This window comes from Podarcis gaigeae (assembly GCF_964106915.1).
Source record: "Podarcis gaigeae genome assembly, chromosome: 10".
NCBI classification, from domain to species: domain Eukaryota; kingdom Metazoa; phylum Chordata; class Lepidosauria; order Squamata; family Lacertidae; genus Podarcis; species Podarcis gaigeae.
This window is the reverse complement of record NC_139686.1, coordinates 21,153,015-21,393,257: the sequence shown is the minus strand read 5'-3', so window position 1 is coordinate 21,393,257 and position 240,243 is coordinate 21,153,015. Positions and strand designations below refer to the sequence as shown.

General features: G+C 43.9%; 1 protein-coding gene across 2 annotated transcripts; it reads right to left on the bottom strand.

Moving 5' to 3' along the window:
* Positions 1 to 46,923: 46,923 nt before the first annotated feature.
* CHRM2 (cholinergic receptor muscarinic 2) lies at positions 46,924 to 223,731 on the bottom strand. 2 transcript variants are annotated; one of them, XM_083700672.1, is made up of 4 exons: positions 198,583 to 198,767; positions 197,515 to 197,673; positions 165,939 to 166,077; positions 46,924 to 56,657 (listed from the first exon to the last, which is right to left on the bottom strand). In XM_083700672.1, the coding sequence occupies exon 4, from the start codon at positions 56,615 to 56,617 to the stop codon at positions 55,211 to 55,213; it is 1,407 nt and encodes a 468-aa protein (XP_083556798.1). In that variant the 5' UTR covers positions 56,618 to 56,657; positions 165,939 to 166,077; positions 197,515 to 197,673; positions 198,583 to 198,767; the 3' UTR covers positions 46,924 to 55,210. The 2 variants fall into 2 exon arrangements, with proteins under 2 accessions (XP_083556798.1, XP_083556799.1); XM_083700673.1 differs by lacking the exon at positions 198,583 to 198,767 and adding an exon at positions 222,977 to 223,731 and having other exon boundaries at positions 52,976 to 56,657.
* Positions 223,732 to 240,243: the final 16,512 nt, after the last annotated feature.

The window sequence follows — 240,243 nt, the reverse complement described above, 5'->3', positions numbered from 1 at the left end:
ACCCAAATCCCTATGCCAGTCTTCCTCGACTTGCATCCCTCCAGATGTTTTGGACTACAAGTCCCATCATCTCCAGGCAGCATGGTGAATGGTCAAGGCTGATGGGAGATGTAGTTAGCAGCATCTGGAAAACACCTGGTTGGGGAAGGCTTCTCTATGCAAAGCAAGCTCCAGGACTTAAAAGGCATAGACACATTGCCTTGTTGCTTTTGGCCCAAAGTCCATCGAACCCAGTTCACTGTCTCCATTAGTGGTCAGCTAGCTACTCCCTGGCAGCTCACAAGAATGGCATGATGGGGGGCAATTGTCCCTTGAGTGACACAACATGGCTTCCCTCTTATTGGAAGTAAATCTTGCCACAGCTTCTCTGTGCTATATTTACTTACGTAAACCTGTCAGTTTCCTTCTATTGAAATATTGATGATGGCTGGCATTTCAGAACAAAACAACAGAGTTTCACATAAGCAGACCTACCTTGCATGAAATAAAGTTCAGTGGATCTTTCCCCCCTGCTCTTTGAGAGTGTTTCTGGACGACACTTTCAAAGGAGGTGTCTCTCCTGTCAGATATTGAGTGTTCTGAAGGTGGAGGGAGTCCCTTTGTCCTTGAAAGTTACCCCAAAGATACCCTCAAAGGTTCTTAAAAATGCACAAATGTTCCCAATCCTTCTAGCTCGGTATATATCTCTTTGAAGCCTTTTTAACCTTACCTTTCAGCCACAAAGGGCTCTCATAGCAGCTAAGGAAGATCAGTAATAAGACAGGCCTTTACCTCGGGTTTACAAACTAAGAGGCACATGGCACAAAAGAAAAAGGGATTGAGAGGGAAGAAGAAAAAAAGAAGAAAATTCAGGCACCAGTTCTTACTTATGCTAGTTATTGGAACAGCCAGCTGCTATAGAAAACTGTTCAAGGAGAGGAAGAGACAAAATTTGCTGTTCTCTCAGCAGAGATGATTCTGTGGCCCAGTTTCCCTTCTCTCCCTCATCTTGCTCCATGGTCAAGCAATTGCCATCTTGAACCATATGATAGCAGTACTCAGTCCATGTTGCTAGTCGCCAGGAGCTGGTAAGTAATGGCACATTGTCTCTGGTAAAGATAAAGGGACCCCTGACCATTAGGTCCAGTCATGGCTGACTCTGGGGTTGCAACGTTCATCTTGCTTTATTGGCCAAGGGAGCCGGCATACAGCTTCCAGGTCATGTGGCCAGCATGACTAAGCTGCTTCTTGCAATCCAGAGCAGTGCACGGAAACGCCGTTTACCTTCCCGCTGGAGTAGTACCTATTTATCTACTTGCACTTTGACGTGCTTTCAAACTGCTAGGTTGGTAGGAGCAGGGACTGAGCAATAGGAGCTCATCCCGTCACAGGGATTCGAACCGCCCACCTTCTGATTGGCAAGTCCTAGGCTCTGTGGTTTAACCCACAGCACCACCTACGTCCCTATAGGGATGGATACCCCAGCCATCATGGCCATTGATCACGGAGGATGGGAGCTGTAGTCCAACAAGATCTGGAGAGCCACCTGTTCTCAGCTGTCTCCCTGCTCTGGGTCTGTGGCTCGTCTTCTAGCATGCTTGAAGTCATGTCCTTAACCCACAGCGCCACCCGCGTCCCCACAGTGCCACCTATATTGTCTCTGAATATAGAGCTATTGTGGAGAGTTTTTCTGACGGATATAGCATCTGTATCATTATTATTTTTCTCACAGTGTTAGTAGCCACCGCAAAATGTTGTAAACACCACAAGCATGAGTTTTCCCCCTGCACCCACAGTCTGGTTACAAAAGGCTGTCTTCACTTTCCATAAACATAAGCAGGGCGGGCCCAGAAGATTTTGCTGCCTGAGGCAAAATGGAAAGTGCCATCTCCTGGTGCCAGTGCTGCCTCCTCTGTAGCTTCCAGCCGCATCCTCATCTCTCGCAGCAATAGCTTGCTTAGTAGTGGCCCTGAGTTTTAAAATGTGCATTTAAGAATGGGTGTTTGTTATTATTTTTCAGCCTGCCTCACATTCCGTACTTGCAAGTATCATTCCAAGAGAAATTTCCTTGACCTGCTACCTTGGTCGATGTTGCTGGATTGCAACTCCCATCACCGTTGAACTATGTCTCTTCTGGCTGGGGCTGATGGGAGTTGTAGTCAATTGGGTGGGGAGAGCATCAGGTGGAGGAGACTTGTTCCCGATACTCATGCCATCAAATAGCTTGCCGTTTCCTCCTGCGACGACCCAAAACAAATCGATGCCAATGCATAATTTCAACAGCTTTTAGTGTTTGTTGATGCTCTGTGAGTGCCCCTATGCTGCTGGGCTTGCGCTCATGCTTAGACTGCGGAGAAATCTTTTAAGTGGCTGTCAAGGTGTGTTTCTGTTTACAAAAGCAACTCCCAGGGACATTTTGACATTACACAGGGCAAGCAAGCTGAGACTTTCACCACATCAATAAGTCATTGTCCCAAAGGATATTTGTGCCTCACATTGTTCTGTCTATATAAAACAAATCCTCTAACTTTAGCTTCATTGACACAAGCCTGTTATAAGCACTGAGAACCACCCAACACACACACACACACCAGAGAGCATATAGTGCTGTACACAACTTCCGAGGAAAGATGATTTAACACAATCTAGAGAAAGCTTTGCAAGGTAATTGGTTTGAGAACAACACATGTCTCTGGTGAGTCCCCCATAATATGGAAGATCTCATTGCATTGCAATGCAATCTCTCTGTGGCAACCTTTTTTTTCCCAGGGAAAGGGCAGTGGTAGAGAAAAGCAGCTTCTATTTATATAAAACATTTGGTTTCCTGGCTGACCCAAGTCATTTTGATCGCCCAAAGAGCTGTAATGTGTGATCTAAGGGTCAAATGAAATGTGATACTTGGTGACACCTTTTTTTAAAAAAATGCAAATAGCATCTGCCTGGGGTGGGAACAATCACTGAGATTGCAGCAGGTGTTGCAGGGGTGGGGAGACCTCCCATCCTGCCGTCCTAATGAAAACCAATTCTCCAAAACTGTTCTTCGTATTAGGAGGAAAACTTCCATTAGTGCTAGTGGCAGCTTCCCTCCCAATGCAAATAGCAGATTTGGGTGAGTGATTTCATATCCTGGTTGCAACCGGACAGAAAAGGGTTAACCCCCCACCTCTCTGCTGTAATCCCAGCAATTACTGTCTCTTCTCCAGGAAGAACTATTTGCATTTAAAACCAAAATGAAATGGTTATATTAAATCAAAATATTGATTTACTTAGCATGGCTACTCTGGCCCTAAAGGGTGTGACCCAAAATCCCTTTGCAGTGTTTCCAGGTGACACCTTTTGGGACCAAACTAGTTATGCTAGTAAATTCATTTCTTGATTTAATATAACCAGGATTTTTTTTTAATCAGCCAGAACTCTTCAGAACTCAGTTCTGGCACCTGTCAGGTGGGCACTATTGCCATTATAAGAGAACAAGAGAGGTGTTTATGGTGAGTTCCAGCACATCTTTTTCTAGAAAAATAGCACTGAATGTAACCATTTTGCTTCCCCAGAATCCCTTGCAGTGTTTCCAGAAAGGCGTCACCCTAGATCTCAAGGTAGAACACACAGTTGTCTTTCTCCACATTTTATCTTCACAACAGCCCTGTGAGCTCGGTTGGGCTGAGAGTGAGCAACTGGCCCAGGGTCACCCAGTGAACTTTGTAGTTGAGCAGGGATTTGAACACTCTAAGCATCATACCATTCATTGGCTCTCAAACTCCAACAGCCTTTGCTTAACTCACTTGTCATAATATATATTTCTGAACTGCAGGAGAGCAAATTTCTTGATTGTCTCTGCAGAGACCACAGAGTCTTAAACATCTTCCATCTGTGCATATATCAATAGACATACATAATCCTACTAATAAAGGAACACACAGAATGATCTGTTTGCAGAGATGGAGAGAGCGAGAAGAAAGAGCCTGGTCCCAAAGGCAGCTACTGGCAGATGTGCAACTAGTAGATCCTATGCATGCATTCATTCAGAAGCAATTCTATCATAGGTCCAAACTAGATTTGACATCAAATGTGTCTTTGCATTTGCATTTAGCATGCACATTTTAAATACATAAGCAAGCAAGCACTGTGTGTGTGCTGGTAATTACTGGCATCTCAGTGCTTAGCAGTGGGTGGGCAGAGTGGAGGTTTAACCATTTCCTCCCTGCTGAAATCCTGACACACAAAAAAATCTCTCCTCTGAAGATGCTATTTGCATTGGGACAGAATCTCCCACTGGCACCTATGGGAGCTTTCCTTTCAAGACAAACAGCAGATTTGGAGCAGCAGTTTTCTGTGAGGCTCTCAGCAGGGCTGGAAACAGTTGAGCTTCACCTCCTCACCTGCTGATTTCCTTCTAATGATCAGTTGCACCCACCGGTGACTGTCATGTGCATTTTTTTAAAAAAGGCTTGGACTTGAATTCATTGGGACTTACTTTCCTGTAAATGTAATACTGAGATACTGAGGAAGTCAAAACTTGGAGGAGCAGGAGGAGAATAGCAGCCAAGTTTCCCCCAGAGGGGAAGTGATGGTGAAGGAACAGCCGTGCTGTCAACAGGACTTCTTTTTCTTCACTTATCTCCTCCCTTCTGGGAGCAAGTGGCAAGCAGAGCAAACCTGTCTGCCCTGAAAATCCCTGCCTTTTGCAGCAGCTGCTAGTAGAAGGCAGTCTTTGCTACCTTCTCCAGCATTTCAGAAGAGATGGAAGCAGATTCAGTTCTGCATGTTTCACCATTCAAAAGCTAATAAGTGAACCTTACCTTCTGCACAGTCGAAGGTGTTTTAATCTTTACAAAGACCCTTGCAGACATTTGCTCCTATAATTTAAGCAATTATAATATCAACCAGAGTATATTGATCAAAAAAGCTGCTCATGTTGTCTGGCTGGAATTTCTTATTTTATTTTTAAGGCATGGTGCCTTAGCTTTGACTCCTTCTGTGCCCCATGGGCAAGCTAATCTGCTTCTTAGACTGAATGCTTGCAGGGTCCCAGCAAGAGACCTGGTTTTCCAGTTTGCCTCTCTCCACTTGCTATTAGTGCTATGTGTCTTGCTGCTAGTCCTGACTCCTGGCAGCCTTTAAGGGCAGAGTGAGGCAGGGGACACACACAAGCTTCTTATGATAAGGGATGCTTTGTCCACGGGCAGTTTAGTGGGTGGCCTGGTTGGGTGCCATTGCTGCTCTCTGCTTGCTTATCAGCTCTGCTTCTAATATAAGCAAGCCTTCTGGTCTCTCAACAGGAGAATAAAAGGCTCTGGAATAGTGGCTGAGACAGAAAACAGTCCGCAAGTACAGATCGAGATTGCTGAAGGGCAAAGAAAGCAAGGGGAGACGACTGGAAGAAAATTCTGCAGCACCAAGCGTCAAACAAGGAGGTTGCCAGTTATGCATCACCCCAAAGAGGTCCTAGGTTTGCCAGTGTGGTGTAGTGGTTAAGAGCGGTGGACTCATAATCTGGTGAACGGGTTCGCTTCCCCACTCCTCCACATGCAGCTGCTGGGTGACCTTGGGCTAGACACACTTCTCTGAAGTCTCTCAGCCTTACTCACCTTACAGAGTGTTTGTTGTGGGAGAGGAAGGGAAAAGGAAATTCTTAGCCACTTTGGGACTCCTTAGGGTAGTGATAAAGCGGGATATCAAATCCAAACTACTACTCCTCCTCTTCTTCTTCTTCTTCTTCTTCTTCTTCTTCTTCTTCGTTTGCATCAAATTTGCAGCTCCTTTTTTATATGATGCAAATTTTGAAATATTTACTGTATGTTACATTGGTGCTTCCTAAAGTTGGTGGTACCACAACATTGAGGGTGGGATTTCCTGGGATGACTAAGAAGCAAGGAACACTGGATGTGTAAATGATTACCAGACTTTGAAAAGCTGGTAGCACTGGATCAAGTTCATTAATTTTGTTGAATTTTAACTAGATTTTGAATAAATGTGCAATTGTTACTGATTTTGAATTTTACCGGGTTATTATTGTCGGAAATCAAGCCTTTATCGGGAGAAACTGGCAACTCTCCCAGGCACTCGGCTTAGTCTCCTGTTGACCTCCCTGGCTGCATTCCCCAGCAAGATCCAGGCTAGGTCACGATAGGCGATTCTTCCCAAATGTGGGAAGAACACCCCCCCTCCCTCCTGCTTCCCCAGCAGGAGAGGAGATAGACAGAAATGTATTTACACGCCTTTATTTCTGTCTTTGCAGCATTACAGAAAACATGTCTGTACTCTTCAAACTCCAGCAGCCAAGTGACAAAGACTTCCTGTACTTCCTGTAGATATGCAATAGGAAGAGCTCATATTACATTCTGAGCTAATTCCGGTGCATTGCCCTGTGAACTGACTGTCCCACTGTTTCCCACAGACAGTCCCAACATTCCCATTATGTTTTGATTTCAAGCTACCAGTTTGTAGCTGCATTGCTTCTATATCGTAACAATTATCTCTTTACTGGGTCATGCAAACCACTACTATGAAGAATGCTTTTTATAGCATAGGGAGCACTGGAGACAGGTTTATGGAACCATACATTATCTCATCAACGGTACACCAGTCCTAAAATGTAAGTCAATATTGTTATTTTCATTTTTCAGGCGGCCAAATGTGTGTGCAAATAAAGCTAAGAGAGCACTGGGGTTTTCCTTTCCAAATTGTGCTTTGCATTCACCTGTGCCTCCTGCTTCCTTAATATTGGTGAGGCAGCAAAAGGATATCACTAAAGAAAATAAGCCTTAGCACACATTTGTTCAGGAAATACAATTTATTTCCAATGTGTGAATGTCACCTTCCTGCTGCAGCGCACACTGTTTTGACAATTTTGGCCTTTACAAATTGCTAGTTGTGGTGAGAAGGAAAACTGTAGATCGTTCTTAAGTCAGACAATTCTTAAAAAATCTTATACAAAACAGCAATGCAGCCAACATCATCATTAAAATAAAACTAAAGTGGGAAAAATGTCCTCCCAGTTTGCCAAGCCCATTTGCAGCCTGCAAACTGGGGTAACATTTTGGCTTTTTTTGGGGGGGGGGTGAAATTAGCATTAAAGTGGTTAAATGTTCCTTCCCACTTCCTGATGGCAACAGCCACTCTTGCCTTTGCTGCCGGAGACACTTCCGTACCTCTTCAATCAATCAGTCAATCAATCAATCAAATCTTTATTACAGTCATAGACCAGCATAAGTAGGGTTGAGTACAATCATTTAAAATCTATAAAACGTTTTGGAAAGCTAAAAAGTATTGAAACAGAAGGTATATCTAAAGAACTATAAAAATCTAAAGGAAACTAAAAGAATCTAACAGAAGGGTTAAGAGCATTAACGGATGTGGAAGAGCATAAAAAATAGTGTATAAAAGACTATAACTATCAGTTTAGAGAGCACTCTGATGTGAGTGTTCATTGAATCTAGTTTGTGGCACACACCACTGTGCAGAATCTGGCAACACTGTATGTTGTAACAGGGTTGATATCTGAAAGCAGCAGGGAGGTATAGAACTGACCTGTGCGCCCTGGGTACTTATGGAGTAGTGGGGAGATGAGACTAATACAAATGTCTCTATAGACACTGGAGAAGGACATGCTCTATCACTTCTATTTGCCCAGAGTCACAGGGACATTGTGTCTCCAAGTTGCGTGTTCAGACCCAGAGACCTCCCCCCTAAATAAATTCACACTTGACTCAAATTTTAGTTTTTGTTTTTGGCAGAATTTAGGCCACAATTTTATTGATTACAGTAGGTGACTGGTTGCATAGGCTCTGGTTCGACTAGCTCCTTGCACCCTTGACCAGCATAGGTCAGGCAAGGGTGAACACCTGGGTAGGCGAACAGACTATGTTCACCACCCAGATGCATCCCCTGGACTCAGGCATGGGCAAACCCCCTCTCACGGGTTGACCAAACCAGTTGAGTCCCTGGATTCCTTTAACGGAATACCCTTCACATAGGGATTGCAAGACCGCTCTCCCATCCCTATCACCTGAACCAGTGCCTATCCGCAACCTTGTGTCGTGACGATTTGCTACACAGCAGACAAAACCCAAATGGCAACAGCCAATCAGCCAAGTGGGAAAATTCCTGCCATGCCCCTGTCCCAATGACAGACGGCGATGGCATAGCAAGGTCAATCGCACAATGCCCTAAAATTAGGGAGAGGTGGGCAGGTGTTCCAAATGCACAAGGTGAAAGATGAAGCTCTGGGTCATGTGCATGGGTATATATAGGTCCCTCGATCCGTTTAGACTGTGCCCCATTGGCCAGATTGAACCCAACATTGAGGGACCTACCAATCGGGTGTTGCGGCTAACCAATCCAACTCACCCACAACACAGGAGGTCAGTCTCCAGGTCTCACCGCAACACGTGCCCTCTTTTAGGGAGGACACAATTAAACAATCTTGCTGTACCTCTTCCACTCCAGACAAAAAACATGGCTCCCTTTTTTTGTCCTAACTCTGCTCCTCCTTATGCCTTCAGTGCTGCAGTGGCATCATCCCATACTTGGGGAGGTGGGGAGCCTGGGAAATTGAATATTCCCATGGCACCTCAATTCTTAGTATGGAGTCAGTGCTATGTTTCTCAGGGTTCCTGCCACTTCCAGGACAGCATTCTAGGCATTAGGAAGGAAGGAAGCCTTGCACAGAGGCCTCTTAGCAAGTTGTCTCTATACCCCACCCCCCAGCAAAGCTCCTGCCTTGCTACCAGGAAATATTTTTGGGGAATGAGATGGTGAGGCTGGGTTGAGGAGCTCACAGGAGGTCCACCCAGGGAATGGCATGGTGTGGAAAGTGGTGTTCACATCCTGCATTGTTCCCACTAGCATCTTCATTAGGAGTCTGGCAGTGTCTGAATTCAAAATTCAATCAAACTATTTTCCACTGTGGGGCGGGGGTGGGTAATAGAGTTTGCAGAGACCAGCCAACTTCATTAGTGCAAAGTAAAGCTGCTGCAGAGAACTAGTGGAGAATCTAGGCTCCGCCTTGGAAAATGAACTCAGCAGGGCTTCAGGAAAAGGAACTCTGTGTTCTTTAGACCCCTTCATGCAGTTCTTTGGCCTGAATTTCTACAGCATGGGAATTACTTTTCACCAGCGTAAGATGGGGGGGTGGGGTGGCTATTCTTTCTCCTTTGTGCTGGTTAGCTTCATGAACCACAGTCCATAAAATCCTGGACGGTCTTTGCTGCCAAGTAAAGATGAGCTTATAAATGAACAGGGAGGGGGGGGAGATTGATGGGGGAAAGGCTGGAAACATTCAACCTGCACCATGAAATAAACTCTGCATTTTCAATTATTCTCTTGCATAAACATGCCACGACAGGCAAAGCAAGTCTGGCAGCTTTATCAAAGGGAATTTGGAATTTGAGTTTGCAGTCCTCCCTGTGATACCATCGCAAGAGGCCCCCAGACTGTCTTCGGCTATCAGGGAAATAAACATATACTTTAAATAAATGCTTCGGCTCTGCTCTGAGAAAGTTGCCTTCAGGAGATATGTGTATTTTCGGCAGTCACTCAGTGCTACCAATCACTTCTCCTCTCGCTACCCGAGGAATGACGGGGAAACTTTCAGAAACATTATTTTCACCCATTCCTTCACAGTAGTGAAATCAATACTCTAGGACTTGCATCTCTTTCTTGCGTTTCTTAACAATTAATGTCTTCGCCATAAGGTCCCAGAGCAGATGACAATCTTATAAAAGCACAACATTTAGCTCAGTATAATAACAATAACAATAACAATAACAATAACAATAACGATAACGATGACGATAACTATAACAATAATAATATATTTGTATCCTGCCCATCTGTATTGCCTCCATTTACTAGCAGCAGCTCTCCAGATTTTTTTTAAGACAGGGAATGTTTCTAATCCCTAATAGAGTTACCAGGGATTGAATCTGGGACCTTCTGCATGCAAAGCAGCTGCTCTGCCACTGAGATATGGCCCTTCCCCTTGGATGGAACAATACTCATCTATACCACCCTGAGCCCCTTGGAAGAAGGGGGGAAATAATCACAGTGTTGTTTACTTTGTCTGCCAGTAGCTCTCCAGTGCTTTTGGAATGTGAGTTGTCAGAGAATGAAGGAGAGACCTTTTTGCAGTGGTGACTGGTGCTCTTTGGGACGGGGGGGGGGGGTGGAAGGCAGAGAAACATATAGTAGATGGAGCCAGAGCCAATGACTAAGGACCCATCAACACTATCCTACCACTTTAAACAGTCATGGTTTCCCCCAAAGAATCACAGGGACTGTAGTTGCTTAAGGGTGCCGAGACCCCCATTCTCCTCACAGAGCTGCAAGTCTCACAGTGGTGTAACACTCAATGGCTCTTCCCGGTGCTTTTTTTTTTGGGGGGGGATGCAGGGCTACCTCTAAACATTTTGTGAATCTAATGGGAAAAGAAACTAGTTTTTTAAAAAACAAACAAACAAACAAACACCTTTCTTCTCTAGCATGGTGAATCGTCAGTCCCGTTGCTGCCCCTGATGGCAGCCTCATTTTCTGTCACAGTGTTTCCTGAGTCTCAGACAGAAGTGAGCGTTTAATGTGTGAAGCAGGATTTAGAATCTAGCACTTCCAGTGTGGAAGTTACTGTGAGCTGTCAGCTGTGTAATATGAGGTAATGCATGTTCTTCATACTTTTGTCCATTACTATATTTATTTTCCCTGATTTGAACTATAAAATGGTATTTTACTGAGTCAAAATGAGAGTACCCCTAAACATTTTTTTAAAAGAAAAAAGCACTGTCTCTTCCCATGGAACTCTGCAAAATGTAAGCCCAGGGATACAAAGGCAACAACACACCCAGTCCAGCATCCTGCTCTCACAGTGGCCAATCAGATGAGTTTGGGAAGCACAAAAGTAGGGGCTGAGCTCAATAGCATCTCTCCCCACTTGTTGTTCCCAGCAGCTAGCATTCAGAGACATATTGCCTCTGATAGTGGAGGCAGAACATAGCCATTGTGGTTGGTTGCTCTTGATAGTCTTCTTCTTCATAAATGAATTTGCCCAGTCCTCTTTTGAAGCCATCCAAGTGGATGAGCATTTTCCCTTATTGCAATAGCATATTCCATGGTTCATCAATGTGCTGTGTTCCAGCACTGATCTTCATTGGATGGCCCCAAATTCTACTATTATGAGAGATGGAGAAGAAGCATCTCCATTTGTTTGTGCAATGGCTGCATTGATAAGGGCAAGAGCTGCAGAAGACCTTTGGGATAGGAAGGTCCCTAGCAGTGACTTCAAGAAGCAACTATACTCCTGCAAGCATGTTTTCCGAGCACTTGTGAATTGCCAGAGAGTATGCTCATACTCGATTGTTAGGTTGCTTATAAATGTGGTCTATGCCAGTCTTCAGTTAAATCTCTCGAGGCACTGTAGAATAAAATTATAGCAACAACAAATACATATATAACACACTGGAAAATTAAAATTAAAATAAAACAGCAGGAGCACCAATTGAAAACAAAGCCATAAAATTGAAAAATGGCAGCTGAAAACAGCCAAAAATATCAACAGAAGAGATAAAATCGTAATCAAGGCAACTTAGAACACAATCCTATGGTCCCTGGGAGAGTGTTCCATGGGACATGGGATTTTTCAGATCTTCCTTTCCAAGGGCCAGAAGAGAGAGAGTTCTGCTCTTCGAGATGGAGATCTGACACTGTAAGCCTCCTTATCTGTGAGTGCAGAAATGTCAGCAGCCAGTACTTCTGTGATGTCAGAATTCTGACGTTGGAGGGGACAAATGGAAGGAGTCCCAGGGAAGCTTCCAGATCCACCTCTGATTCTGTAATGTATAGATGGGGGAAAATTCAGTTCACTTCACATTTTAACTCAAAGCTTCCTAATGTGCACTTTCTGAGACAATATGCACATCCTTTGGAGCATTAGTCCCATTGTCCTTGGTGAGAAAATGATGCTCATTTATACTGTTATTTGCACATTCCAAAATAAGATGTCAATGGAGACACAGCTTCCTTTTCAAAGGAGTGGGGAAAATGACACTCCTTCCTTTCCACTCTGCTGGAACAAGCCCTATCACACTTGGAATTGGGTGCTTTTACCACCTTCAATTCTGCCTTCCCAGACCTGGTAGGATTGCTCTGTTACATCAGGGATGGAGAACCTCTGGCCTGTGGATGAAACATGGCTTTGCAGGTCTTCTCATTGGACTCATGAAGCTGTTTTCAGCAAGCCATGTCCACCTGCCACACACCTGATGTCACACATGCAAGGGGGACATGTGTGCTTTACAGAGGACTGCCCTCTGTTTGAAGGGTCTAGGATTCCTGATCACATGGAGATTCTAAACCCATACAGCTGAACACTCACACTTTAGAGCTTCCTGTGGAGGACCATATCTCAGAGAGTTGAGCATCTGCTTTGCCTGCAGAAGGTCTCAGGTTCAATCCCTTGGATTTCCCAAGCAGGGCTGAGTGACCACTTTTTGAAACCCAGGAGAGTTTCAGGCAGCTTCCTAATCTCATAACATGTGAAACTCAGGAATGGAGCTGGAAGCCACAGGGACATGAGGGTGCAGGGTGCAAAAATAGTAAGTCTTGAGTCTGTTTGAGCTTTCGGGACAAATCTGTATAAATATGGGGTACTTTGGGATCCAGTTTTAAGGTTTTGCCTGGTCCTCATTCTACAGAAGTGCACAAGTAGTCTGAAAAACAAACTGTTCTTTACAACTGTGTGAGCCCAACAATAAAATTTTACTATGGTGCTCCTGTTTTATTGCCAAGGAGTGATCATGAACTCTAGAGAAAGAGAAATAAAAAGAGAGAGAAAGATCAGCTGGCTCCTGGGCATTGGTGATGAGATGCAGTCAGTCTCTCTGCTTATTTTTGAAACAAATTTCAGTTCAGCTTGGCTGCAGGAGCAAAAGTTTCCAAGCTCGGCAGCAATTTCCAATAGTTAAGCTGGCTGAGCTATCGAGGATTTTAAAAATTCAAGAAACACGGGGCATCTAGTGAACATAGCACACCTGTGTTTGTCCAAATGTGACCAACAGCCACCTGTCTCTGAATCACCACAACAGCTACTCACCTTGGGGTTTAGTAAAGCAAACAGTCTAATTTGTCAGCGCCTAAATGATATTGGGCGTCAGAACAACTTGGCCACAATAAGAAAATTTTGCCCATGGTATGACTATTTTCCACCTTCCCATTTCAACTCTCTGGCACTCTATCTGCATAATCTAGCAATTCTAAAATATAGACACGCTTTTACTCTTGCAAAGATTGAATGTGTTGCCCTCGGCTGTACTTGAGGGACAATTCCAACAGATTCACACGGAAAATGCTTATGCCCCTGAGGAGATGGCAGTACTGAATCAGTGGCACATGCCCTTCTGGCTTGCACTCTTTATAAAGACTTGAGGAATGAGATCATCACCCCTCTTTTATTGTCCATTCCGGGTCACCCAACCACTGCCACAGTGTCCTTTCTCTTGGCAGATCAAGATGAGCAGATGACAGCAAAGGTTACAAGGTTTTTAGCTGGGGCAATCAGAATAAGATCCACTATTTGACTATTGATTCAAAACCCTCAAATGTATTTTATATTATTGACTTTTTATTTCTATTCTTTGTATATCATATTGTTGTTTTATTGCTATGGCCAATGGCTGATGCAAATAAAGATTCATTCATTCATTGTAAGAAGAAGAATAAATTTCTAGTTGCCTTTAAATGCCACCAAGGTGCATGTCCCATCCTGACTTTACCTACCTGAACTGGGTCAATGAAGAACCTCCCAAAACATCTAAAACCAAGTTTGCAATATAGTGGAGAGCGTATGGCATAATAGGCTGTGGATATAACATGTTCCTGTTATGAGCTAATGTTTCTGAATAGCCATCAAAGGCATACATTATGCCAGTTTGCAGTCGCTTACAATGAGTTTCATCTATACACTTTTCTGTGATGTGCCACCAATTGTTTTTTTTTAAAGTAAAAAACAACTCTTTTTATATATTTAAAAAACCAGCCACAGACTGTTACGTAAGGAGATTCTGTTACAGTGCTTTGTCAGATGGCAAATAAATTATTTGTGCATACCCACTTTCATTATTCAGAAACGAGAGCAGTCTGCATCAATAGAGCAATTGGAACGAATGGCTCCACCCCTGTGGTTTTGACTGGGCAGAGAATCTGAGCAGGTGGAACCTAAGACTGGATTGGGCAGCATAATGGAACTTTTTCCTTACAGCTAATCCACCTGGAAAAGAAATTGGAGGCACTGTCAGCAGGATGATGGAGGGGTGGCTTTGCATTGTTGCTCCCAGCTGCGAACATAATTAACAGCTTAACTTCCCAGGCATCCTGGCATGTGTTGCTAGCACTAAACTCATTTTAAAGGGCCTTATTCCATGGTGGGCACAGGAGCTGTAACAATAATAAAAATTTAAACATGATTATTGCCTCTCCCATCTCTACTCAACTTATCTCCTCTTGTCTCCTTTCTCAAGCTCTATTATTCTTGCACATGCAGAAAGGGATAATGATAATGATAACGATAATGTTCTTATTTATACCCCACCCATTTGGCGGGGTTTCCCCAGCCAGTCTGGGTGGCTCCCAGCAGAATAATAAAAACATGATAAAACATCAAACAGAAAATAACTTCCCTAAACAGAGCTGGCAAGTGTGGCGGCGATTCAAGGAGAATCAATACTATATTTTGGAAAGAATACATGTTCTTATATAGCTGCATTGTACAATACTTTCTGGGACGCAGGTGGCGCTGTGGGTTAAAGCCTCAGCACCTAGGACTTGCCGATTGAAAGGTTGGCGGTTCGAATCCCTGCGGCGGGGTGCGCTCCCGCTGCTCGGTCCCAGCGCCTGCCAACCTAGCAGTTCGAAAGCACCCCCGGGTGCAAGTAGATAAATAGGGACCGCTTACCAGCGGGAAGGTAAACGGCGTTTCCGTGTGCGGCTCTGGCTCGCCAGAGCAGCGATGTCACGCTGGCCACGTGACCCGGAAGTGTCTCTGGACAGCGCTGGCCCCTGGCCTCTTGAGTGAGATGGGCGCACAACCCCAGAATCTGTCAAGACTGGCCCGTACGGGCAGGGGTACCTTTACCTTTTACCTTATAATACTTTCTGCATGTCCCATGATCATATTATAAAGCAGTTGTGTAAATGTTATAAAACTTAAAAACTTCCAAGGAAGGAGAGTCTACAACTTCCCAAGGAAGTCTGTTCCATCTGTTACGGTAATCTTGAATCCTGATTCTGTCTTCAGCAGCACTGGCTACCCCTCCAAGTTTGGTGGCACCTGTAAATTTGATGAGCACCTCCTCAATACCTTCATCAAAGTTGTTTATAAAGTTGTTGAATGGTGAGGTAAAGGTAAAGGTAAAGGTAAAGGTACCCCTGCCCGTACGGGCCAGTCTTGCCAGACTCTAGGGTTGTGCGCTCATCTCACTCTAGAGGCCGGGAGCCAGCGCTGTCCGCAGACACTTCCGAGTCACGTGGCCAGCGTGACAAGCTGCATCTGGCGAGCCAGCGCAGCACACGGAACACCGTTTACCTTCCCGCTGGTAAGCGGTCCCTATTTATCTACTTGCACCCGGGGGTGCTTTCGAACTGCTAGGTTGGCAGGCGCTGGGGCCGAATGACGGGAGCGCACCCCGCCGCGGGGATTTGAACCACCGACCATGCAATCGGCAAGTCCTAGGCGCTGAGGTTTTACCCACAGCACCACCCACGTCCGCTGAATGGTGAGACATCAATATAATTATTAGGTCATAATCTACAAAGTAACCACAAAATAATGAGTGGTGTAGTTTTCTCCTTTACCAGCTTAGAATATGCAATGTGTTAAATCAAGACACTGATTAAAAATAAATAAATCTCACCAATCTCATCAATACTTCAATTGCTAATTCAATTTTTTATATATTATTTATATATTCAGTGTCAAGAACTACTTAGGATAATGCAGAGTATGACTTTCTGATTGTTCACCAGTGTATGGGCAATGGGTGCATATAACATTTCTGGGAAACGATATATGAGTTTAAGAAAATGTTTAAAAACACTTTTGTTAAAAAACCAGAAGCCTTTTTACTGGGTATAGTAGGTGAAGCGATACCAAAAAAGATAAAAGACTGTTTATGTATGCAAAAACAGCAGCAAGAACCCTTTTAGCCCCTAAATAGAAACAACAAGAAGTACCAATGAAAGAAGAGTGGCAGATGAAAATGATGGACTTTGTGGAACTGGCGAAGCTGACGGGGGAAAAATCCGAAACCAGCACGATCAAGTATTCGAAAAAGACTGGAGTAAATTTACACAATATTTGAAAGATCATTGTAAGCAATTAACAACACTAGTAGGGTTATCTGAAGACTTGTAGTGAGGATTCTTTTGCCTTTCTACATTTATTTAAATTTTGAGATATTTTGTAATGAGTTATATTAGAATTGGAAAATATATAACATGCGGTGATATAAAGGTTACTTTTGAAAGGTAAGAAGTGGGAGAGAAGGAAGTCAATAGGCACTAAAGAGCCAAAGAAGTAAAGTGGATAATAATGATGTGATTATAGATGTTTAAATGGAAAATTAATAAAAAATATTTTTAAAAAAATCAAAGTGCTGCTTGTGCTTGTGATATTTTAGTAGGGGTGCAGGAGAAACAGGATTTGCTTCACATTTTAATCAGAAGCTTTCTAATTCATACTTTTTGAACCAATATGCAAACTGAAACAAAGCTACAGTACCCTTAAAAATACACATTTCTCTGAATGTGCTCTACAGTTCTCCAGCCAAACAATATGTACCCAGAAAAAAATCATATATGGGGGAAATATGAATACAATATATATATTGGTGAAGAAATATATATTGTAATGGGGGAAATCATTTGCAAAAATGTGTGTATTAGACAAAGCTACATAAAAAAATGTATTCGTTAGGAGAAATTCACACTAAAACATTGGTGAATTTTCAAGAGAACCCCCGCCCTCCACAAAAGAAAAACAAAATCTGCAGAAATGTGGAGAGGTGTCTTAAAGTTTGGAAAAATGAGAAATGCGAAGAACTGAAATTGACAGATTTCCCCATCCTTTTCCAACTGGCTCTAAACAGCTTGAATCCCAAATTTCTTTCTGGAGTGCCTCCTTCAAAAGTGGGCAATTTTATCCTCAAGATTGACAGCTGTGTGTATGTGTCCCACAGCTCTGGCACACTGGTTAACTCTTACCTTTTGATTCCTGACTCACCTCTGACAGCTGCATTCAGCTCAACCTTGACATTTAAGCACAGGCATGTAAGCAGGGCAACTCCCGGAATACTAATGAATTTAAGGAGTTTACCAAAACGATATCCCATCTAAAGCACATTTCCATTACAGTGGCCCCCTCACCCTTTTTTGCACTCTGCCTCTTACAGCTCGTTCCTATTTAATCTGGAAATGGATTAGTTAATGAGGTGGTAGAATCAATTACAAAACACAGAGTGAGGCACTTGAAGGTTCCTAGCAAATATTTGTTGAGCTCAGACTGTTTCCCAAGCGGTGAACAGAAAAGTCAGCATTGCCACAGCCGTCTCCTAGACTGGGGGTTTTCAAATCTGCCATGGCGGTCTTCACCTTAGCCCAGAAAAGAACTGACTAAGGCTTCTTATATGAGAATAAAATAGCGTAAATCGTGACTGCCACTGTTGGACTCTGCATCGGGATAAACCAATCAAATGGGAGAGGATATAATCAGTGGGAGAAAAATTAGATTCAGCTCACATTTAAAGGCAAATCTATGTCTATGTAAGCAGGCATAGTTTTCCATTCTGCCCTGTATTGATCCCATGCAGCACTACTTCCATTACATTGCTGTTCATCTTCTTCCATAAAACTACATTATCCATCTGGCTGTCCTGTGGAAATATTAAGTTACTTACATAAATTACATTGTTGTTATATTTTCCCGTCACATTCATTTCGATGCAAAGGAAATGCAAGGCAAACAGGGGCAGGAGGTGTAATCAGTTACATAACATTTGTGGACTGAAAGCAACAACAGCAAGTGCTGATCACAGACCCACTGCATTGATTTTCATTCCAGACGTGGGACGAAGAAGCAAACATCAGTGATTTCGCACTCCTGTTTTCTGCTTTCACTAGCATTCTCCAACATCCCTCATAGTCCTCTTCCCAGCAATATGGATCAAAACATGCCAACTGCAGTCTTCTGGCAAGTGCTTTGCTGAACAAGGGCCTGTGAGATGCAGACACAGTTTGAAAAGCTGACGATAGACAGAGCCTAATGACCCTTTGGGGATAGGCTGTCAGGCCTCCAGAGAATTGCAGGCTGCTTCCATATCTTTGTTTCAGTCTCCTGCGCTGGAGAACAATTGGTTATGTATCATACACTTTCATTTCAACCATTTTCTTAGAATTTTTGGGAATTCTGGGGCTTCTTCAGAAAATCTTGAGACTGAAACCAATTTCAGAAGTCTCCGAGAAATGTGATTAGCCTTATAGAAACTCTTTACTTCAACATTATCGGATGTTTTGCCTACAAAACAATCCAGTAACTACAAAACAATCCAGTAACTATTTTTGAACATTTTTGAACATCATGTTGGGAAAACCTTTTGTGGCAACTGCACATGATTAGCATTTGGAGGTGGAGAGACCCGACTTAGTCTTCCCTTCTAGGAGCTTCATTTAAGTGGTACCTATATTAATAAATAGGGACGTAGGTGGCTGGCGCTGTGGGTTAAACCACAGCGCCTAGGACTTGCCGATCAGAAGGTCAGCAGTTCAAATCCCCGCGACGGGGTGAGCTCCCGTTGTTCAGTCCCTGCTCCTGCAGTTCGAAAGCACGTCAAAGTGCAAGTGGATAAATAGGTACCACTCCAGCGGGAAGGTAAACAGCGTTTCCGTGCGCTGCTCTGGTTCGCCAGAAGCGGCTTAGTCATGCTGGCCACATGACCCGGAAGCTGTACGCCGGCTCCCTCGGCCAATAAATCGAGATGAACGCCGCAACCCCAGAGTCGGCCATGACTGGACCTAATGGTCTGGGGTCCCTTTACCTTTACTTATATTAATAAATACTAATGATTAGAAACCACCTCACCTCAAAGGCTAAATTTGGAGGAGAGCAGACACCAAAAACATCTGGAATATTGGAAGCTGCCTCACTCCAAGTCAGACCATTGGTCCATCTAGCTAAATGTTACCCACACTGATTTGCAGTGGCTGTACAGCGTTTCAGACATGGGGCATTCCCAGCCTTTCCTGGAGATGCTAGATTGAACCTGGGACCTCCTGCAGGAAAAGCAGATGCTCTACTACTGGGTTACAGCCTTTCCCATAGAGCTGGAGTACTTGGTGGCAGAGGGTTTGCTGGGAAGTAAGTGAGCTGCCTGCCTGCTGCTTCATAAGAACCCATCCCAGTACCTTGTCAAGATTGAAAACTCTTAGCATTTATTTCATCTGAGATTAAACCTCAGAACCAAAGGGGTGCAAGCTTACATATGGCATCTTGCTCTAACCATCTCATACAACCTTAAAAGGGTAATGTGACTACAATGCAATACAATGCAATGCAATGCAATGCAATGCAATGCAATGCAATGCAATACAATACAATACAATAATCTTGTCATTATTTTCATCTTGTCATCTTGTCATTGTCCCATACAGAACAACAAAATTGAAAAATCTACATCAGACATTCAAAAACCAACAAGCCTACCATCCTAGCTATCCCAGCCTGGTTAATCCCCTAAAAATTCTGATACCCCATAATTAAATACAATATACTCCCACAGAGACTACCTTACACTGCATTTAAAACCAAAATCGCATTTGGATAGAAACTGTTTCTCAGGCGGCTAGTCCTAGTCTTTATAACCCTGTACCTTCTTCCAGAAGGCAGAAGCTGAAAGAGATCATATCCTGCACTATCTCTGCAGCTTTCTTATGACATCTGGAAGAGTAGATTTGATCCAAGGTGGGAAGAGTGCACCCAATTATTCTCTCCGCAGTCTTTACAACCCTGGACAGCATTGTTTTTCCCCTGATCGTGCAGCTCCCAAACCACACATACAGACCATAAGTTAATACACTCTCAACAGTACAATGGTAAAATGCCACCAACTACCGTATTTCATGATGAGCAGTTCTACTGAAATAGGACCAACCACCACACTTTCCAAGCATGTTTTTCGACGCTGGTCTGTGGCTGCTTATTTGTCCGATCTCTGTTTATTTTACAGCTATAGGTCATTTGACTGAAAGCCGTCTATCTGCCCATCAGCTCTTGGCAGGCAGCTGTTCAGCTCTGCCCCCAAGGGGGAAAACTGTTAAGAAATATATGAAAGCCATAAATTGCCTAAGACTCCTTTGTACACCTCTGGCACAAAGCAAGCATCAAATAAGCTCTCCACACAAAAGGTAAGGGTGAAAGAACTTCTCATCCACTCCTTCAGTTACTCCTCAGATCAGTCCTTCATTGTCTGATAGAAAAGGGAGCAGAAGGAACTGTGAAAGAGGGAGCATCCGGCATCTTAGATTACAAGGAACCTTGACATGGCTGCTTCCCTTATCACTGTACTGAACTGCCCTCAAGGCCCCAATTTGAATTAGCCTTTTCAAAAGCTGGGAGCAGGAAGCTAGCTAAACGTGGCAGCTTGACAGCATTGGCCCATTTTGTATTGTACAGCTATCTCTCTCCATTAAGGCTAGTGTCATTCTGTCTATATTTCTGCTTTGACTGCCATTGTCTAGGGGTGGGGAACAACACTCTCTTGCTTGTTGTCCATTTAAGTCTCCCGCTGGTAAATTTGGAACACTCAATGGAGAAAGATGATAGGCACTCGATGCCTGTATGTGTACGCTGGGTTGCTGGAAACGGAATGAAATTGTCTGTCCAAACTTGGTGCCCTTTCAGCTATTTTGGACTATGACACTCAACATCACAGCCCATTGGCCATGCTGGCTTGAACCGATAGAAGCTGCAGTCTGAAACATCTGGAGAATACCAGGTTGGGGAAGGGTGGTCTAGAGACTCACCTGAATTGGGATGCTGATAATTTTGCTTGCCAAGTTAGAACTGAGTTGGCAACCAAGATGGAGAATTTTGAGGGGCCATTTGTAGCTTGAGTTATTTCCAAAACGGGTCAACATCATGGCAGTCCTAAGACTAAGATCTATATATGGGTTCAAGAAAGAGGAGGAACAGTTTATGGTCAGGAGTTGGATACACTAATGACATTTCTCCAGTTTGGGCGACATGATTCCCTGCCATCAGACCTTCAGCTCATGTATCATGTATATTTCTCCAGGTTCTTATTTCCCCCACCCCAGTATAGAACTCTCACTCTGACAATGGAGATGAACCTTTCAAAAGAATCCCCTTTGGTTTAGCAATGCCTGGTTTATTTCAAACAAAGCTGTGTAAGACGTCGTTGGAATCTGACAGGTCGTAACAACTGAGGCTAGACAGATACTTCAAGGAGGGTTGAGAAGATATAAATATCTGGCTGTGTCAGCATTCTGCTTAGCACCCCTTGGAAGTCGACAAAGTGAAGGGTTAAGGCCGTTCCTACTGAATTTTGCCTAAACTGAAAACGTGGGTGGAAATTTACTTGGAAATTTAGATTAAGGCAAGACCAAGAATTCTAAGGGAAGCTAAATGAGTTCTTATGAAACTAGTGAAAGTTCTTGGGAATGGGCCTTTTCCTAAAAACTAGTGATACAGGAAGATATGGAGGAACCACATTTGGAATACTGTGTTCTGGTCACCTCAAATCAAAAAGGTTATTTTAGAGTTGGGAAAGGTTCAGAAAAGGGCAACAAAAATAGTCCAGTGGATGGAGCTACTCCTCTGCAATGAAAGACTGTAGCATAGGCACCTGTTCCCTTGATATGGCTCTTCAGGTCTTTACGCTGAGGTCTTTCCCATCACTTGCCACATGATCCTTCCAAGTGAAGATGTCAGGGACTGAAGCCGGGACCTTCTGCATGCAAAGTCTTTGCTCTAGCATTTAAGTACAATTAAGAACACAAGGCAAGGCTGCTGGATCAAACCAAGAACTGACTGAGTGGCCAACCAGATGCCTGTGGGAAGGCTGCAAGTAGGACTTGAGTGCAGCATTGCTCTCCCTACTCCCAGTGTACTGTTGGTATGCTGGTCTGATTTGCCCCCACTGGGGCTGTATGGCTGTTGACCGTTGACTGCATGATGGAGAGCAGGATGAACTTGTCTTGCTCCAGAGCTTCTGAAATACCTTCTTCTTCTTTGGCAATCACTTGTAGCCGAGTAAGATTGTCTTCCATAAACACGGTTTTAACAATGAGTCCGTAAGTGACTGTGGAGGCCAATTCTGGATCCACATGTCCTTCCACAGTGGGGACATTGGTTTCTGGGCGGGAGTTGATCATGGTGTGGATTTGCCAAGTGTGCCTTCCTCTTAGCACGTTTCTCCCTTGCATTCTGAGTTTGAGTGTCTTCAAAGCCCATGATACCTTTGGTAAAGGCTGTTCTCCAATTGGAGCGCTCACAGGCGTTTCCCAATTGTTGGTGTTTATACTACATTTTCAATTGTCTTTTGCGACCGCTAGGTGGTGACCCCACTGAGCGCGGTAATCCAGTCAGGGAAAAAGGGAGGCAGACTATGTTTAGGGTGCCTTTTCTAGCCCCCCCTTCAGGGTGAGCAGAGTGGATCCTAAAAAGGGCTGCTGAGTCATGGATACAGCTGCCGAGCTGCTCAAATGCTTCATTCCCTGAGTCAGAATGACTGATTTGTATCCAACACTAATGTGCTGGTTCACGACTAGGGGCTTCCAGATTTCACGATCCTGCCACCATTACCATTTGCCGATCGCAATGAGACTTTTGGGGTTTGGGATGGGTTTTTGGAAGACGCCTGCACGTGAATTTGTTTTATGTGTGTAGATCAGTGCACGCTGACCAACACACAGTCTTTGCAGTAAGGTTCTGTTCCGATGGCATGAGTAGTCACAACAACCGGTAGATTCTTATCTGATGCAGCCTTCATCCGCCTTCACAGCCATTGTAACATACCGCTTGTTATCATCCGCTTGTTCTGCCGCTGAGGACTTCTTGGATCATTCTTTGTCTAGCTCCTACCCTTTGACCTTACCGCTTTGGGTGACCCTGTTGGGAGTATGAGATTCCTGATGGCTTCACTCAAAAGGATCATAGGAACATACAAACCCACTCACCATGACAAGGTGATCATCCAGCACAGAAGGTTGAAGGAGCATTCTGCTTATGTTCTAGAACAGCTACACAAATTCACTTAAAAAGTTCAGTCAGTTCCTGATAGTAGAAGTATTCTGATGTGCTTCTGCATATAACTCAATTGAGAGAAGGCAGAATCTGATTACTGTTGTGATCTCATTTTCCCCAACTCCCCCCTACTTGGAAGAACATACCCTGGACACAATGGTAGAAGCTTGTTGATGAACAAGCTGCAAAACACTGATTCATCACCAAAGAACTGGAGAGCATGGCCTCCGTCATTAACATTTCGTTTTGTTCCCTTTGCTGACACCATCTGATCGCAATCTTGGTGAAAAAGTGACCTCTTGCTAATGGTGCACCTGCAAGGAAATAAAACCCTTTTATGGGACCTCATAATTCTCACTAGAACATTATGGACTTTTCTTTCTATTTTTTTTTTTAAGCAAGCAAGCAAGGTTGTACAAATTGCTCCCACAAAAAATAAATCAGGCGATAAGAACCAAAAGCAGATGTTTTAATAGTTGAGCCAGTGAATTTCCATCCCAGTTTATGAGTCGGTTGGGCAGACCAGGCACCCCAAAGTGTCCACCTATGGTGTTAATGAAATCCAAAAGTTTCAAACTCTTACAATAAATTATGCATAATATACATAGGCTTATTTTCAAGTCTACAAGACTGGGAGTTGATACCCTCCACCACTGCACAGGATTACCCATTGGGCTCTCATCTTCACAAGTACACACTGGTGAACTTTGCTTTGGGGGATGGTGGAGACCTGGCTTGGGCCAATGCTCACATGATACATGGTGTGTAATTACGGGTGCCATGTGTCAGGGACCATGCTGAGGAAGAATGGTGGGAGCCACCCCCTCCTCCTGATCCTGATCCTGAATCTTCCCAGAAGCAGGAGGACAGTATAGATTTGGAACAGTGGTTTGCAGAGGGCCATAGTTCAGAAGGCAGAAGCTGGGAAATACTGGATGGGGAACAGCTAGCAGAAGAAACACTAGAAGAGAGAAAATTAACAGATTCACAGTCTCTGGATAGCATCCACCACCCTTCCCCAAAGGGCTCAGAAAGTGTCAGAACAGAAAGCGCAGAGTCTATAAATTCAGATTACAAGATGCAGAAGTGTGATGTAGATTAATAGGGATGGAGGGGGGAGATGATGAAGAAGAAGAGTTTGGATTTGATATCCCGCTTTATCACTACCCGAAGAAGTCTCAAAGCGGCTAACACTCTCCTTTCCCTTCCTCCCCCACAACAAACACTCTGTGAGTCGAGTGGGGCTGAGAGACTTCAAAGAAGTGTGACTAGCCCAAGGTCACCCAGCAGCTGCATGTGGAGGAGCGGAGACACGAACCCGGTTCACCAGATTACGAATCTACCGCTCTTAACCACTACACCACACTGGCTCCCAATGAGATACCTTCATTGGGAACACCGCCATTCTGGGTAGACGCTTTTTGTTGTCTTTTGCTGTGTTTATTAATGAAACTAACTGGTAAGAATTCCCTTTTGTTTGATCTGTTCATTGATGGCCATGGAGGAGGAAGCCAATTCTCCGAAACCTGACACCATGCTGGAAGTTCTCAAGGATAGGAGGTGGAGGAGAAGACCCCACTTTTTCTATCCCAGCGTTAGTGCATGAGATGAATGGAGGCAGAGAGGGAAGCCCATTGATCAACACCACAATCTCTCTTTGCAACTTATTTATTTGCTCAGAAGTATAAACAAATCTGAGAAGCATCGTTAAGATAACAAATACAAATTAATCGGCCCTAGGACTTTATCCTCCTGCAGTCATTCCTTGCAACAGCATAGATAACACCAAGTGCATAGATAACTCCAGTAGAGAAGGTGACATGGGCCACATTTTTCTCCTGACAAACCATGGCTAGATCACCCTGGGAGTTCCATATATTTATTCACAGAAGATGTTCGGTCACTTCATTAATATCTTGTTAATATCGTGGTAGTTTACTGCTGAGGCGGGGCTTTTTTTACTTGTAGAATTTTTACGAGCTCATTTCAGTTTTCTTGCAGGGTTTTCAGGCACTCATCAGAGTAATGGCCTAATCAATATTCATTCTTTTTACAATTATGAATATTAATTACCCAATTTGTGGGTTAATGGGGGGGGGGGGAAATGTAGAAAGCAATTTCAAAAGATTCTCGCTGTATTTTTGCTTTGGTTTAGGAGATATTGAGAACAAGGTTCCTTTTCGGCTGAACTCTGCATTTTTTCTTCTTTGCTGTGCTTTGCTTGACTTAAATTTTAAAATAGGGGTTCCCAAGCTATGGTCCTTGGATCACCGATGGCCTAAAAGCTCCACTCAGGTGGTCCACAGCATGTCTGTGTGGAGAGTGGTGGAAGCAGTGGCTGTGAATGACAGGTGCTGATGGTGCTCTGTCGCTTTAATCTGCCTCCAAGGTGAGAGGGATGGACTGTAGGTGGGGGGGGGGGAGAGGCAGGTCAAAGGAGTGGAAAGGATTAGAAGCCAGAAAGGCAGAGTGAAAGGAAATAAATAAAAGTAAACAAAAGAAGCAATGGAAATGCAAATCCTACTCAACATGTACAGTACCTAGCACAACACATTACAATTGCTACAGCAGGCAGAAAAATCTCAGCAGTTTTCGAATGCTCCATGCGGGGAAGAGTTGGCATTAAAACATTGTTTTGGTCTTTGGTCTTTGGTTTTGTTTTGTTTTTTTAATTCATGTCAGTTGTGTTGCTTTATTTTTATTTATTTCAAGGACTTCCAGGCAGCCTTTCAGCTGACACTTCCATGGTAGCTAAGAAAGGAATAACAAAATGTTTTAAAGCAAATTAACAACAATTGTATCACAGATGGACGCTGCACACCCATCTCCACACAGTCACAGACAGCTTTTAACCTCACAACAACTCTGTGGTGTAGGTTATGCTGAGATCTAGTGGCTGCCTGAGTGAAGCTTTTATTTTTATTTAACAAAATTTATATACCACTTGATTATAAAGAGAACTTCTGAGTGGTTTACAAAAAAAAAAAAAGTTAATGAGGATTTGAAGTCAGATCTTCCAGTTTTAAATCCAATACTATAACCATGTTTTCATGATATTAATATATAAGAAATTGTATGATATGTGTGCGTGCGCACACATATACACACTTCCATTTGATGGATGTCTATTTTCAAAAATTGCTTTTTAACCTTATCATGGTTGGGGTTTTTTTACATGCTATTCATTGAAGAGTTTCTTTATGCGACATTCAGTTTTGCAATTATAAATATTTTTAAATGGTAGATTTTCCTGATGGTCCAACTGTGCTGCGTTAGAAATTACTCCTTTCCATACCCCAGGCGCTTTGCTCCTTTCCCAGTCATTTTCGGGGGGTTCCTCCCTTTTTTGTTTCCATGCTCACTCTCTGTTCTTGGGAACCATTTGTCTGAAATAAACATTCTAAATAAATAAAACGTGCCTTGGATTTAGCAACATGCTTCCTTTAACATCCTGGTATGCCCTCTCATATAGGAACAGCAGGAGAAACCTGACTTCCTTTGCTTCGTGATATCAAGCATTCCCCCTTGAGATGTTTGCCTTTGACATCATACAGCAGTTTTATTTGCTTCTTGTACTTGAGTTTGCTTTGCTCCAACCTCAATGCCTTTTTCCCAGGAAGAAGAAGGAGAGTTCGGGAACTTTAACTTCTTTGTTGGTTTGATCTTCACCCAAGCTTTAATCTCTGGATCAATTATGAATTGCAGCAAGCCAGAAGCAGAATTAGTGCGATGGATGTGGGTTGCGGTGATGGCTGTGTGTGCGCACACAGAGATAGACAAAAAGAGAAAAATAATTTGCTTAAACATGCAGGATTTCCTAGCACTCATTCACCCAGGCATTATATTAAATACATTTGTCCAAGGATTCCTCTTTTTATTCAGTTTAACTTAGATATAATTTAGTAGGTAAAGCTAAAAAGGTAAAGGACCCCTGGATGGTTAAGTCCATTCAAAGGCAACTATGGGGTGTGGTGCTCATCTCACCTCAGGCTGAGGGAGCCGGCGTTTGTCCACAGACAGCTTTCCGGGTCATGTGGCCAGCATGACTAAACCACATCTGCCACAACAGTGATGACAACCAGAGAGCATGGAAACAACGTTTACCTTCCCACTGCAGTGGTACCTATTTAGCTACTTGCACCAGTGTGCTTTCCAACTGCTAGGTTGGCAGGAGCTGGGACAGAGCAACGGGAGCTCACCCCGTCGCGGGGATTCGAACCTCCAACCTTTCTATCAGCAAGCCCAAGAGGCTCAGTGGTTCAGACCACAGCGCCACTTGCGTCCCTCTATATAATTTAGTAAACAAAAGAAGGGAAAGTGAGGCATGTTGCAATGCTGTGAAAACAGAGATGCATCTGGCAATTTTATTATATAGCTTCTAAAAAGGTAATGGTAAAGGTAAAGGTACCCCTGCCCATACGGGTCAGTCGTGTCCGACTCTAGGGATGCATGCTCATCTCGCTCTATAGGCCATGAGCCAGCGCTGTCCGAAGACACTTCCAGGTCACATGGCCAGCGCGACGAAGCTGCACTGGCGAGCCAGCACCAGCGCCGCACACGGAAACCCTGTTTACCTTCCCACTATAAAGCGGTACCTATTGATCTACTTGCACTTTGATGTGCTTTCAAACTGCTAGGTGGGCAGGAGCTGGGACCAAAAGACGGGAGCTCACCCCGCCGTGGGGATTTGAACTGCTGACCATACAATCGGTAAGTCCTAGGCACTGAGGTTTTACCCACAGCGCCACCCGCGTCCCTATATAGCTTCTAGTGAATGGTAAAAACACACTTCTTTACCCTGGCTTTTGACATTTGAACTGTATATTTTTAGGAGACACCATATTTCTGTGATTGTGGATTGTTTTATATGGTTTTTAATATTTTGTTTTAGTGTTGTAACCCACCCAAGGACCTTAGGATAGATAATAACAATAATTGCCTATACCTCCAGCAAAATATACCCAACTTCAAGTTTTATTCACAGGACTTGGTCTTCAGGTCACTATATTTTACCTATCTTTTTTCTAATATGTAGCTATCATTGAATGTAACTCTTTTTCTCCCAATAAAGGGTAGCTGGCAACTTTAGTTGTGCATCCAGGCATTCAACTCTGGCAGTTTCCATGGCAACCCATCAAACTGTCATGCCAGTTTTCTAACATGCCATCATATCACAAATTCTGGATAGGCTGCTATGCATAAAATTCATCTTGCCATGCTCTTTATATATATATTTTAGTTCTCTCCAAAGTCCCCCAAGACGCACTGTTTGCAGAATGAAGACATAATTCACTTATTCCATTGAACTCAAATTTCTATATACAGAAAAATAAAAGCTGGTGCATTGTTATACAACATTATTCAGAGACACAGTGTCAGCAATTCAGCAAAGGCAAGTGACAGCAAACATGGAAATCCACATCAGCCGCATGATGGGTAATTGCACCCAGATCCCATAAATTGCCAGGAATGAGAATATGGCTCCTCCTTGTGGAGACATTTTCGTTTCTGAGGAACATTGATGGTTGTAGACTGGTAGCAGCCATTAATTTTTAACTGCGGGTGACACTTAAACATCTCAGGCTGTGGGCTGTTCAAAACTGCAATTCTCAAGATCATATCCTCAGGAAAGATAAGAGTTTTCTGGTTAGGAAAAGCAGGGATTTTGTTTTTTTTTCAGCCAGAGCTCACCAGAGCTCACCTCTGGCACCCCTTAGGTGGGTGCCCTTTGTGGGAATGTCCAGGAATGCAGGAGAGGATATATTGTCTGATTATATCCTTATCCAACAAGTTCCACAATTTCAGCAGAGTAACATTCCCCTTAATTTTAAACTTTGCAATGGATGCGTTTGCTCAGGCTCAATAAAGCCTCTATAATAGCTGTTCTGGTATTTTCCCCTTATTCCCTCATAAAGGACAAGACATCATACACTTGGAAACTATTCCATAAGAAGACATTCCCTTTGTCCTCTCTTGGCTGGAAGCCAAGAGGGCATCTTTGGCTAAGCAGATGTTGTTTCTTCGATGCATGTGGAGAAAAAGAAAGAGATGGCTGCCCTGCCCTGTGCTTTTGTCATTACCTGCACAGGTGAGGCCACACCCACCTCTAGTCTCATGCAGAGGAAGTTTGTCCCAGCCCAGAAGGAAACAAGAAGTTTTCCTGCTGGCTGGACAAACATTCCTCCCCATGTGCAAACATGTTCACTCTAGGAATGTTGTACTTGACTGCTCTTGTGTTTCACATCCTACACCACTGCCATTCTAAGAGAACAAGGAAGAAGTTTGTGGTGAGCCCCGGCACTTATTTTTTCTAGAAAAATACCACCGGGTATAAAGAGGCCTACTCAGACTTGCTGCTGAATACCACCCTAAAGCAAAAACATTTCCTCACACTGCAACATCTGACAGTATTTTGAGGAAAGTTTTAAAATAAAATAGTAGATGATGGTGGTGGTGATGATGATGATAAGTTGTATTCCATGACTAGCTTAGGCCAATCAATTGCAGTGCATCTACCCAGAATAGAACTTAGGCCCCATCTGCAGAACAGGTATGGTCCCCCCCCCCCGAAACTGGGAACTGTAGTTTCTAAAGGGTGTTGAGAGTTGTTAGGAGCGATTCTCTGAGCTCCAAGCACCGACTGAATCAGACAGACAGCGGCGGGTCTTACCACCAGTTCTGCACTTTATTGATCATGGCCTGCCCGGCTTAAGGTGGGCAATAGCTGACCAGTGAGACACGATGATCTCTCCCACCAACAAAAGCAAACTGTACCACTCATGCCTCGTAACAATCAGGTTGAACCTATAACTCATAACTGTTGCCTCCCGTTGTTGTTTTTGCTGCATTGAAATGCCAAAGTGACATCTCTGGAGCACAAGCCTGGGCAATGTGTATGAAGGTTCTGGGCTGCAGCTAAGATTTGGTATGGCAGAATCCAATAATCATAGAATTGTAGAGTTTGAAGGGATCCTGAGAGTCACCCACTCCAGCTCCCTGCAATGCAGGAAACCTTTGCCCAACATGGAGCTTGAACCGACAACCCTGAGTTTGAGAGTCTCATGCTCTGCCAACTAAGCCATCTCAGTTCCTTATGCACACAGAAAAGTATAAGTCAAGCATGGTGTAGTGGTTAAGAGTGGTGGACTCGTAATTTGGTGAACCAAGTTCACTTCCCCGCTCCTCCACATGCAGCTGCTGGGTGACCTTGGGCTAGTCACACTTCTCTGAAGTCTCTCAGCCCCACTCACCTCACAGAGTGCTTGTTGTGGGAGAGGAAGGGAAAGGAGTTTGTTAGCTGCTTTGAGAAGAAGAAGAGAAGAAATGTTTGGATCTGATATCCCGCTTTATCACTACCCGAAGGAGTCTCAAAGTGGCTAAAATTCTCCCTTTCCTTCCTCCCCCACAACAAACACTCCGTGAGGTGAGTGAGGCTGAGAGACTTCAGAGAAGTGTGACTAGCCACCCAAGGTCACCCAGCAGCTGCAAGTGGAGGAGTGGGGAAGCAAACCCCGTTCACCAGATTATGAGTCTATCGCTCTTGACCACTACACCACACTGGCTCTCCTTAAGGGGAGTGAAAGGCGGGATATCAAGTCCAAACCCCTCCTCCTCCTCCTCCTCCTCCTCCTTCTTCCTTAGTCTTCTGCCTGACATTTTAGATCTCTGTGTGTCTTTTCATGGATGAGCTTTCCCTTCAGTCTAAAGCAGTATAAGCCAGACACAGATTTATCCCTTTATATGAAGCCTTGTTCAGGTGTTTGCCAAGAACATGTGGAGGAATGGGCAGTGTCACGATCCCAGAATTGAGCATCAATCCAGACACACAGTCGGAGGCTGCAGAGGCACAAGTTAAGGAGCTGTACAGAGTTCAGGGTTCTGAGGCTGCACCTGGAGATCACTGCACTTCAGGTCATCCAGCAGGAGCCAGGCAGGTCTGGAATTAATTTGGATTCAAGTGGCACATTATCCTGCAGTGATTGGGACACTTTCATAATAGCTTCCAGGAGAATCCCTTTTAGGCAGGGCAGGGCAGCTTTTCCTCAATGGGAAAGTGTGTGCAAGGACATCACTCACGTCCCTTTAGATTGTGCTGAAGGGTGGATTTCAGCTGGTGGCAAAACCCACACCTGCTTGAATCGCTGTGCACCTGCTGAAATCCCCTTCCCTCCAGCACACCTGTGGGATCCCTGTTCTCCTTTGCATTCGACCTGCTCCTTGCCACACCATGCCGTTTAGTGCTAATTTTGTGCTAATGGCGCCATTAAATTGCAATTGATATGAAAATGTTATCCACTTAATCTTAATTGAAAATCCACCGGAAATGTTGCTGGTTCTAAATAGCACTTGATGATCACAAATTGCATGCGGAGGGCAGCAGCAGCAGCAAATACTGCTGGTCACCCTCAAAGTGTGCATGGATTAGAACTTTTCTCAACTTATTTTACTGAATAGCAAGGGCTGCAATCCTGACTCCACTTACCTGGCTGTAACTGCCAATGGATTCAGTACAATCATATCATAAGAGTATAAGGAGAGCCTGCTGGAGCCGGCTAATGTCCCATCTAGTCTAGCATCCACAGGTTACCTATCTCTGGAGTCATAATGGTCTCATGTCATATGTTTTCCATCATTACTCCTGTCAACGGGATTGCCTGGATTCAACTTCAGTTATCTTGGCTACAGAAATCCCCCAGTTACAATGGATAGTTGTTATTGAGAGCACAATCTGAGCTAAATAAAGTAGAGCAGGGTGTGATCAGCTTATAGATGGAAAATGATGATGATGATTTTTATTATTTATATATAGATCTCATACCCTCCAGCATTTATCCAATCAAAATAGGGACGTCCCATTCCATAATGATAATTTTACTATTTATTCACTGCAAATCTTACTGGGTTGCTCCAGCCATTCTTGGTGGCTTCCAGCACATATAAAAACATAATAATACATCAGACATTAAAAACTGTTTATTGTTTCCTGAATGATGTCATTTAGCCTTCAGCCAGAGTAGGGACGTTATGAAACCTTGTAGAATGGACCCAAGACTGGATTCAACACTTGGCATCATTGGGCATCTATCAGCATGTTGGCAGGGTCCACCATTGAAGCTTGCTCTTTCATTATTTTTGTCTGGTCCAAGCAACACTGGCTAGCTGGCTTTTTCGGGTCCCACAACGCCTCCAATATAGCATTGCTCCATGATATTTGGGGGGAATCAAAATAGGAGCTAGACATGGCTGTTCAGACCAGTCAGGCAACTCAGCCAGGGCTCCCAATGGAGGGCAGTGCCCCCTAGAGGGCATGGAGTCAACCTTCAAACTGACCCTGGTAGGAATCTGCTGAGATATGACAACTCGGTTATAACCATGCACTTGTGTGTTCCTTGCTTAGTTGATTTCCGAATGTGCAGTGCGCCAAGCCCGCTGCTGTTTGCCTTTAAATGCAGCCAAACAGCCTTAATTGCTTTCTGCCAGTCGACTTGAGCATGAGTGTTTTTAAAAACCCATTTCCCTCTGCCAGTGGAACGCCATTCTGTTGGGAATATTTCTGCCTTGGTTTATGAAGCGTCTTGTATTTTTTGCTCAGTAATAATTAACGGAGTTGATGTTCGCTTCCCTGTGTTGTCCCAACCTCTTAGAGAAATGAAAAGCAAACTTGGAAGAGTAGGAAACTAAATTATGGCAGAATCTGTACTCTGTATTGGGGAGCAAAGAAAGGGGGGTTGGAACAATCTGTCATTCTTCCCCATAGCAAGAAAGACCTGCAGGAGACTCTGGAGATGGTGAGATCTCAATGACAGATGAGTGGAAAGCATTTAAGAGTGAGTTCCTGCACTTCTGGGAAGCTTGTGAGAAGCTAAATTCTGTAATATGCTCAGTATCTTTTTTTAGTCTCCAGGGGGTACTCAGGGGTACGCAGTACCAGCACCTCTTTTTGTTGTTGTTGTTGTGGCACTTACTGTAACAACCTCATGGTGAATAGCAGCACCTATTTTTTCTAGCAAAAAAGCACTACATATACTAATACAGTGGTACCTTGGGTTACAGATGCTTCAGGTTACATACGCTTCAGTTTACAGACTCCGCTAACCCAGACGTAGTACCTTGGATTAAGAACTTTGCTTCAGGATGAGAACAGAAACCGTGCAGTGGCAGTACAGCGGCAGCGGGAGGCCGCATTAGCTAAAGTGGTGCTTCAGGTTAAGAACAGTTTCAGGTTAAGAACGGACCTCCGGAATGAATTAAGTTGTTAACCTGAGGTACCACTGTAGAGATTTTCCATTTTGAAGAGCCAAAGCTCACTGGAAGAGCATCTGCCTTGCATAAAGAACGTGCCAAGTTCAATCCCTAGCCTCTCCAGGGCCACAGGCGTGTCATACATTGAAAGCACAATGGCACTACTTAAAACAGTCATGGTTTCCCCCAAAGAATCCTGGGACTTGTAGTTGGTTAAAGGTGCCAAGAGTTGTTAGCAGATCCCACTTCTCCTCAAAGTTCCCTAGGAAGGGGGGGTTGATTGTTAAACCACTCTGGAACATATGCATTGTAGGTATCTGTTTACGTCCTGGTGATATATTTGGGAAACCTGTATATCTTTATAACAGGTGTATTATATTATAGCTATAACAATACATGTAATAATGTGTGCTATAGGCATATACTAAAGCATACAATAGGCAAGAATTGCTTTTATTTTCACCAGAGCTGGTTTTTAATAAAAACCACTTCTCACTGAGATCAAGGAACAATATGGAAATATGGGGGTGTCAAGGCTCTGGCAAGGCTTCGGAGAATTACGATCCTTCACCCGGTGGCAGTAAAAAGATAACCGAAAGGAGTTCTTATCATGTCATTTATTTAGTATTCACAGAGAGCAACAAAGGAACGCTGTCTCTATGATGGCGGTGTTGTTCCAAGTAAAGTCCCACCCCTTCAGTCTCTCCTAATGTACGTCACCCCTGCACAGGCTGGTCAGTGCTTTCTGCCTCTGAGATTTCTGTTCTGCTACTTGCACAGTCAGTCTGGTTTTGGGGAGGGGGGTCAGGTATGATTTCAAGAGACACTGAGTCTGTTAACTGCCACGATGCTTCGTCTTCCTCCTGCTCCCCCAATATATCCCAGCTATTTCCTTCGACAGCCTCTGAACTATGCCCTTCAGTAAACCACTGTTCCAAATCTATACTGTCCTGCTCTTCCCGGGAAGGTGCAGAAAAAGGTGGGGGCTGCCACCATTCCTCCTCAGTCCAGCCCCTGATGGCGCACGGGGGGGGGGGGGGGTGGATCTATGCAGATAAGCATGATAAGCATGAACATTCTCTTCATGCATTGGGTTTTGCATTTGTGGGACCTATTTGAGCAATTCTGTTCTTCGTGGACATCTGGGAATATTAGAAGGGCATACAAAAGATGCTCTCTTACCCCTCACCATGATTAGAGAACAGATCTGCAAACAGCTATGACCTGTTGTTGCCCTAGGTTGATATATTTCTCAGTCACAAACAGGCATCTCACCTTCAAAGTAAAAGCAGCCTCTTGATATTCCAGCATTTCCCATTGATAATGGTAACACATCCCCGTGTCTCTGAGCAACTGACAACCATGACATTTTGAAAAGGCAAGAGATTGAACCTCGCAATGTTTTATCTGACCTCTGCTTTGAAAGTCAATCTTGGAGAAATCTGTCTAGGTATGTTTTGCAAATGGTTCCAGGGGAAGTTGCTGCTGTTCTTATTATTTAAATTCATTATATGTATTAAAAAAACTTCTTCTTTTTTGAAAAGCACTAAAATGGTTCTTGTGTAGCAAGCAAGGGTGTTGGATTTGGATGTGGCAAACCAGAGAGGCTTTCCATCTTTCACTTCAGGCAGCAAAATTCCTGAACAATGTGTCTGACATGAAGCTATGTCAGGACATCACTTAGCACCCTTATAATTGTTCACAAGACACGGCACACACACACCACTTGAATGGCAATGCCCATTAACCTGGGGAGGTGAGGTGGTCCCTCAAATAGGAGCCCAAAGGAGTTGGCCCCTATGAGTTGGCTCCTATGCTTAACCCTCCTTCAAGTGAATAATTGTGGAGAAACATGCAGACCTACTAGACAGCCAGTAACTGGTTCAATACTGTTTTGGTGGTGCACAGGAATATAAGAAACATTGGTCCATCAAGCTAAGTACTGTCTACCTGGGCAGTCGTTCCCAATGGTTTGCTTCCAGTCCTACCTGGAGACGACAGAGATTGCTGGGGACTGCTGGAATTTAGTTTAGCTGCCCCCAAATTAACTTCTATTGAGCTTTTTTTGGGGAGGGGGGTAGCCAAAGTTGTTGACCTTTTTTAGGGGGGTGAGCTCAAAGGAAAGGAAAAATCAGAGGGGAAAAAGCTGCTTTTCCTGACTCTTCCAGAATATTTAATGCTACAGAGTAAGAGATCAATGGGGGAGGGGGGATTTTCGCTCCATTGCTTTTCACTGCCGCCAATCGAGAGGGTCCGGTTTGCAGTTGGTATACATTTGGCGCCCCCCACAATTTGGCACTCGGGTGCCCCACACCCCTTGGAACCAAGGTAAAGGTGGCCCTGATGACAACACATCAAAGGTATTAACCAGGCTGCCATCTTCCAGTTTTTGCTGTGCTTTCGTGAGAAAAAAAAGGGGATACCCCAGTTTTTCCAGGGTGGTTGACAGGTATGGGATTGAACCTCAGACCTTCTGCACCACAGATGTGTGTGCTGACCTCCCTGCCACCTCTCCCCCATGGTAAGCTCCTGCCAGAAAGCTTGTGCAGCAGCTATGCCCCACCTGCTGAGACTCTTCTGCTCCTGACCCTATTCTGTGCCAAGAAAAAAGCACACCAAGAACTCAGACCAATATAAGTTTCAGTAGTGGGAGTGGTCCCTACTTGCAAAACAAGTCAGCTAAGTGTGGGTAGATCAATGTGTATCTTGAGCTTTTCTGTGCGTTTTCACCTAGCTGATGAAGGTGAATACATCAAAACAGGGCCCTGTCCTGGTTTCTGATCCATAATTGACTTCTGACTTCTGCTCAGTGACTGAAACTAAGACCTTCACATCAAATCTGACTATGGACTAACATGAACTTACCTCTGTGTGACTAGAATGCAGCCCACCATGCACTATTAAAAGTCATTTTTGCTGCTGGGGCCCCTTTTGCCTCTGGCACTACCTACCTCTGAGATATGGCCACTGGAAGATTGCTTATGAAGGAATGTGGCCCTCAAGCTGAAAAACAGATCCCCTATCTCTGCCCCAAATATGTTTCCAATAGTTTGCTTGACTGTCCCCATTCATAAGTTCCTGGGCTTTGGAGGAGAAAATAGAATAAAGCACTGCTATTGCTGTTTCAGCTTTCCCCAGAAGCGGTTCTTGTTGACGGTGTCTTCTCCACAAGGGCACTGACATATCGCTCTCTTCTGCAAGGACAGGCAGGGAAACCTGGGAACCCCCTTTGGGATTGCTTCCTGGTTGTAAACTGCCAATTGCGGGGAAAGGAAGCGTGCCGGCAAAGCAGAAAGCAGGCTAGCCAAAAGCTTTCCTAACTTATCCATTGTGTTGGGAGACAGATGCGTTCTGACAGCCGGTTTGCTGGAGGGAGGGAAAGACAGGCAGGAAACTATCACAGCACCTAGCCAAGAGATTTTCTAAGAGTGGCAGAATTGCCTTTGATGTTGTTTTGGGTTCTGGCATGTCCAGCTCCAGAAGAAAAGGTATAAGAATGTGAGGAGAGGCCTGCTGGATCAGGTGAAAGGCCCATTCTAGCATAGGAGCCTGGGTGGCATAGTGGTTAGAGTGTTAGGCTAGGACCTGGGAGACCAGGGTTCAAATCCCCACTCATACATGAAACTTGTTAAGCGACCTTGAACCAGCTACAATTTCTCAGCCCATCCTGCTTCACAGGGTTGCTGTGAGGATAAAATGGGAAGGAAGAGAGCCATAGTTTTTCCACTCCTCATTTTTGCAACATGTGATCAAACCATGTGACTCTAACATACGACCGTTTCCCATTTTGTCTAAATCAGGAAAGCATGGTCATTGACTTCAGAGCAATCCACAGTATCAGACTATGGCTTGTAGTTGGCTTCAGAATTGGTGGAGGCAGAGAAAATGGCTTGGTGAGCCAGATCAGACCTCTCTGGTCAGGAGGTTAACCACTCTCTGTTTTAGAAGAATATTTGATTTACTATTCTTAATTTAGGGCATGAATTGGTTTCATAACAAATAAAAATGACGCCCCTCTACAATGGATTTAAATGGAAACAAATGTGTCCAGTATGGACAATTAAGACCTAATAGGGTGTGTGTGTTTTCCTGTTTTATCTGTTCATTTGTGCTTTTATCTCTTGTTTTTATCTTGCGAACTGCCCTGGGATCTTTATCTAAATCTAATAAGTAAAAAAATTAATTCATTTGGGTTCTTTTTTCACCCTTCCAGTATTAGCTGTCGAACAAAATTTGTCCTTCTATAAATGCCTGCCTTTCCATAACTTCAGCAGCAGTCTTCGTTGAACATCAGTTTCCCATTCCTGAGACGGGTGCCACTTCTTCATTTGGCAGAATTGCTGTAATTACTGGTGTATGTCACACGATATCATAAGATGCCACAACAGCTCCAGTATCTAATACAGTTATTAAGGGATGTGTCACAACATCATTCGTCTTTGTCTTTGAAACTTTCCCTCCTCCACCGGATCTACTGTAGCTTGAAATTGCATAAGTCCAAGCAACATATATGATATATGATATGCATTGCATAAATAGGGCGAGGGAATTCATAAAGCAGAACTTGGATGTGATAAGATGAGCGCACAGCCACTGCAATGTGTTTGCTCATGTTGGCTTAGCCAATCTTAACTCCCTGCTCGGGGCTTAACACACTACTCAGCACTTGTGTGTGTTAATTGCATTCCCACAACTAACATCACATTGGGCCTGATGCTTAGCTACACTTTTCCAGATGCTCAGGTTTTTGTTGGGTGGTGCTGTGGTCTAAACCTTGGGCTTGCTGATCGAAAGGTTGGTGGTTCAAATCCGTGTGATGGAGTGAACTCCCGTTGCTCTGTCCCAGCTCCAGCCAACCTAGCAGTTCAAAAGCACGCCAGTGCAAGTAGATAAATAGGTTTACCTTCCCGCCGACCTTCTGATCGGCAAGCCCTAGGCTCTGGTGTTTAGACTACAGTGCCACCCGCGTCCCTGCTCTTCGCCTTAGACAGCTGCATTATGGGCATAATATCACTTGCATACCTTACAAAGCTGTTGTGAGAATTACTGAGACATGTTTTAAAAAATTTGAACACTCAAAAAGAAAATTACGTAACTTATAAGCATTATGATGATATAGTTGAAACTATTGGAAAAATCTAACCCCCTCCCCCCAATGTAAGCCATAAGTATTATTATGGCACAGTTGACAGTGTAAGAAAAATCTAACCAAATGCAAAGTCATAATTAATAAAGTGCTCATTAAATAAAGCTGAGCTTTTGAAGGTTTTATGATTGCTTAATGGAGGAGACTAAAGCAAAGCCAGTCAAAGGCATCAAACAATTGAAATGTGAATATGCATGAATCTTCATCCATATTAATTCAGCAGCGTGCTCACCTCACCCATTCTGCACCAACAGATTTTCAAGATAATCTGATGGCAACTTGTTTTATTATCGGATTGTCTGCTTAAGACAACAAAATTCCTGAGAGATTCCTAAGGGGACATATCTTTGGTTCTTTGTGGTATCTGAATAATTCAAAGTCAGATGTACAGAAGAGAGAAAGGGAAAGAATGTGTAACGTTTCTCAGGGCGTTGCTTGTCTGTAAGTATTAATTAAAGGAAATGATTTAAAGCAATGTGAAAAGAAATCAGGGCCCTTTGCTTCCCTCCCCTTTCTGTTTATGGGGGGGGGGGGAGAACAAAACTCAGAAGAGAATGAAGTAGAAGTAGATGCATAGCCGTTGTGCCTAGTAACCGTTAGAGATCAGCACCTGTTGGTAAAGGGGCAGGACTCAGCCATACAGGGACAGAAGAGAGATGCTCAGGAGCACAGCTGTTAGAGGAATGAGGTGCTGTGACTGATGGGTAGAATTTGGAGGGACCATCCTGTTCATGTAAATTGGCCTCCCTCATCCTGACATCCTGAATCAACTCTGCTGAGTTTTCAGTGCCCCCAGGAAATGTATATTGGCTGGTGATTGATGCACCTGCCATTGAGAAACATCTGGCTGCTGTGGCTGTTGCTGCTTTAATGGGATTGATCAGATTTCAGCAGACTGTATTGTTGTATTATGTGTTGCAAGCCATCTTGGATTTTTTTTTAATGAAGATTGTTGAAATAGTGAGGGATTTGGATGAGTGGTGTGGGCTTTTCTCGTGCAATTCCAGAAACTCTTTGATGCAGCCTCAAAATTTCTATGTTTTCCTTTGAAAATGACTTCATTCATTTCCCCTCTGCCTATACTGAAGAATCCATCAGATTGAGGACCTTCCTATGATTATTTTTGATATTACATTCAAATGTGAATACAGTGGTGCCTCGCAAGACGAAATTAATTCGTTCCGCAAGTCTTTTCGTCTTGCGAGTTTTTCGTCTTGCGAAGCACGGTTTCCCATAGGAATGCATTAAAAATCAATTAATGTGTTCCTATGGAAACCGCCTTCAGACCAGGTCCAGGGACAGTCTGTCCCCCGACCTCTTCTGAAGGCCGGTGGGGGGCGAAAGTCTTTGCTCCCCCCGCCTGCCTTCCCGGGACAGCGGAGACTTCTCCGCTGTCCCGGGGAGGTCTTAAAATGCTGGCGGGCGGCAGCGAAGCCTTCGCTGCCGTCCCCCAGCATTTTAAAAGCCCCTGGGACAGCGGAGACTTCCCGGGGCAATTTTAAAATGCTGGCGGGCAGCAGCGCTGCCGCCCGCCAGCATTTTAAGATCACCCCAGACAGCGGAGAAGTCCTCCGCTGTCCCGGGGTTTTTAAAATGCTGGCGGGCGGCAGCGAAGGCTTCGCGGGCAGCAGCGCTGCCGCCCGCCAGCATTTTAAGATCACCCCAGACAGCGGAGACTTCTCCGCTCCCGGGGCGATTTTAAAATGCTGGTGGGCGGCAGCGAAGGCTTCGCGGGCAGCAGCGCTGCCGCCCGCCAGCATTTTAAGATCACCTCAGACAGCGGAGACTTCTCCGCTCCGGGGCGATTTTAAAATGCTGGCGGGCGGCAGCGCTGCTGCCCGTGAAGCCTTCGCTGCCGCCCACCAGCATTTTAAAAACCCCGGGACAGCGGAGGACTTCTCCGCTGTCTGGGGTGATCTTAAAATGCTGGCGGGCGGCAGCGCTGCTGCCCGCCAGCATTTTAAAATCGCCCCGGGACAGTGGAGGAATTATCCGCTGTCCCGGGGCGATTTAAAAGCCCCCGGGAAGGCAGGCAGGGGGGACAAAGACTTTCGCCCCCCAGCGGCCTTCAGAAGAGGTCCTGGACCTCTTCTGAAGGTGGGCGGGGGGCAAAAGTCTTTGTCCCCCCTGCCTGCCTTCCCGGGAGAGCGGAGAAACGCAGCGCTGCGTTTCTCCGCTCTCCCGGAAGGCAGGCAGGGGGGAGCAAAGACTTTTGCCCCCCGCCCGCCTTCAGAAGAGGTCCAGGACCTCTTCTGTAGGCCGGTGGGGGGCGAAAGTCTTTGCTCCCCCCCCCGCCGCCTGCCTTCAAAAGCCATCCGGGATAGCGGGAAGCGCTTCCCTGCTATCCCGGACTGCTTTTAAAATGCTGGCGGTGGGGAGCAAAGCCTTTCGGCCCCCGCCGGCCTTCCTGGACCTCTTCTGAAGGCCGGAGGGGGGGGAAAGGCTTTGCTCCCCACCGCTAGCATTACTAGCAGCGCTGCGTTTCTCCGCTCTCCCGGAAGGCAGGCAGGGGGGAGCAAAGACTTTTGCCCCCCGCCCGCCTTCAGAAGAGGTCCAGGACCTCTTCTGTAGGCCGGTGGGGGGCGAAAGTCTTTGCTCCCCCCCCCCGCCGCCTGCCTTCAAAAGCCATCCGGGATAGCGGGAAGCGCTTCCCTGCTATCCCGGACTGCTTTTAAAATGCTGGCGGTGGGGAGCAAAGCCTTTCGGCCCCCGCCGGCCTTCCTGGACCTCTTCTGAAGGCCGGAGGGGGGGAAAAGGCTTTGCTCCCCACCGCTAGCATTTAAAAGAGGTCCCCGGAGATTTCCCTATGGGCTTTCTTCTTGCGAAGCAAGCCCATAGGGAAATTCGTTTTGCGAAGCGCCTCCAAAACGGAAAACCCTTTCGTCTAGCGGGTTTTTCGTCTTGCGAGGCCTTCGTCTTGCGGGGCACCACTGTATTTCAGCTCTGCATCTCTGGGAAAAGCTCCTGAGTCTGTTGGCGTCCTCACCATCCTTTGAAGAGGTGCTCTGTTTGGGGAATAGTCTTTTAGTCCTTACCTTGGAAGCGTATTAGAATAAAGACGGGCTCATCCTCGAAAAACTGCTCCTGGTTAAAATGAATCGTCCTCCCACATCTTTGAGAATGGCTTCTGGCAACAATGAGCAAGTTGAGGGTGGGCAGTCGAGGGGGGGGGAGGGAGAGATGCACTCTGGAAATGTCAGAAATATGCTCCGTCTTGTGATATTTTAATGAAGCTGAGGCTTATGGTAATCAAGAAATTCCCTGCTGTGGAAAGGAAAGGGGGTTTATGTTAATCTGTTGTGACACCAATTGTTTTTTCCCCCAGTGTGAAGTGATGGACCTTTTGCAGAATTGTGTGACGGCAGCTGTGGAGAGTGGCACTTTACTCACAAGACCTAGAGGCTTGCTAGATTTATTGGGGTGGAGGGAGAGAGAGAAGGGGATATAATAACAGAGCATATATATCTATTTCTATTAACTGCAGAATGATTTCACAGGCTCTTCCTTTTTCCTAATTAATTTCCTTTCCAACCGTGGCACTTCATTGGCTCAAGCTTGCTTTCTAAGAACTTCAACTCCCCTCAGCCCCGGTCAGCATGGCCAATGGTCAAGGTAGTTTAACAATATCTGGAAGGCACCAAGCTGGAGAAGCTGGTTTTAGGGTGTGTCAGGGACTCAAGCTTTCTATGGGGTCATTTTTTGGCAAAGCCTCTTATTTGCTCCTGAAATAGCTCAGTTGGGTAGAACATGGTGCTGATAAGGCTAAGGTTATAGGTTCAATCCCTGTATGGGACAGCTACATAGTCCTGCATTGCAGAGGGTTGGACTAGATGATTCTCTGGGGTCACCCAACCCTATGATTCTATGAAATTTCAGAATGGTTACATCCTCCACTTACATGTGTGTACTTTCTGATTGGTTAACATGATGAGTGACAGTCTACATAAACCAGTAATTTTTTAGGCACGTCCTCGTTGGTGTCCTCCAGGCAAAGGAGCAGTTGCAACTGCGATTGTTGGGGAAACATACAAAGATATAGTCAACCATCTGGCTAGAATGCTTTTTGTTTCCTGTAGCAGAGCAGGTGGCAGGCAGCATGGATGGGCTGGTCTGTCCATTTCAGTTGCTGATTTCCCTCCCAGTCTTCAAGTTCAGTTCTCCACATGTTCACAACATTTAGTAGTTCATTATTTATTTTTTAAAGTCCTCTTGCATTTTAGTGCAAATGCCTCTCTATAGACACATTTTTGTGGGCAATTTTGTAAACCTCTTAGAAGTTTTATCACAATTTTTCTTAAATAAATAAAATAAACACATTTTGCCTAACACATTCATCTTTGCAAAACAATTTCCCCAAATACAATGCATTAGTTGTTTTCACTAATGGATGCATCTTATTAGATTTTATTTTTTGCACACATTTAGACCAGTGTCTGCCTTTTTGGCTGGAAAACTGCATTTCAAAATTTGAAGAAGTGCAAATTTCAAAGATGGCTATGTTTCTGTTCACATATTGTTTTGGAGAGTGTGAATTAGGGAGCATTGCCTTTAAAGGGTCAGATTTCATCTCCTTCCCTAATGGGTGGCAAACAAGTCTTGAAAGTTCCTGATTCATAGGGGAAGGCAGGGACTGAGTTGGACTTGCCTCCTTGAATACAAATGTTGGTCAGAGGCACTTCTCTGTGCAACAGGCAGAGGGAGCTCTTCCCCATCGCTGAGTCTTCTCACCAAGGTTTAATCTGAGTCCAGCTGAGCTGGCAAAACTACCCAGAAAAAAGGTCTATTGATCATTTTAGCATTTCACTATCCATTTTGCCACACATCAGGTGCCAACGTGCAGTAAAATGTATGGTAAAATGTAAACAAGGGTAAGGGTACACATGGTGCGGAATGTCGTGTTTAGTAGGGACCTAGATTCAAATCCCTACTCTGCCAAAAAGTTCACCAGGTGACATTAATTCACATCCTAACCTACCTCACAAGCTTGTTGTGAAGATTAAAAGGAACTGAGATGAGTCATGTGGGCCACCCTAAGCCTCCTGATGTTTGCTGGACTACAACTCCCATCATCCCTGGCCATTGAACATGTTGGCTGGGGCTGATGGGAGTTGGAGTCCAACAGCATTGAGAGGGACACAGGCTCCCCCTCTCTGCCTTAGAACAATGAAAAGCTGATTGGTTTGCCCCCAAGCCTTGCTGCCCTGAAAACTCTGGGGTGCAATACATCTTTGCATCTCCATTATACTTTGTCACTTGTGTGAATGATGCAAAGCAGGGTCAGGAGGCGCCATGCATTGGAACCAGAGGCTGCCACTTATTCCCCCTTCAGGGCTGTGTCATATTAGCTAACCCAATCAGATTAGCAGCCCCCCTCCTTTGTATGGCTCATATCATTTCAGGTTAGTATTCATGAGCAGTAATATTATTGGAAAGTGACTTTCATAGCATATTAGCTAACGCGAATGCTAATGCAGACTGATGGAGGGGAGCTAATGTGAATGGGCTGTCAGGCTGCATTAGCACTGCTAATGCCATGCCTAACTCAGGTTAGATGGGCCATGAGTGATGAGCAACTGGCCACATTTCAGTGTAAGCTTCACCTGTACAAAAAGGATGGTCAGGGAGGGTCAATGGTGAGTTTCCCTTCTCAAAGAAAAATCCATTGAGAATTCTCTGCGTGTTTCTCTCTTTTTTCAAATCAGTGCTTCAGGAGGAGGTGCTCTCTTCTCTTCACTGACTTCTGTGGTTTTCAGACTTTTTGCTTTCAGGGAATGCTTTCTGCTAGGGCTGTTTCAAGCCTCCAGCCCCAGTGCTGCAAATCCCTTTCTCTCCTCCACTTATGCACCAGACAGGCACTGTCTCTGTTGTCTTTTTGGCTCCTATCATAAAACTTCTTTTTCCAACAAGCCTTTTAAATGGTGATCTTTAGTCTCGTCCACGTATGTATTAGGGATATATACGGAATTGTTTTAAATTGTTAAAGAGAAGGGTGCATACATCGAAAATAGAATTGCTACCAAATTTCACTTGACTGAAAATTCAAGATGACTTTGGTGGGTGTTACTAAGCACACACACACACACACAACCATGACAATTTTTAATGAAGCTAAAATAATCCCATTCAGATCAGAGCAATTTCTCAGGGGGCCGAGTTTGTATATCTCCAACTGAGCTAAATTTCACCTAAAGTGAACAAGCTTGTTGGATTTGCTTTGCCCGAAACATCAGTAGGGATTTCAAAGGAAGGGATTTTGTAGAGTGGATTGCTTAATCCAATCAAAATAAATGTAGCTTTTAAACCTTTTGAATCAAGCTTCCATGCTCAGTTGCTAATGTTACCCTTGGACAAAGGTTCTGCTTCCCTCCAATTTGTTCTGTGACCTTTTGCATCCTTTTTTAAAAGAGTGAACAGCAAAGAATCTGTTGAAAGGACTGAGCAACAAAATAAATAAAACAGATCAAATCTTTTTTTTACCAGAGAGAAATGGCTTTTCTCCCTCCCTCTCCCCATTAGCTGCTGATCATATGCACAGATCACGCATATACAACTTATGTGTGCACTGGTCCTGCACAAAAGTGAGAATGCATGTTTGACCATTCTCCTTCTGCCTCTCCACTAATTCACAATTGTCTTAGGCTGCATAAACCTTTAGAATAAGTGTGTGTTAACCTGTAGAATCCTTTGAGAGGTGAAAGCAGGCAAGGTTGACAGGGAGAAAAGAAGCAAAGAACATCCCTGTAGTAGACTAGTGGGATTCCTTCGCTTTATATTGTAGAGTAAAGTAGGCTCAGAATGGATGGTTCTGTACACAATCAGTGTTTCCTTCCATTTTGCCAGAATAGTTCTTGCATGTCATGAACAGAAGATAGTTACACTCAACTTTCCAACAATGGAAAGTTGGGCTTACCCTGAAGTTTTAGTCTAGTATACAGGCAGGAGACCATCCTCTAGTTGGAGAAGGTCCAGTAAGCTGTGCATCCTTTCTGAGGAGGTGTTTCCCATATTAAGGACATGACTTCAAGCATGCTAGAAGACGAGCCACAGACCCAGAGCAGGGAGACAGCTGAGAACAGGTGGCTCTCCAGATCTTGTTGGACTACAGCTCCCATCCTCTGTGATCAATGGCCATGATGGCTGGGGCATATGGGAATTGTACACAAGTATCCATCCCTATAGGGACGTGGGTGGTGCTGTGGGTTAAACCACAGAGCCTAGGACTTGCCAATCAGAAGGTGGGCGGTTTGAATCCCCGTGACGGGATGAGCTCCTATTGCTTAGTCCCTGCTCCTGCCAACCTAGCAGTTTGAAAGCACGTCAAAGTGCAAGTAGATAAATAGGTACTGCTCCAGCAGGAAGGTAAACAGCGTTTCTGTGCGCTGCTCTGGTTCTCCAGAAGCGGCTTAGTTATGCAGGCCACATGACCCGGAAGCTGTATGCTGGCTCCTTCAGTCAATAAAGCGAGATGAGTGCTGCAACCCCAGAGTCGGTCATGATTGGACTTGATGGTCAGGGGTCCCTTTACCTCTACCTTTATCCATCCCTATCCTTGAGTATGACATACAACAGTTAAGTCATTGCTTGAAAAGGGTTAATGTAAAAATACCAGGGGGAGGGGGAATACAGTCAGAGATGTAGTTATAGCCACCAATGTGGATGAAGTGGAAAGATGTTTAGACAAATCCATAGAGGGTATAAATGTCTATTGGTTGTGGTGATTCTGTTATACTTCCATTGTCCAGGGCAGTATGCCTCTAATTACCAGGTGCTGGTGGGAATCACTAATGTGGAGAGTGAGGTTGTGTTCAGTTCCTTATGTAGTGTGGCTCACTGTGGTCTGGTTTTTGTGGGTTACTGTGGGAGGCTGGGGAACTGATTTATAACCAAGTCTCTTAACGAATAAGTTAGACTACATAGCTTTTTGCTGCACCACTTTCCAGCTCTGTGATTCTGTGGCCTCCCAGTAGTGCTCACTGAAGGAAACCTGGCCTCTTCTGCAGTGACTTATCTCTAAAATTGTTTGCACACATGGAGAACTGAGTCCAGTGCTGAATTATAGTAATGGCTTTTGAGCTCTCTTCTACAGATAAAATTTGTTATCATTTGAGTTGAGACTATGGATCTCTTGCAGCAGAAATACTTTCTCCAGGGACCATTGAGTTGGTGCAAAGACAACCTGTGCTCGCTCTTGCTCTCTTTTAATTTGCAGAGTATACTAATTTCACATCTCACAATACAGTGGACAAATAAGCAGAGGTACCACATACAAAAACATTTTTATTAGTTAGTATATTTTGCTTCTTAATGCAATGCTCAAACTAGGAATACAACTTGGCAGAAGTACATACACATATATTGCATGTAGATTTTTCTGTGTGTGTCTCCAAAATATTTCAGATTCTCTTCAATTCAGCCCTACATGAGGTTTCTTCTGTTGAAGTCCTGGCCTCTGAATGGGTTACAGCTCCACATATCCTGCATAATGCATTGTAATGTCACTAATGCTGAATCCTGTAATCTTTCCTCCCACACCCTCCACCTTGGATGGATGGCAACATTATGTACAGATTCTCAGAGGTATCTCTCTCCATCATGCTTCACTTTCTCCGCATGAATACTGTGTAAATTATATGTATATCTATACAGATTATATAAATATATATCTATAATATATATATGTATATATGTATATTACGATGGTTGGGCTTTGCAAAGTCAACCATAACATTTGTGCTTATCTTATTTCTATGAGATCAAAGATACGGCATCATCAAGAATGCAGCCCGGACTCAGCAGCCTTGGCAATAATGATCTTAATTCAGCTCATTATCTTCCTTGCCGTCAGTGTCCACACATCCTTTATGAGTAATGCACTCTCTCATTCTTACAGTAGTTTTTAAGACAAGAATTCTAGCCTTTGTAAAGGAACAACAGGATTCTTAAAAAAGAAAAGGAAAGGAAAAGTGAAAACCCAAAACACAACCCAAAAGATCTCAGGAAGGATTGCACCCTTCCTCGTACATATAGTTTGAAGAGTAATCAGACATTCATTGTAGCTTTATTTACATTGTAACTCAAAAGTTCAACAATATTACAGGTGCTGTATTATATCTGTACATAGCCAAGTGATGGTTGGGTCATGTCAAAACACGTCACTGGTAGGTATTTACAGATGGTATTTAGCCTCTAGCTCAACACTGTCCTCCTCAATATGGCACCAGTAGTTACAGATAAATTGTTGAAAGTCCATTTATTAATGACCCTTGGCAGCCCCTTACTAACATTATTATGCAGTTTGGTACAGGATGGCCAATCTTTGGGGTGCAACTGTAAAGATGACATGGAATCACCTGTGGCATCCAGACATCCTGTATCCTCCCAGAAGATACTGTAGGAGGACATAAAGGAGTTTGTCTGCAGTCACTCTCGAGTTTGTCCCTTTGGCGGGGCTGGAGAAACACAGTTGGATCCCCCATTTCTCAACTTTCTATTTCCAGTAATTAAACATCATTTGGTCAAAGTGTGAGTACATCAAACACATGATAAGATACATTTCTCCACAATGGATACTGGGACCAACATGTAAGGTTTTTCATACCACATTCTTGCCTGTGATCATATGACACAACATCCCTTTTTTTGTCTTAAAGATGGTGAGCACCTGCAGTTACTTATTGCTGGCCATGGAGAAGGGTGGGGAGGGAAGAACCCAATCTGGAGCATGGTTCTTTCCGTAATCAGCAATAGGAAACCATGTGTTAACTCTGTTCATGCTTGCTTCATTATTCCACCAGGATATTGACTGCCAGGAGAGGTCCCCCCCATGTGATTTGGAAGGCTGTCTCCGTGATTAGGAGAGCATCTCACATTGTCCAGCTGAGCCATAATCATGCCAGAGAAGCCTTTTACTATAGGGAGTACCATGCGAGTATCCCTTCATGTGAATCGTGCAGCTTCTAGCTGCCCAGATGTTCTGTCTTCCCAATGCCCATCCCACTAACAGGATGACACAGAAACTGGGCCTTTGTCGCATTGAATCCAGTAGAATTAAACTGCTTTAGGCAGAAGTGAATAATTTTGTACAAAATGTCGATTCTTTTAGCAACTTGAGGGCCATGCAGGATGTTGGGAACACCCAGTGGGGTTTGGCGTTGTGTATCTAGAGTAGATCCACTGAAATAACTGGGCCTAAGTTAGACATGTTCATTAATTTCAACGGGGCTATTCTGAATAGGCCCAGTACTGGAGACAATTTCTTTTCTTGAAGAAGTAGAGCCTTCAAGAGCCTCCTTCTCCCAATTCATACCCACCCAAGCACCACTCTAGTGGCTGGTCACCCACCCACCACCACAGAAAGTTTGTAGGGGTGGGACATGGTGCTGAGAGAAGGACTGGGCTGTGTGGCTGCAATGTTGCCCTCTTAATGCCCCCACAGTGCCTCTGGGCCCTGTTGCAAGTGCGTTCACACATTACATTCAACAAGCATACAGTCTGTACACAGATGTGTACACAGACAGTTTGACTGTCACAACTTCTGATGGTTCATGAGTGTGCAGCCCGTGTACACAACCGCTGAGCTGTACAAATCAAAAAGAGTACACTCTCACACAAACATTTGTGCATGGGTAGAGACAGCTTATACTTGTGTTCATTGTATTGTCTGAACAAGCCTAGAGGAATGATGTGTCAGGGACTAGATCCAAAGCCAATGAAAGGAAGAAAATGGCTGCTACTATAGCCCTCAGCTGCAGTGGCCCCAGGCCTTGCCCAAACATGTTATGTGCCAATGCCAGCCCTGTCCTCGAGACAAGTGTTTCTCCACATTTCTGCAATATGCTTTCTATTTTAGAAATGGCAGCTATGTGAACACTCAACCTGAAATGGATTTTACTATCTTGCTACATATATAAATATGAGACTGACTTCAGGTACAGTTGAAAGCTCGTGGCTTCTTGAATGGGGCCAACCTTGCCACATAGTAATGTCCCAGCTAAGTTCAGAGGTGTACACTCCAGCTCCCACTAGGCTCAGACCTTCAAACATTGCAGGAACAAAATGCCTAAAGGATGCCTCACATGAGAGAGGCCTAAATTTGGTAAGCTGCCATAAGATTGCTTCCATCCACACCAAAGTCCAGATTTGTTTCAATGCAGGTAGATGTTTTGTCATTCCATGCTGCAAAGCCTTTTAGGAATCAATCTACAATGTTTTGGTAAAATGTCCACTTGCCAGAAATAGTGTTTTCACTCGATACAATTCAGACACATTGAAACAAAATATGGAAACTGGAAAGAAGGCTATTGCTAGGGGAAGCAGGCTGGGGAATCTATTTCAATTGCTTCCTCTTCCCTCAAAACGTCTGATGATAATGTTTCAAAGAGGGAAGCAATTGTAGGGGTTGTGTTGATGGCTTTGGATGTGACACTGAAGTAGGCAAAGGGGCTGAGGACAGGAAGCACAATTGTGTCACATTTCTACTTTTGTCTCTCTCCCTTTATAGCATCTGAATCAGAAACTTGCACATATATCCCTCAGGGGAAAGATGCATTGTTTTAGCAGCTCCTCACAGATTTATATAGCTATTGCCTGGGAGTTAAAAAGAAGAAAAATGGGACTAGGAGCTGCCGACTTTTGAATTTGCCTGTTGCCATTAATTAAACATCAGTTTGATCTGTAGAAGTTTACAGGTGACCCCATTTATCTCCATCCAATGAAAAGCTTCAGCTTGATTTCTGCTATATGTCTTATGTGGCCACCTTGTCTCATTAATGCAGTTACTTTATCCCATAAAACACTTTTGATTTACAAATAGAATCATCAGAGAAACAGATGGGTGGAAGGCATAAGCTATAGATTGGTGTTCTTCAACCTTGAGGCCCCAGGTGTTGTTGGACTACAACTCCCATCACTCCCAGCCAGCTCAGCCAATAGTCAAGCATGATGGGACCTATAGTCCAACAACATCTGAGGACCCAAGGTTGCAGACAATGGGAAGTACTAAATGGGAAGCATTCTTGCAAGTGTCCCTTTAGAGTGATTTAGATGCTCACAAATTATTCCTGATATGATACTGTCTTGTTGGTGACAGCAGCAATAGGTGCAGTGGGAGCACTTATTTGACCTCCCATCACCAGTGTCACTGCAGTGTCCTGGGAGGGAGAGGCAAGAGATAGTGGTGAGGTTAGTGCGATGCAAACACATCAGCAGGAATGTCAAGTTGGATCTGCAGCACACTGACCTCACCCCTACCCCTCTTGATGATGGGAGGTCAGGTAAATTCCACCTTCCCACTGACCGCAGCTGGTTGGTGATCAGTCACCATTCAAGGATGATTGGTAGAGAACGTCAATAGTGCATCCTCTCTTGGCAACATAGCCTAGGAATAACCAACTTATTTTCTCCATACAAATCTCATTTGGGAGAATTATAGGTCTGGTCATCCTTCCTTCAATGAGTAAGGATAATTGATAGCTTAATCTTCCAATTTTGCCTTGTTTGCATGCAAGGAAAAGGATCCCAAGTAAAGGGGTGCAGGATCTTTTCTCAGTGTGTGTAGATTCTGCAAACAGAGGTAGGGTTTATTATTGCTGTCAATGATTCTATTGTCTCTTTCACTGCAGTGCCCAGTGAAAAGCTGCAGCAAGTTGGGAACACGTAATTGGCTTTGTCAACCTGCTAAGTAGTCAGGAGTCAAGTGACAATTGGGAAGCTCAAAGGCACCATATTTTTTTTTAAAAAAAGAGAATAAATTGCATTTACATCCAACAGAAGCAGACTTCAAAAGGGGAGATGTCATGATATGAATGCCAAGGGACCATGTAGGCCTGAGACAACAAGGAAAGCCATGAGAAATTGAGCAATCCCCTTAGAGATTCCCAATGACTTAATCTTTACTTGAAAGGTGAAATCATTAAGTAGCCAGGAGGGATTTGTTTCAATGGTTCTGCTCTTATTGATTCCCAGCCCCAGCCCCACCCACTAGAATGAATTAAAAATCTATCAGTTTTTTAAGACGGAGGGAGAGAAGCATGAATCCTTAAAGGGTGAATAGTTTTGATTGTCAGACAAGGGAAGAGAGTTGGATTAGTATTGTACAAATATATGATACATCTATTCGTTGTGTATATCTGCAGTTATTCTGTCTCATGTGAGCAGTGTGTAATGGAGGGGGAATACAGAAGAGCATAGCTTGAGATTGTTTTCAGAACAGGAGTGATGGTGTCATTTATCAGAGTGAAATTGACAGACCCTCCTTGCTCTGTTAAGTGAATGAAGTGATAACACTTTCAGATCCTTCTGCAGTTTCTACATGCTCAAAACTTAAAAGGTAATATGTCTAACTCAGATCCATTGATTTTCAATGGGTCTACTCTGAGTATGATTTAGTTAGAAACAACTCAATAGTCTTAAGTAAATCCATTGATTTTAGTGAGTCTACTCTCACTATGACTAAAGTTGGAGACAAACCTATGACTGACACGGATATCATGGGATACATATGAAAATATAATTTATTTTCTGAATCACAGAAAATAACCTCCCTCCGGGATATATATATATATGGCATAGGGATGATAAGAACAAAGCAAGGGAAGAGAAAAATAAGGCAAAGTAAGATGCTGTTATAACTTTAATTCAACAATTTTCCTTGTAAAGACGGACCTCACAGCCCTTAGTTTCTTATCTTTTAGGCATCAGCTTCCAAGCATTTTGGTTCTCCCAGGCATCTCCCATTGTTTGTACTTCAAAGCAGGATTGGGGAGAATTGAAGTACTGAGGCATTTGCTCTGTTGTTTTGATTGCTATTTCAGCAATTGCCAGGAGGAGGAGGGATAAGGTAGTAGGGAGGTTGGTGCGGTGCGAACACACTGGCAGAGCCAATCTGGTGCTCCTGCCAATACATTTGCACCACACCTACCTCACTGCTGCCTTGCTCCTCTCCCTGATGGTAAGCAATAGCAACCCACCTTCTGGGGATGCATCTTCAAAAAAGAATACAAATTAGGACTCTAATCTACATAAAATTTGCATGTGTTAATTTATATGCATAGGTACAAATGTAGAAAGAATCACTATAATTTAAATAGAAATATACTACATCTCACCATAGCAGGGAAGACTATAAACATGTGACTTGCGTGCCTGCTCAGTCTGCTGCCCCAGTGGCTACCTTGTGGCCTTTGCTGCTCTCCCTTTTTGTGATCCAACAGCAATTGATGCAAATGGAACTTCTGTGAATTTCACAGCACATTTTATAAGATGTGTGTAATAAATCAAAATTCTCTCTCTCTTCTCTGGTTTGGGGGGAAAAAAATCTGAACCACTGCTGAATGCTTGCAGAACAAACCTATCATAGCTTTGAACTGATCTGGTCCCCAAATAACACCCAGGGAATATGGATTTTTTGTGTTCCGTTTTCTCTTGCCTACTGAGCATTCTACAAGTCTTATTGCAATGCAACAAAGGCCTAGTTTGGGCTGAGGTGGTAAATGTTAATTCAGGCTGTACTGTTTTAGATGTTGGGGGTTTATGTGATTGAATACTCCTCTGTATAAAACTGAATTCCTTCTACTTATAACATTAGATGGAAGACAATGCTAGAATCCTTTTTGACATGTCAGTTTTCTACAACTGCATTCAGAAGTCACATCCAAATAATTGTTTGCAGGAAGAGGAGCAAGCCTTGCCTTCAAATGTTCCCTCCTGCCTCCCTGTATGCCCATCTTTGTCAAGTCACAGGATATCTGAAGTGATAAGATGTGGTTTGAATTATTCTTCCAAATCAGGGTTTGCATACAATATTTTGAATATTGTTTGCAGTCCTGGTACGGAGGAATCTTTCATACTGCAGTTTGCTGTTTCAGATGTCACAGGCAATGTTTGTTTCACAAAATCTATTAAGTGGTGAATGCAAGGGGAACAGGAGGGAGTTAATTTCTAAGCATCCTAATTAGATGTAGTCAGTGTGGTACCTCCAGATGTTGCTGGACTCCATCATCCCCAGCCAGTATGATCAATGGTCAAGAATGATGGGAGTTGCAGTCCAACAATATCTGGAGGACACCATGATGGCTGGGTACATGGCTCCAAACCATGGTTTGGAGAATCAGTGAATGTTTCATCTGAATACAACCTATGTGTAGGGATTCCCCCCCCCCGAATGGATGACCTACCCACCCCACAACTTGGGATCTAAAGTGATACAGCACAGTCTCAGGTATACCACATCTGTTACTGAGAACCTGGGCTTGTAAACAAAGCCTACAAGGTGTGGTGCCTTAATGAAAAAGCTACTATTTTGAAATCTTACTTTGGAAGACTACATACTGAGATAACTAATCAATTTATTTGTTTAGTGAACTTCAAACAGTTGGTGTTTCGTATCTCCCAAGTTTGGGGGTGGGCAGGGAGAAGAACCTGCACAAAGGTAGTTTTTGAGCAGGAAACATAAAATTAAGAGGTGAGATGGATGGGCAAAATTCAATGGGGACCATTTTTCTTTCTGAAATGCACAGCCTAAAGAGACTCATTGGGATGTTTTGCCATTTCACAGACCAAACTGACTGGGCTGCAAATGCCCCCAATGCCTCATTTTCAAAAGCCTTTGGCTAGTCACTATGGCTTGCCAAATGATAAAGGGGCCATTTGGTTCCATTTTCCCACTCCATTGAACTGCCCATCAGTGCTATGCGACGTCTGACCCAGTTAAAAAGGAAGAATCAATTACCATGTGGCACCCGTTAACCAATCACGGCTTCCAGTGGTTGCAACCTAGCCAAATCCCAGCACTTTTAAGTCTTCTTGACTTAAGATGGAGCAAGTGTAGCATGTACTTAAAAGCCTGGCTGAAACCATGCCCATTATGAGGTAATATACTATTTTTTTTCTGATGCAGATTCAAGCAGCAGGAGAGAGGTAAATAATTAATAGTAACATCCATCAAATCCCACCACTTTTTAAAATTATGGAATCTGTTGAGCTGATTGGATTGTTCCGTGTCTCTCTCTTCCAGTCATTGAAGCATTCCATATAGGAAGGATATTGTTGAACGATTCCCCCACCACCACTGTTTTCAAATGAACACAGACAAACAAAACTGGCAACTGCCAGGCCAGAAGAACTGACAAAGACACAACCCTCAGTGGAGTTGTCTTTCTCACTGAAATGCCAGTGCTTTTGTGCAGATCCCTTTCAGATGAAGCAAACCTAAACGGGCTTCACACAAGAGAACACTTCCCCAAAAGAAGAATGGATTCAAAAGCCCTTCTGCATGAGACTACCAGAGATCTGGGCATGTTGCCTCAAGTTCATATCCCCAGCTGGCCTGCCCACCCTTTCCTGCCTCCTAGTGATTCACTGACAGAAAAGTGGTGATCTCTGAAGTGTAGTTGTCGGAGATGGAGCACATGTCGTCCCCCCCTCCACCCCATCAGTATGTGTCCTATAGTCTTCTTGGTTTCATTCTAGAGCATAAAGTGCTGTGGCATAGTTTTAAAAAACTTTGAACTTCCTTCTCCCTTCCCCACACCCCACTTATTACTGTTTTACCTTGTAGCTCCTATGTTCTTGTAATGACACATAAGGAGGTGCTTAAAGGTTTTCTTGAAGGTAGCATTGCAGAGCGCATAGCAGGCAGGATTGATGGTGCTATTGATATAGCACAGCCAGTAACCAATGGTCCATACTGTGTTAGGGATGCAAGACGCACAGAAGCTGTTGATGAGGACCATGACATTGTATGGTGTCCAGGTAATGATGAAGGCCAGGAGAATAGCCAATATAGTCCTGGTTACCTTTTTCTCCCTGGAAGGAGGTGTCTTCTTTTTGGCAGGCTGCTTAGTCATCTTGACAATCTTACGTGCTACAATGTTCTGCTTCTCATCTCCATTTTGCCCATCGGGACCTACAATCTCCACGGTCGTGTTGGTAGAACCAGAACAGTCACCTTTGGGGGACTTTGTGAGTATCCTAATACATGTCAATTTGGAGTTCTCCACTTTGGCATTGACTTGGGAGGCAGAAGCCCTGGTGTCCTCTTTGATGGGTTCATCATCTTTCACATTGGAAGCCACAGCGCTGACAGAGGTGGAGTCATTAGAACTTTCCTTCTCCTCTGCAGTAACACAATTTTCCATCACTGATTCCCCTGTGGCTTTACCATTCTGAATTTTACCGTGTTCTACCCCATCTTCATTAGTTGGAACATTGTTATTGTTTGGTTTTACTATTTTACCTTGGACCAAGCTTGGAGAAACTGGATCCTGGTTTTGCCCACTCCCCTTTTTGTCTTTTTTAATCCTGCTCTTACTGGCACGAGATATTTGCCAGTAAAGAATAGTCATGATGATAACAGGCAGGTAGAAAGCGGCAATCGCTGTGCCAAAGGTGACGGCTGCATTGGACAGGAACTGAATGTAGCATTCCCCATCGGGGACAGTCCTCTCCCCTACAATGAACTGCCAAAAAAGAATTGCGGGTGCCCACAAGATGAACGACAGCACCCAGGCTGCAGCGATCATCATACCTGCCATCTTAGTGGTCCGCTTGACAGGGTAGGTCAGAGGCTTGGTGACACAAAAATATCGGTCAAAACTGATAATGAGAAGGTTCATGACGGAGGCATTGCTGACCACATAGTCGAGCGCCAACCACAAGTCACAAACCACAGGTCCAAGCGGCCAATAGCCAATCACAGTGTAAAGTGTGTACAGGTTCATGGAAAAGACACCTATTATCAAGTCCGCACATGCCAAGCTGAAAAGAAAGTAATTGTTGACAGTCTGCAGGTGCCTGTTGACTTTAATGGACACCATCACCAGGATGTTCCCAATGATGGTCACGAGACTGAGGGAGCCAGCCACCAGGACGATGAATACTACCTCAACCGTTTTATAAGGACTCCCCAGAGGCATCACATCCTCCAAATAGCTTATGTTCGTCGAGTTATTCATGTCTGCGTCTAGCAAACTGGTAGATAAATATCACTTAAGCCTGCAGAGGAAAGAAAAAGAAAACAAAGATGGTGAGGCATTTCAGTTTATGCAATTTCTGGCAAATGGAGCTCAAGGAAAGGTGAGATGCAAAGGAATGAAAATCCCAAGGAAAATTCAGGAGTTTCATCAATCAACACTCAAGTTAAAATGTTTCATCTTACATTGATTATAATGGGACTTTGGCCTGTTTAGTTTCCCCTGGATTATGCCTCAAGATGCTAAATATGAATTAAGTTATTTAGGGGAAAGAACAAAAGGAATAATGTTAAAATGAAACACACACATGGAATTGTATTATTTATTATTAAAAGGATGTACATTCAAAACTCTGAAGTGTGGCCTCTTCCTTGTAATGGTGTAGTTGTAGGGGAAGTTTGATAATGGCATGTGGAGGAAGGTCGCTCAGTTAAAGACCAAATTTAAGACACCTGCTGCCCTCTTACTGTATCAGGTAAGACTCCTTCTGGAGACATGCAAAACTCTTGAGAGACATGTTGGAGGAAAAACCTTTTATTCCTCTGCAAATTTTCATTGAAATACCCTGAACTGTCCCTTAACCCTGCCTTGTTTTGCCGTTGCTGGCAGGCTCTCCTTCCATTGGGATGGTGTTTCCTACATGCTTTGGAAGATATCACTTCTGCCTTGTACATGCAGACAGACAGTAGCCTGTCTGACCAAAATGTAGAAGCACTACTCTGCCAGTGCATCTGTGCAGCCAGTCTCCCCAATGTCTTAGGGTGTTTTTTTTATTTTTTACAAAAACACCGAATAAATGCATTTTTTCAATTGACTTGCCTAAGATCTGGGACAAAGTGCCACCTTTCAGAAATCCCTGGCAATGTCCAAGGAAATCAGCACATCTGGCAGCCCTACACTATCTCAAACCTTCTAGTGACACTGCTGCCAAAAGGCTGTATCTGTGACTTCACCCTGCAGGTGAGCTGGACCTGATGAGAACTCTTCTTCTGTTCTATACTTGTTGACTTCTGCTTGCCTTGCAGAGGGTAGAGATCCTCTTCTACATAAATAATAATAATAAAAACCCAATATAGCACCGTAGGGGACAGGCTAGCTCAAGACATGTTGCTAATGATCACTCACCCCCACCCCATCAAACATAGTACCCAAGAGTAGCTAAATTATTTTAACACCTGAAGTAGAAAATCTGGCAAGTACCTCTCCCATTCCCTGGCAGAAAACATACAGTGATAATAAATCACATAGCCAGCTGCTGTTGGGTTTCTATTCCTCTCACTGTGCAGATATGTAGGATTGGTTCATCACATGTCTGTGTTATGCATTCCAGCACTGACTGTTGGAACCACGGGAACGTTTACTGTACTCTGTTTCCGTTCATTTTTGCTTTCACTTCCGACTTCTCTCCGAGGAAGACCAGAGAGAGGAGATATCTTTTCTTTTGTTCTGCTTTATGCTTAATAAAGTAGCTTTAGTGCTTACAACCCCAGCCTAGCTCTGTGTGCGTTTATCTCTGCTGGACTCTGAATATGTGCTCAGGGTCTCCAAGACATGAGTCATCATAAATCGTCGGGGAAGGTGATTCGGAACTCCCTAGAGCTGAACGCTGATGGGAGAGACAGACTGGAATCATTCCTGTCCTATGCCTGAGGGTCATCCTAGCCCCCGGCTGACCCAACAGTTGCTGCCCTTTCTACAACACTCAAAATCAACTGCCTGAGGTGGCCACCTCACTTTGCCTAATGATAGGGATGGCGCTGGAGAATGCAAGCAATAAAAATGTGTCACTGGAATATTTCTATGAAGTAGCCATCCTTTGTTTCTGACCTGATTTCTCGCCAACCACACACCCATTCCTGACTAGTACATGACAAAAGGAAAGGAAAAACTCATCCGTCTGGGCGTAAGCACAGCAAAGTGACTTCATTTTGCATACCACGGGAGTGAGAAAATTGTCTTGTGCTCCTAACCTGATGACAAGCACATTCCATCTCGCACCACATGAATCATACATTTTCACCGCCTATTTTGCCTTTTTGAGATAGTGGTAACAAAAGAGAAAGACAAAATGACACACACACACACACAGAGAGAGGGGCAAGGGGGAAATAATGTGAGATTCTCAAGGAAGTAGATGGATCAGGCCAATGGTCTATCTAGTCCAGCATCCTGCTTTTACAGTGACCAACCAGATGCCTCTGGGAAACCCAAAAGCAGGACCTGAGCACAACAGCACTCTCCTGCCTTGCTGTTTCCAGAAGCTAGTATTCAAAGGCATACCTGCCTGTGAAAGTGGAGGTAGAACATAGCCATCATGACTAGTAGCCACGGAAAGCCTTCTCCTCCCTGAATTTGTCTCATCCTCTTTTAAGCCCATCCAAGTTGGTGGCCATCACTACTTCTCATGACAGCAAATTCCATAGCTTAATTTTGCACTATGTGAAGATGTCCTTTCCTTTGACTGTCCAGAACCCTCCAGCATCCAGCTTCATTGGATCCCTCAAATTTCCAGTGTTATGAACCTGTGCAGATTATTCAACATACAGGGTGTGGGGAAATGTACTCTATGGCCCTGTAAATTGCATGGAAAGTTTGATATTTGAAATGTATATTTAGTGATGCTACCAGGGCAAGACTTGGGGGCTGATGTCCACTAAGCAGAAGGGGCATTAGGGCTTACAACTGCAGCAGGGCTGGCTAATTCATTACCATCTAAAGATAAGGGAGTGTAAGTTCATTAAGTCCATAGTAGGGATTGGGGAGAAATTTGGCTCTGTTTGCCTTTTAATGAGTAACAAGCTTAATTTGTACTTCTCAAATCAATAAGCTAAACTGAAACACAGGTACCTTTCAAAATCCACACGTCTCTGTTTTTTGCAATGCAGTTCTCCAACCAAATTGTACCAAAATACATGTATTAAGAAAAAGTTGGTATATAAATGTATTAATGAAAATACAAAAAATGCATTGTATTAAAGAATATTGCTAGGAAAATATCTATATTAGATGCAAAATCTTGACATTGAGGCAGCAACCCATATCTACTTACCAAGGAGAAAGCCCACTGAGAAAGCCCACAGGACATCATTCTGAGTATACATGACAAGGATTGGGTTACAACACAATCCCAGTAATGTGTATTCATAATTCTTTTCGAGCTTTGCTAAGAATGCATTCTACATATCTCAATGGGTTTCCCAGAATAAGTTCACTGAAATCTCAACTGTCACAAAATTTAACAAGGACTTGAAGGTTCTCCACAGGAGAAACATTTGAGGAATTTCAAAGAAAAGACAGATAACAATTCTGATGCTTATTTTTAAGTCAATGGGGTTAAGACTGGGCTCCTGAAAGAGTCAGCTGCTAAGAACATGGTAGGGAGGGAAAGACCTACCCCTAATCTGGGATCGAAATGGAGTGATCACTCTGATCTCCTCTAAGGCCTGCAAGCAGGATGAAAGCACTACAGCACTTTCAGAAACATGACTGTCTCCATCATTCTGTATATCTATGGGCGGGTGTATAGCTGTAGCTGCCCTTTGTGCTCCTTCAGATTCCTACCCTGTTTTCCTACCTTCCTGTCACCTAGAATTTCCTGCAGGATCCATAACACCGATGGCATTTACAACCCTGGCATTTTCTGACTACCCTAATGATAGGATTTTTTAAGAGCACAGCAAAGAAACTTTTGTGCATGCTTTGAAGCAGCAAATGATGATTCACAGTTGTGTAACATTAGCTGAACAAATGTACATTATGCCTCTGGTGAGAACGGAAATAATGCCAAATAAAAATATTCCCCTGAGAGCAACAGAAGCTAGTTTATTAATGGAAGGCTGTGGTCTGCCTCCCTATTACCTGCCTTTACTCCAGCCTGAGGAATTGCACGGCACTTAATTACTGCTGGCTCACCGCTGTTCTAATTGTCTGGAACTGGTTAAAAGAATGACTTAAGCACAAATTACTCTAGATCAAAGCTGCCCTTCTGAGCAATTTCAACATCACTAGCCTGACAATCAGCTATTTATCCATATAGTGGTGGGAAATGTGCTTTGAAACAGGGATTGAGGCTGCTCTGGTGTTTGTTAAGGGTTGTGGGACTGGATGCTCACAACACCTCACAGTGTATGCTAGGGCAATGTTTTCCAAACTTGGGTATATGGCTGTTGTTGGACTACAACTCCCATCATCCTTAGCTAGCAGGACCAGTGGTCAAGGATGATGGGAACTGTAGTCCAAAGACAGCTGGAGACACAAGCTTGGGGAACACTGTGTAGAGAAAGGGTGCATCAAGCCCAGGAGTTAAATGTAGCCATCAGAGCCTCTCCATCTGGACTTTGGGCCATGCCGCCTCTCCCAGTACACCATAGTAACTCACCTGCCAGCAGGATATCCCAGTGACTCTGCTTTACCTGGTGAGCCATTTCTGATTGTCACATATTGTAAACCAGCACATTGGGGGAGAGAGAGAATTCTGTCTCTCTGGTAGTACCAATTTCCTACCTGGAGGGCACCAGCTGTTTGTTTTAATGGAGCAATTCAATACTGTTGCCTCTCTTGCAGTCTGACGTGATACAGGCCACATTCACACAATACAGTTAAAGCACTAAGATATGACTTTAAACAGTCATGGTTTGCCCAAAAGGATCCTGGGAGCTATAGTTCGTTAAGGGGGATGAGAGTTGATAGAAGCAGTGCTCCCCCCCCCCAAAAAAAAATATGTTTAGGGGTACTCTCATTTTCCTACTCATATTGAAATACTGCCCCTTAATGAGACCAGACTTAGATTCACAAAATATTTAGGGGTATGTGTACCCCTGCATCCCTCCTAGAAAAAAAAACACTGGTTAGGAGACTCCCATTTGCTTCACAGAGGTGCAATTCCTTGAGTTTCCTGGGAAGAGGGATTGAATGTTAAACCAGTGTGAGAGCTGGAGCTGTGTGGGAAGTAAAGGAATCTCCTAACAACTCTCAGCATCCTGAACAAACTTCAGCTCCCAGAATTCTTTGGGAGGAAACCATGCCTGTTTAATGTGGTCTCATAGCACTTTCAATGCATGGTGTGAATGTGGCTATAGTCTATGTCAGTCTGCATGTGTAAAACAGTTCAGCGGTTGGCAAGTGGGAAAGAGGCAAGCAACATATGCTGCTGGAAGTGACTAAATGCCAGAAGATTCAGGAGAGCTCCTTCCCACGGCCACCGACTTGGGTGGCCTTGACAATATATAGGGGAGATAAGTTTATCAATGGGTGCTAGCCACGGGAGCTATGTTCTGTCTCTACTGTTGGAGGCAGTATGCCTCTGAATGCAAGTAGCTGGAAAACACAAGTGGGGAAAAGCTATTGCACTCAGGTCCTGCTTGTAGTCTTCCCATGGGCATCTGTTTGGCCACTGTGAAATCAGGATGCTGGACTGGATTGACTCTTGGCCTGATCCAACAGGGCTGTTCTTATGTTAAATGAATGAGAATTCAGAAAAAAAAAATATTCCAGGAGGATCAGAATTCTGAAACAGGAAGAGGCTGTGCATATTGTAGATATGTGATTATAGATCTGGAAGCAACTGGAGATGTCACTTAAAACAGAAGGGAGAAGCCTTTGTTCTCCTCCTCATGTCCTCTGCTCATTTTCTGTGTAGCATTTCACCTGACACTTCCTTCAGCTGCTAATGCAAGAGCCAGCAAAAGGAAGGGGAAAGTTAACTGGCTTAGAAGCTCTGTCCATTTTCCCGTTTGCATCTCAAAGAGAAGAGTGACAGGGAAATGCTCGAGAACGAATGATAAGAACAACCAAGAAGCAGAAAATGCTATTTTACCTACTGGGATCATTTGAGGATAAATCCTGGATCAGAAAGCCCACAGTTATTGTTAATCCAAGGTAGCTTGAACTTGGAAACATGGTTTACATATATGTTAAGAATAACAACAATCAAGGCATTCTGTCACTAGACTTGTTGGGAAGGCAGAAGGGATGGTGAGTCTAGAGAACTTGGGGTTTGGTTTAGTTTGTTATTTCCAACTTTAAAGCTGGGACACAACTGAACTTACTTCTGATACAGCATCCACTGGATTGGGCTGCTCTTCTGAATCAAACTGTTAACAGCTTTTTAAAACACCAGAGTGAAAGAACATAAAGTTCTGGACAGCAGTTTGGGGGAAAGTGAACCAGAAAAAAAATCATAGAGTAGAGGAAGCATCCAGGGGTCACATGAGGTCCTCCAGGCCTCTTTATCTGCCCCTTGGAACTCTCTCTAGGCCACACCCTCTATCATCATCCTGCTGCATAAACTCATGGAATGCTTTTGCCTGGCTGGAAAGCGCCTTTGAGCCTCTTGCCTGCCTAGATGGAAAGATGGGTGGGGATGGGTGGGTGAGTAGAAACCTCTGGCTTGTGTGTAGCAGGAGCACAGGGTATTGAGCAAAGATCATCACATCAATTGCACATTTTTGCCTGCAACCCCACTCCCCATGAGGCCCCCATAGAAGGAAATACAACCCTCAGGCTGAAAAATGCACACACACCCATTCCTTGCCATAGAGTCTTACAAATCAAAGAGGCAAATTCATAGTTGATTGCCAGATAGGTGTGGATTGGCTCTCTGTGGGGGGCAAATGGTGAGGCAAATCAGATGATTCAGGGAACTCCCTCCCTGCCGAAGTGCAATGTCAACTGTCCACACCCCAAGCAGCAGCGGATGGCCTGGTTGAGGCTGCAGTGCTCACTTGACCTCTGTCCACCTGACCTCTGAGTCACTGCAGTCAATGTCAGGACTTCAAACAGGAGGGGCACAACAGTGTTGAGGACAGGACACTGCAAATGTGCTGACAGGGGCACCAGATTGCAATGACTAGTGTCAGCCCCCATGTGCTGCTGGTGGGCACACATGATGGGCTATTTCTTGCTATGCTTCAAGGCACTATCTGCTTGTGTGTGTGCATGTTTGTGTGTGTTGATGGGTGTTTCAGAATTCCAGACTTAGGCTCTGAAATCCACCAATGGCAAACTTTCCTTAAGCAGCCTTACCATGCATATGTGTGGTTAAAAGAAGGTTCTCTGTAGGCATTCAGATGGAACAATTCCAGATTCCAAGGATAGCATGCCTGAATAATCCGTCTCTTCATAGTCAACGTTCTTTTGCTGCCAAATAGGAAATTGATCCCAAATACCCCATTACCTCTGAGCTATTTATTCCTATGATTTAAGGAATAGGGGAATTATTTCAGCTACCCACAAACTCCCAGGGACAGGCTGAAAAAGCAGGGGGGGGGGGGAGCAAAAGCAAATTTGGATTGCTGACTCAAGCTGATAGCTATTTCAGTTTTCAATGCATGCCTCATTCACACAATGGAAGGTATATTTAACAGCTGAAGGAGCTATAGATCACTGGTTATTTTCCTTGATTTTCTTTTAAAGCACAACCTTTCAATGGCTTCAAGGCTGTTTTGCAAGAAATAGCTGTTCCAAGGAATGACAAACGAAGGCAAGTAGGAGCTACAACTAAATGCTGCATTGCAGAGTGCCCCTGTTTGGCTGTACCCTCTTCCAGAAATTTGAGAGAAATTTGATTCAGTTCATTTAAAGCTGACTTTATCAAATTCACACTTTCTGAAACAATGTAAGAAGCAAAACACGGACAGTCTTCAAACTTCACACTAATCTGAATTTTGTGATGCAGTTCTCCAGCTAAGCTGTGCTTACAAGAATGCATAAATTAAGGGGAAAGGTGCATAAAAAGAAATATATTAGCGAAAGTAGCGTACAAAAATGCATCATATGCTTGCAAGACATGCCCACAAAATGAGTACTTTAGTAAAAAGTGCATGCAAAATATGTGTTTATTAGGAGAAATTTGCACTAAAATGGTGAAAATTTTTCATGAGGGTTTTTTGTTTAATCACAAATTGCTGCAGGAATGAGGAGAACTGAACTGAAGGTAGGATACATGAGAAACTGAGATAAATGAAATTAACAGATCCTTCCATCCCTCTTCCAGAATTTTCCCTTCCATACACTCCTCCTTTATGATTTTTCGTCCTGTAAATGTGTCTCACGTTTCCCCAACCCCTCTGACGATGAATGAAACTGCCTTTATCAAATGAGAGATAAAATTCCAGTGAAATTCTCATGGTTGGCCTATAGACTGAGTTCAGCCTACCTTCAAGATGGCTGGGAGATTTTGTGAGTGCCCTTTCTTTCACCCTGCAAGTCCTATTTCTGGTGATCTGCACTTTATAGCCTTCCTGGATGTCCACACTTCCTGAATCACACACTTTTCTGTAAGTTTAGGAAGCAGGGAAGGCTATCTCTCATGCTCTTGACAGCTGTTAGGTTTTTTAAAAAGTGAAGTCTTATTTTACTTTTACATAAATCAAAGTGGGAATATTTGAAGAATCTCCTTTAACAACAAAATCAAGAACTGCACCAATCTCAGGGGCTTAGCATTCAGCTTCCTCCATTTCAGTTAAAGCTTAGGAGAAGACCTAAAGACCATCTGAGTGTCCCTATTTTCCAGGGACAGTTCTGGATTTACAGAAGCTGTCCCAGTTTCTCATTTGATACCAGAATGTTCCCCTTTTCCTTAGGACATCCCTATTTTCATCAGAGAAATATTGGAGGGTATGAAGTAATTCCTCCTAGGGGTCTTTTTGAGATCAGGAAAAGAAGACAGCTGCAGACGTTGCAGAATGTTGAATAGGAGGGAAAATACACCCATCACCCTCAATCATAAGGTCAACTCAACCCCATGCCCACAGAAATTCTATAGTCTCTCCTGTAAACAAGACAGAAAAGCAGAAGTCTCTTTTGCAGAGGAAGAAAACTTTCAAGAAACTGGAGATCGCATGTCAGCCTAGTACTAGTTGGAACCTCATGGCCATTACAACTGAAACTTCCTCTAGCCAGTGCTTTCCCCCCTAAAAATATGTTTAGGGGTACTCTCATTTTCCTACTCATATTGAAATACCTCCCCCTCAATGAGGCCAAACTTAGATTCACAAAATGTTTAGGGGTATGAGTCCCCCTTCGTCCCCCCAGAAAAAAGCACTGCCTCTAGCAAACCTTTTATCAGTTAAATTTGCCTCACTCCCATCTCCATTGACACCCTAGCGCTGCCCTACGCAATCTTCATTAGGTATCCCTGACACTCCACTCCACCCCGCCCCTATCTCCCCTGTCTTGATTATGAAATGCAGGACTAATTCACACCTACACGATGTCTTATTACTTGATGGCTTAGAGGGAAATAATATATGCAAGCTTCCTCTATTGCATAAATATTGTACCTGCGTTGTCACTGGATGAAATGAAAGCTCTAGCTGTGAAGGCTGATTCGCACATGCAAATCATTCCCCAGCACAACACTCAGTAAGTGAATATACGAGACACCCTACCCATTACAAATAATCTAGGCTAGGACTGTGTGATTTTTGAGTGCTCTACAAAGCAGCAGTCACTGGAATAAATGTGCCTGAGAGTAGAAATAGCTAACAACTGTTTTAATTTTACCATGAATTTTCATTACTGACATCTCATCACTGGAAGACATATCACTCAGCTTTGCTCAGCTGGTTGTGTGAAATGACTCCATCCATCCATCAGCATTAGTCTATCTTTGCTTCATGTCAGTTTTACATGTGTGAATTTGTAACTCCGTTATGTTCCATTTCTACATTAATATATAGTTAACTCACAACTTATGCTTATTTAACATATGTAGTCACAGCTTTATGCATGTTGCAAAAAATAATAAAAATTGTGAAATTTAAAATGATGCAGAAATGGTGTACACAGGGGCAGGGGGCAGAAATGGCATTTTAAAAGGTGGAGGTGGGAGAATAGGGGAGATCAGGGAGGGGGTAACAGCCTTTATGAGAGTGCTTTGGTACAGAAGAGGCAGTTGGAGAGGTTGACTGGAGAATGGGCATATCTAAAAAAAAGTAGCATAAACACCAACAACTGGGAAACACTGGGCTGTGAGCACTCCAATTGGAGAATAGCAAAGGTGTTGTGGACTTTGAAGAAGCACTAACTCCAGACAAAAGGGAGAAACAAGCTAAGAGGAAGGCATGTTTGGCAAATCCTCACCGTGATCAACTCCCGCCCAGAAACCTATGTCCCAACTGTGGAAGGATGTATGGAGCCAGAAGTGGCCTCCACAGTCACTTACGGACTCACTGTTAAGACAGTATTCATGGAAGACAATATTACTCAGCTATGAGTGATAGAAGAAGAAGAGGAAGAGGAAGAGGAAGAGGAAGAGGAAGAGGAAGAGGAAGAAGAAGAAGAAGAAGAAGAAGAAGGGATGTGCAGAATAGTTTGGAGAGACATAAAAGGAGGTTAGAGTATAGGAGAGGTGGTTATACTAGTAAGTGCCATTTTTTATGGTTTTCAGGGGATTTCTGGCTTTACCTGATTTTGCTTATATGTACAATGACCAGGATCATAACCCTCATGTAAATTGTGAGTTACTTATATTATTTTTTAAAAATCCCAAACCAGAAATATTCATATTTGAAGACTATTAACATATGTATTATATCTCAATGCACACATTTCTAGATGTATTTCCTTCCAAAACCACACATTTTTATGCATTTGGTAGATGGGTTTGATCCAAGAAATACTTTGCAAAATTCAGATAAATACAAAAAACCAAAAGGATAATTACATTTCAATCCACGTTATTATTTGAAGAGGTGCTTTGAAATGCAGACCCAAGAAAATACTTCTCCGTCCCTATCAATAACTATTGGTTTGATATGAAGTGCTTGGGGTGGTTGATCTGTAATAGCCATGAATTTCACACAAAAATCTTTGGTTGATGTTGCCTGTATTCATTGAGTAAGAGAGCATATATGAGTGAATTCAGTCTTAATTTTTCTGATGATAGCTTAGACTAGAAGGCTATTGGAGGCATGGCTTTGCCAAGTTTTAAGAAAGACACTCCGTGGGGTTTCTGAGTTTCATTAAAGGGCCTCTATCTTTCCTCCAAAATCTGAGAAATGTCCATAACTACAGATCCCATTGGACCAGGAATAGGGAACCTGTGTCCTCCCAGATTTTGTTGGACTCCCAGTTCTCATGAGTCCCAAACAGCCTGGCCAGTGACCGGCAATGGACCTTACTGAGGCCCTATGCTCATCTTCTGCCATAAATCTACATTTTCCTGGGATCACTATAGACTGAAACACCACAGGCCCACAGAGACACATGAATATTCATATCACAATGTATCTGTGCATATAGCTTTTAAAATTCACAACAGTGACTCCATTATTAATAAATCCCTAAAACACCATGGGTATGTCACATTTCATAAGCAATCTGTACCTGTTTTAATTACAGAGGCTGCTGCTGCAATCAAATTGAATTTTAACTTCACCACATATTTAAAACATCCCAGCAGGACTAATGCTGAGCACGACACAAGCATGGGATCATTAGCCTTTGGATTTGGGCTAGCAAGCCTAACGATACTAGTGGTCTGCTGGGGACTCATTCAATATGTTTTCTCTATGAACCAGACAGTCACAGCCTTCTGAATGAAGTAGCTATAGAGGATGTAGATGGCGGCGTGCACAGGTATAAAAAATCGAGACATTTCTCCCCATGAGCAGCTAGCCTCAGGCACTTCCTGCTACAGTTGTGTATATTTAAGAGAGGCATTCCAGGGGTTACTAAAATCAATAATTGGCTGGCCCACCTTGTATCTTGTTTGTCTGCAGTAATAACTTGTATGTACTTATTAGCACCGAGGAACGGGCTAGCAATGGCTCACTTGAGAATTGCTGCCAAAACGAAATCTGATTTTTCTAATGGGTTTTTTCTCCAATCTGTTCCATCAAAATAGGCCAGCCATTCATTTCCCTTTTGACAGATCCCTCCCCCCTCCAATATTTAGGACATGCCTGCATTATTATTTTTTAAGTTCTTTGTTTTGTTTAATAGCATATTTCAGATGTCCTGGCTTAACATATGCAGTGTTTGTGGCTCTGAAACGCAAAGCACAAGACAGGACAGAGTTGGAAAATAGGCACACTACGAAAAGCATCACCAGTGACCAGGGCTGCATTCACATGGCAGTTTGTTCCACTTCCCCAACATATCCATAACTGTTAACTTTCTTACCATTTTCACAGGTGTATCAAGGGAGAACAGAAGTACACCTGTGCAGGTGTGTATGTGTGAGGGGAGTAGGGACCTTTCCAATGACATTCACTGTTGTGCCGCACCACACAACCACTGGTGTGAATGAAATCTAGTGTGACCTGATGGTATATTGAACAAAAAGCCAAAGATCCATAATGTAAGCTGCTACCGCAGTGTGAAGGGAATGTCAGAAAATGAGACAGAAATGCTAGCACTATAATCCAGAATGCTCCCACAATACCTCCCACCCACACCTGAATGCACACCCACTGTGCATTATGGTCTTAGAGGTAATGGACAACCTTACACATCATCATTTTTGCAGGATGTTAACAGGACCTGGTCAGTGGCAGACTTTGGGCTTTCAAATTTCAGAGGTGCCCTGTGTGATGCTTAATTTTTCTGCCCCCCCCCCCACTTCTTGCCTTCCATCCTAAATCATTGTTGCAGTGCCCCGCTGGGCTTGGTACCAAATGCAAGTGAACTGCAGCAGTTCAAGATGCTCAATGTGGAAAGACTTGTCCAATGTGGTACTTATTTATTTTCCCTCAGGTGTCACTCTGCACATCCAGTTCTGTGCTAGGGCATCTAGCTACTTGGGCTACAGCAAGCAATGTCATCTTTTTTTTTTGGGGGGGGGGAGATAAAATTATGTGTTTCCCCATCCCCCAGAGAAAAAATGGATTGGGAGCACAACATGCAGGAATGGGGGGGGGGGTCAATATTTCCACTCCAGTGTGATTCAAAAGAATGAGAATAATAATATTAAAAATCTCCCCCAAGGCAAGTGGATCCAGTGAGGATCCGCTACATCACTAATTGCATGGGGAGAGGGGAGTGATGATGATGATAATTTATTATTTATACCCTGCCCATCTGGCTGGGTTTCCCCAGCCACTCTGGGCGGCTTCCAACAAAATATTAAAATACAATAGTGTGTCAAACATTAAAAGCTTCCCTAAATAAGGCTGCCTTCAGATGTCTTCTAAAAGTATGGTAGTTGTTTTTCTCTTTGACATCTGGTAGGAGGGCATTCCACAGGGCGGGTGCCACTACCAAGAAGGCCCTCTGCCTGGTTCCCTGTAACTTGGTTTCTCGCAGCGAGGGAACCGCCAGAAGGCCCTCAGAGCTGGACCTCAGTGTCCAGGCTGAATGATGGGGGTAGAGATGCTCCTTTAGGTATACTGGACCGAGGCCGTTTAGGGCTTTAAAGGTCAGCACCAACATTTTGAATTGTGCCCGGAAACGTACTGGGAGCCAATGTAGGCCTTTCAAGATTGGTGTTATGTGGTCTCGGCGGCCACTCCCAGTTACCATTCTAGCTGACGCATTCTGGATTAGTTGTAGTTTCCGGGTCACCTTCAAAGGTAACCCCGCATAGAGCGCATTGCAGTAGTCCAAGCGAGAGATAACCAGAGCACGCACCACTCTGGCACCCCTCCCTGCATGCTACGTTCCCAATCCAAGTTACCCCTGAACTTGGACTTTATTTACACAAATAACCTGGATGTTGCTGTGTACGTGACACTGAATTTGGGCTTGCTCGAAGCCTAGGTCTGAGCATGTCCTTAAACGGTCCCTTTGAACTACTTTTACTTTTATAATGTAAAAAGACCCATTCATTATATGTAACTGTAGGCCTGCTGAGATAACATCCTCCACAGCTACATCTTGTTAAAAAGAGAGAGAGAAAAGCTCTAGCTCGAAAGAACAACGGTTGCTCCTCATTCATATTTAACCACTGCAATTCTCTTTTCAAAATGTGTTGGAAAGCTGTGCGATTCCTTAAACTGGAAGCATGCCAAGTAGTTAAGCAAAGCTTTGCTTAGTTTGGGAAAGATGTGAATTGCTTAAAATAAGAAGAAATGGCTTTGGAGATTCACGTGGGTTGGAAAGCCAGTCTCTCTCTGTCTGTGGCTCAGTACCCTCTTTACAGTTAAAGCATGTGATCCCTTCCAAAGAACCCTGGGAACTGTAGCTTGTTGAGGGTGCTGGGAATTATAGCTCTGTGTGAGGTAAAATAAAGATCCCAGGATTCTCGGGGGGGGGGGGAGAAATGCACTTGAGATGTGCTTTTTTATGTACGGTGTGTATGCAACGTACTCTCCCATTTTCTCCCATTTTCTCTGACCTTTCGGTGACCTCCAAATGAGACTGCAGAACTAATTCCTGATTTCTAGAAGGAGTCATTTGCTGAACTGCTAATTTATTTCCACCAGGAGAGGTTATCTATTATTATTATTATTGTTATTATTATTATTAAATTTATTTTAAATAATGCAAATAATACAATAAAACAAAAGAATACCAAAAAAGACAAAGGACAAAAGAGAAACAAAAAAAAAGAGAATATAAATAAGATTACATATATAATCCCACCACCTGCCTTTGACTGCCCCCTACTATATCCCGATTTCTGTTACCTATTATATTAAATCTTAACATTGCATTCCTTATCTTAATTATCTTCGTATCACATTTTAGACATCATTCTTCTTATAAACTCTACAGTCTTAATCTATACATATCAACATATCATTTTGTGAACAGTGTTTATCTATATAATCTTCAAAGCATTTCCATTGTAGTCTTAACTTTTGGTTTGTCTGTTAGTTTTGCCAATTGTATATAATCACTTATTTTACATATCTGCTCCTCTTTGGAGGGAATTATTTCATTTTTCCATTTACTGGCTAATACTGTTCTGGCAGCTGCTGTAGAGTATAGAAAAATGACTTTCTTTTCTTGTGGAATATCTTTCCCCAATAGAATCAGTAGGTAAGCCTTGGGTTTCTTTTCTATGGGGCTCCTAAGCATATATTTTTAAAATTACTTCTTTTAAAAAATTTCTTCATATTCCAGAACCGTTTTACCTTTTTGCAGCCCCACCAGACATGGAACATTGTCCCTTCCAATTCTTGACATTTCCAACATAGGTTGGATTTTAATTTGTAAATTTTAGCTCTTTAATCGTATAACAGGCGGTAAACTTTATGTCTACCCGCCAGAGTTTTTCCCACTGTTCCAGATATATCGTATGCCCGATGTCCTGAGCCCATCTGACCATAGTTTCCTCAGGAGAGATTATCTTAAGCGTGTAAGTTCTATGAGACTCTTTTGCCTTTGCAAAAACATAAAGCACCAATCAACAGCAAACAGTCATGATGGAACGATGGCTGAAGCTACTGAGCTGATGACAAATGCTACCAGTATTCATTTTGTTTCATGTATTTATAATTACCTCGGAAAACCAATTAGTTGTGTAGTGCTCCATCTGCTATGGTTCGGTCCAGAATTTTGACACCTCTTTCTACATCTCATTCTGTACATGTAGAACATCTGTATGCTCCAGGTAGTTAGCCCTTGGGGTGGAGGGACCTTAGCTCAGTGGTAGACACCTACTTTGCATGCAAAAGGTCCCAACTTCAGTCCCTGGTAAGTTACCTAAAACCTTGGGCAGGTGCTGTCCATCAGCAGCACTGAGCTATGTGGGTCAATGGCTCAACTTGGTTTATGGCAGCTTCCTTTGCTCCGAGAAGAGGCAGTGCCCCTTTTTCATGTCCAAAGTTGCACCACCACCCAAGAGAAGAACATGGGCATGCTTACTGTGATCTCACAACCCTCTGCATCTGAAACTGAACAAAGCCTTGGCGATGCGGCATCCATTTGCAAGCTGTCATGGATCTCGGCAAGGGGTGCAATGCCATTGATGAAGCTTGTGACTGATTTTGCTGCTCCCTGCTTTCAAGCACTCTTGCCCTGTGCCAAGGACTTCAAAGAAGCGCTTGAAAAGAAAATATTTGCAAAAAGATAGCACGTGTGCTCCATTTTTTCCCTTCCTCTGAAGATGATAAAATCAGCTTCCAAAACATTGACATGAGAGACTTGCCATTGGAAGAAAGCAAAAAAGAATTGGGGGGGGGGGAATGAGAGAAACCACTTTCAGACATCTTAAAATGATGTATTTTAGAAAGAGCTCCCAATCCGAATGTGCAGACATCTCTTTGCTACTCTATTGACTCACTGATCAGTAGTCTTCAACATTTTCAGGCCGCGGTCCACCTTTAACCTAAACATTTGAGGAGGACCTATTCCTTTTTTTCATGATACCTTAGACTGGGCTGTGATTTGGTGCATCTGCAGCGGCAAAACCTAACTCTTTTCTCTGCCCAACCTGCAATAAAACATGTCTCTCCATGGCCATAGCAGGCACTCTAACCCTCCAATGGTTTGATTTTACCCCCGAAGGCACACTCTTCCATTGTCTCCCAAGATAGATGGATGCCACAAATAGCAACAAAGATTTGGTTGTTGGTCCTATCTCACCAATTGAAAATCAATGCACTGCTATATAGATACAGTGGTGCCTCGGGTTAAGAACTTAATTCATTCCGGAGGTACGTTCTTAACCTGAAACTGTTCTTAACCTGAGGTACCACTTTAGCTAATGGGGCCTCGCACCGCCGTGTGATTTCTGTTCTCATCCTGAAGCAAAGTTCTTCACCCAATAACTTCTGGGTTAGCGGTGTCTGTAACCTGAAGTGTCTGTAACCTGAAATGTCTGTAACCACTGTACTGTGAAGTTTGGCTGATCATTTCCCCTTTGATAAATCATTCCCTGGTTATATACCCAATATGTGAAGGGACAGCATGAGTGATTTTGTGACTCATGGGTAAGAGTGAGCTGCAATTCTCACAATTGCAGAGGCGGAATCAATGGAGAATGTTGACATGCGAATTGCTGCTCACAAGATCCAGAATTTTTCACATGGTACATTTCTCCCAAGTCTGAGGAACATTAGAGAGAAAACGGATTGTGTGAACGAGCCATAAGGAAAATGAGAATATGATTAAATGAACAATTTAATTCCGCTTGCTTTACAATTTGTCATTGTCAAAGCACAAAGAAGACAGAGCCGGTGTTCCCGCAGGGAAATGAATATACCAACTTAGTTGATTTTGTGTCTGCTCCTGGCAGTGCCAACGCATCACAGATGTTATAGAATTGTTATAGCAGCTCTTGCTTTGATTGAGATTTTTGTGGGGCCTCTTTGGCTTCTGGTACAAAGTGTCATAAAACCAAAATGCTAGAAAGCGACCAAAGGCTGTCCAAGTTCAATCCTTACCACTAAGCCAGATGCAAATTAAAGCTAGTGTAAATATGGGAGATTGTTTCCTAGCAAGTAACTTCTACTAGAGATCTAAGGTGGTGGCTGCTGACAGGATCCAAGCTAAGACAGGACAGATGCTGATACAAGGTGAATCTTGTGTCCAAGATGGTGGAGTGTATCCTAAGCTCAGGGTCTTAGGGGAGCTGGAAGGAGCTGATGCTGTTGGACTCAAGTTCTGCTTATGGGCATCACACAGGCATGCAGTTGACCAGATGGTCCTTCGGCCTAATCCAGCAAAAAATTCTTCTGCTTTTTAAACAAACAAACAAACAAACCTATTCCCACTTTTGAGTTCCTCCTTTTATTAGTTTTCATGGGGGAGCAGTGCTACAGACCATAGGCACCAGGTTGCCCAGAAAGCTTTAGTCAGTAGCTCCATGTTGAGACTCATTTCAGCCTCAGTTGGCCTCATCTCCAGAGCCATTCCACTCCACCCTCCTCCAAAGACCCCCTCTGTTTCCTAGAAACACTGAAATGACAAGCTGAACATGAGCGGTTGCTTGCTAACATCACTTTTAGGGTCTCCCCCCGGTAGTTTCCTCACATTATTTATTGAAAAGCATTTCTATAAATAAACCAGTGGGTGGCGGTGCTTGCCTGACCAGAGTGGCTCCACCAAAGGTCAGGTGAATACCATCATCCTATGCCACCATGCATTACTGTACTTTAAATATATATATCCCTAAACAATATAGCAAAATAAGATAAAAAATTAGAATGGTATAATAAAAAGGTAAAGGGACCCCTGACTGTTAGGTCCAGTCGTGGACAACTCTGGGGTTGCGGTGCTCATCTTGCTTTACTGGCCGAGGGAGCCGGTGTACAGCTTCTGGGTTATGTGGCCAGCATGACTAAGCCGCTTCTGACGAACCAGAGCAGCACACAAAAATGCCATTTACCTTCCTGCCGGAGTGGTACCTATTTATCTACTTGCACTTTGACATGTTTTCAAACAGCTAAAAAACAAGAGGGGGAAAAAGGAAGAGGCAAAAAGAGAAAATTAGAGATAACAGGGTCCTATTATGGCCTGGACATCTTCACAAGGCACCTGAACCAACTGAGAGATGATGTTTCACATCCGTATGTAATGGAAGTCCGCTCACCTTTTCCTGGTAGACTGCAATGCGGCTGGGCAGCCGGGTCCCAATAGCATTCTAATTCGGGGTGGAGGGTTGCTGTCTCCCCCCTGTGTCAGGCCAGCTGCACCATCTTGGCTGGGGGACTGGTCATGGGCTAGGACCATGTCACAGCCCCTATTTGATGTAAGTCATATGGCACCCCCTATTGGGGGTTTACCCTTAAGGGCAGGAGTCAAGATATATCCTGGCTTCACCCCAATGCCTAAGCCAAACTGCTCACATCTGTAACCAATAAAGTTGTGGTCTATTTGAATCCATATGCCAAAATACTTCGTGTCTGGGTGTTTATTGTTCTCCTGGGAACTTTGGGGCAGGAGGGCCTTGGCACGCAATTACTTTTTGAAGGTTGAGAAAAGCAGTGTGGCCTATACCTTCCTTCCCCTAACTCCTAGGATTTCTGAATGATGATTCCCACAGAGCTCCATTACAATGATCCAGAAACTCTGCAAGTGTTTGTAGGCATAAAATTCAAATTGACCAGCTGTGTTTTGATTGCCGACTCCATTGTTTGAGGCTAGATACTCAATGAAGTATCAGAAGGGGAGTTCTGTTCTATGACAGCACTACAAATTTGGGATTGGGGGCTTTCAATAGCCCATCTGGGTTTTTTGAATGAAATGGAGAGAATGCAGACTGAGAGAGGTGCGAGAATATGTAAGACTGCAGTCAAGAAAGAACTCACTGTTCTTGCTAGGTTTACAACCAGAAAAGTTTTCCAAGCTGCTGTTAGTGCCAAATTCAACGCAGCAGGGATGTGACAGCTACATCCAAATCAAGTGGGAAGCAATATTTTTATCTTCTGTGTGAAGATTACATATAACACCTAACAAGGCCTGATGCTACTCATGCTAAACGCTGTTCCCATATTAGTGTCTATCATGGCTGAAATGTCCATAACTTCTATTGCGGAATAATGATTGGATGTCCAGTTCTATCACAGGAACATGGGAAGCGAGTCAGATAATTGGTTTGTCTAGCTTAGTACTATCAAAACTCACTGGCAGCAACCTGTTCTTGTGTTGCCATCCTCTAGATCTCTCATAGGGCCTCGGAAGATGATTACAGGGTCTGGGTTGCTTCGTATGAGGAGAGGCGGATCTGAGGAGGAGTGGAAGATGACTGGATAGCATCTTATACGACTCCTTCTGGCAACTCCTGCAGCCAAACTGGCATTAAATGTATTGCTCTGATTTCCTTTGGATCACATCAGCGAGGCCGAGAATGGGGTCTTGTCATCTGGGCAGTCCAGGACCTCCATACTCACTGCCCAGGCTTGCACCCCAGGGAGGTCACTTTGGTGCTGCTAACCCAGTAAAAACAACACAGGAGGCAGCAGTTATGAGTTACCAGTTTCTGCAGCCACAGCACGTGCTGTGATTCTCCAGCAGTCTGACTTCACCCCTAGAGGCACACTCCATTGTCTCTCAAGACAGACGGGTGCCAACAACAAAATGGTATGCGCTTTTGTCTTTGCATATTGTAAACCGCCCTGCGATCCAAAGTTGAAGGGTGGTATAGAAATTTAATTAATAATGATAACAAGAATAATAAAAGGTCCTGCAAATGTTTCTTTAGCATTGCCAAATAGAGGCCATAGAATTCAGTGCAGCTCTGCCAGGTAAGTGGACCATGTCAACACAGAGGAGGAAATGAGCATGTTAACAACATTGGAAGCTATCTCCTACTGAATCCTTCTACCTCACTCTTCTCTGCAATGACTGGCAGTGGCTATCCAGGTTTTCAGACAGTGGCTCTCTCAGCTGTACCTGCAGAGGCTGAGAATTGGATCTGGGACCTTCTGCATGCCAAGCAGGTGTTCTCCCATAATATTACGCTTCATGACTGGGTCTCTCATGTGCTGCCTTCCTTCTTAGGCTGAGTTATATTAAGCAAGGGGTATAATAACCCACCGCCAAGAGGCACCCACATTCCAGTAATGGATGAGGCAATGTCTCTGTATGTAATTGGGGCAGCACATTTTACATTTGCAAAGTCATTTGCCGTTCTCAGTGAAGAAAGGCACTAAATGAGTATCTTTGTAAATAATAAAGAACCGGATAATTAGACTGTAAACAATATTATTATTCACACACACACGAGGAAGAGACGGAGCCAAGGATTAATACTCAGACATTTTAATTTGCCTAATATTACGAACTAGCATAGCACCATCACAGCAAGCCAGAAAGTTCCCAGTTTAGATTGGCACCAATTATATCCAAAGGCTTCACTTCGTCCATTAGATGCCTCTTGGGGGATGAGCTGTTATACCAGTTGCTTAATAACTCAGAGGCCATAAGAATATGAATGAACTGGTCTTAAAGTGATGCATATCTTCAGCTAGGTAGCATAAGCTGATCTTGTCTTTGCCAACTGCTCTGGGAACCTTGCAATAAAAGGACTGCATAAAATGAAGCTGCACTATTTGCGCAAGGACTTCTACTTGTGTGAAGGAACTTCCCCTTCCTCTCTGCCTTCACCCCCCCCCCCCAATCTGCTCTGGGTCCTCTCCCAGCCCTCTGGAGCAGATTTTTCTTCTTCCTTTTGGGGTGGGGTGGGGTAACAGGGAATGCACAGGAAAAAGTTCCACTGCATCAGCAGTTTCTGAGACGTTCTGTGTCTTTCCAAATTGACTCATTATTTGGGAAGGTATTAGATGTTAAAACAAGACTCTGTGCCATCCCTGTTCACTATAAGGGGGAACCTTAAAACAGCACTAACTTTCCCCTTTGTGCAGAAGTGGGAGATATTTGCAGGCATAGTATGGCTTAAGCCTCCCAAATTTTGGGCAGATACAGCAGGGGTTTTCATACAGGGTATCTTGAAATACAATTCTAATATTACCATATAGTGTAATAATCTATAAAACACAATAATACCAAATATAGGTAAAGGTAAAGGGACCCCTGACCATTAGGTCCAGTCGTGACCGACTCTGGGGTTTCGGTGCTCATCTCGCTTTATTGGCCAAGGGAGCCGGCATACAGCTTCCCGGTCATGTGGCCAGCATGACTAAGCCACTTCTGGCGAACCAGAGCAGCGCACGGAAATGCCGTTTACCTTCCTGCCAGAGTGGTACCTATTGATCTACTTGTACTTTGACGTCCTTTGAAACTGCTAGGTTGGCAGGAGCAGGGACCGAGCAACGGGAGCTCACCCTGTCGTGGGGATTCGAACCGCCGACCTTCTGATCGGCAAGTCCTAGGCTCTGTGGTTTAACCCACAGCGCCACCCGCGTTCCAAATATATCTTCCTCTAAACACTAACTTTCAATTCTTAGCATACTGCTTCTCAGCTAACTTTGTACCTCTTTTTTTGTATCTAGAATTGTCTGTCAAAATAAAATATCCTCCCCTCACACAAAGACACACACATGCACACACACCTCCACTAGAGCTCAGGGTTTTTCCCTAGTCAGCTCAATTTCACTTTTTTTTAAAAAAAACCATCAGTGACTGCTTACCAAAAATACCAGGGTTTTTTTTTAGCATTTAATGCTGCAGCGTGACTTGGGACTTTAGAGAGTCCAATGAGTCTAGACTAATTTCTTGGTGTTGTTTAGCTAATTCTAAAAACATTTTGAGTACCACCAGAAGGATCTCAAGGTGGGTGCAACTTTTGAGTATAATACAAAGGTCACTAATTAAACATGCTGTGTTCCAAAGCAGTGCCATATAAAAGATCCTGGAATATACATGCAAATTTGTCACTCCAAAATCAATGAAGCCCTGCAGCGTCTCTATAGCACGCGAGCGTTATGAGTCTCTCCTTAAGAGCTGTGCAGCAGGAAAGAACTAATACAAAAAATCCCTGCGTTCCTATCAAAACTTTGCTGAAGCCTGCCCAACTATCTAACACAGGGGTGGGGAATGCAGCCCTCCAAGCCTCTGGCCCCTGGGACTCTCCCCCAGCCTCCCCTCACTGGTCCAGACTCACAAGCTGGGTGGTTTTGCCTGGCTCAGAGTGTCCTGGAATTCTGATAATTCCTCTTCCTTTTCTGGATGGAGGATAAAGAGGGGCACATGTAGAAGCTATACAAAACCTCTCCAAGTGGTTCAACAAGAAACCGCCAGCACATTTGCAATGCCAAGCAGGTTGCAGTATGGTTTCAAATTGAAAGGGGGGGGGCATGTTTTCAGAATCCTGCATTGCAGGTGTTGAACCAGAAAACCCTTGAGGTCTTTTCCAACACTATGATTCTATGAAAGGTAATATTTGCATTTGTTTCTCTACCTGCTTTTGCTTTTGGCTATGCATCTGGAGAGCGTTTTCAGTCCTTTATGGTCAACCTTTTGGGGGATGCACACTAATAGTAGGTATGGCCAGAGGCAAAAATGGGTGTGGCAATGGATGTGAACTTATCTCAATATATGTCTATATTCCAGCCATATAAAAGCCAGAGGTATAAAAATATGCACACCTTCATCTTCCCTCCAGCAAGCCAGAGGCTCTATCTATTTGCAAGGACACATTCCAGCCAGGCAAAAGCACTCAAGGAGGGTGCAGAGCAGGGCTGTTGAGTGGGGTGGCCTGGTGAGGGGGCATGGTCTGGGAAAATTCCAAGGGCCAAATATGTAGATGCACCTAGAGCAGAGGTTCCCCATCTCTGCATTTGACATGGTCAATGAAACCAATCCAAGGTGGACCATGAAGATAATGACCAGCATCCCTCTTGGGTAAGCAGCAGCCACTTCATTGCCACCTCTTTCCCACTGACCACTCCTGAACGTGACATAAGAATGTACGTAGGTCAATTTCGTCCAGCTCCTGTTCTCACTGCAGCCAAGCAGATGGCCATGGGAAGCCAGCAAACAGGATATCAACGCACATTACAGAGGAAGGAGGTTGCGGAGAGAGAACGCAAGCCTGTGAAATGGCCCGGTGGCCAAATTTGTAGCAGCGGAACCTGGTCCTTGTGAAAATGCACTTCCACACATTAAAGGTGCAATCCTATGCAAGCTTCATTGTAAATGCGTCCAATTGGACACAGCAGACACAACTCCCACATGAGTGTGTAGCTGAAAAGAGATTTCAGGAAAGACAGAATTTCCACCTCACATAATATGAGAACTCCAGGATTTTTTTTGGGGGGGGGGGTTGTCATCAGGCCTGGCACCCTCAGCCTGCATTCGCCTGCCCAACCTGGTTACATGGAAGAGGCAGGACAGAGAAAGAGAATTGTCTTAGATTGCAGGTGATCTTCTTGGATTCTCTCTGCAAAGCGGATATGGTAGCACTGTCAGGGCAATAGGCCCTCTGCTGGTTTTGGGGTGCTGGCAAATGCCCGACCTTGCCACCTTCTGCAAGTGTCTCCCAGGTAGACAAATATTTAAGGGAAATACCTAGGCTTCTAAATTAGAAGTGCATGCCTTTTATTTTTAAATGGTGCTCCAGAACAAACCCGCTCCCAGGCCTCACCTCTATATTTAGAAATGTGCAGCAATTCTGCAACGGCAATTGGCGTTTCGAAGCACACAGGGAGATACCATTTCTTAAAATGCATTAGGGCCATTCCGAAAGATAAAGGAGAAAACAGGCGCTGAGAAAGGCATAAGGAAAGATAAGAGGATTCATTTAATACAGCAGCACTGGTCTAAAACCCGGATCAAAGTCTTCAAGCTATACAGTAATGTCGGCGTGAGTCTCATGGTACGGGGCCAAGGATGGCATTAAGTAAAAGGTGATTCATTCCTAGCATCCCTCCTGTCTTTCATCTTTATGAGCCAAACAGTAAGGGACTCTTTATTCCCTGTATCTTTGTTCAATGAAACTGTAAATAAGCAGGAGCTAAACTCCAGCTGTAATAACAAAAGCTGGCAAGAATTTAACAAGCCAGCGCTGGCTTTTTGCTTTAAAACAAACAAACAAACAAAATCAAGAACGATTTGCTTTTTTATTATTTCTTGCAAAGATCTAAATGCTCATTCTTTGTGTGGGTCTCATGAAAATGGTACAGGTCCTGGCTTCCAGGTTCGGGTCTTTAAGCACTGCCTTGGAAAGCAGCTTTGGGTAGCCATTAAGCCTGTGATTGCGACTGTCCAGAAAGGGGAAAGGCTGCAGATGAATGGATTTCATGAACTGAATTTTTCTCTTCCCTTTGATAGTTTTCTCTCTCATACTAACTGATGGAAAGTGATCTAAACATTAAGCCGGTCCCAATCAAGGTCATTTAGTGAACTGGCCATGCAGGGATGTGAATCAACATCTCCCCAGCTTGCTAATAGCTGCACCAACTTTTGACATTTCACTATTTTAGGATTGCCAACTGGGTATTATGCAATGCTTTTCACTGCTGCATTTGTGTGTATTATTATTATATTATATTATTAAAAAATAAAGGCACCGCCTCTATTGGGCTGCACCAATGGGTTCTATTTGAAGCATTCCCACACTCCAGAATTTATTGCTATGCCAGTGGCATTTTATTATTACAACCTGTAAGCTGCTGCTTTGAGAATCATTGGCGTGAAAGGCAAGTCATAAATCTTCCACATATGTACATACATAAATAATATCTCCAGATATTGCCATTACACTTTACATTAGGGAGCAATTGAACTTTTGCTGTTGGACCTTCCTTGCTGAAGTAGTTTAGTACCAATACCGACCTTCACTCCAACTTTCCTCATATTTTAAAATATACTGCAATCAGAAAATAACTTTCTAGTTCTCCACTAGGTTTTATGGGATCCACTGTGAATAATCAAAGCATCAAACAAACAGATTTCTTTGAAAAGGAAAATATAATCTACTCTTTTTCCTTTTAGTTTTAAACAGTTTAAGTGTGGTGGCTCTGAACTGTATTATCCCAGATGAAAGAGGAAGCTACTTAAGTAAGGCTCCTTCTAGATGACCTGTTTATTGAGCATTCATCCTGATAGGTTTGCACCAGGTTTGCAGGTGATGCAGTTAGATGATGCTGGCTGTTTATTGAGCAGCCATTCTGAAACCTGGGAGAACTATTGTCAGTCAGTGTCAGTAACACCAATCTAGTCTGACTCCCCTAGAAGGCAGTTCTTTGTGTTCCTAAGATCTACCAGAACGCACTTTCCCAAGGACCTCCTCCAACCTGGAACCACTGAGAACGATTTAAGCAAGGGGCTCATGCAAAGTTATTCAGTCCCCTAATCCCTGAGAACAATTTCCCTTTCCATTCTACTCATCTTAAGGGCTGCCCTTTGTCTACTTCCATTGCTCATTATGTAGAACTAGGAAGGGAGAGAGAGAGAGAAATGACAATCTAGCAAATCTTACACATACGTATATACAGAAATGAGTGGAATAAACTGCATGGTAATAGCATTTCATAAAGCTGCCCAGCCAGCCAGCCAGCTCCCCTGGTGAGATGCTTTTTATTATGTTCAGCTCCAAGTGTCATTTCCCTAATGCTGCCCATACATCTTGCGCTGGGTTACAATTCTAATCTATATTCACCTGCTCTCCTCTCCTCGGTAAAGAGGCACGGAGGTGGCCCAGCTACTTGCAAATGAAGTGTGTCATAAAACTGCATGGGCTCCTTTGCAATTTACTCTCCTGGCTTTTGTCCTGTTGTTCTCCGGGGCTGCGGTGGACAGCAGGCAGCTGCAATAATGCATCCTTCATCTCCGCTGCTTGCTTAGCTCCATTCAGTGTTTGTGTGGTTTCGGCTTGCTTCTCCTAAATGTACCTGTGGGAAAGATGCCAGTCTTTGGAGATCCCACTGTGTGCCACTAGACAAGGCTTCCTTTCAGCAGAAAGCTGAGAGCTCCACTTTGGGGTGCGCAAGCAGAGAAGGAAAAATAAGCAAATTGAGCCAGCCCACTCAAACTCCGAGGAATGTGGATGGTTAGGGTTTTGGTCATAGGGATGTCTCACAAAGCAAGGCTGGGGCTAAAGAAGAAGAGTTTGGATTTGACATCCCAATTTATCACTACCTGAAGGAGTCTCAAAGCGGCTAACATTCTCCTTTCCCTTCCTCCCCCACAACAAACACTCTGTGAGGTGAGTAAGGCTGAGAGACTTCAAAGAAGTGTGACTAGCCCAAGGTCACCCAGCAGCTGCATGTGGAGGAGCGGGGAAGCGAACCCGGTTCACCAGATTATGAGTCCACCGCTCTTAACCACTGCACCACACTGGCTCTCAGTGTCACTGCAGTTTCTGGTGTCAGTGCGCTAGAAGTAACTAATAAATAATAATTCTTATTCTTATTCTTATTCTAGAATGCCCTATACCTGTAGATCTCAGTGTTGGGATTTCATTCCTCCCGTTGCTGGATATGTGATTGTTTTCATCACATGTCTGTGTTGACATTCCATACTGTTGGAGTCATGAGAACGGAAGTTCAGTAACCCTGTTCCGTTATGTTGTACCATTGCTTTTCTGCTCTCTCAGAGATGAAGGAGGAGAGAGGAGCCATGATTTCCTTTGTTCTGTTTTGTACATAATAAAGTAGCTTAGAAATCCACACCTCCAATGCCTAGCTTCTGCTTGGACTCTGTTTTTGTATTGCGTGCATAAATCCTCAGATATATGTCATAGAAGCGCATCAGGAAAGAAGAGTGATGAATCATCCCGAGGGTCGCTTGTGGGGGAGAACACAGCTGCCTGGCGTTTTCTAAATTGGTGCAAGAAGCCCAGTGAGGCCCAGCTTTGTGTATCCAGGCACCAACACTCAGGGTGGTTCACAACATAAAAAATGCAAAATACATAAAAAAAATAAAAAGACAAATTCAATAACACACACACCACTTTCACAACATATTTTAAAGGGGCATCAGATGTCAGTCAGCCAAAGGCCTGGTTAAAGAGGACATGGCTGATTCAGTAGGTCCTTCTTACTCTCTTAAGACTTCTTGGTGCTTCTTCTTCTTCTTCCTGCCTCTCCTTCCTGCCTAGTGCCATGCCCCTAACAACTCCAGGTCAGTCTGCAGCTATCTCCACCCAACACAGGCTAAGCCTGGCTGTCCATGAATTGGCCTGATTCAGTTCAGGATTTAGATTTTGGCCAAATCTGGGCACAGTCCTAGTTATGGAGACTATTCTACTGTCTTAAATAAGAACCTTTGTAGTCCATCTATCTCACGATTGTCTACACTGACTGGCAGCAGCGCCTGAGGCTTTCAGACACGAGGTTTCTGGATGTTCTGTATGCAAAGCAAATGCTCTCCTACTGAGATACAGACTTTAGAGTTTTGGCTCCTTCCCTAGGCATAGGGGTGGCATATCTCTCCCTCCCACACACACAACCCCAGTATCACATGTGTATAGGATTGCTTTGCCCATGGATCATAATTGATGTTTTCTCCCCATGGAGTTCCAGATCATTTGCTAGCATTAAACCCCACAACACAAAATCCTTCCGACACAAAGTGGAAAGCGGGTGGGTGGAACAGTCAATTATACTTCAGATCCCATGATGGGCAGAAGGAACAAGCCAGCCACCATGAAAATGCTTTAATTATATACTTAATCTGGGAGATGGCACAGGTGATGAACAAAAACAAAAAGCATTTCTTCTTTTGCTGGATAAAATGATTAGAGACAGGGTGTGCCTAAATGTCAGCTGTCCAGGTGTCAGCATAAAGAGTGATCTTCCAAGTATATATTCAAACACCAAACCAGACAAGATGCTGTTTGTCCAATTCATGAAATGGTGAGGGCGGCATTTAGAAAGCCACTTGCAGATGTGATGTGTGCATGTGTGCTCATCCAGGTGGGAACCTTGTGGACTTTAAACACTTATCCCTCCTTTAGTTTCAGTATGGATTGGGGTTCCTGCACCTGCTATTTGCACCTGAAGAAAAGGTCTCCATTGGTGCCCATGGAAGTTTTACTTCTAATGTAAATAGCAGGTGCGAGGGCCTCCTTCTGGATTGGAACCACAGGGGCAGCCGGGAGGAAATGAGAAAGTCGCCCTGTTCCTTGATCTCTTTGTAGATCAGGTCCCCTGCGCCTGCTGTTTACTTTTTAAAATCCATGCACACCAATGCTTCTAGGCCCATGCATGAGCTTCCTGATGATCACTGCTAGAAACAGAATGTTCAGCCAGACACAGCATGACACCTGGTCTGCACAAATATTTCATCACAACCTGTATGGCTTTCATAAGAGGATTGCATGGAAGAGGAAGCTATCATGAGGTCCCCAGCCGGGAAGACTATGCTCTCTTGCCACTGTCGGAGGTAGTGTGCCTCTGAATACCAGTTGCTGGGAATCACAAGTGCACCAACATTTCCCTGTGGGTTTTACTTGTATTTCAGAGAGAGAATAGTGATGGTGATGATGATGATGATTTTATTTAAGGCAGCTAACCAGAAGATCAGGGACGCGGGTGGCGCTGTGGGTTAAACCACGGAGCCTAGGACCTGCCGATCGAAAGGTCGGCGGATCGAATCCCACGGCGGGGTGAGCTCCCGTTGTGCGGTCCCAGCTCCTGCCTACCTAGCAGTTCGAAAGCACCCTAAGTGCAAGTAGATAAATAGGGACCGCTTTCTAGCGGGAAGGTAAACGGCGTTTCCGTGTGCGGCGCTGGTGCTGGCTCGCCAGATGCAGCTTAGTCATGCTGGCCACGTGACCCGGACAGCTGTCTTCGGACAGCGCTGGCTCCCGGCTTCTTGAGCAAGATGAGCGCGCAACCCTAGAGTCGGACACGACTGGCCCTCATGGGCAGGGGTACCTTTAACCAGAAGATCATCCTGGAATCAGCAGGGTTATCAAACAAAACAACAGATCCACCTGCAGCAAGAATCCATCCACAAGGTCTGAAGTGCATCCAGCGTTAGCCCCATGTTATCTCAAATGGTTATTGATCCAAGAGGTCGCAAAAGCATAGACTAAGTGCTTACTCTCCAAGATAGGGAGCAAGCATATTAGTTGCAAACTAATCTAGAAAAGGGCTTCCACACCATGGCAGAACATTTTTGTAGATTAATCAAAAGAGTTTTAATAAATGCATTAAGTCTATCAGATACAGTTGTGATGGAAACAATGGACTGCATCTAGGTTAAGGAACTTGAAATTAGGTCTCACTGAAAATAATTTGGGCATTCGCCATAAATTAATTCCCACTGCAGTGTGTGTATCCAACTCAACTGTTTCGAAAAGGGTTTGTTTTGGAATGGTGTCAGTATAGGCAAATTCATACCACAGATTTAAAGCATATTCAATGCACATTTTAAAAGCACCTGACTTTCCCCAACGAATCATGGGATCTCTGGTTGGTTATTGTAGCTCTGTGAGGGAGAAACTACAGTTCCCAGGATTCTTTGGGGGCAAGTCATGTGATTTAAAGGTGTGCTGGGTGTGCTTTTCAATCTATGGTCTGGATCTGCTTTCATAGCATGCAGCATTTTAAAAGAGGTATCCCCTTGTGTGAGAGAGTGAAGCAGAGATGCCTCTTCTAAGACCGTGTTTGCCATCTGCAGTATTTATAAGCTCTTTAATTTTTTTAAAAAAGAGGTTACCCTACGTGGGGATACTTAATCAATTTAAAGGGGTCTTAACCAATTAATAAAATAAAGGTAGCCCAACATAAAATTTAAAAAGGGGAAATACATTCTAGGTGGTTCTTTCTTTACCATCTTCAAAAATCACTTTTGTCTTTGGTGTTTCAATCTGCTGAGGGCTTTCACACTTATCAGGAAAGCTGGCCTATTTATGTTGATTGCTAATACTGCGACAATTATAAGCAGAGTCACTGGGCTGGTTGCACACAGGTGTCCTGCAGCTAGGGCATCGGAGGAGATGGGAAAGGGATTTTTATTTGATTTGGTTTTCCAAATGCAACATTAAGATGTCAAGGCTGGGTCAATCAGGCTGCAAGTGCCAGAACCACCTGTCTGGAGAGCACAATGAAGTGTACTCCAAGATTTATTTTTTGCTTAGGCTTTCAGCCGACATACTTTCCTGATGTTATCGAGGCACATAGAGAAATAACCACACAGAGACATCTTCTTTTCTAAATTGGAATTGACCTTGCAATCAGCAATATGACCCCGAGCATCAGTCTAGTGTATTAGCCGCTGCGAGCCAGTTTGGTGCAATGCCAGAAGGTGGACTTTGATGTGTTAATCCCACGGGCAACTTGTTGCTCAGCTATGTAGCTTACCGGGGAGCTGCAAAAGGAATCAGGGGTCAGCATTGTTGGGAAGAGTGGGAATGAGAAAGAGCCTTGTGGTGCTTGTGCACTGGAACTCTCCTCTCTGTATAGACACAACATTTTAGTCTAGAAACAATGCAGAATGAGGTCTTAATTTTTCTACACAATCTAGATCTATTGCTTCCTCTCTCTCTCTCTCTCTTGCCTCTGAAAAGCACTTCTTGAGAAATGGGATTCATCCTGAACATAGAAGCTCATTAATTCTGCATTACTCCACAGTATGCCCATTTGAAAACAGATGTATCATCTGTAGCTTGGATAGCTCACTTAGTTAGAATGTGCTGCTGATAACGCCAAGGTTGCAGGTTTGATCCCCGCATGGGACAGCTGAATATTCCAACTTTACAGTTCTATAGTTCTATGGCAAGTGGTCCTGGTGGAACCTACACCTGCCCTATGACATTGTGGGTGGGCATATATCAAGATCGCAATCCCCGCTTCCTCCTACACTCACCTGGGGCATATGAAGGGAGGCAAAGATGTGGCTAACCTAATCCTGGGTATGATTTTGAATTGTGTATTAAGTAACCACACCCACTTTTGTGACCAGCTGAATCTAGAATCAATCTAGACTGGAAGCTGTATGTTGAAGATCAGCACGAATGAGTCCCGGTTGTAGCACCAAAATTGTCATTTTTAAATCAGACAAAGTAGTATGTATGTTGCCTGAGATTCATTTGGCCCTCTCTTTGTTGCCCTTCTGGTGCAAGGCAAAGACATTTTCATTCAGATAAGAATTCAGGTTATCAGGAGAGTCATAAAAACCCACCTTTCTCACTGCATGAAATTGCTCTTTGCTTTGTAAGACTGTGGATAATTTTTTGTCTGCATTTGAGCAATTTTATTTGGGCTCAGCTGAACATTCTTTGAAATTGACTAGCTTTTATTAGGAGCATTTATTGTGATTACATTACACTTTGACCATGCAAGCTGCCCTGAGAGGGCTTTTGTTATGAAAGGTGGTCTAAACATATTCTAAATAATGAAATATTCCCATGTTCTTCTTCCCCAGATGAGGTTGAACTATGACTCCCATCATCTCCAGCCAGTTTAGCCAGATGTAATTCAACAACATCTGGGGACCCAAATCTGAAGATTGCTGAAATGATCAATAATGAGTCTTGTTTCCTGGTGATCATGTATAGGATTGAAGGTTGATTTATTTATATTTAACTACTCATGCTATTATAACCATTTCCTGCATTTTGGGGAAAAAATGCCCAGGGCTTTTGATTGTTTTTAAAAATCTTCTCTTTTATGCTTACATTTTAATGTTGCTGTGTTGCTGTTGTTGTTGATGTACAGTTACAGGTAGATGCCTTGAGTGTCACAGGCAAAAAAAGAGGGGGAAAGACTTTATTTATTTATTTATTTATTTATTTATGGATGGTGTTTTTATCCCACCCTTCTTCAAAGGCACTCAGGATGGCACACATGAGTCCCCTGTCCAGTTTATTTTCACATCAACCCTGGAAGGTAGGTTAGGATAAAAGAGAGGTGTGGGAGGGAGTGGCTGAAAGTCACCCAGTGAGGAGGAGGAGGAGGACGAGGAAGATGCCTCAGTCAGCAGCTCTCTTGTCCCCCCACTTCTCCCAACATGAAACCATTTCAAGTTAGCTTGTCTCAACAAAGATGGGAATTCAGGACTCTCTGTGACAAAGTGAGAAGCTGTGAAGGCTTAAGGGTTTCTGTGATAGTCCTGGCATTTTCAGGGCGGTTGGAGATTATGCAATACCCTTCCCGACTACTGGTTCCCCACATTCCCCCCCAGCTCTCACCGAATGTCAGCCTACGGCTTAGCTCTGGCAGCTGTCCCTCAAACTCTAAGCATCAGAGGATATGTATAAGAGGACTCAACATAAGCAAGCTTTCCCGAACATAACAGCAGGATTCAATACTCATTTCTCTGTGCACTCTAACCACTATGCCACTAGTATAATGAAAGGTATGCAGATGCCTTTTGCCTCTGAGAAACATTGCTGGCCAGATTCAGAACTGGTTTCGCCTCCATCAAAACGTCACTGTAGGCAAAATCGAGTCGCCACTCAATATGCCCTAAATTTCAGCAGCTCAAAGGGCACAGAAAAGACTGTCGTCAATGTCCAGGGTATGCCACAGTCTTGAGCTCCTTTGCCCTCTGAGCTGCCCAGATGCCCTAATTCATTCAGATGCCGACGTTCTGCACCACTTCCCAAACTAATGGCCGAGGGAGGTGGGCTGTCAACAAAGAGTCATTAAACCTATACCGCCTCCTAATTGAATTGCTAAAAATCAAATTAGGGAGGCCTAGTCGATATACTTCATCTCACTTCAACCCTACTACCCGTTCTCTGTGTTGTTGATCTTTTTCGGTGAAGTGTTTTCATTTTCGCAGACACACTTCTAATCTCTGACCCTATTAACATGGTTTCTCTTGAGCAGTTATTTGCATTAGACTGAAAATCAACCAAGTAAGTTTGATTTAAAAAAAAAACCCAAACACCCAGAGCTTAGCTTCTGAGCAACCAAATACATACTAAGCAGTAAAGGAACATGCAATAACACTCCCCCCCCCCCCATAAAGCTCTTCTATTTTTCTGGAAATAAAAGGGAAGGGACTTTCTTTGTTTTGTTTTTTTTGTTAACCACTCAGGATGGTTAATTGTAATGCTATGTTATCACTCAACCTAAAATTTAAAAAGGGGGGATTAATTTATTTTAAGCGTAACAGGTGGCAGACCAGAATAGAAAAACCAAGGCTATTCGAGAGTGTAAAATTTTACAGTGGATCCTTGCAGAACATTTCTGTAACTAGTGGAATAGTTAGGCATTTCTTGTTCGTTTGCTAAAAAGTTATAGATGGCTTCACATGAAACAAACAAACAATCTAAGTGGTATACAATAAAACCCCTACAGCCTCCTAATTGAATTGCTAAAAATCAAATTAGAGAAGCCTGGTTGCTATACTTCATCTCACTTCAATCCTATTACCCATTCTCCAGACAAGAATTTTCCCCAGACACCAGGAATTGACCCTGGGACCTTTTGCAATGAACCAGATGTTCCACCACTGAGCTATGGTTCTCACTGGTACTTATTTCTGGGTGATAATTACTTCTGATTAATATGTAGGATTGCACTGTAAATCTCTATCGCTCTTGACACACACACCGATACAGTTCAGCCACATACATTTATTCACTGCTGGTGTTACAAAATTTGCTTTCTTTTAAGTCAAACCCAATAACACCATATCTATATATACTCACTGCAATAATTACAGGGGTGAGAATTTCAGGTGCTATTCATTCCATTTGAAAGCTCCTGTTGCACCTGGGGAAACACTGGGAATGTCAGCTTTAGCTTTTTTAAAAACAACAACCCTGACAAAAATCTTCCCCTGAGGAGTGGGCAGTGGAGAGTTAAATAATGTCAAACAAATAGTTAAATGACATTTTTTTAAAAAGAGCTAGGCATTGTCTGACTCTCTCAGCTTTGTTTTTCAAAAATTAAAAATTTAGAAATCAGATAGTGTAGGTGGGTGTCGCTATGACTAGTCTGATGGCCCAGCCCTGCACTACAAACATGTTACACTGATAGATGCTGGCATATAGTCAGGTGCTTAGGCTGCTGGAATTTTTTCACATCACTGTTTCAATTAGAATGCACTAGCAGATCTTTAACTAGGCACAGGACACCATTACTTCCGCTAAGGGCAAACTTGGTGCTGCTCTCAGGACAGATGGAATATAGATGTATTATTGTTGCTGTTACTGTTATTATAATTATCTAGGAGGAGGAGAAACAGAGTGCCACACAATGCTTCTGTGAATACATCCCCAGGGCTGATTTGGTTCATGAGTTCTTCCAAGGAACCCCAAGAGAGGCAAGTTTGTGGAAGAGGTTTGCAATGTTATTTGGCCAAAAAGGGTGAGCATTAGATTCGAGTAAATATGGTAAGTTGGGTGGGGGTGGGGGTCCTTACATGGGTTCCTACAAATAGGAAAATAAAACCTTTGCTTTGGAAGGTTCCCCTATTAAGTGCTTCTAAATTTTGTTGGGGAAATGAACCAAATTTCATTAGCATTCCACCCCAAAATGGAATGAGTTCAGGGTCCTGCGAGTTTCAATTACTTTCCAGTAACTCAGTTCATGACCTCTCAAGAGCTTTAAATGGAAAGTTTTTAACCTTGAGCTGGAAAATCACGGGTGGCTCTCATAGCAAATTTCTGCAGAAAGTCAAACAGGTGAATGGAGAAAGACAGGTGATAGTTTCACCTATAAGCCACCTGACTGTCTCAGGAAGGCTATTAACTTTTCGCCATCTGATAGGAAGCAACAAGGTGAGGACATGCCAAATGATTGAGGAAGACAATATTAAACACATCATAAACCTGGACAGCACTGAGCAGACAATGTGTGGAGATATGAAGAGTCATCCTGCCTCTCTGAATCTATCACAGTGATTTCCCCAAACTGCCTAGTTTTGTCATCCTGTTCTGTTCTGCTTTTCATATCAATGATCAGGAGAGAGGAAAAGGAATGCAGGATTTTCACGCCTAGTGCTAAGTCAAAGTATTTGACCTAGCTTTAGGGAAGGGGATACTTTCGAGGTTGTGGGAGGTTTCAAGGTAAATGTAAAGGGACCCCTGACCATTAGGTCCAGTCATGGCCGACTCTGGGGTTGCGGCGCTCATCTCACTTTATTGGCCGAGGGAGCCAGCGTACAGCTTCCGGGTCATGTGGCCATCATGACTAAGCCGCTTCTGGCAAACCAGAGCAGCGCATGGAAACACCATTTACCTTCCCACCGGAGTGGTACCTATTTATCTACTTGCACTTTGACGTGCTTTCGAACTCCTAGATTGGCAGGAGCAGGGACTGAGCAACGGGAGCTCACCCCGTCGCAGGGATTCGAACCACCGACCTTCTGATCAGCAAGTCCTAGGCTCTGTGGTTTAACCCACAGCGCCACCCGCGTCCCTTGTAGAAGATTGTAGCTCTCCCCAAATATTGTATTATTTGGGGGTACTCTGGGGCAGGGGGAAGTGTACTTACTTTTTGACAAGGATTCTAAGAGTCCTTGAGGAGCTGAATGATATAGGGAAGATCTTGGTATGTGAGCTAACCTTTACAGGAAGGGAGTCTGAGGAACTGAGGCAGATATTGGTGATGAAATAAGAAGTTCTGGACATAATAGACAAAATAAAAATGGACAAATTGCCAGGTCTGGAGGGCATCCACCTGAGAGCTCTCAAAGAACTCAGATGTGAAATTGCTGACCTTCTAGCAACAGTATGTGACCTGTCCTTAAGATTAGCCTCCATACCTGTCCTGGGAAAAGTTGTGGAAAACAGTGTTAGAGATAAAATAACAAAGCATATAGATGGACAAGTGTTGCCGAATCAGAGTTTATAAAGTCAACATTGCACGGTTAAAGTTGAAAGAGAAAAGTTTTTTCCCCTCCCTCGTAGGACGTTTCCCCTCCCTCATGGACGTTTAAATGAATTGGAATGCTGGAAGATTCAGGAGAGATAAAAGAAAGTACTTATTCATGCAGAACATTGATAAACAGGAGGCAGTGATGGCCGCTGATTTGGATGGCTTTAAAAGAGGATTGGACAAATTCATGGAGGGCAAGAATATCCATTGCTACTAGCCATGATGGCTATGTTGCACCTCCACCAGCAGGTGCAGTATGACTCTGAATACTCGTTGGGAATCATAGGTAGGGAGGGTGCTGTTGTGCTCAGGGCCTGCTTATGGGCTTCCCATAGGCATCTGGTTAGTCACGGTGAGAACAGGATTCTTATGTTCTTATATCTCTGGGTAGCGATGGATGAACTGTCAATTTCCGTTATTCTCAGTTTCTCATTTTCCCAATAATAAATTTAGTTCTCGCAAAAATAAAAAAGTCATCATGAAAATAAACCAGCATTTTAGTGCAACTGTTTCCTGATCTGCACACTATTGCAGGTAAATTCCCCATATATAATGCATTATTATGTTATTTTTTTGAGAATATATGCATTTCCATGCACATTTCCCCCTAATATACATATTCTGCACACATGGTTTTGTTGGAGAGTTTTGCATTGCAAAATTGGAAATGTGCCAATTTCAAAGTGTGGTTTTGTTATGGTAATGTTTCGGGAGGTGCAAGTCAGGGAGTTTTGTATTAAAATGAGAAGCAATCTCTGGTGGTGGTGGTAGAATTTTGAGGGAAACCCAGCCTGATGTCTTTGGAGGAAGGGCTAGATGAAGAACTAAAAGGGCCGCCTTAACCATAGGCGCCAGGGGTGTGGGGCACCTGGGCACCGGGCTCTCAAGGGCGCCAGGCTGAGAGTCCGGGGCCTGCATAGGAGTCTGGGGAAGAGCCCGCCCATCGGTTGGAGTGCTGTGGCAGGCTCTTTTACTGTGGGCAGCTCTGTGCCATGAGTTTGGGGGCCAGCGAGCCAGTGAGGTGCTGAGGCGGCCAGCTGGCTCCGACCTCCTGTGTGCCTGGGATTGGTGTAGGGCCATGGAAAGGCTGCCCAGTGCACACTGCTTACATCACGAGGTGCCTGGCTTCACTCAGTCATTGACACCAACGCCTCGGGCTGGTTTGTTGTGCCGGGCTCCTTATGTTTCCTGTTTTCTTTTCCTGAGCAGAGATAAGCGTGGTGTCAGCTCCCTAAAAAACGGTCAACAACTCTGGGCAACCTGGAGGGGGGACACAGGGCGGATCTTTGCACACAGGCACCACATATGCTTAAGACGGCCCTGAGAATTAATGTGTGCAATCTATGGAGACTGGCTTTTATTATGTACTGACTCCCAAACCACCCTCCTAGTGACAAGAAATCAGTAGAATACGCACACTATGCTGCATCTGATTTACACGGCATCTCCACGGGAGCAACCTAATCAGGGGAGGTTGCTTCTTAAGGAAATGACAGAGTATCACTTCGGTCCTCTGTGTATTCTCATGCAACTTCAAAGAAAACAACTAAGCTGGCTTTGGGTACAGTGAGCTGCTCCCTCCTGAGGCAGTGACGAAGAACATCCTAACTGTTTGAAACAAGGCAGCTGCCAGCCACGCTCCAAGAAGCAATAAGCATTGCACTGTATCCACGACTTAGTTTAATGTTCTAGGTCACAGCCTGCTTTCACAGGCAAGGTTGTGTGTTTGAAGATCTAATTATACTCTCTTTCTCTTGGAATATTTGCTCTAACCTGATAACAGAACTCTAATTTGTTTCTAAAAGCTAGAGATGGCTGTTCCAGCTAATTTATATTTGAGAAAGATTGGGAAATGGTTTTGTTGTGGTGGTGGTTTTTTAAAAATGGGTACCCTTTTGAGGAGATCTGTGGTGTTGTCTTCTTGTTGGAGGCTGGTGGGTGTGATATGACTTGAGTGACAGTGTGGAGAACTGAACCAGAGGCAAGAATGAGGCTAAAACTTTGGGTCTACATTGTCTTATCTAAATTTATCTTAATCTACATTTTCCTTCACCAACCTGGCTCCCCTGTGATGTTTTGTTCTACAATTACCATCAGCTCCAGCCAACAGTGGAGCTTTCCACATTTACAAGAGACCTCTGGATCAGAAGGACGTGATGTTTGTTTCAGAGATCAGATGTGCTTTTGCATTAAATCCATATTATAGGGATCTGGTTCACTCCTGTTCTTTGTCATCCAGTTGTTGATAGTTTTACTTCCTGGATTTTCAAAGCAATTTGAAAATTGTTGCATCATAGCAACACAGAATGCAAAACTTGTCACAGAATCAAAGAATTGTAGAGCTGGAAGGAACCACAATGATGACCTAGTCCAGCCCCCTACAATGCAGGAATCATTCACCCAATGTGGGTCTTGAACCCACAACTCTGAGATTAAGAATCTCATGATGATTACTGAATACTTCACACATGGCAGAAGCTGCTAGACTTTCCAAGCCTTAAGCAGGGCATTTTGACAGACTACATGAAAGTCAATCTGCTTCCCCACTCTTCTCCATTCCATGTACAGAAGCCAAATGAATTGGAAATTAAATCTTGCATCAATACTAGCAGTGGGATAGTGTCCCTTGCCACACCTGAGGGCAGCAGGGTGGTTACGGGGAATGCATAGGCAACATCCCTCTGTCTTCCCAACTGGAGGGCATGACTAGGAGACTCAAGAATCATAGCTGGGGGGCTCTAATCACTGTCCACACCCAGCAGCTTTCACCTGCGGCTGTTTCTTCACTCTGCCTATGGGTAGAGCCGGCCATGCTTACACACATCACATACCTCCTGGTTCTTCTTTCTTGCCTTAAAGTTCCATCCACTCCTTCAAGAACAGAAATAACAAAGTCAATGACAAGAACAATTCAACAGCGACCTGTGCTTTTGAGGACAACATTGGAATCACATCCCAGAGTGGCTATACAGCACCCCTCCGAAATCAAAGGTCACTGTTGAAAACCTTGCTCCTCGGCTCCCCTGCCCACTAACAAGGATACAACAGAGGATATTTCTAATCTAGGCAGGCAACTCAATTAAAATCCTCTTCCCTTGATAAATGTACATGTGATTAGGGCTCGTTGGGAAAGCCGTCCTTCAGGCTGCACTAAAAGAGACGTTGTCTGGATATTGATGGGGAGGACACGCAGCATAGCTAATGAATGTCTTGTCTCTTCTCCTTTGGAAAGAGATCTGAAAGAGGGCTAAAAAGCAGGGAGGGGAGGGGAGTGGAGAATCAGGCTTGCAGAGCTGGGAGTTGGAAGCAACCTCAAAGTTAGTGGGCTATCTAGCCTCTGTTCAAAACCTGCTAATGAGAGAGAGTCCACCAACCTTCCAAGGCAGTCTGCTCCATTGTGAAGCAGCTCACTCCCTCAGGAAGTTCCTTCTAGAGTTGAGCTCAAATTATCTCACAATTCGAACCCATTGCCTTGGGTTCTACCCTCTAGAGCAGTGGTTCTCGACCTGTGGGTCCCCAGATGTTGTTGGACTTCAACTCCCATCATCCCTGAGCTCTGGCCTTGCTAGCTAAGGGTGATGGGAATTGTAGTTCAACAACATCTGGGGACCCACAGGTTGAGAACCGCTGCTCTAGAGCAGTGTTTCCCAACCTTGGGCCTCCAGCTGTTTTTGAACTACAATTCCCATCATCCCTGACCACTGGTCTTGCTAGCTAGGGATGATGGGAGTTGTAGTCCAAAAACAGCTGGAGGCCCAAGGTTGGGAAACACTGCTCTAGAGCATTAGAAAACAAATTCGCTTCATCACCCTTGATGATTAAATGGGATTCAAGGCATACCACCTGATTTGGTTTTTTGTTTTGTTTCTGTTTTCTGATCTCATACAATGGCTCCTCCTGTGGCTTCCTGATTTGGTCAAAGTGGGATGATGCAAAACAAGCTGAATCACCACCTGACATCCTCAGGACCTGCTGTGGGCTGGAGTCCTGACCTCATGACATCATTTTCAAAAGTTATGCAGACAGTTCTGTAGACAGTTCTGCATTTTGAAACTGGTGGCCTTTATGCTTTCTGAAAAGACATAATCTTTTTAAATACAAAAAACCACCCACCTTGTTTTCATTTCCTTCCATACCTGTTAAGAGGCAATCAATGTCTGTCAGCTGAAGTTGTCATCTTTCAGAGAGACAAACAGTGCAGCCCAGCCAGGCATTCTTACACGGCTTGACCTCATTCATCACATGCCTTATTATGGCAGACCAATGGTCCTACTTGCTCAACGATGAATACAAATCAGTTTATACTGTGATAACATTCTCCTTGGGAAACCTTTGAGAGGTTGAGGGATGTCCAAAACTCATAACCTGATTGTTCTCTGCATAATAGTACCACTACTTTTCTACAGCTGCTATATATTTACAGGTAGCTCAGGCTATATCTTCCTAGGCAGCATTTCAATGAGCAGCCAAGTAAAACATTCTGGCACAGGTCTTTCAGTAAATGGAAGTATCAGCCAAACGTGCAAGCAGGAGGTCAAGAACTAGCAACCCCTGGCCAAAAGGAAGCTCTTTTCCACACAGTGTCTAAATTGTGGAATTTGTTCCTTCAAGATTTGGTGATGGACACAAACCTGGATAGCATTAAAAGAGAGTTAGGCAAGTTCATGGCAGATAAATTTATTAGTGACAGCTACGCGTGATGGTTTTCCCAGTAGTGATGTATGGAAGTGAGAACTAGACCATAAAGAAGGCTGATCGCCGAAGAATTGATGCTTTTGAATTATGGTGCTGGAGGAGACTCTTGAGAGTCCCATGGACTGTAAGAAGATCAAATGTATCCATCCTGAAGGAAATCAGCCCTGAGTGCTCACTGGAAGGACAGATCGTGAAGCTGAGGCTCCAATACTTTGGCCACCTCATGAGAAGAGAAGACTCCCTGGAAAAGACCCTGATGTTGGGAAGGATTGAGGGCACAAGGAGAAGGGGACAACAGAGGACGAGATGGTTGGAGGACGAGATGGTAGCTTGAAGCTACCAACATGAGTTTGACCAAACTGCGGGACGCAGTGGAAGACAGGAATGCTTGGCATGCGCTGGTCCATGGGGTCACAAAGAGTCGGACACGACTAAACGACCAAACAACAACAGCAAACCCATGATGGCTCTGTTGCACCCTCATTGTTGGCAGGGCAAACTTTGGTAATATGGCACCCTGATAAGGGCAAAATTTGGCACCCCCTCCATATTTCTTATTTTCATGCCCTCTCCCCTCTCGCCTTCTGTTCTGTGCCCCCTCAGCTCAGTGCCCTGTGCGGGGGAACCACCTGCACTGCCCTCAGTCTGGTGTTGCTGTCAGAGACAGTGTGCCTCTGAACACCAGTTGCCGTTCAACACAAGTAGGAAGAGTGCTGATGCACTGATGTCCTGCTTGCTTGCTCCCCACAGGTTGGTCACTGTGAAAACAGACGGTTGAAGTGATGGACCTTTGGCTTAATCCAGTGGTGTCCTCCTTGTGTTCAAATGCACTCCTGTCTCATTTGCCAATTGGAAAACTATATTGTGAAAGGAATAGGAGTTGTGGCTAATATGTGCATGGGCTGGGAAGGAGTGGGGTCATCCATCCCCTTCCCAAAAGTGGCCTCCAGCCAATGTGATTGCTGTCCAGGTAACATAGAGTTAGACACAGCTGCTATTTTCCAGGATTTCTGTAAATCCCTGCCAGTGATGGGCCATAGCTTAGTAGCAGAGCATTTGCCTTGTACGTAGAAGGTCCCAGGTTCAATCCCCAGCACCTCCAGGTATTTATGTGAAAATACTCCTGTCTGAAACGCTGGGCAGGTGCTGCCTGGCAGTGCAGTCCACACTGGTCTGATCTGGTGTAAGACATCTTCTGGTTCTCCAGCATTTTGCTTACTTGATTAAATAAAGGATGTAAAAAGACAAACATAACCAGATCTAGAAAAATGTGTGTGTAAAGAGAGAGGAGAAGAGCAAACCTCAGCATGTATAGGTTAGTGAATAAGTTAACTAGCCCTGCAGACAAGCGAGAAATCTGCAACACTGTGAGTCCTTGCAGCTGCATTTTTATTGGAACACTTTGTATTCCAGACACATCTCTGAATCTTTTGCCAACCAGAAAGACACAGCTTAAAAGCCTCTCCTTTAATGACATCTCATTTGGGGATGGGGAGGGACTTCTTCAACAGAGATGGATTCGCCCATGCATAAGGTCCAATAAAGTGGTGTTGGGTTTGTTTGTTTTTTAAAAAAATAATAATTTCCCCATAACAAAATAATACAAAAGATTAACAGCAATGTTCTGTTAGCAAATACACGGCAACAAGCACACTCAAATATGCTGAATGCCAACCAGTGCATTATGGGTTCACTTGAACGTACAGACAGGGCCATGGTGGGGTAGTGGTGGTGCATGAATTGAGCCCTGTGCTGTGAGAGGGGGAGCTGTGCACAGCCCTAGGCAACCACAGTCAACATTCTTGCTACCTGGCCAGCCCTGACATCTCCTATCCAACCAGCATGACTCTTCATCTCCAGCCTTCTTGGAGAGTGAAAGGCCTTTGCTGGTGCCACTGCTACAAAAGGGAAAAGAATTTGATAAGGGTCGAGACAATGAACAAGGCAGGGTGGCGGCGGCATCCTTGAGGTTTGCAAAGTACAATACATAAACACTAAGCAAAAGCCTCATTAAAATATTTATTTTATTTTATGATGGAAGGAATATTCGTTGCAATTTACGAAATGCAATTTTCATCCAACTATTACATTTTGTATCAGCATAAGCAGATTACTCTAATGCTCACAACCACTTAGAAACAGTTAATGGCTCGGGGATGAGGCTGATCAGTTCCTGCCTGACCCTCTATGCTGTTGCTGCTCAGGTATTCAATCCCAGGTTTGTCCACAGATGGCATAAAACAGTGCTCTTCAACCTTGGCTCCCCATATGTTGTTGGGCTACAGGTTCCATCATCCCCAACCAGCTGAACCAATGGTGAGGGATGGTGGGAGTTGTAGTATATATAATAACACTTTGGGACCAAGGTTGCAGAACAATGACATAAAACTATGGCCAAAATGCATGTAAAGGAAACAATGATTTTCTCTTTAATACTGTCATTGTCCCAAATCCCTGCATCATTCATGTGACCTGCAAATGTTCTGACAGACCTCAGCAGACACCATCACAGCCATCATAATCTACAAGAATCATCTGAAAATATAGGTAGCAGGAGGCTAGAAGAAGCAGCCTTGGGAGGTGGATACAAAAAAAGAGGAGGAATAGGGGAAGGGAACAAAAGAAACAGAAGGGATTGAGAAAAATGTACGTCCATCAGCAGTACCCTTGGCAAGTGACACAATAAGGCTTTTCCCTGAAGAGCTGCTCTAGTGATTATAACTGGCAAAATATCAAATCTTTAAAACTTCTGAAGTTTCAATTCACTTTTTGATTACACTCTAGCCAGAAGCACTGTGGCTCTTTCCTTTTTTTCATATTCAGGAAGAAAGACTGAAGTTGTTTTGCACTGAATGTGTGAGCGGAGAATCACTAATTATTCACCCCAACTGACTTAAAAAACACCACATTTTCATTGTTCATTTAAAGCTGATAAAAGTATAAAAGCAAGACATTGGATACTAAAGAGGACCCAGTGAAATGGAATTGAAGTTGGAATAATTTAATTCTGTTCTTCACCTAATTCTGAGAGCCAGTGTGGTGTAGTGGTTAGAGTGTTGGACTAGGACCTGGGAGGTAAAAAGGTAAAGGTAAAGGTACCCCTGCCCGTACGGGCCAGTCTTGACAGACTCTGGGGTTGTGCGCCCATCTCACTCAAGAGGCCAGGGGCCAGCGCTGTCCGGAGACACTTCCGGGTCACGTGGCCAGCGTGACATCGCTGCTCTGGCGAGCCAGAGCCGCACACGGAAACGCCGTTTACCTTCCCGCTGGTAAGCGGTCCCTATTTATCTACTTGCACCCGGAGGTGCTTTCGAACTGCTAGGTTGGCAGGCGCTGGGACCGAGCAGCGGGAGCGCACCCCGCCGCAGGGATTCGAACCGCCGACCTTTCGATCGGCAAGTCCTAGGCGCTGAGGCTTTAACCCACAGCGCCACCTGCGTCCCAGGACCTGGGAGACCTGAGTTCAAATCCCCTCTTGGCTTTGTGCCAGTCACCAACTCTCAGCCTAGCCTACCTCACAAGGTTGTTATGAGGATTATATAGAGAAGGGAAGAAACATGCATGACACCATGAAGTCCTTGAAAAAAGGTTGGGGGTGTGTGATAAATAGATAAATAAAGAATTCGGTTCCCACTGGGCCATCATGAAAAGGGGAGTGTGCTACACTGAAATAAATCTTTCCCAAGAATCAACAGTATCTCTTCCACACAAATACTAAATAAAAAGAACAATAGTAGCTAAGATATGTGTGCATCCTACCCCTGCCCTCCAGGTCTTGCTCATATATACAAAAAAAGATGGAAAGTAATATTGGCCACAATTTGGCAGCACAATTTGAATTGTGGTCCAGCAATAGTAATGGAGAAGTTCTGTTTTTGTCCCTCATTTAATCAGATCCTACCTAAACTGCACTTTCCAAAACAAAATGCAGCTATCATTCCAAATTCACTTTTGTCTGAATTTTGCAATGCAGTTCTCCAACTCAAATATAGATACAAATGTGTGCATAAAATGCATATTTAAACAAAAAATAGCATACAAAAATACATTTTATTCCAGAATAATGACTCTCAAAACTGTGTATATTAGAAGAAATGACACTAAAATGGTGATGAATTTCCATGAGGACTTCTTAACTGCAAAAAGATGCAAACTGATGTAGAAATGATATAGACTGAACTGAAGATTTGGAAGCGGGGAGAGGGGAAATGGAGAGAACTGACAGATTTGTCTGTCCCGCCTGAATAATGGTGATTTGTGTAATATGGAGTGGGGAAGACTTAAAACTCATCTACATTCTGAATGTTCTCTGAAATAATTTTAAATTATAGAGAAACTTGATCTAAACTCTTTCCAGTTCACGTTTCCACAAGTTAGCTTGTGCATGAGGAGATTTCATAGAATCATAGAATCATAGAGTTGGAAGAGACCACAAGGGCCATTGAGTCCAACCCCCTGCCAAGCAGGAAACACCATCAGAGCACTCCTGACATATGGTTGTCAAGCCTCTGCTTAAAGACCTCCAAAGAAGGAGACTCCACCACACTCCTTGGCAGCAAATTCCACTGTCGAACAGCTCTTACTGTCAGGAAGTTCTTCCTAATGTTTAGGTGGAATCTTCTTTCTTGTAGTTTGAATCCATTGCTCCGTGTCCGCTTCTCTGGAGCAGCAGAAAACAACCTTTCTCCCTCCTCTATGTGACATCCTTTTATATATTTGAACATGGCTATCATATCACCCCTTAACCTCCTCATCTCCAGGCTAAACATGCCCAGCTCCCTTAGCCGTTCCTCATAAGGCATCGTTTCCAGGCCTTTGACCATTTTGGTTGCCCTCCTCTGGACACGTTCCAGTTTGTCAGTGTCCTTCTTGAACTGTGGTGCCCAGAACTGGACACAGTACTCCAGGTGAGGTCTGACCAGAGCAGAATACAGTGGCACTATTACTTCCCTTGATCTAGATGCTATACTCCTATTGATGCAGCCCAGAATTGCATTGGCTTTTTTAGCTGCCGCGTCACACTGTTGGCTCATGTCCAGTTTGTGGTCAACCAAGACTCCTAGATCCTTTTCACATGTACTGCTCTCAAGCCAGGTGTCACCCATCTTGTATTTGTGCCTCTCATTTTTTTTGCCCAAGTGCAATACTTTACATTTCTCCCTGTTAAAATTCATCTTGTTTGTTTTGGCCCAGTTCTCTTATCTGTCAAGGTCGTTTTGAAGTGTGGTCCTGTCCTCTGGGGTGTTAGCCACCCCTCCCAGTTTGGTGTCATCTGCAAATTTGATCAGGATGCCCTTGAGTCCATCATCCAAGTCGTTGATAAAGATGTTGAATAAGACCGGGCCCAAGACAGAACCCTGTGGCAACCCACTAATCACTCTTCTGAATGTTCTCTGAAATAATTTTAAATTATAGAGAAACTTGATCTAAACTCTTTCCAGTTCACATTTCCATAAGTTAGCTTGTGCATGAGGAGATTTGGAGCTAACCAAATAAGATTCCATTTGCAAGATTAAGACCTCTGAGAAATATAATCGGAAGCAACCATTACTCAACAGGAAGCTTGAAAAGAGGCGAGGCAGAATGGAGACCTGCGAGCAATAGTGGACATTAATTGGATATAGGTTTTTCTGTGTGCTAGAGTGGCATCGGAAGAACGGCGCAATTGCCAACTACAATGCAGAGAAACATTTTATCATGAAGAAGAAAGGCGATTGCACATCTTGCCATAATCACACTGATGAGGCACCGTAGAGAGAAGCACATTCATTCCGAGGTGCCTCACACAAAGGTGTAGACAAAGATAGGGCATTTAAAAGAGAATTGGGGGGTAAGATAAATGGATGGCTGGATGATGGAGCCAAAGGGACATGGTGCACCATCTGCAATTACCAAATGTGGCAATATTAAGGAAGCAGGAGGATTTGCTTTTGCCTGGCTAAAAGGGCATACAAATGAGATGAAATTAAGATGGGGAAATGTAGCTTGAGTGCCTACTTGCAGCTGTAGTAATAGCGAAGGTATTTTTCTCCAAGGGAAGGGAGGGAACTCCACTTCCCACAGACATTTAGAACCAGAGTTTATAAAGGAATGAATTGAGGGGGAAGAAATGTTCAAAGAGAGTCATAGTCTAATAAGTGTCTCCCTGCCTTTTCGTCATTATGATCCTCATAGTGAATTTTACAGCACTTTCATAGAATCTTAGAGTTGAGGGTTATCTAGTCGGACTCCCTGTAATTCAAGAATATCTATTTACTTGGTGCTCAAAAGCAGCTTAGTGGTTGTGCATCTTTTAAGCATGCAGAAACTCCCTGGTTCAGTCCCCAGGAAGAGAAGATGAATTCCCTGCCTCAGACCCTGGAGAGCTACTGGCAGTCAGTGTAAACAATACTGAGATATATGGACCAATGATCTGACTTGGTATAAATCAGTTGTGGAGTCTACTGTTTAGGACTTATTTTCTTCTTCTTGAATATATTGTAAGGGAATTGGACAGGGACAGTAACCCTGTGACTTTACAGACAGTGTTGGATTGCAGCTCCCATCATCTTTGACCAAGGCTGGCTGGGGTTGATGGGAATTGGAGTCGAACAACATCGGGAGAGCCACAGCACACTCCTTGCCCCTGGTCTTGGATGAGAATTTGTGCCAAGTGGTAGCTCAGTTTTAAGGGTTCAGTATCTGACTTCAATATGGGAGGATGAGCTATGCAGATTATTCTCTCTCTTCACACACACACACACACACACACACACACACTTACGTTATTATAGAAATAACATACTTAAACACACATATATATCATGAAACATTCTGTCATATTTTTAGGCCATGATCTTCAATCCAGCTCAGAGAAAGAGGAGGCAGTGCCCTTGAAACCATCACTTCCCAGTCCTAGACCATCCAGGCCAGAGGGTGTGTCCATGCCCAACTCACGTCAGAGTTTTCCAAACTTTTCATATTGGTGACTCCCTTTTTAGACATGCATCATTTCACGACGCAGTAATTCAGTTTTACTAGCAAACTGGAGGTTGAACTAACCTTTTTCCAACCCTGGGAGGAGAGCGGGGAGACTACATGCGACACACCCACACACTGCAGTTGACACGCTAACATGTTGCGACACACGGTTTGGAAAGCTCTGCCTCGCCTAGACAGCTTTCACCACCCTCATGCTGTAGGAGCCAGCGGGTGCACAATAAGATAGGCCTTGAAAGAACAAATAGCTCCTTAAAGGCGGTGGGAATAACAGGAAGTATCAGGTTGGCCAGGCTTTATAAAACCTCAGAAGGCCTCAGCACCCTGCTTGCAATGCCATTAAGGTTACATTGGGTGCAGGCTGCTGAGGCAACAGCACCGTCTGAGAGAGGCTTTGCAGGCCCTGAGTCACAAGGAGCTCTCTGGGACCTGGGCTCCTAGACTCTTATTTGGTCTACCCTGTTCAAGTCTTAACAGCTTTGCTTGAAATGTGAGTGGCCTGGATTCTCCCTGACACATGCGCTCGCACACAGAGGGTGGCAGCCAAGCGATAGACAGAACCCTCTCTTAATGGGAGTTCCCAAAAGCCTAATACCACAGCGACACAGAGAATAATTTCAGAAAGGAAAATGTCTTGTTATTGTGATGTAGATGGTCTGTTGCTTTTGGTTTTAGGGTGTTGCTGTAATCTGCTCTGCAATTTTTATTTTTATTTAAAAAAAAACAGAGAGTTTTTTTTTTAAAACTTCCTATGTTCCCAGCTTCCTATGTTCCCAGCACAGTACAAGATGGATGGCAGCATCTTCTTCCAAGTCTAGGACGTTATTTGTTGATTTATTTGAACAATTAATGTACCAGTTAACTACAATAGCCTCCACAAGTGGTTGCAAAGATACAATATACAATATATAAAAAAACACTTTAAACTATAAAATCAACATCAATTTTAAAAGCTTGTTGGAATAATAAAAGAAGCGTTCAGTAGGCACTGGAAGTTCTGTATGGAGCAAGGTCTGTCTGACCCTCAGCTGAAAGGGAATTCCATAAAACTGGGCCCATAATACTTAACAGAGTGCTGCTGGCATATACAAGTTATGTATCTGAGCCCTGGGAGACCATAAACAACGACTCCCCAAAAGACCTGTGATTGAGCAGGGATATAAAGGATTAGGTGGTGCTAATAGTAACAGTATTACTATGACCTGATAGACTGCGGTAGGTGAGATTCACCATGGCTGCAAAGGCCCAGTTTCCTTGTGTTGCCAAGCTCTTTTCCCCAGTCCCCTTTGAGAAAAAGTTCTTTTCTCTCAGCCAGAGCCTAGTTTGCCATCTGCCTCTCTCCCTTCCTCCCCACCCCTCACGTTCACCTCCTCTGCCTCTTATCTTTTATCCCATTTCCTGATTTAACACTAGAAAAGAAAGGAGTGTTAAGACAGACATTCAATGTGAGGAAATCAGTTCAGGATGGATTTATTTTAAAATAGATTTAACCTTACAGCTGGTTCAAGTTTAAAAATTCACTTTGACATATTTGCTCACAGTTGCTGACAAAAGGAAAAAAGGACGACTTTGTGCTTGGGTATTTCTGGAAGAAAGAGATGGGCACTTTTTGATTCTGCGTCTCTTCCTCCCCCACCAAAGATGCTTGAAGGATTTGAGCAAGACCAAGCTCAAGTAGGGGATGGGAGGCAGAGCAGTGGTAGAGAACACACCTTTGCATGCAGAAGGTCACAGGTTCAATCTCTGTCATCTTCAGAGAAAGACCCTGCCTGAAACCATGGAGATCTGCTGCTAGTCAATGTGGGCCATACTGAGCAGTGGCTTAGCATGGGGGAGGCAGAGGGGTAGTGGCGCCGGGTGCAAAATTATTAGGGAGTGCAAGATGTCAGAAGAAAAATTGCTGGCACTTCCCACCTTACTGCTGTCCTCTTCCATGCTGCGATTTCCAACTCCTCAGATTCAGAAAGTCCCCCTTTTAAAAGAAACAAGCCATTGCATGGACTCACTACAAACAAACAAAGAAGCAAGCAGAAAGTTTGCTTTGCTTTCCCACCCGCTTCCAATTTTAGGGTTCTTATGGACCAAGTTTGGGTGCTGTAAACGTGGTCCATTTAAGCGCCATGTGGGATCACCAAGCCCCACCTAGCAATAATAATAATAATAAATTTTATTTATATCCCGCCCTCCCCAGCCAAAGCTGGGCTCAGGGCAGCTAACAACCGTCAAAATAGTTCAACATTCTAAAAACATTCATTATAAAATTAATTAAAATCAAATTAATGGCAACCATCAAGCAAAATTCTGTGCAGGTTGCCAGAAGAGGGGGTCAGGCTGCGCCCTGACCAAAGGCCTGGTGGAACAGCTCTGTCTTGCAGGCCCGGCGGAAAGATGTCAGGTCCCGCAGAGCCCTAGTCTCTTGTGACAGAGCGTTCCACCAGATTGGAGCCGCGGCCGAGAAAGCCCTGGCTCTAGTTGAGGCCAGCCTAACCTCTCTGTGGCCTGGGATCTTTAGGATGTTTTTATTTGCAGACCGTAAATTTCTCTGTGGGACATACCAGGAGAGGCGGTCCCGTAGGTACGAGGGTCCTAGGCCGTATAGGGCTTTAAAGCAAAACTTCTAGTTCAGCATACCGTTCTCGGTAAACAATTGTATGCCTATGCAAAGCCCATAAGCAGGACCTGAGTGCAAGAGTGATCTCCCCACCTGTGATTCCCAGAGACTGGAATCCAGAGACATGCTGCCTTCAACACTGGAGGTAGAATATAACCATGATGGCTAGTAGCTATTCATAGCCTTATCCTCTGTGAATTTCTCAAATCCTTTTTTCAAATGACCAAATTGTTTTACTTGGTTGTAACATTGGATTTTAGGTGACTTTGGTATCTGTGTGCTATTTCGTATCGTACTTGAAATGTTCTTGTTTTCTTCTATATCTAACAAATAATAAACAAAAAGTCTTGTTCAGGCACTTAGAATATATAACAGTGGCTGCTGGTGCCCTTTAGAAGTGGTAAGCTAGAAGGCAAGGATACAATGAAACCTCGGTTCTCAAACTGCTCTGTTCCTGAACGTTTTGGCTCCCAAACATCAAAAACCTGGCAGCAAGTGTTATGGTTTTCAAACGTTCCTCGGAACCCGAACATCTGACATGGCTTCCGATCTGCAAAAAGCCTAGCTGTCAGCCAATTGGGAGCCGTGCCTCAGAATTTGAATGTTTTGGAAGTCGAACGTCCTTCCGGAATGGATTACGTTCGACTTTCAAGGTTCCACCTGTAACAACATTCAGCGGCACCAGACTCAATTGAAAAGCTGAGCCAGCTGGTTCCAGTTTTGTCCCCATCTTTCTCCCTGCTTAGTTCCCAAAAGTGAAACACCAAGACTAAGGAGGAGAAAACTGACAGAGTGCTACCCCCAGGATTAGTTGTAAGTAAGAAGTCAGAGAGCATGGGGTGGTTGAGGTCAGTGGGGCAGCATCCCATTTGCCCTAATGGACCAGCGTGAATCAGGCTGGTCTGATTCAGGTTTTGTGTTCTTATCCCTCCCTACCCATAGGATTGCTTTGGCTATATGTCTTTTTTTTCAGGGGGAGGGGATCATATAAAGAGAATGAAAAGCAAAGAGGGGGTTCAACTCATTTTACTCCCCGTTTTGAAACCACTCCACTTTGCTGCTGTAAGAGGTGTGTATATATGTGGAAGCAGGAAATCTTAGGATGGGAATCAGATACTTTAAAGGGCTCTCTTGAAAAAAATTATTAGCAATTGAAAGAAAGATCATATATACCCTTCCTGTGCGCATCTTGGCTATTGAAACATAATCAGAGTCACTATAAAATGCAGTGGTATGATACGAAGCCCATTGTACATTAGCCCTACAGATTGAACACCAGGCTTCACGCTTATTGCAAAAGCAATTTCTTTCTGGAGATTTAAAATCTTGAGTTAAACTGTGGGGGCAGAGGTTACAATGGCTTGTCTCTTTGTGCAGCTTTCAACACAATGGAGCACTGATTGTGGCTTTTTGGAACACTACCATAATACAGATAAGAATAAGAAGAAACTGGTTTTAGAGGATTGTAATGTTTGCTAGAAAGGAAGGAAGGAGCTTGGTCTATTTTGACATGACGGAGATTGCAAAGACTGTTGCAAAAGCAATCCAAGTTATCAATCATGAATGAAACATCAAAACTTCCAATTACTTCAACAAGGACCCAAATCACCCTGGTGATTTTTGCTTACATTTCATTCTACCAACAGAGATGGTATTTGTAATGCTTGCTAATTTTTGAATAAGGTACTGCAGTTATAGGCACATCAACACAACAACAAAACAGTGGAACTTTGTTCGGAAAGAAAAAAACAAACAAACCAATGGCAGCTTCAGTCCCTATAAAAAGGGGAATATGTAGTAATAAATTCAATGACCATGCAGGTCGTTCACACCAATGTCCAGGTGGGATTTTAGTTATGCTTGGCAATGGTGTGGTGTAGTGTGTAGAGCCAGTGTGGTGTAGTGGTTAAGAGCGGTAGTCTCGTAATCTTGGGTAACCGGGTTCGCGTCTCCGCTCCTCCACATGCAGCTGCTGGGTGACCTTGGGCCAGTCACACTTCCTTGAAGTCTCTCGGCCTCACTCACCTCAAAGGGTGTTTGTTGTGGGGGAGGAAGGGAAAGGAGAATGTGAGCCGCTTTGAGACTCCTTAAAGGGAGTGAAAGGCGGGATATCAAATCCAAACTCTTCTTCTTCTTCTTCAATGTGCAGTGTGCATCTCCATCCTTAGAATGAGAGGAAGGTGTGCATCACTGCAGAACCAATGCAATGAAAGGATGCACTGAAAGGTTAACTGGATTTGACCAGTGGTGGTCAGTGTCCTTTGGGACTGGTAAAGCATAAGGCAGGGGGCCAATACTAGGTGGCATCAACAACAGGCTGAACCAACTCATTCTAGTTTCATCCTTGGTCTCCTCACTGCTGAATTCCAAAAATGCAACACTGAGCCTAAGAAGGAGGAAGCTGATAACCAGGTCAGGGTGGCAGGAACTATGTAAAAAGGAAGGCAGGTGGAGGCCTGATGGACCAGCCTTTGCTGGATTTGATTTGGCCCACTGCCCAACGCAAAGCTGCAACTCGTCTTCGATTAAGCAAAGAAATATATTCAATCTGTACTATCTCAGATAACTGCTCTGTTGAACCAATGGCAGAGTCAAAATGTATTCGGCTAAATATCAAATTTCCAAGACATAAGAAAAGCCCTGCTGGATTAAGCCAAAAGCCCATCCAGTCTAGCATCCTGTTTTCACAGCGGTCAATGAGATACCCATGGGAAGTCTGCAAGCAGAATGCAGCTCTTCTAATGGAAAAAGGGGAGGCAATGTTTCCTGATTTCTCCCTTTACTTTGCAGTCCCCAGTGCCCTCTGGGAATTGACTCCCATGCCTCCCAGCACAAGGTGGAAGGAGGGGTGCTGCAGAGAGAATGGTGTGCTGGCAGAAATTGCTTCCTCTTCTCTTTCATCAGTGGAGGAGTCTGCTGGATCCACAAGGACCAGGAAACCAAGTGAATTCCACCCATAGCTGAGCACAAGACGTGCCTGAGATGAAGGACCAGGTGATGCATCTTCCCCAGGACTAGCAGTTGAGACTAATTTCAACAAACGGTAGCAGGGTAGTATTTTCCACTGCATTGAAGCAGCAGGCTAGTTTACAAAGTCCAGAGGACCAGCCATGTAGGAGAACAGGAACCTAACTTATACTGAGTCAGACCACTGGACCATATAGCTCAGTATTGTCTATGCTGACCAGCAATGGTTCTCTTTGCTTTCAGGCTGGGGTCTCTCCCAGCCGTACCTGGAGATGCCAGGAAGTCTGTTCACCTTTTATCTGGTGTACAGCATTGCAGCCAGTCAGCTGAGCCTCAACAGTTTTTCAGCATAGGGGGAAGTATACTGCCTCCCCACCCCCTACGCCACGGCCGGCCATATCATCTGTGCTGGGGACAGTCCTAGCCAATCGGCTGCCAGGGTGGGTGTGGCCACGGGCCATTTAATCTCAGCACGGCTGGCCAGCTCCCTCTTCCTTGCCTACCTAGTAGCAATCATCACAACTTTTGTGAGGTTAGGCACTGAGTAAGCCTTTGTTTGGTTGGAGGGGAGGCTGTTGTCTTCTCCTGCCCCTCCTCAGTAAGGGTATCCTGTTAAAGGGATCTGGGGTGTGAATACTGTCTGAAGCCAGGGCACAGGCTAGGGCCATGTCACAGCCCCTATGGGGACCCCTCGGGGTGGCACCACTGTCTGATGTAAGTTATAGGGCACACGCTATTGGTGGTTTACCCTTCCGTGGACTCCCTGCAGACAGGCAGGAGTCAAGATATAGCCTGGCTTCACCCCAATGCCTAAGCCAAACCACTCACATCTGTAACCAATAAAGTTGTGGCCTATTTGAACCCATAAACCAAAATACTCCATGTCAGTGTGATTTACTGTTCTCCTGGGAACTTTGTGGCTTGGGTGTCTTGGCATGCAATTGAACCTGGGGCCTTCTGCATATAGCACACAAAGCTTTATCTTCCTCCTGAAGGAAATGGTCACTGGGTTTGGCAGAAGCTGGGACTCCTGCTGCTATTTCCCCCTGCTGGCATCTGCCACCTGAGACAATCGCCTTGCTTTGTAATATGGTGGGGTAGGCCCTGATGAAACACACTGAGGGGTTTGCTCTCCTGCTTTTAAACTGCTAATGATATCCATCACTTTCTTTATTTGAAGTGTGGGGACCTGGTGGAGCTTGTGGGGAAAATCTGTTAGACAGCGGCATCCTGAGGATGATGTATGGAAGCGTACAATGATTTTCTCCTCTCCCAGGCTTGCGATTTTTCATGTCCACATCAAGATGCCCCAGGCAAGCAGACCAATAATCTCAGAACACAAGGGGCTACCAAGCTGCTATATACACCACAAACTTCTGAGGGCTTAGAGGAGGCCTAGAAATTTGTGTAGCTCAATCAAGATGGCTCTCTCCCCATTTCCCCCACCACAGCAACTGTCAGCTACAAGATCATGATGGATTTTCTGGCCTGGGTAGTTGGCAGCATAGCTGGGTTATTAATAACATCTGTCTTTGCAGCTGCAATGCATTAATAGCTCTTCTGTCGCTAAAATGGTCTTGCCACCACTATCTTCCTTCATATCTCATCATAAAAATGATATCAAGCATTATCAGGATGTGTCACTTTCGAGAAAAACAAACATTAATTACGTTAGTGGGTTGAGTTAGGAGAACAAGACAACACGGCCAGGATGATCTCCCTATTTTCATTAGGGAAAAGCCAACGGCACCAACCAAATTTGGAAAATTAAGGACAGATAAAAGGAAGTACTTCTTCATGCAGCGCACAGCTAAACCATGGAGCTTGCTCCTGCAGGAAGCAATGAAGGACAACATCTGGGGTGTCTTTAAAAGAGGATTAGGCAAAATCATGGAGGATAAGGCTTTCAATAGCTGCCAGCCATGATGGCTCTGCTCTGCCTCCACAGTTGGAGGTATTAATGCTTCTGAATACCACTTGCTCCAAACTGCAGGAGGGGACACTGCTCCCCTGTGTCCCACTTGAGGCTTTCCCACAGGCATCTGGTTGGCCTCTGTGAGAGGGCAGAGTCTGCAAAGTCAGGCATGTGACTCACAGAAAAGAGAACCAGTCAAGCCCTGCCAGATATGCTTTTACTTGTGTAGTGATGATGATTTGTGCTGATGTTGGTATAGGGGTGCTTATACGCAGGTCCTGCTTTCAAAACTATGTGCATCTGCAAAAGGTTTTCAGTGGTCATACTGCTTCCTTCCCAAGCAGCGCACGCCTTGTAACTTCCCAGTGAAGACCTGCAACATTTCATACCACTGATGCTCTGGCATTGCTGTTTCTGTCTATATTTTGCGACACTACAGGGCAAGACAGCAAAAATGTGAAAAGCATCATGCAGCAACTAGTAACGTGGGGTGGGCATCATCACTAGATGACCCACATGGTCCCTTCCAACTCTACAACTCTATGTCCATTATAAATCCACCACTAACATGCTATCATTGCATCAGTGGTATGTCACAGAAGACACCCACACAAAACCAGACTAGAGGTACCCACTGGGATCTCAAAGTACTGCCAGTGCCAAGCCTGAATCTTGCATAAATGCAGCAGCTCATGGCAGGATGGTTGGGAGACTGAACTGAGCAAAGGAGGGTGCGAAGAGGCCCTCTGTGTCTCAGAGCAAAATGTGGCGATGCAGCATGTTTCTGGCCCAATGTCACCGCAGCTTCCTCCATCACCACCACCATTGTGATGATTGCAGCAAAATGTTAAAGCTCTCTTTCTCTCTCTCTTTACCTGCCCATCTTTGCAAGCCCAGCCGGGTGGCTGAAAACAGAAGCTTTTGGCTTTCCCTCTCCGTTCGTCAGCACAAACAATAAAGCCCCAGTGATTAGAATTTAGCTAGCAATTGCGCTGATGGCATCAGAATAATACCCAGCTCATTCTTTTGGAGAGTATAATAGCTCTGCATTGCTAACAATAGTAAAAAAAATGGGTTTGGTCAGTCAATGGAGTGAAAATCTCTCAAGGACATGCAGAGCCTGTGTAGTAAGAAAAAACTGGCTCCGTCCCCCTCTTTATACCCCCCTCTTTTTGTGCTTGGCTCTGATTTTCAACCAGAAGCTAATATTTGAGGACAAGAAGGGTTGTCAAATTGGCTCTATTTAAGATTATGAGAGGCTCTTAACCATAATTGGCAGAGCTCTTGGAATCCCTTGGTTCAGAGCGGGATGGTGGGAATACCACTCTGAGAATGCTACACGCCTCTCCCAAAGGCCACTGACTGGGGTTCCCTCTCTGCTGACCCTGCCCTTATTCTGTTGCTAAATTGGCAGATGAGGCAAACTGTGGCTTCTCCCAACCCATTTTCTCTAATGATTGGGAAAGGACTGACAAATAATCGGGATTTCCCCTTCCCCAGTTTGAAATCTCGTACAGCATTATGAACTTGACCGCAGATGCCTCTGCATTTGGGTTCAGCTGTTGATACTGTTCCTGCTGCTTCTGCTAGCCTGCTCTCCCTGCCAATTCCACAGCAAGCTTACGCTTGTGAAACACAACCACCAGCACGGAGGGCTCACAGGAGACAACGGAAGCATGGTAGGCCTTTCCTAGTCTAGATGTTTTTCAGAATTTGATAGGAGTGTCACCTCCTATCAAAGTGCTTGGAAGCAATCCTATGCCATGTGTCCTACTTTACAAAGGGCAATTCTCTGCTTGAAGGACTGTGTGGTCCAAGTTTGGTTTGAAGATAAAGCAGCAATAAGAAGAGAGAGCTGCAGGAGCTCATTTGGATGGAAATATGCATGCCTGTTTGGTACCTTAAAGCAGAGACATCACCTTGACAACAAAGGTCAGTATAGTTAAAGCTACGGTTTTCCTAGTAGTGATGTATGGAAGTGAGAGCTGGACCATAAAGAAGGCTGATCACCGAAGAATGGATGCTTTTGAATTATGGTGCTGGAGGAGACTCTTGAGAGTCCCATGGACTGCAAGAAGATCAAACCTATCCATTCCTAAGGAAATCAGCCCTGAGTGCTCACTGGAAGGACAGATCGTGAAGTTGAGGCTCCAATACTTTGGCCACCTCATGAGAAGAGAAGACTCCCTGGAAAAGACCCTGATGTTGGGAAAGAGAAGGAGATGACGGAGGACGAGATGGTTGGACAGTGTTCTTGAAGCTACCAGCATGAGTTTGACCAAACTGTGGTAGGCAGTGGAGTGCCTGGTGTGCTCTGGTCCATGGGGTCACGAAGAGTCGGACATGACTAAACGACTAAACAATAACAAATTTGGTACCTTTTCATATTTTCCACTTTTCTCCTGCTAGTAATTTCTCTCTAGTTTTGTTGCATTGTTTCATTAAGATGAGCAATTGCGTTTCATAATGGGATGAGAAGAAACAGCAGTGATGCTAGGGTCCAGAACACAGAAAGAGCTCCCCTGGATCAGGGCCAAGGCCAATCCAGCCAGGCATTCTGCTCCCAAAGTGGTTAGCCAGATGTCCCTATGGGTAGTCCAATAGCAGGACATGGAGCCACCAGCACTCTCCGACCCGTGTCCCCCATGGTAATCAGAGGCATTCTGCATCCAATACTAGAAGTAATATAAGCCAGGATGACAGGTAGCCATTGATAACTTTACCCTCTTATCATCTAGCATGGACAGAGCCTTCTGGTCATATGGATGAAGTGCCCCTAAAAGGAACTGAACTCATCAGCTGTTAAGCGCATGGGTTAAGCTTATCACTTGCTAAATGCTGCTTCTGCTGCCCATGTGAATGGGCCCAGAAAGGGATGGAATGACAAGGATGAATGGCACCAGAGGTTACATTACATGAGTTACTACCATCGTGCCAACTCTGGCTTAGTAGCTTACAATCTAACTCTTCACTGCTGGTATGTTTGTGAGAGGAAGGAAGGGAAAGCAACAAAGAGACAGAAGAACACAGCAATGTGTTGTTTCACATTTGTAGGGATGTTTAGCAAATATACTGAGCATGCAAAGCATAGTGCCCAACAAACCAGGTTGGGAAGCTGATGGATAGTTTCTCATGGGAGATCTGGCTACATTAGTAAAGAAACAACGATTTGAATGGGCTATAAACATGCAACACCAAATGGTGCCAGAGAGCAGGAAATATTTTAACACCATTTTCCATAGGATTCTTTTCTCTCTCTTTTGTTATAATGATCTAATTTCAGACTTATTTATAGCATGCCCCCCCCCCCCGTGTGTAGATCCACCCCTGGAGATGCAGAGAAGACTTGCTAAGGTCTATAAGGAAGAGGAAGTGCTGGGTGAAACTCAAATAGGAGTGGGACCTTTATGTAGAGAGACCAGAGGCAGGGCTGGGCTAGATTTAGGGAGCCAATCCGGATGATATCTGTGATCTTGTGATCTGTGAGTTTTAGAATCTAGCAATGCCCTTAGCCTTAGACAACAAGGTTGCCTTACATCCAGCAGTTCCTTTCTCCTACAACCACTTCTGATATTCCCAACAGAATTACCTAAGAGCAGTTAGGTCATTTTAGACTCTGGGCTTAATGGTCTCATGAGGGACCCCCTTTTCTGTGCAGTCCTGCTGCATTTGTGAACCCTCCTGCTCCTCCTTACGACTGGGGCCCCAAAGTCCCACCCTGATGGCTCGGCTGAACACGATACAAGGGTTCCTAAGACTATGTATTGAGGAGGAGCTTCTCTGAAAGGCACAAGGTCTCCCAACAATCCGGCATTTTGCATGGAACAGGTTTGTTCTTGACTATATGCTGTCCTGGGCTCCTTCAAGGAATAAAGAAAGTCACCATAATATATATGCCATGCTGTTTGCTAAGCCCTCGTGGCCACAAAGCAGTAGAATGTTGAAAGGAGCCATTTGATCAGTCCATTATGGCACATAATGTTTATATCACAACTCATCAGGCACCAGCTGCAATGAATTACCCTGCAAAGCAAGATCCATATGCTGCAAAATGCTATAAACAATGTTCGTGTGTGTGTGTACATACACACTGTTAGCTTAACTGGCAGACAGAAGGGAGATATAGGAACCTATACAAATTGTTATTTTAGTACTAAGCCTAATCCAAATGGAGAAGGGGGGGGAAATAAGCAAAAAATAAAATATTTAAAGTTGCCCTTCCAGACTGAGGGTTTTTGGTTTTTGTTTTGTTTTGTGGTGTATACGGTATATTCTGCAACATGTTAAAAAACAGCCCAATCAGAACAGCCCCAACAATATTCCACAAGCACTTGCAGAAGTTATTTGATGCTAATCAGAAGGAGGATTTCCAGGTTTTAAAGAATAAACTTTTGGCCCCTCTAGACTTTCATGTGTGCACCTAGTATATTCTGCAACATGTAATTGAGGGAATAATAGTGTATGAGTGGTGGATTTATATTGGACTGCCCATATATCATTCTGCTTTATTGTTCTATGAACACACACACACACACACACACACACACACACACCCCAATGCTATTACTCTATTGTTATCTGGTTTCAAATGTGCCATCTCCATGCCAGGTTAGTTCCTACAACATAACTGGTGTGTCTGTTCCATGAAAGCAGTAGCTTTTATGTCATCACTTTGTAATCACTGAATAACATGAAGGAAATTATTTGCATATCCCTGCCCCCATCAAAGCTAATTTTTAAATGTATTTATTTATAATGGGTTGGGGTTTTTTAGGTTGCTTTTCTGGGCAGATGACTATCCAGCTTACAATTAAAAATAATAAAAGGACACACACACACACACACACACACACACACACACACACATTTAAGCAAACACGTGTTGTTGCTTTTAACAGAGCAGGAGGGAATATAATTCAACCAGACCCATCATCTATTATTGTGCATGAGTAAGGGGGCACACGTACTTTACTCATTCTGGGCCCCATTGAACGCCAAGCAATTTTGAGGTGGCACAAGGCAAAGAGGACTCCTGGTATGCCCACTCCCTGAATATTTGTGAAGTGCCAATTGCTTCAGCATGGGCTCTTACCACTGCAAGCATCAGCTCAGCAGTATGCTAATAAAGGACTCCAGAGTGACTAATACACTAACACCACTCTGTGTGGTTAGCACCCTCTCTCCTTTCCCAGTCATTACAGGCAATTTGAAGAGCTCAGAGAAACAAATGGCCACTCAGCTGCCCGTCCTTTATGGATTTTCGCAGTGCATGGAATGTCACTCACAAAATATTGAGCCAGCGACCATGTAATTCTAAGTAATTGCACAATCCTGTCACAATGAATACAGGAGAATACAAACATATTGTCTATAGGAGTCAGAGTCTAACCCCATCCATCCCCTATCCTGCCCGTTCTTCAAGGGATAAAAAAGAAAGAAAGAAATGAAAATCTTGGGGAAGGAAAAAGACGCAGAAGAACCTCCATCTTAAATGAAATGCTGGTGGTCAGGCTGGTCCTAGGAGGACAACAGTTTAGTGCACAGAGATGGGACATGTGTCTTTTAATTTCAAATGGCTCTTCCTCACATTTACCCTTCTTCCCAGAAACAATCAAACAGGTATCAGACCCCAAAGAAAAAGCTAACCAAACGTTCTACCTGAGGATTCATCCTGCACACTTAATAGCTGCAAGAATGAAACAACAGCTTTTTCCTAGGGCTAGAGGAGGGTTTCAGTCAGTGCAAATTTTGTTCACTCCAACCTAATTTGCACCTCCTGGGGGAATACATGGGTCAGAACAAAATTACCCTTTGGATTTTGTACTTCTCCAAATTTTGTGACACGGTGCTGGGTTAAAAAGAAAAAAAAATAGTACAAGATAAAATGCATTCAAAGATTGAGATTAAAAAAAAACACAACATAATTATTATGTGTTTTGTGATAAACTACGTATTTAAACAAATGTTGTTACCAAAATCAAGCAATTTCCAAAAAAATGGAACCCATGCCATAGACAATTCAGCGTTTCTTACTGCCTCTGTTTTGTCATGGGCAGCAGCTCTGAGAAAACTCAGTTTCTTATCCAGGATGAACCAGAATGCAGGTACATGGGTCCGTGTGTCTGGCTGTTAACCAGGTGGTTGGTGGTTTGAACCCACCAAGGGACAGCTATGGGCAGGACTCCCGCATTGCAGCGGGTTGGACTAGATGACCCTCATGATCCCTTCCAACTCTACAATTCTATGATTCTAAGATGCCAGCTAGTAAGCAGGTCACTCCATCACTGTCCTCCCCTAATATCCAAGGCTCACAGTGGCTACATCCAACACTGAGTTAGAGAGTATTGAAACCCTTTGGCACCAATTTCTTTACAAACATCATCCCACTCTGACCAAACAAAATGGCTTCGGCCCAGTATAACTGAAGGAGCGTCCCCACCCCCATCGTTCTGCCTGGACACTGATGAGGTCCAGCTCCAAGGGCCTTCTGGCGGTTCCCTCAATGCGAGAAGCAAAGCTACAGGGAACCAGGCAGAGAGGCTTCTCGGTAGGGGCACCCACCCTGTGGAACGCCCTCCCATCAGATGTCAAGGAAATAAACAACTATCCTACTTTTAAAAGACATCTGAAGGCAGCTCTGTTTTTTAATGTTTGATGTTTTATTGTGCTTGTAACTCTGTTGGGAGCCACCCAGAGTGGCTGAGGAAACCCAGCCAGGTGGGCAGTGTAGGTATATATCTCTATCATCTCTATCTCTATCTCTATCTATCTCTATCTCTATCTCTATCTCTATCATCTCTATCTCTATCTATCTATCTATCTATCTATCTATCTATCTATCTATCATCTATCTCTATCTGCTTATGTGTGTGTGTATATATATATATATATATATATATATATATATATATATATATGCTTTCGTAGATTTTCACGGGTACAGGAATGCAGGTTTTGGTGTCCTCGGGTGTCTTCCCGTGTAAAAGTTGGGGTGTCTAGGCGACGTTTCGACGAGGTCTCACTCGTCATCTTCAGGCTGGTGCTTTCGGCTTCTTGTTACTGGAACAGAGCGGGATCTCAATGTTTGAGTTCCTATAAATACTGTAGAGGGGGTGTGGTGTCTAGCCTCCAATGTTCTGGGCAGAGAGGAAGTTCCCAGGCTAGTGTGCCTTTTCTTCTTTTGTTCCTTAATTACTTGAGAGATACCTTGAGTGATTTCTTGAGTGATATCCTGAGTACCACTTAGGTGGGTCATTAGGTGTGGATTAGTTGCTAAAGTCTTTGTGTCTTGACCTCTTGAACTTTGTGAAGAGTTTTCCTGAGAAGATGGCTGTATTGCACTTAGTTGTGCTTTGGCTTGGCTTCGTGTATAGGGGCGAGCTGTGGTTTTGTGGCTTGTGTCAGCCAGATCTGTGTAGGGATTGCAGGGGGGTGCAGCATCCGGAGGTGCCACCATGGATTGGCTACTGGATGGTGTCAGTAATTCATCTGTGGAGAGGGTCTGGGTTTGGGTCTGGTGTGGTTGATTGGTGTTGGCGTTCTGTTGGCGTCCCCAAAAACCAAGACACAGAAGAAAACAATGGCATGGCCCTCCTTCCTTATATCAAGGGCACTACAGATAAAATTAGCAAAATCCTCCATAAACACAATATCAAAACAGCCTTTTGCACCAACCAAAAAATAGCCAATATCCTCAGAAACCCCAAGGATAAAATCCAGTTGGAAAACCAAGGGATCTATGAAATACCCTGCAAAGTCTGCCCAGCCACGTACATTGGACAAACAAACAGACGAATAAATGCACGTATCGCAGAACACAAGAATGCCGTCAAAAAAGAAGAAAAAACTTCCTCTCTTTTCCAACACATGAAAGAAACAGGACACGAAATTAATTTTGCAGATTCCAAATTGCTCTTTAACACGGAACATCACCACAAGAGAATAATCATGGAAGCCATCGAGATAGAGAAACACCCTCACAACATGAACAAGCGTGACGACACATCCCGCTTGCCAGACATCTGGAAATTAGCCCTCCCCACAAAAACTGACACCAGATCCAGAGGCACACAGAACGCCAACACCAATCAACCACACCAGACCCAAACCCAGACCCTCTCCACAGATGAATTACTGACACCATCCAGTAGCCAATCCATGGTGGCACCTCCGGATGCTGCACCCCCCTGCAATCCCTACACAGATCTGGCTGACACAAGCCACAAAACCACAGCTCGCCCCTATACACGAAGCCAAGCCAAAGCACAACTAAGTGCAATACAGCCATCTTCTCAGGAAAACTCTTCACAAAGTTCAAGAGGTCAAGACACAAAGACTTTAGCAACTAATCCACACCTAATGACCCACCTAAGTGGTACTCAGGATATCACTCAAGAAATCACTCAAGGTATCTCTCAAGTAATTAAGGAACAAAAGAAGAAAAGGCACACTAGCCTGGGAACTTCCTCTCTGCCCAGAACATTGGAGGCTAGACACCACACCCCCTCTACAGTATTTATAGGAACTCAAACATTGAGATCCCGCTCTGTTCCAGTAACAAGAAGCCGAAAGCACCAGCCTGAAGATGACGAGTGAGACCTCGTCGAAACGTCGCCTAGACACCCCAACTTTTACACGGGAAGACACCCGAGGACACCAAAACCTGCATATATATATATATATATATATAATATTATATCTCACATAGCAGCTAATAACTTATATTTAAAACAACAAAATACATTAATTAATTACAAGTGGGAAATGACGTTACATATGGAAAATATCACCCTTTTTCATTTTCATCTTCATTGCTCTTATTCAGAACAATCTGATACACAAGTTGCAAATACATTTCAGTTGTTTAACTGCTGTCCTTCTCAATACCATTTTTCTTCCATTTTTGGCCTTGTTGTTTTCATTTTCCCTCACTGTTGATCAATATGCATCCAAGTAAGTTCTGCTCAGGGTAGACCCACTGACCCTAAGCTAGTTTCAATGGGTATACTCTGAGTATGACTATTAATATTATTTATTAAAAAAATTATCCCACCCTTCATCCGAAGATCCCAGGGCGGTTTGCAAGAGAAAAATACAAAATAAGAATCTCAAATACACAATAAAACAAAAACAAAGCTAACATTGGATACAACCTGGTGATTTTTGTAATAACCCATGTGATTTCATGGATGTCACCTCTGTCAAAATGACATCACCATGAACCCAAACAACATTGGCTGTGTTGTCATCACCATGATTTGGACATGCTAATGACTGGTAACAGTAGAAGTGGATGAATCTGCCAATTTCACTCTGTCATTTTTTTCCAATCTTAAGTCCAGTTCACCACTTATCTGCATCCATTTGCATTTTTAAAAGTCCAAATTCAACGTATTTATATGTCTTTAGTAACAAATTAACAAAGTCAGCAAATTCAAGTGTAAATCCCCAACTGGAAAATGGCAATCAGGAGATTAAAAGCCCCCACATCTGGATGAGAAGATAACCTTTTTGAGACACTTCCACCAACAAGTCATTTCAGCTCTATCTATATCCCATATTTCAGTTAAACTGGTAATGGTATCAAAACATTGTAATTATTGTGGGGAACTGGGAGAGGAAACTGTCACCTAAGTAGACAAACTCAATGGTCTAGTTCTCATTGACATGCTAAAGCTGTCTCTGGGCCTTACTACTTCCAACTGCAGGATGGGCAGAGCTAATTAAATGCTCTTCCATACCATAAAAAACAAAGAAACCAACCCATCTACACAGAAAACTAGATGTCTGGGCAGCATTCCCCAATCTGTTGTCCTCCAGATGTTTGGATTTCAACCCCCATTAACCCTTACCATTGACCATGTTGGTGGGGGCTGATGGGAGTTGCAGGTTGGAGAAGAGTGTGTTAGAGAGAAGGGTTCTAGTTTAGTCTTTCTCCCGATAGTTTTCTACATGCAATAGTTTATTTATGTAATGTTTAAGATTGCATGAGCCTCATCATTGAATTCTGATGTGGTGGTACCCATACACACTTTCCCCCACCAGTGAGAACTAGACCACTGATTTACAGACCAACATTCTGGTAATAGCAAATATCATGAAGGAACATCACATGCTACAGTGATAACCCTTGTCCTTCTGTTGTCCTCTTCTAGTTGAGAGAATATGGATGCTTTGCACGATGACAGTCTGAAGACTTGTTTTGCTCCTTTGACTCTCAGCAATGTGGACAGAAAGAACAGAATCCCAATAGCTTCAGTACAGAGCAGAGAAATTACCTGGAGGTAGGCAGGTGCCGAGGGCCCATTTGGTTTCTGCTGCTCGTGAACAGCTCAACAGCATGGAGTCCTCCAGGTTGGTGTTTCTCTATAATCTTGACCCACCTGGAGATCCATGGTGTCGAGTCATGAACGTATCACACCATTGTTGACTTCCAAGGTGACCTGGGACTGTTGAGTTCCTCTTCACACCAAAGAAATGAAGATTTGACAGTTTGACTCCCAGTCTTCTGAATCCACGCTGGCTTTCACACAAACACTGCAATCTTATGCACACTTAACTGAGAGTAAGTCCCATTGAACTAAGTGGGATCTACTTCAGTGTAAACATGGCTAAGATTAGGATGAAAGAAACTCAACAAGAGGAGTCCTAATCAGGGTTGTAGAGCGCACCAGTTATTTAAATATGTCCAGAAACATGATATGATAAAGATTACACCTTTAAAAACAAACACTGTAGTTGGGTGGGTGGTTAGTTTCAAAATGACACCAAAGAAATGACACTTATTGGACTTTTTTGTATATTGGTATTTCCCATTTTCTTTTATTTGCACCTGCCTGTTAATTATTTTCATAATTATGCCCAGTACAGCAGTTGACAATGTGGCACCTATGAAAGATCTCAGCAAATATTCCCTTAAAAACCCACAGTTCATGAGAGACTGCTTGCTCTTCCTCCGCAATTCCTGTTTGCACTGACTCAGGCTCTGTTACATTGAACACACACACCAAAACATGACCAGGAACAAGACTAAAAGGAGTTTCTCAATGAGAAACACACTGTAAAATATGCCTTGCCCTAAACTTGTAGTATGGACTTGAACGGACAGACTGCAGGTCAAAGAGGACTGTGAGTGGGTGGGGGATTGGCTGGCACTATGAACCTCCCCTACCCTGCAAATGTCCCATCTAGAAATATGGCTGCACCACCTAACACTGATGTCCAGCTCCGAGGACCTTCTTGTGGTTCCCTCACTGTGAGAAGTGAGGTTACAGGGAACCAGGCAGAGGGCCTTCTTGGTAGTGGCACCCGCCCTATGGAACACCCTCCCATCAGATGTCAAGAAAATAAACAACTATCTGACTTTTAGAAGACATCTGAAGGCAGCCCTGTTTAGGGAAGTTTTTAATGTTTGATCTTTTATTGTGTTTTTAATATTCTGTTGGGACCTGCCCAAGTGGCTGGGGAAACCCAGCCAGACGGGCAGGGTATAAATTATTATTATTATTATTATTATTATTATTATTATTATTATTATTATTATTACAAGGAAGGCTGGCTACTTCCAACTCTCACCCTCCATTTAGTCTGGCTATTTGCACACATTACATTCTTCTGATATGGTATTTTTCTCAATGAGATGGGTTTCCCCATTCCTACAGTAAGCTTGTGGCTGTTCATGTGTGTGATGTGGCCACCAACACTGTACTATGCAACCACACATTTTCATTCTATCCTTGTCATCGATGCTATACATGGTACCCTCAACAACATAGGAACATCTGCAGATAACATGCAAACTGGGCCTCAGAGTTTGTGCTCTAGGAAAGCACCCTAAACGGATACTTTGTACTTGAGCTTCAACTTACAAATATAAAGGTCAGTGCAAGAGATACAATGTTTTTAATGAGAGATCATTCAAGAGAATATAGCTTAGTTGAACACCTTCCATTTTGTGGCCATGTCCCTTGAATACGCAATGACTGAAACCACTTTTCCTTTACAGCACCAAAATGCACAGCGCAGTCGTTTTATCCATCTCACAGAAGATTATGCCAGGACACACACAAAAAGCTTAACGTCACATTATATCTCTACATGCTTATAAGCACTCAGATGAAACGATGCAATGTAATGGGATCTTGGTGGTTGCCTTTGGAGTGGGATTCTTGATGACAGAATGTATTTCTGTGAATGGGCATTATCCCCAGGTGAACACATTTACCCCGTGGAACAGTTCTGTTTAACCTTCAGGGTACAGCACTCATAAGAAGAATTGGATTCTTCTTTTAGGTGAGGCCTCAAGAACAGCGGAATTGCATTTAATTCACTGGAAACAACCCCTAGAGACATGGTCCATTGCAATGGTCTCCTGGAGGCATACATTTCTCCTTGCTTCCTCCTTGCTCCAGGATTAGGCAGTTACAGTTTGCTTCTTAATCCACCCATTAAATGAATGTCACTGCATTTTAGAGGAAGACCGATGATGCCTCACAGAAAATGCTAAAAATATTTCATTTCCTAAAGGGAAATTCTGCTCCTCTTATCAGATATTTTTAGATAACTTCTCTCCCTTGGTATTGTATTGCTACGGACATTTGCTCAAAGGCAGCTTATGGGTTGAAGTTTGGGGGTATAAGGCATCCATATGTGAATACCTTATTAGGATCATCGCGACTGATCAGTGGGTATAGCATCTGCTTTGCATGCAGAACAACCTTGGTTTTATCCCTGGGATCTCCTAGAAGGACTGGGAATGCTCCCCGAGGAGCCATGGCCACTTAGTGTGGACAATGCTGAGTTAGGTGGACCAGTGATCTGATTCAGTATAAGGCAGCTTCCTATATTCTTACAACAGAATTAGCATTTCTTATACGATTGTTTGGTTCACAAAGATGGCACTGAATAGAGCAGCCTGATCCAGTTGAGATTTGGGGACTGATCTGCACATGCTCAAAACTGGAAACACCGAAAGGAGGATCATGCTAATAACACAAATAAATGGAGCAGGATCAGGATGACACTCTATTCATCTGATGAATCAGACTCCAGCCCACAAAGCTTATACCACAATAAATTTTGTTAGCATTTATAGGGTCACATGACTCTTTGGTACATTTATCAGATGATTCGAAATGCTTTTTTTTTTCAAAATGCCTTCTCTGGGGAATATTATGCAACAGTTAAATGAACACAACACTGCATTCCTTTTAAATTATCCACTTGTGGAAAGGCACCCATGTTTGGAGACAGATGCCTATGTGTTGCACATCATTGGTTTTAAAAAAAACATTGACAGTGCCTGGTGCATTCAGCTTAGGGTGACAAAAAAGAGGAAATCCATCACTGGGGGGGAGGACAAAAGATGAAATGGATTTGCATAGAATTTGCATGTATTGATGCAAATTTAGAAATAATTACTATAATTTAGATAGAAATGCATCTTAGCAGAAGAAGACCATGACCAGGTGACCTGTGTGCTTGCTCAGTCTGCTGTCTAGGTGCCAAGTGTTGGTGGGCAATTTCAAGGTGCCTGCTACTCTTCTTTCTTTCTTTCTTTCTTTCTTTCTTTCTTTCTTTCTTTCTTTCTTTCTTTCTTTCTTTCTTTCTATCTGGATTTTGCCAGCCCTTCAACAGAGGATGTACTCAAAAAGAGAAATGTCCTCTATAAAGCACAACACAACCACACCCTATCTGGGAACCTCTATCTACCCATCTGTGAATCACACAATTGTTTCTCACCTTTCCACCAATACAGATCTCCAAAGGTAGCTCACAAAAGTTAGCTAACTTGACCATGAAGATTGCAGTTACAGGAGGCGTGGGGCTTCTCCTCTCCTGAACCCATCTCTTTTAACGTAAAGCTGCTATCTCTCCCACTCCACAGTGATCTCCAGAAAACCCTGGGGTTGGGGCTACTCTTGGTCTCTCACACTTCTCATGCTGTCCATTAGGGATATTTGAGAAATCAGCACCGGTCCTATCATTAGGCAGAGTGAGGCTACCATCTCAGACATTCAGCGGTAGTGGCAGTTTCCTTCCAACCAATCCTTCCCAAGCCCTCTGGCCATTTCACTTTGCCTGGGACCAGTGTGTACCTTGTAGCCTCTAAGTCAGTGGTTCTCATAGGATGTAGCATGCCAGGCTGGTGTGGCAGGAGAGGATGGCTAGTGTGGCAGTTCAATGTGTTCAATGTTACAAAAATGTCTTGGGCCATACCTGTGAGAAATGATTCCTTGATCCTGTTATGATCCTCTGTAATCATAAAACCAGGGCATGTAATGGCTTCTTTAGATCTACTGCATGGCTGCTCCCAGCACACCCTAAGTAATTCATCAGCTGCCAAAAGGAGCATTGATTGATTTGCTTGCCCGTTGCCACAAAGCCATCCAGATGTGTTTGGTTTGGTCTATAGCACATGCTTCACTCAAACAACATAAGTACATTCAAACATAATCTCCTTTTCTGCATTGGCCAACATTCTTTATCAGTAAATGCCAGGCATTACCTGCTGGCACTGAAAGTCTCAACATTTGCCAACCACAGCCACATCAGAGTGGTCAATATAGGACTAGACAAGCAAATGGTGTATAACTGTGTGTTCCAAAACTGGGTTCAAATGCTGAATAATGTCTAGGAGAAGAGAAATGCTATTGATTTCCTTACAATTTATGTAGGTTTATCACAAAAAGCTGCCCCTCATCAAACATGTATATTTTGACACAAAAATCAAAACATATTAATGTTTGGCTCAACTCTAGTGAAAAATCCATTGTACAGCCTCTTTGAATAAACCCTTAGCTTCTCTGAAGCTTTATGGCTTACAATAGGAGTCTTGCTTCATTTCTGTATCACTGAACCCTACACCTGAGTATCTACACCTCTTTTTTCTGGCAAGCGCCACATCCCTTTGGGGGTTAGCCTGTTGGAGGCTGCATACTGGTGGCAGTGGGTGGGGCTGGAGCCAGGGCTGGGAGGGGTTAAGACCAGTAGTGGGCAGGGCAGAAGGCAAAGGTGAGTTTGACTTCTTCCTTTTTTTCATCTCTTGTTTTGCAGCACCTTCCATGTCCCTGTGCTCTCCACCTCTCATTCCCCCCCCCCCATCAAATGAATAAGAATAAGCCACGAGTGCCTGCCTCAGGTTTAGATGACACTGGTGGCATCTCTGTAGAGCAGAGATGGGGAACCCGTGGCTTCCAGATGTTGATGGACTGTAGTTCCCATCTGTCAGGACTGAAGAATTCCCCCACTCCCCTGCCGATGGTTTCAAGGAGCCAGCAGAAAACAAGATGGCTTTAATTATGATGTATTCAGTCTCTTATGATAACAGACAAGAATTCATGTCTTGCCACCATAATGATGTTGCTCACTCTGACTCTTCCTCCTTCCCTCTTTGCCAGCAATACCTGCTTCTACGGAGTCTTTCCTTGGACAAATTCCTCTGCACACGCTGCTCTTGTATCCTTACAAGACCTTTGCATTTGAGGTGAAGGCGTATTGCCTATTCTTTCTAATGAAGTGTCCGCAACCTGCCCCATTTCTGTTCCTGCTTATGTTAAATCCTCATAACTAGGCTGTTCGCCAGTTTATCTTGCTCCAGGCTTGGCTGTAAACCAACACTCCCTCCCTCTTCCCTGTTAGCAGCAGGAGAAGGGGGAGATGTTCTCACTCACTCATCAGCCTCTGCATTCCAATCCCTGACACCATCCTTCATGACCCTTGGCCAGGCTGGTTATGGATGATGGGAGTGGGAGTCCAACAGCATCTGGGATTTCAGTACATAGAAAATCAAAAGCAAAAGACAAGTAGCCTTTGGCATTACATCACTTCCCTACAATCTCTATTAAAAGGGAGCACCTTTGAAACTCCAGTCTAAGGGTCTGATGATAAACTCAGAAGAAGCATGCAGGCAGCCCAACCTAGATTTCACTTGAGAAAAAGAAATAGGCATGTCAGAAATTCTGCATGGGATTTTGTAACAAGTGAAGACCTTCTCAAATTCAACAACATGGATATCTGGTGAACCCAATGTCCTGTCTGTGCATGAAGATCTTCAACTGAGACCCTTATATGAGTGTTGTCACTGTTGGGATCTCCGTTCGACTGAGCTGATAAAGCTCATCTTCCGGAATCGCCCTCTGACGTGATTAATGACCTTGAGCCTCTGATAAGGCTCCAGGCACATCCCATTCAGCAGATAATCCAAAACAGCACGCAGAAGTGATGAGATTTATGACTACATGCTATGCTCTATTACTAAGTTACGCAGAGAGCAAAGAAAAATACAACCTCTCCCTGTGAGAGCAAAGAGCAACTGAAACAACAAAGGAACAGGAAAACACTAATGTCACATCCATCTCCCATCTCCTGTGAGACTTCCAACAGCCTGGAAGGTCTCTGGAATGTAAACAGAGTCCTGTGACTCCAAGAGCACTGCACAGTGGCAACACACAGAAACTAACAGTCACTTCCTGGAATTGCTTTATGTTTGCACAAAGGGCTCCGTGGAGGAGCATCTGGTTTGCATGCAGAAGGTCCCAGGTTCAATCCCTAGCATTTCTTAAGCAGGTCTGGGAGAAAAACCAGACCATAATGCTGGAGAGCCACTGCCAGTCTGTGTAGGTAATACAGACAGAGCAATGGTCTAACTCAGCATAAAGCAGCTTCCTGTGTTTCTAAAGAAGAGGGCCTTTTCTGTGGTGGTGCCCCCTTTCGTGGCAAAGGATGATTTTTTTGCATTTTGTTGTTGAAGTTGTACACCACTCTGGCGTCTGTAAAGACCTCCTCGGTGTAAAGAAGGTCATGTACACTGGGAGAAGGAAATGCATATCCTAGATATGGAAATGGTTTTCGAAAGCTCTAAGGATGCAAGAATTGCCGTATTGGATCAGATGAACTGATCCGTCTTGCTCTGTCATCCTGCCTCCCAGGAGCAGGCAGAGAGATGCTTCAGGAAGATCCGCAAACCAATCATGATGGCACAATCGATTCTCCGCCACTAACTGCCAGCTTCTGGCTATCAGAGGTATTTATATCCAAGTCATCTTGGCTGAAATAATGGAGCTATTTTGAAGAGTGCCCAGTGAACAGTTGCCTAATGAACGGTGACAAGAGTAGCCGAAGCAGACCCGTGGGAGAAATGAAGAATAAATAATAAAGCAGTGTCCAATCCATCAGCTAAATTGTACCTAAAGTGAGCGGTTTTTAACATTTTTTCCCCCATGAAGCATCAGCAAGAACATGATGGATTTATTGAATCGCAGCAGAATGGATTGATTGCCTTCCATCCATTTCCAAGAGGCAAAACAGCATCTGGGAAATGCTGTCAGAGTTCAACGCCAGCACATTTGGAAGTGGAGTTCCTACTATCAGATAGCAGCTGAAAGATTTTATTTTACTTTTTAAGGCTGAAATGCATGTGATGTTCCCTTCGTCCGCATCCCTTTTTATTTCCCTTGGACTCCCCTATCTCCCTTCCTAGCCTGCGAGGAGCTGCAAGCGAGCACTTCAAATATTGCTGCAACAAGATTCCCTATCGCAGAAGAAAGGTAATTTGTGCTACTTTCAGTCACTTTCACTTAGATCTTGTCACTGTAATAGTATATTAGCCTCAAATGCACCAGCTGAGGCATATTGCTCAGAATTCCCTGCCTAGGGATGACACAGCAAAACAGAGAGAGAAAGAGAGGCTCGCCGCTGAAAAACCACAGAGCTTGCTTCCTTTGCCAATGGAACTTGTATCACAGTGTTTCTTTTCCTTGGTTCCGGTGGTATTAAATAACTTCAAGACTGTGGCTGGGGTGTCTCCCCACTTCTCCCCTCCCCCACATATGTGTACATATGTGTTCATGTGTGCACGCATGCACACCCAAGTTTACATAGAAAGCCACACAATTCCATGGTAGCAGCATAATAGCTTAACAGATTTGGTTTAATAATAAATAATGGTTTAACTGAATTGTTCACTTCGGCCTGTTTGGATAGCCATCAGGTGTATCTTGCCCAATGCTCCGTGGCTTCCTTCTCAAAAAGAAATGGAAATATCGTAGTAACCCAGGGGATCACATATGTGATGTAGGCTTCTGTAGAACAACTACAGGTGCTTATTTAATCAACAGTAATAGCTAGAAAATAGCATTGGTGGCTGAATATGGCTGGTGACTACAACAGACGCAATTGACTTCTCCTCTTTATGTTTGTATCAGTCACTAATTGTCACAAGGAAAGCCACACAATAAAAGGCTGGTCCAACCTCACCCCCGAACCTTCAAGGCAGACTATGAACTATTTCGTGGTTCAGTTTCGATGTGCAAAAAGAGTGTGTGTGTGTGTGTGTGTGTGTGTGCATGCATACACACACACAAACTCTTGTTTTCCATCAAGAATGCTGAGAAAATTCATACAATTTAAATTTCTTCGGGAAAGCTGCATAAAATGGGACATAATTGACCTGTGATTGAGCACCAGTAACACTGAAGTGGGATTGCAGAGTTCATCCTTTCACTCGGGAAGGTGAGGACAGCAAGAGAAGCACAAAACAATCCAATATTTAGAACACTTCCTATGTGTCTATCCCCACCCAACTGGTCATAGAAAACCAATGGACCCGCACATCTTTGAACTTTAAGAATCTTACTTGTTTTGTTTTCTTGTTTTGTTTACTTGTTTTGTTTTCAAAAGTTTGCAGTATCTATGTCTCAGCTTTAGGTTCTTATGTCTGCTGAAGGCCAAGCCAACTCCAATTGTATTCCAGCTCTTTGTTTCTGAGGAATATTGAACTAATGAGAAGTCACTGTGACTTGAAGGGCTTTTCGTTGTGCTGAGTCGCCTTCATTGTCTCCTCCTGTCAAAACCTGTGACGATTTCTCTAAGGGCGAGCCTTGGTTTTGAAGGCCAGCAAGAGACAGAGCTGCTCCAAGTCCTAAAGGAGATAGCAGATAGTACTGTTCATTTTAAGCACTGCCCAACTGGCTACCTTGTCATTTTACAAAATCTGTGTCAAATGCTATTATTCAAAGTACATTGTGATGGAATATTACTTGGCACTGGTCACTGGTCTGCATAGTCTTTTCTCAATGCAGGCAGGTAGATAGGATCGTGATAGGAACAAAATGCTAGCAGGGAGGGCGGATGCAAAGGTTGATGATCATATGCACATGCTAACATTGCAAAAAGACTTTAATCCAAGAGCCTCCGAGAATATTTGGGCACTTCCAGATGAAGAGTTTTGGAAGTGTCAAATATGCTGAATCAGAATATATCAGAGCTTCTGGCTATGTGAGGCTTCTGCCAGTCTCCTTGCTCACTGATGCCAGTCCAAACCAACTAGTAGGAAGCAGTCAAATCAGCCACTGTGGTCCCAAAATGCTGTGATACTCAGTGCCTCTTCCAGGGTAGCCCCACCAGCTCTCGCTCACACTTTGAGCAATCGTAGATGGTATATCAAATGTGTGATGGGGACGGGGGGGGGGGGGAGGGATAGAAATTCAGTGTGGTCCACATTGAAATGCAAATGTAATGAATTTGAAATTCCTGAAGCACTAAACTGACTGCAATGCAGCTATCCTTCAAAATTCATTTTCGTGATGCAGTTCTCCATCAAAAAGCTGCACAAATTAAACATGTTTATTAGGGGAATGAGAGCACCAGAATGCATATATTAATGGAAAGAACATTTTAAATGTAATTATATTAGGCAAATTTACATACAAAATGAGGGGAAATGCTGATAATTTTCATGAGAACTTTTTTAAAAAAAATGCAAACTGATGTTGAGATGTCGTAAACTAAACTTAAGATTTGGAAAATGAGAAACTGAGACAAACCAAAACTGGGGGATTTGACCATCAGTGTGTGTGATTCCATTTCATATATCTGATGGTGGTTATAGTAGGGATTTTTTTTTTTTAAGACAGTCAAGAGATCTGATCAATATTGGCAACAAGATGTGCAAGGGTGTAATTACCACTTTCCTGATGAAAATTTTGCCCAAGCTCCTTCCTTAAATTCCCTTAGCTGCAAACGAAGCAACACCCAGGATCTATTTTGCCTTCAAGGGAACCTTCCACCTGCCTTGGCTTCTTCAAAACTAAGGTTGCTTGGCTTTGGGGGTGGTAGTAACAGATGGCATTGTGGAAGCAGGGAGTGAGCCCCAATTTGACATGGTCTCAGCTTGCAGAGAACTGGATGCTGGTCAAATTGGGGCTGGTTTATTTGAATGGGGAGGTTTTCATTTTGCACTCCCACCTCCTGAAGACTCTTGGGGACTAAAATTTAAAAACATGCACACACACATGGGCGCACACACAGAGGATTCTTATGAATCTGACAGCTGCAAGATACCTGTTCTGGAAGTTTGATCCTATGACCCACGATACACAAGATGATGCAAAGGAACTCGATCAATACATCACATCCTACGTTCCGTGGTTAGGACATTGCAAATACACACTGACCACAGGGAATCAGCAGATGATGCAATGTTTGAATAGGTTGTTGAAGGAATAAGTGCTTGTTAGCCACTGGGCACACAGCAGTTCACTATCTCTAGCTCTCTGGAGCAATTTGCTTGTTCCCTGCAAAATACCAGTTTTCTAGAGTAAACAAGATCTCTGGCTGTTAGGGTGGCAAAGGATCCTTTGGCTATGTGAACTGTGTGAGCTGCTACTAAAAACTGACTTCTTTGGAGGGTTGAGGAGAGATGTAGACAATAGTTGGGACATTTTCTTACTTGCTCCAATCATCTCAGCAAGAGCTAGGCTCAGATGTTGCAAGATGACAATTCAGATGCTGCTGTATTTAACTATTACACTCTTCGCACCGAATGTGGGGTTTTGTTGCTAGCATCAAGAAATCATGGGATGATTCATGTGCAATCGCTAAAAAACTTCCAATGGAAAAAATATATGGTTACATGCCTGGCAATAATGCTATACAAAAGCTCTAAGTGTGTTGAAAAATGGGTTGAATACAGAGAGGGAATTCTAGCCACATGTTACACAATGTGCATGGTATACAGCTCTAGGATGCTGTTATGCAGATGTGAGGGAACTGTGCTGCAGGTGATCTGATGTGCGAGGAAGGAGTTCAGTCCTATGATCATGGAAGAAAATAATGTGGGGGAGAGCAAGAAATTGTGGGAGCAGAATGGCAGAGAGAGAGACAGAAGACAGCAATTCTCCAGTTGTTGCAAGCTGTGCCCACTTTTGTCGCTGCCCACCTTCGATCTGGGTCTGACCACCACCAGATGAGTTTCACCCCCTTTGGACAATGGCCCCTTAAAGAGTAAAAGGTTCTGCACCCCTGCTCTTTAGGTTTTGTGTTTAGTCATAACTCTGTATGCACTTACAAGGCAGTAAGTCCCACTGACTATAATGAGACTTCTGAGAAAGGACATGTGGGATCGAGCTGCAAGATCATTAGTAATAGAAAACAGTAGGCACCTTGTTCTCGATTTGTCTGAGCCTCACATAGCTGATTCACACCTGCACTGACATTGCTGGATGCCTCATTAAATATGTGCAAACTCTCCTTTTGGTTCTTTTCTTAAATGGGATGAATGTTGTCAGAGCTGCCTCTAGGTCCCAGCTCACAGAGGACCAACGCTAGGCTGTCGTAATGTACAAAAGTCTTTATTGAAGTTCAGTTTCCATTTCAAAGCCACAGCGTGCAGCCCTACGTCTTAAACCCTAGATCGGCGAAGTCCCGTCTGAGTCTCCTCCCCTCTGACACCAGTTTAAGATCCTAGCCCTGCTCCACCTTTTCCGCTGCTCTGTCCTCCTCTGGGTCCTCCTGCCCGCTGGGGCATTGCCCTTTCTGGACTCTTCCGACGCTGAGTCGCTTAGCTCCTCCCCCTGCCTCCGGCGGGCTTTAGGACCCGGTTCCCAATCCTCATTCTCTGCTGTCCCGCGCTCCTGTACATTTGAACTTGCCTCTCGCGCCAACCCAGTGACCTTTCTCCTAACCGTTACACTACTTCTGTCACTGCTTCCCTCTTCCGGGATACTGGCTGGATCTGACTTCCCCTCCGTTGTCCGACTCTCCGATGGAGGCGTGGTCAGCCCTGCCTCGTCTTCTCTCCCTGGTGGGGAATGCACCGGCCCCGATACTTGGGACTCTTCCCCCCCACTCTGCTCTGGTGGGGAAGCTGGTCCTGATTTCCAACTACTGCTCTGGGAGTCCCTGCTGCTCCCTTGCTCCTGGGGCGTTCCCCTTGGGAACCCCCTACCCCTGGCCACTGGCGCCCCCTTCTGTGAATCTTCCGATTCGCTGGAGAGGCTCATGGAATCCCTCGGGCCACTGTCCTCTTCTCTTACGCTCCCCTCGGATTCTTCCCCTTCGCTCTCCATTTCCTCTCTTCCCTTTGCCTCTGCTCCTGAGCCCCTGACAAATGTGTAAGGATTTCAAATCAAGGGAGTTCGACTCACAATGGCTGCAACTATTTTGAGCAGGGGAGAGGGGGGAAACCCCACCTTATTCTAAGCTATTATTTTTGGCTATCAACAGCATCAGTGCTCATCACTCAATAAATTGCACCTGTGCAAGCAAATGGCCTCTGTTGAAAAGTGAGGAGACAAAAGCTCAGTCTGTTGTGACCAGGATGTGATGGCTATTTTGCAAATGATGTGGCAGCAATTGAGTGATGACTTGTAAAGGCTGAGAAGTTACCTACTGCCTTTGCATTCTGCCCAGCAATGTCAAATGGTCTCCCTTTATGGATCCACCTTGTTCCATGTTTACCGACAATTGGGAATCTTGTGGACACCTGCCTGTTCTGCTAGGCTACCTGAAGTAGTTTATTATTTACTTGTAAGATTGATAACAGGGCAGTACACCACCTGAGCTTCCAGTTTCAGGTCAAAGGCTCCCACTTTCTGGTGATTTGTTCTATATTTTATTTTATTAACTTATTCTCTACCCTTTAGGCAAAGCCACCAACCCTCTCTTAGGCAGAATGGATATCCGCCCTCCCCAATTTGCTATCTACAGTCGCATGTGGGATATTGAGTACGCCATTTTGTTTGGGGAAGGAGGGCAATAGAGGTTGAAATCAGGGCTGTTTTTCAGCCGGAACTCACTGGAACTCAGTTCTGGCACCTCTCAGGTGGGCGCCATTGTCATTATAAGAAAACGAGGGAGCAGTTCATGGTTGATTCCAGCATGTCTTTTTCTAGAAAAACGGGTTGAAACAATTTTAGGGTGGGGCTGCTTAATATGACAACTGGTGGCTTCCTGTCTTTCCTGTTGTGCAATTAAAAATAATAATAGGGGCAACCCCCTTTTCTTCGTCACCTTTCTTTTATACATTTTAAAAGCTACTGCACAAGCCATGACTCGTGACCAGAGGCAGATCCCAGCTGCTGTCATATGTGCCTCTGCAAATGCCTCTGGAACAATGCTAGTGTGGCACAGTAATGAGAGTGTCAGACTATGACCTGGGAGACCAGGGTTCAAGTCCCCACTCAGCCATGAAGCTTGCTGGGTGACCTTGACCTCAGTCCAACCTACTTCACAGGGTTGTTGTCAGGATAAAATGGGGAGGAGAACTATGTGAGCCACCTTGAGCTCCTTGGAAGAGGGATACAAATGTAATTAATAGTAAATAACAACAATAATTTTATTTTCTGGCATCTACAGCCCACCTTTCTTCTGCCTTTCAACCCAATGCAGACCATGTGTGGTTCTCAAGGGGTCTACCATCCCATTCTGGCCCAGACCTGTTTAGCTTCAGCAAAGTGGTGGCCTCTCATACCCATCCTCTGGGATGGATAATGTCATTCTAGGGACACTTGGAGGAGAAACCAGGTGGTGCTTGGAACTCTGTTCCAGCTGCCAGTGCTGGGGGATATGGCAGCTTTAACACCATAGAGAGAGAGAGAGAAATTGCTGCTGCCAAGACTGGAAGAGGCTCTATTTTTAAAACTGTAAAAAAGAAACAGGAGGGGGTGGGTGGGTGGGAGGACACAGTCAGCTGCTATGGTAAGCACTCCCTTCACCAAGAAACAATTTGCAACATTTTGGCCTCCGTCTCGAAACACACACACACCCCTTCTTCTTCTTCTTCTTCTTCTTCTTCTTCTTCTTCTTCTGAGGAGGGCTGAAATGAATGTCACAGTTTGTAAAATCCACAAAACTGGGCAAACACAGCCCAGCACTAATGCAGAATGGCATTATTCCGTCCCTGTACAGTTTTTGCAAGGTGATCTCAGGAAATTGCCATACAGCAAGTCAGACCAATTGGTCCATCCAGTTCATGAATGTTTCTGCTGACCAACAGAAGGGCTCCCCTGACTGGGAGGAGATCTTTGCCAGTCCTACCTGGGCTGAACCTGCAGGGATCAACTTCTTCTCTACCACTTGGCTGTGGTCCTTCCACTCCTGCAATGGGACTGGCCCTCCTTGACTGCTTATGCTGCTTATTATAAATAGAGACTTTACTCTGATTGTTTTGTTTTCATTATTGAGAAGGGGTGGGAAAAGTGGAAGTGATAGATATATAATAGATGATACAGACAGACAGGCGGCTGATCCATTGGTGCAAATAGCTCACTGCTCTATCAATCTGCCCCCAGCTTCCTGTTTGCCTTCTTACATCTAGTCCAGGCATTAGCTGTCAGTTTACTTCTTGTTGGGCTGCATTCACACATCAGCTTATACAACTTCTCCAGTGTTTCGCTAACTGCTATTTTTTGCATTGCATTTGAGCTTTCAAATAATGTTAAAACCATTTCTGGAAAACTCGTGGAATATAGTGCAGGTTTACTGCTCGTTTCTGTGTTATCTGATCCTTTGTTATTTGATCCCAGAAAAATCCATTTGCAGCCCCCTGAACCTCCAAAATAGTGGGGGTGAAATGACAAAAGTTTGGGGTGGTATACTAGCATGTAGTTCTTTCCTGCCATTTCATGAACAGAAGCACATGCGTATAGAAAGCATGGTAGGGAAGCAAAGTTATCCAATGACACTCATTGTATCACATCGTACTCACGAGTGTGGATGAAATTTAGCATGACAAGCCAGTGTATTGGTTTAAAAACCACAGTTCCATAACACAGCAGGTACTGTAGTTTGAAAGGAATTTCAGAAAACACCAGGAAAACGAATGCAATACTCCACATGTCTGAATGCCCCTGTCATGGACTGGCAGGACGCTGATGAGTGTGCACTGAGGGAATTGGGGCCGGCGTTTGACTCTGGAGACAGGGGCAGTGGTGGTAGTGGTGGGGCCCCTGTACGAACAACAAAGCATTCCTTTGGCTGGGGAGCACCCTTGACAGCACCCTTAGTCAGGGTCGCCAGTCTATAACTCAGCATGGAGCAAGATTAGTTGACTCTGCCTGCCATTGGCTCTGGGTCCGCTCCCTGTTGCCCTCTCTGCCTTCTGCCCTACCAGTGCCAGCTTGCAGCAGCCAACACTGCACACAGAGAGAGATACAGTTATAGCTTTGTTGAGCCAGCAGGCACGCTGCTCAGATCTGCTCAACGGAAATGCATGCCAAAAGGTCACAGCAGCATCGCCACAGTCAGAGTCTTATTTAGTGCCTGTGGTGAGATAAACATGTTGCACGGCATAGCAATGGCACGGTCCTTGCTCATAGGTCTTGCAATCTACCGTGGAGCTCATTTGCATTTTTCTTCTCTGCGCACCATCTGTCACTGCATGGCATCCTACTGTGGTGACTCAGATGGGCAAAGCTGGTTTGGGAGGCGGAGCTTGGAACATCATCATTCTCTCTCTCTCTCCACCCCCCCCCCCGTTCCTCCTGTTCTGAGTCAGGATCTAGTTGAAAGCCATCAGCCCCTTGTGCAATGAGGTGGGCATCGATCAACAAGGAGACCTGAATATATCTAGGTGTGATCATATGGTGAGGGGGTGGGTGGAATTCTCCTGTGGCAACATGACCCTCTAACAGGTACAGCCTGTGTAGTGTCGATCGAGGGGGAAGATCCATGTGCCCTCAATATCTTTATAGGAAAATGCTTTATTTTTTTCATATTTTTTTTTTCATGAAGCCTGTAGCTCTTCCCTCTCCATCTGCTCCTTACCCTTATTACAAGATGTCAGATTGCTTGGGCAGCAGGACACAGAGTGCATCTCAAGCACTGCTTGTAACATGGAAATGGGGAGAAGCCTCTCTAAATGAAAGACACACATCACAGAGAGGTCTGTGCACAGAAAGAACACAGCTCCACACACCTGTCGTTCTATTAAAACGAGGTAACTGATTCCCAGAAGGGAGTACAGATTAGTTTTTATGCAGATGAGCATTTAAAATGTTTGCTTCTTCTACTATGTGCATCTGCACCTTAATATGGTACGGTCTTGGAATAACTGTACCACATGGAGTAGGACTGTAACACAGGAGTGGGACACCTGAGGCCAGCAATCCAAACATGACCCTCCATGCTTCCCTACCCAGTGTTCAGGACTCCTCCCAGGCCATGTCCCCTCCCCACCCACACCCTCCTGGCTGGAATGAGTCAAGGAACTCAAAGCTTCCTGTGAGTGAGTGCAGACACTGGCCAATTATACTAAGGGCCAATTCACATTCCTGCTTCCAATGTCTCTGGCCCTATGCTCCACTTCAATGTGGCCCTCAAAAGATTTCCCAGAAGGGAATGTGTCCCCCGGGCTGAAAAAATGTTCCTCCTCTCTTCTCAAACTCTTCCCGTCTTTAATACTATTGTATGTGATGCCAACAGAATGAAGGGAGAACAGCGAACAGAAATAAACATTTAAGTATTGTTAACCATCACAGAGAAATGTTGTAAATGTTAAAAAAAAAATCAGAGCTATACCTGCAAATGCTGGTAGTCATCTAACTGTGAATGTCAGCATCTAGCTATGCTTGTGTGCCCCCAAAATGGGAATAATATCTAGCTGTCTGTCTGTCTATCTATCTATCTATCTATCTATCTATCTATCAATCATCTATCTATCATCTATCTATCTATCATCTATCTATCTATCATCTATCTATCTATCTATCTATCTATCATCTATCATCTATCTATCTATCTGTCATCTATCTTTCTATCATCTATCTATTTATCATCTATCTATCTATCTATCTATCTATCTATCTATCTATCATCATCTATCTGTTTGGGGACATTTGCAAAATTCATTTGGGATTGTCATTACACACTGGTGGTGATGGTGTTGGAAATCAACATGCACCTAATTTTATATCTGCAACATATATAATTGAAGATACAATCACTATGGAAAGTGTTGAGAAAATACTCTCATTTTTTAATCTGTGCTGTGCAATTACCATTCTCAAGCTATATTAAAAAACCTAAGCAACCTAAAGAGACTGCAGACGTAAGCACATTTATATGAATACAAATGGCAATGAAATCAATGGGATGCACTTCTATTTTTTAAAAAATGTGGTTAGGATTGGATTGCGTATTTTTCTTCAACACCCCTGCAAACCTACAGAAATAGCTTACTATCTGTAGTGTCACACATAAATTATTATGCACTCCCCAGTTCATATTTTATGAAGGAGTGTTTTTTTTTCCTTCTATTTTAAGCAGGTGTTAATGCAAGCTTATCTTCACACTTGGCTGTATCATATGCTGAGAAAAAAATGTAGCTGTAAAGACACTGAAGACAGTAGAGCAGCAAGCAAATTCACAATACAGTAGAAATGATATGCTATATGGAATAGCTAACCCTAAGTCATGGGTTTTCTAACTGTGTTTCCACCCCTTGCAAACTTCTCAGGAGTTCCAGAAGCATCCTCTGCCCCCATCTCAGGCTACACTTGCAGTGGAGTGTGGGATGTTGTGTAGGAGGCAATGGGGAGGTGAAAGTGAGAGTGAATCCCAATAGGCTTAGTCAGTGTCCTGCAGAGCTGAGTAAGTGCTGAAGAACAAGTGGAGGCTGGTCCATTAGAAGAAAGAGGTCATTGCCCCATCAACCTCAGTTCATACTCAGCTGATTCCTCTCAGTCTCAGTAAAGGTTTCTTTTCAGAGGAAACTTACAGGAACTCAGTTCTGGCACCTCTCAGGTGGGCGCCATTACCATTCTAAGAGAATGAGGGAGGTGTTCATGGTGAGTTCCAGCACCTCTTTTTCTAGAAAAATAGCACTGGTCCCAGTGTTTCACATCTGGAACTCGGCAGAGGAGAAGTTGGAGACTGATCTAGAATCAGTTGGCTCTGCTTTTCATTGGCTCGGCCTCCACTTATGACTGGCTTCTCTGCCTTTCTGCCTTATCCACCCTAATGGGCAGCAGCCACTACTGCCTTGAGAATGTTCCACAGAATCTTCTACAACATATTTTGGTGAACCTGGAAGATGTTCAGAGGACAAGTCACATGAAAAGATTTATCTGAAGGCAGATGCAAGGAAACAGATTTGCATAGGCTTCCTTAATCACGATCTACAACTGAGCACTGCGTCGAGTTACCAGAAAGACAACCGAACCAACCTCACAGCAGCATAATTCCAAAAGCATCATATCAGCCTCAGCTAGTGTTATTCTAATACCGTGTTCTCTTGGAGTGCTGCATTGCAGAGATTCCAACAGTGGAATGAGAAACTTAGCAGGAGCCTCAATACATGGAACATGTTCAGCAAGGGGTTTACCATGGAGGAGCCAAGATACTGCACATGTCATACTCTCCATGCTTTACTTCCCAATGAAATGCAGTCACGATTCCCATAATAGGTCAGGGGACAGGCTATAGGTCAGTGGCAGAGACATGCACTGCATGGAGAGGGTTTCCCTGGAATCACCCTGGCATCTCCAAGTAGGACTGGGAAACACCTCTCTGTGAAATCCCGCTCGTCAATGCAGGCAATATTCAACTAGATGGACCAAGGATCTGACATAGCATGAGGAAGCTTCGGCTGTGGCCCTGATCTGGTGGAACGCTCTGTCACAAGAGACTAGGGCCCTGCGGGACTTGACATCTTTCTGCAGGGCCTGCAAGACAGAGCTGTTCCACCAGGCTTTTGCCCAAGGCACAGTCTGACCCCCTCTTTCATTCTGTAATCTTCATAGAACTCTAGCCCAATAATTGTCATTAATTTGATTTTGAACTGATTTTAGAATGTATTTCAATTAATTGACTGTGATTTTATGTAAACGGTGCTATTTTTACTGTTGTTAGCTGCTCTGAGCCCGGCTTTGGCTGGGGAGGGTGGGATATAAATAAAATATTATTATTATTATTATTATTATTATTATTATTATTATTATGACACACTGGATACTTCTTGTAGCATCAAGATACAGCATTGGCTTCCTCTATGATGACATCATCTACCTGCTTCAACACAGACATTGACTTGGAAATAATCTCCATTCTTTTCAATGGAGCTTAACATACCATAGTTAAAACTGTAGCATCTGGCAAATGATCACCTGAACCTTGAATTAACAAATAGTTAAAAGCAGCACTCAAAGCAACGGAACACTGAGAGCAGCTGGGATTTTTGCTGCTCTCCCCTCATGGCTCTGTAGCTCTGCAGCAGTGACAACTCTTTAACCCTGCTTAAGAAGAAGGTTTGACCTGCATGTATACCAAGCAATGGTTAATATTAACTAATGTCTGGAAACCAACTGGAAACATTGGCTTATGAGCAACCTTTAACTAAAATTAATAAATCCTACATAATACTAAACCATGGGTTCATACATAATGCTAAACCACCATTTAGCATTATTTGCAAACCAGGCCACTATGTGTTTTCATTAAAACATAATTGCTTGGTCTGTAGTTGGAACTGTTCTTATTTCTCTGTACTTCTTCCCATTAGTCTTCTCTGCCAGTATAAATATGTGCACTGAGTTTGGAAATTATCCAAAGTTACTCTTGCCACAGTGAGACAGTCATGAACATGTGCACCTTTCAGAACATAGATGTACAACACTTCCTCAGAAGAAGTTTTATTGAAAATCCTTCCCTTAACACCCCTCCAGATGTTTTACCTGGTCCTTCAAATTCCCTTGGAATTTCATCCTGGGCAAAAATCCAAGAGCAAGTTAGAAACGCATCTATACCCCTGAGAAATTTTGCCAATCACACTGAAATTATTTTATTAACTTCTTCCAAAGCTCTCACTGATGTTTCACTGGAGCAATTCCTTCCAAATTAGCTTTGGATGGGATTCAGACGCAACTCGATTTCACATTGCTCCCCCCCCCCCACCCTTGCTCACCAAGGGAAGAGATGACCTTTTCTCTCATCTTTTTACAAGCAAACAGCTAAAGATGTTTCCTCAGTGGCCACCGGTGGTTGGAAGACGTTTCTTCAAAGGCGGTTACTGCGATTTAAAAGTACTGCACACAAAAGGAAAATACCAGCAGGCTTAGGGGAACCCCATGTTTCGCAGAAAGGTTTGCAAAAGATATATTGGGGGCCTTTTTTCAGAGGGGTAGATGAAAAAACAACATAGAATTGGGCTGCTCTTCTGGTACTTGTATGAATATTGTTCGTGTGAGACAGAATGTTAAAGAGAAACTCAATATACATTCTACATGATGTAGAGTATTTATGCACGTGCATTGTGCATTTGAAGCACTATCACAACAGCCACAGCTTCCCCTAAAGAATCAGGGGAAGTGGAGTTTGTAAAGGGTGCGGAGAGTTGTTAGGAGAGCCCTTTTCTGCTCCCAGAGCTACAATTTATAGTTCCCTGGAGGGGGGGGGGATTGACTGTTAAACCACTCTGGGAATTGTAGCGCTGTTAGGGGAATAAGGGTCTCCTAACCACTCTTAGAACCCTTAACAAATTAGGCATTTGCTGGTGAGTCCCCAGTGGATTTATTGGATTGCAAGTCTCTTTCGCTTTATCACATTTGTCTTCCCAAATCACTAGGCTCAGTGGGAAATTAATGTCACATCTTAATGATGTACCTGAAGAGGCTTAGCAAACAGCTTCAGCTTGGATGTATATGTATGAGTTGATTTTGATTCATTGGCTGGTGCATTGATTTTAAGCTTACTTGGGTTTTCTTGATTTGTTTTGAAATGAATTCTTATAAAAGAGATCTTACATTGTGCTTCATGCCATTTATTACCTTGTTGTTGAGTCTGGGTCAATATTAAATATGCTTGTGGACCTGATCTGCACCTCTCAATTTAGTCTGTGGATTGGGATTTAGCTGTTCCCTGGATGTTACACTCCTTTGAATGCTGTGATGCAGTCCTTGACTATTCAGAAATGTTGGAAATGATGGGAAAATGTGTATTTTGAAATAAAATAGTTTTAGAAATTGGTATGAAAATCTGTACAGCGCTATTCTTTAAACAACAGAACAAAACACAAATTAATGTGGAAGCAGGGCAGAATGGCCTTAGCATACATATTCAAAATTATCAAGAACATCAACAGACTGATTAATGAATCCTTAGTTCAAGAGTGTGTACAGATTTCAAGCTTGTAGGATCTACTTTGGTTTTTAAAGGTAAAAAAAAAACCAGTTAAATCCAGTTGCAGACATCTCTGGGGTTGGGGCACTCATCTCGCTTTACAGGCCGAGGGAGCCAGTGTTTGTCCACAGACAGTTTTTCCAGGTCATGTGGCCAGCCTGACTAAGCCACTTCTGGCAAAACCAGAGCAGCACACAGAAATGTCGTTTACCTTCCCACCAGAGTGGTACCTATTTATCTACTTGCACTTTTTTGGCATGCTTTTGAACTGCTAGGTTGGCAGGAGCAGGGACCGAGCAACGGGAGCTCACCCCGTCGCAGGGATTTGAACTGCCGACCTTCTGATCAACAAGCCCAAGAGGCTCAGTGGTTTAGACCACAGTGTCACCCGCGTTCCACTTTGGTTTTTACTGGAGCCCAACGATCCACCAACCAGATAATGGTATCAGAGACATAGAAATAAAAAATTCTGAACCCAGGAATATTTCTTGAGTGTCAGAACTGAACTGAATTTGCATCCGCTCCATGCACAAATCCATTCCTTGTTATCCATTCTCCTTCCACTTTTTCATTTTGTTGTTGCTGTTGTTAAACAGTCAAAAGTCAGAAATCAGCTAGAGGACTATCAGTATATCCAGATTTACATTTTGCCTACCCCTCTCTTCGGTGATATCTAACTTTACTAGTAATTTAGATTTTGTCATGTTATTTCGGTTGCTATGCTTTAATATGATGGATTGTCCAGTCTGATGATGTCTACTCAGAAGTAAGTCTCACCAAATTTAATGAACACACTTCCAGTTAAGTGCATGCAGGGAATTATCACCTTGGTGTAGTCTTGACTTGACCAAATGTGTTAATATGGGATGTGTTGACGGGACAATGAAAGTAATGATTCCTCCTTGATTTAAGTTTTGCTGACCTGAACTGCCTTGTTAATGAACTGCCTTGGAACACTGTTACATTTTATTAAGCATTGTTTTCTTCTCATACATCATTCTGATGTTGTGAGCCAGTTTGGACATTCTTTAGATTGAAAAAGTGCAGTTCTAACAAACCAATCAGTGTCAGCAACTGACATTACCCTTTCGCTACGTAAAGAGTGAAAGAGGTAAACCTGTAACGCAGATTGCAATGCAATGCATTTCTGCTCAGAAGTTTGATGCCTATGCACCTCTGCACAGAAGTAAATCTCACTCAGAGCTTTCTTTGTGGTGGCTCCCAGGTTGTGGAATGACCACCCCTCTGAGGTGTGTCTTCCATCACCACTGTATGGTTCTCATTGCTTTGCCTTTGGTTGAATGAGTTGTCTTCCCTCCTCCTGCAATGCTGTTCTTTATTGCCTTTGGGTGTGTGTGTGTTAATTTGGCACCCCCACCCAAGCTTTTATTTCATGATTTGAATGTAAATTGTGTTTGGTTTAATTGTAACATTTTTGTATCTCACCTTGGGGCCATTCAGTTAAGTATAAAATATAACTAAATACTCCCAGGTAAGCATGCAGGATTGTGGCTTCAAATTTCCTGGGGAAATACTGCTTCTGGAGAAGCGTTGAGCTATTTTGAAAACTAAACAAACAATAACCCTAGAGGGGTGGATGGATGTTGCCCTGATTCCAGCAGCTTATTTAGCGACATCTCAATGAAACTTTGCATATTCATTTGAGAGGGGAAGAAGACGTGAAAGGAGGCAGGGAAAGAAAAGATACAGAGAGAAGGTTTTGCGCATTTCCCATTGGGGAAAAGAATAGCATTTTTAATAGGTGGCAACTGCAATAACCCATCGGACTGAAACATATATATTTTGGATCTGGGCTGCGTTTCTCAGCTTTCATTTCCCTGCTCTAAAAAGAAAAGAAGGAGGGGGGACAGCTTGAGAATGCAGAATAGCAGTTCTTACTACTGTTAACGTGGAGAGGCTTTTCTTGCCCACGCACAGCTGATGGCGTCAGTACTGACTTGCAGAAACTCCCCTGCAATTTATTGCTGCCATCCACCATCAGCAATTGTAATGAATGCCAAATGTGGATTAGTTTGCAAAGTAATTTACTGTCCTCGGGCTGCTCTTCTGCAAAGCAGGTGGGGCCTGAAGGAAAGGTAGCTAACAGTGCCATCTGGTCCATGCTTACACAGAATTAGATTCCACAGGGTCTGGTAGAGCTAGAGAGGATGCTTTTTTAATATAATGACCACCCATCAGGGATGCTATAGCAGCAGATTTCCTGCATCAGTAGGTGCTTGGATTAGGTGACCTCTGAGGTCTTGTCCAGCTGTCTGGTTCTATTCAGTTATGCCTAATATATGTGCTGTGTGTGTGATGGATCAGGCCAAAGGCCCATCTAGTCCAGCACCTTGCGCTCACATTTGCCAAGGAGATACCTATGAGAAAGCGCACAACAGCACTCTCACACCCAGCCACCCTGGAAAACACAGGACATCTCGTTTTCTCTCGTGAGAGAAAATGGCTGCCATGATCTTGTGTGATTTCAGGCTGCATTTTTTCCCCTGAGCTTGGCATGCAAAAAAAGAAGAAAAAAATGAAAAAGTGGGCATTATTTTGTGTGGGTCATGTGACTCATGTGGGAGTGCAGACCCAGAAAACGGTGTCCCAGATTTGGACTGTGTCATGTTGGAAGGTATTTCCCCTCCCCTCTTGCGGTTTCTATTCTGAAGTATGCTGTCTCCATCAGTGGGAGCAGAGCACAGCATGCCCTCCAACATTTCTCCAATAAAAATAGGAATGTCCCATTCTGTAACGATAATTTTATTATTTATACCCCACACATCTGACTGGGTTGCCCCAGTCACTGTGGGCAGCTTCCAATGTATATAAAAACACAATAAAACATTAAACATTTTTAAAAATCCCTCTACAGAATTGCCTTCAGATGGCTCGGGGGTTGGATGACTCCATATCATTCCTTGCTTGAATATATATACTGGCCCTATTCCTGGGGGTCTCAGGGCAGCTCACAGAATAAAATCAAAATTTAAAACCACAAAATACATAATCAAAATAAAAAGAACAACAACCAGGCTGGGGAAAGCTAGTTTAATTGCAGTGTATTTTCAGATGTAGTCACATACTAAAAAGGTCAGTGTCACAAAATATGGAGCTATTACCAGACTGCAAAAAAATTACGCTGGTCACACTAAGATTTGGTATTCAAAAAAACCTGGGGACACATTAGCATCGTCAGTGGATACTAACTAGCAGCTGCCCTCCAGAATTTCAGGTGGGAATATTTCCCAGACTTAACTGTAAATGCCAGGGATATTACTTGGGGCCTTTTGCATGCAACACATATGCTTCACCATACCGTCCAACATTTCTCCAATGAAAATAGGGACATCCTAAGGAAAAGTGTGATATTCCAGGCTTGAAACCGGAACAGCTTCTCTAGATCAGGGACGTCCCTGGAAAATAGGAACACTTGGAGGGTCTGGTGCAGTCATCAGGGCAGATAGCCGCTGATGGCCTTATCTCTCATGAATAAGTGGTACCTCCCTTTCTGACCTTGATGCCTGACCCTGTTGTGGCAGCATCCCATACTGGCATCTCTATATAGGGCTTGAGAATGATCCTGCCTGGAAGCCTGGAGAACTGCTGCCAGTTTGAGTTGGATGGACGAATGGTCTGATTCAGTTCAAGGCAGTTTCTGAGGTTTCTTGACTTGATCCCCATTTATCATCCAATAAGGGGAATCTGGGTGGTTGGAACTACACTGGTACCTGGAAAGATATCAAAGGGCAGAGGCTCCCTGCTGGACCAGAACATAGGAAACAGAAGGCCAGAAGAGACATCTGTCAGCAATCAAAAAACTGGTAGTGAGAATGAGCAGAGGAAAGAGAGGCAAATTGCCAGGAGCTGCAGAAGAGAGAAGAAGTGAAGTTCACATATTGATCTGAATTAACTAGTAAGCCTTTGGCTGTAGGCCCCTAGTCAGGAGATTAATACCTGTGAGTTATTAGCTGTAGTATTGATAACTCTTGGGCTGGCTGGGCACTTGTAAATTTCTACTGCGCAAGAATAGCCCAGCTTGATTACTAGACATGAATCTTTCCAGGCAGCTCCATTTCGCTCTGTCCAGGAATTAATTAATTGTGGCAAGCTTCAGTGGGATGTCCTTTGGGAACAATGGGTTGCATTCAAAGCTAGTCCTACTCAGAGTAGACTCGTTGGAATTAATGGCCCTGGAGAACTTCATTCCATTAAGTTAACTAGGTCTACACTGAGCAAAAGTAAGTTGGGTACTTTCCTCTCCCCCTTAGTTTTGTATAGTACTGTTTTATTTCTGTGATGGACACTGCTCTCTCTACCATGTGTTAAATTCAGGTGCCTTGTTTGTATTGTTTAGTATAATGTTCTCTATAACCTTGTATGGATTTATTGTCTGCATTTATTGGAATTATGATTATTTTAATTGTTCTCAGTGTGGTTCCCAACCCCAAATTGTTACATTTATCACTGTTCAATTGGTATATTATGAGTAGGGATGGGGGAAGAGATTCAATTCAGTTTGCATCTAAGACCCATTCTGTGCCCAATAAGCACAGGACGCCTTTGCGTGGTGGCGCTGTAGCCTATAGATTGCAGCAAAATACTGGGCAAGGTTTTGCCCAGTATCTTCTTTGTGTGATGGGCTCATGGGAAAAAGCTGTCCCATGAGCCCTTGCTGAAGAGGGGAGGGGAAAGCCTATACAAGACTGCATCCCCTGGAACTCACAGCCATTTTGCTTTGAGAGCTGCCCACCCATCCATACTTAGGTTAGAGCCTTCACTGAGCAATTTTGGGTCATTGGTTGACAGAGCCAGAAAGGATTTCTCTCTCTCTCTCAAAAATGATTGACACTCGTTTGGGGTTTTTTCCTGCCTTTCCCTCAGTGAAATTATGGCTTTCCTCTGTTAGGTGGAAGAACATTGTTTGTATGAGGGCGGAAATGGCATTGGTCAGGATCAACACAGTTTAGAGGGCCCCCATAAGGGGCCTGAGGGAAGGATTGACTATGGCAAACTCGAGTGTGGGTTCAATATCTGCCTTGTTGGAATCCGGCTTGCACCACAGCAATGATCAACGCTGCTGACTCCCGTTGAATAGCTTTGGAGTGATCCAAACCCAGGGGATCCATTCCATCAACATGGGGCTTGTGGAATAATGGACTGATCCTGGGACCCAATGCCATGCCAACCCCAGCCCTGACTGCTGCTGTCAATAAAGATTTGGCCTGATTTTTCCCATCACCATTGTACAGTCTGGCTATTTTGCTGCTCTCATGAGTCACACAATGTGTCTGCCTAGGCAAAAGAGAGCCTGCTTTAATTTGCACTTTCTGAAACCAGATGTGAAATACAGCCATCCTTCAAAATTCACACTTGCATAATGCAAGTTATGCAAGTCTAGCCAAATAATGCATACGCACAAACTCAAAAATCTATTGGGGGGGTGAGTTTGCATAAAACGGATAGATTATTGGAAAAAGCATACCAAATGCATTCTATTGGGGAGAATAGTTTTGCAAAAATGTGTCTATTGGAGGAAACTGCATTGAAAAATATATACAGTAGGAAAATTTGATACCAAAATGCTGATGAAATTTCATGAGAACTTGTTCTTAAAACTGATATGAAAATCTGGAGAACCAAGAAATGACATATTTGACCCTCCCTACTTGTGAGCCACTTTCGGCTCAGTTTTCTGGGAAAGTGGCAAATAAATAGACTGATGATGACGATGATGATGAATTCTCTCTGTGCAGGAGGCAAAACTAAGCCCGGGAGAAGAGAAGCGAGGTGGAAGGAATGCTTGACAATGAATACAATTGGAACCGAGTCTTGTTTTCTAAATATAGGGACAGACAAATCTGTAATGGAGAGGAAAACAAAATAAACATTGACAGAGCTGGCTCTAGGGTTGCCTTAGGCTCAGGGTTTTGCTCAGGGGTGTTTAGACCTCTGAGGATTTGAACAGTGGAGAAGTAAAAAAAATAAAGAAAAAAAGCTTTGGGTCCTCCTGATGCTCAATATCTTAACTGGGAAGGTAGCACCCACTGTAAATAGAGGTCTTATTTTCCAAGGAAAGGCACTGAAGACCTGAGCGTTGAAATAGTAGTGCCTACACTCTACTCTTTTAAATAGCGATCAGTGTCAATATGTCCCTGGTGATCAGGTTGCAAAAAGATCAAATGACAGCACCAAAAATGGAAAGGGGAAGCAGAAGAAAGAGGAAAGTGTGCATGCAAAAAGCCACGGCTTCTGGTGAACAAAAAAAGGGAACGAAGGGAACTGTCAACATTTACATGGTAAAGATTAGTCAATTGTAGCAAACAGGAGAACAAAGATAACCTCTAGCCTTTATAGGGACTGCTCAAAGAAGTACAGAGAGAGAGAGAGAGAGAGAGAGAGAGAGAGAGAGAGATGATCCGAGAGGCATGAAATCACAGAGATGGAAACAAGCAGTGAACAGGAGGACAGTGGCCTTTTTTGGTGGAGAGGGTGGGTGGATGAGCCCAAGAGCCATATTCCACTCCCACAAAAAAAGTTTCGATAGAGAGGGAAATAAATGAGTCTGCTCCACTAAAACTCCAAAGACAATGCTGGCAACCAGAATAGCACCCTCATGTATGTTGAGGGGCCTAGATTCTTTATATAGCCCAAAGCAGCTTGACAAGACCTCCACCATCTTATGATTTGTGGCTTCTGAAATGTTATGGAAGTGGCAACTGCAGAGCATGGACATCCCAGGGAACTCTAGTCTTGGGCCATTTCCAGAATGGACCCAGGACCTAACAGGGGCTTCTGGGTCCACTCCAATTGAAATGCTGGTGTGAATATGGTTTGTGGATCTGGACTCCTGTCTCCTGACACTAAGCTGTTTGTAGTGACCACAAATCCAGTACAGTGGTACCTCGGGTTAAGTACTTAATTCGTTCTGGAGGTCCGTTCTTAACCTGAAACTGTTCTTAACCTGAAGCACCTTTTTAGCTAATGGGGCCTCCTGCTGCTGCTGTGCTGCTGGAGCACGATTTCTGTTCTCATCCTGAAGCAAAGTTCTTAACCTGAAGCACTATTTCTGAGTTAGCGGAGTCTGTAACCTGAAGCGTATGTAACCTGAGGTACCACTGTACTCCATTTTCTCAGATTAACTCAGAAAAGAGAAAGTATTAAAAAAGAAACCACAGGGAAATAATTTGGCTCATTTTCTGAGCCGAACAGAGCCTCTTCGATCACTCATCCAACCCTTCAGTCCATTTTCACTTCCCTTTCAACATACAGTCATACCTTGGATCCCAAACACCTTGGTACTCAGACATTTTGGCTCCTGAATATTACAAACCTGGAAGTGAGTGTTCCGGTTTGCAAACTTTTTTGGAACCCGAATGTCCGATGGGGCTTCTGTGGCTTCCAATTGGCTGCAGGAGCTTCCTGCAGCCAATCAGAAGCCACACTTTGGTTTCCGAATGTTTTGGAAGTCGAATGGACTTCTGGAATGGATTCCGTTCAACTTCCAAGGTATGACTGTACTCCTCGGTGGCAGCCAGAACAGTGGGTCTCCTCATTTGGTGCAATCATCTCATGCACCAGTGCAGTGGAGCAAAGAAGCTTTTCTATACCAAGCCAGAACATTTATCCATCTAGCCAGTGTTTCTCAAACTTGAGTAACCAGCTGTTTTTGGACTACAGCTCCCATCATCCCTAGCTAGCAAGATCAGTGGTCAGGGAGAAATCAGTGGGAGAAATCTGTTTTTCTTTACATTTTAATGAGAAATTACATAATCCACACTTATTTATCTAACACACAAAGCAAAAAAACATGATTATGCTTCAAAGCCCACACTTTTGTGAAAGAGACCTCAAACTAAACGACATGTATAAATATAAAAATGACTGCTCAATACAGCACCAGTCCATCTTGAGTGAGCTGCCAGATTTTTGTTCTTGTCTGTGATTTTCCCAACACAAAATTAAGTAATTTTAAGATTTATTTATTTTTAAAGGTAGGGAAGAAATTTGATTCAGTTCACAATTAAAGGCAAATGTAACTAATAGCAATATGTGAACCTAAATGCAGCCATTCTTCGAAATTCCCACGTCCCCAAATTTTGTAATGCAGTTGTCCAATCAAAAATGGATATATTAGAGAAGATTGTGCATAAAAAGGCATGCATGTATAACAATAAGGTACAAAAATGCATTGTGGTAATGAGAATTGCTTGCAAAATTAATCAAAATGGCATAAAAATGTATACATTAGGAGGAAATACTGATGATTTTTTGATATATTTTAAAAATGCAAATCGTTGACAAAATGTAGAGAACTATATTGAAGAGCCTCCTGCCAACCTAGCAGTTCGAAAGCACGTCAAAGTGCAAGTAGATAAATAGGTACCCCTCCGGTGGGAAGGTAAACGGCGTTTCTGTGCGCTGCTCTGGTTCGCCAGAAGCAGCTTAGTCATGCTGGCCACATGACCCGGAAGCTGTACGCTGGCTCCCTCAGCCAATAAAGCGAGAGTCGGCCACGACTGGACCTAACGGTCAGGGGTCCTTTACCTTTATATTGAAGATTAGAAAAAACTGAGAAACCAAATTGACAGATTTGTCCATGTGGCGCTGTGGGTAAAACCTCAGCGCCTAGGGCTTGCCGATCGCATGGTCGGCGGTTCGAATCCCCGCGGCGGGGTGAGCTCCCGTCTTTCGGTCCCAGCTCCTGCCCACCTAGCAGTTTGAAAGCACGTCAAAGTGCAAGTGGATAAATAGGTACCGCTTTATAGCGGGAAGGTAAACGGCGTTTCCATGTGCTGTGCTGGTGCCGGCTCACCAGAGCAGCTTCGTCATGCTGGCCATGTGACCCGGAAGTGTCTCTGGACAGCGCTGGCCCCCGGCCTCTTAAGTGAGATGGGCACACAACCCTAGAGTCGGACACGACTGGCCCGTATGGGCAGGGGTACCTTTACCTTTTTAGCCATAAAATGCCACCTAAGTACTTCCTGCAACTCAAGGTAGGAGATTGTGGAAAAGGTTATCACTGTGGAAACACTGGGGGATGATCAAGTCTCTTGGCACATCCTGATATCCTCCTTTTGTACTCCCAATGTTGGGTGCCAATTCCTCAGCCCCCTCCTATGCATGGGCAGTAGGGCAAGAGGAGCTTTGCAGGTGGTATGTCTCATTTAGATCTCTCTTTTCCAATCATGCCCATTGTTCTCTTCGCTACAGCCAAGGTGGTACAGTGAGAGGATAGCTGGAGATGTTTTAAAATTACAGGAAAAGGGCAACAATCAAGAGGCTCATGGCTGCTCTTTGTATCACCGAGTGGGTTTTTGGCAGGCATATTGAGCTGGCCTGAACCCAAAAGGAAAAACAGAGTAAAGAAGATTGCTTGTGTAGGAGTGTAAGCCATGGTGTGTGTGTTTGTGTGTGTGACCCTATGATGATTTCCCTTCAGCTGATCCCAGAAAAAATAGACTGCAAGAATAAGCTGCTGCTTTGAGAAGCAAGGCATTCTTTTCAGAACTTTATCTCCCCTCTAGTAGGGGTGTGCCAGATTCCACCTCCTCCCCGCATTTAGTTATGCCATTCATTTTCATCATTGTAAGGTTCGTTAGTCATTTCTTCACTTTGCATCGCATTCATTTTCAAAACAGATTTGGAATTCAGTCGTTCCTTTTTCATTCCTCCCATTCATTCATTATTTCCCATGGCTTTCAAGGTGAGACTCAGACCATCTTCTGCTGTCTATAAGTGTTGCCATCCAACTGGCACGACATTCCCAGGCATTCTAGTATTCCTTCATAAGGTCAGGACGGCCAAATTTGAGACAGTTTGGCAGAGGAGGCCCCATTTTAGAGGCAATTAAAATGGTACAATATACATCCTAAAAGCTCACCATTGCTATATTTTTTTTTTAAGTGTGAGACCTAGCTGATCTCATCCTTCTTGTGCACTCCAGCTGACACTCATTAAGTAACATTAGCTGCATTGCAACCTGTGGCACAACCCTGGCAGAGACAATCACAACCTGTAGGAGATTATACTATTTGTTCCTACTCACTGAAAACATCAACTGCTGGTCCGTGAAAAATGACATCCATATTTAAGAGAATCTCTGGCTGATCATCACAAAATATGAATGCAAATAAATCAATAAGTGGCGTTCTTTGTTCTCTGGTTATTTTTTCCTTCCTCCCTTGTTAAATTAGTGTATGCCTTAGTAAATGATTCCCCTTCCTACCTAGAATCAACTGATATTTGGCTTCTCCTCTCCCAGAAATGCCTCCATCAGCAGTCATGTCACCTGATCATTCTCTAGCCATTATGAAGAATGATGAAAATGCTGGTCACTGATTTGCTTAGCTGTGATTCCTGCATTGCAAGGGGGTTAGAGTAGATGACCCTTGGAGTCCCTTTCAGCTCTACAGTTCTACGGTTGTATGCTCCTTTGATTCTGTTCTTTTCTTTCTCCTCTCACACATGCTTTTCTTCATTTTATATCATGTTCTTTAGACTATAAGTCATCATTATAGAATGTCAAGCAGATTGAGGCCTTTGACAGGGAAGCAAATGTATTGTATCAATTTAGATTTTTTTTATATCTAGAGAGAGAGAGAGCTCACTTTTCTATTAAAATAAGACTCAATGTGGCTTACAGCACAAAACAAAAATCCAATACACAACAGCTATATAAAATACTGACTGCAATATAAAACACTGTATTACATATCCAATACAAAACATGTGAAGTGCACTAAGATATTCCAATTGCTGTTTCTCTTGCTATCCTCTGCAGAACCAAGGCTCCAGGAATCTGACCCAGATCCTGCACAAGACCCCCCTAAAATGCCCTTTTCCCTCCAGTATCTACCCAAAGGCACTAGCCCTCAGCAGCCATGGAGACTAGCTACCTGTATCTGTAGTGATATCATGCATGCACAAATACCACTATCTGCCTGTTTTCTTATTTTATGCATATATCATTGCTTCTGGGTCTTGATGTATGAGATGGGACATATGGGGAGGTTGGACCACTTCTGCTCACTTGATAAACCTTGTTTATGTTGACTTTGCCTCTCTCTCCCTCTTCTGTCTCACACCTGAAATTGAAACCAGAGGATCTTTGCAAGTGATAAAATACAGGAACACACACACACACACCCTGTTATAAAAGAATTAGGGACTGCTGGGAGGATAGCAACAGAACAGCAAGACAGATTGAAGAACAAACGGTTGTACTCATTATTTCTAGACGACGACCTGAAGAAAACCAACTGTTTATGAAGACTGCCTGATTCGTTAAATGAGAATGTAATCATGGGTGCTCCCTGACTTTACAGAGAAAGTGGGAAAAGAAATAAACAAAGCTTACTCATTACTATAAGGGAGAAGTGGGGAGGAGAAATATGCTTCTGATATCTTGATGGCTTTCGGTAAGAACTGAATCAGTCCACACTGGGATGACTTGGATCTTAGATCTAAATCCTGGATCCTTCACAAATGAGATTCGAGAAACCATGCAATCCTTCTCCCCCCTCCCCCCAAAAACAAAATCCACTCAGGTGTTCAAAAACATGTGTAGAGGTTCAAATCGTGCAATGAAAATAGTCAAAGGAAAGATTGTGGTCACATTCAGCTAAACAAGGTCAGACTGTCCCTGCAGACCTTCATGCTCAATGTACAAATATGTAGGCAAGAAAGAGAGGCAGTACATCTGGGGACATTAAGGACAAGGGTCCGTGTAGAGCTCTGGTGCCTCTACACGGTAGCCCTCACAAGTTATTCTGCATGATTGAACAGGCCTGTCCTCTGCCTGTTATACATTCTGCTACTACTGGCACTCTCTCCATGCTCCCACCATGCAGTGCACAAGAAATGACTATGGTTCAAAGAGACAAGGTGGCGAGTGATATGCTAAGAACCAGAGGGAAAGCAGGGAGTTGGCAGAGTGTAGTAGCAGACCTCTGGTCCTCAGTGGGGGCTGAAGTGGGAATGTGGGAATGAAACCCCTATCACCAGAGCTACCCCAGGGTCAGAATCGCAAACTTCATGTCTATCCTGTGATAAGTGCAGTACCCAATGGTGGCTTGTACATGTAAATGAGCCATCATAAATCTAACCTAGGCCATCATATGAGCCATCATAAATCTAACAGAAAGCTCCTCCAGCACAATGGGCTTTCTGTGGAAACAGTTCACCTATTTGGATATGAGATATTAAGTGGTGAAAGCAATAATGCACCAAACTCTTTCCACCCGTGAGCATCCAGAGTTGCCACCTCCACTTTCCACTTGACCCCAGGTATATTTCCAGTGGTGCTTCACCAGGCACTTGAGAACAGAACCCAGGTGGATCAGGCCAATGGCCCATCTAGTCCAGACCCTGTCTTCACAGTGGCCAACCAGATGCCTACAGGAAGTCCACGGGCAGGACCTGAGTCCTAGCACATTCTCCCCATTAGTGATACCCAGCCACTGGTTTACAGAGGCATATTGCCTTCAACAGTAGAGGCAGAACATAGCCAGTGTTGCTACTAGCCACTGGGCTGGCCCCAGAAATGTTGCTGTCAGATGCAAAGGACAAGGTGGTACTACAGTGGAACTGGCAGTTGAAGCTAACACTGCCACCCCTCACTGACCCTGAGGCAGGAGGGGGGAGGGGGCATTATAGGCCATGTAGCAACAGATGGAAATGGATGGGAGGTTCAAGAGGAATCACCATAGACTGCTGTTGCCCCAGGCAGTCACCTCACTCTCCCTAATGGTAGGGCCAATCAAACTCACAAAGGCTCAACCCCTTTCAGAGAAAGAAGAGCCGCTCGTGTATCCTTAGGTAAGTCATCAAGGCTGTATGCATTTAGGTGTGTGAACCGGAATATTCACAGCTCAGAAGTACCATGAGTGAATTTTGTATTTCTGTGATTCACATATTAGCTCATTAGTGGAAAAGGCACTAGAGCCCTGAAGAAAATTCTTATTTCTGCTCTTTTTGCTCATAATGTAACATCTGAATTGGCCCCAAGCCAATAGCCTGGAGAGCAAATCTAAATCCCAGTATAATTATGAGAACATAAGAAATTGCCTTTTCTGAACCTAATGTAGGCCCATTTAGCCAATATTCTGTTTCAAACAATGGACAGCCAGAAGCCTCTGGCATGCTCACTCTGGGACTTCCTTCAGATTATGGCTGCTTCTGAACTTCTTCTCATCTGAATTCAGAGTTATGAATTGCTTCCGGAGCACAATGATGCTTTTGGAATCCTCTATTCTTTCTTTCTTTTTTAATTTCTGAATTTTGTATGTACACAGGAACTGCAGGCAGTTTACAGCAAAGTTGGGGAACCTGTGGCTCTGGATATGTTTTTGGACTCCAGTTCCCACCATCCCCATCCAGCATGGTCAATGGCCAAGGATAATGGGGATTTCAGTCCAACTATATCTGGAAGGCCACAAGTCCCCCTTCTCTGGTTCCCAGTTCTTTCCTATCTCCCTCTTCCACATTACTGGCACACAAATGGGCATGTATAAAACATGTGCCGCCGCCACACCAGTGTTGATGTGATATAGCTGAACCAAACTTCTTTTGGTGTTTGATGCTTTACCACCAGATAGAAGCACATGTGTGCAACGGTACAATAACCTTGATGCAATCACTCCCATCTTGCAAACGGGGAAGGAGGAGAAAGAGAACACCAATTCCAGAATGCAGGTTAGACACTTTCCTAGTGGAATGGTGGTGCAGGAACTTCATATTGCTAGCTCCCCCTTTATGGAACTCCCAGCTGAGATCAGATTGTCCCCACAACCACCTTAAAACATTCTCATTTCATCAGGCACCCAGTTGTTATTGGCATACTGCTACAAAGGAAACATGTTGCTTGACGCTGCATTTTTGAAGTTGGGTTATTTTTTTAGATTGCATTTTAAAGACAGTCATTACCTGCCCTGGGAGGAGAGACAGGGTATAAGCACTTCTAATGAACAGCTAATCTAAAATTGCTTTTGTACTTGCTACTTTGGAATTTGATCTGTTCAGGATCACTCATGCTTTGGCTGAAGAGTACAGTGCTGTACCCATGAAGTCACCCACCTTTTTGGATCCATGAGCACATTTGCAAAGTGGATAAACGGACACAGACCTCACGCAAACCTTGCAGCCATATGCATGCCACAACCTATCCCATGGGCCAAAACAGAATATTTATTGCAAAGATTGCAGAAGTGGGCAGCAGGGACCCTGCAGGCACCAGGTAAGGCCACAGTGGGCACACGTGTGCCCAAGGGCACCATGTTGGTGACCACTGCCTTATACTGTCTGCATAGCTTAGAACACAATGCTAATGCAGCAAAGTAGGCAGACCTGGAGGAAACAGTCACAATCTTCTGGCTCACCCCATCTTCTTTTGTATAACAGAGAGACAGGGAGAGAAACTGAACTGGGGTGGGGAAATGCACAAGACTCCATCAGCCCTGAGCAGAGGAAGAGTGATGAGATTTTTTTTAATAAAAAACCTAAAAAGATGGTGGGGGGAAGGATGGATTGCTTTTATTTTCAGGACAAGACCTGCACCAGCCAGCAGCTAGAAAATAAAAACAACTTGTGACAGGCAATAACCTGTTTTAGCAGCAAAGCAGCCATTGTAATGAAGCCACAATCACTCTTCAGATCTCTCGTGGTCTCACATCTTTCTTCTCTTCTCTGAGAAACTGACACTTCCAATCTATTGTAGATCTCTTGTTCCTGAGCAGGGAGTTATGCTCCTGAAGCGTGTGTGTGTGTGTGTGTGTGTGTGTGTGTGTGTGTTTTCTAGACGAGGAGTCAAATCAGTATGGCCATTTAAGCATTGTTGGGGGAAAAGAGGACAAAAACTGACATTGATTTGCAGGAAAGGTGCACACAACAATTTAGACAGAGAGTGACAAATTTAGGAATCATTACTACAGGCAAAGTGCTTCCCCAGTGCAAGAATTTCTGTTTGTTCACCATAACGTCCCCTCCTTTTCCCCCCATGTATGCCCCCTTGCTTTTCCCACATCTGCTCTGGGGTGGTGGGACACTCAGAGCAGCTTTAGGAGGCATGTGGAGAGAAGAGAGTGGAGAAGGTTCGTTGTGCAGCCAAAAGTCCTTGCACTAGTAGAATCACTATAATTTTCAAAAGAAATATAATACATCTCCCCATAGTGGCCAAGGCTGTGATCAGGTGAGTCATGGCAACTTCAAGTCTCCCTTTGGCTCTCCCTTCTAGGAGAACCTCATCATTAGATAGGGTTGCCATTTCCCAGACATAGCCAGGATTCGGCCACCGTAAACAGCATCCAAGCGGGATGTCCGGGAAAATCTGGACGTATGGCAACCAATGTTAGAAGTGTATATTTTGGCAAATGTCCTTAAAAATAGATCTAAAACTTCGCTTTTCTAAACATGGCAACCCTACATGAGAGTTGACTTGGATGGGACAGCCCTTCAAATAGAGGACTCCTTCAAACAGAAGACTGTTCTGCGTCAAGTAAGACACACAGCCAACCTGAGTCAAGCTTTGACTCAAGCATGGGCAACACTGAAAAAAGGTGGACACCTTGGAATAAACACCAGTCAGGCTTTGGTGCAGCAGGCATCAGAAGCAACAAGTTACTTGTGCCAGTTGCAAAAATGGCCTCTTTTCAGCCCCCCACAAAGACTTCAAGCATATTTTGTCCACAGAGATAGGTCAGACACATCGCAGTAAGCTGAATGAGCCACTGACGTTGCAATCCATATCCAAACTTACATGGGGGACTTCTGAGTAGGCATGCACAAGTTGGCATTATGAGTCTTGAAAATGTGCCCCCTGGGTCTTGTGCATGCTTGTATGAATCAGCCTGTGAGCCTTCAAAATGGGGCAATATGGATGTACATTGCTATATTGTATTTTTCTGAAACCTCTTGGAAGAAGCAACAGTGGACTATGTGATTTTGCGCTCGCCCACGAAAATGATCCACTAAGACACCCTCCTCCCATCATAGCTTGGACAAGAGATTCTTAAAAGAAAAAAGAAAGAAAGCCATGTGTTTTTTCATTAATCAGACAGATATGCCAAGATTCTCAACACACCATTGTTCAGTTTTCAGGTAGACATTTTGAAAACAATCTTTCTGTGCAGCACTTTTCTTTTTTCTTTTTAATTCCCAGAAATGGTACAGCAAATGAAAACTGCAACTTAGGGACATCACACACCCTCTTTTTGTTCTCAGAACAATCAGCTGACAAGCCAAGAAGTCTGGATGTACAGGAAGATAAATCGATTTTATCTGATTTCTGTACCAAACACCTGGGCCACAGAGAAAGCTTTGTGTATTTCAACACTTCAAACAACTAAGTTAGGCTGGTAAAAAGCTATAACCATTGCTTATTTTATTCTAGCAGAGTAGATGTGTTATTCTGCGGCCCTCAGACAATAGAGTCTTACAGCACTTTTAAAAAATACATGAAGTGTCACAGGCAAGCATCTACCTTATCAGATCTCAGAAAGCTCATATATCTTAGAACGAATATTAATTTTGAAAATTTGAGTTGAATAATAATGCTGTTCTATATTCTACATTTTATATCTATATAACTTTCCATCAAATTTATAAATCTTCAAACTAACTACATAGTTCGTTACAAAACATCATTTTTAAAAGACCTCTGAAACAAAACTGATAACGCTTTAAGTATTTCAGCTTATGTAAATGTAAGCAAGGGATGAAATTAATGATAATGATATAACCAAATACCTTGCACAGGATTAAACCTATCAAGCATATGAGCTTATTGAAGCCGGGTTTATTATATTCCTCCCCCTTAGGATTAAAAGAAAAGCCTTTTGTTTGGCAGAAGAGTGAAAGTGCATACACATTTATTCATGCACCAAAAAGAATGGAAAGCACAAGTTAACACGGCTGTCTTAATGTAAGCCAGGTATGTGGACCAGCGATGGTGCTTCAGATGTTGCTTGACTGCAACTTGTGTCAGACCCAGTTAGCATGGTCAGTGGTCAGAGATGAAGAGACATTTGGAGGTCCACAGGTTCCCCATCCATGATATAAGCTGTAAACGTGTTCCATAGTCTCACATAGCTCGCTTACAATATGGGCCTCATCTTCACTATGTCTTAAAAGCAGTATTGTGCCACTTTATATATATTAGTTTTTATATACAGTGGTGCCCCGCAAGACGAACGCCTCGCAAGACGGAAAACCCGCTAGACGAAAGGGTTTTCTGTTTTGGAGGCGGTTCGCAAAATGAATTTCTTTATGGGCTTGCTTCGCAAGACGAAAATGTCTTGCGAGTTCCTGCGGGTTTTTTCCCCTCCCCCCCCTTTTCCTAAGCCGCTAAGCCGCTTATCAGCTGATCACTAAAAGCCGCTAAACCGCTAATAGCACTAATCCGCTAAGCTGTCAATGGGCTTGCTTCGCAAGACGAAAAAACCGCTATACGAAGAGCCTCACGGAACGGATTAATTTCATCTTGCGAGGCACCACTGTATATTTTCCAAACAAAACATAACATCTCCTCTCATCTTATGCAACATTTTGGCTATAAGCCTAGGACTTCCATCAACCACGTCTAATGATTTTCAACCTTCATCACTTAGCCTTGCATTTCATTATTTCCACTATTACTTTCAACAGTCCATAACTTGAAATCCATTCTCATAAATTTTCCCTGCAATATTTCATATAGTTCTCCTTACAAAACTTCTTGTAATCCTACAATCATAGTCAATTGATTGCAATTGCTTTTCAACTATCGTGCCACTTTAAACGGTCATGGCTCCCCACAAAAAAAATAATCCTGGGAACTGTTGGTTCCTCTAGTTCCTCTAGTGGTACCTCTAGTTACGAACTTAATTCATTCTGGAGGTCCGTTCTTAACCTGAAACTGTTCGTAACTAGAGGCATGCTTTCTCTAATGGGGCCTCTTGCTGCCACTGCACCGTCGGCACACGATTTCCGTTCTCATCCTGGGGCAAAGTTCTCAACTTGAGGTAAATCTTCCAGGTTAGTGGAGTTTGTAACCTGAGGCATTTGTAACTCAAGGTACCACTGCACTGAGAACCCCATTCCCCTCACAGAGCTACAATTCCCTAGGAAGAGGGCTTGACTGTTTAACCACTTGAGACCCCACCTCCAGGCCCCCAGGTTATGGTAAACAGAATAGTTGGACTTGGAAGGAATCCTATAGGTCCCATCACCCTAAGCAACAAACCTAAGGCCCTCCCCATCACCTTAAAAGTGCCTGTGAGTGATCACCACATCCCTATCCAACTGTTTTACACACACACACACACACACACACACACACACACAAATGTGGTGGCCAACCTAAAGCTGTTTAGATGCCCCCAACAGAGCACTCAGAACCAGTTACAAGCCCCTATTAAGCGACAATATAGACACCCAGGGAAAAGTCACACTGGTCTGCTTGTCAGGCAAAGTGAAATGAAATCCTACTCATTCCAGTGCAACTGGTTCACCTACAATATTACAGTGGTACCTCGGGTTAGATACGCTTCAGGTTACATACGCTTCAGGTTACAGATGCTTCAGGTTACAGACTCCGCTAACCCAGAAATAGTACCTCGGGTTAAGAACTTTGCTTCAGGGTGAGAACAGAAATCATGCTCTGGCGGCGCAGCAGCAGCTGGAGGCCCCATTAGCTAAAGTGGTGCTTCAGGTTAAGAACAGTTTCAGGTTAAGAACAGACCTCCAGAACAAATTAAGTACTTAACCCGAGGTACCACTGTAATCCCTTGTCAGCAGCCTGACTTCACAATAACATCAGGCAACTTGGTTTTCCCCACACAGACAATCAGCTGATTGTCAGGACTTGCAAGTCTCTTTTGACCAAGCTGCATCTTTACCTGCTTCACACCTGACCTCTTATATGAGGGCTGTGGCTTAGTCAAAACAACTACATGGGTCAAATAAGGGCACCTGGCAGGCTTCAATCAGCCTTTGGTCCAGAGGTTTCCCCACTTCTGGTCTAGCATAAATCAAAACTAGTGGCAACCAGAAAATGTAATATTATTTCATGCAGGTTTACTGGCACCACACTTTGCATATAATTAAGTACTGAACAAACTAATACATGCAATAACAGGCTGAGTTTGAAGTTTTTCCTGTTGAATTTTTCATTTTCAATAAGAGGTCCATGAAGTATGAAAATTATGTGAAAAATGATTAGGTGAACACCCTCTATCCTGGACACGACACACTGTAAAGGAGGGGTGAAGTCACAATTTTGTAAGCTCCCAAGTCTCCAGGGAAAGTAATTGAGCCCTTGAGAGAGCCCCCAAAGGCTATCAGAGCCACTCCCCAACCTGCCAAATCAAAAGTTCAGGCAGTCTCTCTTTATATAAATTGTGTGAGTCAGCCCACCCATGTAAAGTGGTAACAGCAACACCCACTCACCCACCGTCACATGTGCAAGGAGGGCTTACAAAAGCATTCTCCATTGCTAGACCAAAAAGCGATAGAAAGCAAGAGGTGATTGTACATGATGCAGAATATCTGAATCCTGCTGGAGCCTAAGAAAATAGGTGGGGTGTGTTAAGAACATAATCGGAGCTTGTTGGATCAGGCCAAAGGCCCATCCAGGCTAGCATTCCTGATCTCACAGTGGCCTACCAGATATATTGAAATACTTTATTGTCACTTGTACAACTTGTATACAGTGAGATTACACGAGCAACCCCCACTCAGCTCTCTTAGTCTTAATTTCCCTCGTTTACTGACGCACATCCACCAAACCCGAAAGTCAGTTGCCCTGTTGTTATCTTTTCATTCAGCAGCCTAACAGCCCACGGATAGAAGCTGTTCTTTACACTGTTGGTGCAACTAATCGTGCTTCTATATCTTCTGCCTGAGGGCAGGAGATCAAGAAAGTGCCGGCCAGGGTGTGAATCATCCCTGAGAATTTTCCTCACTCTCCTGAGGCAACGTTCTTCCATGATGTCATCCAGTGGATTCACGGAACAGCCCATAATATCTTGTGCTGTGTTCACCACCCTCTGTAGGCACTTCCTACCAGTTGATGTCAAACCAACGTACCACATTGTGATGCAGTATGAAAGGACACTTTCTATTGTGGAACAGTAGAAAGAGATCATCAAATGTTGATTGACATCGTTCTTTCGCAATACTCTGAGGAGATGGAGATACCTTTAGGAAACCCAAGCACAAGAGCAGCCCCCCACCACACCCCATGGTTTGCTGCTACTGGTATCCAGATGCATTACTGTCTCCAGCCATGGATCAGTTTGCTAGGGAAGAATGGAAGAATATGCGGAAGGAAAGGAGCTCCAAGCCATAAATTAGGTCAAGGAGTCAGCAGCATCGAACCTGTAGGTACACATGCACCCACAAAGGTATTGGCCAGTGCCCACAGCTGTAGTCCCTTCTGCTGCTCCTCTCACGGAAATTAGGCATGCAAGAAGCATTCATTCTTTTGTAGCCAGTAGAAAAGGTTCTGGTGTGTTTGACTTGGTGTGTGTGTGGGTGTCTGCTAGCCACAGAAGTTTCTCCACTTTGCAAATGTGTCTGTATGCTAAGAAAGGTTGGCAACCTCTGAAGTTAACGTCACATGATCTGGCTGCAAGGATCCATTATTTGCTCAGATCTGGATATAAAATACATTGTTAAATAATTTTTTGACTACTTTTAAACTCATCACACCCCCACCTCCACTTCCCCACTACCAGATTTGTGAGGATAACTCATTGACCCTTGCTAATTGGCTAAAATACATTTTTTACTTAATAGGCTTTCCATAACACAGAGGCTTTTATTGAGTTTTCTGTTGTTAAATATCCCTTCCTCTCTCTCTTTAGGTGGGAGAAGTATTAGCTTCTGATTTCTGAGTCCATAAAGGAAAGATTAAAGTCCAATGGTGGCTTATAGGTCAGTCTGGCTGACATACAGATATGGAGATATTGTGAGTTATTAACTGGATAGTTACTTAGGACAGGAAATGGGTGAGCTAATCAGATCTCTGCTGTTGACCTCCTTTGTAACTCTGATCAAACTTTGCACTTCTTCAGCATAAAACTTTTAAGGTACTGTAGCAGTGGGAAGTATGAGATAAACAAATTGCTCAGCTTTCAGACTAGGCATAGACATTTATTTGTGTTTACATTGCAGCATGGCATAACATCCTGTCCTGACTGAATCCTTTATCTGGCCTTCCCAAACCTGATGCCCTCGAGATGCTTTGGACTACAACTCCCATCATCCCTGACGATTGGTTATGCTTGGACTGATGGAATTTGTAGTCCAATAATATTTGGAGGGCACCAGCTTGGGGAAAACTGCCTTAATGTGTTAGAAACCCTTCATGGTGAACAAGTCAGATATAAAGAATCCTTGGTATCCTAGATGTACACACACATTGAGAATGAACAGGGAATACCTAGGCTGCCTTGTCACTGAATTTTTCAAAGAAGTCGGGACAGAAATGGAAGGCAAACATGAATGGTTACAAAAGATACCCACCAATATTTTGAGAGAATAAAGCTTAATCAATGGCCAACTTGGCTGAAGAGCAAGGGAGTGACCATAACCTTAAACATATTTTTTTTGGGGGGGGGGGTGGAGAAAGCCCCCGAAACACAGTTATCTTCCTCAATTTACATTTGCAATTTAACCAAGATACTCTACCAGAAGAAAGCTAACCAATTAGTCTGGACTCAGACCCACAAGGCCTATGCATGGGATGTTACATAGAGCGCCACCACAAGCTCTGGCCAAAGAAGGGTACTACAGGGTAACTAGCCTGGCAATAAAGAAAGTCTCTTGAACTTGATCAATAGGCCAGAGTAGATTAATTGTACGTTAAAGCAATCCACAGCAAAACATCTGGGTTAGAGCTGCTGTCTTAATCTGAACAACAAGGTGACTCTGCTACTGTTCCCCATCTCACCTTCTTTCAGCCTTGCCTCTGCCTGACTACACCAAGTCCTGTCATGTTCTTGCACTTCCAGAACGTTGGACTAGATGAGCCTTGTGGTCCCTTCCAACGCTATGTTGGAATTCTATGTTCTCAGGCACATGGATGTTGAGAAAGGAACAGGTTTGAAGCACTAGCTCAGAGAGGGGAAAGAGCCATGCTTGGAGTGGCAGAACTGATGCCTTGAAAAGAGATGAGGAAGTGGGGTTTCCCCACAAGGGCCAAATCTATGTTGTCCAGTACAGGGAGTTAGCTAAAATCATTAGATGATTCTTTAAAAATGTAATACCTTAATATTGCAGCACAGCGATGGCACTTTGCAGCAGTGCTCAGTGGGAGGAAGAAAGCTCATTAATTAGCAAAACAACCAAAAACAAATATATGGGGCAACCCGTGAAGGGGGAAAAAACATGAGCCATCAAAATAAGTAATTGATTTTTGCCTTATTTACTCTCATCATCTTCCACTGCTACTTAATCATCCATTCTCCTTCCTTCCTTCCTTGGCTATGGGAAAGAAATGTGACATATCGAGAGAAAATGCTGTCCCCGAGACTGCTGCAGTGAGATGTTCTTTTAAAAGCCAGGAACGCACTCCTGGGATATCCCAGTTACGTTTGCTGCCACCTTGTATTAACCCCTCCCCCATAACAATGCACCAAGCCAGCCAGCCCTCAAAGAAGGCCAGCAAGAATTCAAGCGAATGGGGAAGTGTTTCATCTTTATTCATCCCGCTTGCCTAGTTAGAATCAAAGAGGAACTGAAACCTTCCTTTACCTTTGGAGACTTGGGTTCAATGTTCGGTGCTCTAGCTGCTTGTCAGGCGCAACATTGGTGTCGTCTAAGCTAACCAGAGGCATGAAGGGAATGCTGCTCTCCTGCAATGCTGCGTCGCCTGTTCTCCTGATGCCATCACCTGTAGCAAAGGCGGGAAATGTAGAATCTAAGATTCCCTCCAGGTGGATTGTGTTCGTGTGTGCGTATTCTGCAACATGCCATTGATACAATAATTTGAGGCTTTTTAGTTTAGAGAAAAGACAAGGAAGAGATGGATGACATGGTAGAAGTTTATTAAATTATGTGTAGCATGGAGAAAGTGGGCAGATTTTTTCCCCCTCCCTCTCTCATTAGACAAGAATTTGGGCACATCCAATGAAGCCAAATAGATGAAGATTCAGGACAGACAAAATAAAATACTTCTTCACACAGTGCATAGCCGAATGATAGAACTTGCTCTCAGAAGAGGCAGTGATGGTGATCATTGTGAATTTCCTGTTAGACCTATTATCAATGAGGACAGAGTTGGAGGTTTTTAAGCAAAGGTTGCATGGCTATCTGTCATAGAATCATAGACCTGCAAAGGACTAAATGATCCACAAAGGTCATTTAGTCCAACCCTCTGCAGAACAGGAACCTTTTTGCCCAATGTGGGGCTCTAACCCACGACCCTGAGATTAAGGACTCAGCTATACAGCTGCAAATAAAACATTTTAAATGTGTTGCAAAGTGCAATATGCAAACGTGACAACCGTGAGCTATGCAAAATTCAATGTATTTTTCAAAACTTCTTCTTTTAAAAAAAGCATTTTCACGGTGCTTTTTATATATGTGTACATTCCACCTAAGAGGCTCATGCTCTATGGACTGAACTATCCAACGTCTCCGCTCCTCCACATGCAGCTGCTGGGTGACCTTGGGCCAGTCACACTTCTCTGAAGTCTCTCGGCCCCACTCACCTCACAGAGTGTTTGTTGAGGGGGAGGAAGGGAAAGGAGAATGTTAGCTGCTTTGAGACTCCTGAAGGGAGTGAAAGGCGGGATATCAAATCCAAACTACTACTACTCTTCTTCTTCTTCTTCTTCTTCTTCTTCTTCTTCTTCTTCTTCTTCTTCTTCTTCATGGATGCTTCAATTGAGATACCTGCCTGAACTTGGACTAGACGACCCCCAACTCTACAGTTCTATGATTCTGTGAAATCATATTTCACAGAACAATGCACACGTACATTTGTCATATAAAAATTACAGAGATTCAACAGGTAGCTATGGTTCATGCACCAACTGTGAATGTCCACTCCACAACTCTTGCCTCTCTGTCTGACCCATAGGGCTCTTCCCTCACCCTACCCACAGACCCTCTGCCCAGGCGCCCCTTGGCAGCATCTCAGAGAGTTTTTGCCTGGCTGGAATATGTTAGTGAACTCTGTTAATGCCTCTTGCTCACCTGGACAAAAGATAAAGAGGGGAGAGTGTAGAAACTACCATACCATACAAAGGTTGCATCCACATATGTTGATCTGCCCACTTTTGCCTCTGATCCCACTCACCACTGGCATGTGGCCCTCAGAAAGTTGCCCAGGAGGAACTCTGGCCCTTCAGCTGGCAAAGGTTACCGAACCCAGCAAAAGAACGCTCGACAAGTTTCCCAATTAAAATATTTCACATTCACCGAGAAGAACTATTATATCATTTTTACAAGCCAGCGACATGACTCGTTGGCTGCACTGCTGTTTGCTTTTCTTCATTCCAATGCTGTATGAATCATACCCAAGTTATGGTAAAACAAGGTCTTGTTCCTTTCCTCCCCCACCCCCTAAGGAGGAAGATGTTAACCTTTGCCAGCCGCTGAAGCGCAGTCCCGTAAGTTATACATCCATTCGTCTCCACAGGGCGATTTGAAAAATCACACCATTTTTCACTCTTGGGTTCAGCTCTTCAATTTGCTCAAGATGGAAAACGGAGAAACTTGTTTTAGGAAATAATGAATAAATCACACAGCTCAACTTTCCGTCCCCTCTCCAACACTCCATTTCAGCTTCTCAATATAGTTTTGAGAAAACTGCCAAGACCTTCCAAAAGAACAGTTTGTTTCTATTCTACTTCGCAATGGCCTGTGATGGCATTTTTGCCAACCTTCTGGGAAATCTCTGACTAGTCCATGAAACCCACCCAAACCATTACAAGTGGGGATATTATATTGACCTAAGCATGGTGGCCCTGATCCTGGACCATATTCCACATTTTGAGGATGAAACAGAGCTACCCCCCCCCAAAAAAGGAGGGATATGCAAAGTCTCATCAGTTTTATTTGGATGCAGCTCAGGAATATTTTTACATCAAAAATACCCAAAAACCTCCCATTGCCAAACAAGCTCTGATTTCCAACCTCCAATAATTTTGAATTGATTCCTAAATTGCCCATCAACAATATATTGATAACTGTTAAGACCAATTGAACATTGAGCAGGGGTGGTTCGCATTGTGGTGTAGCACTTAGAACATTGGACTAAGGGGAACCCAGGGTTTGAATCCCATGATGCTCACATGGTGATCTTGCTGTCTCTTAGCCTAACCTACCTCACAGGGTTCTTATAAAAATAAAATGGTAGGGGAGGGGGAAGAACTCTGTATGCCACCCTGAGCTTCTTGGAAGAAAGGTGTGATATAAAAGTAATAAATAGAGAGTGCTCTGTGAAGAAATAACTTAAGTCAGCATGATTCTCCCATTCTGCAAAGTGCACTGCCCCACTATAAATACCGGCAAATAAACAGCATAACACAGACCATCTACACAGATTGTATATATTGGCTTTGGCATCCCCCCACCCCATTTTTTAATTATGCAATGTTAATCAGGCTTCAGGCGCTGAGTTACATGGCCTTCGATCCAAAGGTGAGAACAAAAAGCTGAGCAACTGCCAAAAAGCAAAGAAATGACAACGAGAAACTGTTCCAGAGGAACACACGGTCTCTCCCACACAAATGTGATTGCTGGGCGGACACATTCCCACAATCTGCATGAAGGGGTGACACATGGCAGCAGAAGAAAAGACATTTGTTGACTCAAACACGCAGCATAAACAGGCAGGGGGACAAGGAGGAGAAGGGATTAAATCTCCCAAGGTGAATTGCAACCTTCTAATCTGCATGTTGCTGTTGAACCAATGAAGGGTCTTTCCAGACGGTTGCCTCTAATGCAACAGTTCTCAGATGTTGTTGGACTACAACTCCCATCATCCCTGAGCTCTGGCCTTGCTAGCTAGGTGTGATGGAAGTTGTAGTCCAACAACATCTGGGGACCCACAGGTTGAGAACCGCTGCTCTAGAGCAATAGAAAACAAATACGCTTCATCACCTCTGATGATTAAATGGGATTCAAGGCATACCACCTGATTCTGTGTAGCAAACCTTAGAAATTTGATTCTGTGTAGCAAACCTTAGAAATTTGTACTTCTCCACATTTTGAGATGCAGTTCTCAACACCCTAGAAATGCATTAAACTGTGTATAGTAGTGGGAAAGGTGCATAAAAACACATTAAAAAGACAATTTTTTAAAAGTACTTAATTCGTTCCAGAGGTCCATACTGAACCTGAAACTGTTCTTAACCTGAAGCACACCTTTAGCTAATGGGGTCTCCTGCTGCTGCCGCGCCGCCGGAACACGATTTCTGTTCTCATCCTGAAGCAAAGTTCTTAACCTAAAGCACTATTTCTGGGTTAGCGAATTCTGTAACCTGAAGCGTATGTAACCTGAAGCGTATGTAACCTGAAGCATATGTAACCCGAGGTACCACTGTATATAAAAATCTGAAGCTGCATTTCACACCACATCCTCTTTCTGCAAGTATCCTCCTGTTGTGTTCATTTGGCAGCAGTTGCCCTGATCTCTTGACCTTCCAACTGATAGAAAGAAAATTGAGCATTAGCAACAAAAATGTGTCCTTACTTCTTCTGACAATGTCCCCATCATGCCGTGAACCTTTTTCTTTCCTATTATTTTATTTGAAAGGCTGTATTTCCCCTCTGTGATTGTGCAATGCACACCTCTTCTGGACATTTGTGGGGTATTTTGGGGGGTGGGGGTGGGGGAAAGCTTCATCAGTTTCACAAAATCTGCTCTCTCTTAGCAACTCTGCTACCACCAGCTGCCTGTAGGTCTCCTACACAAGAGGCTGCCTTCTGCTGAGTCAGAACATTGGTCTGTCTAGCTCAGTATCATCTCCTTGTCTATTCTGACTGGCACCAGGTTTCTAAGGTCCAAGCCCTGCCATGTTGTTCCAATAATAGGGATAGGTGAATTTCACCCTCCCTTTCTCCTTTCCCTAGTCTTAAATTCAGTTCATCAAATTTAGCAGCATTTCAGTGCAATTTTCGCCTAACATTCATCATTTACTAAGTAGTTTTCCCTAATCTGCACCTCTTTGCAAACCTGTTTTCCTTGCTGTGGTGCACATTTGCATGTTACATTCATGCATGCGTGCATTTTAATCAACGCTTCAAAGAATGGCTACATCTTCACACTCATTACTTGGCTGGACTACTGCATTGCAGTAATTCACAGGAACGGACATTGCAAAGAATGACTGTGTTTTGGTTCCTGAATTTTATTTTAGTAAAGTGTAAATTAGGAAGATTGCCTTTCAATGCAAACTCGATCAAATTCAAGGGTTAGGATACAAGACCTGATTCATGTGGAGCCTACATATGAGATGCAGACCGTCTTGCTACCTTAAAGAAATCAACTTTTCCATGCTGGGAACATAGGAAGCTGGCTTACACTGAATCAGATCAAATGGTCCATCTAGCTCAGTATAACTTACACTGACTGGCAGAGGCTCTCCAGGGTTTCAGGCAGGTTTTCCCTCAGTCCTACCTGGACTTGCCAGGGATTGAATTGACACACAAAGCAGATGCTCTACTGCTGAGCTTTTGCTTGAGACTCCCAACCCAGCACCCACACAGTACCACTTCTCTCTTCCTCCCAAACCCTCCTGAAAATTCTTCTTTTTTTTTCTGTGAAGCCTTTGGCCAAAGGCCAGAACTAAAGCTGATGGATGGAAATGGTAAGAAAATAGATTTCATTTAAACATTAGGAGAACTTCCTTTTGGTCAGAGCTGTTTGACAACGGCCAACTACCTCGTAGTGATTGTGTGTGTGCAGGGCTGTCTTAAGCATATCCGGTGCCATGGTGCAAAGATCCCTCTGGCGCCCCCCCTTCCCAGAATTTTCGACCTTTTTTTAGGGCTGGACGAGGCGGGCAGCCAAGTTCTGGAGGGCATCAGGCAAGAGTCCTGGGAACACCGAATGAGTGTGCTGAGTGAGCGAGGGTGCGTGCGCCGCTCCCACTGAGAGTTGACTTGGTTTTTTCCCTTTTAGCTTTCTGGCATCCCACAGAATTTGGCATCTGCTGGCTAAAAGGGAAAAAACCTAGCTGGCGCTCAGCGGGAGCAGCGCACGCACCTTCTCTCACTCAGCGCACTCGTTCGGTGTTCCCCGGACTCTCTCCTGGAACCCTCCAGAACTTGGTGCCATGGCAACCCGTGCCACTAGTCTCTATGGGTAAGATGGCCCTGTGTGTTTCTGTGTGTGTTGAACACAGAACCTGCCTTATCCCAAGTCAGACCATTGGTCCATGTAGCTCAGTATTATCTACACTGACTGTAGTTCTTTGGGATTTCCTACAGGAGTCTCCCCAATCCCAACTAGAGATGTAAGGGATTGGACACAACTTCTTGTACAGGTTTCTTTCAAAAACAGATGAATATGGAAATGAGACAGAAGAGGCTTAGGCACAAACACATGATATCAACCAGAGACCGATGGTTCTATTAATTAACTCCATGAGAAATGTCCTTTCTGTTTTCGAAAGAGGTGATTTTCAAAAGAGGTCTATTCTGTTTTTCATTGCCACCTCTTGCTGCATGTTGATGGATTTGAGGTCACAGGGCAGATAAAACATTTGGATGTTCTTCTTGAAGGAGCTTTCTTCTCCCATGCTATGACTTCTCTGCTAGAGTCCTCTAAGTTCCCTCCCAGTGGATGAGCCTTGGTAAATTACGTTTGCTTTAATGAGAACTGAATGGAGAGCCCTTCCAGTCCTCTCCTTCCCTAATGACAGCTAAACAGGTCAGTTATCATTAATGTCAGAAGCACACTGGACGCCCAACTCTGGTGTTACCTATAAGCTTCTCCCCTCTGTCTTCCCTGTTCCCATGTGAAAAGAAGAGAAAAGGACTTCTAAGTGTTTGTGAAGATAGGGAGGATGATCACAAGTGAGGTGCCCGGTTTATTTTCTTGCCACAGAGGCTCAAGTGCCGGCCCTCAGCTGACAGTGTCAGGTTAAATATAGCGCACAGATTGACTTCGGCCTCCCCTTTAATGTCACTCTGACAGCTTTTGCCAGCTCTGAATGCATCATTAAAGCCATAAAAGCGGACATACTGGTAGCAAAGGATGCCACTGGGACAGAGACAGAGAATTGCCAGGCAATGAGTAAGGGAAGTGGGAGAGCAAAAAAACCTCAGACCCCCTTTTTTGCATCCCCGCCCCCAAATACTCACCCCGCCCAGCCCCGTTTGATTGAAGTATAGTCTAGCGATGTCATCAAATGCTGTCTTTCCTGGCTCAGAAATAAGATGTCTCAGTGACTCCATAAAGCTTGTCCCAAATAAAAGGCAACCATCACAACCCTGAAAGTTCTTCTCCAGCTTAGATTTCAACCCAACCCAAAGAAGATATCATTTCCTCCCCAGTGGAGGCTGGCCCAATATGGAAGATATGACACTGCCCCAGCAACCTCTGTCTTCCCTCACCAAGCCCCCAATTGCCTGCCTTTTTATTTAGCTAAAATTATAGGGGGTGGCACTCCTGCTAATTTTCTCCTCCATAGTTTCAGGAGGAAGGTCGAAGGTGGAGACAAAACTAGAATCAGCTGACACTACCTGTCATTGGCTGTACCTCTGCCTGTCATTGGCCCTGGCTCCACTTTGATTCACCCCAGCTCCACCTGCTGTTAGATTCTATTGGCTCCACCTCTGTTAGGCCTACCTACTGCTGACTTCCCTGCCTTCCAGCCCATCATTCCCAATAAGTACCAGCCACTACTGGTTCTCCCCCCAGTCTGCCTCCAAACCTTTCCCACCCCATCTCAATTACTTTCCTTGGTGCTGGAGAAGTAACAGGATGGTGTGGGGGAAGAAGAGATGCTTCTCTTTTCTCTTATCTCAGGCTTTTGTTTGAAATAAGAATCTCAAGGACTACATGAGGAAGTGCGAGAGAGAGCCATTGCAGGCAGATGGGTGAGAGGGAGAGGAGACAGAGGTTCGGAAACTTGGTAGCGGGAAGGATTAGACACTGCTGCATCCCCAATATCCATCATCTGATGTGCAACTGAGTCTTATGCAGCTTTGAATTGGGCTTTGTCTGTTTTGGTGGGAAGCACTACAGGTTTCCAAGCATGACTGGTAAACAAGCAAGGCAAGGCTCCCACTCTATGATAAAACCCTTTTGAATTCTTCACCCTAAATTATAAACCAAGACAAGAATACTTCTTTAGCCTGATCAGTTGTACACATAGAACCCATGTGCAAATACCCTTTTAAAGGTAAAGGGACCCCTGACCATTAGGTCCAGTCGTGACCGACTCTGGGGTTGCAGCGCTCATCTCGCTTTACTGGCCGAGGGAGCCGGCGTACAGCTTCTGGGTCATGTGGCCAGCATGACTAAGCCGCTTCTGGCAAACCAGAGCAGCACACGGAAACGGCGTTTACCTTCCCTCCAGAGTGGTACCTATTTATCTACTTGCACTTTGATGTGCTTTCAAACTGCTAGGTTGGCAGGAGCAGGGACCGAGCAACAGGAGCTCACCCCATTGCGGGGATTCGAATTGCCAACCTTCTGATCGGCAAGTCCTAGGCTCTGTGGTTTAACCCACAGTGCCACCCGCGTCCCTAAATACCCTCTTAGCTGTGCATTATTAATTCTCCTTCTAGCTACAGCAAAGGGCAAGTAGATATGGAGAGCATTCTCCCTCTCTCTCTCTCTCTCTCTCTCTCTCTCTCTCTCTCACACACACACACACACACATACACACACACACACACAGGTCCACTATGCTCAGACTCCCCCAGCTTTGGAAATTTCACCCGACATTATCTACATAGATTCAAGCAAATGTTTGCAACCATAAGCAATAGAAATTTTGTGGTAGTTGTTTTAAACACCTCTGGGAGTCTCATAACACAAGATGAAGCCCTACGGAATCAGACCAAAGATCTAGCTAGCCCAACACTCTAGTTTCTAGGCAATGAAGGCATGAGCTCTGTTGTGTGCCCACCACCTCACACATTGTGTACTGCCTCTGAATATGGAGGTTCCATTTACCTGTCAGGGCAAAAATAGTCATGTCAAGGATGCTCAAGTCTGTACAAAATAGTCTTTTGGAGGTCTAGTCACAGAATTACAAAGTTATTCGACCTCCAGTTTAACAGGCTGTAAAGCAAATTGCCATATGCCTTGCCATTTCCCAAGGACATTAAGAAAGCACAGGATATAATCATTACTGTATTCTTATTAACTCTGAAACCTTGGATGAAAAGTAGATGCTTGGAAAGGATGCTAGCAGACATCATTGGCGGGGCGGGGGGGACATACTTCTAGTTCCCTGGTACCCAGTGAGAAACATGATATGTCAAGTACCTTGTGCTCACGGAAAGCAAACATAAGTCTAATAAATGGGAGCTGGTGATTTCTACTCTATATTTAAGTTCACGGAGCCAGAGAAGATGTCAAAGCAGAATAAGAGGCTCAGGTTGTTCATATGGCTGCTTTTGAGGAAGGGGAGTTCAACAACATACACACAGAGTTACAATTCTTGCAGCTAAGGGTGAATGTACATCTTGGAGGGTGATCATGAGCCTATCAAATGATGTAAACTGTTCTACAATTCATTCATTATTATATCACCCACATCTCTCTAAGAGGGTGAAAGAGAGGGTCAGTTCTGGAGGTCAGATAGGTGTGAAGGAATCTGTCCATTTCAGATTTTCATTTTCCCAACCTTAGGTTCAGCACCAGGTGTCTCTGCATCAGTTTGTTAATTCCTTTCTCTTTCAAAAGCCTGCCCCAAAATTCATACCCACTGGGGCCAGCCATACTCTCTCGTCAGCCTACCTTACCTCACAGGGTTGTTCTAAGTTTAAACTGGTGGGGGGAGATGGAGTGGATAATCAGGATCAAAAGTGAATCTGTGATAATTTAAGCTGGTATGATGAGCTTGGCCTTGGGCAATGCCTAAGGCAACTGCCCAGGTTCCTACGTTGACATCACTTCAACATACTGTGTAACATTGGTACTTCCAGGACAATTGAGACCATCAATATGTTGCTGCATTTCTTCTTTATTTTATTTTATTATTTTTTATAAGAAGGATATTGACAAGCTGGAACTAGTGCAGAGGAGGGCAACCAAGATGATCAAGGGTCTGGAAACTGAGCTTTATGAGGAGCGCTTGAAGGAACTGGGTATTTTTAGCCTGGAAAAGAGGAGACTGAGAGGAGATATGATAGCCATCTTCAAATATCTTTAGGGCTATCACATGGAAGAGGGGGCATGCTTGATTTCTCCTGCTCTTGAGGGTAGGACTTGAGGCAGTGGCTTCAAGCTGCAAGAAAGGAGATTTCGACTTAACATTTTTTGGGGGGGGGCACTTTCTGACAGTAAGAGCTGTTTGGCAGTGGAACAGACTCCCACGAGAGGTGGTGAAGAAGAGTTTGGATTTGATATCCCGCTTTATCACTACCCAAAGGAGTCTCAAAGCGGCTAACATTCTCCTTTCCCTTCCTCCCCCACAACAAACACTCTGTGAGATGAGTGGGGCTGAGAGACTTCAAAGAAGTGTGACTGGCCCAAGGTCACCCAGCAGCTGCATGTGGAGAAGTGGGGAAGCAAACCCAGTTCACCAGATTACGAGTCCACCGCTCTTAACCACTACACCACACTGGCTCTCCTTCCATGGAGGTTTTTGCTATCTGTCATGGAGATTCCTGCCTTGCAGGGGGTTGGACTAGATGACCCTTGGGTTCCTTCCAACTCTAAGATTCTATGATTCTATTATTTATATCCCGCCTTTCCCCCAGGCTGAAACTCAAAGATATTGCACCAATTAAAGCAATGCAGATAACATACAAAAAGCTGATAGCATACAGAAGGTCATCATTAAGAAGCAAATAGAACTAAAACAAAATAACAAAGAAATCTATTAAAATACAGATAATAAAAGCAGCACGGCACTATACTTTCCTTTTTAAAAAAAGGCCTGTCAGAAAAGAAAACTCTTCATCCGCCAGTGGAAGGACAAGGAAGCAGCCCATCTAGCTTCTCCAGGAAGGGAGTATCAAAATCTAGGAGCAGCCACCGATAAGACCCTCTCCTGCTTCCCCACCAAGCCTGCCTCTAAGGATGGTCAGAGAGAGAAAAATGCCTTCTCTGAAGATCCCAGAGCCTGGGCAGGTTTGCATGGGATAATATGGTCTTTCAGATAGCCTGGGCCTAAACTGTATAGGGTTGATCGGCCGTAGTAATAATGCATGAAAGGAAGGAAGGAGAAAAACGAAATAAAAAAATGATGAGCATGCTTAAGGAGGTACAGAAACAGAAAGAAAACTAAGGATTATTTGCATCTTGGCACAGAGGAGAGGATGTGGAAGGGCTATCTATACCCTTCCGCCTTCTTTTAAAAATACACTCACTGATAGCTGTTGAGGTGTCCAAGAGGAGGTGATGGAAAAATCTGGGAAACTAAACAAGCAACCATGTCACAAGTCCTAGATGGGACAGCCAAGAATGCCAAAGGGATTCAGAAATAAAGTGGCCAGGCCTGATAAGAAAGCTGTGCTGTCTAGATCATTTGGAACAGACTCAGACGGCAGAGACTGGGTAGTTTTCAAAAAGAAAAGAAAAGAAAAAGCCATCAGCTATTTAGCCTGAGGAATTGCCTGGCAGAACCTGAATCAAAATATAAATGAAGCAGCCTTATACAAAGTCAGATCAATTAGTCCATTTAGGTCAGTACAGCCCTCACTGACCGGCAGCAACTGTCTAGGATTCAGGGCAGGAGACTTTTCCCAGCCCTATCTGGAGATGCTAGGGTTTGAACCTGGGACCTTCTGCATGCAAAGCAGCTGTTCTACACTGAGCTATGCTCTGGTTCACGGGTTCAACCAGCCGCACATTCTTTTAGGAGACCAAAGTGGGATTTTTGTTGTTGTTCTGCTATTGTTGAGCTCCCCCGAAGCCAGCTTATAGCTTCTGCTTGTGCATCAATGGTGTCACTTCCACTACATAAAGCTCAGCAAACAGAGAAAGAGCTCATAGTATACAGGATATCATTATTGAAGACCAGGCTACCTAAAGTGGCTGATACAGCGAAGACTGTGAGAAGAGTCAATTTAATGTGTTTTATTCATTGCACTGGTACACTGTCATTTCTAAAGGTGCTTATGAAATTCTCACCATCCAAATATCTCTCTGATTTTGGGGCTTTGGTTTACCTGAACTTGGTGTAAAGTCAGAGGGAGATGCCTCCTGCTCTTATTGTGATGGTCCTCATACTGGTTGATTTAGAAGGTATGATTTGACTAAATTGGGGAGGGGGCAAGCAGAAGGCAAGGTTAGTGAGTTTCATTAAGCAGCCCCTACCTCTGCCCCCAAAACTGGAGACTTTACAGCGCAATCTTAACTATGTCTGCTTAAATCCTGCTAAATGTAATGGAGCTTACTCTCAAGGTTTAGGATAACAGCCTTAAACAACCATTTGAGCAGTTGTTGTCCCATAATTAGGTTCTGAAGTAGGAAGGATCTCAACCGGGAACTTTTCAAGCATCCTCTTCTCTCAGGAGTAAGGGCACCTCTGGCCTTCTAGATCAAGCATAGGCAAACTCCGGCCCTCCAGATGTTTGGGACTACAATTCCCATCATCCCTGACGACTGGACTGGACCTAGGGCTGGAGTTTGCCTATGTGTATTCTAGATGTTGTTGTGCTCCAGATCCCGTCAACCCCAGGCAGCATGGAAAATGCTGAGGGAAGGTGCCCCCCTGGCTGGAAATTGACATTTCCAGATACCCCAACTTCTTGCCTCTCCCAGAATACCTGTGGGCCCCTCATGAGACTGCTTTCCTAGTTTTTTTTTCCTTTGGCATGTGTATCTTGCCTACATTTTGGATTTTTTGAAATCATTGTCTTTTGTTTGCTTATTTTCCTTTGGAGGGATTGTCCAGTCTTTTGGGGGGGGCAGCTTTTGGAGGCCATTTACATATTTAGTCTTTGATTGGGGTGTTTTGCCCATGGGTGGGAGCATTGCCTACTTTTGTCCATTCTTCACTTTTTTGGGGGGGGGTTGGTGTTATATCTATTGTTTTAGGGGGGCACTATGAGCATCACCAGGTTTTCTTGTGTGAGATGGGTATTCTGTGGTGCCTACGGGGATTTCTCAAATTCCCAAATGCACCTCTGGGCCAAAAAAGTTGGGGACCACATGGTCACATTATCAGGGGGATAGTTCAAGAATACATGACTAAAAAGATGAAAGGCACTGAGGGTATGTGGAGGGGAAAGAGAATACACCCTCATGGAAATAAAACGTGAGCAGACTTGTGGGTTGCAGAATCTCCAATAAAGCAATACAAGGGATGGCCAAGTCTGATAATTTTAATTCTCTCAGTTTCTTATTTTCCCAGCCTTGAGATTCAGCGGGTTTTACTCCTAGGCGAGTGACGTTGGAATTGCAGCCTTATCTATTTATTTCAATCATGTATCTTCTACCCATCTGCCGAAAGGCACACAGCCCAATATAACCACATAAAATTTTAAACGCACAATAAAAAAAAAACAATTAACAATATTAGAGGACGTTACAGCAACACTAACAAAAGGGGGAGAAGATAATTGTTATCACAATGGGGAAGCAATAAAACTTGCAATATGGGAAGGACAAAAATATTAAAGCAGGAGAACTAATTAAAAGTCTGGGTAAATAAAAGTTGTACACTTCATTTGAAAAGTCTGCAAGGATGGGTTTAGATTGGCTCTTCAGGGATCACCTTTCCGATACCAGAAAGGGTGTCATCTCAGTTTTCAGCATGGTGACAAGAATTTTGACAAGAGCTAAAGCCACCTTGGAGTGTTTGTGTGGTGCCTTAGGAGCTAACTTATTCTAGTTATGTTGAATTACAACTATTATTTATTTATTGCCCACCCTTCACCTTAAACTCCCAGGGACAACAGAGCAAAACTGCAATATTAATTGCAGCAACGTTATAAAAAGACACACTTCAATGGAATTAGTGACTTTGGGATGCAAACTACTACAGAGGTCTACTTACCGTAATTGTTTGCAACATTAGATGTTCAGCCCGTAGAAACAGTGAACAGGTGAGAGTCATAATAGCTCCCATTTTGGTCTGGGATAGAACACAATAACAGCACTGACTCCAGCCTCCTGAAGCAAAGAGTCTCTCAAGTTTCAACAGATATGAGCGGCCCCTCAATGCAGTCTTGCCATGGAACTTCTGGACCACACTATGTGCTGTGAGACAGCTTTGCACAATGATGCTCCCCTGCCTCTGCAGACAGCCATCTCACTACCGACATGATGTCATGGACCAGCTTGTGATGCCATTCAAACGCAAAACAACCCCTCTGCAGCACCACAAATCCAAACAATGGTGTAACATTGGAAAATGTTGATCACTTCTCCTACCTGGACACTTATCTTTCCACTAGGGCTGACACTGATGCCGAACTCCAGCATCATCTGAGCTCTGCGAGTGCAGCTTTCTCCCGATTCAAGTGCAGAGTGTTTGAGGACCAGGACATTTGCAGGGAAACCTAAAGGTATCATGGGTTTTGAAGACACTCAAACTCAAGATGAAAGGGAGAAACGCGCTAAGAGGAAGACACATTTGGCAAATCCACACCGTGATCAACTCCCACCCAGAAACCTATGTCCCCACTGTGGAAAGACGTGTGGATCCAGAATTAGCCTCCACAATCACTCACAGTCTCAATTTTAAAACCGTGTTTATGAAAGACAATCTTATTCTGCTCTGAGTGATCGCCATAGAAGAAGATGTCATTCCAAATCACAGCTGATGCACCCCAAGATCAGGATTAGTGTGTGAATGGGCAGCACCCTTCCTAGGAGGAGGGGTTGGGGGCAAATCACAGCGTGTGGGTCTCCCATTGTCTTGATGTTTTCCCTGACTCTCCTCCTCTTTGTGGTGATGGTGGTGACAGTGGTTTACTTTCTGTTGTTGCTTTGCCGTCATTTTAGTGGCGGCAGCCTGTATCTACTTCCTCTCTGTGATACTGGCGGTGTGAAGCCCTCTGATTTCTCCTCCCTCCTTGACATTTTCTAGGAAGGGAGGAGGTTGGGATCCTGCTTGCAAGGTTGATGGGAGATGCTGCTTATGGCTGCTTATGGCTGTCATTGCCAGACATGGTGGCCCCCAAAATATGGGGGCCAAGGTTATCACAGCTATTTCATTCCCCCACCCCTATGTTTTGGTGATTCAGACTTTAATAGATTGGCCCTTAAGACTGTCAAAACAAATGAATAGCAAAGAAGAAGGAAGAACTAATATTTCATGCTAGCTAACAATGGTGGGAAAACTTGAGATTCAGGAAGCATACCAATATATTGACTTTTTTTGTATTGCTCCGAAGGTCTTGTAATTAAAATGAGTTATTGTGTTGCAAATAACACTGCAATAAACTTGTTCTGTGGGATTCTTTAAATGTTTTACACTGTCCTTTTACACATTTTGAGGTCCTAAGAATGACTAATTCTGCTCTTGCCTAACCCAGTTGTGAATAGAAGCAGAATGATCCTGCACTGGCTCCAATTGTGAAGCAAACAGCCAACCATTTTTGGAATCTCTTTTATGTTTGTTTCCATGGTAGGGTCTCACCCTTTGAACTCCTTGCAGAATTAGTAAAGAGCTCAGGTGATTCCTAGTTCTCTCAGACATGACTGGGAGGTAGTAAAGAGAGGCAGACATTAATTCTCGTTACTCAGTTCTGCTCATTTTGCTTCAGCCAACTTATTCTTCTGTAGCAAGAGGGTCAGAGGCCTCAAGCCCACCAACCAAATACAGCCATCCAGACACCTCTCTCTCTCTCTGCCTTTGGCCCTCAGAAATCTCCTCAGGCCACACCCTTTCCTAAGTCACACCTAAGAATGTGAGAATAGCACAGTTAGCTCAGTTGGATAGAGTGTGCTGATAATGCTGTTATAAGAATTCTAAGGTTTCAAATATAAATTAAATGTTCATAAATGCACAAGGCAAACACATACATAAGTATATAAACCATGTGTCTGAAATAGTACAGGAGAGCAATCCTGAAGCCATTTTGACTCTCCCAAATTGACCTCAATATATTTCTCTGAAAGGAGGGTGGGATTGGGGAAAGCCTTCCCTTTGTCTTTTTGCTTACAAATCCTCTCTTAAGGGCGTATTTGTGTATGAATTGGGTGAGCCTGTGACCTGCATTCAGGAACTAAAGTATTAAACAACACAAAAGAATGCCCAGGCTGCCCAAGTAATTCAATCAGTGACCATTATCAGGTATCCTGGCAAACAGGATTTCTGCTGTAGACCGCCTCCTCTATTGTAGACCACCTCCTTCTGTGATGTGTGTATGATGTTTTGGGGCTTGGTTTTGGGCTGCAGGGTGGACAACTTCAAAGGTTATATAAAGGGCTTGCACACCATGGTTCTGGGTTCCTCCTCCCTTCTGCATGTGGTGAGTGGGGACCCTGTTGCAACAGTTAATAAAGATAGGCTTACTAGCCGCTTTGCTTCTCAATATACTCTGGCTGGCCTCTGTTATTTTCTCCTACCAATAGGGGACCCACTCTATACAGATTCTTGAATACCCCATAAGGGGGAAAGGGCAGGTTTTTTTTCTTATAACAATGCCAAGGTTATGGTTTGAACCCCATTTGGGTGCAGATGCTTGCATTACAGAGGTTGGAATAGATGACCCATGGGGTCCCTTAGAACACTATACTTAGATGATTTGTTGCTGGATCAGACTTCCTGGATGCTTCTTTAATTCTCCTCCTATGAATTGCTCTCTGGATTATGGGTTTCCAAATTACTTGGTTGTGTGTGTCCATTTTTTCTTTATTGGGATACTTGCTGAAATTGCTTCTAGTAACCAATTATAAAGTAACCAATTCTTTTTAAAAAATAGAGTCACACATAATGGCATATAGAGTGCTGGGCCCACTGTTTGCCACAGATTTCAATTCACGTATTTTCCTATTACAAACATATATTTGTAGTTATGTGCATTGATAATACACCCCCCTGCCGCCACCCCCCAAAAAAGAGAGATTATCTCAATGAAATTCTGCATACTTATGCGGAGATTGCTTCGTGAGGTATTTTACCTCACAATGGGAAGCAGGACATGGGCACATCAGTAAAAGGACAAAATGTACCGGTATATGCTGTAATTCTGGATTGAATGTAAAAAGAAGCCAAAGCCAAAGTGGGAAACCATTTCAGATGCAAAACTGATATTTTAGTAATCTCAAGCAAAATAAATCTAAGGAAATATGGAGTGAGATATAATAATTCCATCTGTGAAAATGTGGAATGTGGGATTGATATTATATCATTATATTCCTTGCTGTGCTTTCGGAGATATTTTCTGCTTGAGAATAGTCAGGTATTCTGCACCTGTGTGGTTTTCCATCTTTTTTTCTGCTAGGTGGTACTGAATGGTAAAACATCTCCTATGTAGTTAAACTGAAATTGGGGAAGAGTAGAATTTCAGGAAGAGGAAACCCACAGAACAATTAAATATCAAATGAAGGATGTCCTAAGGAGGTAAGAAGAAGAAGAAGAGTTTGGATTTGATATCCTGCTTTATCACTACCCGAAGGAGTCTCAAAGCGGCTAACAATCTCCTTTCCCTTCCTCCCCCACAACAAACACTCTGTGGGGTGAGTAGAGCTGAGAGACTTCAGAGAAGTGTGACTAGCCCAAGGTCACCCAGCAGCTGCATGTGGAGGAGCGGAGATGCGAACCCGGTTCCCCAGATTACGAGTCTACCACACTGGCTCTCCACCACACTGTTAAGTATCTGATTTACATTGTGTCAGACCATAGGATTATCTAGATTAGTGTTGTCTCTAGCTACATTCAAGCCATACGTGCCACTTTAAACAGTCATGGCTCACCCCAAAGAATTATGGGAGCTGCAGTTTGTTAAGGGTGCTGAGAGTTGTTAGACCACCTCAGATCCCCTCTCAGAGCTACAGAACTTTGAGTGGTTTAACAGTCAAGCCTTCCTCACAGGGAATTCTGAGAACTGTTGCTCTGGAAGGGGAATAAGGTAGGGTTGCCATATTTCTGAAAGTAAAAACCAGGATGCCCCGAAAGCTGTTGAACTTTTTTTTTTAAGGAAACCCCTAAAGTTGTTGAGCATTTCTGCCTTTGGAATCCCAGTAACATCTGAGAAAATCCAGACATATGGCAGCCAAACAACTCTCAGCAGCCTTAACAAACTACAGCTCCCAGAATTCTTTGAGAAAAGCCACTCACCCCGACTGGAAACCATTGTCCATTTGGAGTCTACTTTTTTCTCCATCTCACAATCAAAAGAAAACATTCCTAGCAGGTGTATACATGCAGGGGGGAAGTAAGGGGATCTTAAGACCCAGCTTTCATATCTTTTGTAACTGAGTTTTTTGGTAACAGTGCACATGTGTGTGTGTTCTCTCTCTCTCTCTCTCTCTCTCTCTCTCTCTCTCTCACACACACACACACACACACACACACACATGAATACTGCATATGTAGGTCATCATATAAAGGAAGATAAAAATGTTTTGGTGGGTGACTTCAGTCAAGCTAACATGCTTGGGATTAATCAATAGCATTAAGAGGTTCCCGTCAGGCATTTTTAAAGGGGGGGGGGGAAGGCAAAGGAAACACAAAGCTGGAAAAAAAATGAGTCAGAGGGATAAAAAAAGAACTCAGTGGTCAAGTTCATTGAAAGGGAACGGATGTGCAAGGCTGAACAGCAGTTGCCAAAGGAGTTTGATGTTCTTGAAAAGCTCTTATAGGATATAAGGTGATTTATCCAAGGGTAGTAAATGCATTCCCATAATTACAAATTCTGATGAGCAGTAGTTATGCTTGCAGATTTCTACTTTTTTGGAGGTTTTTAAACAGAGGTTAGACAGCCGTCTTTCATGGATGCTTCAGTTGAGATTCCTGCATTGCAGGGGGTTGGACTAGAATGAACCTTTCCAGCTCTGCAATTCTATGATTCTATTACTTGTACCAATCAAAGGGATTTGAGGTGCATTCATTCTAGAAAACCAATTAGTTGCAAGAGATCTACCAATTCAGCACACCTGGACAACCTAGGCATCATCAAGCAAGCCTTCCCCAACCTGATGCCTCCAGATGTTTTGAGCTGTCATTCCCATTATCCCTATGCACTTTAGAATGAGCTGTTATGTGCATAGGTATTTATGGTTGGGGTGGTTACAAATTTGCCCAGAAAACATCAGGTACAAAAATCACAACCCCCGATTGATGCTTACAGTTCCAGAGAAATTTTGGAAAGTACATCTGGACTTCCCTGTTTTGACAGCTTAACAACCCATGTGTGCTATGTGCACAGAATGTGGCTATCTGGTTATGAAAAAGTGACATTCAAAATGTATGGACTGGCAAAATGGGTAGGTTATCCCTCCTATTGTCTCCAGAAATGACTGACTTCCTTGCAAATCTCTCTCTCACACACACAAACACACACACTGAAATCCATGGTGTGTGATTCCAGGTGGAAAAATCGAAGTTAGAAACGGAATTGTTAGAGCCTAAGACTAAGGTACTTTCAAGAATGTATAACTTGCTGCTAAAATGGAATACACAAGATGAAACGGTAAAATCGGCTATGATAAAGTGGGCACAGGACATTGGGTATAATATCATGTTTGAGGACTGGGAAAGGTTGTGGACTACTGGGCTGAAATTCACTGCATGTAATGCTTTGAAAGAAAATGTTATGAAAATGATATATAGATGGTACATGACCCCAGTCAAACTCGCAAAAATATACCATTTGTCCGATAATAAATGCTGGAAATGTAAAGTAAGCGAAGGAACATTTTTTCACCTCTGGTGGACTTGCCCTAGAGTGAAGGCTTTCTGGGAAATGATATATAATGAGCTGAAAAAGGTATTTAAGTATACCTTCCCTAAGAAACCAGAGGCCTTCCTCCTGGGTATTGTCGGCCAGAGAGTGTTAAAGAAGGACCAAACATTTTTCATGTATGCAACAACGGCAGCAAGGATACTCGTAGCTAAGCACTGGAAAACCCAAGATCTACCCACTCTGGAAGAATGGCAGATGCAACTGATAGACTATATGGAACTGGCCGAGATGACCGGCAGAATCCGAGATCTGGGAGAGGAGATGGTTGAAGAAGACTGGAAGAAATTTAAGATCTACCAGGTATTTACAAAAACACTGTAAATTGTATGAATGTTAAGAAGGTTGCTAGATCATAAATAATTTGGCACCATTAACTTAGATGGAATTATGAAGATAAGTTAGATTTAAGAAAAGATAAATTTTTGGATAGACTACACTAAACTCTTAGGATCTGAATAAAGGATATCTAAAATTAGAGAAACAACATGGGGAAACTAGATAAATAAGATTGGAAACAAGGTGATAAATTGCTGGCAAAAGTTTATTGTGAGGAACGCAAGAGCGGGAGACTTGAGGGAGTCCAAAGATGTCAAGAAACTACGTTAAGATATATGTTATATTGTTTCTTTGTTGTGTATTGTATTCAAAAACTGTTAATAAATATTTATTTAAAAAAAATGAAATCCATGGTGTGCTTATGGCAATTTAGACCCCACATTTTTAAATGGTCTTGCATTGGCTTATCCTTTTCAGCAGTAGTGTGTCTCACTTCACTTCAAAATGCGATAAACCAACCCTTCTGCTGAGCTACGTCCTGGATGTCTCCCTGCCAAAATCCTGCTCTGAGTGCAACACAACAAGCATGATCAATGGAGGCTGTTGAGCCGAAGCTCTAACGCTAGGGAATGGTAAAGGTATGAGGCCGTACGGGCCAGTCGTGTCCGACTCTAGGGTTGCGTGCTCATCTCGCTCTAGAGGCCGGGGGCCAGCGCTGTCCAAAGACACTTCCGGGTCACGTGGCCAGCGTGATGAAGCTGCAACTGGCAAGCCAGCCCCAGCGCAGCACACAGAAACGCCGTTTACCTTCCCGCTATAAAGCGGTACCTATTTATCTACTTGCACTTAAGAGTGCTTTCGAACTGCTAGGTGGGCAGGAGCTGGGACCGAACGACGGGAGCTCACCCCGCCATGGGGATTCGAACCGCCGACCATACGATAGGCAAGTCCTAGGCACTGAGGTTTTACCCACAGCGCCACTTGCTAGGGAATGAGTGAGGGCCAATAAACTGAGTTTTAAGCCTGGGAAGATGAGGGCTCTCTGGGTAGGTGGTTCTTGTGTCCAGAAGATAGGCCAGTTGACTTTTCTCAGTGGGGTTGCACTCCCTCTAAAGAAGCATGCACATAGCTGGTGTGTACTCCTGGACCCATCTGTCATAGAGGCCCAAGTAACCTCTGTGGCTAGGAATGGCCTTATAAGGACCATGAGAACCTGGCCTCTGTAGTCCACACAGTGGTAACCATGTGGCTGAATTACTGTAATGCACTCTATGTGAGGCTGCCCCTGGCCTGGAGGCTCCAGCAGTTGATGGGGACAGATGTTCAGCAGCTCTGTTAAAACATCTGCACTGGCTGTCCATAGACTACTAGGCCACATTTGAAGCCCTTGCATTGATATGCAAAGCCCTGAACAACTTGGGCCCAGATTACCTGCATGAACCCTTATATCCCAGCCGAGTCAACTGGCTTCAACCAGAAGTCTGCTATTTAGGGTTACTGGTACCATACTGTGGACGACTCTTCCGTCAGAGATTCAGCAGACATCCTTGCTTTAGACTTCCAGGCGTCTCTTGAAGACTTTATGGTGGCAGACTTATGTAGTTGTTTAATTTTTTCTTGAGGAGCCAGTCATTTTAATGATTTTTTTGGTACTGTTTTTAATGGTTTTTTGAAAAATGTTTTTGTGTTGCGAGACACTTACCCAATATTTTATGAGAGGACAGTATATAAAGACTTCTACAGGTCAATAAAAACAAATAAATCCTACACATATCTGCTCGGAAGAAAATCCAACTGAGATTTTACTCAATTTGACTTGAGAGTAAATCCGCTTTGTTCTCTAGTCAGTGCTTATAGGATTGCAGTCTTACAGTCCAACTGCAACCTTATCCACTTGCTAATTGGAGTATACATTTTATCTGTGTATTAAATAATTACATTAGGGCTGCAATGTTCGATCAACTGATCGATCAAATCGATCAGTTTAAAAACTTTTAATTGACAGTGGTGTCCCTTGCTAATTGGGCAGCAGGTTTGAATACACACACACACACACACACACACACACACACAAACTCTTTTGGTGAAAGTGCTTTTTAAACCTGCAGATAGTGATCTCCCCCAGCACTTTTTCTGACAAAGAAGGAGGAATATTTCTTCTAAAGTATACCTTCCTGACTCATGAATATATCATTTACAGTCCTATCCTATACATGTATGCTCAGAAATAAGCATCATGTAGTTCAATGGGACTTATTCCTATATAAGTATGAATAGGGCAGCAGCCTTGAACACTTCCTGTTTCAGAAATATTGCTTTTACCCAAATAGTGATGTATGTCAATTGAACTATCTGTTTAAATCCATCAACTAAAAGTCATATAATCAATAGTGTGAAGTGTCATTCAGTGGGCAACAGCCTTAAATTCTATAACAACTTTGGGTGTTGCTACATAAAAACATTGGATTGTTTCCAATGCTGGCCTTACTCAGAGTAGACCTTCATTTAACTTAATAAAACTAAGTTAGAGCCATATCCACTAACTTCAATGGGTCTAGAACAGGCTTCCTCAACCTCGGCCCTCCAGATGTTTTTGGCCTACAACTCCCATGATCCCTAGCTAGCAGGACCAGTGGTCAGGGATGATGGGAATTGTAGTCTCAAAAGATCTGGAGGGCCAAGGTTGAGGAAGCCTGGTCTAGAAGAACTGTGGATACAACCCATCAGTTCCCTGTTGTTGTTTTTACTTATTGCCATATCAGGGTATCATTGGCGTGTGTAATTGTTAGCAAAAGGTGATTTATAAATATATAGCTAGATTCATAGTTAAAATGTTCCACATCTCAGGATTCCTTACAACAACTTTGTGCAGCAGGCCAGTGTTTATGTCCTGCAAATGGAGAATGAGTAAAGAGTTCTGAGCTGTTGGCTTATCTTAGGCAGACTACTGAGTTCAAGGACTGGGTGAAGTTTGAAATATGGGCTTCCTGGATCACTCGCAACTCAATGCTCTTTGCAATTACACGCCAGCCACTAATTTATTTCAGATATTTATAGACCTATCTCTCTGCCAAATGGCACCCGGAGAGGCACGCAACATTAAACAGCATAATTTTATTTTATTTGTATTTTTAAAAACCCCACACATAAACAATCCTAGAAGCAGAAAGATCCAGCTGGACTAAAGCGACCATAAATACATCTCTGATGAGCTAAAAACATGGCCTGGTCCCATGTCATCCCAAGAGACATTTTTCACCTGTCAAAGAGAAAACAGCAAGGGAAGAAGCCAAGCAGATATGGCCAGGATTCACATTCTGTAACGTGGGCACTAGCTCTGAGAAAGCGCCGGTGCTTGTCCTCACCAACCTCACTTGGACAGAGGACCAGATGCAAAGTAGCACATCTCTAAATGGAAGAATCGGAGCCGGCATCAGAAGTCGGCATTGTTGGGTCCCTGCCAAGAACTGCTACTTGGTAGAAGGTCCAATACTAGCATCCAGAGCCTCCTGCTTCTCCTTCTCCTTCTTGCTGCCTGTTCACTTGCTCTCTCCAGGTGAGCGACGGGAGGAGCTGTAGCCTCCCACAAGCTTAGTCCTCTACCCTTGGAGAGGTGGTACAAGTGTGTGTGTGTGCATTATGCCCTCCAAAGGATTCACTCAAAGCAGCTGAAAAATATATATGAAATTGTGAAAATCACAGCAAGTCCAATGTTAAATCGACTCTAATCCAAGCAAGGACTAAAAAATCAGCGTCAACAGAGGAGCACAGGCAGTAATACCGAGTCAGACCACTAGTGCATTTATTGCCATCATCGACTCCAGGATTTCAGGCCAGGATCAGTCCTAGCTCTATCTGGAGATGCCAGGGATTGAACCTGGAACGTGTTCCGCATGCAACATAGCTCAGTTGGTTAGAGCGTGGTGCTGATAAAGCCAAGGTTGCAGGTTTGATCCCTGTATGGGTCAGCTGCATATCCCTGCATTGCAGGGGGTTGGACTAGATGATACTCAGGGACCCTCCAACTCTACAATCTATGATTCTATGATTAATAATAATAATAAATTTTATTTACACCCCGCCCTCCCCAGCCAAGGCCGGGCTCAGGGCAGCTAACAACCAATAATAAAAACAAGTTGAATGAATACAACTTAAAAACAAGATTAAATTAAAACATTAAAATGCAGCCTCATCACAGGAGAAAGGAAAAAAGAAAAAGGGGGAGGGAATCAAATTGACTCCAAGCCAAAGGCCAGGCGGAACAACTCTGTCTTACAGGCCCTGCAGAAAGAAATCAGATCCTGCAGGGCCCTGGTCTCATGAGGCAGAGCGTTCCACCAGGCTGGATCCAGTGTTGAAAAAGCCCTGGTTCTGGTTGAGGCTAATCTAACTTCCTTAGGGCCTGGGACCTCTAGGGTGTTGCTATTTATGGACCTTAATGTCCTCCGTGGGGCATTCTAAGTGCTCTTCCATTGAGCTTTGGTCCCTTCCTTCAGCCCCTAAGAAAAGAGGGGGAAATGGTAAAAAGTGACCCATGGCACTCTCTCAAAAATCCAGATGAGCCAGTGGGCCTGCAAAGGTGAGCAGCCCTTGATTTGGGGCCCTTAACAGCAATAAACATCCCATTGGGTCGCTCTTGGAATGGGGTCCAAAAGGGAAGGCAAGTGGAGTGGAAGTCACAAGAGTGGCGAGGAGGAGAATGTGAGCAAGAGAACAAGAGAACCCCAGAACCTACAACTGGCATTTGTAGAGCATCCGGTACCCTCGGGGATTGCAAAGCAGACATTCCCATTAGCCCTGCCCACACTGCAGAACAGAAGTCGCTTCCCTGAAATGACACTTGCCGAGTGGCCTAGGTAATCCAATCTCACCGGGCTGCTAAATCCCATGGGGCACTTAGGTGGTTACGTGGTGCAAGAGCACTAAAAGCCAGAATGCAGTCATCGTAACCGAAAGGATAGTGAAGCTGATGTTCTCGGAACAGCAAGCCCAAAGGTTGTAGATGTGTCATTGAAAGGAAGGGGAGCGATGTCGCCATAAACCATGAGATGGAGGCATTCAGGTACTTAAGGAGGAAGAGATCGTGGGATACGTAGCTCCATAAAAGAAGAGCAAGGGACCTGCATAGTTACATCACTCTCTCCACTAATAGCAGACTCAGTGCCGACAGGACTGGAGATTAAACGGGGCCACTGAGAACTAATAAGGAGAAATCAGCATGTTGAGGGAATGCTGGCTTTTTGAAGCAGTACAGTAAAAAACACACACAAAAACAAAACAAACAAACAAAAAACAAGGAGGAATCCTCCACCCACCGCAGAGCAGCCCAGTGAAGATTAAGCATATTTGGTCCAGAAGCAATGGAACGCTATGTCCATTGCAAATGAATGATGTAAAACTGAAGGAGGGAGTGGGGGCGAAAAGGATTTGGTCTATCTGAACCCTTAACAGCTTATGATCAGTGCTGGCTGGTTCCTTTTGGGACTGGTAGGGTGGGAGTGCTAAAGGTATTAGTTTAATATGCATAAAATGTAATTGTTTCAATATTCGAATTTAAAATGCTATGCAGAGAGGTGTCCATCCGGCAAGAGGTTTGTCTCTGGCGAATGCGGCTGGATATTTCCATTTTAGTCTTTAGACTAATTGATGACTCATCACCGGAAACCGGAGCTGCAATCTCTCTTCAGGAAAGTGAAACCGGAGTGATGAACAAGCATAGCGTCTCCCTCTGGGACCAGAAAGAGGAAAGTTTATTGAACTGCACCAAGGACTAAAAAGAAGATGGGACCACATTGCTTGTTTAAGAGCAATGAGCTATTTTGTATTTTGCAAAGTTTATTTGTAACCATCTTGAGACTGTTTCCAGTAAAGCTTTGAAAATCTTTATTGTGGTGGAAAGCAAATTCATTTTGTACTCTACACAAGGTCCAAATCAAGGAATCCACTTGCAGCAACTTTAACAGACAGGCCCACAGTAGGTGGAGCCAGAGCCAATGGCAGACAGATCTCCCACCTCAACTGGCAGTAAGCAAGAAGTCAAGCAGGTGGGTGGAACTAAGGTTGGTGGGGTTGCTTATAAGATTGCTTTCTTTCATTTATACCCCCACCTTTTCTCCAAAGAGCTCAAGACGGTGTACATGGTTCTGTCCCTCCTTGTTTAATCCCTGCAGCAACCCTATGAGGCTGGTTAGACTGAGAGGCAGTGACTGGCCCAGTGAGCCATGTGGCCATGGCCATGTGGGTATTTGAACCCTGGTCTCCCAGGCCCTAGTCCATCCCTCTAACCACAACACCACACTGAAGGCATTGGTGGCCTGAACAGGACCACTCCTATGAGTGGGCAAAGATTTTCTGCCACATTTTGTTGCGGGTCCCACTTTGTTATATTCCTCTAGCATGAGGCTCTGGCTATCCATTGCAGCGGTGCCATGTTTCACTTGCAGTTTTGAGTGTTCTCCCGTGGGAAAGCTGGAGAAACAGAACGGCTGCCCATTTCTCCCTATGCAGCCATCAAGGTGTGTTTCATTAGCAGCCAAAATGATGCCCTTCTTATCTGCTATCTGCTATTCTGTGTCTTTGAGCTGTCTCGGTACATTGAGCGTTGCACAGCAGCAGCACGTTTTATTTGGAAAACCTCCTTTACCCAGATGAGGACGAGTGTCTCCAAAAGTCTCAGATGCTTCTATTGCATCTCCTCAAAGAGTGAAATTAAAAAGGAAACCAATTGTATTTTTTTCCCCTTAAAAGGCCTCTTATTATTTGAGAGAGGGGTTGGATGCAGTTTTACTATGCATGCAGAAAGAAAGAGAGAGAGAGGTTTTAAGCTGCCTGCAGTTTTTGCATGCCAAGCTGTAAACAAACAAAAAAAACTATTTCTGATGCAAATCTGCAGTCACATTGGCCACTAAATACTCACTCACATACCAAACTTCTCTCTCTTTTCCATTATTGAGGAACTCAGAAAGTGATTGAAGTCTGCCCCAAAATACATGGGCACCCCAATGTCCTAGGGTGTGTTCACATTACTGCTTTTGAGACATCAAAGTTTTTGTTTTCAGTGCATTTCACAGCCCTTTCTCACCTAGCAGTTCACATCAGCATAGCTTCATTAGTGTCAGTTCATTTCTGTTGGTGTGCAGGGACATTGACAGGGTGGCATGTCTTGACCCTATACTAGGGTGTCCACACCTTGGCTAGGGAGGAATTAGGAATGGCTCGAGGACTCCAGCTGGCGTGAAACTGGTTTGAGAAACAATGCATCAAACAGTGGTATTTTATAATGTAATGCAGGATCCATATGCATTTTGGATAACTGCCACATGAATGCAGATTTAAAAAACCAGCGCTGTGAGTGCACATTAAAGGAACTGTGACCACGGGCTTGGAGTTTTGTGCATTTCAGCAGCAAAAAAGGAAGAAGAAGACCAAGGGAGAGACAAACAGAAACATTTCAGAATAAAGCTGAAAGCCACAGTAGCCAAACATAAATAAAATGTGTTTCACACTGAAGAGCTTTACCCTCCTGATGTCTCTTGGAGACCTCGCTGTGATCCACATGCTAGTTTCAAAGCTTCCATTAGGAAGAAAGCGTTGTTTCACTACAGTGGGATGCTGATTAATTAGGCTCCAAATGAGTGAATCTTTGATTTACTGCAACCAGGTTCCCCATTAAGCAGGGAGAGGGGGGTGGAAGCTCCACAGCAGCATTTAATTTGAGGGCTACCCCCACCCCCATACCTCAAGACATCTTCAGAGGGAACCAGCTTTCTGATGACGAACAGAGGATAAATAAAACTTCTTTGCAGCGACAAGGAGCATCCCCCCCCCCATTATTATTTTAAGAACCAGCCACTCCTTCTTCCAACACATACAACAGCTTCCTGGGCTGAGGGCTGCTTTGGCATTTGGAACAAATGGACTATTTTTTTTCTCCCCCATCTTGCAAATGTGCTGAAGGTTTTCAGTTTGTGCAACAGCAGCTGCAGCGTGGAAAAAGTGGGAGGATTTTTCTAACATGAAGGGGACAGGGGATGAAATACTAACCGGTGACAGCCACACTGCCCCATAGCAGAATTCCCTAAGTGTGGGAGTGGCCAAATGGTAGAAACTGCTTGCTTCGGCAGCACATATACTGAAACTGGGACCTATTGGTAGGTCTTCAAATGGTCAGCAGTAGATCTGCAAGGGGGGTAGTAGGAGATCTACTGGGAGATCTCTGAGTGGTTTGCAGTGGGAGCTTCAAGGATGATAGATTGGGATCTATTGGTAGACCTAAGATTAGTTTGCAGTAGATATGCAACAACAGCAACACCACACACACACACCCCTCCCTATACTAGGCTGATGAGATTAAGAAATCTTGTGATGCAGAAAACCAGGAGTCAGTTTTCTGTGACAAGACTGTGAGCTCTGTACTGCTACTGATGAGTGGACATGCAGAATAGTACATTTCTGGTTGGAACATTTGCCATTTTCCATCAACATCCCAAAATTTCACCAAAGATCATTTTTACAAACAAAACTCTTTGCATCAGGAGAAATGGACTGGATCACCCATGGTCTCAGAATGGGCATGGATTAGAGGATTAAAGGATTTTCATCTACCACATTTAAATGATACATGCCTTCAAAACTGCATGCACACTAGGGCAGGGGAAACTCTAGGCAACTCTAGTACTCTAGGCAAGAAGACTCTCTCTAAGAAATTATTCTTACGGAAATATGGGAGAAACCTGCAAATGACATAGCTGCTCAACATTAACCAATGCTTCACTGGCAAGGAACCGCAAAGAATTAGAAATAATTTCCTTGGCTGAATAAAATCCGAAATCAAACACAAGGAGGGAGACCTGGCCTATGCCTTCTTGCTCTGGAAGACACTCTCGTCCTTTGCCCCCTCTCCTCAGCTCTGTACTGATGGTGCATCATAAGAGGAAGCACATGATTACAGTCCTCGAGCCTATTATCCCAGAGCAAGCACCTTTAAAATTGGTATGCAAGTGGGATGCTTGCAAGCTAGTGCTATTCACCTGAATGGAGCAATACCCATGCACCATATGCTTGAGGAAGCCCTGGCGGGTGATCTATATGCAGGTGGGTAAGGGTCATAGCTCAGTATCAGATCATCTGCTTTGCATGCAGAAGGTCCAAACCCTCGCAGCTCCAGAAAGGTCTGGGAAAAGACCCCTGGGATACCACTGCCAGCCAGTATAGATAATATTGTGCTAGGTGGGCCAGCAGTCTTATTGGATACTGGGCAGTAACCTACGGAATGAGCATTACAAAGGCAGATGAGGTTGAGTAGGAGAAAGGAGTCAACTTTTCTCTAGACATAGAATTCCATCTCTTTCCAGTCTCCTGCCTGCAATTTCCCCAAATACCTGTTCTTAGAACCTGAGAAGCTCCCCCCGCCAAACCACACAGTGGTGCAGTAGATTACAGACAGGCAGGGACTAAGCGCCACCACTTCTTTAAGAGCAGAGACAATGACAAAGTCTCTTGGGCTGCTAATCACCAACCCCCTGTATGCCAAAGAAAGTTGCCCCCCCCCCAAGTGAAATGCACCAAACAGAGGGAAACGTAGATTACGCTAGTATGCATGGCTACATGTTTAAGCCACGATTGCTTTGAAAGATTCCAAGATCTCTTTATGAGGGCCAACTAAAAGCGTCACAAAATAGTAAGCAACCTTTTGAGCTTCTTGAACTCTTCATCAGGCTGAATGTTAGGCAAAGTGGGAGCAGGGGAAGAATAAAAAAACTGCCTTAGCATTGAAACCATCATGTCAGCATTTAGGCAAAAGTTTGTTTTTGTCCTAATATCTTAGAAGGGATATGGGTGCAGGAGCTCGGTCATGGGGATTGCTACACTTCAGAATTTACCACTATGCCACTGTCCTTATTCTTCTCTAAGCCTTTGCCAATCTACCCTTTAGAAGTATACTTGGCATACATAAATGTGATCCATACAAGAGGAGATTTTGGTTGTAGCCTGTAGAGTGGTCCAGAGACTTTGTCCCTTCCTTCCTTCCAATGATACATCTCTGGTCCTATTGACTGTCACACACACACACACACACACACACACACACACCCGCAGAGAGGTATCTTCTCTTAAACTCCATTAGTGGCATGTGAATCTCATCCTGTACAATCTTTCTGCTAAATATTAGGAAGCGCTAAAGCTGCCTTAAAAGGTGGTGGGTCTCTCCTTTGCTTATCTAAGCAAAGGCTGGGTGGTCATCTGTCAAGGATGCTGTAGTAACATCCTGCATTGCAGATCCTGCATTGAGCAGGGGTTGGAGTATATCACCTCTGAGGTCCCTTCAACCTAGGCTTCTACCTATTTCTTTCACAAGCAAGACTACTTACATGGGCAAATTCAACCCGGACGGAAAATTGGCTTGCTTAAAATTGATCAAATGTGGGAAAGGGGGAAACCCACTACTACACAAATTATATTTTTCTGAAAATGCAGTGATAGCACAATCTCCTGTGGTTGGCTACTCTTCCTCCACTCCACTGAATTCTGCACCTGATTTTCCTACTGGGAACATCTGAAGCTGCCTTAGAGTGACTCTAACCATTGGTTCACCTATCCTTGTGCTGTCTATTTGAACTGGAGGTGGCTGTTCGGGAACTGGGACTGAGGCCTTTCCCAGCCCTTCTGTAACTGATGGTACTAAGAACTGGACCCGGGATCTTCTGCATGCAAAATATGTACTCTAGCATGGACCTTTCCTACAAATACTACAATCCTAAATAGGTCTACTCAGCAGCAAGTGAAGCTGACTTTGGTGAGGCTTAGTCTCATATAAGGATGTATAGGACTACATCCTCAATTGTGCTCATCTAGAACTCAAGGGACGCAGGTGGTGCTGTGGGTTAAAGCCTCAGCGCCTAGGACTTGCCGATCGAAAGGTCGGCGGTTCGAATCCCTGCGGCGGGGTGCGCTCCCGCTGCTCGGTCCCAGCGCCTGCCAACCTAGCAGTTCGAAAGCACCTCCGGGTGCAAGTAGATAAATAGGGACCGCTTACCAGCGGGAAGGTAAACGGCGTTTCCGTGTGCGGCTCTGGCTCGCCAGATGCAGCTTTGTCACGCTGGCCACGTGACCCAGAAGTGTCTCCGGACAGCGCTGGCCCCTGGCCTCTTGAGTGAGATGGGCGCACAACCCCAGAGTCTGTCAAGACTGGCCCGTACGGGCAGGGGTACCTTTACCTTTACCTTTAGAACTCAAGAGCCCTTGCTTAGAATGCCAGGCAAACTATGAGTACAATTTTTCTGACATGAAGTGCTTTTAATGCAGTGGTCCTAAAATGCACGAACTAAATTTGCTAGTAGGAAGCAAACTCCAGCACTTACTTCCAAATATTCTCAAATTGGTTCTGGCTGAACAGTCAAGGAAGTTGAAAAGTGTTTAATACCAGCCAGGCTGCACTGTCCCCATTCCATCATCCTGTTTCCCCCCATCTCCAGTCCTGTAATCTTCCTGATAAGGGATCACCCCTCCTTTTTTCAGACCGCCCTGATCCCAAACTTTGCTCTTTGAGCAATCCATTTTTTGAAATAAAATACGCAAAGTATATTCCTTGGCCTTCCTGCCTGCGTCTGTGAGACAGGACTCAACGGAGGAAGCCCCTTGAGTTAACTGACACTGACTCCCGAGTAAGTAGATACAGGATTGCAACGTTAGTCCCACAAGCCAAAATAACTTGGCGGAGATGACGCAAACTCTAGTCCGCAAAGCTTATACCAAAATAAATCTGCTGGTCTTTAAAATGCCACAACTATTTACCGCCACCCTACCTATTTTGGAGCTACTCCAGCCTACATGGAGTAGGAATGCATTATTTTGAGGAGATTTGCTCTTGTTTCATGTAGAAATAGCCCTGTTTCACCAGACGATTGAACCTGGAAAAATTTCTAAAGTCAAGCCTGCAGTCCTCATGAATTTGGAAACAGGAACTGGGTGAGGAGCAAAGGGTTTAGGAGATAAATGCAAGATAAACAGTAGATAAATCGCAAGAACTTTTTTTCAGGGGGGAATCTCCTCCTACCTGTAATCCAGTTTCAAGAAGTTTCATTCCTTTTCCACACTGTTGCAGATTTTCAGCAAATCGGGAAGTCCGCAGAAAGCTGGGAGCGAAATGGTGAAGGAAGGCGACGGCGGAAGAGTCAGAATCCAGCGGTAGCCTCAGTATCTTGTTCTTCCATATCTTTCCAAAAAGGGGGGTGGGGGAGGAGGAGGATGAAAAACACATTAGTTGGGGCTGTAGAGGAGGTGGAGAGAGACGAGCGCTGGCTGCAGTCCTAGGCATGCCGGCTTGCGTGAGTAAACCTAAATGAACTCAGGGGCTCTTTCCCTGAGAGTAAGCCGTACGTGCACAGGATCTTGCTGCACAGCTAGAAAGCGAGGAAAGCCGCTAGCTCATCATGCCACAGACAACCACCACCGCTCGATCCTCAGCTTACCTGAGCCAATGTTTAAACCCCCACAAACGCTGGAAGCCTGTCTCCAATAAGCATCTATATAGGACTCGCCCTCGAATCCCTCGTCTTAGTTTAAGCAGCGGTCTCGGATTCCCACCCCGCTTCACGAACTCGAACTCACAGCTCGGTGCTCACGCCAGTTTCGCCCGAAGACTCTGCTCCCAGTCCCGATCGATTCCAAGAGAAGCCCTCGCCTTTACCCCAGGCTTGTGGATCGCTCTGTGTGCTCGCGCGCCAAGACAAGCCACCCGAGGTCCTGTCTTCCTCAAACCCGAGGCATCTCGCCTTGCCATCAGCCAAAAAAAAAAAAAAAAAAAAAAACCGTCGGCCGCGGGGCAGCAGCTACCCACGCACCCCGCTCTCGAATTGGCGCCGCTCGTTGCAGCCCCACTCCGAATTGAAACCGCTTTCCAAAGGCACACAAGCCACATAAACACCACCACCACCCCGAGCTAGGAGAGACTTAGAAAAATCAGGCATGATCAACCCAAATAGCAGGAGTCCCTTATGCAGAAATGATGATGATGATGACAAATGACAAATAAATAATAAATGGCTATTCTGATGCTTGTCTCCCGGATTCCTCCCCTTCCCTTCCCCCCAAAGTTCCCCACGAACAGGAGACGCGCTTCCACCTTGGCAGGAGAGCGAGCGCCCAGGCGGTGACCCCGTCGAGGATCTCGCCTCCTCGGCATGGGAGTTGCGGGCGGAGCTCCGGAGCGGCGGCTGCCGGCTGGCCAGCTTCGCCCGGGCTTGGCTGTTTTCGACTGCGCGCCAGTCGCGACGCTCGGAGGCGGAGTGCGAGGGGGAAGGGGACGGAGACGGGCAGCGAGCAAGCAGCCGGCAGGCGCTGGCGTGCGGGGCGCTTTTCTCTCCCGCGGACGGGATTAGACGCGGCTCCTCCAATGGCCGTGGCGCTGCTCGCTGATTCGGCGCCACTTCCGAAGGGAAGGGGGGGAGCAGGTTGGCTTTCCAGCCGCACCACCACCCCCATTTAAACACCCAAACAAAAACAGGGGAAGCGCGCGCGGGCGGGTGGGGAAGAATCTCAGATTTTCACATCGGAGATCCATTTTGTTTCTCTTTGTTTCTTTGGACCTGTTCACCGCCTCCCCAAGAAAGTGCTCCTTCTCCAGATTTCCCGACACCTTGGCTTCAAGGGGTGCATGATAGAGGTGTATGAAATTTTGTACAGTTTGGGGAGAAAGTGGATAGAGAGAAGTTTTTCTCCCTCTCTCAGAACGCCAGATCTCCTGGACATCCCGTGTAGCTGAATGTGGGAAGATTCAGAGCAAGGAAAAGGAATTATTCACCCTATGGTAGTTAAACTATGGAACTCACTCCCGCAGGAGCACTGATGGCCACGGACTTGGGTGGCTTAAACAGAAGATTGGAGAAATGAATGGAGGGGGGCAGTTTCACTCAAGTCCTCCTTGAGGGCTTCCCATAGGCATCAGTGAGAACAGGATGCTGGACCAGATGGACCTTGGGCCTGATCCAGCAGGGCTCTTCTTATGTTCTTACATTCTGGGCATGTGCAGAGTTCTTATTCATTTCTTTAAAAATATTTATAAACTGGCCCTTCATGCATGCAGATACAAGGATGGGGTGTTAGAAATAAAACACTCATGCAGCAGCAACAGAAACAGAAACTGAGGCAGAGAAAAACAACAAGCAGATGAGGTTCAGAATTCACCACCAAAACTCAAAAAAAAAAAAAAAAAGTATCCTGGCAAACAAACCTGGTGCCAAAATGACTACAGTGTCATTTGGGGTGGTGAGGTGGGTATAGAGCATTCCACAACCCAAACAGTGCTACAGAGAAGGCTCGCTCCAGTAGATTAAACCTTCTGCAGCCTGGCATTCTACTGACTTGGGGGGCTTCAGCTCCCATCAGCCTCTGTCAGTGTGGTTGGGGAAGTCTGCCTTAGATGATGGAAACTTGGAAAAGGCACCCTCAGGGGATCTTAAGGCATGGGCAGGCTGCTTTGCCCATCAGGTATTTGGGTCCCAAACCATTTGAGGATTAAAGGAGAGCTTGAATTGTGTCCCAGCCACTTATGCCGTTCAGAAAGATAGATGGTAGATGATAGATAGATAGATAGATAGATGATAGATAGATAGATAGATAGATAGATAGATAGATAGATAGATAATAGATAGATGATGGATAGATAATAGATAGATAGATTAGATAGATGATAGATAGATAGATAGATAGATAGATAGATAGATAGATGATAGATAGATAGATAGATAGATAGATAGATAGATAGATGATAGATAGATAGATAGATAGATAGATAGATAGATAGATAGATGATAGATAGATGATAGATAGATAGATGATAGATAGATAGATAGATAGATAGATAGATAGATAGATAGATAGATGATAGATAGATAGATAGATAGATAGATAGATAGATAGATAGATAGATTAGATAGATGATAGATAGATAGATAGATAGATAGATAGATAGATGATAGATAGATGATAGATAGATAGATGATAGATAGATAGATAGATAGATAGATAGATAGATAGATAGATAGATGATAGATAGATGATAGATAGATAGATGATAGATAGATAGATAGATAGATAGATAGATAGATAGATAGATAGATAGATGATAGATAGATAGATAGATAGATAGATAGATAGATAGATTAGATAGATGATAGATAGATAGATAGATAGATAGATAGATAGATAGATGATATAGATGATAGATAGATAGATGCAACCCTGTGCACAACAAACATTCTTACTGTACCTTTCACACAAATGCTCTGGTTGGTACCTTCCTCAACTCCTTCAGCTACAGGGAGCCCAAAGTGTCTCTGTCCTACCCTACAAAGTATCCAGGTGAGTTAAATACCAAGCTAGTGCAGCAGCAGCAGCAGCAGCAGCAGCAGCAGCAGCGTAAGAGGCCAAGGCACACTATTGCAACCCTCTGTTCCTTGACCTAAACCAAACCTAAGTTATTCAATAAGCTACAAAAAACCCACACAACAGTTATGCAAGTAGAAAGCCAGCAGTATACGTCACATCTGTGACTATCTGCATGTTGGACAGAAGTTGTAGGTCTGTCCTCAGCGCAAAGACTCTACAGGAACAAATGTGCTCCCTGGGGGCCAGAGGGCAGACCTGTAGAAGCTGAGTGAGGTGAAGAGGTTGGTGGGTGAGACCTTCAGAGACATAGCAGTGTCCCACTTCTACAGTGATGGCTTCCCTGTTGTCAGGGAGAAGAGGAGACTCAGAGAAGGAGGGTGTCACTCTGAGGCAGAGGGAAGTGGTTCCTTAGAAGGGACTCTTTCCATGAGGGATGAGCAGCCATCATCTTGTGCTGAGGATTCTTCTCCAGCGTGTGAAGGAATCCTGGTGGCAGGAGATCTGATCAGTAGGAACATAGATGGGTGTGTGATGGCCATGCAGACAGCAGGGTGAATTGCCTATCTGGTGCAAAAGTTATGGATGTTGTGTCGTCCATTGAATAGATAGCCTGAAAGTGGAGGACTCGGTGGTCGTGATGCATGTTGGCATCAATGTCATGGGGAAATATAGTTGTGATGTCCTGGAAGCAAAATGTAGGTTGCTGCATAGGATGCTTAAAGCCAGGGCTTCCAAGGTAGCTTTCTCTGATATGCTACCAGTTCCACCTACAAGGCCAGCTAAACAGTGCAGCTTTGAGGTCTTAGTGGGTGGATGAGAAGACAGTGTCAGGAGGGATTTGGATTTGCTGGCACTGAGGAACATTTGGGAACAAGCTGGACCTGTATAGGCTCTAGTTGAACTGTGATAGAACCAGACTGCTGGTGCTTAAAATTATTATTTTTTTCTTTTAAGTGGCAGAGAAGCTTTTAAACTGATTACAGGGGGGAAGGGGGAGCTGAGAGGAGCTGAGTAAGGATCGGTTCAGAACAAATCTTCCCCCTGGGATGAAGATGGGGGGGTGGAGTGAAGAATTAAATGCGGGAGGTGGGTATAGAGCTAAACACTGTGAGTTCATCAACTTAGAGAGGCCAAAGTACTGCAGGTCAAAACACAAGCTCCAGAAACACTTGGAAAGAGACACTGTATATTTGTCCATATGTTAATGCTAGAAGCCTCTGAGCCAATATACCATATTTTTCTGTCTATAAGATGCCCCCATGTATTTTGGGGGGACTCTGGTTTAAGAAAATGGGGAGAGATCTATCCGTGTATAAGATGCCCCCAAATTTTGGACATTATTTTTTAGGGGGGAAACCTAGTCTTATACACAGAAAAGTACGGTAGGTGAACTGGAATTCTTGGTCTCGGAGGATTGCATTGAGGTAGTGGGCATACCATAGTTACTCAAATTTAATGCACCATTGAATCTAATGTGCACCTCAATTTTCAGAACCTTGAAATAATAATAATAATAATAATAATAATAATAATAATAATACCTTTATTGTCATTGTACAACCTGTGTACAATGAAACAACAAAAAAGTATTTGCTGGCGAATGTAAATGTGCCATTGAATCTAATGTGCACCTTAATTTTCGCAATGTAATTTGGCCAAATAAGGTGAGCATTAGATTTCAGTAAAGATGGTAACAAAAAATAATAATAATGGTGGAATAGAGAGAACCAGTGGAACAGCATTATCTCTGGATAGGAACTCTATAGGAGGGGCAGGGCAGGGTGTCCTGGAGGTGGTGTCACTCCGCATGTCACAGAGGACACTGAGTCCAGCAAGCTAGAAATCCCCAAAGGGGTAGACTTCTCCATAGAGTATTGTCCATCACAAACTTGTGCATAAGTGGTTGCGTTTAGTGGAGACCATGTTGAAGGCAGCATGGGGGGGGGGGGGAAAGAGTTCATCAAGTTAGAAATTCCAAAAGGGGCAGGATCCTCCACAGAATTATTTTGAGTGGCGATACTGGTCCTCATGAGTAATTAACTCCTTGGGACACGCTATTATCTCCCTGATCAAAATATCTGGGGGTATATTGAAATGTACAAGATACATAAGTACCGGTATTTATGTGAAAGACTGTACACTACTTGATTTATATAGCTCAGCTCTTGTACACAGATTGTACATTTGCTGAACGGTGCATGTGAATGGCTGTATGAGTGTACAGTTCAACTCTTTGTGTGCACGGGTAACATGTGAACAGCCCTTCTGCCTCTAACAGTAGCCCTCCCCCATAATTTCTCCCCTGCCCTTCAGAAGCACAAAGCCTCCAAAAATATGCAGCTACATATTGCTGACTATTATCACTACCATGATCCACTGACACACCTGTCCTCTAAGTCTTTGTCTAGTCTCCTTTCAAAGCCATCTAAGCTGGTGGCTTAAATAAATAAATAAATATTATTTATACCCAACACATCTGGCTGGGTTTCCCAAGCCACTCTGGGCAGCTCCCAACAGAATATTAAAAACACAATAAAACATCAACCATTAAAAACTTCCCTAAACAGGGCTGCCTTCAGATGTCTTCTAAAAGTCAGATAGTTATTTATTTCTTTGACATCTGATGGGAGGGTGCCACTACCGAGAAGGCCCTCTGCCTGGTTCCCTGTAACCTCACTTCTTGCAGGGAGGGAACCACCAGAAGCCCCTTGGAACTGGACCTCAGTGTCCAGGCTAAATGATGGGGGTGGAGACACTCCTTCAAGTGTACTAGCCGAGGCAGTTTTTTTCTTGTGTCTGTGGTTTCCATTGAGTATATTATGTGGAAAATCGTACTCTGTTCAGTCTATCCTGAATCATCTCCCAATCAATTTTATTCATTTACTTAATACATTTCTGTTAAACAATGCTTTCTCATAGCAGCTTGCAAGCATAATTAAAGCAATATAACACTTAAAAAACCCAATTACAAAACCAAAAGCAGCTACAGTTTAAAAGCCCAGCACACACACTTTACAATGGACTGAAACACACACAAAAGTTTGTAATATTATTTTAAAAGCTAAAAGAGAGGTCGTACATATTTCACTTTGGAATGAGTGCCAGAGATATGGGGCCACCACTGAAAAGAGTCTGTGTCTCTAGTGCCCACAAGTCTGATGAACTTTTGCCCTTATCAGTCATTTGGTCTTGGAAAGTGTGAGATATAAGGATGAATGTAAGGCAGAAAAATGAATCTAAAAACAAGAACATCTTCCTAATTTGGTGGGAAATACCTGTTTTGATCAAGAAATGCAAAATTCAAAGTGCAGATGCCAAGTGACATTTTAAGACATGATGGGTCATAGCTTTGCCTGGAAACCAATCCCAAAAATGCTTACTCAAAAGTAACTCTGAGTTCACTAGTACCTAGTGTAGTGGTGATGGAAGAGGAGAACTTAACATTGAAGATGCTCCCATGTTACCTTCAATGCATATATAATCTGTGAACCTGTATGCACAAATAGCTGAGGTGTCTAAATCAATCAGTGTCCACTTTTCCACACAAGCACTTGTACATGTGTTCATTGCAATGTGTGAATAAGCCAAGAGCTAGACCAGGACTGAGGACCCTGTGGCCCTCTAGCTGCTATCGAACACCATGTCCCATCAGCTGCAGCCAGCATGACCAAGGATGGTCAAGGATGATGGGGTCCAACAACATCTGGAGGGCCATGGGTTGCTAGATAAGCAATGGCTTCATGGGAGGGGACATTGGGCTAGATGCCCTTAATAGCCCCCCATCATGAGTGGACTGATGTACTTACTATGGTCACCACAGTGATGGGAGAAAGAGTGATATGGGGGAGTCAGATGTGCCCCCCATGTGGGCTTTGATCCTAGACCTTTGATTTGATTCAGCAGGGTTTTTCCTATAGAATATTTGACCCCTCTAGGTAGAGAGAAGTGTGGGGAATAATATGTTATTGCTCCTTAATCCAGTGGAGGCTTTTCTGAAAACCCTTCCTCGTGCTGAAATTTTCATGAAGCCTGCCTTCTTGGCACCCCGACAAACGAATTAGGGTGAGGAGATCCATTTTGGCAAACAACAGTTAATTCTCCTTGGGTGAAAACCATTCCGTTTTAATTAATAGTCATTAGACTGAAAGAAGCTTTTACTTGGCTTTAGGGAATTGGCCATTTTGGCGGAGGAGTGAGCTAGATATAAACATAAAGCATTTATTGTGTTGGTGTGGTCTACTCTCCCTTTTTTATGGCATGTTATTTGAAATAAAACTGACTCCCAAGAATCCCCTCCATTGAATGGCATTTATTTAGAGCACACAGGGGCTGTGGAGACCCTGCATAGCTTCACATCTTGAATGAAGCCTCCGTTTGAAGGGGAAATATGAGGAGGCATGCAGCTAGATAAAGAAATAGTAACCTTTATTTGAATCGGAGATGCCCAGCAAGTGGCCTGTGAACTTCTTGCCTCCGTCTTTTGATAGAAATCACCAACTTACATCAGCGAAAGGGTACCTGGTGGTGGTGTGACATGCTACTCTTGAGTAGACCACCACTATGGTGGCAATGCAATATATCTATGTCACAGACGGGATAAAATGAATTTAGTTTTCCAATGTGTTAGATCAGGGATGGCGAAATGCTGGCTCATGGGCCAAATGTGGTCCTCGTCTGAGTTTCCTCAGACTTGTCACCTAACCACCTCCACTCTGTCCCCAGGTCACATCCCTCACTTTCACACCTACCCACCCCATGTCCTTGAACTCTGATAATGCTTATTGCTTCTGCATAAAGGGTGTGTGTGTGACTATGTGTGGAAAATAGACTACTGTACAAAGGTAAAAAAAAAAAATACATTCATTGCCCTGCCTTCTTTTGTCTCTTGCCTCACTCATCTCTTGTAAGGTTGCCTCAGAGGGAAGGCATCCCTTGAGCTGCAAATGGTGATCCACCCTCATCTTAGATCTTTGAAAAGGGAATCAGCATATTGCACACCAACAATCCCATCAAAAACTTACCTTCCCTGAAGCAAGTCTTCTCAAGCTGGATGGCAATAGCCCAAGTAAACATGCTAGAGGAGCTGTAGATTTATTTTAATCTAGCTGATTAATTGTACCTGGAAATAATGCTATATAGATTTTTTTTCCTCCAGGGAGGCAAGCTTGTTTCACTTGTTAGGCTTACTTCTGAGCACCCACACGTAAGATTGCAATGCAGATGTCTCAAATGAGAGGTGTCACAAGACATTGCCTCTCCCAACCCATGAAGCTGCATGCTTTATTACTCTGGAAAGCTATCCTTCCCCAGATACAAGCAGTGGAAACTTGTATCATGAACTGGCAGGAGGATGGGGAGGAGGAAGAGGATCCTGGCGAGGGGTGTAGCCGGGACTGGGACACACCGGGTCAAGCAGGGGTGGGGAAGGAAGTACTCACAGGGTGACGGAGGGTGGCAAAGGAATGGGGATCAGGGCACAGGAACCAGAGCAGCAGGACCCATCACCAGAGCCGAGGGGTCCTGGTATCCTTGAATACGGTGGGCTCTGAGGCATAGGGAGCAGTGGGAGACTGAGGCAAGGAAGGGCCCATAGCCCAGCTCCCTAGATGGCCAGGTGAAGCTCACTAGCTCTGGGAGGAGGTGTGTGATTCCTCAGCTGCAGTAGGCTTGGAACAGGTGAGGATCACATGCTTCATCAAGCCCAGATATGGCAATCAGCATGGAAAGTACAAAAGGGAAGCAGAGCTGGGGTGCGGTCTGCTCAACTGCCCATGTTGATGGACCTCTGCTTGGATTCTCCAGGACCTCTACAGGTGGTAGATGGTGGTAGACTATGTTTCATGGCTGTTAGAATTAAGACTTGGCTTTACCCTGGATTGCATTTCCTGACCTTTGGATTTTGGATTTGGCTTGAGTGGATTGACCATTGGACATTGGACTTGGTATTCTATTGACTTGCTGCAAGATAGGCCAGGGGTTCAGGACAACTTGGGACTTGAGGAAGTATATTTTGTATGGGCTCAGATACAAACTCTTCTAGGGCTGAGATGCAGTACTGAGATGCTGTCATCTTTAAGGCACAGCCTTCCAACAATGCAGGAATATAGGAAATTGCCTTCTCTCACTGGTCCATCTAGCTCAGCATTGCCTGCACTGATTGGCAGCACCTTTCTAGGTTTTCAGATGGGGGTCTTTCCTTGCCCTAACTGGAGATGCCAGGGGCTGAGCCAGGGGCCTTCCTCATGCAGAAGATGTACTACCCTGCTGAGCTGCCATCCTTTGCCAAAATGCCACATCATCCTTCATCTGCACCAAATTCCAGACATTTGCCTGTGCCTTGTTACTGTGTAGGTACAAAGCAACAACCACTTTGGATTTAATTATGCTCATCGCTGCAGAGCATTTTCACACATGAATCATAAAAGCACTTCAGTGATGATCTGGAATAGTTTGATTACTTGCAGTATTTTTGTTCGCCATAGCTCATTGGCAAAGCACCTGCTTTGCATGCCGGAGGTGCAAATCCAGCATTACCAGTTAGAGCTGGGAACCAGCCTGAAACCCTGGAGAGCCAAGGGCAGTCAGTGTAGACCAGGGGTGGGCTGACTTCAGGTTTGTTGGATTTAGCTAGTTTTTTCACTAGAACTCTGAGATCTACCAACTGGAACCAGGTACAGATACAGTTAAAATTAAAGAACAAGGTATGGCTGGCTGGCAATAGATTAGTAAGGGATTCTGGTTCCCAATGCCAACATCAAAATAAAGGACATTTCTGCCCTTTAGTTGGGCTGCTGAAATGAAGAACGCTTGAATTACCAGGAGTAGACATTTGTGTGAAACTTCAGTTTTGGTACACAAAAGTTCCTAGGCTCAGTAAGCCGGAAGAGCCACCCTGTTATTTAATTTGAACTGTACGTCTTTTGTGGATCCCTATCTACCTTTTGCTCACTGCTGGTGTAGTTAATACTGAGCCACATTGACCAATTGTCCAATCTGGTGCAGTATATGGCAGCTTCCAATGTTCTCAAGTTTTTCCTGACTCAAGCTGTCTCCCCCCAGCCAGCATGATGTAATCATGGTTAGAGTATCAGACTAGGACCTGTGAGGCCATGGTTCAAATTCTCACTCAGCCATGATGTGCAAAGGGGTGCCCTTGGGCCAGTCTCAGCCTCTCAACCTAACCTACCTCAGAGGGTTGCTGTGAATTGGAGGAAAAGAACGAGGTGTGCCACCTTGAATTCCTTGGGGGGGGGAGTAGGATATAAACGCAATTAGAAATACATAATAAAGCACACACACCTGTCTAGCTGGGATGCTTGGGGAAAAGTTCTACGGTAATAATAGCACACTTTTCAGTACAGTACATCTGTTCACAGGTGACATGTAAAGCACAGTATGTTCGCAATGGAAGCTAACTCTATTTCCCTCTCGAACCTTCAAACTTTTTTTTTTTAAATATATGCTTTAGAACATTCAGAACGGCACTGCAATTCATCCAAATAGCGGAAGACTTGCCCTTTTCTGTATCTTTTCCAGATCTGTGATATGCTACCCTTTCCCCCCAGTTTATCATATTTTTTTAGATGGGACATCCAGAACTGTAGCAGGCAGGCAGAATGAGAAGTACAGCTCCAAATGTACATTGGCAGCTGTAGTGTTTTGTGTAAGGAGACACAAGGATGTGATCAATAAGACTAGACAGCCCAATCTTATGCTCCACTGTGCCGTAGGCACACTGCCTAAGATGTCTTGCTAGCTTCCCACTCACTCTGGCACTGGAAGCCAACTATAGCTAGGTACCAGTAGCCAGTGGTGCTTCTGGAGTAGCATAAAAGGTTGAGGATGGAGAGGAGGTGGAGGGGAGTGGCTGTGATGCTTTTAGCTGCATCAAGAAGCTTTGGGTGAAGAGGCAACAATCAGCATATTCATTCCAGCTTGTAAGCTTCTCAGGCAAACCTCCTTGCTGGAGACTGGAATGGTTAACTAGACATTGGTCTGATCTCACAAGAGGGTTGGTGTACTCTTATCCCACACTCCCCTTTTACAACCCTGAGACTAGGCACCAGTGTGGTGTAGTGGTTAAAGTGCTGGACTAGGAATTGGGAGACCAGGGTTCAAATCTCCACTCAGCCATGAAACTAACTTGGGTGGGTCATTGACTCTCAGCCTAACCTCCCTCACCAGATTGTTGTGAAGGGAAAAAGCTATGTATGCCACACTGAGCTCCTTGGAAAGAAGGGCGGATAGTATATGAATGAATGAATGACTGAATGAGTACACAGGCTTCCTCCCCAACCCAATGCATTCCAATGGTAATTTAGATGTCTCTGTGTGTGTCTTGTCTTTTGTGGAGAGTCCTGAAGAAACATAATAGAAGCAATTTCAAGTATCTGAAGAAGTGTGCATGCACACGAAAGCTCATACCAATGAAAAACTTAGTTGGCCTCTAAGGTGCTACTGGAAGGAAATATTTTATTTTGTTTCGACTACAGCAGACCAACACGGCTACCTACCTGTAACTAGAAGCAATCAATTACTGTATTTTGTGTTTAATGCATTCCAGTGGCCATTGGGAGAGCCATTGTATACTGGTGGCCTTTTGGAAGAAAGCAATGACAGTTCATTTATGACAGTATGTCCGCTATAACAGTTCTAATTATATTGAAACAGAGGAAGCTGCCTTTAAATGAGCCAGGTCTGAGACCACTGATCCATCTATCTTGGTGCTTTTTACACCAAAGATAGCTGATGTGGTGCCCTCCAGATTTTGTTGGAGTAATTCTGGCCATGATGCTTGGTGCTGATGGGAGTTGTGGTCCAACAACACTGGACCCTGGTCAACAGGCAATGCATGTGTCTTAATGCTGAACTACAGCAAAAAAATGAGCAGCTTTTGCAGAGACAAAATATGAGAGAAAAGAGGGGTAGACGTGGGTAGCTCTTCCCCATATGCCAATGAAAAACAGGTTGCTGTGTTTGGTTATGTAAGACTCCATCTAAAACAGAGGAGAGGATCAGGCTCTAAGTATTTTCTTTCCCTGGTAGAGCTCTGAAAACACCTATACATTTGTGCTACCACAGCTGGTCCGATGGACAGGCTAGATGGCGACAAGTTGATTTTTATATGTTTCAATCGTTCCTCCTCTTGTCAAAGCTCTTTATTCAAGGTCATCATTAAGTTGCTAAGGGGGCAGCAGTGGGGGAAACCTCACTCACACTTCTGCTCTCTCCAGTGAGCACTGTGAATATTTGATTATGCACCTTGATTCCTGTAGAATTAATCATGCCTTAATAATCAGATGCGCAAATCAGTGTTTTCAACTGCAAGTTGGATTAAGAGCTACGTCAGGCCTACTCTGTCTATGTGCTCAGCTTCCCTTTCTCTCCGATGCCCCTGCGTCTTTTCTTGAGGGTGACTGACCTCTCTGCAGAAGTCCTCCTGTCCATACAAAATAGAGAAAGCACAACAAAGCAAAAGTCTGGTAGCACCTTAAAGAATGTGGAAAGATCCAGAGCATGCCTATTTATTAAAATACATAACTTGATTGTAAAAAAAACACACCCTCAAAGCAGTTTGAAAAAGCAAACAGTGAAATTAAGAAAGATTTACAACCCTACTTTAAAACATCCAAGAGTTAAAATACTAAATCAATCAATCAATTAAATTTTATACCCTGCCCATCCGGCTGGGTTTCCCCAGCCACACTGGGGATTAAAAACAGAATAAAACATCAAATACTAAAAACTTCCCTAAGTTGCCTTCAGGGCTGCCTTCAGATGTCTTCTAAAAGTCTGATAGTTGTTTATTTCCTTGACATCTGGTGGGAGGGCGTTCCACAGGGCGGGTGCCACTGCCAAGAAGGCCCTCTGCCTCGTTTCCTGTAACCTCATATTTTGCATTGAGGGAACTGCCAGAAGACCCTCGGAGCTGGACCACATCATTAAATGGGGTTTAATTTCAAGTAGGGATGGGGCAGAATTTCAACTCGGTTAGCATTGGAACGCACACCAAATTTACACTTTCTTTCTTTTTTTAAAAAAGATGTTTTTACTAATTCACACTTTCTGAAACAATATGTGAACTGAAACACAGCCTCCTTCAAAATTTGCATTTTTCCAGATGTTGCAGTGAAGTTCTTTAGCTAAGTAATGTGTCCAAAAATGTGCCTTTTGGGTCAAAGTGTGCATATAAATGTGGAAATGACCTTTTTTAAAAAAGGATGATGATAGGGCAAATGGCATTGCAAAAAGTGTATATTAGGCAAAAATACATTATGTATATTAGGAGAAATCTGCACCGAAATGCTGATAGATTTCCATTAAGACTTGTTTTAAAAATAAATAAATTGCAATCTGATGTGGAGAACTGGATTAAAGATTGGGGACATGAGAATCTGAAAGTAACAGGAGCACTCATTCATCCTCCAAAGTAAATCTGTTTATGATCAGTTATGCACTGCAATCCTACACATGTCTTACTCCTAGGTAAACATTCTGTAGCCTTGTAATCCTATGTGTGTTTACTTAGAAGCAAGTTTCTCTGTGTTCAATGTTGCTTACTCACCAACAGGTGTGTAACCTTCACAGACAGCAGCTTTAGAGTAGGATCCCATCCATGCATATTTAGAAGGAAATCTCACTGTGCTCCATGATGATAGTGATGATGATTTCTCAAATTTATATATTGCCCTTCACCCAACAATCACAGGGAGTTTTACAACATAAAAACACAGAATGCGTAACACTATAAAAATGAAACAATACCCCCCCATAAACTTTGCTTCCCCATGCGATTGCAGTCTCAGATTTTGAAATTTAGCAGAGAAGGAATAAATGTTTGCTGCTCTGTCATCCTTTGGGAGAGACTGGCTGGTCAGTGTGAGTAAAGAGTAGACCACATTTCACCAATGTGAAGCCCTTCAGATGATGTTGGACTACAACTCCCATCAGGCACAGCCAGCACATCTGATGGCAGTTGCGATCCAGCAACATCTGGAGGGCACCAGGTTGGCAAAGGCTGGAGTAGACCTTGTGGACACAGAGTTGATACTTTGTGGTGTCTCTGTACCTGCCAGTCCAGCTCTTGTTCCGCTACCATCTCCCAGCAATAGACTGTAGTCTTCCTCTTGGAAGAGTCACCACTCTGGCAATCGTTCAGAGATAGGTTCTCAGCTATCTAGAAGTTAACAGAACCACAGTCCTTGCTAGCAAGTGGGTCAAATCAGCCATGGTATTCTTGTGGGAAAGGAGTACAACAAGGCTGTATATTGTCTCCCTGCTTATTTAACTTATATGCAGAATTTATCATGTGAAAGGCTGGGCTGGATGAATCCCTAGCTGGAATTAAGATTGCTGGAAGAAATATCAACAACCTCAGATATGCAGATGACACAACCTTGATGGCAGAAAGTGAGGAGGTTTTAAAAAACCTTTTATTGAGGGCGAAAGAGGAGAGCACAAAATATGGTCTGAAGCTCAACATAAAAAAAACAAAGATCATGACCACTGGTCCCATCACCTCCTGGCAAATAGAAGGGGAAGAAATGGAGGCAGTGAGAGATTTTACTTTCTTGGGCTCCATGATCACTGCAGATGGTGACAGCAGTCACAAAATTAAAAGACGCCTGCTTCTTGGGAGAAAAGCAATGACAAACCTAGACAGCATCTTAAAAAGTAGAGGCATCACCTTGCCAACAAAGGTCCGTATAGTAAAAGCTATGGTTTTCCCAGTAGTGATGTATGGAAGTGAAAGCTGGACCATAAAGAAGGCTGATCGCCTAATAATAATAATAATAATAATAATAATAATAATTTATTATTTATTATTTATACCCCACCCATCTGGCTGGGCTTCCCCAGCCACTCTGATGCTTTTGAATTATGGTGCTGGAGGAGACTCTTGAGAGTTCCATGGACTGCAAGAAGATCAAACGTATCCATTCTTAAGGAAATCAGCCCTGAGTGCTCACTGGAAGGACAGATCGTGAAGCTGAGGCTCCAATACTTTGGCCACCTCATGAGAAGAGATGACTCCCTGGAAAAGACCCTGATGTTGGGAAAGATGGAGGGCACAAGGAGAAGGGGACGAGATGGTTGGATAGTGCCTTTGAAGCTACAAACATGAGTCTGACCAAACTGCGGGAGGCAGTGGAAGACAGAAGTGCCTGGTGTGCTCTGGTCCATGGGGTCACGAAGAGTTGGACACGACTAAACAACTAAACAACTACAATTCTTGTGGAGCAGCTGTCCAGGTTAGGGATGGGTGGCACTACTTTGTCCTACTTGGATGGTCATTTCCAGAAGGTGATGTTTGGGGTGTTCTCTTCAGCCCCATGGAGTTTTGATTTTATCCCCCCCCCCCCATGCTGTTTAACATCTACATGAAACTGCTGAGTGGAGGTCTGGAGTACATTGTCAGCAATTTGCTGATGACACACAGCTCTACTTCTCCTTTGCATCGGCACATGAGGCAGTGGATGTGCTGAACCATTGTCTTGCCCTGGTAATGAGAGCCAATATCTGAAGTTCAATGCAGGTAAGACTGGGTGGCGCTGTGGCACTGTGGTCTAAACCACAGAGCCTCTTGGGCTTGCCGATCAGAAGGTCAGTGGTTCGAATCCCCGCGATGGGGTGAGCTCCCATTGCTTGGTCCCTGCTCCTGCTAACCTAGCAGTTCGAAAGCACGTCAAAGTGCAAATAGAGAAATAGGTACTGCTCCGGCAGGAAGGTAAACGGCAATTCCGTGTGCTGCTGTGGTTCGCCAGAAGCGGCTGGCCACATGACCCGGAAAAACTGTCTGCGGACAAACACCGGCTCCCACGGCCAGTAAAGCGAGATGAGCACCGCAACACCAGAGTCGTCTGCGACTGGACCTAATGGTCAGGGGTGCCTTTACCCTTTACCTTACTGTTAGTGGGTGGTTTCCTAGGCCAGATGGATGGGAGGTTGCCTACTCATCATGGGGTTATACTCCCTCTGAAGAAGCTGGTACACAGTGTGGGGATGCATCTGGATCCATTGCTGTCATTTGAGGCTTGAGTGGCCTTGTTGGTGTGGAGTGCCTTCCATCAGCTGTGCCACTATCTGGACAGGGATAACCAAACTTCTGTTGTCTATGTTCTGGTAACCGCTAGGTTAGAATTCTGCTAAACATTATATGTGAGGCTGCCTCTGAAGACAGTTTGGAAACTTCAGCTGGTTCAGAATTCAGCGACCAGGTTGCTTACCAGTACAAGTTTGTTTGAGCATATAATGCCAATCCTGGCCCAACTCCACTGCCAATTTAGTTTCTGGCCCCAATTCAATGTGCTGGTTTTGACCTATAAAGCCTTGAAGCAACCTGGACCCTGCATTCATCACCCGAGGCTCTTCATGGGCTTCTTCTGTGAGAGCTCCAGAGGTTGGCAACATGAGAAAAGGCCTTTTCTGCAGTGACTCTCCACTTGTGGAATGCCTTCCTAAGGGAGGCTCACCTGGTACCTTTGTTAAATGCTTTTGCCTGGTGTCTAAAGATATATCTACGCCCAGGTCTTTGGTTAATTAAATAATCTATCCCCTAGATTGTATGTGTGACAGGGTATTGATTTTGTTTGGTATTGTGGCATGTATTTATGTGGATAGATAGATTGATAGATGATAGATGATAGATAGATAGATAGATGATAGATGATAGATGATAGATGATAGATGATAGATGATAGATAGATATAGATAGATAGATAGATAGATAGATAGATAGATAGATAGATAGATGATAGATAGATAGATAGATAGATAGATAGATAGATAGATAGATAGAGATAGATAGATAGATAGATAGATAGATAGATAGATGATAGATAGATAGATATAGGAGACATGGTTGGTATAATTGAAGCATCAGAACTGAAATCGGAAGAAAACAATTGTGGTGTCCTGGCTGGAGTGAAAAATGAGACGCGCAAAAAGCTGCATGCTGTAGTCCTAAGGAAATTGCCATTTTTTTGGGGGGGGGGATTCTTAATGTGCTTCCTAGAGCTACGTTTAGCATTGCATCTAGCTTGAAACATATTGATAGACCTTAAAGATTCTAGTTTTAAAAAGAAAAGAAATATGAGACCACAGACTTTTAAAGCCATCTAACTCTTGACTTCATAGTCCAATTTCTGGACTTTGCAGTACTTTTGTTTGTTTTTCATTAGAACACACATGAGCTCCTTTGCTGCCTTCTTTGCTGCAGCATTCATATCAGAAGCAATTAGGAATTATGTTGTATTAGTAAGCCATTTCTGCAGATCTCTCTCTCTCCCTCTTTTTCTTTCTCTGACATCCTGTGGCTCTCTGGTAAACAACGTACCTTTAAATCTGATATAACATCTGTCATCATCAAACTCTATTTTTTTATTTATTTTTTAGAACAGAAAGTGCGCAGGACTCTTGAAAGCTCTCCTGGAGCTGATACAGGGGAGTAGCTAAAGCTGAAAACCTATGTATGCTAATTTGGGAGTGAATCCCACTGAACTAACTTCTGAATATACAGGCATTAGGATTGCACTACAACAGTCTGATCTATGAATCAGGTAATACCTGGTTTTTGTCCACCCCTGCATGCATTAAGAGGCTTTAGGCAGGTTACTCTCTCTTAACCTCAGTTTTCTATCTGCAATAAGGAGATAATGGCAGCATATACGCCATACATTTAAATCGCAGTTAAAGCACATGCCTTCTCTCAATGAATTTTGGGAACTGTAGTTCACATGCACAGAGTGTAATAATTAATAATAATCATAAATCATCATTCTGTGCAAGCCCCAGCCAAATGGATGTAAGTGTGATATTATCCTTGCACAGCATTCCTAGATTCTGGTGATGCTTGTTCTGGAGAAATTCCCAGGAAAGTGCAACCCTAGGGTCACCTGGGACCATGGGTCCAATGGCACCCCTAAGAGCTTTCCCTGGGGTCCTCACAGCTTCTGTACCTCATCACCACTCACTGCTCCCTTTATCATGAGATGGCAAAACTAACTATGTCCGCCCCCCTCCGCCCCTGCTCCTGGAAAGCACATAGAGCAGAATAAGGAAGTTGAAAGAGTGACACGCTTTCTCACATCTTTCAACTCTATGTCCTTTTGAAGAGTCAGTTCGGCACCTGAGTAGCTGGGCAGAAAGCAAAATGACTGAGAGGGAAGTAGGGGTGGGAGGGGAAAGGAGGCAATTTGGGAGACTAGGGGAGGTAAATGGAGTGATTAGGGATAGGGAGAGAAAATGGAGTGGGTGGAACATGCATTCATGGATCCAACACAGGCTGGATCCAGTAAAATGGAGCCTCTTGAAATTTCATATTTTTTTTCCTAGGGTTGTCCACTCTTACGAAGTTCACCAAATTATAGATTGCATTGGTCTCCATTTACTGAACCATAAAAACTACAAGATGTTGGCAAGCATAAGATCTGGGACTTTTTATGGTGCAATGTAAGGTTTAATTGGATGACCTTTTGCCGGGGGCTAAGTAAAATTTATTCAAATGCAAAAGGATCTGTTTTAATTGGACCCCACTTTTACCCAGACCCTATGGGAAAGCAAATAATCTGAGGTGCCCACCTCACTCTCAAAATATCCAAATGTGCTCCACAGGATGTGCTCCTGGTGTAGGGTTACCTTTCTATAGACTCGGCCCTCCAGATGTTTTGGGACTACAACTCCAGTGGTCAGGGATAATGGGAATTGTTGTCCCAAAACATCTGGAGGGCCGAGTTTGGGGATGCCTGCTATAGACACTTGATTGAGTGTATACACAACAGGACATTCTTCTGCATAAATGTCAATGATTCTGTGTTATGTAAGCCAAAGAAGGTGAAGGAAAGGGATGGTTTGGATCCAAGGAGCTATGTGTGGAAGCAAAATAATTGCCAGCGGTGTTCCATAAGTTCTTGCACCAGAACTTACAGCAGAGTAATTTCAAGCAGTGCTATAAAAATATCTAGAATTTGATGTTTCCATGGGCACAGATAGTTGCACAAGGTAGAAGAACATTTCTGGATCTGGTTTCATTCTTCTGCAGCCTACACAGCTTCCAGACATCCTGTTTACTCAGCATTTATCCTGATTTGTCTGCCCAAATCAATGTTTGTGGGGAGAGTCCCAAGGGCCAGACGGAGAGGCTTAGAGAGCCACATTCAGCCCCAAGACTTGAGTTTCTTCACCCCTCTTCTAAACTTAAGTGAACTTAAAATGCCAAACCGCATATGCTCAGTGTATGATTAGGGTTGGCAAGCTGTGTTTTTGTCTTGCGTATCAGGATTACAGAAGCAGTTGTAAAGCATGGAATGAGGGGGTATGAGGGGAAGAGAAATGTCAGTTGTGTGCTTTGCAATTGCAATAATACTCATGGCAATCTAAATCCCTTGTAAGACTCTTAAGTCCAGGGTCTAGAATTACCTAGTAACACCACTCTGCCTTCTGCATGCAGCAGAATTATTATTATTATTATTATTATTATTATTATTATTATTATTTAGTATACCTTTGTCTCAAACCACTTGACTCTGCTAGTTTAAAAAACCAGAGCTTGTGCTAGAATACTGAAATGGGAATGGGGTATTATGGTATGTGGGTGAGAACTCAGAATTAGAAATATCTGACCAGCACACAAACAGTCAGAAGGCAAAGCCCACATTTGAACATGGAGCATGGAAGACACAATCTTGGGCACACTTGCTTGGAGATAAGCTCTCATGAACAAAGTGGGATTTGCTTCTGAGTAAACATGGTTATGGTTGGGCAGTAATGCATTATGCTGAAACACTTGTCTGCCGAGCCTATGCATATCTGTGCAGGAGTCATTTTCACTGACTCCAATAGAACACAGAACTGCTGTCTAGACATGCTTACTGGGGTTTTAGTTTCCCTGTCAACAGAACTCAATTGGAGTCACTCCCAAGAAAAATTGTATTGGATTGTGCAGCATGACTAAGCCCCTTACTAGTCCTAAACGCCTTACTTAGAAGAAAGTTCTTTTGCAGGTATATGCAGCTTGTGGACCATTAGACATAAGGATGCCACCCACCAAGAGACATTTTTTTATGGTGACACTTAAGGGGCACAATAAGCCTATTTGTTTGGCTGCTGTCTCAGACAGGCAGGTCATAATATTTGGTGGATGTTCAGACTTTGCTGGGTACCAAATTGTGCATTGTGTATTTTAAGACTAGCCTTAAAGGATGCCTCTCCGTTCCCTGTTAAGGAACTGATCAAATAAGGAAACAGCAGTGACAAAATGTTAGACGATGGGCCCGTAGGTGACGTTAATTCATGTGAGGATCATCATTACAGAATTGTTTTCAGTGCTGTTATCATCGTTATTAGTATAATAGCACAGCACCATTCATCGGAATGCTCCAGGGGACATCCAAGACACTCAGATAATTGAATGCTCAGTTAAATGAGGAAGGTTCTTTTCCTTACACATGCATTGGCCCTAATCTAAAGCATGGAGAGTTCAAGATGGATTTTAATAACTCTGCACCCAAAAAATTATGGACACTTTTGCACAGTGCTAGTTCAATTATAAGAGCAGTTTTTAGACCGGCAACTGTAACTCGTGAATGTCTTTTCATGCAGTATAGAAGCCAATTTCAAACTGAATGCACATTCTAGGCTGCCTGAAGATTTTCATTTGAATCCCCGATGCAGGAAATGAAAAAAGCCAATGTAAGCATCATTTGTGGGAATGGCCTGAAAGTTCCAGGCAACAGACATTTGGATAACTGGGCAATTTCTGCTGTGTATTACCATTTAAACACTATTTTGTGGCAGTATCTTCAACAGCAGCAAAGCAACTTAGTCTCGTTTAGAAATACATCAGGAGCTTCAGACCACCAAATTTCTCGCCTGAAAGGTAGTAGCCACAGCATTTGAAGGCTTATCCATGGTGTGGACTTAAACTAATTTAACAGTTACTCCTTTTGACTAGGGAACTTGGTGAACTGTAATACTGTTAGGGCATGGAGAGGAAACCTATAGCTCTCCAGATTTTGCTAGGCTAAAACTTCCCTTGGTTATCCGGTTGATGCTGATGAAATCCAGTAAAATATGAAGGACCACTGGTCCCTATTCCTCTGTTTTAGAAGGAGCTGAGCTCTCCTGCAGAGAATTATGGATGTCTTTACCAAATGACTAGTCCAAAAAAGTCTTTAGTGAGATGCTGATATATGTGTGTGTGGTATGTGCACTTTTGAAGTGCAGATATGTCATTCCTATATTCCCTAGAAAAACATGAGAGTTCAGTGAAAAGGTCTGGTGGATTTGGAGAGATTTGGAAAGTGACTAGGATGGTACTGAAAAAATCCTCTTCCATAGTGGGTCTTGCCTTTGTTGTAGGAGTACCTACCACAGAAACTATGACTCTGCAACTTGCCTCGGGGCTGTTGGGAAGTGGATCTGGGTAAAAGAAGTGGAACTGCTGAGCTATTGTCATGGATCGCAGGTCAGTAGTACATAGCATGCTTTCATTGGTGCAGAAAAGGGTCTAGGGGTCTTAGAAGACCACAAGCTTAACATGAGTCAACATTCTGATGCAGCAGCAAAAGAAAAAGCTGGTGCTATTCTAGGCTGCATCAAGAGAAGTATAGTGTTCTGATCAATGGAAGTAATAGTCCCGGTCTATTCTTCCTTGATCAGAACACACCTGGAGCACTGTGTCCAGATCTGGGTGCCACAATTTAAGAATGATATTGACAGAGTGGAATGTGTGCAGAGGAGGGCAACCAAGATGACAAAGGGTCTGGAAACCAAGGTTTATGAGGAACAGTTGAGGGGGAATGGGTATGTTTAGCCTGGTAAAGAGGAGACTAAGGGGAGATGTGATAGCCAAATATCTAATGGGCTGTCAAATGTAAGATGGAGCAAGCTTGTTTTCCCCTGCTCTGGATGGTAGGACCTAAGCCAATGATTTCAAGTTACAAGAAAGGAGACTCCCAAGTAAACATCAGGAAGATCTTTCTGATGGTGGGCTCTGCTTCCTTGGAGGTTTTTAAGCAGAGGTTGGATGGTCATCTGTCGTGGGTGCTTTAACTGCGATTACTGCATTGCAGGGGTTGGACTAGATGATCCTCAAGGTCCCTTCCAACTCTACAATTCTATGATTCTAGGAACATATTGAAAGCTAACCTTGCTGCATCTGGGGACCTTCCTGCTTAGCAGGACTTGGGCATCTGCCCTAAAGTTCAACTTGGATGATACCACACCATGCTTCATATGCAGGAACACCCAGCTGTTGTGATTCAATGGGACTTACTCACAGGTAAATGTTTTCAGGACTTGAGCCTAGTAGACTCAAGTGATGGTTCTAACTCACTTAAACAGGGATAGTCAGACTGGCTCCTCCGGTTTGGTTGCAGGCTTGGGAGACCCTGGAGGGAGAGCCATGGCCCCTTCAATTAGACACAACCAAAGATCTGACTTACTATAAGGTAACTTCATATGCTCATGTGTGTGCATAGCCTTGATAAACCTCTGTGTCTATCTAAGGTAAGAAATAGCTGCTGATTTTGAATTGGCAATGCTGGCTTATTCCATTTCCCCAGCCTTGGAAATCAAACCAATCCGTTTATAAATGCGACCTGAGATTTCCTTAAAAAACAACAACTTTGCTACCAAAGAAAATTAGAGGTATGTATAAAAAGAGAAGCGCAGCAGGGGCAAAAATGTAGCTGATTCAAGGGCATCCAAATGACCATAAAACTCTGGAAATGGTCCCTTGATCTGAATGCCTGGAGCTCTTGACTGCAAAACCCCAGAGCAGCCAAGGCAGCACTATTAAGGCTATCTAACCGGAACGTAAGCACGATCTATTGGAGGGAGAGATATTTAATAGAGTTTCTGACTAGAGCTTAGCCAGGGAATGACAGTCACCATCTCTCTTCCCCCCCAAGAGCTGTCCCATCTGACCTTCCCAGAAGTGTTTTCTCAAGACCTCTGCAATAACTGTTCTGAAGGCATCCCTGCTAGGCACCCACAGGGGCACAGAGATGCGTTTCTGGAGCATTGCTGCACTAGGGAGGCTGTTCAGAAAACATTTTCCTATGTTATGGTGGGGGGACTGGAGCTTGTCGGTTCATATTTTGTCTGCCCACATCAACTCTGCCACGTTTCTATCTCCCCTGTCCAGTCCAACCCTCCCAATTTTACTTTATAGCTGTAACTAAATCTCAATGCCTGATCCCATCAGTACACAGAACCCCAGCATTGGTTTTAACTTATTTGTTGCATCTAATTCCAGCCCCTGCCAGTTTCCATCTTTCATGCTTTGGCTGCACTTTACTCCACTCCTCCTATGCATAATAATCCCCTCCTGCAAGGCTGAAAAAAATGCTATATAGAAGTTAACTAAGCTATTTTTTTGCATTTTTTCTATCACTGCATTGAAGGCTGCAATCCTATGCACACTTAACTGGGAATAACCTTCACTGAACACAGTGAAATTTACTTCCGAGTAAATGTGGAAAGGATTACATTGTCCATAAACATCTTCCTTACATCAACTGTGGTGCTTTTTGCACCTGTGTTGCACTTGCTTTGCATCTGGATCCATACTCAATGCTTAGAATAGACCCATCAAAATCAGTGTGGACTTAACAGACTTGTTTCCCCAGAATTTCAGAATTCCCACTGAATTCAATGGGATTTGCTCTCAGATAAATGTGTATTGCAGCCTAGGTTATTCATGACTATCTTAAAGTCCCATTGATTTCAATGGGTCTGCTGTAAACATAACTAAGGCTATGTACACACTGCTGTTTACTGCACACCCTGTATACTCCCAACGATGGTTTAGGAAGTTGTGTGTGCACATAGGACAATCTACACCTGTGGCCACAATCTACACCTATCCTGTTGTTTCTTATGAAATACTGCATTCTGATGCATTTCCCCCCAAACCAGCTTCAATCCAAATGGAGAAAAAGAATGACTTAGCTGTGTTTTAAATTGGTAATGTCTACACAGCCTAAGATTGCCATCCTAACCCCATACTTGGGAGTAAGTATCATTGCATTCAACGAGGATTACATCTGAGTAGAAATGTTTAAGGTTGCCCTGTAAATCTTGATCCAATCCTTTGGAATCTAGCACTCCCTTTTTCTTCCTTTACTATACATAACTCATTCGAAGCACCAAACTCCCACTTTGATTTAAACTTCTGCATCTATTTTATTGTACTCCCCTTCATGAATAAACATCAGCAATGACAAACTTCTTTGCCATCCGTTCTCCTCTCTACCTTCACTGTCTTCCAACCTTCATGCATCTCAGTACTTCCACTGCCTCTCGCTCTCCCGGCGCCAACCCTCCTTGGGAAAGATGCTTCTGTGGGTTCCTCCACACATGCACTTCAACAAGTTCAGCATGTGTGAAAGAGCCTTCTCAGAGTACTCATCTGGATGGAGAGACTTTCCATATTTATTTACCGTATCTACCTACTTATTTAAAGAATGTGTATCCTGCTTTTCACTATATGTCCCAAACGGCTGACAGAAAGATAGAGAGAATGTAAATTAATCAGAAAATAGAGCCATTAGAAATACTACAAAATAACCCCCCTTGCGTCCCTGCAACCTAGCTAACTCACACGTCTGGCTGCCTCCAGTACTGAGTGCATCAATTGACTGGAAAATTAAGTCAGGGTTAGGGACCCAAGAGGAGTGGCCCCCTTGATGTTGCACACCTCCCATGTTCCCTGACCATTGGCCATGCTGGCTCTGTGAGCTGATGGAAATTGGCAATCAGCTGCAATGGAATTAAGCGATTTACATGGAAGGTAGGCAGATGCAGAAGAGCTTCTACACCTTCAATAGCCGTGTCGCAGAAGAGGGTCTTTCACCGGCGGGACAAGCCATCCCTGGGAACTCCCCTCTTTCCCTAGGATACGACTAAAGGTGTAGGACCCCCGTCCTCTTTTCCCACCCCTGGTCAATGCGTGGCCATCCAGAGCCTGCACTGCCGAAGTGTGAGCGAATGTCAAGTTCGGGGCAGAGACGAGATTCGTCGCGCAATGTGCGCAGTGAAAATAATCTACATTAACGCGGATGGGAACAAAAGACGAGCGAGCCAGACGTTCCTTGAAAAGCAGCGGGTGAAACGGCGAAATGCCCTACCTTGGAAAGACAGAGGCGCGCGCTGGGCTAGCTGCGGGTCCATATCGGGCTGTCCGTTGGAGAAGCAGAAAGTGCCCGAACCCCAACCTGGAAGGGGCCCTAGAATATCGTCGGAGGGGGAAGTGGGGTGCGCTCAATCAGGGGACGCGTTCAGTCAAGCCGCTGTTCAGAAAAGCGCCCCACCAGCCTCTTTCGCTGCCCAGCCGAGAGCCGCTCAGGGCGCCCTCCAAACCTGCTCCTCGCTGGTGGAGACGCGGCGTTGTTTTCCTCCAAATCTTTCCAGTGGCGTTCAACGCGGCATTAGTACTCGAGAGCCAGGCGCTCTTCTCCACACCCCCTACTCCACCCCCACCCCGATGACGGCTGTTGGCGAGACCCTTGAGTGCCTAGCAGCCCCCAACGCGCCAGCAGAACGATCGGAACCAGATTGTGAGTGATTCAAGTGACAAGCCGGTCACAGCTTTCGCAGAGGAAGACTGCGCGAATGTCTCGGATTTCTTTGGGAAATCTTTTGCTTTGCAGAACCCAAACATAAGCAAACACACAAACGCGGATCAGGGGTGACATAAAAACAATAGCTCTGGGTGAGATCGCCCCATAGTGTAAAACGAGACCATTCCAATGTGGTCAAGCGATCTGGCCATAGGGGAAGTCCGCTAGGCTGCAATCCTATGCACGTTTACCTACGAGTAAGCACAGCGGAATGCAGGGGGGACTTGATACCGAATAAACGTGCCCGAGACGGGGTTTTGCTCAACTGCCACCCCATCTCCATTTACTTGGTAGGAGTGACTAGGACTAAATGGACTAAGCGAGGCTGATTTCCGTGTTATGCATGCACACGTTCTCTTAAATTGTGGATCTGGTTGTTAACATGCATGCAGTTCTCCCCCCCCCAAAAAAAAAGCAAAATGGGCGTGGGGGGGAGTAGGCAGGTGGGTTGGAAGCCCAAGGGAAGAGGTTTCCCCTTCACAGGTCACTCGAGAGTGGGGCGTGAAGGTTTTGGTTAGACATAGCTCTGTGAGCAAGCAAGGTGTTTGTGCAGCCTGACAGATCGTGGCCGGCTGCCTCGGTACACTCGGTATTTGATGACATTCTCAAACATCACGGGGACTTAAGTGAGCGCGAAGGGTCGCATACGCTGAGAATGACCCCGAGGACCCTTACAGATTTAGCCGCAAAGCATATTTACAGAGGCTGAGATAGCAGCCCTTTCGATAAACAGAATTTTCCATGGATTTACTGCGAGCGGGGTTGGAAGTTCTCTTAGCAAGAGGCTATGCCCTCTCCAAAATCCTCCGATGAATATACAGCTGGGGGAAGGTGTGTGTGTGTGTGTGGCCAAGGAACACATTTACGACATGCATTTGCAAGAGTTTAATACACAATCAGTTTCCCGCGGTTGTTGTAACTCCAGTTGCACCTAAATGCCTTGCTTTTGGAAAGGGGCCAGCAGTTTAACAGTGTAATAATTACCGGATTTATTGAGCAGGTTACTGCGTGTAGAAGCGCAGCTGCATATGACCTAAACTCCGGCGAATGTGAATGCCAAGGCTCAAAGTCAAACAGAGGCAATGAACGTAAAACGTCGTCCTATAGCCCCCGGGATCGGGACAACTTTCACAGAGAAATTTCAGCACGCTGGACAGCTCCATGCCTCGCTCCCTTGCCTTCTAGCTTGGAAGGTGCCCCCAAAAGACAGTTCCTCAAGAATTTTAGCAGGATGTATCTTTTGAAGTCTTTATCTTGTTCGTCATTATTGTTTATAGGGACAAGCTATGGTTTCCCTGTGAGTTGTTTCTACATAAATATAAGCTTATTTTTTTCTTGAGGTTGATAAACTTGGATCCCATCTCCCTTTTATCCTCCCTCACACCATCTGTATCCAAAAGTGGGGGGGGGGGAGTAGCCCTATTAGTTTGTGATCCTCAAAACTGCGAGTCTTGTAGCGCCTTAAAGACGCGCAAATTTTATTATGGCATAAGCATTTGTCGTTTAGAGGCCACTTCATCAGATCAGTACTAGTTCTGGAAAGCATATTCCTTTTCAAATTCTGCAAACCCTTCTTAACTTCAGAAGCTCTATCCATAAATACTTGTCTATGGGAAAAGGATAAATAAGTTAATTTGGTCAGACATGCTGAATTAAGGATCAGGCAGTGTTTGCGGTTTACCCTCTCAGGACATGTGTGTGTTTGTGTGGAGAGAGAGAGAGAGAGAGAGAGAGAGAGAGAGAGAGAGAGGGGTAATCAACAGGAACAGTCATTTCAGCATCCCCAGGAATCATCTAAGTACCTGGTGTACATGCTTGAGATACTTTAAAAGAAATTACTCACCAATTTTGTCCCATTGTGCTCAAAATCAGAGCAGCCATTTCCCATCCTTTCAATGTTGGCATAAAGGGAATGAGGATTCTACTCTGCATTAATGGTTTTATCAGAACTGGAGAGAGGATGGTAGTTCATCTAGATAACTTCATACTGGATACTCAGATCATTTGGTGTGTGGCACTGGGTGCCAGAATGGTTAAGAATTGCTTTGATGGTTGTAGGGTTATAGGAGTGCACTAGTAATTTGAGATAACCAGTAATTTCAAATATCATGATTGAGATGCTTAGCATTCCTTTCCTCTTCTACTCTCTCGGCATATTTATAGCTGTGTATATATGTGTGTACACACACACACACACACACACACACACACACCAATTAGTCATGATTGGAAAATTTGTACTGTGGACTTTCACTGGAAATGCTATTCTTTTTCTTGAAGTACCATTACATTTCCTTTATTCTTATTTCTTTCTTTGCTTTCCATCTCTGTTACCATATACAATTTCTCCTTTATTTTCCACAAAGCAGAGAACTTAAATGGGCAGTAATTATGGTGGTTATTAAATCAGATTTTTGTTGTTGTTGAAGAAGAATGCTCTCTTAATGCATGGGGAGAGGTGTGTTCTAGACCCTAATAACATGGGAAAACATAGTTAAGACTAAAAGAGGAAGTATCAAGGATACTTAACTTGCAAAAACCTCACCTCATAAACCAAATATAGCCTGTGGGTCAGCTGGGGGGGAAATATAATAACTTAAATGGGAAGATCCATTGACAACTTTGAAGCACTAACGATGAATATTTCCCTTTACATTCATACCTCTAGCCTTTTTCTCTTTGGACACAGCTGCATATAGGCTTTAATGAAAAATCAATACTGTTTCTTTTTAAATGGTTTACTGAAATAAAGGCTCTGCTCTGCTCCTAGAATACTGTTTGTTTGCACAGTGCAAGGATTAAAAAGGCTTACCTGCCCGTGCTTGTTGATCCCTTTCAAGGAAGGGGCAATGTTGATTTATAGAGCATGCTTAGCTCAGTTGGTTGAAGCATGGTGCTGATAATGCCAAGGCTGCAGGTTCGATGCTTGTATAGTACAACTGCATATTCCTGCACTGCAGGGGGTTGGACTAGATGATCCTCAGGGTCTCTTTCAACTCTGCAATGCTATGGTTATATCACTTGGGGATGTCAGACTTACAGGCCTAGTGTGGAAGGTTGATGCTAATTACAGATGAATGGCATTGGGTCTGGTGGAATAGTTGAATATTGGTCAGCAGAATATTGGTCACTCACCTCTCTTATTAGTAAGTGGGTATACTATGTGCTGGGCTGGGGTGGGAAGATATCAAATATAAGATGGGGGAGCTTCTAGGTGCACAGAAATAAATTTCTTAAGCCTAATACATTCTTCAAGTGCATTCTCAGATAGGAATGGACAAATCTGTCAATTGCTGTTCTCTTAGTTTCTCATTTTCCCCCAGTCCTAAATTCAGTTATCCACATTTTCAAATCAGCTTGCAATTTTCCTCATGAAAAATTGCCAGCATTTTGGTGCAACTTTATCTGAATGAACACATTTTTGTATGCAGTTTTGCCTAATTTACGCATTCATGCAAGCAATTCCCCCCAATATACACTGGACGCTCAGGTTGCGAACATGATCTGTGCGGGAGGCACGTTGGCAACCCGCAGCGCTGCGTCTGCGCACGCGCAAAGCGCCGAAACCAGAAGAAACCTGTTCCGGTACTTCCGGGTTTGGTGTGGTGCACAACCCGAAAATGCACAACCTGAAGCACCTGTAACCTGAGGTATGACTGTAATGTGTTTTTGAATGTTATTTTCAACAATAAATGCATTTTATGCACAATTTATCCTGACATATGCATTTGTGTACACATTGCTTGGCTGGAGAACTGCACGGTAAAATTTGAAGAAGTGCAAATTTCGATCGGTGCTTGTGTTTCATTTCACTGTTCGCATTTTTGTTTCCAAAAGTGCAAATTTGGTAGCTCCACCTTGAAATGCAAACTGAATATAATCACCCCACCCCCATGTATCCCTACTCTCAGACACAACCAACTCTGCTGCAAAAGAATCTTCACTGGTGTGAAACATGTGATACCGGCAACACATTCCTCCCATCTTATCATCCATTGCATCACAGACCACTCCACCATGCTGGGTGAATCAGTAGTGCTTTGCCAGTTCTCATTTAAATGGCTGGCACTGGAATTGCATTGAAAGTCCAAAGAAATGGAATAAAATATGCCTTTCAAAATAGATGGAAGGATACCAGAGAAAACACTAGAATGCCATTGTTTTGGCAGCAACATTGCATGGATTTTCCAGAGTACCCAAGTATGTGGGAAATGTCATTTCTGGTGCAAATGACTAGAGTGGAGATAAAATGACAGAGACTTTATCATCAGCTGTGGAAATGTAGGTAACTTACATACGAAAAGCAAGACTATTTAAAAAGTCTGGGAAATGGCCAATGTAAAGTAGGGACACATCCACACCAAAGTGTGTACCGGCAAAAGCCTTGAGAGAATAGAACGGGGTGGCATTGCAAAATAAATCAGATTCATTATGGAAATGAGAACAAGACACATGCTGAACAGAATTCACGTTCATCAAGTAGAAATCATAATGTAAAAAAACAAACAAACCCTCAGCAGCATGACAGTTAAATAGCTGAGCATGAGCAAGCAATACTCCTTTATTTATTTATTTTGTCCCTCCAAAGGGAGAGGATCCCTACAGAGTATGAAATACATCATCAAGTTTGATATAGGTCAATACTGTTCAGACAAATGTCTGGGAAGTGTGACGATCATTACATAAACTGCTCTTATAATGGAGAGATTCCTGTATAATAGAGTGTTCAAGGGAATTTTTTTGTTTCTGTTTTCAACCAAGTGTCTAAACTGGTGAGTATCATTTTCTAGAATGTTTTCAAGATAGCATTTTTCAGTGTAACAGTCTGCTTTCTTTCATATCAATTTACAAAGCTCTCCTTGGACATGATGTATATTGTTTTCAAATGCATGGAATAGTGTATCAAGACAGGAATCCTATAGCCTGTGGACAGATGTGTGCTTTAGACAACAGCTGTAGCTGGAGATAGCTGAGAAGTGAAAACACATTCACAGTCCAATACAAGACATAGCTACTTAGAAGCCAGTCCCATTCAGTTCCATGGGACTTAATCCCAGGTAAGTACATGATTGCAGCTCTAAGTCGTGACCATCCATGCTGGGTCCATTATTTACTACTGCCTCCTCCTCTGTTCTGTTATATTTCACCAGTCAGAGCCAGCAGAAGTCACCAGATGCAGTTGTGTACAGGAGGAGGCAGCTGTGGTACTGATCAATGGAGCCACTGGTAGGACTGATATCAAGTATACAGTGGCCTCTGACCACAGTGAATGGTTCTGGGCACCCGTTAGCCATTTTAATTCCCCACAATGCTATGGAGCTACCATTTGACAGTCAAGGAAAATGTCAGTGCAATACATGATTTAGGGAAGCAGGCTAGCTATCACTGTAAAATTAAAAAGAGAGCTAGATTGCATAAAACAATAAAATTCATCTTGGGGGGTGGGGAGTTATGCTAATCCACTGGATGTTCTGCTCTGCAGAGCTCAGACAGAATCTTTAAGGACAGGGCACATTGTACAGGTTTCTCAATTTCATGGAGGAGCCTATGCAACAGGAGTGGGCAACCTTTTTGAAGCTAAGGACAGTAACACAAGGAAGTTCATAGCTGTCTATGCATAGAGTGCCATTCACTGTTTCTATTGACTACCAGGACAGATCCAGATTCAGCGAGCAGATCCAGCAAATAACAATTCCCCTGCTCCCTGTTCATCTGTTTAGTGACCATATCTTGGAAGTAGAAGTAGGGCTGCTTGTTTTTTTGACCAAGTTTCACCTATGAATCTTGCCCTTCTCTCCACTGACAAAAGGAGGAAAACTAGAAAGACCATTCTGGGAAAGGCAATCTATATCCCCTTTTCACCCAGTCCATAAATGCTACTGTTGATATTAGCTTATCTTATACAGTTGTAAGCATTGCTTGCATTGCTGATAACATTGTGTTTTATCAATATTTTTCATTACAGTGTACACACACACAAAAACACACATGCACGCACACACACACACACTGCTTAGAAAGTTTTGCAATTAAGCAACTGCTAAATCTTTCTAAATAAAATAAATAGCCCACATGGACTACTTTGAATGAAGCTTATCATATCTTGAGCAATTTTATGTCTCCGTCTGAATCCAAGTCTATTTTTGTTCTTTTCAGTTTGAAAAATAGCATTTCACACACATTCTTTTTTTAAAAAAAATCAATCTTCTTTAATATGATTATTAAGAAATGATTTGAAATGCCCTGAAGAGATCTAATGGCTTTGCAAATTCCCCACCTTTATTGAAATCTAGCCTGTTTCTTTCCAGAAGAGCAGAAATCTATCTCATACAGGAGTTTCACAACTCATTTCCCCCCTATCTCCTTTTCGCTATCCACAGTTTGGTGTAATTAGGTTGCATTAAAAGTACATTGCTGAGGCAGGTAACCCTTCAGGCATAAGATATATGCAACCTTTCTGGTATTGCTTGATGAAACTGTCTCTAAAATGCTACCTAAATTCTGAACTCCCCCTCCAGCTATACATCACCTGAATTACTTTACAAAGCTAGGAAGGGCCTCCCTTGAAGAGGCTGGCAACAGCTTACAGGCTCCAAAATTGGGTAAGGGAACTCTGAAGGGAATTGGTAAACAGAAATAAGCTATGGAACACTTAAACACCAAATGGCTTGAATATGCCAATGTGGTGGGCATGCATGTGCCAGTCTTTAATATGGGGTGGTGGTCATGATGGTCTACTGTATTTAATGGTGGTTGTTGTTTTTTAATTCTAGGCAATTTTGGGCTTTTATTGAAATGATTATATATTTATTAGCTGTTTTGTTAATTATTATGATTAAGAGGCAGGATACAAATATACAAAACAAAGAACCCAATCAACCTCTGACGCCAGACCTGAGCATTCACAAAAAGTCATAGAGCCAGCCTTGTTTATATTCCACATTTCAACCTGAGAATGGGCTCTCATGGTGATCTGTATATAAATACTGTAAAATAAACGCCACCAGAAGATCACTGAAGCATAATGTGAAACTTGACAATAACGATGACCCTGGCTTGCCTAATTATGTGCAGACAGGATATTGAGTGATTGTCACTGAAAAGCCATTCGGACTTGAGCATGCTTATGGCACATTTTTCATTATATTGTAGAAAGATAATGAAAGTGAAACCCTATACATTAGCGGTTCTCAACCTGGGGGTCCCCAGATGTTGTTGGACTACAACTCCCATCATCCCTGACCTCTGGTCATGCTGGCTAGGAATGATGGGAGTTGTAGTCCAACAACATCGGGGACCCACAGGTTGAGAAACACTGTTATATATATCTACCTGATTTCAGTAGCATAAATCCTAATTGATTTCGTTCAGCTCACCCCCAGGTAACGTAAGGAGGCACAGGGCTGCAGCCTGAGACATAGACCCAGTCAACCCTTTCTCCATTCTGTCAAGTTATCAGAACAAGTCATACTGTGCAACATGCCAAGAACCAGAGATAGGATTTGGACATTCCCAATGAGGGAAAGGAAGTTTCCATTGTCCATACTGCTGCAAAATTCAGAGAGGGACTTGTGTCTATGTAAAATGGCCAGTGGGGGGGGTATGCAAACTTATGGTACAGATACTGGAGCTGGACCAAAACCCCATCACTTCTGACCATTTGCCATCCTGCCAGGGGCTGCCCGGCAACATCTGGAAACCACAGCCTGTGCACCGTTTCATCCTAATTCCCCTTTGATGTTGCAGAGGAAGTGAGAAAAAATATACTTAAAAACCTTTTAACTAGGTATTATCACTTGATAATCAGCTTACTAATTAAATGTAGATTTGTGCATATTAGTAAACCTCCTTTGTATAAGTGTATTGGGAAGGGGGTTCTTCAAATTTAAGGCAGGCCAGCATTTATTGATGATAAGGGAGCAGGGACCCTGCTCATTGTTAGAAGGAAAGGTCATGAGTGGCTTTTAGAAAAATTATTGTCTTTTTAATTTGTGTTGTTGGGCTGTTGACCCATATTTCATATACTGAATATGCGAAGCTTTCTGCCCTGTGTTTAACACCAATACGAAAAGGTCATTTTAAATATTTTCCTTTGTGGTCTATGAGTGTAACATACCAGAACAAAAAAGCTGTGCAAAAAAGTAGTGCATTCTTAATTTGGTGAGAATTGAAGCAGGGCAGGTTTTGTGCATCATTGACTTGGGATCCACCTGCAGTCAGCATGTGGCCCTCAAGAGCTTACTCAGGAGATAATGTGGCCCTTGATTGAATAAATGTTACCAAATGTCTTAAGGAGGTAGCCTACATGTAAAGACAGAATTCCAATGTTAGCTTTGCAACATTACCCATACCAATATTTACAGAGATACCATGTCAGAAGGACCTGTTGCAGGAAATAATCAGTTGGTGGGATCAAGCTGGTAAAGGCCAATCAAAGCTGGCAAAGTCATGGGAGGCCAAGTTAGGTAAAAGTCTGTTTAAAATCTTTCTTATGTGAAGGGCCCTTCGACAGCTCCAATATGAGCCTTATTGTCTCCTGCTATGGTAGTTAGAGAAAGAGCATAAGACATTGAGATAGTGGGGTGCTAAACCCAACTGAGGGTTGCGGGTGGCGCTGTGGGTTAAACCACTGAGCTTAGGGCTTGTCGATCAGAAGGTTGACGGTTTGAATCCCCACGATAGGGTGAGCTCCCGTTGCTCAGTCCCTGCTCCTGCCAACCTAGCAGTTCGAAAGCACGTTAAAGTGCAAGTAGATAAATAGGTACCGCTCCAGCGGGAAGGTAAATGGCGTTTCCGTGCACTGCTGTGGTTCACCAGAAGTGGCTTAGTCATGCTGGCCACATAACCCGGAAGCTGTACGCCGGCTCCCTCGGCCAATAAGGCGAGATGAGCGCCGCAACCCCAGAGTTGGCCACGACTGGACCTATTGGTCAGGGGTCCCTTTACCTTCACCTAAACCCAACTGAAGCTTTATGCAAGGTGGCAAGCTGTGTAGTGTGTTTGATTTCATCACCATCAACCCAATGGTGCTGACTGGCTTCACTACCATTAACTCAATGAAGAGTCATTACCTGCTTTCATAGATGGCTGACTTTTACAAGGTTTGGAAGATGGAAGTATGTTTCCATCTGTGTCTCCTCCCCGTCAACGGAGAGAAGGAAGGTTAAATCCTGCAGGGAAGACACTTGCAAATGAGAGCCCTGAACCCTGAAGGATTGAATCCTCTGCTCAGCTGCTGGAATCTGCCTCCTCAGGGCATTCTCTGCAGGGAACATGCAGACAAAGCAGAACCTGCAGCTTTCCCACCCAATGCCATGCCCCCTGACAAATCACTCAGGGCTGCCCAAACCAGGGCAATCCAGAGCTGTCTCAACCCAAATTGACCAAGCCAGGATTCCTCTGCACCATCTCAGTTCAGTTTGGAATTCAAGCTTTTGGCCAAATCAGATGCAAAGCCCCAGTAAGAACATAAGAAGATTGCTGCTGGAGGTCCATCTACTACAGCATCATAATCTTGCAGTGGCCAACCAGATCTCTATGGGACACATGCAAACAGAACCTGACTGCATTCTCTCCACTTGAGATTTCTAGCGTGCTACCTGGCATGACAGCAGAGAGAGATGACTCTTGTGGTTGGTGGCTTTTTTCTCCTTGGATAAGTTGGCGGCTATTACTACATTGTGTGGGAGGCAAGTCTGAAGTCTAATTATGTGCTACGTAACCCCCCTCTCTCAAGCTTACCTCTGGTTGCAGCAATGTTTAAAGCAACTCTACAGGCACAGAGTTCTTCTATACAGCCAGTTCTTTTTTATTTATTATATTAATATCCCTACCTTTGTTCCATCAGACTCAAGGCAGGATTCCCAGGTGGTCTCCCATCCAAGAACTGACCAGCCCCAGACCTGCTTAGCTTGGGAGAGATTGCTGAATTATGTGCCTTGAGACCATGCCCTGGGACCATTCTTAATTTGCTTTGCTTTGCTGGCCTTTTTTACAGTGCTGGGCTCTACACTTTTTATTCAGCTTCAGAATACTGAAGCAATAACGGAGAACATGGATAATTGAGGAAGAAGTGTAGCCGGTGCCTTTGTTCCACTCTTGTCAGTGGGTATTTCCCCCACAGAAATGCTTCCTTTGTACATATTTTATACACACATCTTTCACTCCAATTAATTTGTTCCTGAGCTTGAGCATCTTTCCAAACTTTGTATATTATACTCAAGGCTTCATTGATGACAGGCCCTTCAGCTTCTTATTGACATTAAAGGAAGATATTTGAAAAGATTCTGACAAGCCCTAAGCAATAAGAAGTAATCCCTGGAGGTGGGGTGGGGAGAGTAAGTCCAATTACTAGTCCCAGGTAATTTTTCAAGCTTTTTCATAACCATGCCAGTGGGGGAAAACATCAGTGTGACAGAGCAAAAGATTAAGGGTGCTATTCAACTAGGTTTTACTCAGAAATGAATGGTCCTAAGTTAACTTTCTTCATTAATTTCAACTGTTAAAGCTTAGCTGAATACCATCCTAAATCTGTTGCTTTCTGTTGTAGGATGTTCCACAACAAATGGCTTCTACATCCACACATGAGGTCCTAATACATTTGCTAAGAAACTCCATGCAAGCAGGGGGTTCTCTGGGTTACTTCAGTGCCTACATACAAGTAGAAGATTTATTAGACTGTAAACACGGAAACAAAATCTGCCTGCCCTAGTTCTTTGGCAGAATGGTTCTCATGCTACTTTCTCTGTGTGGATACATCTGGTTGGTCACTGGGAAAACAGGATGCTGGAATAGATATGCCATTGAACTGATCTAGCAGGCTTTTTTTTCATTCTGGTATACCGGTATATCCAGACACAAGATATAAGCAGATTGTTTTGAGGGTGCAGGAAGCTGTAAGATCTATCAGGAGATCATGTGTGCCTCAGGTGAGAAGGCACAGGACTCTCAGAAGCCCAGTTTAGAATGCTGGCAGGGTTAGGTTCTCAGCAGCTAGAGAAGCTACAGGAAGTAGGAAAGACTAGTTGGACTAACATCTGTAGCCCTGAGAAAAGGCCATGTCAGAGCCACAGTTCTGGGGGTGGGAAGGAAAAACAGTGGGCAGGAAATCAGTCAGGAGGCAGATGTGGAAGGCAACAGGAAGACAACAAAGAAGCAGATTCAGAAGCTGTTTGGAATCACAGAGGCTTTCCCACCCATAGCAACATATACCCATTGAATAGTAACATAGGAAATTACCTTATACTGAGTCAGATCATTAGTCCAGCTCTCTCAGTATTGCCTACATGGACTGGCAGTGGAATAAGGAATAAAGCTTACACAGTGAAAAAACAAAACCCCAACATTAAGTTCCACCAGGTTGCTACTGAGCAAAATCAAACCTATCACTGGAATCTGATAAGTGCTGGTACATTGGGCCGGTTTTTCAGCATATGATGGACTAACGTTGCTCACCAGATTAACACAGGCATCCATATCTGCCCACCCCCACCCCCCAAAAAAAAACATGTATAGCATAGGTCTACAAGAACACGAGCACAAAAATAGCTTGTGAAGAAGCTATTGGATTCATCATATTAAAAAGTGGCAGTGAATATTCAACATAAAATGTACTCCATTTGAAAATAAATGAAAGGTTTGGGTTGTTTTTTTTCTCATTAGTAGCAGCCTTCAGCGCTTCCTGATGAAGGTGTTTATATCATCACCATCCTTGATTATGCTGAGAGTGGTCCCACCGGTTACCCTGCCATTGCCCAGTTAATAAAGCCCCTTTGAGTGTGAGGATGCGCAGGTGCAGCAAGGCGTTTCATGGCTCCAAATGTAGATGAGGAGATCAGAATCCAGCTTGCAACAGGACACTTCTCCATGCCTACCTGCTCCAATCTCCCTGTGAGCTGAGCCAGCTGACTGAACTGCATTTGCTTTAGGGCTCTAACTGTAAAAACGACTCTCCCTTGCCACTGGAAACCATTCCAGCACCATCAGCTGCATGAGTGCTTTATTGGCCACACAGAGATTTCAGAGCCATTAGCACAGAATAAGACCTCACTAACTTTGTTTAATCACTCCCAGGCTCCTCTCAATTCATGCCAAGAAAAGGAGAGTAATGAATCACTGCTATTTATGTAATGTTTATTACCGGGAGAAAGAAATCAGTGAATCTGGTTCTGCATCTGGTTTGGGTGGTGGTGAGTGGATCCAGAAAATGGGGTGGAGGCATTCAGCCATTAGATTCTCCCCAGCCACATTGGATGATATCCAGATTCCTCCAAGGTCCAGAAGAAATCTGAAGTGGGTGTTTTCTACAGCTGATGTTCCCAGAATCACTCACTTGGTTTTATGCATTTATTATGGCATTTATACCCTGCCTTTTCTCCAATGAACTCAAGGTGGTACACAGGATTCTCCCCCAAATTTATCAGAACAGCAGCCCTGTAAGCTAGGTTAGGCTGAAAGGCAGTGAATAGCTCAGGGTGACCAGTGAGCTTCACAGCTGAGTGTGGGATTTGAAACCTGATCTCCCAGGACTATGTCGTAGCCCAGGTAGGGCTGGGGGAGACTTCCTGCCTGAAACCCTGGAGAGCAACTTATTGGCAAAACCTATTTGGTGTTTCGCAACTTTCTGACTAGTTGCAGGACCTTAGCCAGACCTAGCAGAGTAAACACAGAATCCACGGAAGCAATTGGCGACTTGGCTGCAGACAGGATAGATGAAGCAGGATCCAGGAACTTGTAGTTAGGTGTTTATTATATGCAGTGGACTATTTACAGGAACAGAACATGGATCTTTAGCTAGCTCTCTCTCACACAACTCTCAACTCCTACACTGACACACAGAACTCTGAATTCCTGAACCTCTGAAATAACACATTACAGTTAGTAGGCCATTCACTTCCTTGAGAGAGCTTGACTAATCATGGAGCTGTCTCCATGTCTCTGTTATCACCAGGCAGACTTACTCCTTCACATGACCTTCTGGCTGTCTGCCAAACCTTAATTGACTCTGTGTGAGTACACAACTGTCAGTGTAGACAGTTCTGAGCTAGATGGACCAGTGGGTCTGATAAGGCAACTTCCTATAGGAGCTGTTTCTCTACTGTATGTAAGGGTTCCAGAGATGTGAGTGCTGGCCCTCTGACTCTCAATAGACAAGGACTTCAGAGCACTAGAGTGTTTCCTTAAACATTTCACCCTTCAGTGCCTGAACCAAAGGCATCTCAAATTATGGGGGGGGGGGGGGGAGAATGACCAGACTAAAGTTGGGTAGACTCCCCTCACCTCAAACATGAATTGGGGTTGATCTAATTAAAATTTGGTGATGGTCAGTGGCCATTCAGAGTTAATCCAATCTGAAATCAAACACATTCTGACTTGCTAGGTCCTCTAGGTCTTGTTCTACTGTTGATGACCTCATCAGCTGCTATACCCAAAAGCCACTCTTTGCCTTTTGTCCACTGAAAGCTCTCTCTGCTATACCCCCTTCCTAAATGTTCAGAGGAGAGGAGAGAGATTGGAGCAATAGTATGACTTCTGACACTGCTATCCATGCCTGCAGCAGTGTCCAGGACCCGAATCCTAATTCTAATTCATGCTTAGAGAAGGCTCCCCATTGAATGCAATAACCAATAGCCTTCTACACATGAGTAATGCATGAACAGGGCTTATATGCTATTTGCCTCTAGGATTGCTGACTTTTGAACTGGCACCTGAAACTGTTCTTTTAACGTATGTTTGATCTGCAGACATTAGCAGTGTTTCTATGCCAGGAAACACTGCTGCTCAAAGCACAAGAGCAGGACAGACTTGTTAGTTTTCTCATCAGTTGGCAACCCTATTTACTTTGGAGCCTTGCTCCTGCCTCCTCCAGCAACAAGTCAGTTTGCAACTCTAAAAGTTTTAAGCATCAGCTTCTTTTCGTCTTACAAAACCAACTCTGTACTAATATTTACTAATTAATCTTTCATTGGGATTAAGTAAAGTATTTAGCAAGCTGGTATGCTTTAGTTTATCCTACTTTGTAGATAACAGGGGAAAACAGATAAAATATGTTAACTAAGGCATCCTGACTTGCACATTAGTCCCCATTTTCTTGCCAGATAACAGTTAGCTACACATAGTGCTGAATCTCCATTAAAGGCCCTCTTCTACCAGAAAACCTTTCACCCAAACGGATCACGCTAACAGATTGCTAAGGTTTCTGTGACACTCCTGTTTAATGTTTAGTTAAAGGGTCGTTCCACTAGGCAACCAACTGGCTGCACAGGCAGGTAGCTGAAAGGCCATCCAACATCATATTAGCCAACAGCTGCTGAAAGAACTAATGCCGACAGAAGTCTAAAGCCCTGTAAAAGCCATGCTAGACTGTTCTTGGAAATGTTGCCTTTATCGGGGGCTGCAGACACATTAGGGAAACTTAGTAGGAGAAAAGTACGAAAGGAGAGAAATGGGTTCTCCAACCCAGACAGTAACATATCAGCTCTGTGCTGAACCTTGGCATTATAGATAGATTCCAAAGAATGTGGATCTCCCATGGCAAGCCAAAGAGGTTCAGATTGTCCTTAGAATCCTGGCAACCTGGAGAGCTGTCAGTCAGAATAGGCAATACTGGGCTGGAGGGGCATATTGTCTGACCTAGGATAAGGAAGCTTCTTGTACACCTTTGGGACAAAATCCTGTATAGGGTTGTCAGGTCTTCAAAATGCCATTCATAAAGAGTCAGAATAAGTAGTGGATAGAGCCAGGGATGTTGCGTGGCAAGTCCCCACCTCCCCCCATAGAAATAAAGACACAGGACACAAGAATTCGAGTTAATGGGTCAAATTAGGCCACAACTTTATTGATTACAGGAATTGAGCAGTATTGGCTTAGGCATTGGTCCTACAACTAACCGGCCTGGCCGGAGAGGGTTAACCACCAGTGGGAGGAGTCCTGCTGAGGCACGTCACCTAGGACCTCCCCCAGGGTCACCGCGTGGGGGCGTGCCGTGGGCCCACACCTCTCTAGGCTTAGGACGAGGCCACACACCCTGGAATCCTTTACCGGACTACCCTTTATTTGGGGGAAGGTGATGGCGCTCATTCCCCCCTTCATCTGCATAACAATAAAGCAGTACCCCCACCAATGCCTAACCGCCAATACCGTGGAGTTGTGACAGTTTGCTACGAGGTAGGCGAAAACCAAATGGCTGGTGCCAATCTGCCAGTTGGAAAAATTCCTACCAGGCCCCTTGACGGCAACCAACCGAGGTTCATAGCAACGTCAGAGAACCTAGCCTAACGGGTGGGAGGGGAGGGAAAACCAGGTCAGCTGCGGCGCGGGAAAGGAGGAGACCCTCGGCCACGCCAGACCTAAGTAGATGAGGCCACACACCCCGCGCCAGCCGATTGGCTGGCTCGGGGTATGACGCATCCGAGGATTCCCTGCTATCACGTGGGGCTGGAGCCAGCCCCCACGAGTGTGGGGAGGGGCTTGAAGCCCACAACCCCACCTCCTCCCTAGCTCGGAAGTGGATTTCTGAAAAACTGATATTGTCTCTATTGGAGCAGACCATGTCCCAGTAGACAATGTCTTATTGCCCCAGGTTCCTTATCACTCAGCTGATTCCCACTTGCATGCCCCTCCTCCAATGTATTCATTATGAAATAGCAAATGCACTTCAGAAGGCATGAGAGATTCAAAACACTGTCTTGTTTATAGGGATTATTTTCAGATGTTGTTGACCATCCATGTGTAGAAGATGTCTGTAGAAATGAAATGTCAAGAGCTGCTTCAACTGACAGGAAAAACAACAACTCTTAAGTCTCTCCACGTACTGCAGAAGCTCTCAGATTGGGAGCAAGAAAGAGGAGGGTTCTGGTCCCCCTCTTTTGTATCATAATTGCTATATAACTTTGGGATTCAGTGAAACCTGTTTGATTCCTGTAACCTGTACTCCTCTTAAAAACATTCTCTTTATGCCATATCTATGGATCTGAAGGCAATGCAGCTCCCACAGACAAAAGCAAAGGAAGAAATGCTACAATTACTAAGTCATCTTTTTCAGGTTGGCTCAGGGCTAAAGTGAAATTTAAGCTTTGGAGACAAAGAGGGTCTCATTGTGCTGATGTGAGTGTATCCACGAATAGAAACAAGAAATGTGTACCTTTGTTCTCAAAGATCTGATTCATATTTTCTAAAAGAGGAAATGGATTAAAATTCCATAGAAATTAAGTCAGATTTTCCATTTTATTTTTTTATTTTTTTATTTTAAAAAGTGTGCTTGGTTTAGGCTGCAATTCATAGTGTTGTGCACCCCCAATCTCCAAGCACTGAGAGATCCCGGGGGTGCCAGCACTTATCCAAGGGTCGGTTTCATGGAAATAAATGTCATTGGAGACTGTGATGTCTTTAGGATATATGTTTTTATTTACACATGTATACAACCTGAGCATGATGGAAGGGCTCACAGCATTAACACTCTTGCCCACTAATTAGCAGATAAACAAAACCTCCACTCCCTCCCTAGCCCAATACCATTCACAGCAATCTAAAACCTGCCCCTTTAACCTCCCAAAGGCAACCAAAAGTCTGGCATCAGGCCAGCTGCTGCAAATCAGTGGTGGCTGGATGTCTTATCTTATCAAAGCAACATAGGATATGTTCCACTTAAGGCTGCCCATCAAATGGGGGGGGGGGAAGGGAGCACATACTTAACTTTCTAGGTGAAACTGATGAGATTTTAAAGGGCTTAGTTTTGAATGTGTGATGAAAATTAGGGGGGGGGAGTGCTTTGTAAT

Excerpts from the sequence above, each read along its gene's own strand:
- CHRM2 (XM_083700673.1), bottom strand. The coding sequence starts at position 56,617 with ATGAATAACTCGACGAACATAAGCTATTTGGAGGATGTGATGCCTCTG.